At 35.9% G+C, this 243,793-nt stretch overlaps 1 protein-coding gene and 1 pseudogene across 2 annotated transcripts; both read right to left on the bottom strand.

The window, feature by feature from the left end:
• Positions 1–24,009: 24,009 nt before the first annotated feature.
• Positions 24,010–25,351, bottom strand: LOC124966061 (mRNA decay activator protein ZFP36-like; annotated as a pseudogene).
• Positions 25,352–36,102: 10,751 nt separating this feature from the next.
• Phkb (phosphorylase kinase regulatory subunit beta) lies at positions 36,103–236,999 on the bottom strand. Of its 2 annotated transcripts, none has more exons than XM_047528277.1 (31): positions 236,981–236,999; positions 233,288–233,377; positions 231,304–231,441; positions 228,084–228,183; positions 216,791–216,896; positions 211,204–211,280; positions 177,546–177,661; positions 163,980–164,043; positions 141,233–141,328; positions 139,938–140,135; positions 136,309–136,366; positions 135,695–135,772; positions 133,559–133,717; positions 113,361–113,455; positions 81,971–82,026; positions 81,346–81,439; positions 77,615–77,698; positions 77,085–77,189; positions 75,904–75,986; positions 75,611–75,701; positions 72,328–72,389; positions 72,078–72,240; positions 70,897–70,978; positions 68,859–68,916; positions 66,611–66,701; positions 63,630–63,832; positions 49,481–49,615; positions 42,755–42,884; positions 39,800–39,907; positions 37,631–37,771; positions 36,103–36,978 (listed from the first exon to the last, which is right to left on the bottom strand). In XM_047528277.1, exons 6-31 carry the CDS (start codon positions 211,243–211,245, stop codon positions 36,841–36,843), a joined length of 2,730 nt encoding a protein of 909 aa, XP_047384233.1. In that variant the 5' UTR covers positions 211,246–211,280; positions 216,791–216,896; positions 228,084–228,183; positions 231,304–231,441; positions 233,288–233,377; positions 236,981–236,999; the 3' UTR covers positions 36,103–36,840. The 2 variants fall into 2 exon arrangements, with proteins under 2 accessions (XP_047384233.1, XP_047384235.1); XM_047528279.1 differs by lacking the exon at positions 66,611–66,701 and adding an exon at positions 67,632–67,722.
• Positions 237,000–243,793: the final 6,794 nt, after the last annotated feature.

The following is a 243,793-nucleotide window of genomic DNA, read 5'->3' on the forward strand; positions in this document are numbered from 1 at the left end:
TAATAGGATATTGAATGTCCACATCCAAGATGCCAATGACCTCCAAGTAGGATAAACTCAGAGATCTACATCTACAGCATCATAATCAGCTCTTCTTCTTTGAAGTGTCTGTTCAGTTCTTTTGTCCATTTATTGATTGGTTTATTTATTTATTTATTTATTTTTGGTGTTAAGTTTTTTGAATTCTTTATATATCCCGAAGATTAATGCTTTATCTGAGGTGCAGGTGGCAAAAATTTTCTCCCATTCTGTAGGTTCTCTCTTCATGTTCTTGATCATTTCCTTTGCTGTGAAGAGGCTTTTTAGTTTGGTTCCATCCCATTTATTGATTGTTAATTTTACTTCTTGCACTTAGGAGTCTTGTTAAGGAAGCCAGTTTTTAGGCTGACATGGTGGAGAGTTGGGCCTATTCTTTCATCTGTTAGGTGCAGGATCTCTGTACTAATTCTTAGGTTCTTCATCCATTTTGTGTTGAGTTTTGTGCAAGTGAGAGATAAGGGTTTAATTTCATTTTGCTACATATGGATTTCCAGTTTGCCTACTACCATTTGTTGAAGAGGCTATCTTTTTTCCAATGTATGTTTTTGGCACCTTTGTCTAGTATGAGATTACTGTATTTATGTGGGTTTGTCTCTGTATCTTCTATTCTGTGCCATTGATTTACATGTCTGTTATGATGCCAATACCATGCTGTTTTTGTTACTATAGTTCTGTAATATAATTTAAGCCTGGTATTGTGATGACCCCTACTTCATTTTTCTTGCTAAGGATTGCTTTGGCTATTCTGGGTCTCTTATTTTTCCAAATGAATTTCATGACTGCTTTTTCTATTTCTATGAAGAATATCATTGGGGTTTTAATAGAATTGCATTGAATCTGTATAGTGCTTTTGGTAGTATGGCCATTTTGACAATGTTAATTCTGCCTATCCAAGAGTATGGGAGATCTTTCTATTTTCTAAGGTCTTCTTTAGTTTCTTTCTTTAGTGTTCTGTAGTTTTTATCATAGAGTTCTTTCACCTCCTGTGTTAGATTGATTCCCAAATTTGTTTTATTTTATTTTTGGAGGCTATTGTGAATGGGGTGATTTTTCTAATTTCTCTTTCAGTAGATTCATCACTGATGTATAGGAATGCATTTGATTTATGGGTGTTAATTTTATATCCTGCTACTTTGCTGAATTAATTTATGAGTCCTGGAAGTTTCCTGGTGAAATTTTTTTGGATCTTCTAAACATAAAATCATATTGTCAGCAAATAGGGATAGTTTGAATTATTCTTTTCCTATTTGTATTCCTTTAACTTCTTTTTTCTGTCTAATTGCTCTGGCTAGAGTTTCAAGGACAATGTTGAATAAAAGTGGTGAAAGAAGGCATCCCTTGTCTTGTTTCAGTTTTTATAGGGAATGCTTTCAATTTTTCTCCACTTAGAATGATGTTGGTTGGCCGTGGGCTTAACATATATGGCTTTTACAATTTTGAGGTATATTCCTACTATCCCTAGTTTTTCTAGTGTTTTGAACATGGAAAGGTGCTGTATTTTGTCAAATGATTTCTCTGCATCTATCAAGATGATTATATGATTCTTGTTTTTATGTCTGTTGATGTGATGAATTATATTTGTTGATTTGCATATGTTGAACCAAACTTGCATCCTTGGAATGAACCCTACTTGATCATAGTGCACTATTATTTTAATGTGTTTTTGTATGTGATTTGCCATAATTTTATTGAGAATTTTTGCATCTATGTTCATCAGGGATATTGGTCTGAAGTTTTTGTTCCTTGATGTGTCTTTGCTTTGGGTGTCAGGGTGATACTAACAACATAGAATGAGTTTGGAAGGGTACCCTCCTTTTCTATTTCATGGAATAATTTGAGGAGTATTGGTATTAATTCTTCTTTGAAGGTCTCATAGAACTCAGCTGAAAATCCATCTGGTGCTGGACTTTTCTTAGTTGGTAGGCTTTCCATGGTGTCTTCTATTTCATTGCTTGAAATTGATCTGTTTAAATTGTGTATGTCCTCCTGATTCAGTTTGAGTAGGTCACATGTCCCAGAAACCTGTAAATGTCTTCAAGATATTCTATTTTATTTGAGTATAAATTTTTGAAATAGTTTCTAATTATCTTCTGTATTTCAGTAATATCCATTGTAACATTTCCTTTTTCATCACAAATTTTAGTAATTTGAGTTTTCTCTCTCTCTTCATTAGTGTAGCTAAGGGTTTATAAATTTTATTTTTTCAAGAACCAACCTTATGTTTTGTCAATTTTTTGAATTGCTTTGTTTCAATGTCATAAATTTCAGCTCTGATTTTAATTATTTCCTGTCTTCTATTACTTTTGGTGTTGATTTGTTCTTTTTCTAGAGCTTTGAGATGTAATGATAGGTTATTTATTTGACTATATTCTATTCTTTTAATAAATGAGCTCAATGAAATGAACTTTCCTCTTAGAACTGCCTTAATAGTGTCCCAGAGATTTTGATGTGTTGTGTCATTATTCTTATTTACCTCTAAGTCCTTTTTAATTTCATCCCTGATTTATTCCGCTACCCATTGGTTATTCAATAGTGTATTATTTAGTCTGTAGGTGTTAGCGTTACATCTATTTTTTATTTTATCATTGATTTCTAATTTTATTCCATTATGATCTGATAGAATACAAGATATTATCTCTATTATTTTGTATTTACTAAGAGTTGAAGACCATCCATTTTGAAAAAGTAAAACCATTTATATTCACAAAGGACATGGTATTGTACATAGAAAACTCTAAAGACCCCTCACACAAAACCATCAAAGCTAATAAATGAGTCCAATGGAACTATAAGATAGAAGGCCAATATGCAAAAAGTTCTATTTTTATACCCTTGCACTGAACAATTTGAAAATGAAATTGATAAAAACAATTCCATTTACAATAGCTTAAAAATGAAGGAAATACTTGGGAACAAAGCTGACAAAATAAACACAAGACTTTTACACTGAAAACTGTAAGATATTATTGAGAGAAATTAGCATGATTCACTCTAGTCAAAAAGTAGAAATCAGTCAAATATCTATCAAATGATGTATAGACATGCAAAATGTGGGAAATACCCCTATATGTATGTATATATAATATATATGCATATATATATATTTGTATACTACAGAATGTTAAGTATATGCTACAACATGAGCAAATCTCCATGTAAAGTGAGAAAAGTCACAAAAGACCACATATCATATGGTTCCACCTTTACAAAACATTTTAAAATTGATTGAAATGTTTTTAAATTTATTGTGGTGATAGTTTCAATACTCTGAGGGTACACTAAAAAACACGGAGCCATACACTACAAATGAGGGATTCATGGCATGTGAACTCTATTTCAATAATGTTACCAAAAAATTAATAAGCAATGATCAAAGTCTATCAAAACAAGGAAAGTCTCAGAAAGTGACACAGCTAAGTAGAGACATGATAACCAACTGTGATGTGGTGTCTTCATGGGATCCCAGAATAGAAAAAAAATTAAGAAAAGATAAAGAAATTATCTATTTAAATACATCAACAGTGGTCCATTAATTGTGACAAATGCACCATACTATATTTAGATGTTAATAATAAGAAAACCTGTCAGGGTATACATGGGAAATCTATTATTTTTGCAATTTTTCTTTGAACTAAAATTATTCTAAAACTATAGTTTTAAAAATATTTACAATTCTGTGAGAGGTGATTAAGATACTTGCTTTAGGGCTGGGGTTGTGGCTCAACAGTGGATCACTTGCCTAGCATGCATAAGGCACTGGGTTCAATCTTTAGTACCACATACAAGCTAAATAAAATAATTATAGAAAAGTTCACTTTAAAAAGATGTTTGCTTTAAATTTTTTAAATCAATTCGCCTTTGATTTATGTATGTAGAGCTATTGGTTTGGGTGTACACAGATTTTACTTGTGTTATTTATAAAGTGTAATTCTTATCATTACCTTTTAATCCTGTTTAGTGCTTTTGCCTCTAAATCACACATTAATTTTGTTAAAGAAAAATCTAAGATAAATTAAATTTAGCAAAGTTTATCTGAGAAAGAAGAAGATTTTAGAAACTGGGAGACATTCCTGAAAGATGTTGGTTCATAATGCCCAACTCCACCATATGTGCAGGTTATATTTATAACCAGTGGAACAGAAGTGACATGCAGAAACAACCTGATTGACTGCAGTTGGCTTTTACCTTAGATGGTCATAATTTGACTGAGGGTTGGATTGCTGATTGACTGAGGTGCAGTTGCTTAGTTACCAGGGTGTACACATAGGTTGGGTTACAACTTGCCAGCACACCAAGCTCCCCTTGCAGTTTGCTATATAGAAAGGCAACTGTAGACCAAGTTTATCACCCAAGTACAAAAACAGACTTGGACCAAACTTAACAATTTAACAATTTTAACTTGACCATTTTAGTGGATCCATGACACATGTGATTTCTACATAGCCACAGTAAAATGGGATCTTCCAAATATTTTTATCATCTTCATCCCTTTTCACAGACCACTTCAAAGTCACCACCACTTTAAGACTTCTGGAACTTCTTCCCTTCACCTGTGTTCCCACCTCCTACTTCCACTTCTCATTCTCCTTCTGTTTCGAGAATCCTTGACTTTGTGCTGTCATTTCATGATATCAATCTATCCATAGTTCACCTACAAATATTCTGTTATCCTCATCATTTTTCTGGTTTCCCCCAACTTGGGTTTGTTAGCTCCAAAAAAAAAAAAACTGGCCAAATGCAAACTTCACAAATCGACCAACAGCTTTTATTCAGGAATGGAGTCATGGTTCCGATGGACCCACTTTCCTGGTGGAAAATAAACCATTGAATAAAGGAGAGGACTGGGTTTATGTAGGTTATACTGAGAGGTGCCTTAATTAATGAGTGTGTCAGCTTGGGCACTCAGGAATTTGGGATCTGTTTTACTGGGCAAAATGGGAGGGAGTCTGGGGTCAGCAGTGGTTCTCTGGAATTTATCCTATGGGTTGGATGGAGAGCCTGGGGTCAGTGGATGGTATCTGGAAAGGTTTTGTTTAGGGAAGGATTAATGCTTTGACCTCTCCCTAGAAACTGCCTTTCTAGGTTTGATGTATACCGCCTCCCCAGTGTTTGTTTTATCACTAGTAAAGAATGTATTGGGAAAGGATCATGCTTTCAATATATGGCTTTCTTTCTCACTCCCCACTTTTCCTAGGTCTTACTATTTTGTAGGTTTGTCATTTTCCATATCTAATAGGGTTCCCTATTCTTTTTGGGGGGAAGGGGTTCAGTCTTTTCTTTAGTATTTTCTTCAGATAGAACATGTGAATGATTTTGCAACTTTTGTATAAAAATAAATTTTAGATCCATTTTTAAAGCATTCACTACTTCATAAACCAAAGGGATTCTGAAGTTTATGAACAATTTAAGAAGTTGTTAATGGAAAGAGTCAAACTTTTTCTCTATCCCTTGATTTCTACAGAAAGTTGGGAAGAGTTAGTTCCTGTCTGGAAAAGGTGTAAGTTTTCTTTTCCATGAGACACTCTCAGAAATCTCTAGGTGGGTATATAGATATTGGAGGTTGCTGGAGCTCACCTGCCTAGAGGAACCAGAAAATGTGTAATGCAAATGTTAGCACATTCAGCGGAACTGAAAGAGCAGCTTGGCCTGTAGGAAAGGGAGTGTTTAAGACAAATAGAGCAGAGAGTCTCTGGAAAGGAACCAGCCAAGCCAGCCCTGCTGATAAGAGGTGGCTGCAGTACTTTCTGTCTCACTTGAGAGTTCTTACCAAGCAAGATTTGGTTTTCCAAATAGCCTTCCTTATGGATAAAAGCCATGCCTCAATAAACATGGATTCTCATTCCGTTACCACTCAGACTTGTTTTAATGCATTGTTCCAGGGCCTGTTTCCACAGGAAAGCACTGGAAGGAAGAGGTGTAAGAAAGGAGCCAAGGAGTTTGCTTGCCTGTCTCCATGTGATTCCACTAAACCCTGCAGGAATCACCCCTAACCTGAGATGATTTGGAAGAATATATTGCCTTCAATTTTTCAGAGAGAAAACCCAGTACCTATAGAGTAAATAGATCCAGAGAAAGATGAACAAATAAACTTTATGAACTCTGAAGAATTTAACTAAAGATTTTGCCCCAGGACAAGTGGGGTGAGTTACCTTGATATTTCCTCCTATTTCTTATGTTCATTCTCTCAGTCTTTTAAGACCACATCCTAGGAATACTTTTCTGGGTCCCAAGGACTTATTGTAATTTCAATACAATCAAATTTTCTCAGATCTCAAGAAAGAGCCCTAAGGTATATTTTTAATTATAAGGTAGAGTCAGCATTTGGCCCCAGGTATAATGAAACATCTTGGCCAAAGTCAGACAGTGGAGTCCTAGGACAGGTGGGAGGGTTCATAAAGTCTCATATAAGGCACTTCAGTTCTTTCTATCCTCAAAACTGCTCTCACCTCAGCATTTGAATATACAACATCTGTGCTATTGTTCTCAATTTCACTCTCTGATGGGAAGCTGTATAACTTGATCTCTTGCACATTATAGGTGTTTCATTAGGATTATCATTTAAAATGCAAAAAAAAAAGGCACACACCAGGGTGCCACATATTAAACATTTTATCTCTTCTCTTTAAAACAATCAGAGCTAAATGTTTTTACAGGTAATCCCAGATCTCATTATAGGGGAGTAAATGCACACTCTAACGAACCACTCTTTCTCAATAACCTGGCTTATTAACATTTTCCTGTTCTCTTTTCACATTTAACCTAGTTTCATCACCTTTTGAAATTTAGCTGGAGCATCTCTGTCTTGTGTTGCTTTGCTTGTGTTCCTCTGACCTCGAAGGCAGAGACAAATCCTGTGGGTTATTTACTTAATGCCACCAGCCAGTCATGCTCACAGTACACAGCTTTGCCTGTAGTGGGTGTCGGGACTTGACATCTTTATGTAATTTCCATGCTTTGCATTGTATTTTGGAGAGGAAAGAAATCAAAGCAGATAGTTACTCTGCCCTGGTGTCACCTTGATGTATCATTACTACTGTTGAGAAACTGGTGATTCTGGCAAGTCCTTTCAAGGCAAAGCTGTCTCATGAGGCAGAGTCTAGGGAACTTGTTTATCCCCTTCCTCTGGAATACACTGGGGTTATTCTAGAGTTTCAGAGCATTGCTCCCCCTGTCTTTATGGAGGGTTCAACTTCCACGCTTAGCTACCCTATGTTTCCTTAGTGTAGAAAAAGTCATTTCAGGTCATCCTCCAGCCCTGCCAGTGAGTGACATGGTAACAGTGTGTCCTCAAGAGTATAAGCCCCTCTACTGGACTGTGTCATCATGATCTCTTCCTCAGGAATTTGGATTGGGACTGCACAGAAAGATCCCTAGCATGCAAGCCTAGGTGCTGCCAGTGACTGCCAGTCTCCTACAGTGTAGACTCAAGAACACAGAATGAGGAAGATGTGCAGAGAAGAGCTGAGATGAAGACAAAGAAATGATCCTCCTTGTCAGCATTCATGTCCCTGGTCCCACCTTTTCTGAAACACTCACTCCATCGCAGTCCTATGAGGCACCCCATTATAATAACTCCCCCTCACTTATTTTTTTCATTAAAGTATCTGAAGTTGTTTTCTGATGCAACTAATAGGGTCCTTACTGGTAAATATATCTAAGTTTTAAAATTATAATTCTGTCTCTTCTCCTCTAACCTTTTCCCACTGCTTTGCTTGAGGTGACTTTGTGGCTTTTGTAGGAGGTACACATGTGCACTTTGAGTTGTAGATAGTTATGCCAGTCTACATGGAAAAAAATTAAAGATGTATTTATCCTGTTCCTAAACAAGTGAAGAGAAGGGTGTTCCAGAGCCTCCCTGGGCGAGTCATCTGCGCCTCCATCTATGGGGCAGCCCCTCTGCAGCACTAGTGGTGGCAACGCAGAGCTGTGATTACAGAATCTTTCATTTTTTAAAAGAGAAGCCAGAGATGTGATTTTTATGAGAAACCTCTTCATTTTGAATTGTTGACTCAAATTGTGTTTAAAATTGCTGTAGACCACTCCCTCCCTCCTACCTACACCAGAAAAAATAAGAGGTTTGAGGACTGCTTGAGATATGTATTTTTTTTTTTCATTTGTGCAGTGCTAGGGATGGAACTTGGGACTTCATGCATATTGGGCAAGCTATATCCCCAACTTGAGATCTCCAACTTTGATTCTTCCTGTTCACAGTACGGTCCAGGAGGATCAGAATCGCAGGCCCACTCTAAACCTGTGGATCAGAATCTGTATTTTAACAAGGTGTCCAGGTCATTTGTCTGCCTATTAAAGACAAAGAAGCATTGGCTTCAATTATTTGTTATACATTTGGCTTACATACTGAAATTACCTGAGGAACTTAAAAAGATACTGAGATCTGGGTCCCGTGCCCAGAGGTTCTGCTTTAATATTTCTGAAACACAGTCAGACAATGACTGAAGATATTTGTAAAGCTCCCCAGGTGATGGCAACCTGAGTGAATGTCAGGGACTGCTGGTCTACCACAGGATCCACTACTTCCTGTTGACTCCCAGATGATTTACCCAACAATTCACTCAGGTCTTGTTTGTCTTGGCCCCTGAGTGGATGACACTTTGTCTGGAGTTTCAAGACTTTCACAGGAATTACACGTCATAGGTCTACAAATATTTCAGAAAACAAATTGGGAGTGGAGTGGTGGGGCTGGCAGAGAGTGTCAAAATGTCCTAAATTAGGAGACAGGACTTCCTTCCTTAAATACACAAATACTGAGTATTAACATCTTAGAAAAATAAGCTAACAGGACCAAAAAGTACTCAATTACACAGTACAAAGATTCCAAACACACAGGGCTAACCAAGACCTGCATCTTGCCTGATCTCAGGCATCTGAAAATCCCAGTCTTATGCATATGTGGCCAAATGAGAAGGGTGAGAGTAAAAATAGCAAACTAACCAAGGTTGAACTCTGAGAGAAAGGACATCTACAATTAGAGTGTAAGAAAAATCATTTTTTAAAAATTCTGACACCTAATCTTGTCTCTCTGATCATTGTTCCTACATTCCTACAGCTAAAACAAGCTTATTTGTATCTGTGTAAATGTATAAAATTCTCCAAGGGGGATAAATTGCAAATAAAAACCAAGCCCACAATTCTTTATCCTCCCTTTATCCATACCCTTTGCAATGCAAACTTGTAGCTTCTTTCCTCACCAGAGTCTCTTACTCCACCCTTAAATCTGAACTGACTTAATGACTTCCTTTAGCCAATGGAATGGGCATAAGTGACACTGTGTTAGTTCTGAGCCTAAGCTTAAGAGATCATGCATCCTGCTTCTCTCTGTCCTGTACCACTGCTATAGCCCTATGAACAAGCTGGATTAGCTGGACTTGGAGAACACTGAAGGTCTTTCCAGACCAGTTGACAGCCAGCACTCTCAACATTTGAGAATGGCCAGTCAGCATTATCAGAGTCATTTACCCAATTCATGATTAACTAAAGAAACATGCGCTATCTCCATCAAAGTCAGAGGAATTGCCCAACTAATCCCCAGCATCATAAATTACATAAATTCTTGATTTGTTTTGGAGTGGTTTGTTACAATAGCTAACTGGCATACCTAGCCTGGGGATTTTCAATTTAGTCATTAGAATTCTAAAGAACTAAAGTTCAAAGAAATAAATAACTGGGTGGGGAAGGAGGATGGGAAAGGGAAAGACAGTGGAATGAATTGGACATGACTTTCCTATGTTCATAAGACCAGTGTAACTCCACATCATGTACAACCACAGGAATGGGAAGTTCCATGTATGTATGAGATGTCAAAATACATTCTACTGTCATGTGTAACTAAAAATAACAAACTAAAAATTTTTTAAAAAAGAAATAACTGGAAAAGAGTCATGCTGAATTAGGTACTAAGGAAAGAATGACAAGGCTCACTTGACAATTTTGTTTTTCCATTGGGCCACTTTAGGTCTCTTGTGTTCACTTGCAAGGTCAAGGAGTAGCAAACAAGGGCAAATGAGTTGAAAGTGAGACATGTTCAGAGGATAACCCTAGTAACATTGATTCCTATCCCCTTCCCAATACTGCCAACACTACCATTCCTTTTGTATTTCTATCTCACTGATATTGAGCATCTTAATTTGAAAACCAAATTTAGATATGAGTAATGTACACTTTCTAAGTAACAACAAGTGCTATAGTTTGGATCTGGAATGTCCTCCAAAGGCCTTTATCTTCGCACAGTTGGTTCTTAGCTGCTGGTGCTATTGTAAGGTGGTGAATCTTTTGGAAGTGGGCCTAATGGAAGGAAATTAGGTCATTGGGACCATGGCCTTGAAGGAGATAATGAGACACTAATCTCTTCCTGTCCCCTTTTTGCTTCCTGGCCACCATGAGGTGAGCAACTTTGCTCCATCATGTGCTACCCACCATGATATACTGCCTTGCCACAGACCCATAAGCAACAAAGTCAACCAACCATGGACTGAAACCATGGGCCAAATAAACCTTTTATCTTCTTAAGTTTTCCTTTCAGGTATTTTCTCATAGTGATAGAAAGCTAATACCATGTATAGAGATTCTTTATATTATTATTATTATTTACTGTGATTTTGTGAAAGATATATTAAGGTTTTCTGCAAACTTTCTTTTTTTCCTTTATTTGTTTTAATTAGTTATACATGACAGTAGAATGCATTTTGACACATCATACATAAATGGAGTATAACTTCTCATTCTTCTGAGATGTAGAGTTACACTGGTCATGTAGTCATATATCCACATAGGGTAATAATGTCCAATTCATTTTACTATCCTTCCTACCCCATGCCTCCTTCCCTCCCATTACTCCCCCCTGTCTAATCCAGAATACCTCTATTATTGTGAGTTAGCATCTACATATCAGAGAAAACATTTGACCTTTAGTTTTTGGGATTGACTTATTGTACTTAACATGATATGCTCCAGCTTCATCCATTCACTGGCAAATGCCATAATTTCATTCTTCTTTAAGGATGAGTAATATTCCATTGCATATATGTACCTTACCTCACAATAGCTAAACTATGGAACCAACCTAGATGCCCTTCAACAGATGAATGGATAATGTTTTCTGCAAACTTTCTAAAAAAATTAAAGTTTCAGAAGAAACTGGTCTCAGTATTCTTGATAGTTCTAAAATTCATTTAAAATTTAGCTCCTTTGGCAAAAAAAAAAAAAAAAAAAAAAAGAAAGTCAACATTTAAAAGATACCACATGCGTCAGAGATTCAGTCCTGTCCCTCTCCTAACAAATCAGCTTTCCAGGAGAGAAAAGTATTCTGCTTGTAGCTTCCTGTCAAAAATGAAAACTGGGTTTCTGCAAACCTCTTCTTGCCTTCGTAGGTGACTTGAGTTTGCTAAGAAGGGAACAAAAACAGTCACCTAATCCTATTTTAAGGTCATTCATGGCTGCTGAGTAAAGTGGGTGACTGGTTATATGTGACAAAGGGGCAGGCCCAAAATTAACAAAATTCATATTGAGAAGCCAGATCTACTCCCAGGTAAATAGAAGTCTCATTTCCAGATAAGTGGAAAACCAATTAAGGAAACTGCTTTTCCCTCTTAACAGTGAAGCCAAGAGACTGAGTACATGGCTGGTTTATGAGTCTTCATCTGGGCATTCTAATGGGTAAGGAAGCCGTCTCCCATGGGTCAGCGCTCTCAAGGAACTAAGTCTGGTTGAGGAGAGAAGATGGGCAAATCTTAGAAGAGTTATGTGTAAATCAGTAGTTTTGAGAGGTTAATTCAGATGGTCAGTGGTTTCAATTACTAGAGTTAGAGGACATCAGAGCTTGCTGATATCCAGAGAGTGAACTGGGTGAATCAGGAAAGGCCATGGAAAAATCCGGAAATCAATAGACAGACTGAAGGTGCTATTTGTGAAATATTCCTAGAAGCGTGTCCTGGCTAGCTGACTGTTCTCTCTCTCCCTCTCTCTCTCTCTCCCCGCTCCACACACCACACAGTGATAGTACTGTATTTGTTTCATCAAACCATCCCCGTCTCCTATGAATCTCAGGAGAGACAGCTATGGAGTAGAACATTATTGTCATTTCTTCACATTATCATAAGCTAGAAATCACCTGGGACAGTTATGTTCCCAGGGAAAGAAATGGTCTCAAGTGTTACCAGTGAGACAAGAGCACACCAGACATGTGAATCAGAAACCCACAACAAAAGCATCTTTTGGTGAGTCCCTGTGAATAGAAATTCTTAGAAAGCTTTCTGTGGATTGCCATCTGGATGCATAACTACCACTATGATAAAATAGCACTTGCTTGCACTCTCACGTGCTGATCTTACAATTATCTGTACTCCCAAGTTTTCTAAGCTTTTATTTTTAAAAATGAAGGAAAACTTTATCTTTGCACAATTGGTTTTCAATACAATTGTAGCCTATTTTCCAAAATGCTAAGTAATCCAAAAGCAATTTCCATCCAAGCTAGGGTATTTTTCTTCTTACTTCCTGGATCATTCTCTGACTAATTTTGTAGTAAAGTTAGTTAAGTATTTGACTATGCACAAACTGCATGATTAGAGAGGATAGCTGTGAGGGCTGGAAGGAAACCAGGCTGATTTAAAATTTATCAAGAGATCATTTAATTCCATGCAGTGAGTATTTCCTGCACTGCCAGAGAACTGATCATCATTATTCATTAAGACACAAGGAACATGGAACTAGATTAAGGAGCCATCACTCAGGAACCTCGCTAGTTTTTAAGTACAAATGCGACCCCATAGTCCTGACAACTTATACCAACCTACAGATGGCAATTTCATCTTGCAGGTTATTAAAATGAGCCTCTCTGAATTTTGCCCCGCAGATGACTGCCTGGTCTCTCACAATCAACCCAAAATGTGCTGCATGTTGCATCTCGCTGCCTTAATTAAAGCACAAGAATCATTCAATTACACCAGGTGATTTCTCAGGCCCCTCATGAAGCCAGCCCCTGGAAAACCAGCAGGAAAAATGAAATTGGAGAAGGAAGCCCCAGGACTTCAACAGGCTCTAACCACAAAGGCTTCCATTTTGCTCCTGGGTGTGTAAAGAGCAGAAATGAAACAAGGTTCATAATTTCCTGTGCAGTCTTCAACACAGGGGAGGCAACTCAGCTGAAGAAGGTAACCCTGAAGTTTCTCATGTGACACTGTATGGCCTCTCCCATTGTTTCTGCCCCTCTAAGGCTGATCAAGCTGTGAGGCCTCTCCTTGGTTACTAGACCATAAATCTTTGAGGCTAAACAGTTCACCTCACTGAGTATATCATTCACCACCAAGGCCATTCTTCATGTTTGATAAAGTGACTTGCAAATCTTTTACAAAAGGTGTGCTTCCCAATGTCTCTTTATGAATATTAACCAAATATCCACGTATAGACTCCTCTTAAGAAATGCAACCAGGATTTTCTGGCACAACGCAGATAAATCATTTGGTGCATGTGAGTTCGTTTAATCTTAACAAGCTTACATGGGTAAATGTGCTGACAGACAGGAGGGAGGTAAGATGCACAATAAGAAAATGCTGTTAGATGATTTAAGAAAACAAGTCCAGGTTCCATCCACTTCTTTTCAGTGGACAGTGAACCATGGTTGAGAGTATAAACTCTGGGAGCAGACCAACTTATCTTCGAATCCTAGCTTTACTGCTTTTTAAATCTATGACCTTGACAAAGTCATTTGAACCCTGCTAAGCCTCCATATCCTCATCTCTAAGATAGAGATACCCCCTCTGCTTCGCAAAGGATTAGCTGAAGTAATAATGCACGCCTGGTATCTGACACAGGGTAAGTATTCAGTCACTGCTGGCTGTTATTATTTCTTATACCATTTTCCTTGGCTTAATCTCTTTTCAATTCCTAGTGAAGTAGCTTGAGAATTTTAGGTCAGCAAGTTCCAACAGATAAACCTAAAAGTACTATCAATAATTTGCCATGATGGTGATAAGCACTAATTAAATTGGAATTACCACCCAAACTAGACCAGGCAGGAGGGATCTGGTAGGAAATCTGGTCTATTGGTTTCATAGCAGAGGAAGAGCTGTGATTTTGGTAATGCTGGAGCTAGAGGCAGAGGAATATAGGGCTGAGAGGAAGTGGGGAGCCTCATCACCTATGGTTTTCACTTTGATTAAGACTGTTCGGAGCACTGCACCCTTGAATGAGATGAACCTTGAACACAGGGTGTACTGCAAGAGACCCCATTTCAATCTGCTGACTCCCAGGGCCAGCCATCTGGCATATCCAATTGGGGAGCAGAGATGAAATTAAATTGCTGCAACACAACTCTCCCACTCCCTAAGAAACCAGTGAAGGATGGCAGGCTGGCCAGTTGTGGCTGTTTACAGAGCAGACCATCCTGTGTTAATGGAGCAGAAACAAGCAGGACAGCAGAACTGGGAGAGATGCATTTTTTGTTTTCTCTTGGAAGGACCTCAGATCCCATAGCAAAAAGGCATAAAAGAAACCAGTATCCTGGTAGTATAGTGACATCTCTATCAAGGTTATCCAAACTAGAAGGAGCATGAACAACTTTCTAAAAATTTAGAAGAGTGGCTAGGAATTAAAAAAAAAAAAAAAAAAGGTTTTATATCAAAGTTCCACTGCCAAAGCATAAAAGGAGCATGAGTCACCCAGTGTAGAGATGAAAGGGATCAGTTTGCATCTGAAGACCTCATGGAACACTGACATGGTTGGACCAGGAGCAAAGGAAACTTCTAGTCCCATCTGGAAGCTCAGTGGGGACTGGGGCAGAGGGAAGAGGTTGAGAATGTACTATGTTTTAGTCAGCTTTTTTACTGCTGTGACTAAAAGGATCTGACCAGCACAATTATAGAGGAGAAAAGATTTGAGGGCTCACGGTTTCAGAGGTCTTAGTCCGGCTCCATTCCTTGGGGCTTGAGGTGAGGCAGAACATCATGAAAGAAGAATGTGGTAGAGGGAAGCAGCTCACATCATCAGGAAAGAGAGAGGGGGAGGCAGGAGGGAGAGGGAGTGACTCCAGTCACTAGATACAAAATATATACCCCGTAGCTACACCCCAATTCCCAACTCCTCCAACCACACCCTACCATTTCAATTAATCCCATCTGGGATTAATTCACTGATTGGGTTAAGACTCTTACCACCCAATCATTTCTCCTCTGAACCTTCTAGCATTGTCTCACATGTGAGCTTTTGGGAGACACCTCACATCCAAACCATAACACACTGCAAAGGTGGTGCTTTTCCGGTTGGTCCCCATTCTGTATTCTGTGTTGACATGGATGAAAAGACACTACGGCCTGACTGTGAAAGCAAGACCACGACAGACTGAGAGAAAACAGTCTGAAAGTGGCATGTGCTTGTTACACTCCTTTCCCTAAGTGGTGGGTGCCAGGTTAGTGCCTGCTGAAGCCTCCAGCCCCACCTCTGCTCTTAGCCGACCATGAAACTCAGAGATGAATTTGCATCCTCCAGCTGCAGTGCTGCTGCCATTTTGCCTCTGGGAAAAGTTACGGGATAGATTCATCTAGGACTTTTACAGAAAGGATGTCGTCAGTGTGCCGTTCATCTCCACTCAGGCATAAACAAGAGAACAAATAAACCAAGGGTTGGGAAATGAAGTTGGGAATCATCTCCTCCTTTCCCCTCATTTTGCAGGTGAGACAGGCACAGCCTGGAAAGGGTAACTCATTTCTGGAGGTTTGCACAACCAAGGTCAGAGATGAAATTCGGACTGGAATCTACACTGATTAGAGGAACAAAAACTTTTTCAATAGGAAGTTAAATGTGGAATGTGCTTGAATTAATGGGAATTTCCTTTATTGAAGTTGTGAAAAACAGTACTGCTTTTCTTACAATGGTGACAGCTCATGAGAATCCTTCAAAGTCCTCTGCAGGCCTAGGAGTCTAAAAACTTTAAAAATAACAAAATTAAAGGTTCAAAGCCAATAGTCAGGGGGACTCTGGACAGCAGATACAACAGGATGATAGGTAGGTGAGTTCTCTTAGAATTCAGCTGGGTTGAAATTTTACTGCAGCTCTTGGAGGGAGCTCACAGAGCTTCAAGCAGAGAAATGAGAGTTTCCAATGTGCAAGGAGCCCTTCTGAGCATCCAGAGAAGTCAGAAATGCCCACCAGAGGGACATGGGGAGGAATGATGCAGCAATGTGGGGACCAGTTCTGGAGAGTGTCACTTTTATGTAGTAAGCCACTGAAGTAAGCATTATTTTCTCTATTTCTCTATTTTTTTCTCTCTTTACAGAGAGGAACATCAGAAAATCGGACAATGTGATGTGTTTGTGTATTCTTTTCCTATGCATCCCCAGAATTTAGCTGGAAATAGGTATATACATACAGAAACTAGAATGTGCTCATGAAAACTGATGCTCTAACATGCTGATGCTAAAGGCTCTAACAGGCAAAAATGAAATAAACAGCATCCCCAGAATTTAGCTGGAAATAGGTATATACATACAAAAACTAGAATGTGCTCATGAAAACTTATGCTCAGCAAACCTAAAGGGTCTAACATGCAAAAGTTAAATAAACGTTTCTTGGTTTCTACAACAGAACCAGGTCCATATGCACAGGGAAGTGTTGCTTCCAAACCACCTTTGCTCCACTTCTTTGCAGAGAGGCTGCATGGCTATCCATTAGTGGAGAGCTAATCTGTTGCAGAGTACAAACTTGAGACTTTCCCAAGATACAATTTAGAAAGTCAGGACTTCATTCTTTAGACAGAGGGGAGTCAAGAAAAAAAAAAGTTTCTGAGCAGAAGAGCTTGATTGATAAGGGGTCTAGACTGGAGAGGCAAAACTTGGGTTTGGAAATATTTCAAGATGAGAAGTGAGGAAGAGGTGATAAAAGTAGAAAGAGGAAAAGGAGGAAACTACCTCAGGGAAAGGAGGAAAGTACCTACCTTTAGATGGCTGGTATGACTGATCCATGTAAATGTATTTCTATGGTGTGGTACCATTGGGCTAATCATGCATTTTGCAAGATTCTCCTAGAGATGATGGCTTGGGGTCAAAGAGCTACTGAGGTGAGGGAGGTATGTCTGTAGATAGCTTCGTGAAGAAGTCTTTCTGGAAAGAGAGGCACTGGAAGCTCCCAACACCTAGCAAAGCACCTCTTGCTTTGTTTCAAGTTGGGAGAGAAGCCCATCACCGGAGAGCACCTTTGTTAACCGCAAAAACCAAAGACCCCTGGGAAATGAAAAGAAAGGGATGTTTTTGCTGGTCTATCTCCTAGGTCTTTGTCCTTTCCCCTGTGCCCATTTCCTCATCTGGAAATACTGTTTAGCCTCCAAAGTCACCTGGTTACCTGAAAAACGGGAAGTGCATATCTTGCTCCTGTGAAATTCTCAAGAAAGCATTTTGATGATTAACCATTTGGACTTTAAAATCATCAGTTCTATTACCTGGCTCTGCCTATCCCTGGACTTCACTCAACACTAACCCCATGCCATACTTTCTCCATCTATTGCAAGCACAAAAACTATTTAAAGATCCATTTCCTCCACCTGCCCCCCACCCATTATTATAACTTTAGTTCCAGCTATCAAGAAATGTTACTAAAGAAAAAATGCTATAATTCAGTATTAGCTTACCAAAAAACACAAGTGGGAGTTGAAATCACAAGTAGAGAAGATTAAAGTAGAACCAAAATTCATCATGAAGTATTTTCACCTCCCACGCTCCACCATGACCTAGACAACAACCCTCATTTGTGAAGAACATAAAGATTTGCTCCTGCACATTGCAGGAAAAACACTGTGATGGTTGGTTGCTGCTATTTTTTTTACATATCAGAATTTTCACTTCTTCCCTGGAAAAAAGCAATACACTTTAGAAATGCTCCAATCTCTCATCTACAATCAGCAGAAAAATTTATAATTTAGCTCACTTCGAGCAAGTGATGTTTGGACTGGATTCCAAAAGGAGATGATGTGGATAATTGGCAATTCTCTGCCTCTAAGGACCATGACAAGTGTCGCAGAAGAGCCTTGGCCAGCACTCGGAGAAGAGGTTTCTTGGAAGCCCTTAGAGGCCTGCCCATGCCTGACACAGAGGAAAGCAGCTTTTGGAGAAGGCTGGCTGACTTTAGGCACCCAGCATTCGGTGGCAGTAGTACTAAAGGTAGAAAATGAAGTGTGCAAAGTGGCCAAGTCATCTTAATTATGGCCCGAGCCTCTTCATTAAAACAAAATGGCACTTGAGTTCAGAAATCTAATAGAAGTTTTCACCCTGAATTGGAAAGAATGGAGGTCAATGGCTACATCTGCAGCTAAAGGCGCATAGGATTTTTAGTTGCTTTTTCTTAAAGCTTGTCTCAAGTGAAAAGTCAAGTGGCTAACTGGGGCCAAGAGAGGCAGTTTACTGAGAAATAGTGGCTTGGGAACTTGGCCTAGAAACTGTACAAAACTCCATCAGCTTTGGCCTTAGCTGTAGCTGTCCTTCTTTGTTTCTGACTCTGCGATGAGTCCCTGAAGTCTTCTTCCCCATACCAAGATGATTATGTAGACCCTCCCCTCCATACACAGCACTTAAAATCCTCCCATGTCTTCCCATTCACTAAAAGTCAAACCTCTGGCCCAGGTCTGTAGGACTCCCACCTGATGTTCCTCCTGTTTCACCCACAAAACTCATGTCTACCCATTTGGCTTTGTTCACACCAGCTCAACAGCTCTGGGCTTCTTTCTTCTCAGGATCTTTGAAGTTGTGTAATTCTCTCTTTCTGGATCATTCTTCTCTCAAAGCATGGCTCTCATTGAGTTCAAATATTATCTGTTCGTGGATGCTTTCCTGACCCACTTCATGTAGAATATCCCTTGCTTCTTCCACAACTCTCCAATTGCTACCTTTTTTTTTTTTTTAATTCTTCCTGTGTGTGTGTGTTAAACCTCAGACATTACTTCATTACTTCATTTCTTTACTTGCTTATTGTCTTGTCTATCAAGGCTAGAATATAAGCTTTTTGACAACAAAGACCTTACCCATCTTTTTACCACTGGCTCCTTAGCATCTGTAACAGTGCTTGGTCAGTATTTCTGAGTGAGTAAATGAATGAATTTGTTAATAGATTCACTGCCACAAATAATTTAAAATCTAGAAATAAATCTTTCAAAGTCTTGCAGCCACCAGGCGAGTACATGTGGGAATATGCTAATCTGGGTGTGTTTTAGAATTCTGCACACATTTGGATCAGAGCCACTACTGAAGCTGCAGTCACCCTGTGCTCCCAGCTGGTACTTGACAGAAGTGATCTGAGGAAGTGGTTGTGTAGAAAAACCAGGAGTCCTAGTTTTCACTCCCCAGAGCCATCTATATGCACTCATGGGTATTTTTACCCAGAAATGCATCCTGTAGCCAGTTCCATTATTATCTTAAATAAACAAGTAACAAGGGACATTGGTTGAAAGTCTTTATAGTCTCAAGCGGTCTGTGTACAGGCAGTATTTCAAAGTGATGCCTCTGCTTGGGAAAGAGCAGTCTGTCTTAAAAGAGAGAATGGAATCAGACCCTCCACTCACCTGCCTTCTTACCCATCTATTTAGACATTGCCTTCGGCCACATACCCAAGGAACTAAAAGGCAGTTTTCCCAGTTAGGACACTCACTGGAGCATACTTTGCTTCATCTTGATTCATTGATCTGAAAAGGAAAGTACAAAAAGATGGAACCAAATGGGGTCAAATGTGTTGACTATGTTTGATTCTCCTTAGAGCAATCTAAAATAAATAAAGGTGGGTACGGCACAGTGGCACATGCCTACAATCCCAGAGACTCTGGAGGCCAAGGCAGGAGAATCGCCAAGTGTGAAGCCAGCCTCAGCAATTAAGTGAGACTCTCAGCAGCTTAGTAAGACCCTGCCCCAAAGTAAAAAATAAAAAGGGCTGGGGATGTAGCTCAGTGGTAAAGCACCTCTGGGTTCAATCCCCAGTACCTAAATAAATAAATAAATAAATGTCAATGTTTTGCAGAAAGAAAGGGATATGATCAGGCTGAATTCTCTCTTGTGGCTCCCACCATGACTAACTGATTTCTGTTGGTTACAGAATTTCATCAGTGGTGACACAGCTGTGGAGCCAAGCCAAACAACAAAGGAACTGTTCATGGGATGTAAAATAATCATAATGGCAATAATAATTCAGCTGTCCACTTGCCACCACTCATTTTCTTTCCTGGGAATTGCAGGAAATGATACTGTAGAATGAAGCTGTGCACAGACCTCTTATTATTACCTCTGTGTGAGGACTGACACTTGGTATCATTTGGCTGTATCTGCAGGTGGAGAACCAGCCTGCTTGATGCAGGAGGAAAGCTTTCAGGGGGGGAAATCCCAGGGCTCAGTGCAGCTTGGAACCTCTAGATTCAGTCACTGCCTCCCTCTGCGGCATGACAGAGGTCCAAGGGCATTTATATAAAAAGCATTAAAATAATAGGGTGGAATGCATCAAAGTCAACCTTTTCCCCCCCAAATCTAAGAAATGTCAAAGCATTTACAAGGCCAGAGCCACTTGAAGGGCTGCCTTGTCCTTGTCCTCTTCATCAACCTTCAGCCAATATTTAAGTAAAGATCATGTACAAGGCACAAAGCTGGGTGCTAGGTACCCAGCAATAAACAAGATAGACAAGTTCCCACCTCTATCAAGCTTTCACTCTAGTGGAAGGCTATCCCTCTCCTTTGTTTTGTTTTTAAGATGGCTTTGTTGAGATATAATTCACATACTACATAATTCGCTCATTTCAAGTTCACAATCCATTGACTTTTCATATATTCATGGATTTGTTCAACTATGACCATGATCAACTTTTAGAATATTTTTGTTATCCTACAAGGTATTTATTGAGTAAGTCAGTTATTCAGTTAGAATTGTGATCATTGCTTCCATAAGGAACTTTCTCCTGGGACTCTGAGAATGATCCCCATGAAGAGACCTTTGTGCTGACAGTGGCTTCATGAGTAGGACAGAGCCAGGTACAGAGAGGAGGAGATGGAGAAAACACAGTAAGAGGCTCTCTGGTAAATCTGAGGAGCCAAGAAAAGACTTTTAAATGGTATCTTCAAACAGCTGGTTTTCTGTTGTTGTAAGTGCTAGACATAGTGATGCACACCTGTAATCCCAGCAACTGGGAAAGCTGAGGCAGGAAGATCTCAAGTTTGAGGCCAGCCCAGGCACACTTTGGTAAGATCCTGTCTTAAAATTCTTAAAAAGGGGGATGGAGTGGGGGTGTAGCTCAGTGGTAGAGTATAGGAAAAGAAAAAAAAAAAAGGAAGAAAAAGCATTTCATCTATCTGTCCATACCCCCCCTAAGAGTTAGATTTATATTTCAAAAGGCTATCTTGAGCTGATGGGTGCAGAATGGATTGGAAGAAGGCAAGGGTATGATAGGAACCCATCACAGAAGCCCAGGTAGGAAATGGTGGTGGAGTGGAAATGAGAGCAGGCAGTTGATTCAAGATGTATTAGGGACAGAATCAAAAGACCTGTGGGGGAGATGATCTCCAAATTCAACGCCTCCACAGATGGATATATGGAATGAAAACTGGGATAAAAGCAGAATTTTTAGAATTAGGGAAGAGATTATCATGAGCTCAATTTTGGACATATTGACAATGAAGTGCTATTGGCTGACCTGTCAAATAGGTAACTGAATCTGAGTCTGATGTCAGTGGTGAGATCTGGGCTGAAGAGATAAATGTAGGAATCATTGTCCTAGGCTATTGGCTACTGATGTCCTGTGAGAAGGTGAGAGCACCCAGCGGGAGACCACAGAGCAGAGAAGGGCCTCGGGCCAAGCCAAGAAGAACGCCAACATTTTGATTGTAGGATGAACGGGTAAAATAAGCTGAGAAAGAGCTGCCAGAGAGGAAGAGAGAAACCAGGAAAATGTGGTGACCTGGAAGCCAAGGGAAGATGGTGTTTTAAGGAGAGAGAAGGTATTTGCTTAAATAATGCTGAGAAATAAGAGCCTACAAGACTATCCTTTGCACTTGGTGACATGAAAACTATTAATGACCTTAGGAAGAGTCGTTTCAGTGACAGAGCAGGTGGTGGAAAAAACAGAACATGTGCAGCCAGTCTTCTGAGAAATTTGGCAGAAAATGGCAGGAGAAACGTGAGGTGGATGAAGGGTCATATGAGGTGAAGGAAGAAGGCTTATTTTAAGATGGGAGAGGAATATGCAAATTTTAATGCTGGTAGGAAGGAGCTGGTAGGAAGAGGAGAGGAGAGGAGATGATGGATGGGCAAGGCGCCTGAGAAAACGGGAGCTGGTGAGATGGCAGCCCAGCTGCAGGGGTGGCCTGGGTTGGAAGGGAAATCTGCTTCCTCCTTGTGGAGCTGGAGGTAATCTTTCACATCAGCTATAACCAGAAATGAACCCAGGCCACACTGGAAGCAGGGGACATCCTCAAAAAGCCTCATAGAGCATAGTTGCTTTTCATCACACCACTAGGCGTAGGTAGGAGATTTTCTCTTTGCTCCCCACCAGCTGCCTCTTTGTTTTTGTCTCTCATTAATCACATGTTTAGCAAACAGGAAATGAGAGGCATCCAGGAAACTCAAAGAGGGAGAATATTCTTGTACTTTCTGCCTCAGTAGTTTTCCTTGCACACTGATACCTCACTTTATACTCTGCACATCAAAATGCCCTTTCTTCATACCTCCTGATCCTCTGAGTTCATATTTTCTGTCTTTCACTGTCCCAAGATGGTAATAAATAGCCAGGACCCATAGCCAAGTCTCAGGTCAATTGAGGAACAATAAACAGCAAAATGCAGGTCAGAAGGATCATACCCTTCCAGAGAGGTGGTGCTTGGGTCACTCCAAGACATTATTTTCCCAAAGGCAATAAGATAGTTTCTGAAATGAACAGTGGTAACAGAGGGAGCAGCTGCTGCCTGGCTCCCTGTCCCTTCTGTTCTGTAGAACTCGAGAGGACTCAAGACTGAAATGCAAGGGAGGTAGCTGCCCATCACTCCCATCCCTACCCACTACTGGGCCCACTTTGTCCAACCCCAGCCACAGTTCCAATGGAACGGCTGTTAGTGCAGCTCCAGCGTGGTCAGGCAGGGTTAGGGCTGAGCAGGGCATTGTGCTGTGACTCTAGGAAGAAGAGAACTTAGGTCCCAGAGCAGAAGCTCAGGGTTGTGAGGATCAAAGGGATAATGCCTCTGAAAGGTCATTTAGTTGATCACTAACGTTATGGTAAATTATTAATTTTGGAGGGATTTGGCCAAGATTCATGTAGACCTCTTTTTTTTTCTTCACAGAGATTATTTTTATTTAAAAAATATTTTAAACCCACAAAATAGACTTTAAGGTAAATATATATATATGTAAATATGTGTATATATATATATATGTATAGCATACTTACAATAATTTCACTATCATTTCCAATATTACAAAAAGAAAGGAAAAAAATAGAAGGGAAGCAGATGATCCTATATTTAAATAAATACAAAATCTTATTAGAATAAATAAAGTCATCACAAATAAAGGGCCCGCTGGCTTGGGAGAAGAAATTTCGTTACCTGCTGTGGAGAGAAATTTGAGCACCAGAATTCTGGGGTAGTTCCAATAACCAGACTCTGGAAACTTGGGTCTAAGAAAAACTAGGAGAGGGATCTTAGGGGTCTACTATTCACAGCAAAAAAGATTCCAGGAAAATCAGGGGAGTTGGTCAGGGAGAGAGCTCACTGGTTTCCTCAAATAGGCTACATCTTTTAAGAACCTCAGAAACGCTGTCCCCCACCACCATGAACACTGAGCTTGTACACTGGTTACCTGCCCCAGGGTGGCATCAGGGGAGTGGGTTAATGCCCTGGCATCGATGGGATGGGGGAGGTGGGCCACTTGATTAAATCAGGAGTCTCCCAGATCCTCATAGCACAAGTTCTTCCCTTGAGATCCAGTCGATATGTACTAGGTAGACACTTGTCACTCAGAAGCAGAGATGCCACTGAAGATAGGAAGTCATCATGGGGCTACAGGTGGTGGGATGGCCCCAAAAAACCCAGCCTCAAAGACCAGTGAGTCAGATCCCTCAGTCTGCTGAGGCTGCTGGCATATTCAGCAGGGTCAGGTCCCAGGGGGCATGCAGAAGGACTCTGAGGCAGGTCACCCAAGGGCCCCCAGATGCTGGGAGAAGTGGCCCTTCGGTAAGAGGGGCAACAGACTGGAGTAGGGTCCTTTCAAGTCACAGGGGCTCCAGGGGCCCCAGGGGCAGCAGAGAAGACAGAAGGCAAAAATGAAAAGTCCCCAGGTGGTGCTGGGGAGCTGTAAAGAGAAGGAACATGAGAACAGGGAAGGGCCTGCCAGACCTGGTGGTGGTGGAGAGGTTTGGTGGCCTGAGGGCAAATCAGAGAAGCTGATGCTCTGGCACAGCACATAGGGCTGGCCAGGGACGACTAGGTCCTTGGCAGTGTTGTGAATGAAATGGCATTGTGCGCAGTAGGAGCAGTGGCCCTGGGGGAGAACTTGTGGTAGAATTCTATCTTGTCCTTGGGGTGGCAATTGGCTTGGCACAGCCCACCCAGGCCATGGGCAAACTGGCATTTAGTCCCATAGCAGCAGTGCCCACTCTCTGAGAAGGTCTGACACAGCTCAGTCTTGTAGGCCATGGTGATGCAGGTCACAGTAAGCAAGGTGGGCAAGGGTGACTACTCAGAGTGCAAGTGGGAAGCCAGGGGTGCAAAGCTAGGGGGTGAAGACACTCAGAAACAGCTCTGGCCCTCCACCAGGCCAGTGGAGTGGCCAGGCGGGCAGAAGGTGACCCCAGACAGGCTGGAGTCAAATGAGTTCAGGATCCAGAGTCTAGAGGACTCAGTTCCGCTATGGTCAGGTGAGAGCCAGGGCTCAGCAAAAAAAAAAAAAAATGCTCCTGTAGATGGCTGTGAGATCCATGGTGGCACAGGTGGCCATGAAGGGTGGACCAAAAGTCAGAATGCTGAAGTCAGGCTCCCACGTAGACTTCTGATGGGAGTTATAAGGTGGGCCAAGGGCTTGTGTGGTCACTCTTAATAGCATCACGGACATATTAAAGACAGGTTCCCATTTGTACAACAATAGAATGCCTGTGTATGGTCAAAACTTCACTTTGTACACTCTGTAATGGGATATCCTCCATGCAGGTCTGTCCTCTTATGCCAAGAATACTTCAATAATTACATACCATCTATTAAAGTGGTATAATAATTTTCAGTGCTCTCTCATTTATTACCCAATTTTTCTTCACAATGGCCGTCTGAGGTGTGCTGGGGTAGCTACTGGTTTTCCTCATGCATCTGATGATGAAGTGGAGCTAAGACAGACCAGGAAGGAGCATAGGTTTCCTCTAGCTCATGATAAAACAAGGTGAATGAAGGCTGAATTTTGTTGCAACTAACACTGCACACTGCTGCTCTGGGGTTCTTCTTAAAGAATCTAAGACACATTTCACTGATGTGATGTATTGTAACTAAACAGCTGCCAACAGAACTCCTGTCATATGGGGCACTGGGCCAAAAGAAGAAGGGATTCTGTAGGTATCATCCTCCACCTCCACAACAGAGAAAATTAATGGCACCATGCTTGATGCATTTGAGAGAACCACTTAACTAACCGCTGACTCTGCTAGTTCTAGTTATTTACTTCCCTGTTCAATAGAAGTTGAAAAATCGCCTGTATTATTAATTTGCGTAAAATCTTCCAGCTTCAGAATGTGACTCTAAAGCTATTTTTACAAAGTTGAAATTTTCAGCTTTTGCTTTCAAATGACTGAAGTCATTCATCAGCCGGTCTCATAAACGTCAAGTTTACAGTTTTTTTCCCTTCCATTTTCTAGATGAGATAAACGTGTACCGGCTCACTGAATTTATCCAACTGCACAGTCATATGTAAAACTACCCAAACAGCCTTTAGTCCCTTTCCTATTTTTAGATATAATTTTCAATTACATCTTCCCTTGAGCAAATCCCCATTCATTTTATTTATTGTTCACTCTCCCAACCTTTTAAAGAAATCAATCAGCAAAGCATTTGTTTAGCTTCTGCTTACATGTTCATTTGCAGTGGGTACTGCATGGAGACACCCAATGTACTTAGCTTTTATTGAGTCCTGGGCCTCAGAAGTCTTATACTTCATCTAAAGAAAAATTTGACCTTATGAAATATTGAAAGCACTAGTAGGTCACCTGAAGTCTATGATTACATAGGATAACCATGCCACTCTTGGGCATATCAAGATAGAGACCAAGAGAACTTCAAGAGTCCTGGAGGATGAGAGGACAGAGGATTGAAGAACTGAACAAGAGGCAAGAACAGAAAGTGCATTTCAGACATGGGGACCACATCTGTGTCTTTGTTTTGAAGATCATGAATAGCCTGGGCTGACTCACAGAGGCAGACAATAGGGAACCATTGAAGGTTTATTTACAAAATGAACAGTGTTTACAGACATTCAGTTTTGCTGTGGTGGGCATAGGGGCACAGATAGCAAGACTTGAGTCCTAAAAATGGATAGGCAGAGGGTATAGCATCTAGTAGTGGAATATATTCCCTTAGCCACAGAAAGTGACCTTCTCATCCTTTGCCAGTGGAGAAGCCTAGGAGAAACAGAGAAACCCCAAAACTACTTGTGGTATGAGAGAGAATGGGGAAATCATATGATTTTCTAGCAGCCTCAATATGGAAGCAGTTCTGCAGTTTAATTACGATTTCTTTTAAGGATTCTAGACTCACTAGGATGGTGCTGTTTCTCTCCTAAGGCAAAGAAAATATCTTTACAAACCAGTCTAGGTCACTCTTCTCTTCAATTGGGTCTGGAGAGGGGAGGGCAGAGAGGTGGTACAGTGTATCTTGGACTGTAATGTGAAAAGGTGCCCTCCCATGGAAGATGTGCATTTGGGCACTAGATCCCCAGCTTCAGAACCATTTCACATGAATATGACCCTCTGCCCTTCCAGGACCTGGCTATAATCCCTGCTGCCACCTCCCTTGACTCAGGGATTTTGGCTCCCTGTGGATCCTCTCTGGGATCAGAGAAGGGGCACAACCTGGAAAGTCCATGTCTCATCCTGGTTATGGCACACAAACAGCATGGTGTAAAGCAAATCCAGGTTTTGTTTTGAAACTGTGGCTCTTCCTGGGTAGGAAAAAATGGTTACAAACCTTATTGTTCCTGTCAATCAAATGTCCCAAGCTCAGGGGAATCATGGCCCTGGAAAGAACTTACCCAAGAGGCAACATCTCAAGAGAAAACCAAACCTCCTGTGTTTTATGGAAAGATATCCTTAATTGAGCTGGGGGAACTCCACTAAGAAGGAGGATGCAGTGGAGCAGAAGCTGAGCAGCGGGAATAGAAGACAGCTTCCATTCTTCCATGTTTACAACGAAGAGGATTCTCCCTCCACTGAGCACACTACCTCAGAATTGCTTTTTGCTGGTGATTAAAAAAAAAAAAAAAGGAATATAGATGGTTTAGAATAACTATTGGTTTAAAACCATTATTTTTTACCATTATTAGATGGTTAAAGAGGTGAGGCAAGTTAGTGTGGTGAGCTCAGAATCCACATCTGGAATCTTGCAGAACTTGGTTTTAAGCACTGGCCACAGGCAAACTGTTTAATTTCTCAGCTACTCGGTTTCCTCTTTTTAAAATGGGAATAATAGTGCTTTCCTTACCAAACTGGTGTTAGGTCTAAATGAGATAAATCATGCAAAGAGCCTAGTGGTGGGGGAGCCCAAACTCCTGATGGATAGTGCTGTGGACTTCCAGGCAAGTCCCTAGGCAGACTCTGGCAGGGACCCTGGGAAGACCCTCTGGCTCCATGGTTCTGTGGGTTTTCAGTCTCCTCCGGGAGCAGCAGACATCCCTTCTCCAGGGCTGAGAGTTGAGTCTCACACCACATTCTCTTTGTCCCATTTGGGATTTTGTGATTACAGGTAGACAGTCAGGTAAGCAAATCCCACTCCCTGTATGGGGAACTTTCTCCTGGTTTAAGCCATTTACAAATGAGCAGATACAGAGAAATAAGGCAGAAATAAGGTCCTGACAGGAAGAATAGAAAGGAGACAGTAGATCCCAAAGACAAAAGTAATATAACAATGGGACTTGACAATTGACAAAGAGGGTTATTAAATGTGACTGTAGGTTTGGGAATAAGGATGCCACAGAGAAGAGACCTTGTAGTCAGAGTGTAGAACTGTCTATACTATACTGGGTGGAAAAAAAAAAAAACATGTTCTACATAATTTGCACAAGAAAGATGCTTGATAGAAGATAGTGGGACAGATAAGCAAACAGATAAAGGATAAGGGATATATGTACGTGCATATACGTGTGTGTGTGTGTGTGTGTGTGTGTGTGTGTGCATTTAGGAGTTATCAGAATAGAAGTGGAAGTTAAGACAAGAGAATGGAGGAACTCTTTGAGTGACAGACACACAGGAGTGGAATGTTTAAAGGAAAGGGAAGGCCCACAGTTAACATAAGTGGAAGATAGATTGATAAAATGGTAGAGTTGGAAGGTACCTTGGCAAAAATCTAACCAACTTGAAAGATAAAGAAACAGAGGTTCAGAGAGCATCAGTGATTTTTTGAGTAGCCCACAACATTCAGAAAATTGGAGGTCTGGGGTCTGAACTCAAGGTCTCAGACTCTCAGTTTTGCTCTTTCCCACTGCTCTAAGCTGGAGACCAGGAAATGCCTATGTGTAAGGTGAATGTTAATTAACATTGACCAACAGGATAAAACTGGCAATTGTGAACCTCTAAATTGGGATAAAATAAACCTATAAATCAAGGAATCATGAATTACTTAAAGAATGCATAGGTTTTATCCTTTAACATAGGTCAATAAACACACAAAAAAAGCAAAACCAGAAAAATATCAAATTATACAGAATCTCTTTAGTTGAGGGTAGATTAATGATTTCAAAGACTGGACAATCACTCCTATTTTTTTTTCCTTTTTTCTTTTTTTTCAGAATAAGGAAGTGGCAGAACAATATCAGATTCAAAACATTTTATTTCTGCTTGGGTTCATCTTGCTTTCTTTTCAACCTAGAATCTTGTGTGAAGTTGACCAGAAGAAAACCGATTTGTGCTGCCAAATTTCTGGGCCATGTGCTCTGCTTTCATAATTTGTGATGTCTCCATCAAAAAACAATTGATTCTGAAGAGTCAGAAACGTGTGTTGCATGAAAGATTTGTGATTATAGCACCCACTCTCAGGCTCAGAAAAACAAACACTTCTCTAAATGATCCAAACCCCTTCTGAACCCATCGTCTTTACTGGTGGCTCAGTTGGTATTTGTGCCACAATTGCCACTTAAACTTGCCCCTTTGGTTCACTGTACTGATTGCACAAGATGGGAGTTAATTATCCACCTCACATTGTATTTCCCTACCAAATACTGGAACATGGTAGGGTGGGCACTTGATGGAGAGTGACTGATGTTGTGAGTTTCTTCATTCTCATTTTATTGTAGGCTCAAAAAGAGGGTAAAATACACTCATGCTGTGAACTTTTGTGCTTATTTGGTATCCTTCAGTGCTTTCAGCAAGATGGAACTGGGACCTGTCTTTTCTGTCAGCTATATTTCAGGTAATCTTTTGGAGAGGAAAGAGGAGGATTAAGCCTGGTTTTAGAACAAATGTGCTTCTCTCAAAACTTCAAGTTTCCCAATTCCCTCATTTAGAGAAACTGCTCCCCCTGTCCCCATTCTGCTGTCTACAAGTACCTTACACATCACAGAGGGATGGATGGTGTTGTAATATAGCCAAGGGCTAGCTGTCAATAGGGAATTTCCCCACACTACGCCGGCTTTTCCTGTCTGGAAAAAGAGATGTGTTTATTTCATGACACAAGTTTGAGAATTTTCTAATATTTATATATGTATCATTCACATTTAAAGTTTGCTCTGCAGCTGTGGTGACTTTCTGAATTCTAATTTTGTGATCTGGAATCTGACTGTTCAGGCATGTACTATTTGGGGGACCTTAGAAAAGATGTTTAAACTGGGTTTCAGTTTCCTCACATGTGAGATAATAGTTCCTACCTCATAAAGTAGAGCTAATATACATAAAGCATTAAGTGCTCAATAAATGTAAGCTGTTATTAGCCTCCATTCTTATTCAATTAAAATTCTAACTGGTTGCATAGCTATTTTTTTTTTTTCAAAAAGCCAGTTCTTGGTGACTATAGTTAAAAATAATGTACTGTATATGTACTTGAAAATTGCCCAGGGAATAGATCTTATATGTTTTCACCAGACAAAAAATGAGGTGATGGATATGTTAGTTGGTTTGATTTAATCATTTAATGATGCAGACACATATCAAAACATTACATTTTATACCATAAACATATAATTTTTATTTGTCAGTTATATCTTAATAAAACTAGGGATGTCTCATCTTGGATTTATTCTGTTTTTCTGTTATTAAATTCATTAATTTGTTTCACTTTATCGCTTTCATTCTTTTTTGTGTGTGTGTTTGTTTTTATTTTGGGTTTTGGGAATTAAACCCAGGGGTACTTAACCACTGAGCTACACCCTCAGCCTGTTTTATTTTTTTTATTTTGAGACAGGGTCTCACTAAGTTGTTGAGGCTGACTTTGAACTTGTGATCCTCCTGCCTCATCCTCCTGAGCCACTGGAATTACAGGTGTGCACCACCTCGCCTGGCTCACTTTCATTCTTATACTTTTCTTGTTTATTTTGTTGTAATTTTAAAATTTTTCCAATTAGTATTTAATTCATTTGTTTCCATTGATTTTTTTTTTCGTATTGTGGTTAAAGCTATGAAGTTTTTCTCTGAATATGATTTTACCCATCTTATAAGTAGTAATTTGATGGTATCATAGATATTCTGATATTTTAGTTTTGGTTTCAATTTGGAAAGGAATTTCAAAATTTCCAAAAGGTTGAATTCTTTTTTTAAATTTTCTACTTTGGTTATTAAATGGTAGGCTTTTAATTTTGTTTGACATAAGAGAATGCAATATGCACTTCCTTATTTTGAAGTGCATGGGAGATTTTTTTGGCACCCAAAATATGTTTGGTTTGAAGAAATGTTTTAGAGGAAACAGAAGATGCAATCTGTTTGGATAGGCAATTAAATATTTATGTTAGTGATACTTTTCCCATTTTCTGTGCCATTACTTATGCTTGTAGATACCATTTGTCTTAGGTAAATTAGATGAAGTCCCTGATTATATTTTTGTTTCTCTTCCCCTTTTCAGTTACTTGCTATACATATTCCCCTTGCCATATTCTGGTAATTTAAAATTACTTTTGTATTTTACATAGTAAACTTTAAAAGCTTTTTCATTTACTTGCCTTAAAAAAATGAAGTGTATATTGACTTCTTGCTGTGAAAGGCAAGGAAATTATCTCACTTTCACTTCTTTCTCAGTCCCTACTGAGCTTTCAACAAGCTGTAGGGTTTTCTCCCAGTTCATTATTTAAAATTTTGAAGTTTGTCTTTCAAATCATTTTATATTATTTTATCTAATTAAATATCATTTTATATTTCAATGTGTTCATGATTCATAAACAGTTCTTACATATTATATGGTCTCCATTACCACTCTCTTCACAATGGTTCTCTTGGTTGATTGGATTTAGTAGAATATTTTCAAGAAAGATTCACAGTAGTTATAATGTCTGAGTTCTCTCATATTTAAGAATTGTTCATTGGCCTTCAGAAAGGTTGGAGTAAAAAAATAATCCTAGGTCACAGGTATTGTGTAACATTGAATTGATGTGGAGAATTTGCACACTAGAAGATGACTCTTTTTTTTGGTGTGTTTTTTGGCTTGAACTTCTCCAAGGTATGTTCCAGTGTTCTTCTCATCAATTCTTTTTTGGGGACACAATGTATTCTCTTTACAAGTAGATTTAGTTTGTTATTCAGTGAAAATTTTTATCTTTGAATTTTTTTCTGTGCTAATTGCAGCCTTCTATACCTACCAGTTTTATGTTGGTTCAACCTTTGTCTACCCTCCATCTCTTCTTTTCCATGTGCATTCACTGTGATTATCTTACTGATAAAATATCAGAGGCTTATCAGAGGCTCCCCACAACCATAGAAAACCTAATAACCTGTGCATGGGAGTCACAAAGCAAGAAACTCAAAGTAGGACCTGTGTTTGGAGATTAAATAATCTCTGCAAGGCAGAGGAATGTGGGGGTTGTAGATAATTTTTGAGGAAGAATCAGTGATTTTTAGGGGAGATGAATAGCATGAAGCATAGACAGCAATCTGCTGCATCTGGGCTCTCCGGGTGTGATGTCAACGCTCCTCTTTCTTCCTGTGGGTCTTCCAGAGGATCTGACCATTACGGAAATTCCAGAGAAAACCTCTTCCTGTGCTTCAGGAGGAATATAAGGGTGAGACTTGGGTGGGGGAGGTCAAAGAGACCTAGGTGTTCAGGTCAAAGCATTTAGCATGCCAAAGTATTATCCTTCATTATTTTTATCATAGCACTTATTGCTACTGGCTATCCCATGTCCCCAAACCGACTAGAAGTGAAGTTCCACCGAGGAGAGGAAATCTTTTTTTCCTACCACTGTGCCAACCCAGTGTTTGGCATATATAGTCGATGTCAATAAGTACTTGATTGAACTCTCCCTGTGTGTCAGAAATTCAGTTTTAGCTGTATATATATATATTGCTTTTTGCCGTTTCTAATTTATGAAGCTTGTTTCCTATCTATTATTGTGCTGCCTTAGTTCTCTTTTTTCATCGATTCCTTCTCTTTCATTTCTTTTAGGGGACAGGTTATAGGTTGTGGAGGATAGTCCACTTCCTCAAGTTTCTCTCAGAATGGGTTCTATGTTTTTTTTTTTTTTTTTATTTTCTGTATTCTTTTACATAGTTTACAGGCAGTTTCTTTCTATCTTTCTCATGATTGGCACAGTAACTTTGTGTGTGCCAGTCAGTGTGGGTGATCTTCTGAACCTCGTCCCACCCAGTCTGAACTCCTTTGTCCTCTCCTAGCTGCTTCTAGCTAAGTCCCTCTCTCTAGCAGTAAGACACAAGTGAGGAGTAAGCAGGCCCCAGAAAGATGGACAAGATCAAAAGTACTAGTACAAGAACCAGGCTGGGGATACAGCTCAGTGGCAGAGTGCTCTGAAGCCCTGGGTTTCACTACCAGCACTGCAAAATAACAAAACAAAACAAAAAATCCAACAGAGCAGAGGGGAAATGGGCTGATGGAAAGTCCTACATTTCCTTGCCCACTCCCTCTGAGGAGTAAAGGCCAAAAGCCCTTCGTTTCACATTTCCCTGTCTAGCCAGGAGAAGAGCAGGGGCAACTTCTGGGAAGATGAGAGTGAAAAGCAGCAGGGGTGGTGGGTAGGATTTACCCCTAAGGCTGACCATTTCTGTTACAAGTGAAAAACCAAAGTTTAGGTGGAACAACCCATACTGTAAGGCACTGTCCTTGGAAATAGGATATATGCCCTAGACTAGCCAGAGTGAATTCAGGTCTAGTAGTTTCAAACACATTACAGAAAAATAAAAAAGGGGAAGGGTAGTCATCAAATTTAGGCTCACCCTTGCATGTAACAAGTCACAGGTCTCCAGACCTGTGAGAACAAGCTCTGAGATCATCTACTGTTGGGCATAACTAGTTCTGGGGGATCCTGGTCACCCTTGCCCCTCATTTGCCTCCCTTCCAGCTGAAAAGTCAAAATGCCCACTCTCGAAAGCATTTCCCCTTCTCAGGGAGCAAGACTATGGCAGTCGTGGTTTGTACGCTGCACAGGGTGCCCAGCGAGAGGGCAGCTGAGGGCTGGCACCCAGCTTACTTCTAGTCACGTGTCCTGGTATAAGGTTCCACCTGCTCAAAGAGGACCCTTTCCTTCGTGCTCACTAAGCCTGTGTCTACAGGGCTGAGGTGCCCAGAGAGGGTATCTTTTCTCTCTGTGGGTTGGCAGTAGTAGCCCTGCGAGAATAAAGCGGGATGGTGGTAAGTGATGGGGAAGAGCTTCCAGTCTGGAGGAGGTTCCCACCTCCCCTCCCTGGATGCTGACTCCACACTCATCTGAGTCTCTCCAGATGCATAGGTGTTTCAGACTTGGCTAACTAACCCTGCTCTCACCCCTGTACAGCTCCTGGGAGAACAGAGTACAGGAGTCACATGCTAATTCCAGGGGATCTTTTGTTTTCTTGCTGCTTTTCAGAGTTTATAGTATAAAGCTGTGCACTGCCTGTGTTTTAATGCTGCTGGTGTTTTTGCTGATCCTTTCTCCCCCATTTTTCATTTGTGTTTTTACTTTGAGGTAGAGCGTTTTTATGATCTGCTGTATGCTCCTACACTACTTCCAACCTCTTCTTGATTTAAGTGGGGTTTCTCTGTGCTGCTATAATTGTTTTCAAATTGTGTTGACTCCTATACTTTCATATACTATCTATTTAATATCCATGCTCACAGAGGGCTAACAGCATGTGTGAATCTACTCTTTAGGAGTTCTGGTGAAAGTTAAATGTATTCAGGTGCTCAACAAATGTATATTAGTGTCCATGAGGCACTACAAGTTTATCATACCAAAGATGACAGCAAGATGATCCCACATTCTGGTTTTTAAAAATTGAAATATGACTTTTAAGACTTAAATAAAATGGCAGGAAATCTGGAAAACATGTTTCTTAAAATGATGCTCTGGAAATACACTTGAATTTGTTATTCAGTCAGGAGTTTCCAACAGACGTTGCTTGTACAATAAACTTACACAGTGAATCTGCCATTGCGATAGAGGAAGCTTTAAATCAGATTTAAATCTTGTCATGCCTGGATAAATGTGCTAATATTTTCAGTCAGTCTCTAGTGCAGCTGTTAAAACATTTGGGCTCTGCAGACCAAATGGGACTTCTAAATTTCATATGAGTTCTGTGTTCTAATTCTTATTATTTTTTGTTCTTCTAATTAGAAAACAGATATTGGCTTCTGATTAGATGAACATCAAGATTTACTGATCCTGACATATCTTTCCGAACAATAAAATTTGAATTTCATGAAAGCACGAAGTCGATACATATGTTACAGATTCTGTATGCTTTCAGTAGCAGAGGAATATGTCAGAATTTTGCATATCTAACAGTTAAACAGGAAGCAAACGTTTGTTCAGGGAACATACATTTTCGAATGATGTTTGATTTTAATGAAGACAGCAGTCTTCTGGCAACTTTGCTTAGCTAATCAAAAAAAATTTAAATCTTAAAATATAAGAGTTTATTTTCTTTCAAATGTCAACAAATATTAAACAATTCAACAGTTTCCCCCCCTCTCCTTTCTTTTATTTTCAGTTTCTCCAGTTATGAAGTGTCAGACCTCAATTCTCTCTCCATGGGCTTCATGCTTATGTGTGTATGTGTGTTTACGCCTAAATTTTGTGAACTAGCTTTATCATCCCAGACCATCTTTTCATAAATTCTCTTAACATATTGAGTCAATGATTTAATTCTCTTTGGTAAAGACAACAAAGACATCATCTCCTTAAGAGGTTCTACAGGTCAGATTTTACATCATTCTTTTCCATTTTGCCAACTAATGCACATGCAATTTCTTATGGAAGACCTAAGCACTGCCTTAGGTACTGTACCTCAAAGTTATGAGAAATGTGAACATCTCTTCAGATTTTCTCGTGTGCTCACATACCTGCTTATTTGATATCTATTGACTTGTTACAGAAACCACCTGTCCTTTGTTAATCCTTTTAAGACTCTACAAATGGGTTGTATATTCGATGTGACAAATCTGATTTCCCAGGTGAAAACCCCTAAGACAAATCAGAAAAATCTCTTTGGCACCAGGGCTCAAATTGGCTGCTGTGTAACATTATGGAAGAAAATCATAAAATTTCAACATTTAATCTACTTTCTATTTTATTAATGTTTGCCTAAGTAAATTTGGTAGCAAAATATATGTAATGGATACCAAAGATTCTCTTCCATTTCATGTCAAAAGCATTTAAATGAAAATATTCAGTAGTATTAAACTCAATATTGTGAACTTGAACAAAGAATGTGTCCAGATACATTCATTAATTCAGAAATAAAATTTAATGACTTTTGCTTTTACAAGGCTGACAGTCCTAAATTTAACACACTTTTGAACAATCCTACACATGTTATATTTTTAACAGGAGCTCAAAGAAAATATTTGATAAGGTATAGATCTATTACATGAAGTTTTAGCTAAAATATATTTGTATTTTAGCACAAACATAAAACCAGTCATGTTTACAGAGTAAAAATTATACAATAGCTCTGTATACTGAAATATTAATATGCAGTTGCTGAAAATCAAGTATCAGCTAGCTATTTTTGCTTTACTGATGCATATTAACATCTTTTTCTAACATGACAATGCCATGTAGGAAATGCTCACCATTCTTCCAGTACATTCTGTTTTCTAGTAAGCAGTACTAGTTGGCACATTCATTTTAATGGCAAGAAGGTGAAAATTCAGTTGAAAGAGCAAAGATTGATTTTGATGAGCTATTTGATCATAAAACGTGCAGTGTTTCAATTCATAAACCATTTCCATCATCTAGTGAAGACTCTTATTATAGTTGGCATCATCATGAAAACTTCTTTCACTTGGTTAAAAGCGTTTTGTACCATTTGATTGGCAATGGCATGCAAAGGTCAAGGGTGTGGCAATCACCTCATCAGCACCATCAGGTCAGCTGTTAACCACTACCTTGATTGAGCTGCAACACAAAGCTTAACACACTTCTAGGAAAAGTGTCTCAAGAGAGCCTCTTACATCTTCTTCACTAGCTAACCAGACACGAGTCATCATTGCTTGGCTTGACTTCTCCTTCCAGCAGCAAATTCATTACAACCTTTGTCAAATAGCTGCATGTTCCTCTTTTTCCCAGGGGGGGAGTGTTGTAAAAGGAAGTCATGTCATCCTACAAAGGAAAACGGTAAGCAAGTAGTTTGATTTTTTTTTTTTTTTTTTTTTTTTTATGTGTAAAGAGTTGACAGGTAAAATCAGTGTTAGCCTATAGGGAAAAATAAATTCACTGAAAGATTTCCTCATGGAAAATATGAGCTTCCCAAGCTTTTCCTTCCTTTTCCTGAGGCATCTTCTCTGCATATAAAATAGACATTTTTAGTATTCTCTTCTTTGCTGACAATTTTTATTTACTTAGGGAACCTTTTCACAGATGAGCATAGAATATTAAACAGAGAACCTAGACAGGACAAAATTAGGCAGTACATAGCACCGATGTAGCCTGTTTTACATTCCCATCTTCCTCAGAATTTAATTTTATAGCCTTCTGGAATCAATGGTTCTTCCCTGGTAAAACACATTTTAATTGCCAACTATATAAAGAAAATTTCTCTCTCCTTAGATTTCTTTTTTGTCAAAACTTCATAGATGAATTGACTAGTAGTTAAAAAGTAACATTAATTCCTCAAATAAGTCAGACTGCCTCTCGAGTATTCTATTTTGCACTCTGTGAATCTGTTTTGTAAGTTAAATGGTAAAAGATTAGGGATATTTTAAAGAATTGAGACAATGAAAAAAGTCTACAAAAAGCTGTTTTCTTTACTTACTTGTTTTTCTATTTCTTTTAGCCGACTCTCATCTTTTTGAAATTCATGAAATGCTTCTTTCACCAGTCTATCTAGATCTACTTTGTCTTGAAATTCCAGCTCAGGGTTTCTTTCCAGTACAATGGATACAACCATTAGTAACTAGAAGAGAAAGACATTGAAAGTCAATTACATGAAACATAATAGTGACCTAGTCTGGACACGTTTTCACTCTTTAATCAGATTGATGGATGATCCTAGTATTCCATAGTGTGTTCTGGATGATAAATCAGAGGCACAAAGATCACCTGTAGATGGAATCTTCTTAATTTTGAATATTAGCAGTGTAAGTTCTATTTGGAAACTGTACATTTTTTTCATCATTTGTATCCCTGTAGCTATATTTTCTTTAGTCATTTAAATAAATCTAATAACTTTATTTAAAAATGATGTTCCTAACCTTGTACATAGTATGAGGGGCTCTATTTACCAAAAGTTTGGGTATAAATACTTGTTGGCAAGACATTGAAAACAAAGTCCAATGGAGCAGGGCTGCCAAGGAAGAGGTGGCAGGGAACAAAATCAGAGAAGGCAGATGGGTTCAATGAAGACTCTGGAACTAGGTTCATGATCAAATGACCCAGTACCTCAAAATGAGAATAAGTCTGTGATGTTAGGGAAATTTCTCAGGGGAAGGCCGTATGTATATATGTATGTATGTATGTAATATAGTATTTTTAAAAAAAATACACTTCACTCTGATCTTTTTATGACATAAGTACTATATCTCAGTTTAATGCATCATCCTAATGTTTGATCATATCAGATGTTTATCTCAAGTGGTCATGTTCATTTTAAATGTCAAACTCTTAAAATTTGCAAAATTTTAATTTCGCAAAATTTGCAAAAATTATGTCTGAGTATTCAGTGATCATTAAGACTTCCTGATGGCTTTTAAGGTACCTACTTGGTAAAATGAACAGTAAACAGACCCCTTAATTCTCAACTTGGGAATCTTCTTCAGTGTATTTTATTTAAATACTTTCTAAGCAGAACCCTAAAGAACCAAAGGAAACACTTTCAGTTAAAATCCAGGGGTCACAATGTAGAAGACTAATGTGGCAGGGCTTTAGCCAGAAAAATATGAGGTTTTGCTGTAGTTCTCAAGGAAATTTTCTTCTGCAAAGGAAATGATGTGACTCTGACCAACAAGAAGACCTCTATGTCTACTGTGTGTCCCAGATGCTGGTACTATACATGGAATATTAAAATCACAGCACAGGGAAGGCATTCACCTTTCTAATACTTTTCCTGACCCTAGTCTCTGCCTCACTCCTGCATGCTATGGAACTGATTGCTAATACTACTCCATATCTTAAGATACAGGAGATGAGGCTAAATCTCACTTAGCTCTGACTAGCTACAGAAATGCTCTATTGTAGATTTCATATCCAGTGAGTTGAACACTCACTGAGGGCTACTGTATCAGTAAGACATATTACCTACCTTTAAGAAACACAAGTCTGATAGAGACAATCCCAGAGAAAGAGACAAAGTGAGGATGAACCACATATTAAATCCATCACTTGGGAGATTCACTATGTATTTGATATAAATAATGCTTTAAGGTGACAAAAGAACACATGTATGCACATGTGTGCACATGCCTATCTATTTTTGCATTTTACTCTCTATAAAACAATGATGATACTGCATACAATTATATGTCTCCATTTCATGAGATGTTTGGAAAGTTGTTCTTCAAAAGATTAACAGCAACAATCTCTTGCTCCTAGGTGTGGGGGGAAGTTTTTGTTTTCTTTTCTATAATTTTCTGAACTGTTGAAATTTTCTATCATGGTAGTGTATTATTTCTGTAAAGAGAAAAAACTGAAAATAAAATGTACAGAAAAAGATGACTTCCTCTACTTTTATGACATTGCCAATGTGCTTACAGTTGACGGGGAGGGTGCAGTTGAAAGGCTGGGCTGCCAGTCTTTCTACCCTGAAAGAGCCGGAGGTGTTTTGTGTGCCTCTGCTTGGATTGAGGATGGCCATCTTCTTGATTCCATGGAGGAGCGTGGTGTTAGGTGAGCAAAGAAATTCTTGGTCTTTGAGCAGTTTTCCTATACTGACTTTCAGGGAGTAGAAGAAAGCACATTTTCAGCAGCCTACATTTAAAATACAAACCTCCACAACGATCTGTCTGTACTTTGGCTGGTCAATATTTCCCAACATGTCTTCAACAAGGAGAGAAAAATTCATCTCATACATGGTCATATCTGACAGAGTTGGTTGCTGAAAAAAACAACTCCATATTAACATGCTGAATGTTATACTCTGGTTCTCACTTAATAGAGTAACTTCATTTTCTAATCAATAATCTTTTCCAGTTTTCTATACAACCTCAGAGAGCATTTTCAGCTCTATGACTGGATTTTATATATGTCAGACTACTGAAGCCAACCAGCTGACTATTGTGGTAAATTAAGCCTTACATTTTTAGTAGTTGTCTTCACTATGTTAATGTTTTTAGGGGAAAAGGACTATATTAGAAAGCTACTTCCATACAGCCAAAAATGAGACATCAAATAGAGTACATATTGCTTTCAGAATTAACACAAGAAGTTATGCTTGCTGTCAGACTTCAGCATGTAAGTCACTTGCTATTGAATTTACATCATTTCTGTGGCAGGTTCTTTCTGAGGTGGCAGCATAAAAATGCGTATAAATAAGCAAAAACAATATTATGTGCAGAAATGGCAAGGAAATAGAAAAAAAGCAAAACCAAAGAATTTTTTCTACTCTAACTTTTATCTTTTATTTAAAACAAAAGTCCTATACAATCTTCCATTCACTTTTTACAAAACAAATGAAAGCAGAAAATAAACTCAAATCTAAATCCAAATCTGGGCATGGTGGGTACCCTCAAAAGATGGGATGGAAGGATCTAAATGTTAGGTATGTATGGTAGAAGACAGATGGAATCACTAGTATTATTACCAGAGATGCAGAGAAGATTAGATATACTTAATCTCTTTTACCTCAATGATGATTTATAGTGAATTTACCCATAGCTTCAGAACAATGTGTATCTACTTGATATTTAACATGGAACTGAAAGACCTTGATTCTCCTCTTGCAATCAAGTGACAGCAAAGTTGTTCAGCATGGTATAAAAATTAATGATTTAGTCCTATATTCAATAACTCACTATACTCCATAGTCAATACAATCCAACACATTGTTAATGTTTACAAGTAGTATTCAATTTCAGAAAAATGGAGCCTGGTTGCCAAATATAGGTATTATAATTGTTTGGATGTCTAACAATGGGATTAACGGAGGTACAGAAGAAAAGGAAGATCTTTTCCTGGTTTCACATTAATTTCCTCTTAATGTCTCATTTAAAAGCCAACTTAGCTACTATGCAACTATAATGAAGCCTAGAAAAGAGATATCAAGTTTTTCTTATTTCCTACTCTACTGAAAAAACTTAGGGAAAGTAAGGTAGCAGAGGAGTTAAGAAGAGAGGCTCAGAAGCCTAACTGCCAGAGGTCACACCTTGAGTCAGCTACTTACTAGATATGTGACCTTGGGAAAATCATTTAGCTATGCTTCTGTTTACTCATCTGTCAAATGGGAATAATACAGTACCTTTCTTACAAAATTGTGAGGAGTCAATGAGCATTTGCAAAGTGTCTGCAGCATGAAAATATTTAACTTGCATTTATTGCTATTATTGTTAGCAAACAGAGGATACTAAACATAAGTGGTCCAGGCTACCACAGAATCAAATGAAATCTGTTAAAGTAGTATTAACAATGGGGGCTGAGCCAGGTTGCTAACAACAGGTTGCCATAATGCACTGCCCAGGTGTGTAGAGAGGAGGCTTAGCCGAAGCAGCAGGATGCCAATAACAGAGGCTTTTTCTCTGCTCCCAGGTAGCAGTGCTGTGCAGAGCAGCAATCATAGGGCACCTGGGGAAGGGCTGAGGCACTTATTATTGGCAACAAAATAAACCACTCATAATCCTAAAATAGCATAACACTATTTTTAAAAAACTTTTACTCATATTTTTGGAATAAGAAATATGTGTTCACACAGTTAAAATTTTGAAAGGTTAAAAAGGTTTCAGTGAAAAGCCCATACCATCTCCCTAAACACACATTTCCTCTTCCCAAAGAAAAGAATGCTATCAATTTCTTGTGAGTCCTTCCAAAGATACACTTACATATACATAAGTAAAATGAGTGTGGGTGTGTATTTGAGAATACTATTTTTTTTGTAAAAAGAACTACATCATAACTAATTCAATTAAGTTTTCAACAGTAGAAATAAATACAGTACTTTACTTCTGCTTCTGTGCATAAGATTGACTTAATGCCAGGATTAAATAAATAAAATAATCAGATCAAAGAAGCAGACCAGTTTATATAACCTAGGAAACCATACTCAGGAGAGGGCATGCATTCACCAGGACCACAGGTTAAGTTACAACTCAAGTACAATAAGTGGTTAGCTGTCCAATGACCTAAAAGTTACCACATTTTTTTTTACATTCCATGTACTTTCTAAGTAATTTCCTTCTTAGGCCTATTCTGGTTCTGCCTTTTCAATGTATGCTTTATTGCTTATAAGGTCCCCAGCACGGGCCCACCACCACTTGGTGGTAAGGTGTACTCCTTACCAAAGACAAGTCAATACAAGAAACCCTAAGTCCATTATAAGTACACAAAGGAAGGACAGCTTACTTAGCAATAGGTTTGGTAATGTGGTACCTCTAATAAGTCTTCTCGAAACACAGGAAATATGACAATACAAAAAAATCTTGATTAAATACAACTGCTCAGCAATACATCTATTTGGTAAAGAAAACTTTGTCTTTTATGATTTTCCCCAGAAGTATGCTTAATAAAACTTGATAAAATTGAAAATTTAAAGTAAAACAGATTGGGAAAATATTTCCATTCTAGTTGATTAGACGTCTTATTTTCTAATATTTCATCCCTCCAGGTATCTGAACATCCCTTCTTTGAATACTCTTAGAATACAGAAAAAGTAGACGTTATTTGCCGTGCAGAGAGGGAAAGAACGCTTGTTTCTTCATATGTCCCTTTTCCTGACAACATGGTGGGGCTTTACCTGTGGCAAATGCTTCCCAGCTACAATGATGCCATTGGGTGTTCGCTCCAGGATCTGCCACACTCGATCATAGAACCCGGGGGGAGTTCTATTCAAAGACCCATCAATCTGACGTTTGTTCAGCCAACACCTGTAGACCAAAGGAAATTGCTTCAGAGTTGAAAAACAAGCTCGTTCTGGTAGAAAGGAGAGCTTTCCATATGGATTAAGTGCTTCAATAGGGTGAACAATAAAAGCCAAAACCCATCAATGATGCATATTTGCCATGTGTTACAGAGGCTGGTAAATATTTCATAGTGAAAACAGAGCTTGCAGGAGAGGATGAAATCTCCAAGATTTTAAAAAATTTAATAGGCAAAATGTTATTCTGTAGTAAGCTATGAAGTGCTCCCTACATTATCAAGTGACTTTCTAATACATAAAGCAGTTCCAATTAAAAACATAGCAAAGCAAAGCAAAGCAAAACAGTAACAACTAACACAGGAGCAACCACCTTCACAATAACTTTATATGGTTCTCACATATGGCAAAAATATAAACTCCATGAAGGCATGGGAATCATGTAACTTGATCATTCCTATACGTCTCTCCCAGAAGTGTGCTTAATAAACACTTGATAAGCAAATGAATAAAGGATCAAAAATAGCATTTTATGCATAATGAAATTACCTTATTTATGAATCTTATGTAGGTTTGCTAGTTTAAATATGGCTAAAATCTCAGTGCTGAAAAATAAGATTATAAAATCTTATGTGTCATAATAATCAGAACTTAGTGATAAGTTAAAACTCTAGATATTTTATTTTCATGGATTAAGTCTTAAGTCTTAAAGATACAGCTTTCATAAACTGCTAAGTGCAGAATTTGCATAATTTTTAAAGAACACAGTAGAGTTGTATGTTCTTGCAAAAGTTTAAGACAGGAACAGATTATATATATATATATATGTGTGTGTATACACACACATTTGGTATTTAAAAAGGCAGCAGAGTGAAATGTGTCATAAATTACATGGAAGGTGTGCCATGATAGACAATATTTCTAGGTATAAAAATAGCAATGCAGGGTACAGTAAATAGAAAAAGTCATTTTTGCTCTTGAGAAAGAGGTCCAGTAAAATTTGCTAACTACATAGGTAAGAAAGGCATTGTTTTTTTTTTAATGTATGAGGTTTCTTTTATTGGACCAAACTTCTTGCATTGCTAGGTTTTCAGTGTTTTGCTAGAGTGAAGAAGCCCAGAGGTCTTAGGGGTCTCTTGGTGATGTTTTACTTCAAATAACTACCCCACACAATGCATTTCCCCCCTTATTTCTTCTGTTAACAAAAAAAGACCTTTTCAGAGTTCTATGAAGTCATGATGAATATTTTAAAAAGGAGAGCATGCTAGAACATAAAAAGAAATATGAAAATACAATGGAGGTGGAGAATTATTTTAGAAGACCTCTGCTGTATTTTTATTTTGAAAAATTTTAGACTTAACAAGTCATAAAAATATTTCATAAAGTGAAAATATTTTTCACTCAGTTTTTTATATAACCACAGTACAATTACTGAAACCAGAAAATGAACACTAACACTATATTAAAAAAATCTAGGGTACTTATTCAATTTTTGACCATGAATGTTCTTGTTTTGGTCCAGGATCCAATCTGGGACGCCCATATGGTATTTAGTTTCCATGTTTCTCAGGTTCCTCTAATTTGTGACCATACCCCAGCCTTCCTTTATCTTTCATGACTTAAAGGGTGTACCTCAATTTGGGTTTGTCTGATGTTTTCTTATGAGCAGACTGCATTTTTGGAAGCAATATCCAGAAGTGATGTTCTGTCCTTTTCAATGCATCATAGCAGGAGGTATGTGATAATGGTGTGTCTTATTACTGGTGATACTAAACTTTTAAATTTTAAAATTTTATTTGTTCTAATTATTTGTACATGACAGTAGAATGCATTTATACATTTTGATAGATCCCTGGTAAATGGATGGAGTTAAGAGAATACCATGTGAAGTGAAATAAGACAAATCCAAAAAACCAAAGACTGAATGTTTTCTCTGATATGTGGATGCTAATTCACAATAAGGGGCAGGATAGGGAAGAAGCGAGTTACTTTATATTAAGTAGAGGGGAGTGAAGGGAGGGGAAGGGGTATGGGGAAAGGAATGATAGTAGAGTGAAACAGACATTATTACCTCATGTACATTTATGACTGCATGACTAATGTAATCTTAATCATTTGGTGGAGTCCACTAGGTATCTTCACTGTAAAGCTATTGTTTCATTTTTCTTTGGAATTAAATATGCAAATTTTCCATTCCCCATATTGCTTCTATTCAATGATGGTTCTTGCCTGTTGTTTTTACCAAATGATGACTTTGTTTCCATCATTATATCTGCACTTATTAATTAGGACACTGATAGAAGGAGGAATTCCTTCTTTCCCATTTATTTATCATCATGGATTAATGGATATCTATTCTATGGGTTAAATCCAACACTATCATTATTTATTGTGTTGCTCCAACTGTCCAGCTGTGGTGATAGGGGCTTCTTCTAGTTGTTTCCAGTGTCCATCTGACATATTTTGAGATTTTCTTACTTTTTGGCACAGGATGCTCCAGGCTAATCTTGTATTTTTTGTTCCTTCCCTGGCTTCAACCATTTCTCCAAGGAATGCTGTTTCTTTTTATTAAAGAATGGTATTTAGAAAGAAATATCTGAGCTCTGGGTTTGCTCACTACTGTTGGGGTTTTATTGCTTCTAGGTCACCTCAATAGACAGATCTAGGAAGTATATATATGTGTGTATATCTATATATATATGCACATACACATGTACAAATACATATACACATCTACATTTCTTTACTAGTCTGTGTAAAAACCATGAATTAGTATTGACACTGTCAATTTCAAGTCAACACCTACTCTCCCTCGCTTTCTCTATTTGTAATTATAGTCTTTAGGAAATCTGGTTCTTATTATTCACAATATATTTACTTATTTGTTCAATTCTAGTATATACATAAAGTAATTACAGAATTGCTAATTCATACATCTGTGAGAAAAAATTATTGATTACAATATACAGGTTTTTTTTCTTTAGCCTTATAGTATCCAGTCAAAGCAATGTTTTCCAAAAGTAAATTCTTTTCTCCCCATTCTCTCAGTATGGTAATAGTATTCATTTGTAATATAGTTAGGTTCATTTGTTATTATCTGTATTTATTTTGGATTCCTTTCACATCTGGATTAATTTTAATTCATTATTTGTGCTTTGGGTATGTGAAACATTACCATTGTTCAAGTCAGAGTTGTACAATGAGGTACACTTAGGAAAGTATTACTTTTTCTCTCATCCTGTAACTACTTCTCTATTCTTTCCATCCTGTTCCTACCCATTCCCTGAAGGTAATCAATCCCATTAGTTTCTGATTTACCCTTCCTACCTTTCTTCTGTACAAATGAGCAAATACACATATATTTTTACATTCCCTTCTTTCTTACATGAAGAATAGACTATAGGTATTCTTTTGTACTTTACTATTCCCATTTAACAATAAATTCTAGAAATCACTGCATCAGTTCACAGAAACCACCCTTGTTCTTTTTCATAGGTGCAGAGTACTGTTGTGTGGACATGCCACAGTTTATTCAAATAATTTCCTATGTGTGTGGGCAGTTCTGTTATTGGAATTCCAAAACTTTCAATTATAAACAATAATGGATTAAACCATTAAGTCCTAAGTTTCTAATTCTGCAAATAATTTAACAAAATTGACACAGTTACATTAAAAAATGGTGGAAATCACAATCTGGAGTTTATCCCTTGGATATATTTCTCTCTCTATATATATATGTGTGTGTGTGTGTGTGTGTGTGTGTGTGTGTGCGCAAATAGTCTAATCGTTCAACTATTTTTTCAAAAAACTCTAAAAACATACTATTTATTTCAAAGTGACCAGAAGTGTTATATTTGTTGTTCAATTTAAGTTCTTTATAAATGTACTACACATAGGATGAGGTGTCATAAGGGGTTAATGAATAATCTTGTGCACATTTTTCATATTGTTGGAGGCATGGTTTCAAAATAGATTCCTAAAAGGCCTGCTGTGTCAAAGGACAAGTGCAAATGTAGATTTTTTTTTAGATGTTGTTAAGTTCCCATCCAGAAGGGCTGTAACAATCAGTTACATATGAGAGTGCCTGTTTCCCACAATCTCACCAAATTATTATATTTTTTAACTTCAGTCAGTGTGAAAGATGAAAAATGGCTCAGTGTTTTAATTTAAGTTGCTTCAATTACAAGTTAGTTTTAATATATTTCTAAATACATAAAGGTTATTTTCATATGTTTTAAATGAATTTATTATTCTTTTTATTTCCCTGGGGTTTTTGGTTATCTCAATTTTTAAGAATTTGAGGCTATTAGTTTTTTGTAGCATATATTTTTGTTCCGATTTCTCAGCAGTCTTTTGATACTGTTTATTTCTTGCCATGCAAAATGTTTTTAAAGTTTATATAGTTTTTCCTTTTGTTGCCCTTAGGTTGAGTCATGGTTAGCCTTTTCTGCAACAAAGTTAAAAATAAATTTACTGAGGTATTCCTTTAGTATTTGTATAATTTCCATTTTTACATTTAGATGTCTAATATATTTGAAGTTGATTCCTGTATATGGTATAGAGTACTTGATTTTACCGTTTTGCAAATGACTATCTAGTTTTCCTAATGTTATTTATTTAAAAAGTCCATCCTTGATCCAGTGATTTGAGATGTCACATTTATCATGAACTAAAATTCTAAATTGTACTTTGGGGGTCTATTTCTGGACTTTCTATGCTCTTCAATGTCAGGGGTGGGCTCTGAGGGCCCCAGAGCCACACCGTGGCCTGATCTCTAAGATGGCGCCTGGCAGCTTGCCAGACTTAGCTGCACTCGTAAACAAGTTTCAGGAAGTAACTCTGGCTGGCTGTTGTACACGAGGCGATCCTGGTATCTGCCTGGAGACTGTTCCTTGATAGGCTGACTTTCCTGGTAGTCTACTCTCTGATAGGCTGATGTTCTCAATATAAGTCTGAGACTTGTGGAATAAAGGGCTTTTGGTTCCTGTGATCAAGAAAAGCGTACGTGTTGTGATTGTCCCCGCGGGCGGTGGGCGATCATACTTCAACAGATCTATTTGTACATAAATATCACACTGTTTTAATTGTAGAAGCTGTATAGCATGTTTTAATGCCTTAGGGCAAGTCTTTCCTTTGTTTTTCTGGTTATTTTTGCATGTTAGTTTTTCAATATGAAGTTCAGTATTAAGTTGTCCAACTCCACAGATTGTTGGAATGTTGCTGGAATTGCACTATATTAACAACTGATATATTCATAATGTTGACTGTTATAGAACAAGTACGCCTTTCCATTGGTTCAAATCTACCTTTGTAGAAGACCTCTTTTTTAGAAATCCAGGCAGAATTAATTCTAGGCATATAACAATATCACCATGGAAAATGTTAGGCATTGATATGCTCAATAAATACTTGCCTAAATAATTACATTAAATTTCTTTCTGGAATTAAAAGAATTCTTAAATCCAATGCAATCCAAAAATATTTGTTTTGTTCTTATTTGAAGGCTAGCACAAGTTAAGAACATGAAAGGATTTAGCCCTGAAGCTCACAGTCTATTTAAGGAGACAGAGTATAGGCAACATGTTTAAGTAACATTACCAAACCCAATCCCTTCTGTCAAAATGTTGGGAGGAGATACTGAGTGCTATAAAGGTTCAGAAAAGGAATTGACTAAGGTGGTATGAAACGCTACATTTTGTACAGAATAAAAAAAAATGAGGAAATGACTTATAAATTATATCCAAAAGAAATATAAGTGCAGCCACTCTGGAAAGCAGTATGGAGATTCCTCAGAAAGCTTGGAATGGAAGCAACATTTGACCCAGCTATCCCATTCCTTGGCCTATACCCAAAGGACTTAAAATTAGCATACTACAGAGACACAGCCACATCAATGTTCACTGCTGCTCAATTCACTATAGCCAGATTGTGGAACCAACCTAGATGCCCTTCAGTTAATGAACGAATAAAGAAACTGTGGCATATATATACAATGGAATATTACTCCGCAATGAAGAATAATAAAATTATGGCACTTGCAGGCAAATAGATGAAATCGGAGAATATCATGCTAAGTGAGATAAGCCAATCTCAAAAAACTAAAGGACAAATGATCTCACTGATAAGCGGATGAGGACTATAATGGGGGGTGGGAGGGGTTAGCATTAGGGTTAGGGTTAGGTTTAAGGTTAGGGTTAAGGAGGGTGGTAAGAATGGAGGAAGGAAGGACTGTATAGAGGGAAAAGAGGGGTTGGGGGGAAGGGGAAAAAATAACAGGATGAATCAAACAACATTAGCCTATGTAAATTTATGATTGCACAAATGGTATGCCTTGACTCCATGTACAAATGGAGAAACAAGATGTATCCCATTTGTTTACAATAAAAAAAAATGGAAAAAAAAAGAAATATAAAATTCACATTAACAAATAGACTGACATTTTCATTAGTGTATTTATCTAATCCATGTAGTAAGGTGGCCTCTGATACTTGCTGCATTTTATTTCTAATTAATGACTTTCATTATTTTCACATATATATCAAGTTAAAAATTAGAATGTTTCTGTAAATCCAGAGTATCCTATATGTAATAAAGGGTCCTTGCTACCTTCCATTCTGTTGAGGCTGGAGAATATCTAACAGAAGTTGTTTAACTTCACTAGGTGACAGCTGATATAAGTCTATGGCTGGCTTGTCTCCACCACGGATCTGTAGTTCATATTCCATTGCATGGATGATCCACCTGAAACAAAGCAGGAGAAGCAGGAATCAATAACTCTTGAAATAAAATCACCTTGTGCTCCTCTTAGTAACACCCTTAATAGCACTGACCCATTCAAAGGGGAATGAAGAAAAGGCCATTTGAATTTCCTGAACTGCTGATATAATTAAGTCCATCAAGAGTGTGTGACATGACTGTTAAAAATGAGACCTGCTCTTGTACACTTGGCTACATTATAAAGCATGAAAATGGTTTTAAAGTACCTAGGTTTTTACCAAGGAAGATTTTATCAGTGCAATATGATAGCATACTATACACAAATAGCTGCCACACTGTATTTTTTTAACATAAGATATATGCAAAAAATAAATGGGACATAAATAATGCATTTTAAGAATTGGGTTGAGATATGCTATTATATAAATGTTCTTTCCCCAGGAATAACAGGCATTTTTAAAAAATATAATTTCTTTTACTTTGCAGTTATTCCTTTGGGATGGAAAAGGACAGTGGAGAAACACCTGCCTTTGAAATACAAGGATACAAATTACTTGTAACTTAATTATAGTAGCATATTTGAGAATGTACTTTAACCAACAGATTTTAGAAAAGCTAAAATATTTATTTTATGTGTAATTTTATTTTTTAATTTGAAAAGCTTTTAAAAAGCATTTCTGCAGTTTCATCTCATTTATTTCATGTACTGTATTCTTAGGAAAGAGAACTCAAATAAACTAGTTATGAAAACCAAAGAAACTCAGGAAATAATACTGTGCCTTGGGGAACCAGAATTCCATGTACTATTAGGAAAAGCCAGGGAATTACTCTTACACAGCAGATTCCTACGCTTTACCCTTAAATCCTTTGGTGAACAATGAATAACAGGGATAGTGCACCCCTAGTATGTGGAAAGACTCTGCCTTTTTTCTCCTATGCTGCTTGTCTCCCAAAGGTGGGACCAGGAAGCCAGCCCACCAGGGGAAATGATTAGGTGCAGCATGAAGATTGGTCAAATTGCTGTGCACAGTTAAAGCATTGTCTTTCTCTTGACACACTTCCTTGAAAGACAAGTCCGCAAGACTATTGCAGGTATAGTAATGAAAAAGTTAGGTCCTTCTTTCTGCCAAGGTTGGTTTGAAAAATAATGGTGATGCAACCTCATGGGATAACTTTAATGCCTGGGTGAAAAAATGGAAGAAAAAAAATGTTAAAATCTCTCCAGGTGAACCAGAGAGGACTTCAACCAGTTTGTTGAACCAGTTCACAGTTTCCGTTCACAATCTCCACTGCCCTAGGTGAAGACAACTCTCAGTTCTTCCTATTTTGTCCCCTATTTTTTGTTGTCATTTCGGGAAGTTAGAATTTAGAACACCAGTCAACAACAGAGTATATGTTACAAAACAGTGAACCAGATTACAGGGGTAATGTAAGATATGCAAGGATTACTGTAGTTTGGACTGAAATGTCTCTCAAAGGACCGTGTGTTAAAAGGCTTAGGCCTCAGGTTGAAGATACAAGGAGTTGGGGAAACTTAAAGAGGTGGAGACTAGTGAGAAACCTTCCAGTCATTAGGGGGTATGCCCTTGAACGGAAGAGTGGGATCCCTTTTACCACATGCTGCTGCTCTGATGTGCTGGCCTGCCACAGCCCTAAAAAGAATAGGGTCAGTTGATCAGGGACTGAAACCTCCAAAACTGGAGCCAAATAAACCTTTTCTCTTTATAAGTTGATCATCTCAGGTATTTTAGTAAGTAAAAGAAAACACAAGAATGGAACATAATGATTTATTAAAAATCATTATTGGTAGAGTTTATACTATATAATAAATATGCATTAGTTGTTCATTGATAAGCACAATAAAAATAATGAAATATTTGCAAAACAACAAAACAATTATTTTGACAGCTCCCTGATAAATGCAAAAGCTAAACAAGTAAAAGGTTTTCCACTGATATTTTGCTAAACAAATGAAAAGAAAAACTGAACTAAATCTATGTTACTGGCAATGACTAGGATTTCTTTACTTCTTCATCCTCATTATTATTGACTATATTTAACCAAAATATTGCATAAGGGACACAAACATGGTTATTTAAATGCTTTGATTTAAAGATGCTTATGAAATTAGTTGTTATACATAAACATTTCAGTTATAATAAACTACTCAATGAACTTCTTTAAATAAAAAATTAAATTTTTGTTTTATAGTCTAGATATAGTATTGTCTTCTATTTATTACTTTATTCTATTGCATTTCTTTCTTTCTTTAGACTTAAATTTTACATTTGTAACAGTTTAGAATAATGGAAGAAATGCTGAGTTTAAAAATTGAAAGGCCTGCCTTTTTGTCTCCTCAACTAGTCAATGGAATGAAGAGGAAAGTGGGGAAAGGAGGTACTGTTCTAGACTAAAAGCAACTTTGGAGGGATAACTACCAGAGCCATGTGTGGGTCATGTTTTAGATCTCCATTCAGAACAGACCAACTGTGGCTTCGGGGCACAGTAGCAAAGTATTTGCCTCTCATGTGCAAGCCCTGGGTTCAACATCTAGTGCTAGCAAAACAACAAAACATAACAGATCAACTGTAAGAAATCATTTTGAGGACAATCAGAGAAATCTGAATAAGAATTGGGAATTTGGTAAAATTAAGGAATTACTGCTAACTTTGTTGAGTGTGACAAGGATACTATGAATTTTAAAAATATTCTTTTTAAGAGATACATATTTACTAAAATATTCAGGGGTAAAAGTCAAAGTGTCTGGGTCTTGCTTTATAATATACATAACAACAATAACAAAAATAATAAAGTAAATATGGCAAATGCAAACCACTAACAATTGCTTATACCCAATTAAATAATGGGTATATGGAAACCTACCAAATAATTCTGTTACACATTTTAAATCTTTCATAATGAAAAGACAAAACAATAAAAACCGACACAAATACTAATTCTGTCACTTGCCAACTATGCTCCATTGGCAAGTGATTTTTCAAATGGGAATACTACTATTACCCATTTTACTCATTTTATGAAATTATTTTGAGGAATAAAGCAATGTATATTAAAAAGTTTTTGAAATTCAAAAGTCATGAAAATGCCAGCAAACTTCTATGAGTTCTCAGACTCAAGTTAGAGGAATCTATTATAAATTTTAAATTTAAGTCTTAGAGTTACATAAGCAAGTGCCACATCCAGTTAAGTTCCAGAAGTTCTAAAATAAATAACATTTTCATTTTTTAAAGGCTTACTTTTTAAAGTCCTCTCCTAAGTTGAGTTATTAAAACTAAACACAGTCTATCACTTATTTTTTAAAATTCTTGGTACATATACAAAGCTAGATGGAGATCTTAAAGTTTCCCCTTCAGGTTTCTTCCTTCTACCTACAAACTTTCATCAGTTCTGTGAACAAATTATAGAAAACACTATACTCAACAATCATCAAAGAAACAATGTGACTTTTTTTCAACTCAATGAGAACAAATGAATATAATTTATCATATTAATTAAAATACATTTACTCATCCAAAAATATTGGCAAAACTAATCTTTTCATACTGTGGAATTTTTCAAAAGATTAAAATAAAAACAGTAAAACAGCATTAGACTTGAACTACTAAAACAGTTGTCAGAAACTCAGAGTAAGTAAATAATCAAGTGAATAATACTGTTAAGAAAATCAAAGGTATTTTATCCTTGTTTAAGGCTACTAATAAAAAAAGGTATGAAAAAATCCAACTCCTTACCCTCATTCCCCTGGGCAAGATTTGACAATTTTAGCATAAAAGTACTTAAATGCAAAAATGGGGAAGGGAAGGAAAGAGAAAAGGGGCAGGGAAGAGATATGAAGGAAAGCGGAGGTAAGGAGGAAGGAGGAACATCAAAAGAATGAACAAAGTCCTATAAATCAGTCTGTCTAAAGAATCACAGACAGGCTGTACTTGCCAATAAGCAAATGAGAAAGTGCAGATACTCACGACTGACCAATTCAACCTTCATACATATCAAGGTTTGACTTGAGGACAATGAATTCCTTAGGACTGCTGGCAAGGTATAAAGAGGTTGACTAGTATTCCTGTACAGTCATGGGAATAAGCTTACCCTTCCAAAAACTCTTGTGAGGTTAGTACAGATACTGTTTTATGTATCAGCATTTTTCTTTCCAACATGCCTCAATCGAGGAGTGAAATATGAAATGAAGTAATGGAAATCTGACACTGCTAGTAATCGAGACAGCTGTATTTTCTGAAAAAAATGCCATAAAGAATAGCACTGATCTTTGGTAAGAAACAATTCTTTAACAATCGTTCTGGTATTATCTCAATAATAGGAAAGATTTGTTGTTTGTTGTTACACAAGTAAATACTGACTCCAGGCCAACATTACATTAAGCCACATATGAACTGAACTGAGCTTCCCTCTGTACTACCCACAATTCATATGCCGAACCTGAGCCTCAATGTGATGGTATTTGGAGATGGGGTTTTGGGAAATAATTACATAGTAATAAAAAATCACATTTAGATGAGGTCACGAGGGTGGGGCCCTTATGATGGGATCAGTAACCAGAGACCTCTTTCTTTCTTACCATGGAAGGAAACAGCAAGAAAGTAGCTGTCTGCAAGCCAGGAAGTCAATCCTTACCAGAAACCAAATCATTTGGTAGCTTAACCTTGAACTTGAAAGTCTTCAGACTATGAGAAAATGAATTTTCTGTTCTTAGGGTTTGTTTGTTTTTTATAGTACTGGGGATTGAACCCAGGGGTGCTCTACCACTGAGTTACATCCCTAGCCCCCTTTATTTTTATTTGAGGCAGGGTCTCACTAAGATGCCCAGGCTGGCCTGGAACTTGCAATATTCCTGCCTCAACCTTCTGAGTAGCAGGAATACAGGCATGTGCAACTGTGCCTAGCTAAATTTCTTTTGTTTAAGACACTTTATTTATGTATGCTATTTTTATTATGGCAGTTCAAGATAACTAATATATCATATAACAGGAGACAGAAAAGTTACAACACGGAACTGTTTTGCTTGATTCACAGTGCTATGGAGAGGGTAATAATTAGATGAGGCAAACCAAGCTTCCAGTTTGGAAACGAGAACAGTGACTCACATGCTGTACCCTCAACTAAGCATAACAGCATGGAGGTAGGAAAGTTCTTACTATCCCATGTCCTTACCACATATTAAATTTTGAAAAAGAATCAGAATAACACTAATGAACTTGGAGTTGTAATTACTCTTTTTTCCTTTATCCCATAAGCTGTGTTATAGTTGGTACCTTTGACACCAATAGCCTTTAAGCATGGAAAGTATGACCCACCGATACTGTTTTGGGCATCAGAGGACAAGATATGTCTAGATCATAACTGCTTACAGAATGTCTTGGCAGTATGAAAAGTAGAGATGAAAAAGGCCTGATAACATCCTTAGGGGTTATCTCCCACTGAAGCCTAACTGACAGACCTGCAGCAGCAAGCAGTTGATTGGAGGTCTTTACAGTAATGGGCCTGTCAGGAACTTGATCTATTTCAACATGAAAGCTGGTGCACAAATCAATAATGAGACAGCAAATCAAATCATTATCAGGCTAGAATACCATTCCTGTGAGCAGGTTAATTTTGTTCACAAGAGTGTCTGATAGCAGTAAAGTTGAAGAAATTGCATTGGCAGGACTAATCTTGGAAAAAGAGGAGAAGCAGTGCTATTGGTTTAAAAAGCAGCTGAGGCAGTAGATGATGAAATGCTTTGGGATCATTCCATTAAGTACTAAAAGAGAACTGATCATGGTTGAAAGGGACACATCATCCAGGGTGAACATCTCCCGTGGGAGCACAGGTAGTTTTCAGACATAGGATCAGAGAGAGAGAGAGAGGTAAGTGTGTGTAGAGGGGAGTTGGTTCCTCCTATGAATTCTGAGATTTGTGATGCCTAAAAAGTACTCCTCAGAGGAACCTGCTCTCCAAAATCCCCAAAGAGAGGACCTCAATTTTCAAGTGCCACAGTGATAACGTTGATACTTTAACCTTCGCAAAACATCCTCACATTCCTTACCCAGAATCATCACAATTCAATGAGGAAGCCAAAGCAGGGGGAGCCTCCCTGTTTACAGACCAGAGAGCTGGAGGACAGGATGGGCAAGTAAGAACCCTGCAGTCATTCACACTAGTTTTAAATCCTGGTTCTTAATCCTATGACCCTGGGCAAGTTACTTAAATTTGCTTAACTTCAAATAGCTTGTCCTAAATTTATCTCACAGGGTTTTTTCTTTCTTTTCTTTTCTTCTTTTTCTTTCTTTCTCTCTCTCTCTCTCTTTTTACCTACCTTTCTTTCTTTCTTTCTTTCTTTCTTTCTTTCTTTCTTTCTTTCTTTCTTTCTTTCGTTCTTTTTAGTTCTACATGACAGTAGAATCCATTTTGACATAATTATGAAAGCATGGAATGTATCTTGTTCTAATTCATTTCCCAGTACCTTTCCTTTCCTTTCCCTTCCCCATCCCCTGCTCCTTTCCCTCTACTGATCTTTCTGCCATTTATCCATAGTTTTTTTTTTTCCCAATTAATTGCTTGTACATGATAGTGAGATTCATGGTGGTATATTCATATATGTATACAGGAAAGTTATGTCAGATTCATTCCACTATCTTTTCTTTTCCCATCCCCCTCCCTTCTTTTCATTCCCCTTTGTCTACTCCACTGACAATTTCACGATATCTCAAAGGGTCAGAAAGTGGGCCCTTGGCAAACATTAAATCTCTTTCTCTTAGAATACACAAGGATTACTTATTTACCCATGATTGCGACACAAATTAGTGGCAGAAATGGTAATCAAAGTCAAGTCTTTTCACTAAATGGCTCCAAGGGCCCAGTGGGTGCTGACTAATTTACATTTTAGACTAGAACTTGGAACATTTGCAACCATCCTCTATCTACAAAAAAGCTTAGTTCACAGGGAAATATTACTTCCACCACAAATACTAACACTGAAAAAATGACAAAAATAATTTTAAACTATTCTTATACTTTGTTTCCTAAGCCAATTTTGATCCAGCAACAAACAGGAAGAGGGATATTTTACAAAAAGAGGTGTGTGTGTGTGTGTGTGTGTGTGTGTGTGTGTGTGTGTTTGTGTGTGTGTTCAACATGATGAAACTCTCCACTTGGTAGTGGTATCTTACAACATTACAAGGAAGCAAAAAGTTTGTTCTATAACCCTCTTTTAACTTTTCATAGCATCTTATATCTCTTGGGGAGGAGGTTACTTTAGAATCAGTATCAAGTCATCCCCAATTTCTTGGTCTCCTCATAAACAAAGACACAAAATCTCATTTCTTGGGTTTTTTACCTCATAACTTAAACAGTCCCCAACTTACAATGGCTTGACTTACAATTCTTTTTCTTTTTACTTTGTGATGGTATGAAAGTGCTATGTATTTAGTAGAACACATACTTCAAATTCTGATGTTTGATCTTCACCCAGGCTAGTGATATGTGGTACAATACTCTCCCATTACTTGGGGTAGCAGCAGTGAAGCACAGCTATCAGTCAGCCAGATGTATTAAGTCCATTTTTTAATGAAAATTTTCAATTTACAATAGGTTTATTGGGACATAACCCATCATAAGCAGAGGAAAATCTGTATTCAAGTACCATGGTATAACTTGCACCATAAAATGCTAAACAGTATTGATCCTAGATTAGAGAACTAACATAAAAGACAAAAAACATCAGGGGTCCATGGAACATAACAGTTGTTCCATAAATACTTGAACGCAACATAGATCATAGGTCAAAATCTATAGAGGAGACTATAAAGGTCATGAGGTTTTAGAAAAAAACAATAAAGCCCTTTTGAATGAGATGACAATGATACCTACTTAAGTGAAAACACATTCAGAGTACCTGAGACTGAAGAACAGGAACTGTGGAGTCAGGGTGTAAATCCCAGTTCTTCCACTTACTGGTTAGACTAAGGAGAGATCTTCTAAGCTCCTGAGTCTCAGATGATTTACTACAAGTGGGAGTCCTAAGTGTCTACAAAAGTTATTGCAGGATTAAATCAGATAATATATGTGAAAAAATTTTAGCATCCTACTTAGCATAACACAAATTCAACCAATAATATTTGTGATTATGGTGACAATACAAGAGGAGGAAGATGGTTTACTACAGTTATCTCCCTTTTTTTTCTTTTCAGTCTCAGTTTGTTCTCAGAGCAACAAGCATGGCATCGGGTTTGGGGGACTTCAGTCTTGGAGACAAGGGCAGGGTTGCAGGTCTGTCTTCTTGGCCTGGGAATATTTGAAATCCCCCATCTGGGTCATCCAGATCACACTTCTGGAAATCGCCAGCTCTCTCCTCTCTCCTCAGTGAACAGGAGAGTAGGTGGGAGGGCAGCTTCACCCAGCAGGAGACACCATCTCCTCTCTGTTGGAACACCTAGCCCCTCTCCTGGGCAGGACCCCCAGGGCCACACAGGCGTGTCTAGATCTCCATGTCCACAGGGTGAATGTTGCCCATTTTGTGCTCTCTGACCCACAGCTCTCTGTCTTTGGCTGGGTCCACTTTTTGAGGCAGTTGGTCCATAGGCTCAACTGTGCTTTGGTTGAACATGTCCATCTCGTGCCGCAGCTGTGTGTACTGGCACGATATTGTAGGATCATCTCCACCCTCTCCACTTCCAGCTGCTCCAGCTCCAAAGTGGTGGTCACCATCTCTTCAAACCACTTGGACTGGGCCTGGCTGTAGAGGTCCACACAGCACATGAGGTCATCACCAGCCTGTGTGAACTTCCTCTGTGCCTTCTTGATGTCCTCCTCTGTCTTGTTCCTCAGCTTGATCTCCAGCTGCTGGGTCTTCATCTCCAGGTCTCTCTGCCGCTCTGTGAGGGCTTTCTGGGCCTTCTCCACTGATGTATAGTGGCTGATGAGTTGCTTGTGGAGGTCAGTGATACGGTGGTCACACTTTTTCATGTCTTTCTTGAAGTTCTCATGAAAGTTCATTAGGGGCTTCTCTACCTTGCTGTGAAGCTTGGCAGAGAACTGGAGGTGAACTTCTGCTTCATCTGCCAGGCTCTTCTTCACCTGAGCCCATGCTTCTCCCAGGGAGCCTTCCTCCTGTGCAGCCAAGGAGTTCTGAGAGAGCTTAGCCAAGTTCTTTGCATATTCTTCTTCAATCTTTAACCTCTCTTGAATGAATTCAGACATTGCTTTCTGCATTTGTTTGCCCTTCAGTTATTTTGGAGTAGCAGTTCGAACCCCACCACGGTGCCAATGCCTTAGGGGTAGTCACAGAAGTAGTCATTGCCAGAAGTAGTCACAGTAGCTCCACTCAATTGGCTTCAGCAGCTGCTGTTCAGGCATTGTGTCTGGGTGAGGGAACGTCACACAATTTATCATCTTCTCTGTGTGGTCATCTTTATTTTCAAAATTATATATTTTGTCTTCATTGCCTGAAGTTCTGTCTTCCAAGTGGTCTCCTCTGTTGGTGCTACTTTCTATTGAATTTTTATTTGGGTTTATTGATTCCTTCATTTGAAATATTTCTTCTAGATTTCTTCTCAGGATCTTTATTTCTTTATTTGAGTTATCTTCCTTCTCCTAAAACAGCTCTGATTTCACTCTTTATATCCTCCTTAAAGTTTAAAGTCGTGAAGCAGTTTTATTAAGTAAATTCTGAACTCCTTTTCTGACATTTCTTCTACTGATTTGTCAATGGAGTCTATAATTGGGGCATCCTGGTTTGTTTGGAGTAATTTATTCCCTTTTTTTTCCATTTTGTTTGTGTGTTTTCCCATCTAGCTGTGGGGATCTGAGGCAGTACAGTTTCTACCCTGTAGACTTATAGTGTCCCTGAAGGTTTCCAGTACCTCACAAATCTGGGTTCAGTTTCCATAGACTCCACCTCACTGCAGTCCCAAGGCGGCTCCTGGATCACAGATGATCGATAAACTCCAGTGGAGAGTGAAGGATCTACTACAGTTATCTTTAGAGTGCAATGACCATGTACGATTCACCCTTGTGTACCCTTAGATCCTTACCAAGAACATGGCTTAGAGAGGTGCTTTACCTGATGTAAAACAACCTGTACTGTACAGATGTGATTAACTGCACCATTCTGTTAAATGAATGGAGAAGAGTGCTACACCCTGATATCTTCTATATGCATGACTGGACTTTCATATAAACATGACATTTTAACTGGCTAATTTCCTGAATGACATGGTTGAGTCTTCTTTTACACTTAATCTCAACATCACGGGGCACAAACCAAGTACATTTAACAAAATTAAAAATCATTTTTTCCACTCTCTTCAATGAGCACAGAGGCATGCTCTTTTGTTTTTCTTAAATTCCCTATCACCAGCTCAAGGCAAACCATCTGACTCTGCTTATATCCTATAAGTTAAATAATCAAATATTTATCGAGCAAAATAAGCTAGATTGTGATAGATAGGAAATAATATAAGATCTAGTCTCTAGCTTTAGAAGTAAAATTCTTAAATCAATCCTTATTAAAAAATATTAGACTGCTCAACTGTAAATATCCCAGTGACTAGAGTTGACCTTATAAGACCTGTGTAAGAGAGAAATATACATAATAAGCTGGGCAGGGACACTGTTAATACAATGGTAATATAATACCACAATGCCAGAATGAGTTTCAAGACAATGAATACCTAAGGTTTCATGGAGATTTGTTCATGAAGTGTTCTGCTATTGTTTTATTTATTTATTTATTTTGATACCAGGGATTAAACACAGGGGCCATTAACCACTGAGCAACATTCCCAGCCCATATTTATATTTTATTTTGAGATATATTCTTGCTGAGTTGTTCAGGGCCTTGCTAAATTGCTAAGGCTATCTTCAAACTCACAATCCTCCTGCCTCAGCCTCCCAAGCTACTGCAATTCCAGGTGTGTGCCACCATGCCTGGCTCTGTTACTGTTAAATAATGTCACATGCTGCATCTTGACATTTTTATTTTGGGTGACACATAGTTTAAAGTGTATGTTATTTCTCATGGAAGGCACTGAATATATAATAGATACAAAAACAGGAGAAAAATTATATTTAGCATAAACTAAATGTACTAAAAAGAACAAATAAAAAATTTAAAAAAGAATAAACTAAATGAATCTTCCTATGAGAGAGAGAAAATAATTTCAGGTCAGATTTGAATTCAAGAAAGGAAATTACATGGGAATTGTAAAAGAATGAAAATTGATCTAAAATGTTGAATAAGTACTAAAGTAAAAACTACAAGAGACTGAAAAGACAGTCTTGTAAAATCCTGGGAAACTTAACATTTATTCTAAGGCTTTGTTTAAACTTTTGCAAGGATGACTATCATTTGAAGAGGCTCTCTCGACTAACATTTATTACAAAGGATATGCTTTGGAAGTGTTATAACCTCTATTTCTCCATCTGTGTTGGAGAAATGCCTGAGTCTATGACAACAGAGTACTTTCATACCCTTCATGAAGATGAAGAATCATATTTCTTTTCATTTAGAGTCAACTCACATGAAAGACCCATATCTGTATTCTCATATGTTGTCAGAGGTTGGAGTTAAAAATATTAGGGTAGAGAGGCTGAACCAATAAGGTTATTGATTCCAAATTCTTACAATTGATTTGAAATACCTCTAAATATTTGGAAGGAACAATTTTAGGGGATAAAGACAAAGATCGGGTTCTATGTAGATTCAGTAATTTACTTAAATCAAAGAGGACATAAAGAATGAGAAATTCATGTAAAATATACTGCAGTTGAAATCAGGAAAGCAGTTTAAAAATAATAAGCTAAAGTAAAGTAATTTATAAAATGCCAAAAATATAATAGTAGGAATCTCCTAAAGAAAATAACTGATACTTAATATATATTTTTTAGATATTTTACCCACATACATTATACATATATATGCACAGTAGAATTATTATTGTTCTTTTATAAAAATTTAAGTAATACATTTGAAACTTACCTTTTCATTTAATCTACCTTGGACATTTATAAATGCCAGAATGTAGAACTTTATCTTATTTCTTGAAATGGCTGCACAGCATTTTATTATATGGCTGTAATGTAATTTATTTAAACTCTTTCTTACTGATGAAGTCCTAGGTTGTTCCTAATGTTTCACTATTTCAAAGACTGCTATAAAATGTTTTTATGTACTCATGTATTCTTGTAAATTCCTAGGATAATAGAAGAATCAAGAGATATGGAGATGTTGCTAAATAAGCAAGGAGTTTTTAATGTGATTCTGAAGGAAAAAATGTGTAATCATCTTTCAGGAAGTGCTTCATAGTCACATGTAAAATTAAAACTAAGAAATAAAAGGTAAATCAATCCAACAATAAATAGGAAAGGAAGAGAGTAACAAGAAAGCATGGTAAATCGAAACATAAAATGTAAGATAAGTAAAAATATAAAAGAAATGACATAAATATCAAATATATAGTTCTGTTAGAAGATAAAAGTATGTATATAGTTACCACTACTGAACAGTATACTTAAAAATGGTAAATTTTATGCTTTTTATAGTAAAAAGGACACTCAGACTATGTGTGTGTGTGTGTATATATATATATATATTTTTTTTTTTTTTTTTTTTTTTTTTTGGGTGCTGGGGATTGAACCCAGGACATTGGGCATACGAGGCAGGCACTCTACCAACTGAGCTATATCCCCAGTCCCTCAGACTATCTTTAAAATAAATATGAAAGAACAACAGAGTAGAGGAAAGGATTCAGGGTAAAAGAGGAGGGGAGGGAAAGAGGAAGTACTACAGATCGAAATGAAGAAAACTATGTTATATGCATTTATAAATATGTCAAGATGAACCCTACTATTGAATGCACTGGATGAAAGTAAGACAAGAGGTTTGGCCATTTATCCAAGGATACAGAAATGATATATGGCAGTCAGGACTTGAATTCAGATCTGTTGAATACCAGAGCCTGGTCAACTTTACATCAACCTTTCTCACAACATTTTTTTTTTAATTTTTTATTTGTTCTTATTAGTTGTACATGACAGTAGAATGTATTTTGACATATTATATACACATGTAGTATAACCATCCATTCTTGCGGTTGTACATAATATGGAGTTACACTAGTCATGTATTCATATATGAACATGGGAAAGTTATGTCTGATTCATTCTACTATCTTTCCCGTTCCTCATCCCCAGTCCCTTCCCTTCATTCCCCTTTGTCTAATCCAATGAACTTCATCCCCCCATTCCCTTATTGTGTGTTAGCATTCACATATCAGAGAGAGCGTTTGGCCTTTGGTTCTTTGGGATTGGTTTATTTCACTTAGCATGATAGTCCTCAGTTTCATCCATTTACTGGCAAATGCCATAGTTTCACTCTTCTTTGTGAATGAGTAATATTCCATTGTTTATACATACCACATTTTCTTTATCCATTCATGTGTCGAAGGGCACCTAGACTGGTGCCCTTAGCTTAGCACAATATTCTTGATTAAGAAGTTTCTAGGTTGCCAGAGCCTTACTCTCAATTTCTTTTCCAGGCTTATATATTAAAAGTTAAGTGTTACATTTTGGTAGAATATGGATATAGAATATTCTTAAAAGGATCAAATTTTTATCTCAGTGTATTCTCCTGACATCCACTTTTACTGAAAATCATTCTTCCCTTATGGTCCACCCACTTCATTATAGGTATTTTTACAATTATTGTGCTTAGTGTTTTATATGATGCAGCTATTGAAATCCATGGAGTTTGATTTTACCAGAGAACAGAATTACTTTACTATATCTAATTTGGGAATTAGACAAAATTATACCATTTATATGTTATAAATAAACATGATGATTATTTTAGGCCACTGGCATTATTTCTTCATACCACAGATGCTGCCTCCACAGCTTAGGGCAAAGGTGTACTTCCCCAAATACTCCCCAGATACCTAGAGCATGACTTCATTTGGAAAAGTCAAGTCTTTTAGAGGACCCCTTGAATAATTATCTTTATGCAAATGTAAAGAGCTTTACTCACCCAATTCGAATTTTCAGCATGCCACGGAATAACTCAGGGTTATTGGAGATGATCCAGCCAATATGGATGACCAGTTCTTGCTGAAGGACGGCTTCCCGCTCATCATGGGTATTACATTTATAATAGATGATGTTCTTAATCACTCTTGGAGACAGAGGATTAGAGATAACCTCTTCTTCATGCCCAAAGGCACCCAGAGTTACCTACAAGTGGCAGAATTTTATTGTGAATATTTCCTAGCTACTAAAAGATAACAGAAATAAGTTCAAGGCTCAGATGACTGGCAGGCTGATATTGCTCTATACAAGCTAGGGAATTAGGTAGAATAACTGTTCCTGCTATTTATTAAAATGGTTTTCAAAGCATGACTCCCACTGGAGTTCATAATGGTTCACAGTCTAGTCTAAAATATAAGGGCAGGTGAGGGCCTCAGGGGAGTGAAGGTGAGTGTATATAAATAACTCTTAAGATAAAATTATTTGAAATGACTTTAGTATTAGAAACTCCCCAGAGACACCGGAATATGTTGAGTAGTTTTATTTACTGTACAGACTACACAATTTAGTATTTGAGAAATAAACTTTTCCATTCTTTTACAGTTTCTCAGGCAGAACCTTTGGCTCTTTAACAACAGTGTAACCTTTTCAAAGGCAGGTGCAAGGTCATGCAGTTCTTGTGTAGTCCTCACTCTTTCTGGCATAATGCTAGGTGCCTACTGAGGGCCAAGAGCCATGGTGAAAGATCTCTCACCTGTGGAAGTGAATGAATGACACTGCCCACAAGCCAGGGAAAGGAAAAGCACAAAGGGAAATGGCAAAGAAAACTCAAAGCAGAAAGCCCTGCTGAAGCTGGCAAAAGAATATTTTGATTTCCTTCACTCCTCCGCATTCTGCCTCCAAAAGGAGTCCGCAGATCTTTTTCCTCCTCATCACTTTTTTCTCTCTCTTCTGTGTATAGTGCACAATTATAAGAGGCAGGAAAAAGAAGAGCATATCAAAGGGCCCTTGTGTTTTCAGACATGAGAGGAGAGAGTAGAATAGAGGGTTTTTGCCCCAATTTTGTAATGGAGTAAAAACCAAGAACTGCTTTATCATACCACAGTGATATTAACCAGTAGTCTGAGTATGATTTATTAAAATGTCACTGTGCAAAGAAGAAAACAAACAGAAGGCACATCATTGCCTCTGGAAGCAATAATGACTAAACCACTATTTCATTCCAAAGAGTTTGAGGTGATCTACAAGTGCTTTGTAGAAACAATATTACTTCAGTTTTCGGGGTACAATTTCATAAATGAGCTAATGCAAACTTTGCTCCATTTTTATTTCTTTTTTGTAAAGGTTTAAGAGGCAGTCAATGAATGGACTTCAAGCACCTGGTCATGAAGTTGAACTGCCGTCCTCCCATAATTACCCAGTTTCTATAAGTGACTATATCCCTGGGAGACATAATAGTCTCTTGGGCAGTAGTTCAGTCACAGCCTCAGGGCAGGCTCTGAAGCTTGCAGGATTTCAGGACACAGGCTGCAAAACCCCTCTAGATATTATGTAGAATGGACATGACCAACCCAAACCCACCTCTCCTCCTAGTGTCAGGTACCAGCGACCTCAAAAATCTTCTAAAACTTATGAATGCTTGTATATATAGTGGAAGTAACTCTATTTTCAGATATACTAAAGGGACCTAAAATCAAGGAAAAATAGTTTCCCAAAGACTACTTAATTTTCTTTCATAATTGAAATGGTCCAGGGCAAAAATATAATGCTCTGGCTGGAGGTGAGGCTTCTGGCAAGGATAGGCACTGGATAAGCTACTTCCTATACTTTGGTCTGCTGAAATATGGGGATAAAAGTCTTTTGAATAAATTTGGAGAGCACAGAGAAAACAACATATGTGAAAAGTAACTCAATTTTTTCTCAAAAGTTTTAAAATTAATATTATTTTTAATTGTTATTAAAATTAAAATTACTTAAAACTACAGAAAAAGTAAAGTAGCTTATTATTCTAATATTCTAGAAGCTGGATATCAGTATGAAATAATTTTAATCTTAATTAAGAGTCTTACAATATGATCAATGGGTTGTTTCTACTAAAGAGGGTTATAGTATTTCATATTCCTAAGGTATATTACATCCCTAAGTTAGCTGTCAGGAAAACACAATAAAGCACATACATTCCTAAAGAGAAGAGAAAACAAACAAACAGATTTTCATCCTAATCAAAGAATAATTCAGCCAGGTAATTAGAGATTATTGAAAACAAAACAAAAAATGAGCAGTCACAAGCCACTCCATATCCTCATGCACAAACTCCCGCATTTATCAATTACCTACTCTATGATAGGTCCCATGCTGGGCACACTGGGACATATACTGGAAAAGACTTAAGCCTTGATCTCTAGGGGCTCAAAGCCTACAATGAGGTAAGAGACACACATTCAAATGAACTGGGATGTGGACAGGTTGTGGGAAGTGTCAAAGACCTGTTATGAGAGCCCAAAGGAGAGAGGGATTACTGTTAACAGCAGATGGCTCCGTGACAAGAAGGTAACAAAGTTGGCTTGGAGGATGAAGGATCGAAGGAGCAGCACTGGTATGCAAACTCTGGCTCTACTGAATACCAACACTGCTCTAAGGGGCAGGAGACGCTCACGTGAAGTAGAAGGGGAAATGTGTCCTTTGTTCTCCACTGCCTTTGCCTATCCTAAACCTGTGGAGCACTTCAGTAAGTACTATTACATCAGCATCTGCATTGATCTCAATACACAACATGAAAGTCAAAGCTAAGGAATGCAGGAAAAATGGATGGTTCATTTAATAACTGTGAGTTTCTGAGACTGTGCATCTTTTTATTTGGAAAAGGAGCCTTTTGAAGGAATGCCAGAGCACTCTTGATCTGTTTGTGAGAGGTCTATGACACTGAGGTGTGCCAGAAACCTTTGTAACTGTGACCAAATGAGTGTTTGAAAGGCAGATACTTACCTGTTTGCCCTGAACTAAAACATTAGTAATGGATGGGGCCAGGCTGTCCACTACTTTACTTAATAGACTTGCTGCACGGCGTACAACCGACCTGGGGGCAAAAAAGAGAGCAGGCCAGACGTTCACAGGTCTAAAAGATGATGAATGAATGGGGTCCCTGATTAGGGATTTGTAAAAATATAGATGGTTGGGTCCTCACATAATTATTTGGGGGAAACACTGAGTCCAAGACATTAGACTTAAGAGCTGAAACATTCCAGACTACTGGACCATCCAGAATTAGGGATGGTACTTCTGCCACCAGGCTGTACCAAAAGTGCCATTATCAATTAAAAAAAAAAAAGGGAGCCTAACTATTCTTCTGGAGTGAGGAAAGGGAGAATGGGAAAGAGTTAAGACGGTATTCTGATTTTGCATTAACAAATTCACTATTAAGTCTGTCACTAGTACATATGACCTATTCCAATAACCACTTTTATGTTTCTTTTCATACCTCATAACCAAATCCCTGGATCAGAGAACTCAGTACTGAATTTTAGAAAGTGCTACAATGAAATACCAGTAGTTTTTTTCTTGATAAAACCAGAATGTTGGGGGAAGGAATTCACACTGCTATTTTTACATTCCTGAAAAAGTCTTAGAATGCAGGGAGAACAGATTTTTTTATTTTTTAAGTACAGCACATGCAATACATAAGATACTTTTCCCCTGAAAGTAAAATTTCATGTGGAATGTTCAGATGGAGAAAATGAAATAAAAATGTAGTTTGAAATTAGCTGCATTTAAAAAAAAATTGAAGATATCCACAGAAACTGGTCTATAAAAAGCATTTATATTTCTTAATTTCAACATAAATAGGCATAGTAAAAAATTATGTCAAAAACTGATAGTTAGTGAAACAAACATTTCCTACTTTTAGAGAAGCCTTCATCCACACACCATAAGACATGTTTAAACCACAGACTGCAAATAAGCCCACACGTTTCAAGCAGCTTGAGTTTCCAAATTCTGTGCATGTTACCTGTTTCCCATGTACCAGAAAAGTAGTAATGTGTGGGGCTATAGAGGAAGAAAATTTCTGGGTAAATGCAGCCCCATAGCGCACCGCCAACCTGGGTGTGTCAGTGGAAAGCCATAAAAGGGAAAATAGAATAAATAAAACTTCTAGGAGTTTGTTCTTTTAAACAACATTCAGCATTCTAAATGTTTGCTAGTTAATGATTTAATCTAAGATATATGCATGATAGGTAAAGCAAGAACAGGTTTGCTTAGCCAAAAATAAGAATATAGAGCCTATTTGAAACTTACTGATTAAAAAGCAACATTAATGAACTTAATGCCTTAATGAACTAAGAATTTAAGATTTAACCACAGGATTATTCCGTTATTTCTTCTGGATATACTTCTATACTATAAAAGTGGTATATACTATAAAAATAAGGTGGTTGTTTTATATAGCCCCCTTATTTTAGAGATTAGAAACCTGAGGCATGACAGTTACAAAAAAATTAAATGAGTCATTTGACAAAAAATGTATATACATATATATATATATATATATATATACACACACACACACACACACACACACACAATCTTTAAACATTGGTTAGAGTCTGCTAATAAAATGATTAGAACTGCATCAAAATGCAAAGGGTCATACATTTAGGCATATCTTTCCTATTGTGAATTTAAACAACTTTATCTAAATTTATATAATTCTTTTTTAATCCCTGGGAAGTGACTACCTTGGTAGAACAAATTGGTTATTTTTCATGAAGCAACTATAATAATCACTGGGATTCATTAGACTTAAGTGATAAGAGAACTATCTTTTAAGTATATTATTTCTGTTTATAATTAAATGTGCCACTGGTCTCTCTTTGTGGCTTTCTACATCAGGTTTTTTAAAAACCAAAATAAAAACTAAAATACTTTGCTGGGACAGAGGAGGTACAGAGTAGGAACGAGTCATCAGCATATTCCAGGAAATACTCTCCAGGTTGAATCCCAAAAGAGGTCTTTATTCCCAGATCTTTTTTTTTTTTTTTTAATAATATTGGGATAGTCACGCTGCAATGAAATGTATGCACATCCTTAGAAAGTAGATAGTAATGGTGCTATAACCTCAGAATTTCAAAGTAAAAATTAGGATGAATAACCATCTTTAAGACTGACCCATTATCTTAAAGCTACTGAATATGACAACACAAAAATAAAACACAATGACAAGGACACTAATACAAACCAAAGTTTTTTGCTGCCAGCTCTTCTATAGACTCTCTCAATGTGATCAGAAACGGTACCTAGACATTGAATAATAGAGTCTTTGATGAAGAAAGCTTTTAATTAAAAGCATAACATTTATTCCCCTTTAACAAATGACTTTTAAATTTCTCACTTTGTTTCTCTAGAGTTGATACATCCACCCATTAATGGTCTGAACTATTTGATGTATTTTAATATGTAACACAAGTAGAGTGTGAATGTCCCTAGCACTTGTTACTATTTAGTCTGAATATACAATTTTGGTATTTTATTTATTGAAATCTTACTGTTTTCTTAATATGTAAATCTAAACTTTAAACAGATAGAACTGCTATTTTAATTTACTGCAGAAAATTAAAAACTATAGTAAAATAGTAAATTGAACAAATATGTAAACTTTTTTTTTTTCAGTTGTAGATGAACACAAGACCTTATTTATTTTTATGTGGTGCTAAGGATCAAACCCAGTGCCTCACACGTGCTAGGCAAGTCTCTACCACTGAGCTACAACCCCAGTCCTACTGTAGACTCTTAATGTAATGACTCCTTATTTATTTGTTTAATGAAAGTTTACTGAGGCCTTGTTAAGTGTATGGGGTTATGATCTTTCCAATATATAGCAGAGCTCAAAATACACCACTGGGCTTCCTTATTTGGACATAATGACATGTGGGCTGACCTCATGACAGGTTTCCTTAATAAAGAAACAATGTGACAACACCAAAAAGGAAATAAGGGTAAAGAACAAGATTTTTAATATTTTACTCTGAACTTATTTTTATAGCCTTGTAATAAATTAGATAAAATTATATTCAGATTCTGTAGATACTGGTGATTTTCAATTTATCATAAGGATTTACAGATTTAAAACATTTAGAGTCTTCCAAGTTTCTAAAGAAAAGATGAATATTATTTCCAAGTTTATAATGAATGGTTTAAAAAGAATTTCCTCAGCATTTTCATTATCAACTATTTTATATAACTTTTATTTAAAAGCACTATAATAATGATCAATAATGACCCTGAATTCTAGGTTCCTAAAAAAATGTATAATTTTTAAAAATCCTACCCTTTCTTTTTTTTGGTTTAGCTAAAGTTCAAAAATATTTGACTATCCCCAATATAATTAAGATTTTGCTTATAGTTTTTGGACTAATTAGAAACATGAGTGATTTTGCTTGAAATTTGCTTAATAATACTCAAGAAGGTTATCCTTTAGCTATAATGCAAAAACTAAGTACACTTCATTTGAATAAAAAATTATGCTTAGTTTAATTACCAAAACCATAAATATTATAAATTACACTGCTATTTAGGACACTAACCCAATTTTCCATTCTAAATGGAATCAATGTACACTTCTGAACAAAAAGTTTTAGTAGCTAGACACTATGTACTTGAAATATATTCTGTATCATTCTATAGTATAAAATGACCAAAGCAGACCAGGATATGGAACTCAAGGATTCCTTACAGTAACAATCCAACACAGAAGTGTGGATTTCTGGGATAAATGGATTTTGTCCTTAATGCAGAATGAACATAGACGTGATTAGAAATGATTTATTTTTATTAAACATCTTCAGAGTGTAATACTATTATATACTATGTTTCATTCCAAATGGCTGATGCAGACCATGAGGGAGTTAATTGTTATAAACATAAACTATTCAATATTGTTCTTAAAAAATTATAGGAAATAAAACTGGAAACAAATTGTCAATAAACAACTATGGAATCATCAGAGGTTAACAGTCACAGGCAGAATCCAGGTTCCAACACTGTTCAACAGAGAAACAATCAAGCATCACCACACGAAAGCCATTTAGGAGTTCATACACTGAACAGTATTCCACTCTCGGGGTATGAATGCACAAATTCCTTTAGAGAAAAAAAGGCTTAATGGAGGACAAAATAAGCTGTAACATTTTAGTAGAAATTTTTAAGCATATCTAATGGATGTTCAAGAATAAAGAAGTCCTGTTATTTAAAATGTTCTCCAAGACATGTACTCTTACCTTCCTTTGTGATGAAGTTGGGGCCTTCTCTTTTGAGCAGTATACCCAGCAGGATGGTTTGGCTAGCCAGACAAGTACAATCCTGAAAGTATAAATCAGTGTGAGGAACTGGAATGAAATAAATACAAGTGTTATAACAGTGGGTAACTAATCACAGAATCACAGGATGTACTCTGTTATGGAATTCAGGGAAGATAAAATGTCACTGATATACCAAGCATAAGATGACATAATACAACTATTTATCTTAGATACTTTGGAGATAGATGGTTGACAACCTAGTCCTGGGGTAGCAGAATTTAATAATCAAAATTTTCAAGAAACAAGCAATGTAGAGAAAATATGTATGTATGAGAATACTGATTCTGCCATTCTCTGAGATTTGGCCAAGGCATCTAACCATTCTCTTCTTGACTTCACTTATTCATAAATGGGAGAATAGGTTGCTATCAACCTATTGTTAAGAGATGCATAGTAGGATGAGACACTACGAGTGCTGATCATATATTAGGCAGTGTGTTATGAGCTTTATGACTGTTACATTCATGCTTAAGTGGATCTATGTAACATAGACCAATAACAAGGACTGTTGATGTTTGAAAAGATATACACATGGATCTACATGCTCAAATGTGTATGTTTCAAACAAGATATCAGTGTTTACAGTTCTACCAGTAGAATTTCATTTCTTTTCAATGAGTCCTACACCCTATCCCTGCCTATTCTATTAAAAAATCATGGAAAGATAAAATATTAAGTTGCTAAAATATTTAAATGGATGCAATCAGAGAACTGTTTTCCTCAGTGACAGGATAGACTTAGAGCGAGCAGTAGACCTAAACACTGAGGCAGGAGTTAAGATGGGGAAAAGGAAGAGGAAGGGCACTGACAGAAATATCTGGAGAACTTTAAGACAACTATCTCTGACTTAATTTTTTAATGACTTATACAATACTTTCATATCCAAGATGGTCCTGTTCATTTGTACTCTCATTTAAGATATCCATGCTAATTTTAGATCAAAAGAACAACCTTTCAAATTTGCCCAGGGTATAGACCAGCTATTCACTTCTAGATTAATTGCTACCTTCTGAGAGGACAAAAAGACACAGAGCCTGACTCTGGGAGTTTCTGCTGTGGGAACCTCACTTAGAGCCTTGTAGGAATTGCATCTTTCTCACATTCAGTTTTTGAAGAATATCATGGGTGGATTTGTTTTTCCATTCAGTAATGGTAATGTTTGGTTGTTGCTTCAGTTCAGGGGCATCAGGGGTGCTGCTTTGTCGCTTGACTTTTGAATGTTTGGGAAATTGTAATTCCTCAAAACTCTTAAATTCCGGAAGCCTGGAAATTAAAAGAAAGTATTTTTAAAATTGCTGCTTTCCAATGTAATCACAAGAAACAAAAACTAAATAGCCCAAAGGGACTTACTCTTCTGTGTCACTGATTCGTAGGAAGTCAAGTTGTTCTACTACAGCTCCAGATATTAGTGTCTGGAATGTAATGGGAAACTCTTATATTCTTTAATCCATACTATTACATTCCATGCTCTAACTTTTCTATAAGTAGGCACTACTTAAAAAAAAAAAGTTTACTTAAACATATATAACTCTGAAGTAATTTCTTAAAATTAACATTCTAAAACCAGATGGGGTTTTCACATAAGATACTCCCCACAACACCAAATAGAATATATACACTAAGTAACAAGTTCTTAAATATGAGGTGATGCTCTAACTTTTCCCCAAAATGTTGTTAAGTAATCTATAAAACACCATCAGTGCATGAAGTTTCCTTCATCACATATTATTTTAAGTTCTTGGGTGTATGATGGCATCTTTTACTGAGTTACTATAACATGTTATCAGTTATAGAAGGCAAGTACCACACTGTTTTAATGAATTTTCAATTTCAGGGATTTGAATTTTTCATTTAGAATTTCTTTTTTATAGTTTTTACATCTCTAATATAATTCTTCAACTTGTTACCTAATTTCTTAAACATATTAATCATAGTTATTTTAAAGTTTATTTCTGATAATGCCAATAACGGGACCAAATGTAGTTCTATCTCCATAGTCTGTCTCTCCACTTTGTTCTTTATTGTTTGAGCTTCTCTCCCAATTCAACTGGTAACTTTTAAATGCAAGACAGACATTGCATATAAGTCACTGAAGAAATATTTTGAGAGTCTGAATGATGGTATTTTCTATTCTTTGTGAGGACTGAACTATTTCTGATTGCCTTATATTTGTAAGGCATAGCCTTTCAAGAGGGTCATCTGAAAATCTGGAATATTTATTAAAATCCCTCCTTTTTGATGGGCCTTGAACTCCTATTAGCCATATGAGACAGTCAAATAGTTGTTTGACTCCAAGTGAAATTACAACTACGATTATAATAAAACAATATGCTAATTTAGGAGGAATTAACATCTTTATAAGAGTCTTCCATTCAAGAGTATGATCTAGGCCATCATTTATTCAAATCTTATATTTCTCATCAAAATTATCTAACTTTAAAAACATAATTCCATGTATTTCTTATAAAAAATTAAAAAAATATCTAAGTAGATCCTGGAATGCAAGGGACATTTACATATAAAAGCAAGAGTAGATTTATATTTAATATGGCCACTGGCTATCTTTAACTCACATCTTTCCTTAAATCTCACTAAAATAACAGTAAAAACAATGTTTAAGGTATAAATCCACTGAAGTATAAATCCATAAGAACAAAAAGAATAGGGAAGAGCCTCAGGACCCGGAGGCCCAGGATACAGCTGGAAGTAGGAGAGAGGGAGCTAAAACAAGAGGAATATGGACACTATTATAAAGTGGTTGTAATCCAAAATTTCCTCCTCCTTCCCTAGACAACTAAGAAGTTCGTATCTCCCAAACTTTGGGGAAATTAGAAGATTTTTCTCTTCTTATTTACTTACTTTTTTTTTTTTTTTTTTTTTTTTTTGTAGTGCTGGGGATTGAACCCAGGGCCTTGTACTACTAGGTAAGTACTTTACTAGCCCTTTTTCTCTGGTTAATAGCTATGTAGTCACGAGAACAGTAGAAGGCAAGAAAAATAAGAGTTAAAAATAGATTAGATGACAGTTTACATACCTCCCAGGGGGACCCTTGGGTCCCTTCTCCTACCATGTTCTCAGAACATGGAAGGAAAGTGTATGACCTTTAGTCATGACATGTTTGTTTTCTGAAAAAACTGAAGAACCCTGGAGAAAAGACTTCCAGATATTGGCACCTGAGGCTTTCCTCACAGAATCTTTTGCCACCAGACCAATTTATAAGGGAATTCATTAAGACTTGACTTCTTTTCCTAAAAACACAACTTCCTGTAAAGATTTTACTCCTTTACTCTTACAAATGAATGAATAGCTAAAGATTATCAGACATTTGACAAATACCTTCAACATGAAAGACTGAGAAAAAGAAACCTGAAAGAGATAATGCAGGGGGCTGGCGATGGGGCTCAGTGGTAGAGTGAGTGCCTAGCATACATTAGGCCCTGGGTTTGATTATGAGCACTACAAAAAAGAAAAAAAGAAAAAAGTATCAATGAGATTATGTAGAAGAGAGGGAAATTTCAAAAAACTTCTAGTTAGTATCCTAAAAAAATAACACAAAATGTGCCATGTACAAAACAAGATCAGGCTACTATAAAAAGGAAAAATTAAAAACATAATAGACAAAATATAAAACTCAATAGAAGAGCTGCAAGATTAAAATCCAAGAAATTGCTCAGGAAGCATTACAAAAAGACAAAGCAACAAAAGATAAGGGAAAAAAGATCATAACTTAGGAAATATTCATTAAGTATGCAAAGTGCAACTACCAGTGAATAGGTATATAAACATGTCATTTATAACACTGCCTGCATAGGTCCCTCCTTGTAAGTTTTCCTTTCTTAATATTGAGCACCTATTATGTGAAAGACCCTAGAGGATCATCACAATTATTTTATAGGAAATAAGACATGTAAATTCACAATGGACTACAATTTGAATAGTTAAGATAAAGGTCATAAAATTATGGTAAAGCAGAGAATTGTCATTTCTAGTCTATGCCATTTTGCAGAGTTGGTCTTTAAAATCTGTAAGACTTCAAAGCCCAGAGATCGTAAAAGGAAGGATATTTCAGGCACAGGGAACAGCATGAGCAGAACTCCACAAAGTTCAGGGCACAGAAATTAATTTGTATTGGCTGAAGCACAAAAAGTGTTTTTAGTAGGAGATAATTGTGGACAGAAAGGCTGCTATGATTATCAGGGAACCAAAGAAGGTTCCTGTAATTTACAAGTTGTGAAAATAATGCTGTGATGTTCAAATGGAATGAGGATTATCTCCTGGTTGGATGTTGTAGTAGAAAAAGAAAACGAGCACTGGACAACAGTCAGCTAACTTGCCCCTATAAACCCAAGATTACACAGCAGCTCACTTCTGCACTTCTGGACCCCAGATTCCTCAAATGCAAAAAATAACAGATGAGCTTCTTTAACCTTAACATTCTACTAAGGAAATAACTGCAACTGTTCAAGCAACTGAGTGGTACAATCAGATAAACTAGGATGGTGACAACAGGAATAGGAAGATAAATACAGAATAAAACTTTAGGACAAAAACCTTTAAGTAGAACACATATTTAAAAACAGTTGTATTTCAGATTGTCCTAAAAACACAAACACACTGAAATTCAGGTGACTACCTGTAGACGATCAACATGAACTTTGACTCCTCCAATCATCCCCTTTTTAAAGGCTGCCAGCATATCTAATATGGGGTTGAACCGGCTGCCTCTAGAAATAAAACGGGCAAACAAATGAGCATATTAACAATAGAATGGGAAACCAATATTCAAATACTGTGTATTTTATATATGCAAAGCACTCTGCCACATGATTAGAGGGATATAAAAAGTACAAGGAGGCCCTGCTTCCAAAGGGTTTACTGTGTGAATGACTGTGAGAGACATGCATCTTATTTCTTTCAGCAACCTACCTTATATTGTCTTCCCGGATAAGAACGAGGAAAAGTGGACGTCCATGCATTTTCCAATATTGCTTAATGAACTGTAGTGCATTCTATCAAAATAAAAGAATAAGGTATGGTGGTGTAATGGCACAGTATCTGAGCAGATCAAGATACTTAACCACGAGAAGCAAAGAGCCAATAACACTTTTAAATATCAAGACTACTTAGAAGTACAGAAATCATTTTAATTTTAAACTTTGCCCTTAAAAGTCATCATATCATCCATGTTTTAAGGCTTTCTTGCTCCTTCCTGCACATGTTTATTCTCTGTGCCCCAAAAATACAGTCTAGGAATGGTACCAGAGAGAAAAAAACACCTGTTATCATTCAGAACATTAATTCTCACTCCATGTTCCTATGGATTTATACTACAACAGGTAGGAAAGAATGAACTGAATCAACTGGAACAATCAGCAAAGTGGAGGGAGTTCTTTGACTATCTACCTATGTACCTACCTATCATCGTCATTATCATATCAAAGATTTATATAACACTTCACCCTCTACCAGGCACTATTCTAGGTGCTTCACATGAACACCTGATAATTGTCAGAACAACCCTATTATTATTCAGTTTTACAGATAAGGAAGCAGAGGTACAGAAGAGCTAAATAACTTGCCCAAGAACTCACATCTGATAAGTAATAGTCAACATTTTGACAAATGCAATCTGACTCTAGATTTCAGGCTCTGGACCATTATTCTAAGCTTCTCTAATTTACAAGGAAAGGAGTAGAGGAGGTTTTAATTTACAGAGATATGAATTAGTTGAGGTCTTACTGGACTGGACATTGTTCATAATTATTTTGCCAATTCAACTTTTGTTCAAAAAGAGATAAAACTACTACTGTCATATGAACAGTTTTCAAACAGTTCTCCATATGCTTTTACAAACTTTCTTTTCATTCCATTTGTAGAAAGGTATAACAAACAATGTCACACTACTTGATATGAGACAGACTCTGTCTATTATTCTAATAGCTGCAAGTAATCTAAACTCTTTCTCCAAAGATATTGCTTTACTTTCATATTTTACACTGTGTTAACCCAGTGTAATAGACACCCAGGAGCACTCAATTTAACAACATGTGATAAAATCAGTGGAAACAATGTCATCCCATTTCATTCAAAAGGTGTTCTAAAGTTACCTTTATGTCATCTATCAGCAGTAAAACATCTTGAGACATGTAGAAATCACTTAGGTCAAAGATGATAGGGTAACAAACCACAGTCTTTCCCAGAATACGGTAAATCTGTAAGGAAAAATAAATACAAAACATACTAAGGGTAAAGGTGTAGTATCTTAAGTCCCCCAGATATTAAAACTGATGCTTAATTCTGAACAAGCAAATAAATCATATAAAAACCATATAATACTGTTTTTAAAGTTTACTGAGTATGCTAATAAATTAGACCACTTCTAATAAGAAAAGTCTAAGTTTGAGTATTGTTATAAATAAGGTATTTTACAAAGCTTAGAAATAATATAGCAACGTGATGATCATTTATTCCCAGAAAGTTTCTGTGATATGATGAAAAATAAATAAGATTTACTTGCAGAAAAAAACACTTCAGATGATTAGCCCAATACATAATGAAATATGACAACGGATGGACAGCAGTTCAAACATCATTTCAGAGGTGGCATTATAATCAAAATACTACAATTTGCAAGTACCTTTGATGTACCAAGGCAGCCAATGGGCCTATCTGGCCTTCCGGAGAGCCCTAACTTTTCATTGATGCCCAAGTGGAAATAAGCCTGTAACACACAAGTTTATAAAGCAGAATCAGACGAGAAGCCACACTTTCCTTTTTCCTATTTTCTTCCCCTTGACTGCTAATTTATAATCTTTCCTGAGAAAAAGAGGCCAGGAAAACCTCTTCTGAGAACTGTAAGTTAGCAAAAGCTGTCAATCTAAATTTTGGGTTACTGAGTTCTTAAAAGCAAAATTTTTGCCAATCCACTAAGCAACATTGTAAAATTTGACACTGGTGTTATGTCGTCATAAACGTAAAACTCATATGTCTCTGTCTGATTCATTCAAGAACTCAAAACAGACAAATATTTTGTGGTTGAGCATTTTCTGATGTATTAAGTCACTTTTTGTAAGTTCTATAATTTTTCTCACTTGTTCTCTTTTCATCTGGATATTTGTCATTCTTTTTGACTTACAAGAGATCTTGAGGGTATTACCTTTTGAATATTCTACCAGTTTGCTCTTCTTCCTTGATGTTATGAAAAGTGAGAATGGCTGTATCGTAGGTCAAACATCATTTAAGCATGTGGTATTTCAATATAAACATTTTTCTACTGAGATATTTCAAAAGCCCCTTTGATGTACCAGGCTGTTTATGCTATATTTAGTTAAAATTTTCAATCAGTTTCTTATTGGCTTACTGTCACTGGTATCATTCTAAGGATAGACTTCTCCCAATAACTATATAAGTATTGTATTTTTTTATTCTGGTGATTTTATATTTAGATTACCTTAAAATATTTAAAATTTTAATCTATCTAAAATTTATTTTTTAACTTGATGAGGTAAAAAACCCCTAAATTTTCTTAAATATAAAATCAAAACAACTGCATCTATGAAATCTGCTGATTATGGTTTGAACTGATGTAAATAACAACTTCATTATATACAAAATTAATGTTGTTTCCAGAGTTCTCTGTGAATTCTGTCATAGCAGAGTTAGTTGTTTCTGTCTCCTTTGGCGCTATACATTCTTGGAGAATACCATCTGTGAGTTGGCTCTGTGCCTGGCATATAGTTGGTACTCAGGAAATGAGTGAGGATACCACTGACGGATAAATGAGGGAGCAACTGAATGTCCTCCTGAGCCACAAGTGCTATGAATATTGATTCTAGAATAGCACTGGTTTTAGACAAAGTTAGCAAGCCAGAAAAAAAAATGTAAGTATTATGTTACATGGCTGCACTGAAACTATAACAATAACACCAGATGGAATCCCCTTTCCCTCAAATATTTTCAATTTTTTTAAAAAAATAAAGTATATCTAAACTATTTTATATTTCATTTAGACAAGTGGTTATATAAGTTAATCATGTATGTTAGGATTCTCAACCCTACGAGGTAGGGGTCTCTCAAATAGTATTCTTTATTATAGTAAAAGGATTCTCCTTAGCTTTCTAAACTGTAGTGCAGTAGGTCTGTGACCATGTAGACAGTGCATTCCAGGGTACAGATAATGCTGTGTCACCTTATATATATTCATATCATTTAATGGACTGAAATATATGGTAATGTCCAAACCACAGAAACGCAGAAATACTTCATACTAAGTCTGCACCATAGAGCAGAACCCTGTGTTCAGACCACCATAAATCACACCGCAGTGACCACATTGTGAATATTAACCCCATACCGTAAAAGCCCCGCCTTTAGTACTTTGCCCTCACATCCTCTTCAGTGGATTGAAAGAGGGAGTAGCTTCTCAGAAGAAAAGGATCAGCTACTGGCATAGGAATGTGTGCATCAACTAAGATTTGAGGGAATACTTTTGCTTTCAAAGGCAGACTTATATGGAGCAGTATGCTAGGCAATACATCTTAGAGGACTGAATATCAAAGAGAAGCTAGTTTGGAACACAAAGACTGCAGTCACAAAGAACAATCTTCCTTCTTGACACATGCATAGGGAAGCTGGGTTCTTGGTTACAAATTTGTCTTTTTAGCCATACCACAAACCCAAATTGTAAATAATTTGTTAACACCCTCTTTAAAACAACAAAATATAAAATAAGTCAGGACCAGTTATAAGTCTTTACTTACTCTGCAAGAGAATGCTTTCTACTGTGTCTGTGATGCCACAGCACATTGTACGAACATTTATTATAACAATTATGAAGCAGACTGTAATAAACTATTTTTTTCCCTTCCATTCCACTAGACTCAGAAGTCATTTGAATGCCCAACAGGGTTATGCATATAGCAAATGTTTGCTGATGAATGAATAAAATGTCACATTCAGATAACTTGCTAACCATGTTGGCCTTTTACATCTTGACTATGTGTTATCTGGTATAGACTCACATACCATAAAACAATTTTGCTAATATTAATTTGATTTGAGAAAATGATTTTGGGTTAATTTACTTTAAGGGTAAGTTTATTAAAGACTAACTATTTGTTACCATTCTCTAGACCTTTCAGTGAAAGACCAGAAAAGTTTGTCAGAAGAAACAATCTGTACAATCTTATTTAGACAAGGGCACTGTGTGAGAGCTTCAGATTTTGGCATTCTTTTCTCCTCTTTAATTGCCTCCTCTCCTTGTTTTGTAGTTCCTCAATTCCCTCTTGATCTCATGTATCCTCTTCTACTTTTCTCCACCACAAAATACAGCTCCTCATCATCTACACAGATGGCGTAATTTTAATGTGTTAGCTACTCAAAGGATCCTTGTGTTTTCAGTCTTACGTACTAGGGAGAAAAAAGGACTCTTAATTTTTTTAAATTAATTTTTTGGAGGAGGTATAAGGACCCTCTAGAAGTGGTGTTCCTGGTGATATGCCAGTCAGATTCTGGGCTGTGTTGCCTACAGACAAGGTCCAGCCTGATGACCAGCAATTATGGGGCCCTGCATTTTCCCATGTAATGTGTACCTTGCTTCTCTATGCCTTCATTCTCTTGTAGCATCAAGGCTTTGACCAAACCACTACATCAACCTAACCGATTTAACCTTGATTATCTAAGAGAAATTGTTACAAACACTTCTGCTAAACTCTAGGGAGTTTGTTCCTGTATTGTGTTTAAAAATTATCAAATAAAAATGATAGTTTATGAGTCAACAATTTCCTGTCTCTAATGAGCAAGAATATCATAAACACAGGCACTTTTGGATCTGTGTGCAAAAGGCCTCAAAAGTTATCTTTTAATCTCATCCCAAATAGGCACGTAACTACAACAAAGATAAATTCAAAGATTATTTTATAATTTCTTTGAAACCCAGCAAACCAAAGGAGTAGGAATTACTTCAGATTCTAAGTCGTAGGGCAAGAGAAAAAAGGGAAGTAGTGATTTTAAAAAAGTTTAGATAAGTTTAACAGTGAATAAAAAGGAAAAAACATCAAAATATAAAGGATAGTTTTACATATGACAACTAAAATTAAGACTAATTTAAGCATTTAGTGTAAGTTAGTAATGGACTTGTGCAAGGAGTAGAAAATCAGTAAGACCTATAAAAATGTTCACACACACAATGCATTAAGTTAACAACACCCAATATAATGGATTTCTCAACTTAATTAGAAACTTTGGTATTAATGATTGTATCACAGATTTGGATTTTAACTATGCATCTTGCCTATAAAACCAAGTCCAACCACTATGCTCTATTACCTCTACAAAGGAGAGAGAAAGTACAAAGGCAGAATAACTTACTTTCACAAGCTCCTGCTGAGGCCATATCTGAATGGGTTCCACCTGCTGAGGAGTTTGAGTTTGAATACCATAAGTGTTGAGAAAAACCTGAAGGCTGTAAGAACATAGGCCAAAAAAAAAAAAAAAAAGACATTTTTAGACAATGCATTTACAGTTTAGGGAATGGAGCGAGCGAGGAAGATAAAAGGGATGCACCATGGACTACACTAACTTGGAACATATTACTTGTTAAATCAGCAATATGCAATTATGCTGGAATCCAGAGGCCCCCACCACCCTGATTTTCTTCAAAGCACCATATGTGCTTTGGGGGCTGGCAGGAAGGGTGAGTAGTGATTTTGGAAATCTTCATAATGTGTTTGCACTAATTTCTCATAACTATGTCCCAGATATCACCCTGGCACTGGTTGAAATTTTTAATATTCACATGAACTAAGATAAAATTATTTTTAAACATGAAAAGAATGTTGTGTTGGCACTTAAAGTGGTGTTAATGACATTCTTGAAACCCTGTCAGGAGGTCTATGAAATTAATCTCTACCCATATTCAATATGGTGAGCATAAAGCCATTATTCCCTCTCCCCTCCCCCACAAAAGAACACGGCACCCATTCAGATTTCATACCGTTGGCTTTCTGCTACAAGTGCTACGTGAACTACCAAATCATTTTCCAGTGGGCCCTGTAATACAGAATAAGGGAGGGGAAAACATTTTGAAAGATTTGGTTATCATCAGCTACAATGAGAATCAAGGACAATATTAACTATCTCTAAGCAGTTCATTAAAATGATGGACACCAGCTGGCTCTAAGCAGCAGCTTTTCTTTCCTTGCTCGCCACTGCCTACTAATCAATTTGATAGTGTAGACAGAGTAATGGAACACCAAGGAATGGAAAGTCATAAATCTCATCACTACCAGAGGGGCTAGTCTGTCAAGGATATTTTGAATGATGCATAAGAGTAGTTTGGGGACTGAGAGTCATTTTCTATCATTTAACTACGAAGGGAAGAGGAGGAACTAAAAATAAAAACCCAATTTATGTATTCCTGTTTTAAAAAATGATTGTGAGTTAAAACTGTTCATTTGACATCTTAACCATATATAAGGTTATTCTCTTTCATTTTAGTCAATTTCCTTTGGCTCCTCATACCCTGAAATAGCTTTATTCTAAAATATAGTTCTTATGTTTGAGAATGAACTACTCAGTTGACTATATAATTAGCATTACGTTCATTAAATACAAGCTGTTGGACTTAGTAGTTCTAATCAAGACAGCATTAGATATTTGCTACTCTTTTTGTGTTGAAAAGATTCACTATAACATATATTATACATTGTTAAAATGAACCCAGTTTTGAGCCTGTATATAATTAACAGAGAACATTAACAAGCACCAATAAATTACAGTACTAGGGAGCTGTGAAAATACTGATCGGATATAACTCCTTTAATAGTAATGAATCCAACATTCCCAATAGTATGCTGTAAAACATTTGATTTACCATCAGTCAGTTCCTCTGTATAGTGTTCAATATGCCACTAGAATTTATGTATGATGGCAGGCAAGAAACACCAGAATACATATATCAGCGGTAAATATCACACAATCAAAGGGATGGTTCCCAGAATCATCGTGAAAGTGCCATTACAGGCAGAATTTCGTGTGATTTGAATGAATGTATAAGAAAAAAATATGATGTAATCACCCAGCAAAACAAATACACATTAAAAATGTTATAAATTATAATTTTATTTGATAAAGAACTCATAATTAAATGATTCTCAAAAGTATGAGAAAAAAATTATTCAGAGTCTGAGATTTCTAACAACAAATGCAAAAATTAAGCCAATGAGACCTAGTATTTACTTCGTAAAAAAAAGGATTAACCTTAGAGTGGGTCATTATCTATAATCTTCAGGCAATTATGGAATTCTTAAATAAAAAGCAAGTGAAAACATATACTAGAACACAGATGCTATTTCAGCAACAATAAATAAGGCAGTTTACAGATTCTAATTGGCAAATTAGTATCTTCTTTTTGAATCATAGGCCTGGTTTAGGGTAATATTTTCATCTGTCTGACAGAGTACTCAGATCTAAAATGGTCACTCTACATGCTGAATCAGAGTTAGCATCTGGTTAGGGTCTATTAGATGGCTATAGAACACCTTAACTGTAAAGCCCCAGTATTTCAGAAAGTTCTAATTCATGAACCATCTATCATAATGGGGTTGGGCTTTCAACTCCCATCCAATTCACCCCATTCTCCACCCTCAGAAACAATTCAGCACAAGAAGTCCTAGCTCAACTCAACTTTCTCCCTCCCTTTCATTGCCAAAGTTGGAACCATCTTTTCTCTGTTTTTATCATTTTCTTCAAACTGCAAACATTGGCGATCCAGATGGTGGACTAGAGGGTGACTGCATCTCCTGTCACTCCAGAACCCAGGATTCAAGAAGGGGAGGCATTGAGAGATTTGGACTAAAATAGAGCCATGGGGTAAGTCTCCCCCACCGGGTGAAGCTCGGCCCAGGCAGCAGGCCCGGATAGGGGCGGCTTCTCAGAGCAGGGCAGGGCAGCTAGAGTCTTCCCCTCCGGCGGTGGGATCCTCCCACATGGTCAGCTTCTCAGAGCAGGCCCCCCAGTGAGAGCCTTTCTGCACAGAACCAGCTCCAGTCCTGGAGCCAGAGGTGAGCTCTGGCCCGCAGGCAGCTTCAGGGACCAGGACAGGGCAGCCAGGGACTTCCCCAAGCAGCCCTGCTCCCTCCAATGGCAGGTGCCTTTCAAGGTTAGCTTCTCGGAGCACACCACCCAGTGAGAGCCTTTCTACACAGAGCCAGCCACAAGTCCCGGAGCCAGCGGAGAGCTCCGGCCCGCAGGAAGCCTCTGGGACCAGGGCAGGGTAGCCAGAGACTTCTCCAGGAAGCCTTGCTCCCTCCGGCCGCAGGCTCTTTCCACAGGGCGATCCAAGATGGCGGACTAGAGGGTGACTGCATCTCCTGTCGCTCCAGAACCCAGGAATCAAGAAGGGGAGGCACTGAGAGACTCGGACTAAAATAGAGCCATGGGGTGAGTCTCCCCCACCGGGTGAAGCTCGGCCCGGGCAGCAGGCCCGGATAAGGGTGGCTTCTCAGAGAAGGACAGGGCAGCTAGAGTCTTCCCCAGGTAGCCCTGCTCCCTCCGGCGGTGGGCTCCTCACACATGGCCAGCTTCTCGGAGCAGCCCCCCCAGTGAGAGCCTGTCTGCAAAGCACCAGCTCTGAGTCTCTAAGCCAGTGGTGAGCTCCAGCCCGCAGGCAGCTTCAGGGACCAGGACAGGGCAGCCAGGGACTTCCCCAAGCAGCCCTGCTCCCTCTGGCAGCAGGTTACTTTCACGGCCAGCTTCTTGGAGCAGACTGCCCAGTGAGAGCCTTTCTGCACAGAGCCAGCTCCAAACCCTGGAACCAGTAGCGGGCCAGGGGCAGCTTTCTTCGGAAGCTCTGCATTATCAAGTTCCTCCAAGACTTCAAGCTACTGAAGGCTGGGAGGTGATACTCTGGAAATCTACAGGGACACTATAAGCCAATAGAGGAAATCTGCAATATCTCAGAGTCCCACTGACATCTGACCAATATGAGAAAACAAGGGAAGAAAATGTCTCAAACAAACCTAGATACTATATCAATAAAACCCAATGACATAACAGCAGAAGAAATGTCAGAAAGGGAGTTCAGAATGTACATAATTAAAACAATCAGGGAAGCAAACGAGGAGATTAAAAGGCAAATGCAGGCATTAAAGGAAGAGATGAAAGAACAAAAGCAGGCATTAAATGATTGCACCAATCAACAGTTAAAAGACCAAATACGGGAAGCAAGAGATCATTTCAATAAACAGTTAGAGATACTGAAAACAAACAAACAAACAGAAATCCTTGAAATGAAGGAAACAATAAACCAAGTTAAAAACTCCATAGAAAGCATAACCAATAGGATAGAACACCTGGAAGACAGAACCTAGGACATTGAAGAAAAAATATTTAATCTTGAAAACAAAGTTGAACAAACAGAGAAGATGGTAAGAAATCATGAACAGAATCTACAAGAATTATGGGATATCATGAAAAGGCCAAATTTAAGAATTATTGGGATTGAGGAAGGCTTAGAGTACAAACCAAAGGAATGAACAATCTATTCAATGAAATAATATCAGAAAATTTCCCAAATCTGAAGAATGAAATGGAAAACCAAGTATAAGAGGCTTATAGGACTCCAAATATACAAAATTACAACAGACCCACACCAAGGCACATTATTATGAAAATACCTAACATACAAAATAAAGACAGAATTTTAAAGGCCGCAAGAGAAAAGAATCAAATTACATTCAGGGGGAAAACAATAAGAATATCAGCAGATTTTTTAATCCAGACCCTAAAAGCTAGAAGGGCATGGAACAACATTTACCAAGCCCTGAAAGAAAACGGATGCCAACCAAGAATCTTATACCCAGCAAAACTTACTTTCAGATTTGACAACGAAATAAGATCCTTCCATGATAAACAGAAGCTAAAGGAATTTACAAAAAGAAAGCTGGCATTACAGAACATTCTCAGCAAAATATTCCATGAGGAAGAGATGAAAAGCAACAATGCAAATCAGCAACGGGAGGAACTAGCCTAAAGGAATAGCCAAATAAAGGAGAAACCAAATCATGTCAAAAAACAAAAATGAGTCAAATGACTGGGAATACAAATCATATCACAATAATAACCCTGAATGTTAATGGCCTGAAATCATCAATCAAAAGACACAGACTGGCAGATTGGATTAAAAAGAAAAATCCAACAATATGCTGCCTGCAAGAGACTCATCTCATAGAAAGAGATACCCATAGACTAAAGGTGAAAGGATGGGAAAAAACATACCATGCACACGGACACAGCAAAAAAGCTGGAGTATCCATCCTCATTTCAGATAATGTGGACTTTAAGCCAAAACTAGTCAGAAGGGATAAAGAAGGATATTACATACTGCTTAAGGGAAGCATAAATCAGCAAGACATAACAATCATAAATATCTATGCCCCGAACATTGGCTCATCCATGTACTTCAAACAAATCCTTCTCAATTCCAGAAATCAAATAGACCACAACACAATAATACTAGGTGATTTTAACACACCTCTCTCACCACTGGATAGATCTTCCAAACAAAAATTGAATAAAGAAACCATAGATCTCAACAACACAATCAGCAATTTAGACTTAACCGACATATATAGAATATACCATCCAACAAAAAATAAATACACTTTCTTCTCAGCAGCACATGGATCCTTCTCTAAAATAGACCACATTTTATGCCACAAAGCTACTGTTAGCAAATACAAGAAGATAGAGATACTACATTGTATTCTATCAGATCATAATGGATTGAAATTAGAAATAAATGACAGAATAAAAAACAGAAACCTCTCCAATACCTGGAGATTAAATAATACGCTATTATATGATGAATGGATAACAGAAGACATCAGGAAGGAAATAAAAAAATTCTTAGAAGTAAACGAGAACAAAGACACATCATATCAAAATCTCTGGGACACTATGAAAGCAGTACTTAGAGGAAGATTTATTTCATGGGGCACATTCAACAAAAGAAGTAGAAATCAACAAATAAACGACTTAACACTACAGCTCAAAGCCCTAGAAAAAGAAGAGAAGACCAACACCAAAAGTAGTAGAAGACAGGAAATAGTTAAAATCAGAGCCAAAATCAAAGAAATTGAAACAAAAGAAGCAATCGGAAAAATTAACAAAATAAATAGTTGGTTCTTTGAAAAAATAAACAAAATTGATAAACCCTTAGCCACACTAACAAAGAGAAAGAGGGAGAAAACTCAAATTACTAAAATTCGGAATGAACAAGGAAATATCACAACAGACACGAGTGAAATACAAAACATAATTAGAAGCTATTTTGAAAATCTATACTCCAACAAAACAGAAAACCTCGAAGACGTCAACAAGTTTCTAGAGACATATGAATTACCTAAACTGAACGAGGAGGATATACACAACTTTAATAAATCAATTTCAAGCAATGAAATAGAAGAGGTCATCAAAAGACTACCAACAAAGAAAAGTCCAGGATCAGATGGGTTCTCAGCCGAGTTCTACAAAACGTTTAAAGAAGAGCTCATTCCAATACTCCTCAAAGTAGTCCATGAAATAGAAGAGGAGGGAACCCTACCAAACTCGTTCTAGGAAGCCAATATCACCCTGATACCTAAACCAGACAGAGACACATCGAGGAAAGAAAATTTCAGACCAATATCCTTAATGAATATCGATGCAAAAATTCTCAACAAAATTTTAGCAAATCGCATACAAAAATATATTAAAAAGATAGTACACCATGATCAATTGGGTTTTATTCCAGGGATGCAAGGTTGTTTCAACATCCGGAAATCAATAAATGTCATTCACCATATCAATAGACTTAAAGTTAAGAATCACATGATTATTTCGATAGTTGCAGAAAAAGCATTCGCCAAAATACAGCATCCCTTCATGCTCAAAACACTAGAAAAAATAAGGATATTGGGAACATTCCTTAACATTGTAAAGGCCATCTACGCTAAGCCCATTGCCAATATCATTCTAAATGGTGAAAAACTGAAAGCATTCCTGCTAAAAACTGGAACAAGGCAGGGATGCCCTCTTTCACCACTTCTATTCAACATCGTCCTTGAAACTCTAGCCAGAGCAATTAGACAAACCAAAGAAATTAAAGGGATACGCATTGGAAAATAACTCAAACTATCCCTGTTCGCTGATGACATGATTATATATTTAGAGGAACCTGGAAATTCCACCAGGAAACTTTTAGAACTCATAAGTGAATTCAGTAAAGTAGCAGGTTACAAGATCAATGCTCATAAATCCAATGCATTTTTATACATAAGTGATGAATCCTCAGAAAGAGAAATTAGGAAAACTACCCATTCACAATAGCATCGAAAAAAATAAAATACTTGGGAATCAATCTCACAAAAGAGGTGAAAGACCTCTACAATGAGAACTACAGAACACTAAAGAAAGAAATTAACGAAAACCTTTGAAGATGGAAAGATCTCCCATGTTCTTGGATAGGAAGAATTAATATTGTCAAAATGGCCATACTACCAAAAGTGCTATATAGATTCAATGCAATTCCAATTAAAATCCCAATGATGTACCTTACAGAAACAGAGCAAGCAATTATGAAATTCATCTGGAAGAATAAAAAACCCAGAATAGCTAAAGCAATCCTCAGTAGAAAGAGCGAAGCAGGGGGTATTGCAATACCAGATCTTCAACTCTACTATAAAGCAATAGTAACAAAAATGGCATGATATTTGTACCAAAATAGACAGGTAGATCAATGGTACAGAATAGAGGACATGGACACAAACCCAAAGAAATACAATTTTCTCATACTAGACAAAGGGGCCAAAAATATCCAATGGAGAAAAGATAGCCTCTTCAACAAATGGTGCTAGGAAAACTGGAAAACCATATGCAACAGAATGAAATTAAACCCCTATCTCTCACCCTGCACAAAACTCAACTGAAAATGGATCAAGGACCTCAGAATCAGACCAGAGACTCTGCATCTTATAGAAGAGAAAGTAGGTCCAAATCTTCTACTTGTTGGCTTAGGATCAGACTTCCTTAACAGGACTCCCATAGCACAAGAAATAAAAGCAAGAATCAACAACTGGGATAGATTCAAAGTAAAAAGCTTTCTCTCAGCAAAGAAAACTATCAGTAATGTGAAGAGAAAGGCTACAGAGTGGGAGAATATCTTTGCCACTCATACTTCAGATAGAGCGCTAATTTCCAGAATATATAAAGAACTCAAAAAAGTCTACAGCAAGAATACAAATAATCCAATCAACAAATGAGCTAAGGAAATGAACAGACACTTCACAGAAGAAAATGTACAAGCAATCAACAGATAATATGAAAAAAAATGTTCAAAATCTCTAGTAATAAGAGAAATGCAAATCAAAACTACACTAAGATTCCATCTCACCCCAATTAGAATGGGGATTATCAAGAACACAAGCCACAATAGGTGTTGGCGAGGATGTGGGGAAAAAGGTACACTCATACATTGCTGGTGGGGTTGCAAATTAGTGCAGCCACTCTGGAAAGCAGTGTGGAGATTCCTTAGAAAACTTGGAATGGAACCACCATTTGACCCAGCTATCCCACTCCTTGGCCTATACCCAAAGGTCTTAAAATCAGCATACTACAGAGATACAGCCACATCAATGTTCATTGCTACTCAATTCACCATAGCCAGATTGTGGAACCAACCTAGATGTCCTTCAATTGATGAATTGATAAAGAAACTGTGGCATATACATACAATGAGATAAGCCTATCTCAAAAAACAAAAGACAAATGATTTCGCTGATAAACGGATGAGGACATATAATGGGGGGTGGGAGGGGTTAGCGTTAGGGTTAGGGTTAAGGAAGGTGGTAAGAATGGAGGAAAGAAGGACTGTATAGAGGGAAAAGATGGGTGGGAGGGGTTGGGTGAAGGGAAAAAAAAATAACAGAATGAATCAAACAACATTACCCTATGTAAATTTATGATTACACAAATGGTATGCCTTGACTCCATGGACAAATAGAGAAACAACATGTATCCCATTTGTTTACAATAGAAAAAAAAGAAAAAAAAAAACTGCAAACATTGTTTTCGAAAACCCATGATGTATGTGATAACTTCCTAATAATAATTAATATCTTTTTTCCCAAATGGTATTTTCTTTAATAATATTGTAATATTTTCAGCCTTTAGGTTCAATGTACACAAACAGATGCATATACACATATGCACACACATACTTAAGCCCTGTGTGGTACCAGCATTCTCCACATTATATGCATTCATTCCCTCATTCATTTGACCAAGGGCATAACAATACACAGGACCCCATGTTAGATCCTGACATTTATAGATGAATACAATGTACTGTTTTTTTTTTGTTTTTGTTTTTTTTTTTGAGGAGTTCAGAGTCTACTGGGAAAGACAGATAACAGATAAGTTTTCACATGTGTTTATTATCACATAAAGGTATTTCACTGGTATTTTTTGGAAGTTCTACTTCACTAGAAAAATGGCTGCAGGGCATCTTCATGATATGTATAAATCATATTTTATTTAATAAATGTTTGTTTTGTTGGACATTTAGGTATTTTCTAATTCTCCACTTCTGCAGAGAATATAACTATCTTTAAGAGAATTGTTGATGATTTAGAAAGAGAACTAAGTATGGTACTATGACACAAGATAAATGAACATATATCTGACACATAAAATAACTCTTAGGGCACTAATTCTTGCTGCAGTTGTACTTATTGTTATTTTCACACCTACCCAAGGACAGTTGCTCCTCTCTGTTAAATTTCTGTTAAAATTCATGTCACCTTAGATTGCATTGCCTTCCACCATTTTAAGACATGTGAACCATCCATGGTTATATCATTAGTTCTATTTTATATGGTTAGTTCTTCCCCAACGAATTCCCAACATCTTTTAAATGTTTGGCTCCCATACCCTCCAAACTCATATGTTGAAATTTTAACCCTGAGGTGATGGTACTAAAGAGTGGGTGCTTTAGGAAGTCATTAGGTCATGGGTATGGAACCCTCATGGTGCCCTTATAAGAGTGGCTGGGAGAAACTCTTTCTACCATGTGAAAACATGGTAAAAAGAAGCCACTGTGAACCAGAAAACAGACCCACACCTAGACACTGAATCTGCCAGCTCCTTGAGCTTCTAGAACTTCTAGAAAACTTCTGTTGTTTATAAGCCACCCAATTTATGTATTTTGTTATAGCAGCCTGAACAAACTAAAACATTTAAATACTACCCAATTCTCTCTACTTTCATTTCTAAAGCATAAGACAATAAATATTTCCTTACCTTTCTTGCTTCTGTAACTCTGCCCTCTAACCTGCTTTGCCTTTAGAGATAGATAAATCCCTCATATTTAAGTCCTTGGTCATACCACATTTTTTTGTTCTCACACATACCTCATTCACTCTAGTTGTTTTAAATTATTACGTCTAAGAAGATCATAAAATGTTCATTTATACCTTTAGTTCTGAATTTCATCTTGGGCTCTGATTCCCACATTTTAAACTGCTTTGTTTTGGATGTTATTTCTAAAGTTAATTCTAAAACTCAACTCTTTGTCAACCCCACCTCTATGCCAAATAGACTCTTATTCCTTACTGTGCATAATGGGTCACTATATTATCAGAACTTCAGGGTCATCTTTGATGACTCCCTTTTACACTCCAAATCCAGTAAGTCATCCAAATCCTGTTAATCCCTCCTTCACAAAGTGAATCTTGTTTTCTATCTTTTCATATCTATAGCAACCTTTAATATTGAAAAGTAACAGCAAACACATAAAAGCATTATACTCTTAAGCCAGTTGTAGTGATGCACACCTGTAACCCCAATGACTCAGGAAGAGGATCATAAATTTGAGGCCAGCTTTGATAACTTAGTAAGACTTTTAGTAACTTAGTGAAACCATGTCTCAAAATAAAAAATAAAAAGGATTAGAGATGTGGCTAAATGGTAAAGTATCCCTGGGTTCAATACCTAGTACTAAAACAATAATAACAAAACCAAAATAACACCACAAACAACTATATTACTCTATGTGCTAGGAACTGTTATAAGTGTTTAACAAACTATTATTCTCACTTTACAGATAACAAAAAATGAGTCTCAGAAAACTTCCAAGGACTTAGTAAGCTAGCAAATGGTAGGGCTGGAATTCAGACCTAGTCAGTTCGACTGCAGAGTCTGGACTCAAAATCACTCATTTATCCTGCCTATCAAAGTGTGGAAAGAGGGCAGGTTTTGAACTTGAAGGACCCACATACAAAACCATCTTATCACTTCCTTTCAGCAATGATCCTGGTCATCTAATAAGTACCTTAAAATGAACTACAGATTTGCACCCTCACTCTAATCATCCTTATCCGCGTAAGGCTCCACATTATGAACCATTTGCTCCGGTAAAAAAAAGTGTAAGTCATCCTTGATTCCTTTTGTTTCTTTAATGCCCACAAATGATAATACCAGGAAGCTATTTTAACTTACTTACTCATCAAAACACCTCATTTAGGAAGGTTACTCATATTCTCACTTACTGATGAGAAAACTGAGGCATAGAGTGGTTAAAAACCTGGGGATGTAGCTCAGTGGCAGAGCACTTGCCCAGCATGCGTGAGGCCCCAGGTTCAGTTCCCAGTACTGGAAACAAACAAATAAACAAAAACCTTATCCAGGGTCTGGAGGTGTAGCTCAGTGCTAAAGTGCTTGCCTAGAAAGCATGAGGCTCTGGGTTTGATCCTCGGTGCACACGCCTGCATGTGCACACAAAAATAAGTGACAAGGTGGGGATTGAAATCTATATAGCTCTCTTATAATATACTCTATAGCTCTCTAATGTGTTACTAACTCATCAGTAAGTCCCATTGTCTCTAGCCCCCAAAATATATCTCAAACATACTACTCCAACCTACTCAAAGTCACCCTGATCTTTATTTGTTCAACCAACTGTTCTTACCTACTTTAGTCTTAAACCCCACCCATTCATAGCTGTCCATTCTGCAAACAGCAATGAGGATACTTTTTAAAAGTATAAATCATATCATCTCATCAGCACCCGACCCTACCCACCCACACTTGCATACCCTGAAAACTCTCCAGTGACTTCTTATCACCCATGAAATAAGAACCAAACTGTTTACCATCGCCTATAAGGCCATCCATTCTCATTCTCCCTTCTCTTCTTCACCATGTTTCAGTCACACTGGACTGAAACAACTGTGTTCCCATCACAGGGTCTTTGGACCCTGTGTTTGGACTTGTTTGGAATGTTTTTCCTCCAGATTGGTGAATGAATGTCTTCTCATGATGCAGGTCTCAGTCATCATCCCTACTTCTTAGAGACCTTTTCCCTACACTGTGGCTGAAGTTGCTCTCAGGCATCTCCAGGCCTTTTTTACTTCTTTACCTTTTTTTGTCTACCTCACAGTACCTGTCAGCTCTAGAAATTATATTGCATTGTTTATTTATTATTATTCATCCTCCAGAAAGTAACTCCTTAGAGTAGAGACCTTGATCTACCTTGTTTTCTGCTCTGTCCTAATGCCCGGCACATAGTAGGTATCATTACTATTTGATGAGTGACTGTACAGACAAGTTTCTCAATTCTTTGTTTATCTGTAAAATGTAATAATAATATTTAGAATGCCCATCACATATGGGGGATCAAACAAATGAGGGCATGTAATGTTTAAACTTTGATCTGCTACAGGAATGATATTTGTAGTAGTATTTGTTGTGTGACTCTCTGTTATTTAACCTTAATAAGACTTGATGTGCTCATTTGTAAATAGGGAATAATAAAAATAACTACTTCATGAAGTTATGAGGATAATACAGAATGCATATAAACATTTAACACTGGCATATAATAAGTGTTCAAAAATATCAACCTTTTCATCAACTACAATAACAACCACAACACTGGTTTATATAATAGGTTTCTTTGGTTTTCTGCCTTGCACCTGCCTTTGTCCATCTTCTGTACTTCTGTCAGATTAATTTTCTTGTATCTGTGATTTGTATGAAGGAGGCAGTCAAAAATATTTGTTGAATGAATGAAGGAAGAATGATGGGTGAGTAAACAGATATACCTGTTTAACATTTAGGACATCAGTTCTCTACTCCAAAACCAGTGTTTCCTAAATAAAGCCCAAACTTCCAAAGGACCTTTATAACTTAGCTGCAACCAACTATTCCCTGTCTGTCTCCCACCTGCTTAAAAAGATACCATTCAAGAACACTGCTCACTCATGTCCATCTCAAGATTTTGCCTATTGTCCTTCTTGTTTGGACAACCCCTATTGTTCCTTTTTATCTAGTTCCTGGCTCACTTCTTCAATCGGGTCTCTACTCTAAACTCCCTCAAACATAAAGGTGTTCAAATATCTTCTGACCCTACTAGCAAGAACAGGTGATACCTGCACCAGTCACTGGGCACTAGTGATGGACTACCACAGTCATCTATATGGAAGTGTTATTTTAGCCTTTGGAATGCTTAGAAGTAGTTTATATAACTACAGATTAAGCCCCTTGAGGGCCCTCTGTGCTTGCTTTTATCATTGGGAATGTACACAGTATTTTGTACTAAAAGAAATACAAGTAGTACTCATTTGATGATCTGGAAGATCTGGAAGAGGAACTTTTTTTTTAATTTTTAAGTATTGTTAATTACATTTATTGGCAATACACAAATCTTCCCTTGAGCATACATGGCAAATATTTGAAAATATAAAACTAAGGGAAATAATCATAACTAACAAAATATAGTAATGTTTGTCAATAAAAATGTGAGACCTATTAAAAATAAAAATTAAAACACCACCGAAGCCAGAAAAATAGACTTTCTACAAACAGAAGGACCATATTTTTGTATAAATTAATTTGTAAATTTAACAAAATTTCAATGAAAACTTAAGTTTTAAAGCTATATTACCTGATGCTAAATTTAGTGAAAAAAATAAACACAGAAGTGGGGCCAGCACTAAAATACATTATGGCATTTTTAAAAGCCTAAATAATTTAAGAGTATCATAATAGGTCTCACATTTTTATTGACAAACACATTAATATATTTTTTGTTATTGTTATATATGAAATCTTTTCTTCCATTAAATTTTCCAAAAGATTGCTTGAATATATGTAAACTACTGATTTTTGTATGTTGATTTTGTACTTGGCAATCTAATTGAGTTATCTTACTGTTTGTAGTAGCAGTTAATAAAATACCTTTAATCTAAAAAAAAAAAAAAAAAACAAACCCCAAAAAACCTTTCAGCCATTATTCATCTGTGAGTTTTCCATGATTTCTTTACTCCCTTTTTCTGGAATTCTCAGTTAACTAGTATACATTGTAACTCCTCTTTCTTCACATATATTCTACTTTTTAAATATTTTCATTCCTTCTAGACAATTTTTTAATAAATTTCAATTACTTTGCCTTTTATATTTTAGACTTTAAAAAATCATAGTAAATGTATAACACATTTAAATAAGTTATGAAAGAATGTAACAAATCATGTTGATCACAACAGAAGACCAACAATCTGTAGTTGGAAATATTTTGGTTCAAATTTTTCATTTCTCTAATAAAGTCAGGTTGTACTTTTGATTATTTTTCATCATCATAGCAAAAGTACAAAATAAATTCATATTAATCATCTTAAGTGTACAGAAGATGAACTTTTATAGCATAACTTGTCTATAAGCTCAGCACTACTTGTATTAAAACTGTGTAACTCATCTTGCTCAATATTTAAAACTATGGTAATTAAGACACTGCATGTACATATGTCTAGATTCTAGTTTTTAAATTACTCAAATGAGGTCAAAGTAATAAGGCTAGGAGATTTGCACCTGGGAGCTATAAATAAAACAGTGTAATAGACTTTCAAAGGGTATACAGAGAAACGTTAATGTGAATGTGCCCTCAGATTTTTTTCTCCTTCTTCTATGTTTGATCTATTTCTTCAATAGATAATTCATTCATAAGGTTCAAAATTAGGAAAAATTTTCAGTGAATCTATCCCACCTGGGTCCCCACCTCATTCACTCAGGTCTCTTCCATCTAACAACCAGGTAATTGTATAATTATTCATCCCTCTTTCTAGAGTTTTCTCATACTTATAAAAACAAGTACTAATACTTGTACTTTTCCTCTACAAAAAGGATAGCATATTCATAGTATTTTTCCCACTTAATCATATATTAAAGTGTTCTTTACATGTATTAGTACTTAGAACATGCCTTGTATTCATTCTGTTTAATATTCCATTCTGTAGATGTACCATATGAATTAATGTCATTCTTTTACATTTTTAATCATTTAGGGCTAGTCAACCTTTTGCACTGAAATTTCCGGAAATGGTTATGGTTAAAGAATGGAACCATAAAACACCAAGTTTTAATTTTGATTTTTAAGAATGGAACAAGCACTCGACCTAAATCATTCAGCGGCACTTCAGTGACACAGCAAAACTTGACTGTAGCTAAGTCCAAGTCTGAAGTGAATATGGCACATGTCACAGTATATATTTCAGATTATCTGCTGTTGCTACTGTGGTTTGTATTAGAAAAGGCTCTCCAGAGAGACAGAACCAATCATATATTTAAACTTTTTTATGTTTTTAAACTTAGATATCAATTGTTGTTCTATTCAAGCCTTCAATGGATTGGATGAGGCCCATCTGCATTAGGGAGATAATTTATTTAGTATATTAACTTGGATGGTAATCTCATTGAGAAACACCTTTATAAAAACATCCAGAGTAATGTTTGGCCAAATATCTGGCCAACCAATGGTCCAGACGATTTGATACATAAAATTAACCCTCAAGTGGTTATAGAAATGTGTTACATTGTGGTGGTGGTGGGGGGGCACGGAATGGTGCAAAGTGCCACCTATCCATTGCACTCTTCATCCACTTGAGACCAGGTTTCAAGACAACTCTAAGAAATGTCTACAAAATGTCTATTTTCTTATCTTCTTTTTTTTCAGTTGTCAATGGACCTTTATTTTATTTTTTTATGTATGGTACTGAGGATCAAACCCAGGGCCTCACACATGCTGGGCCAGTGCTCTACCACTGAGCCACAACCCCAGTCCCACTCTTACCTGCTTTTTGATAGAATACAATCCTTTAGTTCTTGATGATTAAAAAATAATTGCCATCTCTTCTATTAAATAACCTGTATAGTATACAGCTCCTAATTCTTATTTTTGCAACACTGTACTAAGACCTGGACTTAGACCTGGTCTAAATACTTTCATTTTTAATATGCCCTATTCTGTATAAAATAATCTACTGTGGCTGGTTTATATAGGCCTCTTACTGAAAGAAAGGCAATGGAGGAAGGAGAGAAGGAAAGGAAAAAAGATGTCAACAAATAAACAGTTCACACCTCATCCAAGGCTGGCCTTGCCTCAAGGGCAGTGCATTTGAAACATTCTATGCTTCTGCTTTGGGGCCTTACAGAACATTCATTTATGCTCATTAGCCTTCATCAGTAGGTCCTGCCAACATTCAGAATTTTTTCATTACACTCATTTTTCAGCAAAACCTCATTAGCTAAAGAAACCAGGCAGATGCTTTATATATCTCAATTCCAACTAGAGATACTGCACCCGCAGTAAATTCTTCTGTAGGAGCCAAGTAACAGGTTATGCAGCTTGAACACAGGCACGTACTGACTGAGAAGCACTGGCATCTTGTTCTGACATTTCCAACCAAGCCAAAGCAGCAACACGGCAAAAATTAATAAGAAAGGTAAGTAGAAATATAAGAAGAATAACATCAAGTATGGTTAAAAAGCTAAACCTGGCTTGAGAATAGAGCTGGCCAGGGAGAAAATGGTCCTTTAGGTTCTGTGCATTTATATATTGGATTAGTGATTATATAGGCTTTCTATTTAAGAGTAAAACAAATGAAATGTAAAAAGTATTCCTAGAACTTAGACACAGTTTCAAATGCCCAAACAAATATATTAGGCATTGCTTTTTACAGCAGTTCTTTTGTGGCTACAGTTATCTTGGAAGAGAATACTGAATTCTTTGTCACAATGACTTGATTTGTAAAACTGTTTTTACACATTTCTAAGCACTTGCTGTAACTGGGTACTTCTATATACTTACCTTAAAGAAATGACAATGCTAAAGGCCTTGCTTTCTTCCTGGAAACAATAAAAATAACTACCTGGGCCCAAGTGGAAGACTCTGACCCACGGTACTCATATATCTATTCTCATAACCAAGGGGAAGTACAAATAATGAGAAACTTATAGAAACAGTAGGGAAGAGCAGGTTTAGAAAGATCAGTAAAGATAAAACAGAGGAGGTAGAGGAAGATGGGAAAGTATAATTTCCCAAAATCAAGTCATTGTACCCTTAGGGTTTCTGGGTCATAAAAAGAGCCAAGAAAGATCTTTAATGGGCAGACAAAAGGAAACTAGGTTTTAGAATCATAGGGGGAAAAAGCAGCAACTACAACAAGCCAATTTGATTTCTCATTTTTCTCTTTTGGGGCTTCAACTGGATCAGTCCTCTCATACCTGAGGTGAAAATGCCAGATGGAAGAGGACATTTTTATCATCTGGTAACAGATGTGAATAATGGTAGGGAATGGAAGAGGTAGACCAGGCCTGTGAAACAGACTAGAGGGCAAGACTCCACTTCAGCAGAGCACCACAACTTTGAACTATTTTATATGCTGAAATTCTACCATAGATTTTGTCTGAAAAATGGGTTTCCTTGATAAAATCAGTAATCCACTTTAAGGATGACAAGACTGAGGCCTAGAAGGGGAAATGACCCAGGACTCATAGTGAGTTGATGGTAGACATAGAAGTAAAATCCAGGTTTCTGAATTGTGTTGGTCTAGAACTTTAAGTCAGCCTGTTGCACCTTAGTAGGTATGCAGAAAACCCAATTCACTAGAGAACTGCACCACTCCCCTTAGGAGTGAAGATGAATATAAAGGACACAAGCAATTACATAGTCTAAGTTATATAGTTATATAGTCTAAGAAGAGTGGCCTTGATGGGGAAAGAGTATCAAAACTGTTCTACTTTCTTTTTTGGCACTAGATAATCATCCCATGAACCACTTCCACTCCCCGCTGCCACAAACAAACGAACAAACAAAAACTAGGCTACAAAAAGTACAAGGGCCAACTTGTAGGCAAGATTTATAGCAGCTGTGTTAGATCAAACAAATGACAAGGCACCAGGCAGGATCCCGAATCCAACAGGCCTTTTGCTGTATAGAGCCATCTTCACTGGGTGAAGGCCCAACTGGTTCTAGTGTAGATCTTCACAAGGTCCTCACTCTGGAGATACTAGACCATTAATCTTAGCAAGTGAACCTAAGGATTTTCTAAATCAATAGGGTCAAAACTCAACAGTTCTGTAACTGGAAATGTTCTGGCCTTTGAGGGTTTGTTCATTTGTTCACACATCCAGGCGCCATGTGTAAGTACTAGGGATGGCAGAAAGATGGATGAGACTTTATCCCTATTCGTCAAGAACCCACCACATAAGAGAGAAGACAACTATATATGGAATCCAACAGGATATTAAATACGATGCCCCTAATGAGTACTTTGAAGGTAGAGAGGGAGCATCCAAGTTAGACTCAAAGAACTCAGGAGGACTCCATGAAAGAGATATCTGAGGTGTTTTTGAAAGATTAAAAACTTGCCATAAATAAATTTATTCAGTTACTATTTATCATTTATTGAGACAAATAAAATTCTTCTCTCAGGAAACTTACATTTTAGTGGGAGAGATCAATGATCTTATTTATAGGTGTGTGTGTGTGTGTGTGTGTGTGTGTGTACATGAAAAATATCAAATAATATAAACCAGACAATGATAAGTACCATGAAGTAAAGGGCAATATAATAGAATAATTGAAGACAAGGGCTACTTCAGACTGACGGTCAGAATATAACTTTTAGGGGGTATCATTGAATCAGAGACTTCGATGACAAAAAGGATTATGCTAAGCAATCATCTAGTAAGCAACTCTTGAAGCAGAAGAAATAACTTGTGAAAAGGCCCTAGACAGAAAGGACTTGAAATGTTGATGAACTGGGAGGAGATCAATGTACTGGAGCACAAGAGGCAGGTGTAAGAATGATAAGAGATGAAGGGGGCCAGGTGTGGAGGTACATTCCTGTAATCCCAGTTTGAATCCCACTTGGGAGGCAAAGGTTTGCAAGTTCAAGGCCTACAGGGGCAACTTAATGAGACCGTGTCTCAAAATAAAATTAACAACAATAACAACAAAAACAACAACAAAAGGGCTGGGGATGTAGCTCAGAAGTAGAATGCTCCTGGATTCAATCTCCAGTACCAAGGAAAGGGAAGGGGAAGGGAGGGGAGGGAGAGAAGAGAGGCTGAGGTGGAGATATGAAAAGGAGATAGTTAGGGCCCAAAAGATCCTGAGAGGCAACAAGGCATTTGTTTTTCATCTCAGAAAAATAGGTATAAAAAGGGTTTTCAAGGAAAAGACTCAATGTAATGTATATTTTCTAAAAAAACAGAACACATATACAGTACTTACCATGGGCCAGGCCCTGCCTAAGTATTCTCTATATATTGACTCATATCATGATAGCTCTTGCTGCAACAACAAGATGCTCGTAGAAGGCAGAAGGGAACACATGGAGATTAGCTGGAGCCTGAAGTTGAGAGATGGTGGTGAGCTGGACTACAGCAATGGGAAGGAAGATGGAGCAAGTAAAAAGATTTGGGGAATATTTAGGAAACAGATCTAGATTTGGAAGGGGAGAAGTAGTGAGGCAGGCAGGGAGAAATCAAAGATTACTTTTATGCTTTTAACACAGTTTAAAGGAAGAGATTGTGTTCAATGGAGTTCAATGTCTTTGAAGTTAAGCAGACTAAAATTGGAAAGAGGTTATTGGATTTATCAATCAGGAAGTCATTAATAACCTTTTACACATAGTTTTAGTGGTATAAGGAGAGTTGCTCTGCAAGGAGTGACTAAAAGCTGAGGAAATGGAGACAGTCCAAGTACTTTTCCATGATATCTAAAAGTGAAGGAAAGAAGGGAAGTGAAGGAGGTTCTTGAGAGAGAAAATATGTTTAGGAAAAGTTTTTAAAAATTTTTTTTAGGTCAAGGGACACTCAAACACATCTCTAGATTCAGGGAAATAAGTAAGTATAAAGAGAGGTCAAAATATAGAAGAAATAATGAATATCAATGTGGAACAGTATAAAGACAGAGTGAAAAAAGTTGGGTGAGTTAATGTCTGAAAAGGGGATTTTTTCTTAACCTTTTGAGATTCAAAAGAAAAAAAATCCAGTCACACTAAGAGGCAAGAATCTTAGCATGTACTGGAATCCATTAGTACAATTTAAATTTATTTTTCTGAATTCTTTTAAGAACTCAAAGTTGTATCTCCTACTTTCAACAATTTTGACTTTCATAAGTACAAGAGGGACTCATGCTGTGCTACACAGGATTATTCTTACTTCATTCTCACATTTAATTCATATTCTTGGGCTGACATTATATTTCTTCAACCTCTGATTAATGATATGATTAGAAAAGTCATAATTAGTGCCCAGACATCTTTCAATTCACATTCATGAGGAATCTAGATCTATAAACTGCAGGTTCCCATGACAGAAGATACTTTAAATAAGGTTGGGGAAACAATATGATGCTCACACAAAAATAATAAACTACAAATATATGCTAAAATGTCATGAAATAAGTGATATTATGAAATTTATTAAGGAAATTATATGAAAATTATTACCACATGAATTAAATGAATAAGTGGCTTTCTAGCTTCTGAAAATGATTTTCAAAAGGTAATTTTTCTTAGACATTATATTCTGATGTTTCTAGTTCAATATCATTTTTTTTTGGTACTGGGGACTGAACCCAGGGGCACTCAACCACTGGGTCACATACCCAGCCCTTTTTATATTTTATTTAGTGACAGGGTCTTGCTAAGTTGCTTAGGGCCTTGCTAAGTTGCTGAGGCTGGCTTTGAACTCACAATCTTCCTGCCTCAGTCTTCTGAGTCATTGGAATTACAGGCATGCACCACTGCACCCAGCTCTATGTCATCTGCAGTGCTGAGGATTGAACCCAGGGCCTCATGCTTGTGAGGCAAGCACTCTACCAACTGAGCTATCTCCCCAGCCCCTTATGTCATTCTGAAGAAGTAGGATACAAAAGAATAGTATCTGAGAAAAAGCAACAAACAATTAAGTTGTATCTATACTAAATACAAACTATCAATATACAGAGCTAATATTTTAGTGGAACTAAATTAAAAAAAATTCTGCCCAAATTAAAAGAATGGCTCGCATGTGTATAGGGACAGTCTTAATCAGAGACATATAAAGAGATAAAAGAAGTTTAACAGGTCAAGTATTAAGCATTTAATTTTTTCTCAGTTGATTATAATCTAAAATTACATAATTAAATAGCTCTTACTTAATGAGGCTATTTCTTTCATATCCTTCAAAATTCTTCACATTAATTTGTTATTTGCAAAACAGACCAACTATAATGTTTAATCTATGACAATTATAAAAGGGTATACAAGAAATAACATGTAGGTTATCGATTCAAACCATAACTTGTTATTTTCAAAATAAACCAATTATAATGTTTAATCTATGGAAATTATAAAAGGGTATACAAGAAATAACATGTAGATTTATCAATAAGATTAAACTCCTTGAATATTCAGAAAACAAAACCTGGGGAAATTTCCAGCATATGAAAAAGTCACAGGATTGACAAAAAATGCACAGTGGTTTCATATTCTTATTGATTGATAAATGAATATTTGACATTTAGCTACAGAAGCACTGTGCTGGTGTGGAAGATGCAATAATGTAAAACATGCTTTTTATAACACATCTAGCTAAGGGATGACAGGAATACAGCAAAATAGTATTAATAATGTAAGATTCATCAGTAAATGCATACTTTTTATCACACTGTATATCACCATGGTTCACTAGTCCACACATAAGGACACCCATGCTCCAGACTTGCATTTGTACTTGTGTGACCTTGGACATGTTACTTCTTTTTGAATTTCAGTTTCTAGGACTAAAAAATGAAGCTAAAAAGATGTTTTTAATAATCATAATATTCCTTCATGTATATGAGGTGCAGGTAATAATCCTAAGAGAATGGCAAATGATTCTGAACTTTCTTAGTGAAACACACATATACACACAAAATCAGACATTTAATTTAAAAAGACATTTCCAAATCTGGGATGAAGTCTATAGTGTTTATAGATTAAGTATGTCTCAGGGAAAGGAAGTTTTTAGAAAGTGATTTTCATTTTCATAATTTTTATATAAGTATAAATTTAAATTTAATTATAATCTCTTGCCTTGTTTTCATTAGCTAAGCAACACTATGGAGTTGAAGATGGTTCATTGGGGAATAGAAAAGAATTGAGTAAATAACAATTAAGCAACATCAATTATTTTAAAAATGTCAATACCAAAAGAAACATCCAACACTGATTGGTTCTTTTTAAGGTAAATTTGTAGAACAGAAAAACCTTGATACAGTGAAATGAAAAAGAACTATAGGGACATTTAAAATAATATTTTATAGAAATAGTATGAAAAATAACGGAGTATGAGTACTAAATATAAAACTGAATATCTAATAAGACTATAATCATTTAATAAGAAAGCCTACATATAGTAATAGCCCAAATGTTGGAAAGATAACATTTTCCTCCAGGCTTTTTAGGATTTTTCCTCATCTTTTAAATAAAAATGTAATATTATTGATTTGAGAAATTATTTGAAGTAAAATAAAAGCAATATTTATAATAATTCATCACAACATCATGAGTTAGAAATTATTACCCCAATTTAATAGGTGAAGAGAGAAGAGGGAGGCTTAAATACAAAGTTATAAGTGAAAAAGGTTTTACAGTCAGGCTTGTATAATGCAAAGACACTACATAATATCAACTCCTTAAAAACAAAAAGATTATTACATATATATGGCATTCTTTAGCCTTCAGGCTAATAATTCATGCAAAAATTTACATATCTGTATTTTAAGAAAACAAAGCATGAAATTCCCCCTTCCCCATTAATTTGAAAAATGAAAGAACAACAAGTATATATGTTTTTAGCCCAGGTCCACAAAATATGTACATGATTTAGTAAATATGTACTGACTTTTGGCTTAAATTTGGAACTTTACAGCCTTGGAAAATAAGCCCTTATGACTAAAATACATTCCCTTTCTATTGGCCTTTGCTCCAAAGGCTGTCAAAGCAGATCGATCCATTTTAACTGGCATTTTAAATGCACTAGTATATTTCTTAGATTCAAAGCTTGGGTGTCAATGAATGTGGAACTGAATTCTCTAAAGGGTACATCAACACACATGATCTGCTCTATCATGATAATTATGCAATTAATGTAAAATACTGCCTCAAGGAACTGACCAGAAATATTCATATTCTATTCACCAGAATTATGTCAAAAAATACTTGGAATTCTTCAAGGCCTCACAAGAGAAAATCATTCCTCAGGGAAATAAGGGCTCCCAAAAGCCCAATCCTTTGCTTTCAAAGATGGCAACTCCATAAAATACAAATTATTAAATAAGTAGCATTAGAATAGGATCAACTGATAGGTTTTTCTTCAAAGATTAATAAATATTTGGTAACTTTCATAACTATGAATGGATTCAAAATAAGAAAAAAAAAAGGGAACTAGGTAAGTACCAGGTTAATAAATTCATTCATATTTATGAATAAGTATTTTTTTTTCTCAGAGTAAAATACCAGAAACCTAAACTGGATGAGGTGGTGGGCGCATACCTGTAACCCTGACAGCCCAGGAGGCTGAGGCAGGAGTATTGAAAGTTCAAAGTTCAAAGCCAGCCTTAGCAACTTAGTAAGGCCCTAAGCAACTCAGAGAGACCCTGTCTCAAAATTAAATACAAAAAGGGCTGGGGATGTGGCTCAGTGGTTAAGCGCCCCCTAGGTTCCTTCCCAGTACCAAAAACAAACAAGAATACGAATTCATCAGAACAATACTAGATCATAATATCCCTGTACACCTTTATTCTGGATCTTACTTGAATCTATTTTTTTTGCCTATGACATTTTAGCCATGACTAAGTCTTCATTCTGTAGATTAAATATTTCATTATATATCATGCCCATTACTGGAACTTTTAATTTTAATAAGTTCAGTGGGTTAATTAGAATGATGTTAATAAATGTGTTTAAGCTCTTTTTTTAACTCTCAATTCAACTTTTCTCAGTTCTGGATTTTATGATCAAGGCATTTAATTTTAATTGGCTCTGGTATAAATACCAATTGATAAGAGAATCTCATTTCCTTCAAAGACTTTAGGCAGTATTACCTGAGAATATTCTCTGTGTAGCTGTGGCATATTCAGGCTGGGCTTTTAGAAGAATTTTTGATGCCTGGACAATTTTATTCTGTTTTATTAGGAAAATCATAAAGATTTCTGTTCAGTACTCACCTTCATTCCCATACTTATAAATAAATTTGACTTTTTGGTCCCACACAAACACTTTCTTTGCCAGACTAGTGAAGTATTTTTTTTTTTTTTTTTGTAATCCTTTAAATAGAAATTATGTCTCAAACAGCTTAAACCATTTGAGAGCATTAGGAGAACTGAACCAAATAAAACTGAACCACATGCAAAATTTCCCAAAATCACCTAAGATTAATACACTTTAAAAACTGAATAGATTTGAAATAAAAATTTAAAAAAGGGAAATAGTTATAACTGTATTATAGGAATGCTGTATAATGCATCTACTAAATTTGGAGGGGCATACAACCTCTCTTGGATGGCAGTAAACTCAACTTCTGAACAGATGGTCTTCCACCATCTGATTGCTCTTCAACTCCCTACAATCTGGTTTTGGGGCACACCACTCCACAAAAACTACTCAAAGGTTACCAATAACCTAGATCAGGAAAGCCAGCAACAGAGATACTAAGAGGGGATTTATGAATCAAACCTAGCCTAATAAGTTTATAGATTAAAGAGCTACACTCCAGAGGTGTCAGGACACCTTCCCCAGATTACACTGAAGGTGAACCATGCAAGAGCTAAAGACCAGCACCTGGATTTTGGCCAGTGCTTTGCTGCCCCTCCCAAGTAGGTAGTCAGCCACCCTGAACCAGTCTCAAAGTAAAACTTTTACAACTTCCATCTCAGCTTCTTGCTATATTCCTTTGTCCTCCTGTTTCCAGACCACACCTTTACTCCACCATCTGCACTAACTTGGCAAAGAACAAAGCCTGCAGTCTGACCTTCCATGATCTGTCTGCTCCACGATTTGGCTTCCATCATGAGCTGTACTCACAGCAATAATATCTTGTACTTCTTATTTTCATAACTACTTGCCTCGTGTTTAACTACTATGTGTGCATTGGAGCTATCAAATACACATAATAATAGGTAACTTTTATTGAGTGTTGAAGTACAAGTCAGGAGCTTTTCTAAGCTCTTTATTAACTCATTTAATTCTGACAAAAATTTTATGAGATACTGAGTTAGAAAAAAAGGAAAACAAAAAATCCCTGTTTAAATAAACAATTCCTGAGCTGGACACAAAAGAGCCTAAGGGAAAGAAAAGAACCAAAAAGTAAGGATGCACTAAATAGAACACAAATTACTTTGTAACTTTCCAGTTCCCTGTAAATTTTTTTGGAATGCAGTGAAACAGGAAAAAGGCCTTAGAAGAAAGAGACCATTAACCTTGTGAATTTAGGAGCTAATGTTTGATTGGACCATGAACCTTTAACCATGCAACTGAACACCAGAGATGCTGATGTATGCTGAAACATACATACCAGACCAGATCACCTAATGGGGGAAACACAATCATGCTTGATATTTCCTGGCCATGAGGGAAGCCCAGCTCCTTTGGATCATACATATTCCATCTAAGATGTACCCTAAAAAAAACCTCATGCACTGACAGCATATCTCACTCCTGAGATTGCTTATTCTGAGTGTACCTTTGCCTTTTGCTTTTTTAATAAAGCTCTTTCTCTCTATGCTAAAGTCTGACTCATCCTTAAATTGTTTTCTGCAATGGAGTCAAGGACCTGGAAGGTCCAATTAGAGGTCTCCTTCTGACCTCCTTAGACCTCATGTGATAGTCAGTACTATTTTAGTTTTTACATGTGAGGAAATTAAGGCACAGAGAGGTTGATCAATTTGTCTAAGTTTGGATTCAAAAGTGTGCACTGTGCCTCTAGAGGCTGTGTTCATACCATTTTGACAGGCAGAATATTCAAAAATATTAAAGTTCTCCTATTTATAGTCTTAAATACTAAAAGAAGTTTTTTTGCAGGGAGTACCAGTGATCAAACCCAGGGTTGCTTAACTACTGAGACACATCCCTAGCCCTTTTTAAAAAAAATTGTTTATTTTGAGAAAGCTAAGTTGCTGAGGCTGACCTTGAACTTGCAATCCCTCCTACCTCAGTCTCTGGCTGGGAGTGCCACTGTGCCCAACAAAACAACATTTTTATATCATTTTTTTTCCTATGACTCTTCTTTTGATATTAAAATGGCTTATTTATGTAAAAATCTATGGCATTTATCATTTATTTCAAGAAACAAATCAATTTTTCTCAAACTTACTTATAAACAAAAAAAAATAAGGAAAAAACCCCGATGCTTAGTTGGTTCTTGCCTACTAAATATGGTAGTCTCAGACAGAATCCTACATTTAAAAAGGTTACTAATTTGTATTTTCTATCTAATTAGGAATCTTCTGTATTTTAAAAGGATAATACACACCTTAAAACAAAGTCATTGCTGAATTCCAAAATCCACCCTCCAATTACTATAAATGGATGTCCTCTACAGGGTCACCTTATCCCCAGTGGCATTGCAAAAATACAGTGAGTTAGTGGAATACACATGGTCAGCTGTTTACAATTGCTGCTGCAATCAGACCTCTTCCAAGTATGAAAGAGCAGCAAAGGCTAGAACACCATTATCTCATATTAACATGGCAGAGGAGGTGTACTATGAACAATGAAAGGCTCTTTCACAGATAATTAGTGGACACCAAGCACTAGGGTTCCCTAGGGAACAGAAAACGATGAGGCCCCTATAAAGAACAAGTTGGGGTGAATGCAGAGAGTGACTAAACACTTAAAGAAGTTTCTAGCCTCTTGAAAGAGGTTTCCTTTGATGAAGAAGAAAGAAACACCTAATAAAATTACTGACTGTTAGATCTGTGGACTTGGCCTCATCCTTGCACAGCAGGTAAGAGGGCAGATGGAAATAATTAGACCCTTTTAACATGATAAATGTTATACATAATGAATCCCAGCATACATTTTGTACTAATGTACAACATCTTTGCACTAAATTTTTCAGATCACTTCCTAAGTCCTAAGGCACCACAGGTGAAACTGTTTTCCTCTGATGTGATATTGAGTCAGTCTGTTAAGGAAACAAGCTATTTCTTTTGTTAACTCCTTCACACCATTAAGAAAACCACTGCCTTCAAATGCTTGACATTTCCTCTTTGCTTTCATTCTTCAGTTAACACCTTCATATTGGTTCTGCCACCTGATAACTGTGTGACCTTGGAAAAATTACTAAACCTCTCTGACACAGTATCTATAAAATGGGTATAGTAATATTTAGAAAAAGTGTTAAAATCAGGCATAATGCATATAAAATGGCATGCATAATGTCTACAAAGAGTAGGAGCACAATTATAGTTATTTTTCTATCTCTCACTTTCATTCTCACATACGCTGTCTCATGCCCTTCACATATGAGAAGACAAAGAATAAGATATATTCTGACCTCCGTCAGAGAGTCAGGAATACAAACCAATTGCAACAGCATGACAAGTATTGTAATGTGGTATGCAAAGTGTTTTGAGAAAGCAGTTTTAATAGTACAACTTCCAAATCCATATGACTTGTTTTCAGTGAGTAATTTATAGGATGGGATAATATGGTCTTTTGTAATTTTCCCAATTCAAAGGTGATATGGGAAATTAGGGTAGAGAAGCAGACATTGTTACCTTACTTAGAAGATAAAGGACAGACCAATTAACAGGGAAAATTCTTTTCTTTCAAATATTATTTTACCAGACAACATGAATAATTACAGTTTACTTACTTGGTTTGCATCCATGGCAGGAGTGGGATGGCATCACAACTGTTTAATAATACCAACTTTGCTCAATGAAGTGTTAGGTTTATTGACAAAGATCTGAAGAAGCACTGAGTACAGTAGTAGCTCCTCAACTCAACTGACCAATCTGCCTATAGAAACAGCTTCAAAGTCCTACTGCGTCTACCCAAATTCTGCTTCACAGTCGAAGCAGGAAGCCCCAGCAAGCTGACATGACCCCATAGTCCTCTATAATTTAGGCACTCGAGAGCAATCCAATTCACCTGCAGTGGCTCTCTGAAGCAATGACAAGTCTAGATAACCTCCACTCCATAGCAGAGGCACTAGATAGTGGGCAGATTCAGCCACATTACCTGAGCCAGGTATCTCTTGGTCCACTACCCAGTGGTATAAGGAGACTCAGGCCAGAGAGAAATGGTGCATGATCTGTAGTAGAACACAAATTTGAATTGACAGGGAAATCCTTATCTGAAATTATGAAGACCAAAGAAAGTGGCACAATATTTCTTAGTGTTGAAAGTTAACAACTGTTAACCAGGAATCCTATATCCAAAAAAACTACCTTTTAGGAATGAAGACAACTCAAAGACATTCTCAGACAAAGGAAAACTAAGAAATTTGTTACTGGCAGACTCACCCATAAATAGCGAATAAAAGGTCTCCAAACAGAAAATAACAGGAGAAGGCTGGGACATTCAGAAAGGAAAGAATAATGGAATGGTAAAAACTGAGGTAGGTACAATAGAGTATCTTTCACCTCAATGAATTTCTTTGATCAAATTTTATGGTCAAATGCACTAATAAAAACCACAAAGATTTTTCACTCTCCACCAAAATGTAATAGTTGAAACTAAAATTTTCACATAATCTGATATGCTGTTCAATGAACATAGAGGAAATAGTTAAATGTTCATATACTTCACAGGTATGTCCTTCAAGTAGTTTTTTTGGACACAGAATTCCTGGTTGGCAGTTGTTTTCTTTTAGCACCAAGAAATATTGTGCCACTTCCTGTGACCTCCATAATTTCAGATAAGAAATTCTGTCAATACAAACTATAGTACAGCCATACCATGCTGTATGGCTATATTAACTCAGCAATATAAAGGAATAAACTAGAGATACGAACAACAACTTGTATGACTCTTATGGATATTATGTTGAGTAAAAAAAGTCAACCCTCCAAAATTAGGTATAGTTACATTCATATAATACTCCAGAAATGACAAAATTATATGTAGTTTCCAGGGGTTAAAAGGACTGAGGTGAAAGAGGGTTATAAAAGGGTAACAGAAGGATGCTTAATAGGGTGATAGCACAATTAAACCTGATTGTGGTGGTAGTTACACAAAGCTATATGTGATAAAAATACATAGCCACACACACACAAATATGTGCTGTAAAATCTAAATAAGGTCTGTGAATTATGCCAATGCTAACTTTCTTTTTTTCATATTGTACTATAATTACATACAATGTTAACATTATGGGAGGCTGAGGGAAGGGTTCATAGGTGCTTCCTACATATTTCTTCACAATTTCTTGTGGATATGTAGTTCTTTCAAAATAAAAAGTTAGAATATTAGAATAACTAGCTGACATCTCTAAAGTTTTTTTTTTGACTCCTTGCTTTTTAAATAATCATGACAATAATTTAAAATAACAACCCAGGAAGCTATGAGGTAAAAGTGAAGTAATAGAAATTAAAATATGACAAAAAATTCAACAAAAGAGCTGGAACAAAAAGTTAACACAGATTCTCTAAATGTTAGTATTTGTAATACTAATCATATATTACGGTAAAAATGATCCTATAATAATATGATTAAAATTATAATTTTAATTAAAATATAATTATAAAAATTATTATATAGAAAACATTTGAGAAAATGCAAAAGACTTTCAGGACAATGTTTTTGCATACTTGAGGTTTTGGGTCATACATAATACAAGTTTGCCCAGACAGTTTGTGCTAAAAATGTGATTCATGATAAACATCTGGTTTTTCTCTGGAGAGCAAGTGCATAAATAACTGAGGTCACTCATATAGGTGATGCCTGCCTGCCTGACTGACCCTTAATAAAAATCATGGACAACCAAGCTTGAGCAAGTGTCTCTGCTTGACAACCCTTTACAAGTACTGCCATACATAATTGCTGGGGTAATTAAATACATCTCATGTGTCTCTACTGGAAAAAGTCTCTTGGAAGTTTGTGCCTGATTTCCACAGGACTTGTTCAATATGTCTTTTCTCTTTGTTGATTTTAATCTGTATCCTTTCACTGGAATAAGCCCTAAGTGTAAGTATAACATCTTCTAAGCTTTGTGAGCCCTCTGGTGAATCCTCAAGGTCAAGGGGCCTTCTGAAATACCTTCCTTTGAAGGCAGGGATTTCTCTCATTTTCAGGAATTGTCTGGATTTTACTATTCTCTACTTACTTTCCCAACATTTGGTAGAGTTTAAAGCATCTTGTCAACCCCACAGATCTGTTAATCCTAAAATCTGATCTAGTCAATCATAACACAGTGACCACTGAAACAAGCATTTCAAGCAGAAAGCTGCACATTTGGGGATTCCATCAGTCTACTTCATCCAGACCAAACTTATCTATTGTTTAAAATGGCTGAGAAAGTGGTAAGGGAATCTCATTATTTATATATCACCACAATTAAGTTGCCAACAAAGTAGGGTGTGTGTCAAGCATGAAACAACTTTTGAATTCATGATTTTGTTAGCCAAGTTCCCACAAAATGTTTTAATGTTCTCTGGTTCCTGCTGCCATACCTCAAGTCTGTGACCTATTATTTTATTTTCTAAGAAAAGGCTTTGAGGTTTCATCACCCTAGAGAAATGGGTCAAGCATGTGAAATGCTATGTGAATAATACATGCTAGTCTTAAAATAGCTCAGAGTCACAGCACTGGGTAATATGAAGTTAAATATATTCCCTGTTTTACCATTTCTTAAAGTAAAACTGAATATCTCAAATTTGTACAGATTGTACACTTATACCACATGGTACACTAGCCTAAGAGAAAGGCCAAATTCCCCTTATATAGGAGCTAACAGGCCAGTGAAAAATTTGTCACATATTAACACAAAGATTTTATGTTTTTGAGAAAATCTTAAAATTTTATTTACAAGTCTCTCAAATAGCTCCTCGTCTATAAATTACATGTTTTGTTGAAGACCAGCAAGAGTCAGAGAAAGAGTACAATAGAATCTAAGGAACTGTTTGCTCTGCCTTTCCCTCATTAAAACAAATATTTATTGTGTATGTGTTTTTGTACACACACATATGTATGTGTGATATATGTATATGTCTTTATATAGAGATTTATATTCATATGTATAAATCTTTATATATATATATGTGTGTGTGTGTGTGTGTGTGTGTGTGTGCACATACACACACACATATACACAGTCTTTAAAATAAGGGAACATTTCAATCTGTAAGCTTAGTTTCTTTAAGTGCTGATGCCATTCTTACTAAATGCATGCTAACTACTTAGAATCCCAGGCACACATTCAGGTTCATTTCCTTTCTCCTCAGGCAGTTTCCACAATCCACAACATTTTCATTTTAACAGTCTTCATTATTGGTATCATTTAATACTTGAGGGTTTGCTCAAGTCAACATCAATCTTGCTGATCCTGCAAACACTTATTTTGTTGACACAACATCGTCTAAATCCATAGCTACTAAATGTAAAAATGTAAAAACTATTCCTTCCCCAGATATGTCACCAAGTGCTAAGAACAACCCTATCAGTCACTCAGTTCTGTCACAGAGACATAGCATAGAAGAGATCTTAAAGCACAGGGCCTTTCATGGAACCCATTCACTTCAATAACATGTCATTTGTCCTCATGCCACCCATATGCGTTGCACCTTCTCAAATACACTTCATACCTTAAGCTCAATCATTTTGAAGATGTAAATGTTTCCCTGAAGGACACCTTGTTGGACACATCCTCAATAACAAATAGCCCTTTACCACTAATAAATCTTAACTAACCAGAAAAGGGAGAAGCCCATCCCTCAGAAGGAACAAGAAAAACCCATTCAGAATAAAATTTCCTCTTTAATTAAGCTTTAAATGTCTATGCATGTGTATAAATTAAGAAAAACAACATATCTTTACCTGATTGGAGTATCTCATGCTCACATTACGTTGATTTTGTCGTGGGATATAACGCTGAATAGGATCAATGTCTTTAGGACTGATTAATTCATCAGCTAAAAAAAGAAAAAAGAAGGTAAATAACATTTTCAAATATGCATTTACACAACACTATAAACCAATAAGACTTAAGAGATAGCTACAGATCATTTCACTCTGGAGCAAAATATCCATTTTTTTTTTTTAAGGCACATGGAACATTTTCTAGGATATAACATAATGCTAGCTCATGAAATAAGCCTCAATAAATATAAAAAATTGAAATAATAAAAGTATATTCTGTTACTACAATAAATAAGAAATCAATAACAAAGAAATTTCAGAAACCCAAAAATGTATAAATATAATATTACTAAACAACCAATGAGGCAAATAAGAAATGAAAAAGGAAATCAAAAAATACTTTTGAGGCTGGGAGATTAGCTCACAGTGGTATAGTACTTGCCTAGGATGTGTACAATCCTGAGTTTGATCCCCAGCACCACAGAAAAAGGAAAATGAAAAGCAACATCAAAAAGAAATACACTTTCTAGTGTAATTTTGATGAGATGAATGAAAATGAACATATAACATATGAAAATTTGGGGATATAGATAAAGCAATGCCCATTAGAGGAATTTATAGCTATAAATTCCCACATTAAATAAAAGAAAAATTTTAAATCAGTAATCTATTGTTCTACCTTAAGTCAGTGGACAAAAAAAAAAAGCAAACAAAATCAAAAGCAGAAGGAAAAACAGTGAAAATTAATGATACATAATATACAAAGTAATACAGAATATCAAAGAAATCAAAAGTAGGTTCTTGAAAAGCCCAACAAAACTGGTAAGCCTTTTAGCTAAACTGGTCAATACAAATGAGGGGGAAAGAAGGGGGGAAAAAAGGGGAGAAAATACTCAAATCACTTAATCAGGAATGAAAGTTAAAAAAAAAATCACCATTGATCCTAAGGATTATAATAGAATAATATAAACAAACCCATGCCAATGAATTAGATAATCTAGAAGAAAGGACATATTCCTGGAAAGACCAAACTATCAAAACTGACTCAAAAAAAGAATAAAAAAAATTGAACAGATTTGTAAAAAACAAAGTGATTGAGACTTCTCTCTCACACACACATAATGCATGCATGTGCACATACAAGCCCCAACCTCAGTGATCACTGAGCTATACCCCTGGACCTGCTAATGAATAAGGACACAAAAATTCTCAACATAATAGTAGTAAACCAAATCTGGTAACATATAAAAACATATCAATAGAATAAAGAACAAAAAAGAGCTAGGATCATTTTAATAGATACAGGAAAAGATTTAATAAAACCAACATTTTTCATGATAAAAAGCATTCAGTATACTAGGGATACGTCATAGTTTGGATATGAGGTATCCCCCAAATATTAGATAACACAAAAATGTTCAGGGGTGAAATTATCAGATTACAGGAGCTTAAGCTTATCAGTGTATTCCATTTGATGTGCTAATTTGAAAGGACTACAGTATGGGTAGTAACTGTAGGCAAGTAGGATGTGGCTAAATAAAGTAGGTCACTGTGGGTGTGCCCTTGGGGACTATATATCTTATGAATTATATTTTGTCCTTGGCTCCTTGATCAGTTTCTCTCTGCTTCCCAGTTGCTATAGGCTAATCAGCTCTCCTCTGCTATGCCCTTCCAACCAAGATGTTCTGCCTCACCTCAGGCTCAGAGCAAGGAAGTTGGCCAACCGTGGACTAAAACCTCTGAAACTATGAGCCCAAAATAAACTTCTCCTCCTCTTAGGTTTTTCTTGTCAGGTATTTTGGTCACAGCAACAAAAAGCTGAATAAAACAGGATAGAAGGGACTTTCCTCAACCTGATATAAGGCATATCTATGGAAAACCTATAGGTAGCATAATGCTTAATGGTAAAAGAATGACTACTGTTCTCCAAAAATTGGGAACAGAAAAGGATGTTCACTTTTATTCTACATTGAATTAAGCGTTCTAGTTGGGAAAGAAAAAGTAACAAAAGGAACTCAGACTGGAAAGTAATTAAAACAGCATGTAACTGGAACTAGGATAGACATACAGATCAATGAAATAGAATTGAGTTAAAAAATAAACCATTACAGTTATGGTTAACTGATTTTTATAAGGGTGCCAAAACAATTCAGTGAATGTAAGAATATACTTTTTTTCTTCTTGACAAATAGTGCCAGGACAACTAAATATCCAAAAGCAAAATAATGAAGCTATCCCACTCAGATAGCTATAGTAATAATAATTTTTAAAAAGATGGATAAAAACAAGTATTAGCAAGGATGTAGAGAATATGGAATCCTCAGAAGCCAAGACACAAAAGGCCACACATTATATGATTTAGGGTATATGAAAGTTTCAGAATAGGTAACAGAAAGTATTTTAGAGATTACCTAGTATTGGGGGGCACTAGGGAAGTGACTAGAGGGAAATGAGGGATGACTGCTAAAGGGTAGGAAGTTCTTTTGTAGTGTGATGAAAACCTTTTGAAATTGTGGTCATGGCTGCACAACTCAGCCAATATACTAAAAAGAATTAAACTGTAAACTTTAATGAGTTACACACCAATAAAGCTGTTTTAAAAATATTGTACTTGTATTGTCAAGGAAGGAAACTAGTTTGTTAGGAGAGACATGGTTCCTGATAATAAATGGTAAAAGAGATTTCTGAAATGGGTATTTTTTATGGGGAGCTTACTACCTATAAGGTAGTAAGTGAGGGTAGTGTCCTCGATGGCTGTCATACTGTAAACAAGGAAGCTCTTTTCACGTGCTAGCTCTCTGTAGCAACTGTGAGTAAAAATCCAAGGATATAACAAAGGAGGTAATTTAGAGTGGGAAGGAAGGAGGTGAATGAAGGTTCTTTTATTTCTAATGTATTCTCTAACACATGGGAATGATGCCCATCATCAGCACCTGAGGCTTGCTGTAGCCGGCTTTCTGTACGGGCCTTGAAGAGAATATGCTGGGGAAGAGATGATTGTGGAAAAAGCCCCCTGAAATGTAATTCTGCATAAACTCCTCTGAGTCCATTTTGGCAGTATCTATGTAAATTTACAGTGGGCATACTCTCCAAACCAGTAATTCCACCTATAAAATTATCTTAGCTATGAGCACATATGTGCAAATTAATGAATAACAAAAAATGAATCCAATTTCTGCTAAAATAAGATGGCACTCTTCTATATTTTAACTACACCTAAGTTATGGAAATATACTCATTTTATTCTTGTTTTTCAGTTCTAAACTATTCATATAAAAACACCATCTCAGTGTTTCTTCATAAATGTACCTGTGTATAATCTTTATTTGAAAAATTACAGTTCATTTTCTATAGATTTTTTAGGTACCGCTTTTAGGCAGTTAATTATGAAAAACACACTAGGGAGTCAATGATTGTAAATTTCTTTCCAGCTTTGGGAACATCTCTACATTATATTTCTATTCTGGGGTACCTCCCAGGCACATCTGTAATGTTATTCAACAAACAAAATCATATGCTTTAGTAATTCTTGGAGGATCTCTTCAATAATAATAAATGTAATATTGACAGTAAAACAACAAGAAAAAAGGGAAGGAAGGGCAGCAGGCATCACAGTATTTGGATTTTGCTCACCAAATTCTTGGCATTGTTTAAGTATTTCATGTACATTAATCCTCACAACAGCCTGATCGTTTTATAGAAAACAGCAAAGAGGCATACTGTATTTAAGCAACTGGCTTATAGCTAGTATGAGGCAATTTTTTTTTTCTGTGAGGAAAAAAAATACTTTTGCCAAATTTAAACCAAACCAACATAGGTTCAATTATAGTAGATACTGACATGTAACTTCAATTTATTAATTTTGGCTTAGCTCATGATTCAGGGTTGATTAGTACTCTGATATTCTAAATAAGCTGCAAATTATTTTTCTAGCTCATTTGTATGATCACTGAGATGTGAAAAAATTTCCACAACCAACAAGTATGTTAATTAATATTTCAGTATTATTCTATAGAAGTAAAATTCTCTTTATTTTGTTATTTATAACTGGTGACAGATAAATTAAGAAATCTTCTATCCTTCGAAAGCAAAATCCTAATCCGTTAAAGCTGATAAGAATCAAATGGCTTGCCAAGTGCTTTGAAAGCTTGTTTCTTTGCATTTCCTTCCTATTTCTCCTTGTACCACACTTCCGTATCTAGCACGATTTTCCAGCTTATACCATGCACTCGTCAATAACCCCGTAGGCTGTATACTTCTTATTCACAGCTGTACCCCAGTACCTACCACAGCAACTGGCAGAGTGGAATCTTAATAGAGTGACCTAATATATAAAACAATAAATTGCTGGATTAACAAAAATGGAAAACTCAGTTTCCATAATCATTAATTTCCATAATAAAAAAGTAACAAAAGGTCAAGTTAATACATGTTTTCCCCCACAGCACTGATTTTTATCATTCAGGAGGCAAAAACAGAGGTACTCATAGCACCAATTCAACATTGATTTTCTGATGAGAGGTGACAGACCTGAAAGAACTTATACCTGACTACCTACAGAATATTTAAAACAAAACAAAATAAGAACAAGAATAAAAGAGCTCTTTACTCCCCCAAATATGTACAATTTAATATCAGTTAATTTAAAAATAAAAAAATTTAAAAGGGAAATAATAGGAAGCATTTGTTTCTTCCATGAAACAAGTCAAAGGATATTTAACAAAGCAAGTAATTTTTTCATCATGATGTTAAAATCACAAAATCACACAGGACACACTAAAATAGGCTAAGCAGATCATTTACAGGGTAAAATTACATACTTCAAAGCAGATTCTCAGCTGTGATGACACATATTAGTAACATGTATTATTGAGATAGGAATTTGGTGATATAGAAACAGACACAATGGGCGATTCAAGATGGTGGACTAGAGGGTGACTGTATCTCCAGTCGCTCCAGAACCCAGGATTCAAGAAGGGGAGGCATTGAGAGACTCGGACTAAAATAGAGCCATGGGTGAGTTTCGCCCACCGGGTAAAGCTTGGCCTGGGCGGCAGGCCCGGATAGAGGTGGCTTATCAGAGCAGGGAAGGGCAGCTAGAGTCTTCCCCAGGCAGCCCTGCCCACTCCGGCAGTGGGCCCCTCCCACACGGCCAGCTTCTCCAGTTTCTCGGAGCAGGCCCCCCAGTGAGAGCCTTTCTGATCAGAACCAGTTCCAAGTCCCGGAGCTAGCGCTGTGTGCTCCGACCCGTAAGCGGCTTCAGGGACCAGGACAGGGAGCCAGGGACTTCCCCAAGCAGCCCGGCCCCCTGCGGCAGGAGGTGCCTTTCAAGGTTAGCTTCTCGGAGCAGACTGCCCAGTGACAGCCTTTCTACACAGAGCCAGCCAGCCAGAAGTCCCGAGCCAACGCAGAGCTTTGACCCGCAAGCAGCCTCTGGGATCAGGGCAGGAGGGCCAGAGACTTCTCCAGGCGGTCCTGCCCCATCCGACCGCAGGCTCTTTCCACGGGGTGATCCAAGTTGGCGGACTAGAGGGTGACTGCATCTCCAGTCGCTCCAGAACCCAGGAGTCAAGAAAGGGAGGCATTGAGAGTCTCGGACTAAAATAGAGCCACGGGGTGAGTCTTCCCCACCGGGTGAAGCTTGGCCTGGGTGGCAGGCATGGATAGGGGCGGCTTCTCAGAGCAGGGCAGGGCAGCTAGAGTCTTCCACAGGTAGCCTTGCACACTCCGACGGTGGGCTCCTCCCACACGGCCAGCTGCGCGGTGCAGGCCCCCCCAGTGAGGGCCTTTCCGCACAGAGCCAGCTCCAAGCCCTGGAACCAGTAGGGGCAAGGGACAGCTTTCTTTGGAAGCACTGCATTATCAAGTTCCTCCAAGACTTCAGGCTACTGAAGGCTGGGAGGTGATACTCTGGAAATCTACAGGGACACTATAAGTCAATAGAGGAAATCTGCAATATATCAGGGTCCCACTGACATCTGACCAATATGAGAAAACAAGGGAAGAAAATGTCCCAAACAAACCTAGACACTATATCAATAAAACCCAATGACATAACAGCAGAAGAAATGTCAGAAAGGGAGTTCAGATTGTACATAATTAAAACAATCAGGGAAGCAAATGAGGAGATGAAAGAGCAAATGCAGGCATTAAAGGAGGAGATGAAAGAGCAAATGCAAGCATTAAATGATCGCACCAATCAACAGTTAAAAGACCAAATATGGGAAGCAAGAGATCATTTCAATAAAGAGTTAGAGATTCTGAAAAAAAAAAAAAAACAAACAAACAGAAATCCTTGAAATGAAGGAAACAATAAACCAAGTTAAAAACTCCATAGAAAGCATAACCAATAGGATAGAACACCTGGAAGACAGAACCTCAGACATTGAGGACAAAATATTTAATCTTGAAAACAAAGTTGACCAAACAGAGAAGATGGTAAGAAATCATGAACAGAATCTACAAGAATTATGGGATATCATGAAAAGGCCAAATTTAAGAATTATTGGGATTGAGGAAGGCTTAGAGTACAAACCAAAGGAATGAACAATCTATTCAATGAAATAATATCAGAAAATTTCCCAAATCTGAAGAATGAAATGGAAAACCAAGTATAAGAGGCTTATAGGACTCCAAATATACAAAATTACAACAGAACCACACCAAGGCACATTATTATGAAAATACCTAACATAAAAAATTAGGACAGAATTTTAAAGGCCGCAAGAGAAAAGAATCAAATTACATTCAGGGGGAAACCAAAAAGAATATCAGCAGAATTTTCAATCCAGACTCTAAAAGCTAGAAGGGCCTGGAACAACATTTACCAAGCCCTGAAAGAAAACGGATGCCAACCAAGAATCTTATACCCAGCAAAACTACTTTCAGATTTGACGACGAAATAAGATCCTTCCATGATAAACAAAAGCTAAAGGAATTTACAAAAAGAAAGCCAGCATTACTGAACATTCTCAGCAAAATATTCCATGAGGAAGAGATGAAAAGCAACAATGCAAATCAGCAACGGGAGGAACTAGCCCAAAGGAATAGCCAAATAAAGGAGAAACCAAATCATGTCAAAAAACAAAAATGAGTCAAATGACTGGGAATACAAATCATATTACAATAATAACCCTGAATGTTAATGGCCTGAACTCATCAATCAAAAGACACAGACTGGCAGATTGGAATAAAAAGAAAAATCCAACAATATGCTGCCTGCAAGAGACTCATCTCATAGAAAGAGATACCCATAGACTAAAGGTGAAAGGATGGGGAAAAATATACCATGCACACGGACACAGAAAAAGCTGGAGTATCCATCCTCATTTCAGATAATGTGGACTTCAAGCCAAAACTAGTCAGAAGGGATAAAGAAGGACATTACATACTGCTTAAGGGAAGCATAAATCAGCAAGACATAACAATCATAAATATCTATGCCTCGAACATTGGCTCATCCATGTACGTCAAACAAATCCTTCTCAATTCCAGAAATCAAATAGACCACAACACAATAATATTAGGCGATTTTAATACACCTCTCTCACCATTGGATAGATCTTCCAAACAAAAATTGAATAAAGAATCCACAGATCTCAATAACACAATCAATAATTTAGACTTAACCAACATATATAGAATATACCATCCAACAAAGAACGAATACACTTTCTTCTCAGCAGCACATGGATCCTTCTCTAAAATAGACCACATTTTATGCCACAAAGCTACTTTTAGCAAATACAAGAAGATAGAGATACTACCTTGTACTCTATCAGATCATAATGGGTTGAAATTAGAAATGAATGACAGAATAAAAAACAGAAACCTCTCCAATACCTGGAGATTAAATAATACACTATTATATGATGAATGGATAACAGAAGACATCAGGAGGGAAATAAAAAAATTCTTAGAGGTAAATGAGAACAAAGATACATCATATCAAAATCTCTGGGACACTATGAAAGCAGTACTTAGAGGAAGATTTATTTCATGGGGCACATTCAACAAAAGAAGTAGAAATCAACAAATAAACGACTTAACACTACAGCTCAAAGCCCTAGAAAAAGAAGACCAACACCAAAAGTAGTAGAAGACAGGAAATAGTTAAAATCAGAGCCGAAAACAACGAAATTGAAACAAGGAAACAATCGGAAAAATTAACAAAATAAAAAGTTGGTTCTTTGAAAAAATAAACAAAATCGATAAACCCTTAGCCACACTAACAAAGAGAAAGAGGGAGAAAACTCAAATTACTAAAATTCGGAATGAACAAGGAAATATCACAACAGACACGAGTGAAATACAAAACATAATTAGAAGCTATTTTGAAAATCTATACTCCAACAAAATAGAAAACCTCGAAGACAGGCTTCTAGAGACATATGAATTACCTAAACTGAACGGGGAGGATATACACAACTTTAATAAATCAATTTCAAGCAATGAAATAGAAGAGGTCATCAAAAGCCTACCAACAAAGGAAAGTCCGGGACCAGATGGGTTCTCAGTCGAGTTCTACAAAACCTTTAAAGAAGAGCTCATTCCAATACTCCTCAAAGTATTCCATGAAATAGAAGAGGAGGGAACCCTCCCAAACTCGTTCTATGAAGCCAATATCACCCTGATACCTAAACCAGACAGAGACACATCAAGGAAAGAAAATTTCAGACCAATATCCTTAATGAACATCGATGCAAAAATTCTCACCAAATTTTAGCAAATCGCATACAAAAATATATTAAAAAGATAGTGCACCACGATCAAGTGGGTTTTATTCCAGGGATGCAAGGTTAGTTCAAATCAATAAATGTCATTCACCATATCAATAGACTTATAGTTAAGAATCACATGATTATTTCAATAGATGCAGAAAAAGCATTCGATAAAATACAGCATCCCTTCATGCTCAAAACACTAGAAAAAATTGGGGTAGTGGGAACATTCCTTAACATTATAAAGGCCATCTACGCTAAGTCCATGGCCAATATCATTCTAAATGGTGAAAAACTGAAAGCATTCCCCCTAAAAACTGGAACAAGGCAGGGATGCCCTCTTTCACCACTTCTATTCAACATCGTCCTTGAGACTCTAGCCAGAGCAATTAGACAAACCAAAGAAATTAAAGGGATACGAATTGGAAAAGAAGAACTCAAACTATCCCTGTTCGCTGATGACATGATTATATATTTAGAGGAACCTGGAAATTCCACCAGAAAACTTTTAAGTGAATTCAGTAAAGTAGTGGGATATAAGATCAATGCACATAATCTAATGCATTTTTATACATAAGTGATGAATCTTTGGAAAGAATAATTAGGAAAACTACCCCATTCACAATAGCCTCGAAAAAAATAAAATACTTGGGAATCAATCTCACAAAAGAGGTGAAAGACCTCTACAATGAGAACTACAGAACACTAAAGAAAGAAATCAAAGAAAACCTTAGAAGATGGAAAGACCTCCCATGTTCTTGGATAGGAAGAATTAATATTGTCAAAATGGCCATACTACCAAAAGTGCTATACAGATTCAATGCAATTCCAATTAAAATCCCAATGATGTACCTTACAGAAATAGAGCAAGCAATTATGAAATTCATCTGGAAGAATAAGAAACCCAGAATAGCTAAAGCAATCCTTAGCAGAAAGAGTGAAGCAGGGGGTATCACAATACCAGATCTTCAACTCTACTACAAAGCAATAGTAACAAAAATGGCATGGTATTGGTGCCATTACCATGATCAATGGTATAGAATAGAGGACATGGACACAAACCCAAATAAATCCAATTTTCTCATACTAGACAAAGGGGCCAAAAATATGCAATGGAGAAAAGAGCCTCTTCAATAAATGGTGCTGAGAGAATTGGAAATCCATATGCAACAGAATGAAACTAAACCCATATCTCTCACCATGCACGAAACTAAACTCAAAAGTGGATTAAGGACCGCGGAATCAGACCAGACACCCTGCAGATTATAGAAGAAAAAGTAGGTCCAGAGCTTCAACATGTCGGCTTAGGACCAGACTTCCTCAACAGGACTCCCATAGCATAAGAAATAAAAGCAAGAATCAATAACTGGGTTTAGATTCAAACTAAAAAGCTTTCTCTCAGCAAAGGAAACTATCAGCAATGCGAACAAAGAGCCTACAGAGTGGGAGAAAATCTTTGCCAATCGTACTTCAGATAGAGCACTAATCTCCAGAATCTATAAAGAACTTAAAAAAAACTCTACACCAAGAATGCAAATAATCCAACGACAAATGGGCTAAGGAAATGAATAGACACTTCACAGAAGAAGATCTACAAGCAATCAACAAACACATGGAAAAGTGTTCAACATCTCTAGTAATAAAAGAAATGCAAATCAAAACCACCCTAACATTCCATCTCACCACAATTAGAATGGCGATTATCAAGAATACAAGCAACAACAGGTGTTGGCGAGGATGAGGGGAAAAAGGTACACTCATACATTGCTGGTGGGGCTGCAAATTAGTGCAGCCACTCTGGAAAGCAGTGTGGAGATTCCTTAGAAAACTTGGAATGGAAACACCATTTGACCCAGCTATCCCACTCCTTGGCCTATACCCAAAGGACTTAAAATCAGCATACTACAGAGATACAGCCACATCAATGTTCACAGCTGCTCAATTCACAATAGGCAGATTGTGGAACCAACCTAGATGTCCTTCAATTGATGAATGGATAAAGAAACTGTGGCATATATATATACAATGGAATATTACTCAGCCATAAAGAATGATAAAATTATGGCATTTGCAGGCAAATGTATGAAATTGGAGAATATCATGCTAAGTGAGATAAGCCAATCTCAAAAAACCAATGGACGAATGATCTCACTGATAAGCAGATGAGGACATATAATGGGGCGTGGGAGGGGTTATCGTTAGGGTTAGGGTTAGGTTTAGGGTTAGGGATAAGGAGGGTGGTAAGAATGGAGGAAAGAAGGACTGTATAGAGGTGAAAAGAGGGGTGGGAGGGGTGGGGGAGAAGGGAAAAAATAATGAATCAAACATCATTGCCCTATGTAAATTTATGATTACACAAATGGTATGCCTTGACTCTATGTACAAATAGAGAAACAACATGTATCCCATTTGTATACAATAAAAAATAAATAAATAAAAATTAAAAAAAAAAAAAAAAGGAAAAGACACACTGGTTGTCCAAAGAGAAGGTCTGTAAGTCCATGGAATGCAGAAGCACCCATGAACCTTTGAAATGCAAAATAAGCAACTCAGAGCAACCCTGCCCACTTCCAGGCCTGCAAAAATTAACATAATGTAGGCAATTTGAAAGTACAAGAGAGAACCCATGCAAAACTTCACCATGACTCCACCTCAAGTCCAGGCCCTAGCAACTGTTCCCCTAAAAGTACCCCACAAGTTGTTGCTCTCTCCCGTTGGAGATGGTCCACATCCTCTGCTGAATATATATTTCTTAATTTACCCCAAAGATATTTCTTATTCTCAAGATGGTCTGCATTCTCCCTGGAATGTTTATTCTTTGCTTTCCTAAATAGATCTCTATGCCTCTACTGACATGTGCTGAAGTTCTTTCAGTTTAGCTTCCCACTTGTTCTGAGTCAGGTTCCTTCCTCCTCTGGGAATTCCTTGGGACCCTATTCCAGAGATATCTCTGTTTGTTTCCCAAAGCTCAGTCCTTGTCCCCATGTCCAAAAAGAGGTTTACTGCTTGGCTAGCAAAGGAGAAACAGGGGACTCCTGTCCCAGAGGCTCTGATTCTGCCCATTAGCAAGAACAGGGGGTTTTTAGAGAGGTGATTCAAAGGCTGCATTCCATGAGTTCTCTGTTAGAGTTGTAATTTACTTGTTAATTTGGGGGAGAGTCATTTCTGAGATCTTCTGGTACAATCTCCAAATTCTGGATTACTTCCTTCCTATGGTGGGTGTATACTGAGAGGTGCATATGCCTAGGAGAGGAAGAAAGGTAATCTTGTTTCCCCTGAGATTAGGGAGGGGTAGAGATTAGGGCAGAGCAGGGTGAGAGGAAGAGAAAGAAACATATTCATTTAAAATATAAGTTGCAATGGCAGAGCAGCAAGGGCTATATTCAAAGCACTGTTACACGGTCACATTATGAAATGAGTCATTTGGAGAAAAATAAATGTAAATCCTCAACACCATATATTATACCAACAGATTCCGCTTACAGAGAAAGAGAGAGAGAGAACATATATGTGTAGTATGTGTACAACTCAGTTGATTAACAGATGTATTTTTCGGGGTTAAATGCTGAATCTGATTATAACAGTGGTCACTTTATGCTTTGAATATATCCCTTGCTGCTCTGCCGCTGCAATATGTTTCAGAATGGACAAGTTTCTTTCTAGTCCTCTCTCCATGCTCCTCCCTAATCTATCCCCATCCCTAATCTCAAAGGAAACAGGATTGCCTTTTTCCTTATCCTAAGCAGATTTATTCCTCCACACAAAGTAATCCAGACTTTGGAGATGGTACAAGAAAATCTCAGAAATGACTCTCCCCCAAATTAACAAGTGAATTCCAATTCCGACAGAGAAGAGGTGGAATGTGGCCTTTGAATCACCTCTGTAAAAGCCCTCCATCCTGCTGATGGTCAGAATTACAGCCTCTGGGAAAGGAGTCTACTGTGTTTCTCCTTTGCCAGTCAAGCAATAACCTTTCTTTTTCCTTTTTCTCAAAACCGTGTCCTCATTATTGGATTGGCATTTGGGACAAGGACCGAGCTTTTAGAAACATGATGGCAAAAAATTAAATAGGGAAACAATGACATATCTGCATATATAAAGATTTTTAATTTTGTTCATCAAAAGAAAACTAGCATACACAAAATTTTGAAGCAAACTCTTAGGTCGGAATTTGGGCGACTATAGGAGGAAGAGCAGAGCAACTGGGACAAAGGGCAGCGCGCCACATGGTGACCAATCAAATGGGCAGGAAAACTCCACTGACCCTTACATCCACCTGTCACTCAGCAGGACCCCTGCCCATTCTGGCCTATAAAGGCCCTGGGTAGCCCGGGCCATGTGAGATTTTCTCTGGTTCCCTACCCTGACCTGTACCCCGAGGGGGGGGGGGGCTGGGAATTTCGCCTGAAAGTCAAATTCCAATAAAGCTTGCTTCGGCCACTTTCTGTCAATTTTATTTGGTCACTAGCCATGCCACCCAAGCTTACACAAACAAAAAAAATTGGAGAGGTTTAATATATTTAATATATAAAACACTCATGTAGACTGATAAGAAAAACAATAAAACCAAGGTTAAAAGGGCAAAGCAAACTACTAGACAATTTACAGAACTAAGAAATGTATTTTTATGAGCATGTAAATGAAAATAAGATACAATTTAATATCTTGCTATGCTAGTAAAGTTTTTGTTCCTAATAAGAATATTTAATGCCACAGAAATTATAGGTGATACAAGCACCTCGCAGACTCCTGAATGAATCAATAAACTCTACCATTCATGATCTGTGTGACCTTGGGTGAGCTGCTAGACTCTTCTGGGTCTCAGTGTCCTCATCTATACCACATAGTACTCATCCTGTAGAGAAGTTAGGAGTATCACTTAGGATAATATTTGTAAAAGACAGAACATAGAATCTGATGAATTTTAAGGTAGGTATTATTGGCATTTCTGGTAAACGGTGTGATACTGTATTTGAAGTACCTACTCAAACTCTAGGTATCACTGCTTTCATATTCAACTTTATTAACGTATTTGGGAGTAGGACTGTAATTTTGTTTTTCTAACCCTAGAAGCTATTTGACTACAATGTTTTATTTTAAGAAAATCAGTTATGCTGGATCCAGTGGCACATGCCTGCAATTCCAACTACTTGGAAGGCTGAGGCATAAGGATTGCAAGTTCCAGGCTAAAATAAAATAGAAAGTACTGGGATGAGCTCAGGGATAGCGTGCTTGTGTAGCGTGCATGAAGCCCTGGGTTTGATTTGCTGGTACCATTTAAAAAAAAAAAAAAAAAAAAAGGAAAAGGGAAAGAAAAGGAGTTATTTATATAATAATGGACAGAAAAAAAATCTTCCTAGGCAAACAATTTAAAGTAACACTACATGGGCTTTCAAGATGTTTATAATGCATTCCACACAAATCCCACTTTAGGTCACTAGCAATCACACGGATACCATGAAAAAGATAATGAAAGTGCTCAGCAATCGATGTATATCTGCTTGAAGTTTCCTGAAGTGTAACAGCTGGGAAATCTCTCAGCAACTACAATATAGAAATATATCTGTACACTCTTATCGACTCATTTTATCTTTGATCAGTAACAAAACTGTGTGCTATAAATGGAGTTCAGAGTCAACTGTATTTGAAGTCAATGGACCAATAAAAGTCAGGACCTCAGTTTCATATGTTCTTGTACACACTAAGGCATTTGATTAATGATTTTGACATTCAAAAGCATTTCCAGGCTTAATCAGGAGCTTTTTTATTTGAGGTCAATTGGGCAAGAAACAATGAATGAAATCAAATGCAAATGGACTTCTCTTAGTTACTAATACTGGAATTAGTAAGTACTATATCACAATAATTAGGCTGCCCTCAGAAAGAAAGAGAAATACGTCCTATTGTTCTTATTATAGAGCTTGTTCATAGCATAGTGATTATCAAAGAGGCCTCTACAAATAAAAGTAGAATCAGCAAATAGAAGAATGGTTAAGTAGTAACTGGAAAAACATTTTGTTCTTGCGATGAATTTTGGAGTTATAGGGATACACAAGGAGGGTCCATGAGCATTCCAAGTTGACTGCCTGAAAAAAGCTATGAAACATATATTCACATATACTAACTGCTAAAGGGTGACTAGGAAAGGAAGGGAGGGAAGATGAAAGGACAGGAAATAGAAGAACAATTCAAGGATGTATTTGCCCTAATGTAAATTCCTTATGATTTATATCATATTTATATTACCTCATCAGTTAATCCTTAGCACATTAAAATATGGAAACAGATCCTCATAAGTTAAGTTATTCTTCAAGTCACACACAGGGAGTAAGTAATAGACTTGTATTGGAACTCTGAACAGATTCCTAAATTCATGATCCCCATACCACTGACTGACCTTTCCACTAGAGTACAAGAAAAACATGTAGAAGAAAAGGAAAACAGGAAGAAAAACAAGGGGAGAAGTAAAGGAAAAACATGATGTCAAAGAACTAATTTATATCATATGATTAGAAGTTTTTGGATATTAATCATTTTAAATGCCTACAGGAAAACAAACTAGGTTCCTAATAGTGACTTACCCAAGGAGTTAAGATCACAATACATTAAAATGTGAACTTTTTATGTACATAATACTTCAGAAATTTAAAAGTATTTCTAAATTTATTCTATTACTTTTTAAAGGTAGGGTTATTGAGGATTGAACCCAGGGGTGCTTTACCACTGAGGTACATCCCCAACCTAATTTGTATCTTATTTTGAGACATGGTCTCACTAAGTTGCTGAGGCTGGCCTAGAACTTGTCATCCTCCTGCATCAGACTACTGAGTAGCTGGGATTATAGGTGTATGCCAACACGCTGAGCTTATTCAATCATTTTAAAAGTCTCTTATTAAATACTAGAGGAGAACAGGGGACATACTTCAAGATAATGGTACAGGCAATGATTTCCAAAATAGGATCTAATAGTTCGAGAACTAAAAGCAAGAACAGACAAATAGGATTATATCAAATTAAATATCTTTTGCACAACAAAGAAAACAATCAACAAAATGAAGAGACAACCTACAGAATGGGAGAAACTCTGTCAGCTATTCATATAACAAAAGATTAACATCTAGAATATGTAAAGAATTCAAAAAACTTAACAAAAAACTGAGTAACTCAATTAAAACATGGGCAAATGATCTGAACAGAACTTCTCAAAGACGACACATAAATGTTCCACAAAAATATAAAGAAATGCTAAAATATCTTTAGCCATCAATGCACATGAAAATTACAATGGGATTCTATCTCATCCCAGTCAGAATGGCTATCAAAAAACCAAAAAATAACAAATGATGGTGAGGATGTCAAGAAAAAGGAACTGTTGGTGGAACACATATTAGTAAACCTAAAGAAAAACAGTATGCAGGTTCCTCAAAAAATTGAAAATAGAATTACCATTGTATCCAGCTATCTCACTTCTGGTTATAGATCTAAAAGGGAAAAAAGTCAGCATACAAAACAGATACCCTTCTTTATTGTGGAAGTGTTCACAATAGCCAAGATATAAAATCAACCTAGATGCCGTCAGATGAATTGATAAAGAAAATATGGTACACACACACACACACACACACACACACAAAAGACACACAATGGAGTATTATTCAGTCATAAAGAAGAATGAAATCTTTTCATTTGCAGGAAAATTGATAGAACTGGAGGTAATCATACGAGTTAAGTGAAATTAGCCAGTCACAGAAATCAGATGAGTATAGCATGTTTTGTTTTATATGCAGAAAGTAAAACAAACAAACAAACAAAGAACAACAAAAAAACAATGATGACCTGAAAAGAGAAGACAGAGTATTATAGTACTAGAGAAGGGGAAAGGGAAGAGGGGGGATGAAGTGAGAGGAGAAAACAAGAAAGGGTGAATACAATCACCAAAGCACAAAATATGGATGTATGGAAATGTCATAGTGACACCTATTAATTTGTACAATTAATATGATTGAATAATAATAATAAAAAAGAACTCATGGTAGGTACAGAAAGATATAGCACATGAACTTAATTATACATGGAACCTAAAAAAGTTGAAGTAGGGAATAGAATCAAGTTTATCAGTGGTTTGCATGGGGGTGAGAATGTGAAGTTGTTGGTCAAAGGGCAAAAAGTTTCAGTAGATAGGAGGAATAAGTTTTTGAGATCTGAAGTATGATGAGGTGACAATAGCTAATAATATTAAATAGTCAAAATTTCCAACAATGTTCCCACCACAAAAATATTAAGTATATGAAGTGATGAATATATTAGTTGAATTAATCATTTTACTGTGTGTGCACATGTGTATGTGTAGAAACATCACATTGGTTCTCATAATTATGTACAATTATTTGCTAATTAAAATATTTTTTAAAAGGAAAAAAAGAAGTCTCCTATTAGTGCTCAAAGGAAAGTAAGTAATACTCATTCCCAAAAGAAAATGATCATTCACAAAATTCAAGACAATTTTCATTTATTTGAATATTTTGGGAGTTTATGTGTATTAGAGAAAAACTTGAAGGTAGCTAAGACTGTAAACAATTCAAGCCTAATCAAAGAATGTGTCTTGTTCTCACCCTTGATTATTTATTAATATTTTCAAAATATTCATCATAAAAAAATCCTTCTATTACCTTCTGTAAATTATATACTACGTAAAGTTCTACTCTTTAATGATTTAGGATCTTCTAATAGTACTTGAATGAAGGTTCGGGTAATTGAATGTTCGGGATAAGAAAATTTAGCTGCCTTACAGACGTTTTAAAATACAATTATCATTAACTTTGTTACATTTCTTAAGTTTTCTGAACTTTTAAAAGATCTTGATTTTCAAGTGACGTTTTACAATGATAAATACTTTTTGTGTTATTTACTTTTGCAAAGAAATCAAAAAGGTACTCTATTTTCTCTGGACTGATTTTAAATGGACAATTTTTAAACTTTCAAATTTAAATAACAGTTGAAGGTACAACAAATGATCATTTTATTTAAAGGAAAAATCAAGAATTATAAAATATGTCTTATGGTTTAAAATAAATGTTTATAATTTATTTACCTATTATATAGTAACCATTGATTTCCTAAAAATAAATATCCTAAGAAAAAAAGGAAAGACTATAAAAATATTAACCATTTTCTAAGAACACAGTGGGAGTTCAGGACTTGTTTAGAAAATAGCATACTATATCTTTTTTCTCTATCAATGGCATAGAAGCCACACAGTTTTATTCACTTAAAATTAATCACTTAGGCATATCTTAGGCATATTCTTATTGGATTTCAGTGGGATACAAACTAGCCCGAGAGTTACATATTACATAATATTTTTAAAGATTCACTATTCTATTAATTTCATGCAAAAACAGTAACACCAACTAACTGAGGACAAAATGTTGTCAAGCAGATAGCCAACTGAGGTTCCTTTAATGAGTAATACTTTGTTAGTAAATGTGGTATCTGGAATCTTAATGAAAATCCATAGAAGTCTGAAGGCTCATGGTGGAGGTGTACAATAGTTAACAGCAAATAAATGATTCAGTTTTCTGAAATCTTATTCATCTCACCAGTGATCGCTTAACAGATGACACATGGCTAGGACAGAGTGCTAATGGATATGCAGCATCTCTTTAGCAGCAGGAAATCAGAATGCAGTTTCATATTACACAACATACCTTTTGCATGTTCTCTACTATCTTTTTAGAAGCCCAGCAGGGAAAAGAGAAATTGACTCTTTCTTTTAAGGCAGACCTGCAATATTTCTTCTTCATTTTGGTCATGAAACAGAAATAGAGGTGTGACCTGTACTATTTTTGTTCACTCTGGTCTTATCATGAGAAAATACTGCCTACATTCAAGACCTGTCTACATTTATCACACTTGTTTTGTAGTAAAGAAGGTCCTACTGTTCTCAGTCTTTTGCTTATCAATTTTACTCAGCAACTTTGCCCCCAAAACACTTTTTCTAATTATAATATTCCCCGGCTGGATATTTACCAAAAGAAAGAAAGAAAAAGGTTTACACTTTAAATTCTTGGTCACAGGGTTCAGTCCTCAGTCTCAAAATTAAAACAATTTCATCATGTCCATTTATAATTTCTAAGTATAAAGAAACTTGTGATTCTAATGTTAAAGTTCTTGTCTTTACCAGGTTAACTATTACTCTACTAAAATGTTTTATTTAGCTCTATCAAAAAGCTTTTTTGTACTTATGCTAATGAGACGGAAATAACATTCTAACCAGAGATAACTTTTCCAACTTGGCTTTATTCTACAAAAATTACTTTATGTGTATCCCCCACCATCTTTGGAAAAGCAAAGCCTTTATAAATAATATTAACTCCTGGTCAAAAAGCTGTCCCTTTAAAGAAATAAAAAATTTCTACATGTTCTTAAATTAGCATTCAGTATATAAAGAAAAACAGAATACAGAATTAGGAAAGGAGCAAACTGAAAATAACATTAACTTAATTTTCTCTTCTTTGGTTAGTTTCTGTCTGCTCTTACACATCATTTGTGTAAGGCTGAAATTAGAAATCTGACTTTCAAAATATTCTTCCTTAATGAATTGCTAAAAAAGGAACCAAAGATGATTACTCCTACAGGACAAACTAATTTAGTGTTCATACAGAAATGCTAGAAAGAACAAAGACGATAAGAGTATTTCATATAGTAAGCAGACTTTTTTGTGCAAGTACAGAATTTTTAAATAGCTTATTTCATATTTAATAATAAAGGAATTCTGACTTTGAAATCATAGCCCTTTGATGGACATGCTAACAATATTTGAAATTTTAGCAAGAACTGGTGCAGGAAGATACATAATTTTTTTGTGTGTGTGCTTATCAAATTTGCCTTTGTTTCAATGTGCCCAAAGAGTACTCTGATTCAGCTAAAGTTGCAGGAGAGGTCAAAAAGTAATTCTTCGAAGAATTATGAATAAATAGTACCATTAAGCCTACAGCTAGCCCAGAAAATTACCAACATGTATTTATTGGCAAAGAGAGAATTATCAATGATGACCAATTCCTTATGGCATGTAGTTTACTAAAGCAATGTTCAAATACGACTGCTACATTTAATCATAAACTTTATTATATCATATAAAAGTAACTCAAAGTTCTCATAGCCTTCTGCTAGAAACCTGTCTACTAAGTTGATGTAGTCCCCTAAATGATCATAATGGTTCCCATAACTATTTGCCTTTCTTCTTGGAAACTGTCCATCATCATTCAGTAAAGTAGATACACTAATACCCATTTACACACTAAGAAACCCCCCAAAGAGCTTTAAAAAGTATGAAATATCACCCAAATCCAAGAAAAACATCACCAAATATATACCTATTTCTTACGGTTTGATAACAAGTAAAGAAAAATGTTGCCAATCTTTTCTTATACTTACCCAGTAGTTTTGCGATGATATAAAGGGCTTGTCCCCAAAGAAACAGTTTTCCATCACGGCCACAGTTGCTAGGAAATCGCTTTTGACTACCTGGGTTTCTTTTTTCATATTCTACAAAGTCAGCTGGCACATAATAGTACTTTGGTACCACAGGATATCCTACAGTTTAAAAATAAGTGTATTTAAAATGTAACAAAGCAATGCCCTTCCCCAAATTTCCTTTAAGAGCCTACAATGACTAGAAAGCAAGGAAAGAGAAATATTGTACAGGAGGTAGATCTGATAAGCTACAGAAAATGGGATATTCTCATTCCTTTTAGATTTTACCAGTGAAAAACATGGAAAAAAGTTTCTTGACTCTAAGTCAACAGCATACTATTATACTTTTAGCCAACAATGTGTACACATCTCCTTTAACAACATTTAATTTTAACACCTTTAAATGAATCAAATAAATAGTATGCAAATGTTTAGAGCCATAGAGGAAGTTTTTTTTAATAGGATTAGTCTGTGGAAGCTTCACAAATGAGATACTATGTAATCTTAAATGAAGAATTATAACCCTGAGTCACTGCATAGAGCACAGAAATCCCTATTTAAATATTAAGCCCATTATCTACCATTCAGTATCACTGAAGAGAAAAAAATCCATCTTTTCCTGTGACCAACCCATTTAAAAACATTCTTTGCAGAAATTAAAATTATTATTTAAAGAGTAGGGTCTTTGTAGAGTGCTACAGAAAACTTTTAGCAACATGAACCTGAAGTATATTTTTCTAATAAAATTACACAGATTTCCCTAAAATTGTGTTTCCTTCTTTATGTCTAAATTCATGTCTAAATTGTGTCTAAGAACCAGCAAAAAAAGAGTCTATGATATACAGAGAATACTTTAAACATCACCCTGAGCATAATGAAGCCTAAAGTGGAGTATATTAAACTATCACCTCAATGCATTAATGATCTGTTTCTGACGATCTGATCCAAGAGATTTCAAATATTACATTCATTACATCATTCCTATGTTCATTACAATAATCCTCAGTGTTCAGAGCATAAAGACATAAATAACTGCTTTAAAAAATTAATATTTATCATTCAACGTTTATCCATAAACATGCCAAAATTTTTAACATTACAAGTATTCTAAAGGGTGTGGACATAAAATGAAGTATTTATTCTGAGATATTTGTGGAAAATCCCAAAGAGCATTACAAACTTTTTGTGGGATAGGAACAAGGACCAGTGCTATGAATGACACTTTATTCATCTCCATGAATGACCTAAATTCATCTCTATCATGTCTATAAGACCATTCACTTTTTTTATACCAGCACACCATAATTTTTAACTTATATATAAATATGTTTCAAAACCATTCTCTTATGACAATATACTCTTATTCTGTTAATACCTCTAAACCTCAAAGATATCTAGACTTTCACAGTTGGAATTCCTTGGAGAATTAGTTTTACAGTTATACAGAAAAGTGAATTATGTTCTTTAATGGTCCCTGATGATGTTTGACTGAAATCAATATATCCGTACTCATAAGACTGAGCATTTTGATCATTTCTAAAATATAAATCCATCAGTGAAAAATGACATTTAAGCATATAGAAGACATTCAAAACACAATACTAAAGGCCCTAAAAGCAACTACAAAGAGGAGGCTAGAATGTTCTTGGCAACCCTAGTGCTTTTAGACAACAGCAGAGCCTCCCTAGGGAGCCTTCTGGGTCTGCAAGGGGTGGGGAGCAGTACTTGCCAACCATATCATTTTTGATGACCTGGATAAAAACTGGCCACTTTATATTATTATCACACTATACAGAGTAAAGGAAGTACATAATTTAGTAACAGATGAAAAAGATCTATCCACATTCACACTGCCTTGGCAATACTATAGCCATGACCACCTAAATTCATCTCCATCCTTGTATTGACTAATGAATTCCTTTGGTAAAAACACATGTATTATAATAAATTAATAGGTTATTCTCTCTAATTTCATATAAGGCTCTGTTCATTTTTTCAATTTAATACATTATTTTAATGTTTTATTAAAATAATCACACATTTCAAAGGAATACTAAGAAAAGATGATAGGAAGAATACTTGAAAAAGCAACTATACCTTCTGTGGTCTGATGAAGTACTGGAGTCAAAAGATCCTGATATTCCTTGACTTGTTTGGGATTGCCTCTAAAAACTCCTAAAATGTAAAATATAAAATCCAATAGCAGCTATGCTCAATAAGTATCATAAAAATTTTACCTTAGAACACCTATTGGTTCTTTTTAAATTACTGTGGTAATTTTTTATGTAAATGATAAAAATATAATTAAAAAAGTAATGCAAATTGCATGATTTTTCCTAAGGAATTGATTTTTAAAGTCATGTTAGCATTTAGAAATGAAAACTGAATTTAATTAAAATTTCTCTCTTCTTAAGCATAAATGTTATTATATGTCATTATAGTGTTCGTAATTTCTATTAATCAAAAACCTTTCTTTGTAAATACAAAAAATATATTAGTTATCATTTTAAAATACTTCAAAGTAGTTTTTAAAATTCTGTAAATGATTTACCATTCACTCAGAAAGCAGAAGAGTAGCACATAAAAATGCAGAGCAGTTAACATCACCCAGTACAGTCTATTTGCTAGCTGAAAGGAGTCATATTTCATTTCTGCTCTTCTTTACACCACTTATATCCTAAAGCTTACATTTCAGGAAAAAGCTCACTTACCATCAATCATCATGTAAAGGAAAAATATGGGAAATTCACATTCAATGCCATCAAATAGCTAAAATAGAAAATAAAAGGTTAAAAATTTCAATAACAAACTGTAACAACTGTATTTAGGCTATGAAGGTAAAATATTAATTTACAGTAATAACTTAAAGTTAGATTGATTTTTATAGTCTATTATTTAAAAAAATTTTCTCAGGACTCTTATTATTCAAAAGCTTATTCATTCAATCCATCAAAGAGCAATAATTCAATAAAAATTTACCAAGTATTTACTAATACTTAATACCTGGCACCAACCAGACCAAGAAATATGAAGACACAAAAGACAGACAACTTCCCCAAGAAGTTTACAACCTAGTGGGAAGGCTAGAATACAAATACGTAATTACAGTACAGTACAAAATGTCTCTACATGATAAATTAGGATAGCAGTGAATGAATCATCTGAGTCTCCTTGAGGGTCAAGGAAGGGTTTGTCACAAGAGCTGCTTCAGCTAATGCTTGATGGGCTTCACTGGGGAGATGAGCTAAGGGAAGTCCACACAGAGGAAACAAGAGTACAAACTATATATACAGAAACACAAAGTATGTATAGAAACTATTAATAATTCAATAATTCTAAGATAAGCAAAGAAAAAGTAATAGTAAAAATGAAACCACAATATGTTGCCCAGGCCAGTCAAATGAGGAAGAGTCTTAGAGATCATGCTCAGAGACTGTGACTTTGACCTGGAACTAACAGGAAACCAATGATGACTTATCAATACATTTACTTGCTAAACTGGGCAGCTGATAGTACTAAAGAGAGATATAGGGTAAGAAATAAGGTAACCAGGTAGGAGGCTGCTAGAGCAATTCAAAGAGAAAAGATTAGCCTAAGCCAGGGCATCTCAACTTCAGGACTACTAACAATTTGGGTCAAATAATTCTCCATTGCAGGGGTGGGTCCTGTGCAATGTAGGAATTTAAAAAAAACAGATGTCACTTGGGGGACACAATTTCCCCAGGTTACACATCACTAGTTTAAATCAAGGAGTAATAGAGAAAGAGGGACATCATTTTAAGATTTTTAAAGAAGTCAAATTTGCCAGCTTTTGTGACTGATAAAGGTAGTTGAGAGAGAAGAGGCTAGAATGATTTTGTTTGGGCCTTGAGAAGAGGAGTAAGAACTGAGTACAAGAAGACTGTATGACATCTAAGTGAAGATGTTCAAAAGACAACTGCATTAAGCTGGACATGGGCATGCCTGTAACTCTAGCGACTCAGGAGGCTGAGGCAGGAGGACTGCAAGTTCAAGGCCAGCCCTGGTAATTTAGCAAGGCCCTAAGGAACTTAGTGAGACCCTGCCCTGTCTCAAAATGAAAGCTTAAAAAGGCTTGGGAATGTGGTTCAGTGTTAACCACCCAGTAGCAAAAAAGTTGCATAAATGGGTAGAGTATTTGTGTGAAGAAGTATGAGCTAAAGAGCATTATTAAAAGTGATAAGCTGTGAGAGCATGGGTAGAATGAAAAGCAAATAGGGCTGAGGATGGGCCACAGAAGAGCAATGTTCAAGAAGACAGAGGAAAAGAAACCTGCAAAGGAGACTAAAGAGAACAGTAAGTAGAAAACTAGGAAAATGGGGTTATGGCAAATAGAGGAGAAGGTTCCAAGAAAGAAGACTCATTTAAGGCATGCAAATACTAAGGAGAGGTGAAATAAGATCAAAACAGCATCCTTTATGACACAGTGAACAAAAGTGACAGACATCAAGATAGTTACTGGAGAGTGTTAAAGAGAAAAGATAAGATTATACAGGCCCAGAGACAGTAGGAGGCAAACAAGGTCTACAAACCAAGTTCACACCATGTTTTTCAGAAGTGTTATTCCAAAGAGAAAGAAGATGAAACACAGATAGGAATATGGGTTGAGGGAGGCTTTTTGCTTTTTTTTTTTTTTTTTAATTTAATGATGAACATCAATGTGTTTACACTGAGGAAAAGAAATTGATTTAAGTTGGGAAAGCAAAATAGAGGGAAGGTTTAGAAGTGGGAAAGATGAGGGGAAGAAAGGAGAGATGTTCATCATTTTTTCAGAGAAGAAAACTTTCTACAAGAGAACAACAACAACAAAAAATGATAACAAGATAAAATGTGCCCATGTGTAGTAAACTAAGAAGAGAGAGCACCCTTTTTTTTTTTTTTTTTTTTTTGGGAGAGAGAGCACCTTTTATCTAGGTGAAGTGAGTTAAGAAGAAAGAGCACCTTTTGTGAGACAGAAGAGATAGACAGTATGATGAAGGAAAGATACACTGGAGGAGGCCACATCGAAGGAAAGGCAATCCAGTAGAAAATAAGAAATCAAAGGCTGGAAACTTGAGTACAAATGAGAAAAAACTGAAAAAGATTTCAAGAGGAGTTCCTGGCAGGGTCATTCAGTAGAACAAACAAGAGGTGAAACAGTGATGAGGACTGTTCAGTCAACAATGATGGCCTGGATTTGAGGAGGTATTTATCCATATAGTGTTTGTAGCCTTCCTTGGTGGTGCTGAGCAGTAAGTGCAGAAGTAGAGAATGCCTGCTAGACTGATCCAAAGTTCCAAGGACGCAAGGTGGTAGCTGCAGATGATCCAATTCAAATGTAACTGAGGTAAATCAGCTCAGGAAATGAATTAAATAGGAAAGAAACATTTGAAGGCACTTAAGAGATGAACTGATTAATTTAACAAATTATAACACCAAAAAATTTTAACAGCTATGAAAATTCAATACTATACAGAATAAAATGGTTCCTAAAGCTCCCAAATGATCATTGACTGAAATTTAACATATTCATGAATAGTCTGTCAAGTTGTCCTGAAAAACTAAGAGTATACTGAATTTTAATAGTGGTAAGTTAATTGCCAAACAAGTACAAGGTTGAATATTGTCGGGACATACTCCATATTACAAATTCATTTTATGGGTCTTCAGTGGTTAAGTTAAAGTTATAAGAATACTTTAAAAAGTAATTTTCAACATACCCCACTAAAGCAAAGTCTTCACCAATGTGAGGGGATGGCTTACTTTTTGGAGGTATTAAGAATATTCTGGATAGCTTAAAAGGAGCTAGGACAAACCTATATGTAGTGGTTTGAAATATATTTTGAAACAAATATTCAGACAAGTATATTTCAGTGAGAAGTGTCTAAATGAAACAAAAATGGCAGGGAGAGTAGTATCCGTTTGAATGTGAGCATTTGCTTAACAGAGCAATAGCTAGATTACAAATAAAAACTTTATATCATATAAGACAAACAGGCAAACGAGTGAAAATGCAAGAGAAAAATTGACCAGTGAATCAACATGGCCTTACTATGAGCAAACAGACCTCATGGAATAAGAGCTAACACTAATTTAGCATTTACTATGTGTCAAGCACTGTTCTAAACATCTGAAACATTTAATTATTAAAAGACCTCATGATATAGCTAGTGTTATTATTTTACCAATGAATAATATTAAACACAGAGTTCAATTAACTTATCCAAGATCACACAGCTATTAAGTGTGAACTTAATCTCTAGAACCTAAAAACAGGAAGTCAGCCACTGGAATTTGTGCTTTTGACCACTTTCATGTACTAATGCATAATATTTTCTGATACCTTAATTTCAGCTGGTTTGTAGTAGCGTCTGTTTGGATCCTCCAATGATGTTCTATACCCATCTCTCAAGAAACGCTTAAAACCATATTTTCCTTTTAATTTTCTAACTACTTTATCAAGTGTCTGGTTAAACAGAACTTCATCATCCAGGGCAAATGCAGGATAACTGATGCAGGGAAGCAGGGCGGCATCTGTGTTCTGGGGTCAATAAGAAAGAGATTGTAAGTGTCTACAGTGATATGATCAACAAAGTCCAAGGATAACCATGGCTAAGAAAAGTCAAAAAGGTTATCCAACTGACAGTGAGCTTGCTCAGAAGAGCAGGCAGGTATTTCTATGGCATGCTTCAGTGAACCTTACAGAAGAGTTAAAACTTTGTTCATTAGTAAAGAGAATTTTCAAAGTGCAACACTGGGCTCAAACTTTAAAATATTAATTAGAGCAATTTAATACCAATAGCCATCACAATTTAGACTGCCACAGCAATTTGCTTATAATAGTGAAAAAGAGAAAATAAGCTAAAGATCCAACAATCAGCAACCATTAAAATTTATATTGTAAGAGCCATTAAAATTTATATTATAGAATTTATACATTTAGGGTAACAAGGATTGTGAACAAGACTGTTTTAGTTTTGTAAAGTAAAAATATTATATATGTGCATAAAATATATAGAAGCATGCATATGATACCACCCTAAGAGTATATCTGAGTAGAATAAATGAATATTGTATTATGAAATAAGCAAATAATGCTTATTTGTGCATTTTGATTTATTTTACTACAACCTTACATTACATATATGTGTTATTTTTAAGTAATTATATTATTATGCTTTGGATTTTTTAAAGAATAGGAACACAAATAATACCTAGAAAAATGTACAATTTGGTATAATAAGTATACAAAAGTTAATCAGATGAAGAGTGAATCAAAGGGGAGAAAAGACACAAGAAAATTTTATTCAAAAAGAAATATCAACTAAAATATATTTTTCTAATATTCCATGATAAAAAATGATTCCCTTTGACCTAATGTTGCTAACTTCACAAAAAGAAAAATAATGTCTTTTTTAAAAATTGCCTTATAAAATACCTAAAGGAGCTTTGTCCACAACTATTTTCTTCCTAAGTAAGCCCTCTAGAGGTCAAAGGAGTGAGGGGCAATATTAATAGTCTCTTCTTATCCTATGGACAACCTCTAACATTTTAAGAGTACTTTCTTGGAAAAGAAGATAAAACTACATAAAAATCATAAATGATAGTTCATTTAAATTTATCCTAAAAATATCTCACATGAGATCTTGATTCTCTGGGTAATAGTGAGCACAAAGTTTGCCTGTTGCGATTGTGAGCATCGAGATCCACAAAAATAACTGACCAAGAACAGCCCTGGAAAGAGAAAAAGAAAAACATTTCAAGAACTTGTAAAACATTTGGCATTGTTACTATGAAAAATTTCACAAAAAATATTAATACTGACTGAGTACAGGATTACTAAAGATCTTAAGTTTTTTTACACTTTCATTATTTCTCAAATTTCTTGCAATAAATATATTAAACAATCATAAAACATATACATTTTACATTTTTTCCTTTTTTTTTTTACAAATCAGAAAGTATTGATTACAAGATAGTCAATTAATTACACTTTAATGACAATACAAATAATTAAGTTACCATGACAAGGAATAAAACAAGAAATAATTTGAATTCATAAAATATGAGCTTTGTACATTCCTCATAAGGATTGTTAATTATATGATCAAACTAAACAAACATATAAATCAATAATTATGGATATAAAAACATTTGATTAAAATATGAAGATAGAATCTCAAATAACAATAATGAAAATAACACCAGCTGTTATTTAATATGTCAGCATAATGCTTTATGTTTCACATGACTTATATCACTAAATATCCATATGTAGACATTATTATCTCCATTTTACTGAAAAGGACACTAAGCTTTAATTCAATAGAGCAAGGGTATAAAATCAAGTCTGACACAGAAGCCCATGTTTTAACCACTTACTTTTATAATTTCCCACACTAAATAAAAAAAGCAAAAAACAAGTAAGAAGAAGAAGAAGAAAACTTGAATTAAAAACCAGGTATATTGGAAAATGTCAATTGATCTTCTAAGACATTAAAATTTTTGTTTACCATTTAGTCCTTAGTTCCTTCTATACAACATTCTTTTACTGAGTTAAATATTTGAAAACTGAATGAAATGGGAATTCAAAAACTGCTTCCATTATAAGAGAACACTAAAAAAATATATGTGGGGAAAACAGAACTATCATGCATTTCATGTTGCTTCAATATCACTTTCTAAATCTCATCCCAGTCCTCACAAACTTCAAAGATACACTCATGTTTAAACTAAAACACCTCAAATCAATCGCCTAGATTAAAACTTCAAATCTAGTAGCACTAGTTTCTAGACCCAAATATTAGAACTTAGACGGCATGTATTTCTCCTCTTAACCCATGTTCATACATGAATATCAGCTTGTAAAGTAGAATGGTTTCTCATTCAGAACATAATTTTTTAAAAAATCTTTAACTCTGGCAAGTGAATTAATGGATGAACAGGGAATGAGTGAGGCTGTCTTTCAACAACAAGGCTGATACTAAACTGTTCTGTTATTTGGAGCTTCCCAATGTCCTATCTCCACTCATCTACTCATTCAACACAACGTTATGTAATAGCTACTGTTGGCAGAGTACTGTGCACTCTGCTTTGAGGGAAACAAATAAGGATGAACTTGACCTGTGCTCTCAAGACACTGACCTAGGTGATATACAGTCCTGCACAAGACAATTATGAAATAAACAGAAAGCCCACACATGGCAATACATGGCAAAATACCATGCACATGGCTTAGTGAAAGAATTATAATTACAGTAAGTCCCCACAGCAAAGTACCCTGAACATGGTTTAGATGGAAGAATAATAATTACAATAACTCCCTATGGAAGCAGGAGAAGATAAGGACCAAAGCTAGGATCTGGATTTTGGAGGAAAAAGAAGAAACCAGAACAGTAAGAACAAAACAGCAGGAAATAAGTGGGTATAATATGTTAGAAACCCGTGAATACACAAAATAATAGGAGGTATAATTTATCCTTAGGATAATAATTAATAAAGTTAATTGTATGCCAAACTGTCTGCCTGGAATTCAATTTTGAAAAGATACAATCTAAATAACATAATTTATTGTGAAATGGAAAATTTGGTAATTCTCTTCATTATTTGATAATGTAAGCAGTCAACTTCTATTATCTGGCCACAAGTAAATGGCTTATTTATCTGAATTCATCAAGTATTTGTTTAGGTTTCAATTTTCCTCTACCAGTCTCTAAGAAATATGCCCAAAGGTAAATATAATCTCATAATGTTACCATATTTTAACACTGAAAGCACAGGCTAACAATACTGTTTGTGTTCTCTTACAAAATATACAATACTTTATGCATTACGGTCCATATTTTCAGGAGGGTAAAATCACCGAAGTTTATGGGCAACTATTTTCCAAAGCAAGACTTTTAAAGTCATCAAGGAGAGCCCACACATGGAATTAATTATCACCTACTTTAAATCATCAGACACTTAATTTTAGTCCTACAAATTTCAAAGCAAGTTAGATGTCTGCGTTGCTTTGAACATTTTTCATAACATGAGCAATTTCTCTAGTCATCACCTTTTAGATTCTGGCCTCAGCTCATTTGTCAGTATCTTGACTTCCCCAATTAAAGGCAAGAATATGAAAAATGTTTTATATGTATATGTCACTTTAGAGTATCTTATTAAGTTTGGATATTTGATTTTCATCTTCATTTCTTGAAATCATCAGAACTGTGTCATAATATCCTGACTCCATCTACTGAGCATATTTTTTACATCAGAGAGTTCAAACTTTGCTCTCCAACTGGGTTTCTGCCATTGTTTTAATTATAGTAAATGCACTAAATAATTCTACCTCATAATATTATGAGGCCATGAGTTTCAATGATGGGAAAGGGCTGTACTTACCCATCCACCTCTCTGCTCAATTCTCATGACCAGAACAAACACTTCTGAGACAGCCCTAAGGCCCAGGGTACCAAAAGTGACCATACTACAATGTTAATATCAATGGTCTGAATTAAAAGTGAAATGATTTGGAGAATTGTCTGGCCCTCTCTCTCTTCCACTTTAATTACTTCTAAGTCTGAGCTACTAGACTTGCTACCCTCATCTAGAATCAAAAAATAAAGCAAGATGAAACTGTTCAGTGGATCTACTGTACATGATCTCTTCTATTCTTATTTTAGAAGCAAAATCAAACCACAAAGCTATAATCAGATGATTTTTTTTTCTCTAATTCCCTAATACACTTCCCTTAAACAGAGCCCAGAGAGGAGTATTCTTCCAGAAAGGATGTTTACAGATGGGAATTTCCCTTCTGCACCATTTTAAGGGCAATAGGTGTGTAAACAGTCAATTTTTGCTTCCCAATCCAATACAGCCTTCTCTTTATAGAAGACACTGCTCACATAATATTAAAGGAATTTTCAAAGTAAAGAGGAGGATGAATTTGAGCATTAATTCATAGGGTCTTAGAACAGCAGAGCTGAGACTCACACTCAGGAATCACAAAACGGTTGCTTGCTATATCCATGACATTTGATAAAATATTCTGACTTATTTAAATGTTATTATTTGAACATTGCTAAATATTAGTTAAATAATATTTAAATATATTTGTCACTGTAATTATAAAGAACATATTTGAGACCCTGATGAAGTATGTAATTCTCTTATGAAGGATTACATTAGTATGGATCTAAATGTAGCTCTCTCTACCCAAATCAGCTTTTATTATAAATTCATCATTATAGAAATTAGGGCTGAAAGATATGGACAATAGGCCCCAGGGAAATTTCCTTATCTACAATTTCCCTACCTACCCTTCTGCCATGTGTGTGGGGAGATATCTGTGGTAAACTGGAGCTTTTGTCATTGAGTGGGAAAAAGTAGAAGCCCAGGCCTCAGCCAGACGGAAGGTTTTAAGGGAAAATGGGGGAGGGGTTTCAAGATGGCGGACTAGAGGATGGCTGCATTTCATGTTGCTCCAGGACTCAGGATTCAAAAGAGGAGATATTGAGAGACTTGGGACCAACTCAAAGTCGTCGGGTGAGTCTCTCCCGTTGGGGAGGCATCCCGGATGGGGCGGTAGTCCCGGAACGCAGAGAACTATGTGAAGTAGAGTTGCCCAACGAGACACCCCTCCCCCCGCTGGAGCAGTGAACTCGGACAACTGGGAGCATTGTAGAGAAGACCGCTCAGCACAGCGCTTGGACTCGGAGCAACCACTGGGGCTACAGGGGGCTGCCCAGAGGAGGAGCTGCGCGGCGAGCTGTTTGGACTCGAGCAACCACTCCTGAACACCGGGGCCTGCCCGGAGGAGGAGGAGCAGCGTGGCAGGTCGCTTGGACTCAGAGTGACTGCACCAGAGCTCCTGGCGGTTGCCAGAGGAGGAGCTGTGCGGCGAGCTGTTTGGACTCAGAGAGAACGCTCCTGAACACCGGAGGGGGGCTGCCCAGAGGAGGAGGAGGAGCACGACAGGTCGCTTGGACTCGGAGTGACTGCACCAGAGCTGTTGGCGGTTCCCAGAGGAGGAGTTGTGTGGCACGATGTTTGGACTCAGAGCAACCGCTCCTGAACACTGGGGGGCTGCCCAGAGGAGGAGGAGGAGTGTGGCGGGTCGCTTGGACTTGGAGTGACTGCATCAGAGCTCCTGGCAGCTGCTCAGAGGAGGAGGCGAGTGGTGAGTTTTTGGCCTCAAAGCGACCGCTCCTGAACACCAGGGTCTGCCCGGAGGAGGAGCGCAGTGGGTTGCTAGGTCTTGCAGCGGCCGCACCGGAGCTCCGGGCGGCTGCCCGGAGGAGGTGTGCAGCGGGTCACTTGGACTCAGAGTGACCGCTCCTGAATACCCAGGGGGCTGCCCAGAGGAGGAGGAGGAATGGGGCAGGTCACATGGACTCGGAGTGACTACCCAGGGTTGCCAGAGGAGGAGCTACGCAGCGAGCTGTTTGGACTCAGAGAGACCACTTCTGAACACCGGGGGGGCTGCCCGGAGGAGGAGGAGGAGCGTGGCGGGTCGCTTGGACTTGGAGTGACTGCATCAGAGCTCCGGGCGGCTGCTTAGAGAAGGAGGCAAGTGGTGAGTTGTTTGGACTCAACGCGACCGCTCCTGAACACCGGGGGGCTGCCTGGAGGAGGAGTGCGGTGGGTCGCTTGTTCTCGGGGTGGCCGCACCAGAGTTCGGGGCGGCTGCCCGGAGGAGGTGTGCGGCGGGTCGCTTACACTCAGAGCAACCGCTCCTGAACACCCGGGGGGCGCTGCCCGGAGGAAGAGGAGCAACAGGGCGAGTCACTTGGACTTGGAGTGACTGCCCAGGGTTACGGGCGGTTGGTGGGAGGAGGAGGCACGCAGTGAGTTGATTGGACTCCTAGTGAGCGCACCAGAACACCGGGCGGCTGTCCGGAGGAAGAGACATGCGGCGGGTCGCTGGGACTCGGGGCGACTATACGGGGCTCCAGGTGGCTGGTCAGAGGAGGGGCCGAATAGCCAGGCGATTAGGTGCACAAGAGGGTCCCAGGACCTAGAGGCTTCTTGGTGGAAGAGCCGCACAGAGACACGCTCAGTGGTGGAGCGAAGGTTCCAGGACTGCGGGCAGATTCTCTGAGGAGAGGCAGGTAAGGAGACTCGTCTGTGAAGGGTGAGGCTCCCAGGCCCAGGAGGTAAGTCCAGACCCTGGGAACGTTGCAGAGGAAGGCAGCCCAGCCCAGGCGGTAGTTGGAGATTGAGGGGAACCTCTAGGAGGGGAACGGACCAGCGAGACCTCCCCACGGGGTGAGTCTTCCCTGCCGGGTGAGGTTTTTCCACAAGGATGGTAAAACCAGAGACACAGGCACAAACAAGCCTTGCCTCAGCTTGCAGGCTAGAACCCCTTGGATGACCATTGGTCAACAAGTGGAGGCACCTCTGCCCACTAGCAGGGAATATACCCCACCTGAGGGTCACCACCCCTAGAGAGGCAGCTTCCTTGTGGAGCACCGCATAATCAAGTTCCTCCAAGACTGCAGGCTACTGAAGGCTAAGAGGAGATATACTAGAAATCTTCAGGGACATTATAAGTCACTTGAGGAAATCTGCAATATCTTAGTGGTCCACTGATACATGAACAATATGAGAAAACAAGGGAAGAAAATGCCCCAAACAAATCTAGATGTTACAGCAATAAAATACAATGACAGCATGGTAGAAGAAATGACAGAAAGGGAGTTCAGATTGTACATAATTAAAACAATCAGGGAAGCAAACGATGACATGAAAGAGCAAATGCAGGCATTGAAGGAGGAGATGACAGAGCAAATGCAGGCATAGAATGATTGCACCAATTGACAGTTAAAAGAGCAAATACAGGAAGCAAAAGATCATTTCAATAAAGAGTTAGAGATATTGAAAGAAAACCAAACAGAAATCCTTGAAATGAAGGAAACAATAAACCAAATTAAGAACTCCATAGAAAGCATAACTAATAGGATAGAACACCTGGAAGACAGAACCTCAGATATTGAAGACTAAATATTTAACCTTGAAATCAAAGTTGACCAAACAGAGAAGATGGTAAGAAATCATGAACAGAATCTCCAAGAACTATGGGATACCATGAAAAGGCCAAATTTAAGAATTATTGGGATTGAGGAAGGCTTAGAGAAACAAACCAAAGGAATGAACAATCTATTCAATGAAATAATATCAGAAAATTTCCCAAATCTGAAGAATGAAATGGAAAATCAAGTCCAAGAGGCTTATAGGACTCCAAATACACAAATTACACCACGTACATTACAATGAAAATACATAAAATACAAAATAAAGACAGAATTTTAAAGGCTGTGAGAGAAAAGAACCAAATTACATTCAGGGGGAAACCAATACGGATATCAGCAGATTTTTCAATCCATACCCTAAAAGCAAGAAGGGCCTGGAAGAAAATTTTTCAAGCCCTGAAAGAAAATGGATGCCAACCAAGAATCTTATACCCAGCAAAACTTACCTTCAAATTTGATGATGAAATAAAATCCTACCATGATAAAACAAAAGCTAAAAGAATTTACAAAAAGAAAGCCAGCATTACAGAACATTCTCAGCAAAATATTTCATGAGGAAGAGATGAAAAACAAAGAAGCAAATCACCAAAGGGAGGTATTATCCTAAAGGAATTGTCAAATAAAGGAGGAACCAAGATGTGTCAAAAAAAATAAATAAATAAATAAAATAAAATAAAATAAATGAACCAAATGACCGGGAATACAAATCATATCTCAATAATAACCCTGAATGTTAATGGACTGAATTCATCAATCAAAAGACATAGACTGGCAGATTGGATTAAAAAGAAAGATCCAACAATATGTTGCCTGCAAGAGACTCACCTCATGGAAAGAGATACCCATAGAGTAAAGGTGAAAGGATGGGGAAAAACATACCATGCACATGGACTCAGCAAAAAAGCTGGAGTATCCATCCTCATTTCAGATAATGTGGACTTCAAGCCAAAGCTAGTCAGAAGGGATAAAGAAGGACATTTCATACTGCTTAAGGGAAGCATAAATCAGCAAGATATAACAATCATAAACATCTATGCCCCAAACAGTGGCTCATCCATGTATGTCAAACAAATCCTTCTCAATTTTAGAAACCAAATAGACCATAACACAATAATACTTGGTGATTTTAACATGCCTCTCTCACCATTGGACAGATCTTCCAAACAAAAATTGAAAAAGGAAACCATAGATCTCAATAACACAATCAATAATTTAGACTTAACAGACATTTATAGAATATACCATCCAATCAAGAGTGAATACATTTTCTTCTCAGCAGCACATGGATCCTTCTCTAAAATAGACCATATATTATGCCACAAAGCTAATGTTAGCAAATACAAGAAGATAGAGACACTACCTTGTATTCTATCAGATCATAATGGATTGAAGTTAGAAATAAATGAAAGAGGAAAAAACAAAAACTACTCCAACACCTGGAGATTAAACAATATGCTATTATATGATGAATGGTAACAGAAGATATTAGAAAGGAAACTAAAAAATTCTTAGAGGTAAATGAGAACAAAGAAACATCATATCAAAATCTCTGGGACACTATGAAAGTAGTACTTAGAGGAAAATTTATTTCATGGAGTGCATTCAATAAAAGAAGTAAAACTCAACAAATAAACGACCTAACACTACAGTTTAAAGCCCTAGAAAAAGAAGAACAGACCAACACCAAAAGTAGTAGAAGACAGGAAATAGTTAAACTCAGAGCTGAAATCAACGAAATAGAAACAAAAGAAACAACACAAAAAATTGACAAGATAAATAGTTCGTTCTTTGAAAAAATAAACAAAATTGATAAACCTTTAGCCACACTAACTAAGAAAAGACGAGAGAAAACCCAAATCACTAAAATTCGGAATGAACAAGGAAATATCACAACAGACATGACTGAAATACAAAACATAATTAGAAGCTATTTTGAAAATCTATACTTCAACAAAATAGAAAATCTTGAAGACAACAACAGGTTTCTAGAGACATATGAATTGCCTATACTGAACGAGGAAGACATACACAACTTAAATAAATCAATTTCAAGTAAAGAAATAGAAGAAGTCATCAAAAGCCTACCACCAAAGAGAAGTCCGGGACCAGATGGGTTCTCAGCCAAGTTCTACAAAACCTTTAAAGAAGAGCTCATTCCAATACTCCTCAAAGTATTCCATGAAATAGAAGAGGAGGGAACCCTCCCAAACTCATTCTATGAAGCCAATATTACCCTGACACCTAAACCAGACAGAGACACATCGAAGAAAGAAAATTTCAGACCAATATCCTTAATGAACATCGACGCAAAAATTCTAAACAAAATTTTAGCAAGTTGCATACGAAAACATATTAAAAAGATAGTGCATCATGATCAAGTGGGTTTCATCCCAGGGATGCAAGGTTGGTTCAACATCCGGAAATCAATAAATGTAATTCACCATATCAATAGACTTAAAGTTAAGAATCACATGATTATTTCAATAGATGCAGAAAAAGCATTTGATAAAATACATCACCCCTTCATGCTCACAACACTAGAAAAAATAGGGATAGTGGGAACATTCCTTAACATTGTAAAGGCCATCTATGCCAAGCCCATGGCTAATATCATTCTAAACGGTGAAAAACTGAAAGCATTCCCCCTAAAAACTGGAACAAGGCAGGGATGCCCTCTTTCACCACTTCTTTTCAATATCATCCTTGAAACTCTAGCCAGAGCAATTAGACAGACCAAAGAAATTAAAGGGATACGAATAGGAAAAGAAGAACTCAAACTATCCCTATTTGCTGATGATATGATTATATACTTAGAGGAACCAGGAAATTCCACCAGAAAACTTTTAGAACTCATAAGTGAATTCAGTAAAGTAGTGGGATATAAGATCAATGCACATAATCTAATGCATTTTTATACATAAGTGATGAATCTTTGGAAAGAATAATTAGGAAAACTACCCCATTCACAATAGCCTCGAAAAAAATAAAATACTTGGGAATCAATCTCACAAAAGAGGTGAAAGACCTCTACAATGAGAACTACAGAACACTAAAGAAAGAAATGAAAGAAAACCTTAGAGGATGGAAAGATCTCCCATGTTCTTGGATAGGAAGAATTAATATTGTCAAAATGGCCATACTACCAAAAGTGCTATACAGATTCAATGCAATTCCAATTAAAATCCCAATGATGTACCTTACAGAAAGAGCAAGCAATTATGAAATTCATCTGGAAGAATAAGAAACCCAGAATAGCTAAAGCAATCCTTAGCAGAAAGAGTGAAGCAGGGGGTATCACAATACCAGATCTTCAACTCTACTACAAAGCAATAGTAACAAAAATGGCATGGTATTTGTACCAAAATAGAAAGGTAGATCAATGGTACAGAATAGAGGACACGGACATAAACCCAAATAAATCCAATTTTCTCATACTAGACAAAGGGGCCAAAAATATGCAATGGAGAAAAGATAGCCTCTTCAACAAATGGTGCTGGGAGAATTGGAAATCCATATGCAACAGAATGAAACTAAGCCCATATCTCTCACCATGCACGAAACTAAACTCAAAAGTGGATTAAGGACCGCGGAATCAGACCAGACACCCTGCAGATTATAGAAGAAAAAGTAGGTCCAGAGCTTCAACATGTCGGCTTAGGACCAGACTTCCTCAACAGGACTCCCATAGCATAAGAAATAAAGCAAGAATCAATAACTGGGATAGATTCAAACTAAAAAGCTTTCTCTCAGCAAAGGAAACTATCAGCAATGTGAATAAAGAGCCTACAGAGTGGGAGAAAATCTTTGCCAATCGTACTTCAGATAGAGCACTAATCTCCAGAATCTATAAAGAACTCAAAAAACTCTACACCAAGAATGCAAATAATCCAATCGACAAATGGGCTAAGGAAATGAATAGACACTTCACAGAAGAAGATCTACAAGCAATCAACAAACACATGGAAAAGTGTTCAACATCTCTAGTAATAAAAGAAATGCAAATCAAAACCACCCTAACATTCCACCTTGCCCCAATTAGAATGGTGATTATCAAGAATACAAGCAACAATAGGTGTTGGCGAGGACATGGGGAATAAGGTACACACATACATTGCTGGTGGGGTTGCAAATTAGTGCAGCCACTCTGGAAAGCAGTGTGGAGATTCCTTAGAAAACTTGAAATGGAACCACCATTTGACCCAGCTATCCCACTCCTTGGCCTATACCCAAAGGACTTAAAATCAGCATACTACAGAGATACAGCCACATCAATGTTCATAGCTGCTCAATTCACAATGGCCAGACTGTGGAACAAACCTAGATGTCCTTCAGTTGATGAATGGATAAAGAAACTGTGGTATATATATACAATGGAATATTACTCAGCTATAAAGAATGATAAAATTATGGCATTTGCAGGCAAATGTATGAAATTGGAGAATATCATGCTAAGTGAGATAAGCCAATCTCAAAAAACCAATGGACGAATGATCTCACTGATAAGTGGATATGACACATAATGGGGGGTAGGAGTGGTTAGTGTTAGGGTTAGAGTTAGGGTTAGGGAGGGGGGTAAGAATGGAGGAAGGAAGGACTGTATAGAGGGAAAAGAGGGGTGGGAGGGGTGGGGGGAAGGGAAAAAAATACAATGAATCAAACAACATTACCCTATGTAAATTTATGATTACACAAATGGTATGCCTTTACGCCATGTACAAACAGAGAAACAACATGTATCCCATTTGTTTACGATAAAGAAAAAAAAGGGAAAATGGGGAGAGCACAGAAGGGACTTGTACCTGGCCCCCACTTAGAGCTGAAATGGCTGCCCCAGTACAATAGGCCCTTGGGAACTTCCCTTATCTACAATCGTTCCCCTACCTGCCCTCCTGCTTCACCCTAAATGAGTCCACCACTAAAATTCCTCCCATGACCTGCCTCTGCTGAACCCTACAAAACCCAGACCCTTCTCATAGCCAGTGCCATTTTCCCTTTCGAAAACGTGCCCCTCTGTTGCTTAATAAAACACCATTGATTTGTTGAGGTCTGTCTCCATTTCTTTTTCTGTTTGTATTCTCTTTCATTTTCTTTAAGGTCCTCTTATCACATTTGATTCTTATAGTGATCCAAAGAAAAAAAAACTCTTGAACATGTAACAGTGGTCCACTTCACCTTTTAATATACCCCTCATTGCTCTGAAGTTTATTTTTAAAAGGATATGTTTTTTTCTATCTTCTCCCCTCTCCCATTCCCTAACAAGATTAGGAAGACAATGTTGTCTTTTCTTTCCCTAGTTAATTGTCCTTGAACACACCCACCACAGGAAGGAGCTATCTGCCAGAGGATCTAAGAAGTGAATATCTAACACACCATCAGGGTGCCCTGGGACCCCCTACCAGAACACCTGGAATGAATCCCTTGAAGAGTTTCTTTAAAATTCCCCCTTCCTCCTGATGGGCAGAATCATAGCCTCTGGGACCATAGTCCCCTGTGTTTCTCCTTTGGTAGCAAAGCAATAAACTTCTTTCATTTTTCTCAAAACTGTGTCCTCATTATTAAATTGGCATGCAATGGCATCAGGGACAAGGAATGAGATTTGGTAACAAAAATTAATTTATAAATGGAGATTTAAACAGTGTCCCCCCCCCCCCCCCGACCCCTTCAATAATAAGGAAAGCGATTATTGGGGGTTGGGGAAAAAGCTAAACATTTTTTTTTGGGGGGTGTTGGGGATCGAACCCAGGGCTTTGTGCTTACAAGTCAAGCACTCTACCAAGCGAGCTATCTCCCCAGTCCTAAACATTTTTTAAAATAAGAGTTTTCAAAGAAAACATAGGGGAGGTTTTCAAGATGACAGAATAGAGGAGGTCACTTTCCTGGCTGCTCTGTGGAGTGAATCCAAGAAAGCAGACAGCTTCTCAGCAAGGTGGGTGAAAAAAAAAAAGGCAGGGGGAACTTTACTGGAATTTAAAACTGGACATGCAAAGCAAATCAAGAACTCAGGAAGTTGGATATAATAAAATAAGGAAAAAATCCCCAGCAGCATAGCCACTGCTATGGCCAAGCCGGAAGCAACAGTCATGAGCACAGTGGAGGGATAGGGAATTAAAGGAACAAGCATTTTGGGGAGGCCTGAGGCATGTCCAGGTACAGAGCATTTAGAGATCAAGGATTTTGCCTGGCAAACCTGAAAGACCCACTGCACAATGTTCATGTGCAGGGAAAGAAGCAGCCATCTCTCTAGGTGGTGTGTGAAGGACAAAGGAAGGAATCATTTTGCAGTCACTGCACAGGAACCAGCAGCTGAGAGGGACAATTCCTGACAAACCCAAGTTTGGCCTGAAATACAGCATGACACAGAATGTGCTTAAGTGACCAGGAGAAAATCAAACGTGGAGAGAGATTTACAAAAGGGACAACTGGTCTTTGGAAATCCAGCTGGCATTACTCCTTCCCTTCCAATCTGACTGCTTGCAGGAACAGTTGGGAAAGACCAGTCTGGCCTGGAATTTGGAAGGGTGGGGGCAGGAGAGATTGTTTGGAGAGTGAACCCAAGACCAGGAAACCTGGTGTCTGAAGGTGACATAGAGGACTATGAATTGAGTCCCCCACCACATAAGTGGAACCCAGGGGAAATCTGTGGGATACAGTCTTCCAGCGTGGACCACCAAGTCATGGGTGCTGGAAGTGTACTGACATAAAATCTCCAGACAAATTTTCATTCAATGAAGAGCCTGGAGCTCATCTAAGCCTAAACAATGCCTCCATGAGTTCTGCCTAGGGGATTACCTCTCTCACTCCAGCAACCCAGAGGGTGGCGCATCACACTCCAGACTACACCACCTAAAACTGTGACGAGAAACTGAGAATCTTTTGAACTCCAACAGAAAGAATTCTTTAACTTTTCATCAAGATCCTTTTTTTTTTTTTTTAATTCTTTTTCTCTGTTTAATTGTGTCCTTAATGGTACAAGGACATTTATACAATTTATATTTTTTTTCTTATTTATAGCATTTTTGAAGCCTGTTATTTTTTATGGATTAGTTTTTTGTGAACTAGGATCTTTGATTAGTATATTTTAGTTTTGTTCTGTATTCTTTTATTTTTATTTTTAATTTTTAAAACTTTTTACTTTATATATTTTTTTCTCTTACCTGTTTCCCTTGATGCTCTCTTTTCTTTTGCCAACAGCCAAACTCTATTGTTTTCTTTCATTTTTCTTCTCTCCTCCTCCCTCATAATCACCACATCCTATATCACTTCTGTTCTCTCCCTGTCCACCATTTGAAATTATGAACCCTTTTGCAAACTTGCTGGTTTTAATGTAGACAATAACTGATCATATAATTTCTGTTTATTGTAATAATTAACATTGTAGACATCATAGTTGGAACTATTTGGTTTAATGCTGTATATTGTTTGCATTGGTTGTTATTATTTGCCTCCACCTAAACAGTGAAGTACTAGAAACCTTCAGGGACACTATTCATAAACTCTGCTGTCTCCAATCCATAGTGTTAGATCCATATACATGAAAAAGCAAGGGACCAAATCACCCCAAACAAACTAAGATATTCTAATAACAAAATCCATTTACACTACAGTGTAAGTAGTGTCAGATAAAGAGTTTAGAATGTACCTAGTGGAGGTGATCTGCAAAGTAAAAGATGGTATAAGAAATAAAATCAGAGAGAAAATACAGGAAGTGAAAGCGCACTTCAATAAAGAGGCAAAGATTCTGAAAAAAAAAAAAAAAGTAGAAATCCCTGAAATGAAGAAAAGAATAAACCAAATTAGAAATTCAATAGAAAGCATCAATAATAGATGAGACCACTTGGCAACCTCAGGCAACAAAGAACCTCAGGCAACAAAGACGAAACATATAATCTTGAAAACAGAGTTGACCACGGAGAGACGATCTTAAGAAACCAGGAATAGAACCTCCAAGAACTATGAGATAACAAGAAAAGACCAAATTTAAGATTTATTGGGATAGATGAATGTGCAGAAATACAAACCAAAGAAATGCACAATATTTTCAATGAAATAATATCAGAAAAGTTCCCAAACCTAAAGAGTGAAATGGAAAAATCAAATACAAGAGGCTTTCAGGACCTCAGATGTACAAAATTACAACAGACCCACACCAAGCACATTGTAATGAAAATGCTTAACATACAGAATAAGGTTAGAATTATAAAGGTTGCCAGAGAAAAATATCAGATTATGTATAGGGAGAAACCAATTTGTATCTTAGCTGATTTTTCAATCCAGACCCTCAAAGACAGGAGGTCCTAGAATAACATACAAAGCTCTGAAAGAAAATGGATGTGAACCAAGAATCCTATATCTAGCAAAATTAAGCTCCAGATTTAAAGGTGAAATAAAAACCTTGCATGATGAACCAATGTTAAAAGAATTCACAAGTAGAAAGCTTGCACTACAGTACATTTTCCACAAAATATTCCATGAAGATGAAATGGAAACCAGCATAGGGAGAACTACACTAAAGGAATAGTCAATCAAAGGAGAAATTAATTCACATTAAAAACCTGAAATAAACCCAAATGACCAGGAATACAAATCATATCTCAATAATAACCTAGAACATAAATAGTCTACACTCATCAATCAAAAGACAAAGACTGGCAGACTGGATTAAAAAACAAGCCCCAACAACATGCTGTCTCCAAGAGACTCACCTCACAGGCAAAGACATCCAGAGACTGAAGTTGAAAGGATAGAAAAAAACATATCACTCACATGGATTGTGTAAACAAGTAGGAATTTCTATCCTCATATCAGATAAAGTTGACTTTAAGCCAAAGCTAATAATCAGAAGGGACAAAGAAGGCCATTTCATACTGCTTAAGGTAATTATATACTAACAAGACATAACAATCATAAATATGTGTGCCCCAAACAATGGAGCATCTATATATGTATCAAACAAACCCATCTCAATTTTAAGAATCAAATAAACCACAATAATACTGGGTATCTTTAACATGCCTTGGTCACCACTGGACCAATCTTCCAAAAAAAAATTAAATAAAGAAGCTATAGAAGTAAAAAATACAATTGATAAATTAGACTTAACAGACATATGTAGAATATTTCATCCATCAATGACTGAACATACTTTCTTCTCAGCAGCACACAGATCCTTCTCTCATATAGACCATATTATGTAAGCTATCAAATATGTTGGCATACAACTGTAATATTACCTTAATATATTTTTACCATCTGTAGGATTATTTTGATAGCTCCCTTTCCACTGATATTAATTTTTGTATTCCTGCTTTTATCTTGATTAGACTTATTTATTTGTATCAAATTTTAGCTGCATCATTTCTATTTCATGTATTTCTGTTCCTACTCTTACTTTTTCCTTCCTATTTCATAATTTGAAAATAATCTGATAGTTATTCTAGCTCCTTTCTGATATAAATGCTTTTTTAAGTTATAAATGTTTATCTGAGTACTGTTTCAACCCAGAGATTCTGACAGTTTAATTTTTTATTATCACTTAGCTCAAAACACTTCTTATTTACTTTTCTTGTGCTTTATACCTTGACCTCTGAGGTATTTATAAGTGTGCCATTTAATTTTGAAAGAGTTGGCAGGAGTGGGGTTGGGATTCTATATGTCATAAGGTGATTGATTTCTAATGTAAGAAACTATGCAGAAAACACAGTCTGCATGATTTCCGATTTTAAAAAAAGTAATGGGAAATGCTTTTTACATTGATTGTAATAGTTACATACACATCAAAACTGATCAAATTGCATGCTTCAAATATGTACATTTTATTGTACATCAATTTTACCTCAAAAAAGCTATGGGGAGAAAAAAGAAAAGAAAAGAAAATACAGTTTCCAATTTATGGCAGAACACATCCAAGATCTAAGATTTCCCATACCAAAAATTCACCTTCTAGATTCATTGTTGAGTAGCTCTGGGTTACTTCTTAGTTCTACCTTTCTTTTGGCTGTGTGACCTGAGAAGAGCTAAGTCAACTCTCTGACCCTTCATTTTAAGAAGGAATTTTTCATTTCCAAAGAACTGTCTCCCTGAAGTTGACACCTATAGGAGATACAGTTTTTGAAAGTTTTCAATTAATTTAGCTAAAGACACAGATCAGATCTTCCAAAACACTACACCAAAAAACTTTAGAAGTAATTGGGAATATCCATACAATTTGAAATTCCCCAAGATGTGAGGAGGTTATATTGAGTTTTCACTTAAAAACATTTCTTTATGTCAGTTCTTATGCCAGTAACTGACTTTTAATGAGACCACAGGTCTTTTACTTACATGGAACAACATTATAAATTGATTAAACACTCAAAACCAAAAATCGCATGCAGTATTAAATGTGCTACTATTTAGCAGGCACATTATTAATTATTGTAAAAGTGGGAATACTAAGATTTTCAGAGTCAGCTTTCTGCCATGCTCCCCATCAGATGAAAAGATGAAAGGGAATTCATAAAACTAGGACACTGATACTATTCTATAAACATGAAAGATGAAGAAGCTCTACTTTGCAACATATAATATTATTCATGTGGCTAAAGGAATAAGACATTGTCCACATTTCCATCCAAAATAATCAAAGGGTCATTCATTTAACAAACACTTGGTGCATAGACATGCTGGAAAAAGACACGATCTGAAGAAGATAAAAAAAATAACTCTGATTAGAGCAGTTGTTCTCATCCTTGGCCGTGCTTTAGAATTCCTGAGCAAATTTGAAAAATTCCAGTGTTATTGCCTCCTCCTACAACTTAAATCAGTAAACCTGGGGTAGGGGCTAGGAATCAGTATTGTTTACAAATTCTTCAGGATTCCAATGAGCAGTTAAGACTAAGAAAATGGCTGAGGAACAATAATGATATTAAATTTATAACTCAGAATCAATACTTAATAAACCTTTCAGTTCTTTTAGAATTATAATTAAATGACCTATCAAAGTTTCCTGGGAAAAGTAAAGCCTTTAGAGGAAGGTAGAATATGCACCAAACATCAGACCATGCCATTTTATTTAAAAATAAATACTAGACATAAAGGGATAGATAGGTCCAATACAAGAATAGTGGGAAACTTCAATACTCCACTCTCACCAGTAGATCTCATTCAGGTTCCCCAAAAAGACAACAAAGAAATATCAGTAAAATTATATGAGCAAATGAGCTCAACAGACATCTACAGAATATTCCATCCAAAATTTGAAGAATATACATTCTTTTCATCAGCTCATGAAACATTTTCCAAAATAGATCATATATTTGACCATAAAGCAAGTTTAACAAATTCAAAAACCTGAACTAATTTCTTGCATCTTATCTGATCAGAATGGAATGAAACTAGAAACTAACAGCAAGAGAAATTGCAGAAATCATGAAAATACATGAATACTGAATAACATACTTGAAAAACAGTGAGTCACTGAAAAAATTAGAGTGGGGCTAAAAAATTCCTAGAATCAAACGAAAAACGAAATAAAACATACCTATGGTATAAAGTGAAAGCAGTACTAAGAGGGAAATTTATAGCAATGAGTGGTTACATGAAACAAAAAGAAAAAAAAAAAAAAAGGAGTCAGGCATGATGGCATATACCTATAATCCCAACTTCTCAGGAGGCTGAGGCAGTAGGATTGAAAGTTCAAAGTCAGCCTCAGCAACTTAGCAAGGACTTAAACAACTCAGTGAGACACTATCTCTAAATAAAATATAAAAAGGAGGCTAGAAATGTGGCTCAGGGGTTGAGTGCCCCTGAGTTCAATCCCTGGTTTCCCAACCTACCCCACAAAAATGATAAAATTGACAAAGCTTTAGTTAAATTAACCAAAGGAAAGATAGAGAAGACTCAAATAAGTAAAATTAGAGGTGAAAAAGAAGTTATCACAATAGATACCAATGCAATTCAAAGGATTATTAGGGGACATTTTGAAAAACTTATCAATAAACTGGACAATCTAGAAGAAATAGAAACACTTCTGGACACATATGATCTACTAAAAATGAACCAAGGGATATAAAAAACATAAATAGAGCAAAACAAGTAATGAGACAGAAGCAGTAATAAAAAGTCTTACAACAAAGAAAGTCCAGAACCAGACAGATTCACTGCTGAATTTTACCAAACTTTTAGAGAACACATTGCTTCTCAAACTTCCATAAAACAGAAAGGGAAGGAATCTTCCCAAACTCATTCTACAAAGACAGTATTAACCTGCTACATAATATGATAAAGACAAAACAAAAAAGGAAAACTACACATCAATATCTCTGATAAAGATCAAAAAATTCAATAAAATTCTTACAAAATTAAATCAATAGCACATTAAAAAGATAATGCAGCATGATCAAGATGTTAATATTCCAGAAATGCAAAGATGCTTTGACATACAAAAACCAATAAACATAGTTCATCACCAAAACACAATCAAGGATAAAAAAGTCACATGATCATCTCAATAAATGCACAAAAAGTCTTTAATAAAACTCAACATTCCTTTATGATAAAAAGTCCTGAATAAATTAGGCATAGAAGGACCATACCTCAACATAATAAAGTTTATATATGATAAACCCAAAGCAACATAGAGAATGGGGAAAAACTGAGTTTCCTCTAAGATCCGGAGATAAGAGTGTCCACTCTAACTACTCTGATTAGAAATAGTACTAGAAACTTTAGCCAGAGCAATCAGAGAAGAGAAAGAAATAAAATACATACAAATAGGAAACAACAAAGTCAAATTATCTATTTGCTGATGATATGATTCTATACCTCAAAAACCTTAAAGATTCCACAAAGACTCTTAGAACTGATAAACAAATTCAGTCAAGTAGCAGAATACAAAATCAACATATATAAAAAGGTGCCTTTTCTATGTACCAGTAATGAACTTGCTGAATAGGAAATCAGTAAAGTAATCCCATTCACAATAGCGTCAAAACAAAAACAAAACAAAAATAAACAAAACCCCAAGGAATGAACCCAACCAAGGAAGTGAAACATCACTACAATGAAAATTACAAAATATTAAGGAAAAAAATTGAATAAAACATTAGAAGGTAGAAAGGACTGCCATGTTCATGTATTTGGATAATTAATATTGTTAAAAAACAGTCCTACTATCCAAAGTGATCTACAGATTCAATGCAATCTCTATTCAAATACCAACGACATTCTTCACAGAACCAGAAAACACAACCCTAAAATTTACATGAAATCACAAAAGACCCCCGAAGAGCCAAAGTAATCAAAGAGCAAAAAAAGGAAAGCTGAAGGCATCATGATATGAGAATTCAACACATACTACAGAACCATGGTATAAAAACAACATGATGTTGGCATAAAAAGAGACATGTAGACCAACAGAATAGAATAGCAAACCCAGAAATAAATCTCTATATCTTCAGTCAATTGATTCTCCACAAAGGTTCCAAGAACATGTTGGAGAAAAGATAGCCTCTTCAATAAGTGGTGCTGGGAAAACTGGATACCCACATGCAGAAGATTGCAACTAGAGCCTTATCTCTTATTCTGTACAAAAATAAACTCAAAGGGGATAAAAGACCTTAATACAATATGTGAAACTCTGAAACAACCAGAAGAAAAAAGGGAAAACACTTCAAGATAATGACACTGGCAATGATTTACTGTCTGGACCTCCACAAGCACAGAAAACAAAAACAAAAATTGACAAATGGGATACATCAGAAAAAGGTCCCATGCAGCAAAAGAAACAGTAAAAAGAATGAAGAAAAACTACTACCTATGTAAATGTATGATTACACAAATGGTATACCTCTACTTCATGTACAGAGAAATAAGATGTATCCCATTTGTTTATAATAAAAATAAATTTTAAAAAAATGAAGAGACACATGCTGGGACAAAATCTTTGCCAGTTACTCAACTGACAGTGGATTAACAAGCAGAACACATAAAAAACTGAAAAATAAAAAAAAAAAAACAAGAAAATACGTAATCCAATAAAAAGTGGGCAAATAATCTGAATACATACTTCTCAAAAGAAGAAATACAAATAAACATAAATATATGGAAAAAATCTCAATAGTTTTAGCCATCAAGGAAATGCAAATCAAAACTTGATGGAGATTCTGTCTCACCCCAATCAGACTGGCTAACATGAAAATAATAACGACAGATGTTGGCGAGGATGTGGAGATAAAGGAACTCTTACATACTCTTGGTCAGAATTATAAAAAACAGTATGAAGGTTTCTCAACAAACTAAAAACAGCTATAATATGACCCAGCTATCCCACTTCTGGGTATATATGGAAAGGAAATGACTGGATATGCAAAGAAATATTTGTGTTATTCACAATAGCTAAGATATGGAATCAGCTTAGGCACCTGTCAATTGATGAATGGATAAAGAAAATGGGGCATATATACATAGTGGAGTATTACTCAATTATAAAGAAGAAAGAAATCATTTCATCTACAAGAAAATGGATGGAATTGGAAAACATCATGTTAGGCAAAATAAGCTAGACAGAGAAAGATTCATATGTGGAAACAATATTAAAAAAAAAAAATAGGTGAACTGAAGACAGACTATGAGGGAACGGGACAGGGACCTGGGGAAAGGTGGAAGAGGGAAGGACAAGAAAAGGTGGAATGGAGGGTGGGCATCATTAGTGCACACTGTATGCATGTATGAAAATGTCACAGTGAAACTTTGTTAATTTGTATAATTAATATACCTTAATAAAAAAGTTAAATGTAGTAAAGCTACCTTGTATGTATGTATGTGGGTATACAGATATGTCAACAACCTGAAGATTCAGGTACTTCAAAGAAATGACACAATTCAAAAAAAGAGCTGACCATTCTTATGTCACAGTAGCTTACTATTTGCTATGCCATGGAAGGCAGTCAAATAAGACCTACAGTTTTTCAGAATGCTGGTAGGCCACCTCTGATTTGATCCATGATTCCTCTTAGTACCCTTGAAATACTCCCTAAAGGACTTTCAGTCCAATCTCTTCGTTTCCCTTCTTTAGTATTACCTGTAGTTCAATAATAATAGCAATAAGAGATAACAGTTATTGAGTATTTAGCTGAGTCAAGCACTCAGCTAAGTTATCTATTATTTGCATATAAACTTTCTGAATTAGATCCTATTATCATTATCTCTTACCTTTTTAGATGAGGAAGCTGAGACTTAGGTACAAAGAAGAGAGAGATCCTGTCTCCTAATTCTAAATATAATGCCATTCTTTAATGTCATTATCTAGCCATTCGTCCAACCCCCCCCACCCCCATCCATCCATCCACGCAGGAAGTGTAAAGCAGGTAATCCTGGGTCACCTCTTGGGCAGAAAGAATAGGTCCATTCTCCCAATTCTGTCCATAGTTATTCCTCATATACTATATATAAATCTCATTTTCCGGAGGAAGTTGGGGTAAAAAGAGAGTTTGTATATCGAGGGAGGAAAAGACAGGCAGTTGTGTTACCATACTATGAATAGAAACTTTCTTAAATTCAAGACTGTAGATCATAGTATTATAATTGCCATAACAAAACCCAAGGTGACTCTTTTGCACATCTGTGTTAACTTCCTAAAATATATCTTTGCTAACTTAGCATTTCAATAGCTTAGACTTAATTATATCAGTTGGAAACTTCACACTGCCTTGCCATTTTGGGAATCTTTAAAAAAATTGCTAATGAAAATTAGCCTATTTCTTGATCTAGAATAGTAACCTTTATTACTACATTTTATTCCCTTCCATTGACAACTCAATCTGTGGTCAGTTGATTAGTTTCCTTTGGTGCAAAACCAGCTAAAGATCTTATGAAAATCTAAGGTGACCTTCAAGGTTTCCCTTTAATCCCCAGAGAAAATGAGATTTTAGACATATGATTATAGGAAGTTAAGGGTGAAACCAGTATCAAAACTGCCTATTCTATGGCTGCATACATTACACAAATTCCCCTCTGCATGAGAAATACGTTTATATACATGAATTGAAACCAACATGAGAACTGACATGGAAAATATATGGCATATAATACCATGAATATTTTTAAAATATGAAATCCCTAAGAAATGACTAAGAGACTTACTTGATGGAAGGTATTGACACTGAACCAAGAAAATGAGAATTAATTTATCAAGAGTTTTTTTTTTTTAAATAAGGAATGGATTTTAGTGAGAAAACTAAAATTTAATTGGCAAATAATTTTCAAAGGAAAAGATGTGCAAGCATGGGCTGTTACATAAATTTCAGATATTCACTGATTATAAGAATATGACTTATAGAATAGCCAAATTAATTAAACATACAATTCAAATAATCAAAAACTTTTTTTTTTACCTGGTTGCCAAAAAGGTTGAATCCATTAATTGCTTCTAGAGCTGCTTTTGCTAAGCCAACAGAGCTAAAAGAGAAAAGAAAATACTTTTTTTACTCTGATAAGTCTGGCTACAAAATAAGAACCATTATCTGATGAATATTCACAAGCAACTTTCTTTATTAACACTTATAACAACTTCCATAAGAGAATAATGTCTAAGAGACACTTTTCTGACATTTCACTATTTTAATTTTTCTTTTTTATAGTTAGTGATCATCTGGGAAAAATATTTCTGGATTCACCTTGATATAGACTATAGGTCATACTACTGATGGAAGTAATTTTAATTCTGGTTTCATTTCTAGTCAAGAACTTGAAAAAAAGGGGTGAACTTTAGAAGAAGGTGTATTATGATGATATGTGCAGTAATTACCAGGTTGGGCATCATTAGTTCAGATCAATGTTACAGAGCTTTTCTAACGTCAATTCTAAACCTTAAAAAAGATTTTGCATGTCATACACATTACAGAGTATGGTTTTAATGTATTCCTTCAAATACTCACTTTCTAGGATCTAATAAGTGAAGCTTTATTTTACAGAATAAATGATCTCTGTACCTCTTTTTTTTTTTTTTTACTATTTTTCTCTTTGTAATAAAATAAGTACTATTTCCCTCAGTATTCTACTCCTTTGGCTTCTCAAATGCCACATACAGTAGTGATGGAAAATGGGAAGACCCATTTCATTAAAAATACAAGACTGTCATCTTATGATGTCATTAATGCAGCATTACTCTAAAGTAGTGATTATCAAACCGTAGTCCCCAGAGCAGCAGGAGCAACATTATCTGGGAACTTGTTAAAATGTCAGTTCTCATTCTTCTCTCGGAGTAAGGCTCAAAAATCAGTGTTTTAGAAGTCCTCTAGGTATCTGAATGCACTTTAAATTTCATAAGCATTGGCTGGGGTATAGTACAGTGATAGAGTGCTTGCTTTTGTATGTGCATGGTCATAGTTTCTATCCCTATCACCAAGCCAAAAAAGAGATAAATAAATAAAAATCACTGTTCTAAGCTATTCATGAGATCATTATCTACATTTTTCAATGGCTGCTTAGATGAACTATACTCAGGCAAACATTACTTTTATTATGGGATAATAAATAGGTTAGATAGTTATTTTAAAAATACATGGATGGAAAAATGAAAGATGTACAATTTTCCTTATCCTAAGCTCAACTAAAAATCTTGGACAGAAAGATGGAGAAAGAAGGCAGACTGCCTATGAACTTCAGAAGTCTAGGAACAACACTGTGATAAATTCCCTGGATTTCCTTTTTGCCTTATATAAATCAGACTGAGCTTAAGAATGAGCATGAAATGTTGGCAGAGACATACCAAAATAGGATCAATGAAACCCTGCTCCTCTAGTTACAGGACTAGGAAAAGAGCAGACTTAAGCACAAACATATCAATAAACACATTTAACATAAAAGGTCTAAATACACCAATTAAAAGATTAGCAGAGTTAAAACATGACTCAACTATACACTGTTTATAAGAAACACAAAATTGTAATAGAACAGGAGTGAATCTATTAATAATAGACTTCAGAACAAAGAAAATTAGACACAGAAAGAAATTATATAATGATAAATGGGTCAGTCCAACAAGAAAACATAGCAAATACATGTATATGTACCAAACAACAGAGCTGAAAAAAATTTGAAGCAAAATTGACAGAACTGAAAGGAGAAATAAAAACACAGTCATAGTTAGAAGAAATAGGAAAATAACTTATTCAAAATGCAAATATGCAAGAAATTCTATACTGGAGGAGGTACAGAATGTGTCTAGTCCAAAGTTAGACAATGGTACAAAAAGACAGATATGGATCACCAGGTATCCAAAGTGGCATGCATCTGTGACCCAAGCTACTCAGAAGGCTGAGGCAGGAGGATCATTTGAGCCCAGGAGGATGACACCTGCCTGGACAACACAGCAAGATACTATCTTTAAAAAAAAAAAAAAAAAAAAAAAAAAAGGGAAGAAAAATTTAAAAAGGGGGAAGCTATGGGATGAATCTGAATTTGGAAACTGTTTTCTAAACACAGCATCACAATAGAAGCAAACATTGTACCTGGACTAGAGTGAATGCTATTGAATTCTTTACATTTTAGTTTCTAAAACAACATTAAATAGACATATTATAAATTCACAAATACATTAATTTATTGTCCACTAGATATTTAAATCTCTGGCAACAACAAGTTATTTAGAAACTCAAATACATTCCTGATGTGATCTGACATTTTGCTAGAAAATACAATATATATTATTGTAAAAATTAAGAAATGTTTAAATAGAACAAGACGTTCTCAGAATATTATTGTTATTAAATATTGGATACATTAATATTAGGTGACTGTCAATAGACCATATATTGATTTAATTTTTGCAAGATGATGCCTCAAGGTCTTTTTTTCCTAACATTAATTTAAGAAAGCTAAAATATAGCAACACTTGCTTGCAAAAGAGTTTATAATAAGGTGATATGTTACATAATCAAAGCTTTTCTAGAAAAGATGATGGGGTTTGGACTGGGCAATTTGTAACCCATCATGAAATCCACAAAAGTAACTCACAGGCATGAGAACTAAATTCACAATGTCCTATTCGTAACACTACATTTTAACTCCCTAAGCTACCCAATAATATTTCCTGAAAGAACAAGGACTTTACAGTATTATGGTTTTAATGGATGTTCACAAATTGTTCAGTATGGCAAAAATACATAAAGTGAAGCAGATAGATGGACAAAAGTTTCTATCATACTTCAATGACTTGAACATCAAAAATGACTTAAGGCTAAGTGATTAATAAGCACTATATGGAATAAAAGGATCACTAAATGCATCTTAAATAAGTGATATAGCGATCCAAGATGGCGGCCTAGAGGGAGACTGCACCCCCGGTCGCTCCAGAACCCAGGAGTTAAGAAGGGGAGGCATTGAGAGACTCGGACTGAAGTGGAGCCACGGGTGAGTCTGCCCACTAGGTAAAGCTCGGCCCGGGTGGCAGGCCCAGATAGAGGTGGCTTATCGGAGCCGGGCAGGGCAGCTAGAGTCATCCACAGGCAGTCCTGCGCACTCCGGCCCCGCCCACACAGCCAGCTTCTCCAGGTTCTCGGAACGGAACTGGCCCGCTAGTGAGAGCCTGTCTGAACAGAGCACGCTCCGAGTCCCGGAGCTGCTGCAGTGCAGTGTACTCCTGCAAAGAACCAGCGGAGAGCCTCGATCTGCAGTCAGCCTCAGGGATAAGGACAGGGCAGCCGGAGACCTCTTCAGGCGGCTCTGCCCACTCCGGCTGCGGGCTCTCTTCACGGGGCGATCCAAGATGGCGGCCTAGAGGGAGACTGCACCCCCGGTCGCTCCAGAACCCAGGAGTTAAGAAGGGGAGGCATTGAGAGACTCGGACTGAAGTGGAGCCACGGGTGAGTCTGCCCACTGGGTAAAGCTCAGCCCGGGTGGCAGGCCCAGATAGAGGTGGCTTAGCAGAGCCGGGCAGGGCAGCTTGAGTCTTCCCAAGGTAGTCTTCCACACTCCGGCAGTGGGCTCTTCCCACACGGCCAGCTGCACGGTGCAGGCCCACAGTGAGAGCATTTCCGCACAGAGCCAGTTCCAAAACGTGGAACCAGTAGGGGGCTAGGGGCAGTATTCTTCGAATGAGCTGCTTTATCAGATTCCTCCAAGACATCAGGCTACTGAAGGCTGGGAGGTGATACACTGGAAATCTAGTGGGACACTATAAGCCAATAGTGGAAAACTGCAATATCTCAGGGTCCCATTGACAACTGACCATTATGAGAAAACAAGGGAAGAAAATGTCCCAAACAAACCTAGATACTACATCAATAAAACCCAATGACAGCAGAGCAGAAGAAATGTCAGAAAGGGAGTTCAGAATGTACGTAATTAAAATGATCAGGGAAACTAATGAGGAGATGAAAGAGCAAATGCAGGCATTGAAGGAGGAGATGAAAGAGCAAATGCAGGCATTAAATGATCGCACCAATCAACAGTTAAAAGACCAAATACGGGAAGCAAGAGATCATTTCAATAAAGAGTTAGAGATACTGAAAAAAAACCAAACTGAAATCCTTGAAATGAAGGAAACAATAAACCAAGTTAAAAACTCCATAGAAAGCATAACCAATAGGATAGAACACCTGGAAGACAGAACCTCAGACATTGAAGACAAAATATTTAACCTTGAAAACAAAGTGGAACAAACAGAGAAGATGGTAAGAAATCATGAACAGAATCTCCAAGAACTATGGGATATCATGAAAAGGCCAAATTTGAGAATTATTGGGATTGAGGAAGGCTTAGAGAAACAAACCAAAGGAATGAACAATCTATTCAATGAAATAATAACAGAAAATTTCCCAAATCTGAAGAACGAAATGGAGAACCAAGTACAAGAGGCTTATAGAACTCCAAACATACAAAATTACAACAGACCCACACCAAGGCACATTATTATGAAAATACCTAACATACAAAATAAAGACAGAATTTTAAAGGCCGCGAGAGAAAAGAATCAAATTACATTCAGAGGGAAACCAATAAGAATATCAGCAGATTTTTCAATCCAGACCCTAAAAGCTAGAAGGGCCTGGAACAACATATACCAAGCCCTGAAAGAAAATGGATGCCAACCAAGAATCTTATACCCAGCAAAACTTACCTTCAAATTTGACGATGAAATAAGATCCTTCCATGATAAACAAAAGCTAAAGGAATTTACAAAAAGAAAGCCAGCATTACAGAACATTCTCAGCAAAATATTCCATGAGGAAGAGATGAAAAACAACGATGCAAATCAGCAACAGGAGGCGCTAGCCTAAAGGAATAGCCAAATAAAGGAGAAACCAAATCATGTCAAAAACAAATATGAGTCAATTGACTGGGAATACAAATCATATCACAATAATAACCCTGAATGTTAATGGCCTGAATTCATCAATCAAAAGACACAGACTGGCAGATTGGATTAAAAAGAAAAATCCAACAATATGCTGCCTGCAAGAGACACATCTCATAGAAAGAGACACCCATAGACTAAAGGTGAAAGGATGGGGAAAAACATACCATGCACACGGACACAGCAAAAAAGCTGGAGTATCCATCCTCATCTCAGATAATGTGGACTTCAAACCAAAACTAGTCAGAAGGGATAAAGAAGGACATTACATGCTGCTTAAGGGAAGCATAAATCAGCAAGACATAACAATCATAAATATCTATGCCCCGAACATTGGCTCACCCACGTACGTCAAACAAATCCTTCTCAATTCCAGAAATCAAATAGACCACAACACAATAATACTAGGCGATTTTAACACACCTCTCTCACCACTGGATAGATCGTCCAAACAAAAATTGAATAAAGAAACTATAGATCTCAACAACACAATCTGCAATTTAGACTTAACGGACATATATAGAATATACCATCCAACAAAGAATGAATACACTTTCTTCTCAGCAGCACATGGATCCTTCTCTAAAATAGACCATATTTTATGCCACAAAGCTACTGTTAGTAAATACAAGAAGATAGAGATACTACCTTGTACTCTATCAGATCATAATGGATTGAAATTAGAAATAAATGACAGAATAAAAAACAGAAACTTCTCCAATACCTGGAGACTAAATAATACACTATTATATGATGAATGGATAACAGAAGACATCAGGAGGGAAATAAAAAAATTCTTAGAAGTAAACGAGAACAAAGACACATCATATCAAAATCTCTGGGACACTATGAAAGCAGTACTTAGAGGAAGATTTATTTCATGGGGTGCATTCAAAAAAAGAAGTAGAAATCAACAAATAAACGAGTTAACACTACAGCTCAAAGCACTAGAAAAAGAAGAGCAGACCAATACCAAAAGTAGTAGAAGACAGGAAATAGTTAAAATCAGAGCCGAAATCAACAAAATCGAAACAAAAGAAACAATCGGAAAAATTAATAAAATAAATAGTTGGTTCTTTGAAAAAATAAATAAAATTGATAAACCCTTAGCCACACTAACAAAGAGAAAGAGGGAGAAAACTCAAATTACTAAAATTCGGAATGAACAAGGAAACATCACAACAGACACGAGTGAAATACAAAACATAATTAGAAGCTATTTCGAAAATCTATACTCCAACAAAACAGAAAACCTTGAAGACATCAACAAATTTCTAGAGACATATGAACTACCTAAACTGAACGAGGAGGACATACACAACTTAAATAAACCAATTTCAAGCAATGAAATAGAAGAGGTCATCAAAAGCCTACCAACAAAGAAAAGTCCAGGACCAGATGGGTTCTCAGCCGAGTTCTACAAAACCTTTAAAGAAGAGCTCATTCCAATACTCCTCAAACTATTCCATGAAATAGAAGAGGAGGGAACCCTACCAAACTCGTTCTATGAAGCCAATATCACCCTGATACCTAAACCAGACAGAGACACATCAAGGAAAGAAAATTTCAGACCAATATCCTTAATGAACATCGATGCAAAAATTCTCAACAAAATTTTAGCAAATCGCATACAAATATATATTAAAAAGATAGTGCACCACGATCAAGTGGGTTTTATCCCAGGGATGCAAGGTTGGTTCAACATTCGGAAATCAATAAATGTCATTCACCATATCAACAGACTTAAAGTTAAGAATCACATGATTATTTCAATAGATGCAGAAAAAGCATTTGATAAAATACAGCATCCCTTCATGCTCAAAACACTAGAAAAAATTGGGGTAATGGGAACATTCCTAAACATTATAAAGGCCATCTACGCTAAGCCCATGGCTAATATCATTCTAAATGGTGAAAAACTGAAAGCGTTCCCCCTAAAAACTGGAACAAGGCAGGGATGCCCTCTTTCACCGCTTCTATTCAACATCGTCCTTGAGACTCTAGCCAGAGCAATCAGACAAACCAAAGAAATTAAAGGGATACGAATAGGAAAAGAAGAACTCAAACTATCCCTGTTCGCTGATGACATGATTATATATTTAGAGGAACCTGGAAATTCCACCAGAAAACTTTTAGAACTCATAAGTGAATTCAGTAAAGTAGCAGGTTACAAGATCAATGCTCATAAATCCAATGCATTTTTATACATAAGTGATGAATCTTCAGAAAGAGAAATTAGGAAAACTACCCCATTCACAATAGCATCGAAAAAAATAAAATACTTGGGAATCAATCTCACAAAAGAGGTGAAAGACCTCTACAATGAGAACTACAGAACACTAAAGAAAGAAATTCAAGAAAACCTTAGAAGATGGAAAGATCTCCCATGTTCCTGGATAGGCAGAATTAATATCGTCAAAATGGCTATACTACCTAAAGTTCTATACAGATTCAATGCAATTCCAATTAAAATCCCAATGATGTACCTCGCAGAAATAGAGCAAGCAATTATGAAATTCATCTGGAAGAATAAAAAACCTAGAATAGCTAAAGCAATCCTCAGTAGCAAGAGCGAAGCAGGGGGTATTGCAATACCAGATCTTCAACTCTACTACAAAGCAATAGTAACAAAAACGGCATGGTATTGGTACCAAAATAGACAGGTAGATCAATGGTACAGAATAGAGGACATGGACACAAACCCAAATAAATACAATTTTCTCATACTAGACAAAGGTTCCAACAATATGCAATGGAGAAAAGATAGCCTCTTCAACAAATGGTGCTGGGAAAACTGGAAAACTATATGCAATAGAATGAAACTAAACCCCTATCTCTCACCCTACACAAAACTCAACTCAAAATGGATCAAGGACCTCGGAATCAGACCAGAGACCCTGCATCTTATAGAAGAAAAAGTAGGTCCAAATCTTCAACTTGTTGGCTCAGGATCAGATTTCCTTAACAGGACTCCCATAGCACAAGAAATAAAAGCAAGAATCAACAACTGGGATAGATTCAAACTAAAAAGCTTTCTCTCAGCAAAGGAAACTATCAGAAATGTGAAGAGAGAGCCTACAGAGTGGGAGAATATCTTTGCCAACCACACCTCAGATAGAGCGCTAATTTCCAGAATCTATAAAGAACTCAAAAAACTCTACACGAAGAATACAAATAATCCAATCAACAAATGGGCTAAGGAAATGAACAGACACTTCTCAGAAGAAGATGTACAAGTAATCACCAGATATATGAAAAAATGTTCAACATCCCTAGTAATAAGGGAAATGCAAATCAAAACCACCCTAAGATTTCATCTCACCCCAATTAGAATGGCGATTATCAAGAATACAAGCAACAATAGGTGTTGGCGAGGATGTGGTGAAAAAGGAACACTCATACATTGCTGGTGGGGTTGCAAATTAGTGCAGCCACTCTGGAAAGCAGTGTGGAGATTCCTCAGAAAGCTTGGAATGGAAACACCATTTGACCCAGCTATCCCACTCCTTGGCCTATACCCAAAGGACTTAAAATCAGCATACTACAGAGATACAGCCACATCAATGTTCATTGCTGCTCAATTCACCATAGCCAGATTGTGGAACCAACCTAGATGCCCTTCAGTTGATGAATGGATAAAGAAACTGTGGCATATTTATACAATGGAATATTACTCCGCAATGAAGAATGATAAAATTATGGCATTTGTAGGCAAATGGTCGAAATTGGAGAATATCATGCTAAGTGAGATAAGCCAATCTCAAAAAACTAAAGGACAAATGATCTCGCTGATAAGCGGATGAGGACATATAATGGGGGTGGGAGGGGCTAGCATTAGGTTTAGGGTTAGGTTTAGAGTTAGGCTAAGGAGAGCAGTAAGAATGAAGGAAAGAACGACTGTGTAGAGGGAAAAGAGGGGTGGGAGGGGTGGGAGGGGTGGGAGGGGTGGGGGGGAGGGGAAAAATATAATAAACATCATTACCCTATGTAAACGTAAAAAAAATAAAAAAAAAAAAATAAAAAAAAAAATAAAAAAAAAAAAAAAAAAAAAAGTTTGGATTCAAGTTGCCGAATGCAAAATATATTAATATCTTATAGAAAATTAAAAAAAAAAAAAAAAAAAAAAATAAGTGATATAATTTACTTATCTAAACAGTTTTTAAAAACCTTAAGATCAGATTCAAATCCTATCTCCTTCAAACATCATCTTTACATCACAAACACAAGACTTAAAGAGAAAATTATATTGTTGAATATAAAATTCTATACAGGAGTAAAAAAAAATTCAAGAACTTTTCTTCCCATATGGACTCATATTCACCTTACTAAACTATTAAGTATGATTTTTCTTTTTGTTTTTCAATAGCCAAAAAATTCAAAGTTAGAGCTTGTGATTCTATTCACATTTTTAAGAAAAACTTGTTTCTGCACCAAAAGAAAGAGGTATTGGTTCAAAGGAAGCCCCAAGGAGCAGGAATATGCAAATTTACATTATGAGGAAGGAGAAATTTAAAGATTGAAATACGTGAATTAAACTTGAAGGGGCTTGAAGACAAGCATCACGTCTTTTCATTCATACATGGAAACTAAAAATAACAAAAACAAAAACCCCAAAAACAAAACAAACAAACAAAAAAAAAGGTGACCGAAATATAGAAGATGAACTATTATGGAAGGGTAGAAAAAAGGAGGAGGGTAAGAAGAGGAGAGAGGAAAAGAGTAGGTAATAGGGAAGGTGGATATGAATGAAGCACAACGAACATAAGTATTAAAGTGAAACCTATTAACCTGTACAATTAATATGAACTAATAATTATAATAAAAAATAGACCTGAAGAGGCTGAGAAGTTCACCTGGATATGTAATTTTGGGGATAAAGAATTAGTGCTACCATAAATAGGTGCCAAAATGAAATATGGAGGAAAATATAATTCAATCTAATACTACAGGATTAAAAAATGTGTGGGAATTTATTAAAAGACTTATAAGAGAAAGGAAAAACATTATCTGATAGAGTTTCAGACATCCTAGGAGAAACTGAAAGAGGCCAGTTGCTTGAGGAAAGTAAAATCAACAGAAAAATCAAGACTTAAATGAATGGTTGCTTAGGAAACATTTCAAAAGAACCACAGTGAGCTCAGACCAACAGGCCCTTTTACAAAAGCCCTGGGAAAGGGTGAGGTTGCTGCTGGAATGGAGTTCTGATAAGTGAAAGAAATGCACTGTTTAGGAAAAAAATGGGAGATTCAATCTAAAAAATACTAAATAATACAGGAACATGGACTAAAGATACCAGCAAACCTGGGGTTAAAACAGGGCAGATGAAGAAGAGTTTGACCAACACATTAAGCTGAATCAAGTTATATGATTATCAAAGATAACCTTGAAATTTAACCCAGTTTTACTAAGAATTTATACCCAACTATTCTTTCAAACTTTAGAAAAACTTTTCAAAACTTTAAAATAAATGACATACAGAAATAACTTTGGATTTGGGGGCCAATGACCTGGAATCCTCTTTCTCTAAAATTTCTTCCTATTTAAAAGACATTAATGTTTCCTGTCTGGCATTCTACATTTGTTCAGTGGCACAGACTGCACTAAAGTACTACTGAGCACTGACACTGAAGAAGGAGCCTCCAACTTCTGAAGAGTACAAGTGCAAGTTTTGGGGACTCCAGAACATAAATCTTTGATGTATGGGTGCAGCTGATAAGGGTTGTACCCAGGATGACAAGGGAAGAAAGGCCCAGTCAGTCACTTTTGCTGAGGCCTAGCAAGTACTAAGGCAACAGTTGGACTGTGCTGTGTTCTTGCTCTAAGGAGAAACTGTATAGAACAAAAGTAGAGAGAGGCAGAGAGAGTCAAAAGGTAAAGAAAAGTGTAAGTACTTACAGCAAGTATTATAACAATTTTTTGACTTTACAGAGGTGCAAAACCGATAAGCATTGTACTTCAAATTATGGTTTTCCCTCCAAGATAGTAGTATTTGGTATGATACTCTTGGTGATCCAGGCAGAAGCACTGATACTCTAGTGTACTGTATTGTTGAATTATAGGTTATATGTATAAAATGCATTTTTTTTTACTTAAGTTATCTACAAACTACAATGGGTTTATTAGGAAGTACACCCATCTAATTTGAAAGCATCTGTATATATTAATCCATTAAGTCCCAAGTTTTCAATATTACAAATATTTCAATGAAACTGACACAGGTACATTAAAATAGGTTGGAAATCATATTCTAGAGCTTATGTATCCTTTGTATATATTCTTATATACATGCATATTTTTTGAAATGCTTTAATCATTCACCTATTACTTTTCTTAAAAGACTAGAACTACAAAAACATAGTATTTATTTTAAAAGTTACCACAAGGGGTATATTTGTTGCTCAATTTAAGTTTTTATGTGTCCCACATTTGGGATTATAGGACATAATGGAGTTAATTCAAGCAGTCTTAAATTATGAGAACAGCTTAAGGATATAGCAAAGTTATTGCATTAATCAGTAACAAACAGATTCAACTAGGCCCAGAGAATTTGGGGTATCCTATAGTAGCAATAGATCTGAGAGTTTTGACTTGATCCCTGACTGGTAGCAGCTCCACATATTACTACAGAGGCTAAGTACTGTCCTCCTACCACCAATGCCATCTTTGTATCCATGAGCACTATGCAGTTCAGTTCTCCTGTAATTTCAAAATATATCCTTTTGGCAGTAGAGGTGATACATTCAAAAGAGACTTGTGGAGATGTATGCTTGGAAACATTTTTAAAAAGATATTTAAAGTTCTTTTTGGGAATTATAAATTGGTAGATTATGAACACTTAGAAGATCAATGTTAAATGTATAAAATCCACTATCTAAACTTAAATAATAAACTTCATTTCTGATCCATTTGAATATAATTCACCTGCTACAATTAAGATAAATTTTGTAAGCAAATGGTAGCAAAGAATATCACAAAATGATTTCCCAAGTCTTGAAATAAAATCTTTAATGATTGAATCACTTGCACCTCAGTTGGATCCTCTGTTTTTTTTTCACTAAGGGACCTTCCAACACCCTCATTTGCTAGGGTTAATAGTAACTTTTACCCAATGTTCTTTCTGAGTTTATTGTAGACTTTATAGATAGAAAAACTCCTAGTCCAAATATTTTATACTGACAATAATAGCAGTGGAATCAGACTGGCATATTATTAAGTGGTTATTAAAAAGCAGGGAAAAGACCTGATGACAATAACAACTGAAACAGGAAAACTTTTACATTTTTTCTAATCAGATCCACTTTCTTTCTTGTAATTTAACTGATAATCTTGAAAGATGACAACTTAATTTGGAAGACTATTGGAATATAATATTATCTTATCATTTTAGGATTTGTCTAAATGTTTAATGTCTGAACTGAGCTCGCTCACAAAATTTTTGTCTACTCCACTGAATTCTCATTAAGTACTACTATCCTGCTTCATGTGTAAAAATACCTCGTGAAATGTAAAAATTATAAAAGTATGTATTTTTTAGTTTCTCAGGATTAATCTGATAGTCTTTTATACTTCAATCTTTGTTATTAAAATTTTTATAAATGCATCAAACAGCTCTTAGTTATATCATTCATTGAAAATACATGAAAATACATAATGAAAATATATAAATTCAATTATTATAACAACAGTACATAGAGAGGTCACAAAACTTACTCAGGGTTATACAGTTCCTATCTGAAGCTAGTTTTTAATTTATTAAATACTTTATATTAGCTAAATTTGTTGTGTGTGATTAGTCCTTCAGTCTGAAAAAGTATAGCCTGTAGATTCTTCTACCAGTATTTCGTAGATTATTTCTCTATTTCATTTAAGCTCAATAATCCAATCTGACCTCTAGTGATAACCTTTAAATTCTTTTTAGTTCAAAATCTTTTAGTGCAACATGATAAGGGCTTGTTGAGTTTACTGAGTTATATTTTTTCAGTTAAAAGATGACCTCCTAGGCATAAAATAATATAAAAGAGGGAGTCAGTCTCTAGAGCTATTTTTCAACACTTAAAAGTAAATTCATAAACTACTAACACCAATTGTTGCTTATTCAAACATACTAAACTATAGTTCAAGATGTAGATCACGGCTCTTACAGAAGACACTGAATATTAAGATTTATTGAAGGGTATAAGAATCTGTGGTTAGGATGAAACTACACTTCTTAACACAAAAGGGAATTTCACCCACGCAATGTACACATAACTGGTGTTTGGAAATTTTAATGTACTTGACATTTCAAATAACATAATTTCAAAGAGAAAATGACTTGTTGAATGAAACACCAAGCTATGGATTAATAGTAAAAGCTGAAATGCAAGGACTGACACCTTAGAAGGTTGGGAAAGATGTCCTGCTCCTTTCTTACATTCATTTATGGAACTCCTATGCTTTAATTTGAAGTGAATTTTATTTGCATCATACATAGAAAAAAGCGAGTTAAAAACTTACACAGAAACTACAGCTTAGATCCTTTGCTTTGATTCTTATTCATATTCAAATTCCATACATTTAAACAGCAACAATCAAAAACCACCCTTAGAAGTTGGCAAATTACCTTGAATGCAGCTCTGTGCTGCCATTATTATATTTGCTTCCTCTTTCCCAAATACCAAAGTCAGGAACACGGTAAACTCTTTCTACACAAAATACAAGGTTTTGAATAAAAGACACCTAAAAGAAAATAAATGAAACATAAGGACACATGCAATAGCAGGATCTTTAGATACTGACAAGAATAATTAGATGCCATTTGAAATCCAAATACATACCTGTCTCCCAACATATTTTTTAACATGTTGAAATTCTTGAGATTATTACATTATTATGAATCCTCTACTGTACTTGGTTTTTTTAATATAAAGTTCACTTTCAGTAAGAACCTAATATTATATAATACAGAAATAAAATGTAAGTCCTTTCAAAACTCCAAATGTAATTCTTTAATGAGGTATTTGTTACTGCTTATGAGGATCGTGTGTATCTTAAGAACTAAGCAAAATATAAAGCATGTTTTTATACTAGAGAATATTTGGAATCTAAAACGCCCATATGAAATGTTAAATACATTGAAAACTTTGGACACAAAAAAATATTCCATGGTTGTAGAAAATGCCAGTCCCATGTTGGATCAACCTGCAGTCTTGAGTCTATTGATTGTCTTGGAGACTGATCTTTGTGCTTTTTCTATAGCTACAGGTACTTTTGATTATCAACTCAAAGCTCCCAGTTGGAGGTGGGATTCAACCAATGGTCTAGGAGTCACAACTTCCATAAAAAGATTTTAGACATTGGGTTAAATTTATACTCTCAAAGCTAACTATGAAATGAATATGATGGTTAGTTTTTATTTAATAAATGTTTATTCATTTTAATAAAATCAATTTCTTAAGTGGGCTATGGGTTCTAACTACAGGGTTTTAAATTTGATCTTCATGTATGGTTCAGTATAGCAAACTGAATAAATGCATCTGTCCTTCATCACAAGATCCTTTTGAGATGGCAATATACACCTCCAACTTCCACATATTTAATTAATATAATGCATATATTTTTAAAGAATGAAACAGTAATAACAATGAAAACCAAGGTAAGGATCCACCAACAGACCAGAGCTTTAAAAAAATCATAGAAGGAAAACAGATGGGAAGGAATTGGTGGACAAATCAGAGCAGAGGAAAGCACAGTCACTCAAAATAATTCTTCCTTGTTCTCTAGGTCCTCCAGAAAATCTCTAAACTCAGAGTCAACAAACACAGGGATCAAGAATTGAGAAGGCTGGGCATGGTGGTGCACCACCTGTAATTCCAGCAATTTGGGATGTTAAGGCAGGAGGATCGCAAGTTCAAAGCCAGCCTCAGGACTTTTAGTGAGGCCCTAAGTAACTCAGTGAGACCCTGTCTCAAAATAAGTAATAAAAAAGGACTGGGGATGTGGCTCAGTGGTTAAGCACCCCTGGGTTCAATACCAGGTACCAAAAAAAAAGAAAAAAAAATTGATAAGGACGTAGTATACCCAGTCTACTCACAAATGATGAAGTGCTAGGGCACTTGAATCCCCAACTCTTTCATTCTCCTCACCAACAAAGAGACATTTGCCTTTAGGGTAAGGAACAGCTCATTATTTTCAGTGAAGGAAAGAGTAATTAGGGTATTATAGACTCTCAGAAGAGTATGAGTTAATTCTCCATTTCTACAAACCAAACATTATTCCATCATGTCTCCACCCAAAAGTCCAAGCCTTCCCCAGCCCCTACTTCCTTGTCTGTAGACCCTATGGGAAACCTGCCTGTGTAAAAATCTTGCGCACCAGGGCTGGGGATGTAGGCCAGTTGTAGAGCACTTGCCTAGCATGCACAATGCCCTGAGTTTGATCTCCAGCCTGCACCACCCCAACCACCCCTGGTTATTTTCATACTCATCTGTGGTTCTAAAACCTATTTCAATTTTGTAACCCATAGAGAAAACACTTCACAGTTTATCAGCCTTGAAGTTTAAAGTCTTGTAACAATCCAAGTTCCTCTTCCTTTCCTGACAAGCTTCTCAAGTATGTAGCCTGTCATTTCTCACTCCTTCTACCACTTCCCTGTTTAGGAAGATGTGAGGACCAAGAGTAGACCCAGGTAAGGGAGTCTAGTCTAGTTACCTAAATAACACTACATGACTGGAAGGTTGTTCTAGATTAATGAGTTGTGTAAGAAAACTAAAATACCATTTGTATGTTTATTACATGTACCACTTCCCAGTGTAAGCTCCCTGAGGGCCTGAACTTGTTCTATTCACTTCTACATGCCTGGAAAATGGTGTCTGACACAAAACAGATGCATAATATTTATTTGCAGACTGACTGAATGTCAGAAACTAGTTGAAAAGATAATTCTCATAAAAAAACTATTATCCAGCCTTATCTCTCTCTTCCTCCGATCACATTTTATAAAACGGATCACTTGTGTTTTCCTGAAAGTCCCCATTTCATCAGCTACTGGCATCATGTTCTCCACGTTTCCCATCTTCCTGACTGCCTCCTCTTCTTGCTTCCAACCCCTACTGGTGGGCATTCTTCAAAGCAGTCTTGTTCTTCTCTCCATACACACATGTACTTCTTCCTGAAGTAAACTCGATCACTATCAAGGTTTCAACTATTGATAATGGTATAAGAATCAGGACATGCAGCATAACACAGAGGCAAGAATATTTTTGTACAAGACCTAGTTCTGCTCTCAGCTGTGCAATGGCCTTGTTGGATGACAGACACATGGTAAACTAGACTCACTCAGTTCTGGTTTTGTAAAATGAAATAAATGATTGTATGTGTATAATGCATATTTATAATTTAGAAATTTTCCTATTCTAGTCCTGAATATTTATAATACATACTTTTGATTCTATCTTCAATTATGAAGTTTTTCTACCGAGATGTCATACTAGACAACATATCTTAAACTCTTTCACTTGGAAGTACTTCTCGATTTTGCTTTTCTCCATAAGACTTAGGTTTCCAGGCTCTCAATCTAGAAACCCTGAACTGTTAAAAGAAATTTATAAGAAAACACTCATTTGAATTAAGCTCCTACAACAGACCCAAAAGACCAGACCAAACAAGAAGGAAGTCACTTGTACTACGTGCTACATTATCAAAGAAAACTCCTAAACAGACTGGTTTTAAAAAACCAAAAACTCCATAAAACTTGAGATTCAGACCAACCAACAGAAGGGGTCCTGTTTACTCAGGTTGGCCTGGTAAGGAAGTTCCCTCTGTTTTAATCTTATAACTAACTTTGAAATAATCAATATGATATTTAAATTTCTTCAACCCTTATCTGCCTATAAAGCCAACCTGTTCTGTTCAGTTCATGGGAACACCTTTTCTAAATCTTTGGATGAGATGCTCTCCAATTTGTGAATCATTAATGAAACCCAATTGGAATTTAAATAAATTTGTTATATTCTGTTTTTCAACAAACTATGTCTCCTTTCATCTCCTGTATTCATTTTGCCACAAAGGCCTATATTTTCCATCACTACTTCTGTCAAAAAAGTTTTACAAATCTTGACGGTGTAACATCACATGGCATTCAAATCCTCCATAAGCTGTCCACCCTGTTCCCCCATGCCTCTATTTCATTATCCTCTGACAGATACTCAGGATTCCATTTGGGTTGGCTAGCATCAGTTTTGCTCATTTCCACTGAATCACTTTTCTATGAACCTTCCTTCAATCCTAGTTCAAGAGGAAGTAAGTTATATTAACACTCACTGTTTTTAGGGCAATACTATAGCTCTTAATTTTTATTTCATGTGTCTTTTTTCCTCACCTTTAATTAGTATACAGGTCCACCATCTCTTATTTGCTATGTTTAAATATCACCAGAGCTTCTTCTTCACTGGTTTATCAGTAAAACCAGAAATTGAGATGAAATTATGTATCCCAGTTTAGGTGAATATGTGTATATCTTATTGTAAAATATTAATATGTTGATTATGAGGTTCTAACAAAAACTCTTCTGGGATTATTACATAATATATTGAAATGGTATTAGTTTTCTTTCTCCCTCCCCTTCCATTTCTATTTTTCTCTTTCTCTTTTTTGGTAGTGTGGATTGAACCCAGGGTGTTTTACCACTGAGTTGTATCTCCAGTCCTTCATTTTTATATTTTATTTTGAGACAGGGTATTCTTAAGTTGCCCAAGCTGGCCTTGAACCTGCAATCCTCCTGCTTCAACCTACCAACTAGTTGGGATTATGGGTGTGTGCCATGGGCACCACGCATATATATCACCTTTTTTAATTAAAAAAAAAAAATCTAAAACACATCTAGTTGCAAAGGTTTTTAGAAATAACAAACTGTAGACCCATATAACTTCTCCAAATTTAGAAATGCAAATTTCTTATATATTCAACAAAAAGAACACCATGTTTTATAAAGGACTTGCAGAAATTTAAGATTATTGTCTGTACTGATGTCTTGTTGCAAAAAGCCCTCCCTATCGGGAAGTCAGAAAGATATTTTCCTAAAGTTTACTCTATAATAATAATTTTCAAGGTATGATACAGGAACCATGAAGGCCCACAACCTCAAAATTGTTTTCATTCTCCTCTCACAAATGTAAATTGAGATTTCTAGAGACTACATGGTGTGTGATATTGCAAAAGACTAAAGGAAAAAGCAAGGTATGAGAGTCACATCTTCTAGTAAGTCAGAAATGAGAGATTTCCAAAAATGTAGAGCAATGACTCTCTTTTCACTCAATTACTTTTATTTTGAAAAAAAAAAAAAAAACAGCTATTTTCATAAAAATATAGTATTTACAGTAGTATCTAATGGATTATTTTAAAATTAACAAATAATGAAACTTAATTTCTAGTACAATAAGTATTAATAAATGTAAACATACATGAAACAAAAATAAGCATACAGGAACAAGCAAAAGCTCTGTGGGATTCTCGAAATGTTAAGAACATAAAGGGATCCTGAGATCACAAAGTTTGAACACTGTTGTTCTAAAAGTATAAACTTTTATATCTCAAAATTCAAACCTGGAAATTAATTTCTATGTAAAAAGAGGCATTTGAGGTCATTTTCTAAGAAAAGGGGAGCACCACTTGTGGAAGTCTACACTACTGCTCTGCAAAGCCTATACTATCATAAATCAAGCTTCATATATGTATGTATGTAGAGTGTGTGTATATACATTAACTGTTTCTGGACCCTAAATGCTGTTCCACTCTAAGTTTATTACTGAACCAATATCACATTGTTTCATTTCACATACTGTTGACATATGGTAGGTTTTACATCTGGTAAAGTGAGTTTCCTTTCATTCTCATTTGCTTTTTTCCTTCTCTAAACTGGTCTTGTATATTTCACAGTTCACTCTTCTAAACAAAATTTAGAATCATTTTGTTAAGTTCCATACAAGTGTCATAGAATTTTTATGGAAGTTTTGTTGAAGTTTGATATAAATACAGAAAGAATGAATATTTTTATAATATTATGCCATCCTGAATATTGATTTGATTTATACTAATATCTATTTAGATCTTCTTTTTATAATTTTGTCCATATCCTATAATTAATTATAATTAGTAATTGGTAATGACTCCTCTATAAACAAGCCATTGATCTTCATATATTGATCAAGTATCTTTGCAGCTGAACTTGTTAAAAACAGTTTATCTAAGAATCAACTTGGATTTAGTGAATAAGCAATATCATCACCAGAATGTATAACATTAATTTTTACAGTTCCTGTCTACATTATCTGTACAACATTAAAGAGAAATTTATGTAATCTGTCCTTTTCCTGATCCTAGACTAACCCTAACCCTAACCCTAACCCTAACCCTAACCCAAAGGAGAGGTAGTGGAAAACTGCATGGTCATAATAAGCCTGCAGGGGGGAACTTCAGTATTTCTGATCTCCACTGCTAGAGGGGAATATATAGAAACAAGATGAAGAAACAGGGGAAGAAACTGTCCCAAACAAACCAAGATGCTATTGTGATAGAATCCAATGACAGCATGGAAGTAGAAATGACAGAAAAAGAGTTTAGAATCTGCATACTTAAAAAGATCGATGAAGCAAAAGATGAGATAAGACAGTAAATGCAGGCAATGCATGACCATTCCAATAAACAGTTAAAAAAGCAAATGCAGGGGAGATCCAAGATGGCGGACTAGAGGGAGGCTGCGTTCCTTGTCACTCCGTAACTCCGGTTTCAAGCAGAGGATATCTGTTTCTTCCTGAGGCAGTTTTTGCTGCTTATCCATCGCCTACTGTTTACCCCATTTGTCTACTGTGATCAACTGCAGTCTGCCAGCATATCAACGCCTTTCTTGAGTGCAGATTGCTCTGTCAGGCGTCTATCATCCACCATTTGCCTGCCACTCGCCTGTCCATCGCCTGCCTTACACCTATCCATCGCCCAATGCACGAGGTTCACCTCCTGATCATCCGACAACAGTCACCTGTGATGGGCTGACAGATCTGGCTCCATGAGAATGTTATAGGCCAGTCTCTAAGGGAAATGACTAAACAGACTCCATTCCATGTTATGTAGGAAATAAGCCTCTCCCATGGGAACACCCCTCCTCTGTGCTCATCATCAGTTACTTGGTGTGACAGATTTAATAATATACAATGGCAACTCCAATGTAGTAAAGAATTGCTCTCTTTTGACTCCTATTGCTCCTAAACAATGTACCATGTGAACAGTGATTGTGTGGATGTTAGCAACCATTCTTTAGTTTGTACCTAGGTAAGGGTCATTTTGACCCACTTCTCCCTCTGTCAATGATCTCATGATGTTAATGTGTAATTTCAAATCATAGCAACAGACACTTATGATTAATGTGATTTTTGGTATAAGAACCCCTACAACCCTGTGGTCAGGGCTATTCTCCCATTAGCCATTTTTGGGGGCATTGTGTGAGACAGTCAGCTGACCAGCTTAATAAAGACACTCAAATTTGGACTTCTCAGTGGTAACCGGTCTGTTCTTAAGTTGTGCCCCATAACACAGCAAACTGATCGCCGACCACCAGTAGAGAACCAGCTGCCTGCTGTTGCCTGGAACTTCACTGTTACAGTACCTGCAGGTTTGATTACACGTGGCTGCTGCCATTTTGAGACAACAGCCAGGCCCTGTAGGACCCCTGGCCAGACTGAGCCTCATCTCCAGGATCCCCCAGACCAACTGATCACTCCCTGCCTCTGGAGCCCTCACATCGACTGACTGCTCTCTGCCGCCAGGACCCCCAGGACCAACTGACTGTGCCTTATCACCGGGACCCCAGACCGACTGATTGCAACCGGCCTCCAGGATCCCACAAACACACCAAACACACCCGACCTCCAGGACCCCTGTCTGACCAACCGCATCCCGCCTCCAGGAATCCATAGCTACGATCTTTAGGTGGGACAAATCCCATCCTGAGACGCCTGCTGGAGGCTTGAAGCTCATTGTCAGGTACCGCTCATGCTTCAGGCTACTGAACTCTGGGAGGTTTCATTACTATATGACTATTATACTGTAGATTTTCATTTTTCTCCTTATTGAAAAATTTTAAGTTTTTATTTCTTTACTTTTCTTGCTCTCTTTTCCTTTTGTTTACCTGTTCCCTCAGAGTCTCTTTCTCCCTTTTTTGCATGCTAACATCCAATTTCTTTTGATTACACTCTCACTCTATTATCTAGAACTTCTGTATATTCTTTTCTTATCCCATTAACACCCACATTATACATCACTCTACATCCTCTTTGTCTCCATTAGAAACTGCAGACCTTATTGCAAATCTGTTTGTTTTATTGAAGATAATATTTGAACTCATTCTGTTTATTATGACAATTTTCTTAATGTCCTCATAGGGGCTATTTGGTCTAGGATTGCATAGTGTCTGAATTGGGCACTGCTAATATTGATCTCACCTTAAAGAAAGGGTTTTGGAAACCTATAGGGCCACTATAAGCCTATAGGGGGAATCTGCAATACCCCAGATCTGCACTGTGAGAGGGGAAGATACAGGAACAACATGAAAAAACAAGGGAAGAAAATGATCCAAACAAATCTAGATTCTATATTAATAGAATCCAATGAAAGTATGTTAGAAGAAATGTCAGAAAAGGACTTCAGATTATACATGATTAAGATAATTGGCAAAGCAAAGGATGAGATAAGAAAGCAAATGCAGGCAATGAATGATAATATCAATAAGCTGAAAGAGCAACTGCAGGAAGCAAAAGATCATTTCAACGAAGAGATAGAGATTCTCAAAAAACAACAAATGGAAAACCTTGAAATGAAGGAAACAATAAACCAAATAAAAAACTCAATGGAAAGCATCACCAAAAGACTAGACCACTTGGAAGACAGAACCTCAGACAATGAAGACAAAATATTTAATCTTGAAAATAAAGTTGTCCAAACAGAGAAGATGGTAGGAAATCATGAACAGAATCTCCAAGAACTGTGGGACATCATGAAAAGACCAAATTTAAGAATTATTGGGATTAAGGAAGGCACAGAGATACAAACCAAAGGAATGAACATCCTATTCAATGAAATAATATCAGAAAATTTCCCAAACCTGAAGGATGAAATGGAAAAATCAAATGAAAGAGGCTTACAGAACACCACATGCACAAAATCACAACAGACCCACACCAAGGCATATTATAATGAAAAGGCCTAACATTCAAAATAAAGATAGGATTTTGAAGGTCGAGAGAGAAAAGCATCAGATTACATGTAGGGGAAGACTAATACAGATACCAGCCAACTTCTCAATCCAGACTCTAAAAGCTAGAAGGGCCTGGACCAACATATTTCAAGCTCTGAAAGAACATGGTGGCCAACCAAGAATCCTATACCCAGCAAAACTAACCTTCAGATTTGAAGATGAAATAAAATCCTTCCATGATAAACAAAAGTGAAAAGAATTTACAAATAGAAAGCCTGCGCTGGAGAATGCTCTCAACAAAATATTCCATGAGGAGGAAATGAAAAACAACAATGGAGGTCAGCAAAGGGAGGAACTACCTTAGAGAAAAACCACTCAAAGGAGAAACCAAGCCAACTTAAAAACCAAAAATAAGCCAAATGACAGGGAATACAAATCATATCTCAATAATAACCCTGAACATTAATGGCCTAAACGCATCAATCAAAAGACATAGACTGGCAGAATGGATTAAAAAGATAGACCCAACAATATGCTGCCTGCAAGAGACTCATCTCATAGAAAAAGACATCCACAGACTAAAGGTGAAAGGATGGGAAAAAAACTAAAATGCACATGGACTCAGTAAAAAAGCGGGGTTTCCATCCTTATATCAGATAAAGTGGACTTCAAGCCAAAGTTAGTCAGAAGTGATAAAGAAGGACATTTCATACTGCTTAAGAGAACCATAAATCAGGAAGACATAATGATAGTAAATATTTGTGCCCCAAACAAGGGTACATTCCTGTACATCAAAAAAATCCTTCTCAATTTCAGGAATCAAATACACCACAACACAATAATTCTGGGTGAATTTAACACACCGCTGTCACCACTGGATAGATCTTCCAAACAAAAACCAAAGAAACCATAGAACTCAATAACACAATCAATAACCTAGAATTAATAGACATATATAGAATATTCCATCCATCAACGAGCAGATTCACTTTCTTCTCAGCAGCACATGGAACCTTCTCGAAAACAGACCATATGTTATGCCACAAAGCAGCCATTAGGAAATAAAAAAAATAGAGATACTGCCTTGTGTTCTATCAGATCATAATGGACTGAGAATAGAAATCAATGACAAAATAAAAAACAGAAATTACTCCAACACCTGGAGACTAAATCATATGCTATTGAATGAAACATGGATAACAGAAAACATCAGGGAGGAGATAAAAAAATTCTTAGAGGTCAATGAGAATGATGATACAACAGATCAAAATCTCTGGGACACTATGAAAGCTGTACTAAGAGGAAAATTCATTGTATGGAGCCCATTGAAGAAAAGAATGAAAAGTCAACAACTAAATGTCCTAACATTACAGCTCAAAGCCCTAGAAAAAGAAGAACACAATAACAGCAAAAGTAGTAGAAGACAGGAAATCATTAAAATCAGAGCTGAAATCAAAGAAATTGAAACAAAAGAAACAATTCAAAAAATTGCAAAACAAAAAGTTGGTTCTTTGAGAAAGTAAACAAAATAGACAAACCCTTAGCCACACTAACAAAAAGGAGAGAGAAAATTCAAATTACTAAAATTTGTGATGAAAAAGGAAATATCACAACAGACACCACTGAGATACATAATATAATGAGAAGCTATTTTGAAAATCTGTATTCCAACAAAATAGAAACTACCGAAGAAATTGACAAATTTCTAGAGACATATGCTCCTCCCAAGCTGAACCAGGAGGACATACACAATTTAAACAGATCAATATCAAGCAATGAAATACAAGAAGCCATTAAAAACCTACCATCCAAGAAAAGCCCAGGACCAGACGGATTCTCACAGAGTTCTACAAGACGTTCAAAGAAGTCCTCATTCCAATACTTCTCAAACTATTCCAGGAAATAGAAAAGGAGGGTACCCTACCGAACTCATTCTATGAAGCTAATATTACCCTCATACCCAAACCAGGCAAAGGTATATCAAGGAAAGAAAATTTTAGATCAATATCCTTGATGAATATAGATGCAAAGATCCTTAACAAAATATTGGCAAACCGTATCCAAAATAATATTAAGAAAATCTGTACCACGATCAAGTGGGGTTCATCCCTGGAATGCAAGGATGGTTAAACATTCGTAAATCAATAAATGTAATCCATCATGTCAATAGACTTAAGGATAAGAATCATATGGTTATATTAATTGACGCAAAAAAAGCGTTCGACAAAATACAACACCCCTTCATGCTCAAAACACTAGAAAAAATAGGGATAGTAGGAACATACCTGAACATTGCAAAGGCTATTTATGTTAAGCCCATGGCCAACATCATTCTTAATGGAGAAAAACTGAAACCATTCCCTTTAAAAATGGGAACAAGACAGGGATGTCCTCTTTCACCACTTCAATTCAACATTGTCCTCGAAACTCTAGCCAGAGCAATTAGGCAGACTAAAGAAATTAAAGGGATACAAATAGGAAAAGAGGAACTTAAGCTGTCACTATTTACTGATGACATGATTCTATATTTAGAGGATCCAAAAAACTCCTCCAGAAAACTTCTAGACCTCATCAATAAATTCAGCAAAATAGCAGGCTATAAAATCAACATGCATAAGTCTAAAGCATTTTGGTTTTGTTTTGTTTTCTTTTCTTTTGTTTTTGTAGTACTGGGGATTGAACCCAGGGTCTTGTGCTTTTGTGCTTGCAAGGCAAACACTCTACGTGTAAAGCATTTTTATATGCAAGCGATGAAACATCTAAAAGGGAAACGAGGAAAACAATTCCATTTATAATAGCTTCAAAAAAAATGAAATACTTGGGAATCAATCTAACCAAAGAGGTAAAAGATCTCTACAATGAAAACTACAAAACATTGAAGAAAGAAATTGAGGAAGATATTAGAAGATGGAAAGATCTCCCATGTTCCTGGATAGGAAGAATTAATATTGTCAAAATGGCCATACTACCAAAAGTGCCATACAGATTCAATGCAATTCCAATTAAAATCCCAATGACGTACCTTACAGAAACAGAGCAAGCAATCATGAAATTCATCCTGAAGAATAAGAAACCCAGAATAGTTAAAGCAATACTTAGCAGGAAGAATGAAACAGGGGGTATCGCAATACCAGAACTTGAACTATACTACAAAGCAATAGTAACAAAAAAGGCATGGTATTGGTACCAAAATAGACAGGTAGATCAATGGTACAGAATAGAGGACACGGACACAAACCCAAAGAAATACAATTTTCTCATACTAGACAAAGGGGCCAAAAATATGCAATGGAGAAGATAGCCTCTTCAACAAATAGTGCTGGGAGAACTGGAAATCCATATGCAACAGAATGAAACTAAACCCCTATCTCTCATCCTGCACAAAAATCAACTCACAATGGATCAAGGACCTTGAAATCAGACCAGAGACCCTGCATCTTATAGAAGAAAAAGTAGGTCCAAATCTTCAACTTGTTGGCTTAGGATCAGACTTCCTTAACAGAATTCCCATAGCACAAGAAATAAAGCAAGAATCAATAATAGGGATAGATTCAAAGTAAATAGTTTTTTCTCAGCAAAGGAAACTATCAGCAATGTGAAGAGAGAGCCCACAGAGTGGGAGATGTCTTTGCCACTCATACTTCAGATAGAGCACTATTTTCCAGAATATATAAAGAACTCAAAAAACTTTATGCGAAGAATACAAATAACCCAATCAACAAATGGGCTAAGGAAATGAACAGACACTTCACAGAAGAAGATATACAAGCAATCAACATATAAATGAAAAATGTTCAACATCTCTAGTAATAGGAGAAATGCAAATCAAAACTACACTTAGATTCCATCTCACCCCAATTAGAATGGTGATTATCAAGAATACAAGCAACAATAGGTGTTGGAGAGGATGTGGGGGAAAAGGTACACTCATACATTGCTGGTGGGGCTGCAAATTAGTGCAGCCACTCTGGAAAGCAGTGTGGAGATTCCTTAGAAAACTTGGAATGGACCCACCATTTGATCCAGCTATCCCACTCCTCGGCCTATACCCAAAGGACTTAAAATCAGCATACTACAGAGATACAGCCACATCAATGTTCATAGCTGCTCAATTCACAATGGCCAGACTGTGGAACAATCCTAGATGTCCTTCAATTGATGAATGGATAAAGAAAATGTGGTGTATATATATACACAATGGAATATTACTCAGCTATAAAGAATAATAAAATTATGGCATTTGCAGGTAAATGGATGAAAGTGGAGAATATCATGCTAAGTGAGATAAGCCAATCTCAGAAAACCAAAGGACGAATGATCTCGCTGATAAGTGGATGATGACACATAACAGGGGGTGGGAGGGGGGCAAGAATGGAGGAAGAAGGGACTGTATAGAGGGAAAAGAGGAGTGGGAGGGGTGGGGGGGAAGGAAAAAATAACAGAATAAATCAAACATCATTACCCTATGTAAATGTATGATTACACAAATGATATGCTGTTATTCCATGTACAAACAGAAACAGCATGTATCCCTTTTGTTTACAATAAAAATAAATTAAAAACAAAACAAACAAAAAAAGCAAATGCAGGAAGCAAAAGAATTCTTCAACAACGAGATAGAGATTGTGAAGAAAAACCAAACCAAAATACTTGAAATGAAAGAAACGATATACCAAATTAAAAACTCAATATAAAGCATCACCAACAGAAGAGATCTCATGGAAGACAGAATCTCAGACAATGAAGACAAAATACGTAATCTGAAAATAAAGTTGACCACACAGAGAAGATGGTAAAAAAAATCATGAAAGGAAACTTCAAGAAATAAAAGACAAAATTTAAGAATTACTGGAGATGAGGAAGGCACAGAGATACAAACCAAAGGCATGAACAACCTGTTCAATGAAATAATATCAGAAAATTTCCCAAACCTGAAAAATGAAATGGAAAATCAAATACACGAGGCTTACAGGACACTAATTACACAAAATTAAAAAAGATCTACACCAAGACACATTATAATGAAAATAGCTCACAAACAAGATAAAGATAGGATTTTAAAGTCTGCGAGAGAAAAGTGTCAGACTACATATAAGAGGAAACCAATACGGATATCAGTAGATTTCTCAGCCCAGACTCTAAAAGGAAGAAGGGCCTGGAACAATGTATTTCAAGGTCTGAAAGAACAAAAATGCCAACCACAAATCATATACCCAGCAAAACTAACCTTCAGATTTGACGATGAAATAAAATCTTTCCATGGTAAACAAAGGTTAAAAGACTTCACAAATAGAAAGCCTGCACTACACAACATTGTCAGCAAAATATTTTGTGAGGAGGAAGTGAAAAACAACAATACAAGTCAGCATAGGGAGGAATTACCCTAAAGGAAAAGCCAATCGAAGGAGAAAACAAGTCAAGTTAAAAACAAAAAACAACCCCAAATGACCAGGAATACAAATCATAACACAATAATAACCCTGAATGTCAATGGCCTAAACTCAATAATCAAAACACACAGACTGGCAGATTGGATTAAAAACAAAGACCCAACAATATGCTGCCTTCAAGAGCCTCATCTCATAGAAAAAGACATCCACAGACTAAAGGTGAAAGGATGGGGAAAAACATACCTTGCACATGGATCCAGTAAAAAGCAGGGATTTCCATTCTCATGTCAGATAAAGTGGACTTTGAACTTAAGTTAGTCAGAAGGGATAAAGAAGGACATTTCATACTGCTTAAGGGAAGCAAAAAACAGTAAGATATAATGATTTTAAATATTTATGCTCCAAACAATGGAGCATCTATGTACATCAAACAAGCCCTTCTCAGTTTTAAGAATCAAATAGACGAAAACACAATAACAGTGGGGGACTTTAACACACCACTCTCACCACTGGATAGATCCTCCAAACAAAAACTGAAGAAAGAAACTATAGAACTAAAAGATACAATCAATGATATAGACTTAATGGATATTTACAGAGTATTTCATCCATCATCGAGTGAATATACTTTCTTCTCAGCAGCTCATGGATCCTTCTCCAAAACAGACCATATGCTATGCCACAAGGAAGTCATTCATAAATACAAAAAAATAGAGATACTACCCTGTATCCTATCAGACCATAATGGGATGCAATTAGAAATCAATGTTAAAATAAACAAAAACTACTCATATACCTGGAGATTAAATAATATGGTATTGAATGATGCAATGATAACAGAAGACATCAGGGAAGAAATTAAAAAATTCTTAGAGGTAAATGAGAACAAGGACACAACATCAAAATTTCTGGGAAACTATGAAAGCAGTACTAAGAGGAAAGCTCATTGCATTGAGCTCATACAATAAAAACATAAAAAGTCAACACTAAATGACCTAACATTACATCTCAAAGTCCTAGAAAAAGAACAGAACAACACCAAAAATAGTAGAAGACAGGAAATAATTAAAATCAGAGCTGAAATCAATGAAACTGAAACAAGAGAAACAATTCAAAAAATTGACAAAAGATTGATTCTTTGAAAAATTAAACAAAATTGATAAACCTCTAGCCACACTAACAAAGAGAAGGAGAGAGAAAACTCAAATTACTAGAATTTGTGATGAAAAGGAATCATCACAACAGACACCATAGGAATACATAACATAATTAGAAGCTACTTTGAAAATCTATACTCCAAAAAAATAGAAAATATTGAATACATTGACAAATTTTTAGAGACATGATCCTGCCAAACTGAATCAGGAAGACGTACACAATCTAAACAGATCAATTGCAAGCACCGAAATAGAAGAAGCCTCAAAACCCTACCAACCAAGAAAAGCCCACGAGCAGATGGATTCTCGGTCAAATTCTGCAAGACCTTTAAAGAAGAACTGATACCAATACTCAAAGTATTCCAGGAAATAGAAAAGGAGGAAATCCTTCCAAACTCATTCTATGAGGCTAGTATCACTCTGATACCAAAACCAGACAAAGACTCATCAAGAAAAGAAAACTTTAGACCAATATCCCTGATGAACATAGATACAAAAATCCTTAACAAAATACTGGCAAATCGCATACAAAAATATATTAAAAAGATATTGCACCATGATCAAGTGGGGTTTATCCCAAGGATGCAAGGCTGATACAAAATCTGGAAATCAATAAATGTAATTCATCACATCAACAGACTTAAAGTTAAGAATCACATGATTATTTCAACACATGCTGAGAAAGCCTTTGATAAAATACAGCACCCCTTCATGCTTAAAACACTAGAAAAGTAGGAACAGCAGGAACATACCTCAACATTGTAAAGGCTATCTATGCTAAGCCCACGGCCAACATCATTCTTAATGGGGAAAAACTGAAAGCATTCCCTCTGAAAACTGGTACAAAACAGGGATGTCCTCTTTCACCACTTCTATTCAATATTGACCTTGAAACACTTTCCAGAACAATTAGACAGACCAAAGAAATTAAAGGGATTACACATAGGAAAAGAAGAACTCAAGCTGTCTCTATTGATGATGACATGATCCTATATTCAGAAGATCCACAAAACTCCACTAGAAAACCTCCAGAACTAATAAATGAATTTAGCAATGTAGCAGGATATAAAATCAATACGTGTAAATCTAATGCATTTCTATTCATAAGTGATGAATCCTCTGATAGAGAAATTAGGAAAACCACTCCATTCATAGTAGCCTCAAAAAAATAAAATAAAATACTTGGGAATCAATCTAACAAAAGAGGTGAAGACCTCTACGATGAAAACTACAGAACATTAAAGAAAGAAATTCAAGAAAATCTTAGAAGATGGAAAGATCTCCCATGTTCTTGCATAGGCAGAATTAACATTGTCAAACTGGCTATTCTACCAATGGCGCTATACAGATTCAATGTAATTCCAATTAAAATCCCAATGACATTCCTCATAGAAGTAGAGAAAGGAATCATTAACTTTATCTGGAAGAACAAGAGACCTCGAATAACCAAAACAATCCTCAGTACAAAAAGTGAAACAGGCGGTATCACAATTCCAGACATTAAATATATTACAGAGCAACAGTAACAAAAATGGCATGGTATTGGCACCGAAATAGACAGGCAGACCAAGGTACAGAATAGAAGATACAGAGACAAAACCACATAAATGTAGTCACCTCATACTAGACAAAGAAGCCAAAAACACACAATGGAGAAAAGACAGCCTGTTCAACAAATGGTGCTGGCAAAATTGGAAATCGATGTGCAGAAAAATGAAATTAAACCTCTATCTCTCACCCTGCACAAAACTCAACTCAAAATGGATCAAGGATCTAGGAGTTAGACCAGAGACCCTGCAACTAATAGAAGACAAAGTAGGCCCAAATCTTCATCATGTTGGCTTAGGATCAGACTTCCTCAACAAGACTCCCAAAGCACAAGAAAACAAAGCAAGAATCAATAAATGGGATGGACTCAAACTAAAAAGCTTTTTCTCAGCAAAGGATACAATCAAGAACACGAAGACAGAGCGTATAGAGTGGGAGAAAATCTTTTTCACACGCACTTCAGATAGAGCACTTATCTCCAAAATTTATAAAGAACTTACAAAATTTTACAACAAAAATACAAAGAACCCAATCAATAAATGGGTCAAGGAAGTGGACACTTTACAGAAGACATACAGGCAATTAATAAATATATGAAAAAGTGTTCAACATATCTAGTAATTAGAGAAATGCAAATTAAAACAACTTTAAGATTTCATCTTACTCAATTAGAATGGCTATTATCAAAAACACAAAGAATAATCGGTATTGGTGTGGATGCGGGGAAAAAGGCACACTTTCACATTGCTGGTGGAGTTGCAAATTGGTGCAGCCACTCTGGAAAGCAGTGTGGAGTATCCTCAGAAAACTTGGAGTGGACCCCCCTTTTGACCCAGTTATCCCACTCCTTGGTTTATACCCAAAGGACCTAAAAGCAGCATACTACAGTAACACAGCCACGTCTATGTTATAGCAGCTCAATTCACAATAGCTAGATTGTCGAACCAACCTAGATGCCCTTCAGTAGATGAATGGATAAAGAAACTGTGGCATGTATATACAATGGAATATTATTTAGTCATAAAAAAGAATAATATTAAGGCATCTGCAGATAAATGGATGAAATTTTGGAGAATTCCAAAAAACTAAAGGATGAATATTTTTCCTGATAAGTGGAGAATGATATGTAATGGGGGTAGGGAGTGGGGAGGGAGAGAATAATGGGGGAACTTTAGATCATGTAAAAGGAAATGAGAGGGAGGGGAATATAAAAAATGGTGGAATGAGACAGACATCATTACCCTATGTACATGTATAATTACATGAATGGTATAAATCTACATCATGTACAACCATAGGAACAAAATCATGTACCCCATTTGTGTACAATGAATCAAAATGCAGTCTGTAAAAAATTAAAAGATTAAAAAAAAAAAGTCTCCTCTTCTTAAACAGTGGATCAATACCCCAACTCCCTTATCATCTCTCACACTATGAGCTGTAATGCTTCCACCTTAATTTCCTCAGGGCCAGATACCTACAACTTGGGACAGTCCAATGCACTGAAGCCCCCCAAAAGCATTTAAATTAGCCAATTCACAGGAAGGACCAAAACTGTGCTAGCCCCACCCTCCTGTCATACACAAACTGTTCCCTATAGTTGCAGCTCCTTACTCACTGTTTAACCTGTCCTCTGATACAATTCCCTGTGTGGGCCTGCATGGGGGCTTGTCTCATTCAGAAGTGTAAATAACAAAGAATTGTGCATTTCATCTAAATATGAGTAACAGCGTACATTTATCACTGTGTTGTTCCAGCTATCAAAAAAATCCTTATATATCATAAAGCACAGATGCATCAAATTAATTTCATGAGGTCATTTAGGGTCATATGCTCTTTTCATCTAGCTTCATATGAATTTTTTTTTAGGTAGTGTCATTTTTTTAATGTATACTGCATGAAACTTATTTTCTTCAATTCAGATTGTCAGTCATTATCTCTCCAAATAGTGCCTTTTCCCAATTCTGAAATTGGTGTGTATATATTTATACACCTGTCAACACTGACAGAATGCTTTGACATTGCTGAATGCTTTGATGTTACTGAAGAAAATGCCACCCCTATCCTGAAACGATGAACATTTGTGGGCATAAACCCTAGGGAATGTTAAAATCAAATACATCTTTTCTCAGATAAAATGTACCCTGACTTCTTCTAAAAACAATGAAATAGTTTTTCCTTGGGGAGGAGTTATTCTTCTACCTCTGTTATACTGTTGCAGCTAACAAATGTGTACTCAATACTAAAGAATTTTCATCCCAGAACTTCAACATTTCAGGAAAAGTATGGATAATTTATGTCATCCAACTGAAAAATTAAAAACTTTACTATATCCACGATACTTCAACTAACTGATAATACTTGCTTCTTTTTAAATAACACTGGACTCCCCCAAAATGCTAAGTAACATGTGGATATTCAATAATAAAAAGTTTAGAAAAGAAAATATCCTCAAAGATTATTGTTAGTCAATCAAATATTCTGAACACTAACTCTGGCATATCTAATCTTGGTGACTTCATTCCCACAGCAGTTGAGAATCAAAATACATGGATGATACAGAGAAATGACTAAGAAACAATTAAAAAGGCATAACTTAGGTCACTGGAAACAGTTTCTTGTCATCCTGGAATACAAATGGTTCTCTTCTGTTTCATTCTTAACAAAAAATATAGAAGACACATAAGTACCACTTATTTATGAAAAGGCAATTGTTCAAAATTTCAAGTTACTTGCAGAAGTTCCTGCTTCCCTCTTATATTAATTTGGAATAATTCTGAAAGTCAAATTTATCCTACTAATTAGAGAATGATAGCTCAAAATTTGCTTTGAAGCTAAAAATGACAATATATATTAGTTTGATCAAGGCAAATAAATTCTGCTTCAGAAGTCACTTTACTGTCTAAATAGAAATATTTGCCAGAAATGGATAGTTTTCAAGGAAACAAGCTTCCTAATTTATAATTCTAAGCTGTCACACTGCATAACAAACATTAAAAATTTCAGACAAGTAATTCACTTTTCCCCTAAACTATCTTGCCTCAAAGACAGACAAAAGGACTTTGATATGCGTATTTATATACATATGTGCATATACTAATTTATTTAACTAGCTAATAACAGTAAAGGATATAATTGTGTCTACTAAATATAAATATATTGGGAAAAATAAATGCAGTATTATGAACAGTTACTAATACTATATTCTTTCCCTATCACATGTCACACAGAGAGGTGAACTCATATTAAGCAATGACCATTGTACATATTTTAAATAAGTATTTATTTCAGCCATAAGAGAAGTGGCCATTCCAAGCTTATTATGTGTCTCATGAAATTATAAATTTTCTTATCTGTTTATTTCAGTAATAACTAACATTTAAAAAGATGTCTGACACTATTCTTTAAAAACATCTATAAGCAATATACTGGAAGCTGGATTTTTATTAGCTCCCCAGGTTATAGTATTATCCTGAAAGCAGGACACCAATTTAACAACAATTAAAACTAGGAGTAAAATTTTGCGTGTTTAGTTAACAAAAATAGAATAAGTTGTAATTTTAAAAAATTCAGAAAATGGACTGGAAAACTCCTCAAGAGATTATCTGTACCAACCATATCTTTTTATGTGTGAACATTTCTAGGTACATTCTTATTCATTAAACTGACATAAGCTCTCCAAGGCTCGATGTTTTTAATACAAAAATATCCAAAATCACTGTAATGTCTATAAACCACAAATTACTGCACCCCAAACTAGATGCAACATTACAAAAAATACTGACCACTAATGAGTAATAATTAGCATCCAAATTTTTCAATAACACATCTTAACCATAATACCAATTGAACAACAATGTAATACAGTCTTATAAGCAATTTCGAGAAAGTAGAAATTTAAAGAAATCCAAAGCAGGGTGGAGCTGGGAGAGGGACATGGAATGACAGTAATTATTAGACAATGAATTTGGTGACACAATTGATCCTCTACAGAACAACAGTCTTGAAATGGATTAACATTTTGCCTGTTTGTCTACAAACACATACTGATGTGTACATGAATGGCTTAGGAGACACTAAATCTCAAAAGGCACTACCACCACAACAACAAAATGAAGTAGCACAGGCTTTCTCTTAATAGAAAAGAGGAAGAAATGAAATAATATTTCAAGGAAAAATTTCCTGATTCCTGGACATTTATTTGCATTATGAAAATTTAATATATTGTAAATAATGGATAAAGAAGGCAAACAACTGTGAATAGTAAATAAGGTAGCTATTAGCTATATGTGGCTTGAGCACTTGCCAAGAAGCTATTCAGAATTGAGGTGGGCTTCCACTGCAAAATACATACCAGATTTTAAAGCATTAGCACAAATAAGGAAATGTAAAATATGTCATTAATAATCTTTTATATTAATGTTGAAATATCATTATAAATATATCACAATATATTCAATATTATTAAAAATATATTGCTTGGGTTTTTTTGTTTGTTTTTTGTTTGCGGTGCTGGGCATTGAACCCAGGACCTTCTGCTTGCAAGGCAAGCACTCTACCAACTGAGCTATCTCCCCAGCCCTGCATCTGTTTTTTTAAACAAAGCTACTAGAAAAATTTAAATTACATATGTGGCTAACATTTTATTTCTCTTAGTCTCATGAAGACTAAGAGATACACACTTTCCCAGTTTCCCTGCTCAACTTCAGGGGGCCTCATAATAGCTCTGGTGAGTAAGGCATGAACTGAAGTCTGTTAGGGACTTTTGATATTTCTGATAAAAAGGGCTACCTCTGATTAAAAGTAGCTAACAACCCTCTCCCCATTTAACCAACCTTTCCTTTCTAATTACCTTTTTTTGTTGGGGGGGTGCTTACTAGGAATTGAGCCCTGGGGTGCTTTACCACTGATTTACATTCCTAGTCCTTTTTCTGTTGTTGTTATTGTTTCTTCTTAGTTATACATGACAGTAGAATCCATTTTGATAAAATTATACAAGCTTAGGATATATCTTATTGTGTTTAGAACCCCATTCTTGTGGATGGGCACAATGGTGGGTTCACTTGGGTAATAGCATATGTGTACATAGGAAAATTATGTTAGATTTATTCTACTGAATTTCATATTCCTGTCGCCATTCCCTTCCTTTTGTTCCCCTTTGTCTAATCTACTAAACTTCCCTTCTCCAACACCTCCCCGGCCTCTGCCCTGCTTTACTGTAGTTTAGTTTCCATAGATCAGAGATTTTCTTCTTTGGGACAAGGTCTCACTGGCTGGCTTCACTTTCAGTCCTCTTGTATGCTGGGATTACAGGTATACACCATCGAAACTGGCTGTTTTCTTTTTATAACTAGCAATTTGAGGTAATAAAAAAAAAAGGAAAACTGACAATGCAGGTTGTTAGCCATTTCCAGGCATCTTATTATACAAGAAAAATAAGCACCTGTTCATTTAAGACATTGTAGTCATTCCAGAGGATGAATATTAATTCACAGGTTATAATGAAGTATAATTATGGAAAAGCCAGTTTGGAATATAAATTACAGATAATCACAGGACAAATTTTTAACAAATATGATAAACTTAAGTTTACTCAATAACAGCTTACATATCGAACAAAGTTACACAAGTATTTCTGTATAAATACTTGAGAATTTGATTTTAGTTTAAAAAATCAAAGATATTAATTTGAACCTAAGTATAAATTTACTGCCTTATTTTGAGAATTCAATGAAGTGAAAGGAATCTCAAGTTAATAGCTGAATTCTAAGAACTTCTTAACATGTTGCTCAAAAATGGGTACGAATATTCAGCAGATTATAACAGCATTCATATCAGGCAAAGGCCTGGCATAAAGCAGATATTCATTCAATTCCTGAAGATGCATGGACAATAGACATTTCGTTGTCTAGTTCTAACATGGTAGAGAGTCTCAGGCAGTCATGTGTTGTAATAATAAGTAAAGCTATAGAGTTGTGCACAGAATGTGAGAGCTTTCAAGTTGTGTCCCCAAAACACAGAGGATAACTATGAGGGCTTGGAGACTTATAGGTTCAAAGTAATTAAATAAATCTTGGTTCAATCATTGATCGCTTAGCTAACTGAGCAAAGACTTCAAAGGTCATATATGACAAACCATACAGAATTCACAGAAATTTTTCAGGACAGCTATTCAACAGGTAGCACCACAAATACAAATAATGATACCACCATAAACTGGGGAGGAGGAGCACATGTGAAAAAAAAAAAAATGAACAGAAACCATTTCTGATGAAGCTCAAACATTAAACTACCTAAAGACTCCTAACTATTTTAAACACAAAGAGATAAAGGAAAGCACATATAAGGAATTAAAGGAACCCCTGAGAAAGATATCGAATTGACAAAATCAATAAAGAGAAATAAATTATTAAAGGGAATAAAATAGAATTTTGAGTTAAAAGCAATAATGAGAACAATCATATTTAAATAATATACCATAATAATTTTCTAATAAAATAAGTTTATAAAAATTAAGTGTGGTACCATATGACAAAATAAAAAAATAACAAGGAAATTTGGAAAGTTCACAAATACATGAGAATTAAACAACAAACTACTAAATAACCAATGGGTAAAAGAAGTCACAAGAGAAATTAGAAAATGCACTGAGATGAATGAAAACAAAACCACCACATACCAAAACTAACAGAATTCACATAAGCAGTAAATAGAAGGCAAATTATAGGTTTAAATTACTTTTTATTCAAAAAGATGATTTAAAATCAATAATCTATCTTTCCACCTCAAGAAACAAGAAAAATAACAGCAAAATGGACACAAATTAAAACAGAAAAAAAGAAATAATAAAGTCTAGAAGACAAATAAAATAGAGAATAGAAAAAAAAGAGAAACCAAAGGTGATTCTTTGAAAGAACAACAAAATTGATGAATTTTGGCAAGGCTCATCAAGGAAAAAAGGAATAAGACTCAAATTATTAAAATCAGAAATGAATGAGGGGGCCAAGTTTAGAGAAAGGAAAAGAATTTAAAGAGAATACTATAAACAATGTATGACAACAAATTAGAAAACAGATGAAAGGGCAAATTCCTGAAAGACACAAACTTCAGAAATAATTCAGGAAGAAACAGAAAACATGAATAGATATATAATGAGTAAAGAGATTGAAAAAAAATCAAAATGTTCCAATTAAGACCAGACCTACCTAACTTACTGATAAATGTTACCAATCATTTAAAGAAGAATGAATACCAACACTTCACAAATTCTTCCAACAAGCAGAAGAGGAAGGAACACTTCCTAATTCATTGTATGAGACCATTATTATTACTCTGATACCAAAGTCAGACAGACAAGTCAGTCTGTCTGTCTGTCTCTCTCTCTCTCACACACACACACACTATATACCAATATCTATTATGAGTATTGGTGTAAAAATCCTCAAAAATATGAGTAAATATAGTAACATATAAAAAGAATTATACATCAAAAGTAGGATTTATTCCAGATATTTTGTTAGTTCAAAATAAGTCAACCAAGAAATAACTCAGATGAATAGAATAAAAAACAAAAACCACATCTTCTCATCAGATATACAAAAAGTATTTGAAAAAATCCAACAACTTATCAAGATGAAAATACTCAAGAAACTCGGAATATAGGGAACTTTCTCAATCTGATGGAAGGTGTCTACAAACTCACATAACACCATATTAAATGATAAATGATTTGAAGATTTTCTCAAGGATTAGAAACTAGACTAGGATCTTTGCTCTCACCATTCTTTTTCAACTTTGTATTGGAGGATTTTGTTGACCAGCTTTTTATCATTGGAACAAATCAATATACAGGAGGAACAAGTTTTATTTTGGCTCAAAGTTTCAGAAGCTTCAGTCCATAGTCAGATGGCTCCATGTTTCTAGGCCCGTGGTGAGGCAAAGACATCATGATGCAAGGATATGATAAAATAAAGTTGCTAACCTCATTGTAGCCAGGAAGCAGAAAGAGGAAGGAGTTAGGGAGAAGACATAATTGCTGATGGCCCTACCCACAAGGATATACTCTCTTCAACTAGGGTCTAATCTCTTAAAATTTCTAATTGTCCATTCAGTTATGAATCCTTCAATGGATCAATCTACTGATGAGGTCAGAGCTCTCATGATCCAATTACTTCCCAAATCCCCACCTCTGAGCCTTTAGGGAATAGTCCAGATCCAACCATAACAAGGGTATTGCCAGGAAAATTAGGAAGTAAAAGATTTGAAGGCTAATAATATTAGAAATGAAGAAGTAAACTTTCACCATTTGCAAATGATATTATATTCTAAATAGAAGAAGGAATTTTTAAAAAACTATTAAACATGTATAAGGTTGTAGGATACAAGATTAATATGAAAAAATACTGCATTTCTATACACTAGCAAAGAATTTCTGAAAATGAAATCTAAAAACTCCATTTACAATAGCATACAAAGTAAAACATTCAGAAATAAAATTTTAAATAAATGAAGGACCATATATTGAAAACTACAAAACTTCACTGGAAGACATTAAAAGTACCTATGACACAAAGTATAAGTAAAAAAAGAAAATTTTGATAAACTGGATTCCATCAAAATAAAGTGACTTTTTACCTTAAATTCACAGAATAGGAGAAAATGTTTGCAAATCATATATCAGATAAGAGTTAGTTCCCAGGTTACATAAAGTTTAAACTCTTATAATTCAATAATTAAAAGACAAGTAATACAATTAAAAGGGGACAAGTGTGGGATGTAGCTAAGTTGGTACAGTATTTGTCCAATTCCCAGTACTTGAAGGAAAAAAAGCAATGAAAACAGAGAATGAAAGCAGATTAGTGATTGTCAAGGAAAGGGGGAGGGAGAAATTGAGAATGGTTGCTACTGGGTTCCATGTTTCTTCATGGGTTGATGATAACGTTCAAAAGTAACTATGGGGATAGTTTCATAACCCTGAATATAACAAAAGCACAGAATTAAAAAATAAAAGTTACCAGGCACAACAGGTATGCAAGAAAACAAGATTAAATGACAAGAATGATAAGAAAAAACAGATCATATTAACAGATCTCCAGATAATCCATATATTGAAGTAATTAAGCATGGAACATAGAATTATAATAATAGTTAAGTTCTAAAACGAAATTTAAAAATGGGAATTTCTTAGAAGACATCAATCTAAAGCACTAAATGAAATTATTTATTTATTATGGTTCAAATGCAAGTTTCAAACTGAAAAAACAGAATGCCTAAAATATAAAATTCATTAGATGGACTTAATAGACAATTATACACAGTGGATCATATAAGTTGGTCAATCTAAAGATAAGCCAGTAAAAATTCCAAATCAAAGTAAAATGAATAAAAAGGATAGTGAAAAGAATATAAAAAGTGGTCAAAAGATATTGACAAGGACTTACAGGTAAGTGGATGTAAAAGGAAAATGAAAAGTTGAGTAGATAATAGGTGAGAACTTCCAAAATTATGATAGACATAAATCTCCAGATTTTAAAAATTCTGTAAGTGCAAGGACAAATACCACATATCCTTGAATGTAGTAAACTATAAAAATCAATGATAAAGACAAAATATTTTAAAGCAGCCAAAGACAATGTTTACATACAGGCAACAGTAGAACTGAAGCAGATTTCTTAAAAGCACCTGAAGCCAGAAGACAATGTAATGACACATTTAAAGTTTTGAAAGAAAATAAACATGAACCTTAAAATTTCTTTAAAAATTTAAACTGAAATAGACATTTTCAGAAAAACAGTAACTACAGACTGGACAATAATCCCAGATAGACTATCCTAGGAACAAAAAATAATCATCAGCAATGTACATCTGAAGGCATATGTATACAAATGGTTGTAGTTCTATATTGTTGTATATGCAGTAATATTATGCTTTATGGAGTTTGCAATATATGTACAATTAAAATAAATGTTAATAATAGCACAATGTCAAGTAGGTATGTAGAGTTGTTTTAGTCAGTTTTTTGGCTGCTGTGACTAAATGACCCAACCAGCTAAGTGTAGAGGAGGAAAAGTTTATTTGAGGGCTCACAGTTTCAGAGATCTTAGTCCATTGAAAGCTGGCTACATTCCTGGGGGCTTGAGGTGAGGCAGAACACCACGGCCACAGAGAGAAGCAGCCTGCATCATCAGCAGAGAGAGAGACTCCACTCTCCAGACACAAAATATATACCCCTAGTCATGCCCCAATGAACTACTCCCTCCAGTCATACCCCACCTGCCTCCAGTTACCATTCAGTTAATCCCATCAGGGACTAATTCACTGATTATGTTAAGACTTTCACAACCCAATCATTTCTCCTCTGAACCTTCTTGCATTGTCTCACACATGAGCTTTTGGGGGACACCTCATATCCAAACAATAACAAAAACTAAAATATGTTAAGGACCTTGCATGGTCTGGAAATATTCAAAGTACAAATCTTTAGTATTCTAAAAGGTTGGGTTGTATATTGTGATTTCTAAAGTAATTATTATGAGTAATAAAAGAAAGTCTAATTAATATGCTAATGGAGGGGAGATGTAAGGATATATTTAATTAGTCCAAAAGGACATATACATAGGACAAAAAAGGGGTACAAATTGAAGGGGAACAGATTGAACTAATAACAAGTGAATAGAAATATGAAAGATTTAATCTAAAATCCATCAATATTTACATAAGTATAAATAAATTAAATCATAAACTAAAATATCGCCAGGATGGTTTTAAAAACAAAGTGATGTTTACAAAATATACACCTCACAAATAAAATATAGAAAATTTTAAAGTAATTAAAAGACATACCATACAAATTCTAACCAACAGAAATTGGTCTAGCCAGAGTAGATTAGTAATAAGAAATTGTAAGGCACTTGAAATGGGACACTTCCATTTCAACAAAAAGTGTAACAATCCCAAATCAAATGCATCAATTGCATATGATTACATACATACGTGTATATTCATATACATATATACATAATACACAAATCATAAAAATATAGAATGGAGAAATGAAAAATTATATAGAGAATGAGTAATACAAAAGATAAAAAATTTAATAGTAGATCAGACATGAATAGCATTCCAGTTTACCTTATTAATACACAGGGAACACTGAACCCAAAGGTATTCTTGTCAGGTTTATGTGAATCATTTAACAATAATAACCATATGCTAAGTAAATCTCAACAAATTTGAAAGGAGTAGAACATATGGAGTATGTTCTCTTGACAGTGTAGATATAAACAAAAAATCAATATTTTAAAAATAGAAGTAACCAAATGTTTGGAAATCAAGCAATACACTTGAAAATAAATAGCTGGCTAAAAAACATAATAATGATAGCTAAAAGATATTTTTAACTGAATGGTAATAAAAATACAACAAACTTAGATTGCAGCTAGAAAGTTGAGAAATATAAAGCCTTAAGTGATATATCAGAAGAAAAAAAGAATATCAATGATCTAAGCTTCTATATTAAGAACTTGTAAAGGGGTAAATGAAATAAAAAGGTATGGGCAGAAATGAATGAACAAAAAATATGGAAAAAATTCAAAAAAGCTGACAACTGGCTCTTTAAGTAGTCTAATAAAACTGAAAAAACATAAGAAAGACCAGTCATGAAAACGAGATGCCACAAAATACCAAATTCAGGAACTGAAAAGGGGAAGTCATTATAGAACCTAGAGGTGAAAAAGAACTTTATATCAAATATTTGAGGATTTAGAGTTAAAAAGAAAAAATTATTGTAAAATACAAACACCAATCTAACAAAAAAAAACATAGTGGGTTAGTTATATATGGGAGCTAAGATTAGTGAAAGAAGTATTAATCATACATGGAAGTGTATAGTTCTTTGAATATTCATATAAACCACACTGTGAGTTAACATTTTAGTTTTCTTTAAAATATATATAATAAAGGTCATAGAAACAAAGAAAAATTATCCTTCATAAATAAATTTGTTTTAATTTTTCATTTTAAAACACAGTTAAATGAAATAGTATCATTGAAATTCTGCTAACACCAACTTGAAGATCCTATAGCCAAGATACCTGAGAAATGGTCAATACTTAAGAAGTTAATAAAAGTCTCTGAAACACTAAATGGCTTCACCATAAACTTGATACAATTGCATTGTCTCATTTGATGATCCCGACTGAAGAATAATGATGTTCTCACAAATATTTAACACTGCTTATATACAAGGGGTTTCTGGGTTAATCTTCACATAATTTTACCACTGGGTTTCCAATAAACAATGATAATACATACTCTGATTTGTGTTAGAACTGTTTTACTTGCTGATTAGCCTATTATAATTTTTAAAGAGGATAACATCTAAAAGTTTTTTCCATTTATGTACATAAGCTATGAAATTCTGTAATTAATACATAATAAAATATCCTTTCATAAACAGGACCAATGAATAATTTATTAAGCCACAACTGTTGTTTAATGTACCTGAACTGTTAATGCAAACAATATTTCACCATAAACAGTTGTTATGACAAAGAATTGCTTTCTTTCCTTTTGGGAGTTTAAAATTTGGTATATACTAGGCAGAGAGTGTGTAAGTGACCACTCCCCAATAAAACCTTGGGCAACATGTCTCTAAGGATCTTTCACAGTAGAAACATTTCCCATGTGTTATCACAATTCCACGCAGAGGAATTAAGCATGATCTGTATGAATACATGAGGAGAAGACTGTTGGAAGTTTGCACATGAATTCTTCTGGGCCTTGTTCCATGCATCTTTTTCCCATGCCTGATTTTCCTTTGTATCCTACTCAGGGCAATAAATCTTAGCCAGTGACTATAACTACATGCTGAGTCCTGTGAGTTCTCTGGTCTTTTGGACTCTTCTAGTACACTGAAGTAAATTTCAATAATGATAGCATATAGGGAGTTAAGATTCTACAACAAGTGATACATAATAAACTCAGCTCAAAGAGCCATACACTAATTTCTTCTATATGACATTTCAGATGACTACCCTAAGAGTGTTCTAGACATTAAAGCATTCCAAAATCATTGGTTTGGGTTAAACGGTTTTTGCCACATATTTCAAGAACTAGTAACTGAAGTCAAGTTTTCAATCATAACATCATATGATTAGCTATCAAAAATGGTTCTTAGAATTCTTTTCCAATGAAAATCACACATCCATGTGATTTTCACAAGCCCTCTTCAACCTCTTGCACACTTGGTTTCCTGGGGCCCCTTTTCATGTTCAGTTGATGTTCTTGCTTCCTATTTCAGCAAGCCAATAGAAACAATCAGAATAAGATCAACCTTTGCATTTATTACAGTGCAAACACACATTTACATTATATTCACATTCTTTCCTTATTACACTGTCTGAACCATTAGGGATTATAGCTAAAAAACAACCCATTTATGCAATATATCTCAGCACACTTTGCCTATTCAAGAACTTTGCTCTTTCAGTTTTTTTTTTTTTGTGTGTGTGTGTGTTCCAAACCATTAAATTTTATATCTATACCTCTAAACACAATCCTCCCCTGACTCTGCACACTCCTCTAGCTAGTATCCCACTTCTGTGACTCCCTTTTCAAGAAAATTGCTCAAAAAAGTTGTTTCCCTTATTTTCCCCCAAAATTGCTGTTCCCAAAGAAACCTTTCCCACAAGTTCACCAATGACTTTAGTGATGCTGGTTGCACAATCCTGATTTACATCTATTATCCTGAAATAAATACTAATAGTGCTCCCTTTTCATTTTCAAAACTATTTTGGTTTGTAGATGAATTATATGGCCACTCTACACTAACAACAGTGCTAAAAACAACACTCAATTATCAGGCCTTACCTTCTTTGTCAGCATTATTAGATAATTATTCCCTCTTTCTTAAAGTACTTCCATTGGCTTCTAGTTTACTCCATTGTCCTTTTTCAGACCTTTCCTCTTCAATTTCCTTTGGTGGATAGTCATACTATTTTTTGGTATGCTGATGTGTCCAGGATTCAGTCCCTCCCTCCTTCAGCTATACTTATGCTCCATCTAGTTCAATGGGTTTAAATATAATCTTGTGCTATTAACTCTAAAATTCATACCTCCAGCCCAGTCCTCACTTTTAAACTGACTAGGCTACCCAACTATCTGTAAGATTGTTTTCCTTTGATGTCTAATAAGCAATTCCAATATAACACTTCCAAAACCAAACTCTGATTACTATTCATACTACCTCTATACACCTAATGTCTTCTCTCATGTTCTCTATTATGTCAGTTACTAATCTCAACCAGTTATTCACATCCACAACTGTGGTGTGATCTTTAAGTATTTTTCTCTCACACTACTTATCCATTCATAAGTTAAATGTTCAGACTCTACCTATATATTACAAATAAAATGAAACTCTTCTACTGCAAGCATGCTAGTCTAAACTATAATCATTCTTCCTCTTGAGTATTAAAACAACTGAACTGATCCTCTTTATTTCAATCTTGTTTTCCTATAGTTTATTCTCCACAAAGCAAAGTTATCTCTTTAAAACATAACTCAAGTTTTAACACACTTTTGTCCAAAAATCCCACATCATTACTACATGCTTGGAATAAAATCCCAGATCCTAATCGTGGTCCTGGCTACTCAGAAGTAACCTCCACCACTCTCTGATAATCTACTCCACTACAACTATGAATACATTCTAGTTATTCCTCAATTGCCACAAGCAATTCAATCCAGATGACTACCCTTTTTATTCCTCTGCCTTGAAGTATTCGCCATAAGTTTGCCTGTTTCTTTGTTTCATTCAGGTCTTCCTTCAAATGCTCTTTTACTGAAAGGACTGCTGATAAATACTAATTAAAATACTTCATCTGTTTTCTATTTTCTCCTTATGCTATCCTAAAAATATTCACACATCATAAATTAATATTTAAATATTCATCAACTTTCTTTTTACTCCACTAAGGAAATGGACCTCTCCTCAAGGAACTACTGTGTGGATACAAAGTTTATGAAGAAGAGAATCAGTAAAGATATGGTAATGACTTGCAAAAAGGGAGGAAAACAGTGTATTAAAAAACAAAAGTGAGTTGGGAGTGGTGGTATACACCTATAATCCCAGCAACTCAGGAGGCTGAGGCAAGAGGATCACACGCTTATCAGCCAGTATGAACAACTTAGCAATATCCTTTCTCAAAATAAAAACAAAGAGCTGGATATAGCTCAGTGGTACTTGTTTCCCTAGCACTGGAAAAAAAAAAAAAAAACAATGTAATGTGTACATTGCATATACGTTTCATTTTTGTGTTTGTGTACATGAATGTCAGTAAAGGCTATTGGTATTAGCTACATAATATTTGATATGCTCCAGATAAAAACTATAAGGTCAAGAAAAAAAAAAAAAGTTTAGATACAAATATTAAAAATTGCTTAAGTATACATAAGCCATATAAAACAATGGAAAGGTTAAAACAGCATCATATTTTTGAAAACATGGCCATTGACACATGAAGATTTAAAAAACTAAAGTAGGTGTTGATGAAGTAGAAAATAAATTCTAAAATAAACTGAGGGGCTGGGGAGATAGCTCAGTCGGTAGAGTGCTTGCTTTGTAAGCACAAGGCCCTGGGTTCGATCCCCAGCACCCCCCCCAAAAAATAAATAAATAAACTGAAATATCAAACAAAACAAAGCCACTGCTAACTAATGCAATTTCACCACCATCATGTTGCCTCAAGTAATATCAGTGTGAAATCACTTGCAACCAACAATGTTCGTTGCCACTTATTACAAATGATTATCATACGTGTTCCACAGGGACCTAGCATTTGTCTCCCAATGCCTTGAAACTTCTATGGGTGAAAAGAAATGAGAAGCTAAACAGGTTAGTTCTAGAAACTCTTCTCTCTTGGCACACTTCTTTTATTTATTTTATATTTTAGGATGCTCATTAAGATTGAAATGAATCTTCAGTTTCAGCTCCACTCAAATGTTTGAATAGTATAATATGCAGTATTACAGAAACTAAGTATCTGAATAAAATAAAACAGAGTTGTTTGATGAATCAAAAGATAACCAAAATAAAAAACCACAATAGGCTATTATTAATTTATTATTTGCTTTGTCTTTATTTACCTTCACTTTTTAATAGTCCAACTTACTTTACAAGACTATAAACTATTAGAGAGCAGAATTACATGTACCTATTTCCAAGCACCCTCAGCACAGTTCAGTGGTTATTTTTGTGTTTAGTATATGATATAATGGTTCTTCCCTGCCCAGAGGACAGGAGAGGAACAACAAGAATGTATAGCATACCTACTCTTTGATAGAGTTCTCACTGTGTGTACTATCTAGAATAACAAAAGCTTTTTCTGCTGCCACTCTGGCACATTTCACAGTGTGTCAGCATGTATGCCTACATGTCCAGGCATCAGTGCCTATGAAAGAAAAGCTTCTCAACTTTGGGATATAAATCCTTTTCAATTTTCCTAGTAAGAAAAAGAACATGGCATTTGTCTTTTGAAAAACATGAAGAACCCTACTGAGGTCCTACAAATATAAATAATATGATAAAAGTATCTTCCCACTTTTAAATGGATGTTATAAAAACCAATGGTGTGAAAAAAGACAATAACTGAGAAAATCTGCAACCGTTATTTCACTCTCATTGTTACTAAAAATTTTTGAAAGTTGCACATTTTATTTCAAAATATCTGAAATAGAACCTTCATGGGAGTTAAGTTTTACCATCTCATATACTATGCTCATTTTAAAAGTGTATTGTGCATTGAAAATATAGACCTTTGGATACAATATCCAAAATTCATTATCTGACTATCTGTTCAAGAATAACTCGCTTTATGTAAAACAAATGACACTTTCGAGACGAAATTTAATAGGAGAGAATTTGGGAATCATACATACCTCATCAGTGTTATAGATAATCTGGAGTCCTGAGGAAATCATTTCCACTAAAGAAGATAGAGTGACACTGCATTTATCTGAAAATAATCAGCAACAGTAAAAGGTTAAAGGAAACAAATTAAGTTATGAAAATAAATGGAAATGCAAAGATTAAAAGTCATTTGCTTATTTAGATTTGTTTCTCTGAGATGCAGTGCTAATTCACAATAAGGAGGGGGTAGGGAAGAACAGAGTTACTTTATTAGGTAGAGGGCAGTGAAGGGAGAGAAAGGGGTATGGGGGAAGGAAGGATAGTAGAGTGAAATAGACATCATTACCTCATGTACATACATGACTGCATGACTGATGGGATTTTACATTATGTACAACCAGAAAAATGAGAAATTACACTTCATTTATGTATTATTTATAAATTACATAAATGCATTCTAGGTATGTACAACTAGAACAATTAGAACAAATAAAAGAATTAATATTAAAAGTCATTTGCTCTGATAGTGTTATATAAAAATGATTTCCTTTCAAATTGTGAAATAAAGATGATGTGGATTTAGTTCATATTAAATCCCAGGTTTGTCGGTAAAATTTTAAAATCCTCAAATTCATTGTAATGGCTTAGATTTATTTTCAGACTCTGAGACTAAAATTACTTTACTTTGCAATAGTTTTGCCCCATAGGAAGCCATGTAATATCAATCTATCTGAAACATATGTAAATGAAAATTATTTGGCAAGCAAGATATTACAACTATGCTAGGACACTATAAACAATAGGAAGTGCATTTTGAAAAGGGTCTTGTTTTCAGACAATACAAAATCTATGTAAATGGCTGCAGAAATATGTTCATTTTAACCAATTATATAATATCATTTAAAATATTTTAACAAATTAGTTTTATGAAGGAATGAGATATTCTTTAAGTTTATTAGTCTATTAAAGTAGACATTATATGGTCTAAATAAACAAAAAAGACAATAATATACACTTTAACAAAGAAAAAGATTCTCATAGACTCCTGAATGGTATTTGTAAACTGCCTCATGTAAAGAATAAAGAAGTAGGAAAGATACATGCTACAACATGGACAAACCTTGTGTGGTCAATTTGCGTGTTAACTTCACTAGATAAAAAGATAGCTATAAACTAATAAACATTATTTCTGGTATGTCTGCAAGGATATTTCTGGAGGAGATTGGCATGTGTGTCAGTGGACTGAGTGGGGAAAATCTGCCCTCAATGCAGGTGGGCACCATCTAACCTACTAAAGGCCTAGATGGAACCAAAAGGTGGAGTTGGGGAAAATTCTTATTTTCTCTTCCAGAGCCAAGGCACCCTTCTTCCTCTTCTGCCCTTTATGTGAGCTCCAGGTTCTTCAGCTTTGGGGCTCCAGAACTCACATCAGTGCCCATCCCCTCAGCATATAGTCCTTAAGTCTCCATCTGAGAGTTACACCTTCAGTTTCTCTGGTTCTAAGGCTTTCAAACTTGTACTGAGCCATGCTATCAGTATTCCAGCTTAGATGGTCTATTATGGGACTTACTATAATAAACAGTGTGAGCCAATTGTCCTAAAGAATCCCTTCTCAAATATCTACTGGTCTAACTCCTATTGGTCTGTCAATCTCGAAAACCAAAGGCACTCTACCACTGAACTGCATCCCCATTCCTTTTCATATTTATTTTGAGAAAGGGTCTTGTTAAGTTGTCAAGTCAGGTCTCAAACTTGTGATGCTCCTGCCTTATCTTCCCAAGTCACTGGGATTATAGACATGCACCACTATGTCCAGCTTGAGTAATACAACTTGAATGAGAGAAACCAGTCACAAAAGATCATATACTATATGATTGTATTAGAAAAGTCAAGAATAGGGAAATCCACACAGCCAGAAAGTAAATTGCTATTTGCTTGGGCTGGAGAGCTTTGAGAAAAAAGGGAATGGCTGCTGATGGGTACAGGGTTTCTTTTTGAGGTGACAAAATGTCTTAAAATTGACTTGATAATGGTTGCACAAGTCTGAAAATACTAATATCTCTGAACTGTACCCTTTAATAGGTGAACTATATGGTATGTGAATTATATCTGAATAAAGTTCTCAAACAACTTTTAAGTGAAAATTTTAATTTAAGTCAGGAAACTGTAAATGTGAGTTAAAAACAAAGAAAAGCAAGGAAAATTTGTTCACATATAATTCTAATGGAGAAGGTTATTAGCCTCTAATGGTCTTGGTGGGTTGTGTTTCCCTTAACTTTCCACTAACCCTAATTAAGTGAAAGACAGAAATTTGGGGCAGAAAATTATTGGTGCTCTCAAAGTCTGGACAAAAAGCACTTCTGCCACCAGGGCCTGGCACCACTAGTGGCCCTCTCAGGATCCAGACCTATCCTGGCTATTTCCTGACTTCCTAGTACTCAGTCCATTGGGTATCAGGGTGTTTTCAAGGTCCAAGTGCCCCACAGGAACATGGAGTTTTCAGGTTTTAGATCAACATAAACTTCTGAGTGATTTCCTCAGAACGTGACAGAAGAGAGTTTCACTTCATTGGGAGGCTCATTCAAATATCTTCTAGCATTGACACTGGCCTATTCGAAATGAATTCCAAGAAATTCATTCCTATGGACAGTCAGTTACAGAAACATTTTAGAAGAAGCAGAGAAAATCTCTCTGCACTAACATTTATATAGCCTATATATGCCAGGAACTGAGCTTAAATTCTGTGATACAAAAATAGCTGGAGCCAGGAACAGTGTTATGTACCTACGGTTCCAGCTATCTGGAAGATTTAGGCAGAAAGACTGATTAAGCCCATGGAGTTTGGGACCAGTCTGGGCAACATAGCAAAACCCCATCTATTAGATTAAAAAGAAAAAAAAAAGGAACATGTATAAAAAGAGGTAGAGGGCTGGGGATGTTGCTCAGTGATAGAGTGCTTGCCTAGCATATGTGAGGCCCTGAGTTCAATGCTCAACACCACAAAAACAAAACAAAACAAAAAAATAGGCATGAAGACCAATGGAACAAAATAGAGAACCCAGAATTTTTTTTTTTATTTTTAATTACACCCACTGATTTTCAACACAGTAAGAAAATACACTTAAGAAACTTTCTTCAACAAATGGTGCTGGAAAAAATGGATATTTATATGCAGAAGAAAGAAACTAGATCTCTAATTCTCATAATATAAAAAAATCATCACAAAACAAATCAAAGGCTTAACTTTGAGATCTGAAAATATAAAATTACTGAATGAAACCACAGGGGAAATGCTTCAGGGTACTGGTCTGGGCAAATATTTTTTTTTTTTTTTTGGATATCACTACAAACACAAACAACAAAAGCAAAATGGACAAGTGGGATTATATCAAACTAAAGTTTCTGCAGAGCGAAAGAAACAATCAACAGAGTGAAGAGACAACCCACAGAATAGAAGAAAATACTTGCAAATTATTCACCCTAGAAGGGATCAATTTCCAGAAGGAACTCAGCTCAACAGCAACAAAATAATCTGATTTAAAAATGGTCAAGTGACCCAAAGAAAGAGAATATACAAATGGCCAATAAGTATATGAAAAAATACTCATTGTCACTAATCATGAGGAAAATGCAAAAAAAATCATAATGAGATATCATTTCAGCCAGTGTAATAGCTATTATCAGTAAGACAAAAATAACAAATACTGGCAAGGATGTAAACAGAGGGGAATCCCATACACTGTTGGTAGGAATGTAAACTAGTATAGAAAATAGTATGGAGGGTCTTCAAAAAACTAGAAATAAACTATAATGTGGCAACCCCACTAAAGAATATATCCAGAAAACTGAAATCAATCTGTTATACATCTGCACTCACATATTTATTGCAGCTCTACTCACAATAGCAAAAAAAGAATCAACATAAAATGTCTATTAGTGAATGAATGAATTAAGAAAATGTGGTGTATAAACAGAACGCAATATTATTTAGCCATGAAAAAGAAATTCTGTCATTTGCAGTAACATGGATGGAGCTGGGGGACAGTATGTTAAGTAAAAAAATCAGGCACCACAGAAAGACATACTGTATGATTTTCCTTGTATGTGGAAGCCAAAAAGTTGGTCTCAAAGCAGTAGAAAATAAAATAGTTGTCACCAAAGCCTGGGAAGGATGTGGGAGCAGGGATACAGGATGGGTAACAGACATAAGGGTGCACTTAGATAGGAGGAATGATTTAAAATGTTCTGTAGCATAGTAGGACTACTAGTCAGAGAAGACTAGGTTAATCTTTTGACATAAGCCATTTTAGAATTTTTAATACCTCTTTATAAATATCATCACATAAATGTTTATTTTAAAAAATATTTTCAAGCCTGGCAGTGGTAGAACATGCCAGTAATCCCAGTCACTGGGAGGTGTGATGGAGAAGAATCACAAGTTTGAGGCCAGGCTCAGCAATTTTACGAGACCCTTTGTCAAAGTAAAAAAATAAAAAATACTAGGAAGTAGCTAGTGGTAGAGTGTCCCTGGGTTCATTCCCAAGTACCAAAAAAAATAAATAAAATGATTTAAAAAAGTCAAATTAATGTTTATAATTTGCTTTTTAAATTTAATAATCCAGTATAAACATTTTTGGTCAATAAATATCACTGCATCATCAGCATTTTTAAAACAATGAGCTATCTTCTGAAAATGCTATTTCAGAGAGTAAACATATTTGTCAAAGCAAAAGAAATATAAAGCTAATTTCATTACATTTACCAGGTTAAGGTTTAGAAACACATATTTGTATGACACTAATTGTCCAAGGAATTGTTTACAAACAAGTACAAAAATTTCTGCTACAAGAAATGGGGACACTGTGCTTTCTGTGTTTGAAGAAAACACTAAAGTAAGACATTTCAGATCTTTAGGAGAGGGGAAATATAAAAAAGAGAAACTCCTATTTTAGTAAGGAATGTGTAAATATAAATATTATATACTAAAGACAGCAGAATCAAATGGTGAACAGTAAGACAAAATTCATTAAAGATAAACAGTATATATGATATTTGTATCCTAAAAACAAGAATGCAGGATGTCTAGCTAAAAACAATACAGACATGAGAGAAAAAAATTGAAAACAAAACAAAAATCATACAGTATATTCTTAGCACAGGAATAAAATTTAATATAAGAAAATTTATGGATTTTAGAAATTCATTTGACATTTCAATGGTCTATTTTCATTATTTTGAAGGTTGTATTAAAAACAATCTGCTGCATAACAAAAACTTCTGATTAGTTTTAACACAACTGTAAATTATCTTTTATTTTCTAGTTTAAGTACTGAAGTTCTGCCAAATTTGAAAACAAGTAAATGCTTTTGTCACCCAAAGAATGGTAGGCTTCCTTTGTAAAGACAGAAAGATTATACTCCATCCATTTTCTCCAATTTTAATGTGCAATTACATTAATTACTTCAGCCCTGGTTAGCATTTCATCTTCTTCTCCATTTCATACTTCTATCTTAAGAAATTAAAGAAAACTACTTGAAAAAACTTTAAACAGCCTTAAATATTCTATGATATAGCAAATAAACAGAGAAGAAGAATTCATAATTTTTTCTTTTTTACCTGAAGATGACCATATTCCTCATAGGAGAGCAATTCATCTCCTGTATGCACATTGAAAAGAGTGAAGACAAGTTGTTGGACGAGGATCCTGCTTAAATTGCTGGACCTAGAATCAAATATAAAATGTAAACAATGCTAGTAATTCACATACTTATCTAAGACTAAAGATTGTAAGTAGTTTTTAACTTTTTGATGAGGAAAGCTAAGGCTCCTGGGCTCAAGGAATCCTCTCATTCAGCCTTCTGCCACTGCCATTCCCCCATACATGCTACTGTGCCCACTTAACCAATTTAGAATACAAGTATAAATGCTAAATGATCTCACAAACTCCAAGAACAAATATTACCTTTTCTTAAGAAGTGATAGACACAGATATCATAATAACTACCAGAGTTTACATGATTGTCAATTTATATTTCACAAGCAAAGTAATACAAGAGTAGTAGGGTGCATGTTAATATGATAGCAAAACTTTTTTGCAATGTTTGCATCTTTATTTCAGAATAAAATACTAGCTTACTTGTGAGACAGGATTTCTGTAACTGTATTCCTTTGTATTTGGAAATGCTTCTGGGACATTCTGAAAAAATATTTGGGTCACATACTAATGCAACAAAAGTTCAAACTTCAAATGTCATTTCTTAACATGTTGCCATTTCCCTCCCACTTATACTCTCATTACTAAGGTATGAATTCTAAGAGGATATAGGCCAATCTGTTAATCACACTATAATTTAACTATTGATTGGCTGATTGAGATGGGCTCCTACATATTGGGCAGGGGATCTTGAAATCCTAGGCTCAAGTGATTCTCCCCCTCAGCTTCAGAGTAGCTGGAGGGACTATAGGCACATGCTGGGCTCAGTTTAGCCACTGTAGAATACTAAATGCTAAAAGCTAACAGATAAACTCCAATGACAAATCTATCCATTTCTTCAGGGCCTGTTCAATTTAACTTGGCAACATTTACGACAGCAATTACGTGCAGTAATGTGCTAATCCCTAGATACAAGAGATAAACAGAACAAAAAAATTAGCAGAGTAAGGTATGGTGTAGTATAACTGTAATCCCAAATACACAGGAGGCTGAGGCAAGAGAATCACAAGTTCCAAGCCAGTCTGGACAAACTTAGTTAAAAAAAGAAAGGAGGTTTCAAGATGGCGGACTAGAGGGCGCGGCATTTCATGTTGCTCCAGGACGCAGGATTCAAAAGAGGAGATAGTGAGAGACTTGGGACCAACTCAAAGCCGCCGGGTGAGTCTCTCCGTTGGGAGGCGTCCCAGATGGGGCAGTAGCCCTGGAACGCAGGGAACTTTGTGAAGTAGAGTTGCCCGGCAAGACGCCCTCCCACCACTGGAGCAGTAAACACAGACCACTGGGAACATCGTAGAGGTGGCTGCTCAGCACATCGCTTGGACTCGGAGCAACCACTGGGGCTCCAGGCGGCTGCCTGAAGAGGAGCTGCGTGGCGAGCGTGTGACTCAGAGCGGCCACTTCTGAACACCGGGGGTTGCCTGGAGGAAAAGGAGAAGTGTGGCCGGTCGCTTGGTCTAGTGACTGCATCAGAGCTACAGGTGGTTGCCAGAGGAGGAGGCGAGTGGTGAGTTGTTTGGACTCAAAGCGACCGCTCCTGAACACCGGGGCCTGCAGGAGGAGTGCAGTGGGTTGCTTGTCTCCAAGCGACCGATCCTGAACACCCGGGGGTTACCCAGAGGAGGAGGAGGAACAGGGCGGGTCACTTGGACTCTGAGTGACTGCCTAGGGCTACGGGCAGTTGGCGGGAGAAGGAGACGCAAAGTGAGTTGCTTGGACTCCTAGTGCCTGCCTCGGAACACCGGGCGGCTGTCCGGAGGAAGAGGTGTGTGGCGGGTCTCTGGGTCTCAGAGCTATTGTATGGGGCTCCAGGTGGCGGCTCAGAGGAAGGGGCTGCATAGCCAGGCAATCAGGTGCAGAGCAGGGTCCCAGGAACTAGGCGGAATCAAGGTGGAAGAGCCGCACAGAGACATGCCTAGAGGCGGAGCGAGTTTCCAGGACTGCTGGCAGATTCTTTGAGGAGGCAGCCTAAGGAGACTAGTCTGCGAAGGGTGAGGCTCCCAGGCCCAGGAGGTAGGTCTGGGCCCTGGAAACGTTGCAGAGGAAAGGCCCCAGCCAGGGCGGTAGTTGTAGATTGATGGAACCTCTAGGAGGGGAACTGACCAGCGAGACCTCCCCACTGGATGAGTCTTCCCTGCCGGGTGAGGTTTTCCCACAAGGATGGTAAAACCGAGACACAGGCACAAATAGGCCTTGCCTCAGCCCGCAGCCTAGTTCCCTTTGGATGAACCTTGGTCAACAAGTGGAGGCACCTCTGCCACAGCAGGGAATATACCCCACCTGAGGGTCACCAACCTAGAGAAGCAGCTTCCTTATGGAGCATCACATTATCAACTTCCTCCAAGACTTCAGGCTACTGAAGAATAAGTGGGATATACTAGCAATCTTCAGGGACATTATAAGTCAAGAGAGGAAATCTGCAATATCTTAATGACCCACTGATACCTGAACAATATGAGAAAACAAGGGAAGAAAATGCCCCAAACAAATCTAGATGTTACATCAATAAAATCCAACGACAGCATAAAAGAAGAATGACAGAAAGGGAGTTCAGAATGTACATAATTAAAATGATCAGGGAAGCAAACAATGAGATGAAAAGCAAATGCAGGCATGAATGATGAGATGAAAGAGAAAATGCAGGCATTGAATGATCGCACCAATCGACAGTTAAAAGAGCAATACAGGAAGCAAAAGATCATTTCAATAAAGAGTTAGAGATATTGAAAAAAAAAACAAACAGAAATCCTTGAAATGAAGGAAACAATAAACCAATTAACTCCATAAAAGCATAACCAATAGGATAGAATACCTGGAAGATAGAATCTCAGATATTGAAGAAAAAATTTAACCTTGAAAACAAAATTGAACAAACAGAGAAGATGGTAAGAAATCATGAACAGAATCTCGAAGAACTATGGGATATCATAAAAAGGCCAAATTTGAGAATTATTGGGATTGATGAAGGCTTAGAGAAACAAACCAAAGGAATGAACAATCTATTCAATGAAATAGTATCAGAAAATTTCTCAAATCTGAAGAATGAAATGGAAAATCAAGTTCAAGAGGCTTATAGGACTCCAAATACACAAAATTACAACAGACCCACACCAAGGCACAGTATAATGAAAATACCTAACATACAAAATAAGACAGAATTTTAAAGCTGTGAGAGAAAAGAACCAAATTACATTCAGGGGAAACCAATACGGATATCAGCAGATTTTTCAATCAGACCCTAAAAGCTAGAAGGGCCTGGAACAACATTTTCAAGCTCTGAAAGAAAATGATGCCAACCAAAATCTTATAACCCAGCAAAAACTTACCTTCAAATTTGATGATGAAATAAAATCATTCCATGATAACAAAAGCTAAAAGAATTTACAAAAAGAAAGCCAGCATTACAGAACATTCTCAGCAAAATATTCCATGAGGAAGAGATAAAAAACAAGAAGCAAATCAGGAAAGGGAGGAATTATCCTAAAGGAACTGTCAAATAAAGGAGGAACCAAGTGTGTCAAAAAATAATAAATATAATAAAATTTAAAAATAGGAACCAAATGACCGGGAATACAAATCATATCTCATAATAACCCTGAATGTTAATGCCTGAATTCATCAATCAAAAGACATAGACTGGCAAGTGGATTAAAAGAAAGATCCAACAATATGTTCTGCAAGAGACTACCTCATAGAAAGAATACCCATAGACTAAAGGTTGAAAGGATGGGGAAAAACCTACCATGCACAGGACTCAGCAAAAAAGCTGGAGTATCATCCTCATTTCAGATAATGTGGACTTTCAAGCCAAAGTTAGTCAGAAGGGATAAGAAGGACATTTCATACTGCTTAAGGGAAGCATAAATTCAGCAAGATATAAACAATCATAAACATCTATGCCCCAACAGTGGCTCATCCATGTATGTCAAACAAATCCTCTCAATTTCAGAAACCAAATAGACCTAACACAATAATACTAGGTGATTTTAACACCCTCTCTCACACTGGACAGATCTTACAAAACAAAAATGGAACAAGAAACCATAGATCTCAATAACACAATCAATAATTTAGACTTAACAGACATTTATAGAATATACCATCCAACCAAGAGTGAATACACTTTCTTCCTCAGCAGCACATGGATCCTTCTCTAAAATAGACCATATATTATGCCACAAAGCTAATGTTACAAATACAAGAAGATAGAGACACTACCTTGTATTCTATCAGATCATAATGGATTGAAGTTAGAAATAAATGAAAGAGTAAAAAACAGAAACTACTCCAACACCTGGAGATTAAACAATATGCTATTATATGATGAATGGATAACAGAAGATATTAGGAAGGAAATTAAAAATTCTTAGAGGTAATGGAAACAAAGAAACATCATATCAAAATCTCTGGGACACTATGAAAGCAGTACGTAGAGGGAAAATTTATTTCATGGAGTGCATTAATAAAAAGAAGTAAAACTCAACAAATAACGACCTAACACTACAGCTCAAAGCCTAGAAAAAGAAGAACAGACCAACACCAAAGTAGTAGAAGACAGGAAATAGTTAAATTCAGAGCTGAAATCAACAAATTGAACAAAAAAAACACTACAAAAATTGACAAAATAATAGTTGGTTCTTCGAAAAAATAAACAAAATGATAAACCTTTAGCCACACTAACAAAGAGAAGATGAGAGAAAACCCAAATCACTAAAATTCGGAATGACAAGAAATTCCAACGACACGACTGAAATACAAAACAGAATTAGAAGCTATTTTGAAAATCTATACTCAACAAAATAGAGCAAATTTTCGAAGACATCAACAGGTTTTCTAGAGACATATGAATTGCCTAAACTGAACGAGGAGGACATACACAATTTAAATAGACCAAATTTCACGTAATGAAATAAGAAGAAGTCATCAAAAGCCTACCAAACAAGAAAAGTCCAGGACCAGATGGGTTCTCAGCGAGTTCTACAAACCTTTAAAGAAGAGCTCATTCCAATACTTCTCAAAGTATCCATAAAAAAGAAGAGGAGGAACCCTCCCAAACTCATTCTATGAGCCAATATCACCTGATACCTAAACCAGACAGAGACCACATCGAGGAAAAAAAAGTTCACACCAATATCCTTATGAACATCGATGCAAAATTCTCAACAAAATTTTAGCAATCGCATACAAAAAACATATTACAAAGAATAAGTGCACCATGATCAAGTGGGTTCAACCCAGGGATGCAAGGTTGGTTCAACATCTGGGAAATCAATAAATGTCATTCACCATAATCAATAGACTTAAAGTCAAGAATCACATGATTATTTTCAACAGATGCAGAAAAAGCATTTGATAAAAGTACCAGCACCCCTTCATGCCAAACACTAGAAAAAATAGGGATAGTGGGAACATTCCTTAACATTGTAAAGGCCATCTATGCTAAGCCATGGCTAGTAGTCATTCTAAACGGTGAAAAACTGAAAGCATTCCCGCTAAAAATTGGAACAAGGCAGGGATGCCCTCTTTCACCACTTCTTTCAATATCGTCCTTGAAAACTCTAGCCAGAGCAATTAGACAGACCAAAGAAATTAAAGGGATACGAATAGGAAAAGAAGAACTCAAACTATCCCTATTTGCTGATGATATGATTAGTATACTTAGAGGAACCAGGAAATTCCACCAGAAAACTTTTAGAATCTCATAAGTGAATTCAGTAAAGTAGCGGATATAAGATCAATGCACATAAATCTAAGACATTTTATACATAAGCGATGAATCTTCAGAAAGAGAAAATTAGGAAAACTACCCCATTCACAATAGCTTCGAAAAAAATAAAATACTTGGGAATCAATCTCACAAAAGAGGTGAAAGACCTCTACAATGAGAACTACAGAACACTAAAGAAAGAAATTAAAGAAAACCTTAGAAGATGGAAAGATCTCCCATGTTCTTGGATAGGAAGAATTAATATTGTCAAAATGGCCATACTACCAAAAGTGCTATACAGATTCAATGCAATTCCAATTAAAATCCCAATGATGTACCTTACAGAAATAGAGCAAGAAATTATGAAATTCATCTGGAAGAATAAAAAACCCAGAATAGCTAAAGCAATCCTTGGCAGAAAGAGTGAAGCAGGGGTATTGCAATACCAGATCTTCAACTCTACTACAAAGCAATAGTAACAAAAACGGCATGGTATTGGTACCAAAATAGAAAGGTGGATCAATGGTACAGAATAGAGGACAGGACACAAACCCAAATAAATACAATTTTCTCATACTAGACAAAGGGGCCAAAAATATGCAATGGAGAAAAGATAGCCTCTTCAACAAATGGTGCTGGGAGAATTGGAAATCCATATGCAATCAGAATGAAACTAAACCCATATCTCTCACCATGCACGAAACTAAACTCAAAATGGATTAAGGACCTCGGAATCAGACCAGAGACCTTGCATCTTATAGAAGAAAAAGTAGGTCCAGAGCTTCAACATGTCGGCTTAGGACCAGACTTCCTCAACAGGACTCCCATAGCACAAGAAATAAAGCAAGAATCAATACGGGGATAGATTCAAACTAAAAAGCTTTCTCTCAGCAAAGGAAACTATCAGCAATTACAAATAATTAAAATTTTAAAATTCAGTTCCTAAGTCATACTGACCACATTTAAAATGGTTCAACAGCTACATGTGACTAGTGTCTACTGTATTAATACAGCAATATGAAACTTTCCTATCATCACAGAAAGTTCTACTGGACAGCACGTCTATGATGGAAACACTTCTACCTTCCCCAAGGAAACAAATACAGCCCTCTCTTTGCTAGAAGAACCTGATCACAAAACCAAAGTCAGGATGTGTCAACAAGTAATTACGGAATGATGGTACAATTAGGGATGTATGTTTTTTCTACGTGTAAACTGACCCAGGCATCCAGTTTTAACTCAGAGAAGGTGGCTAACCCATCTCAATATCTGAAACTATGAGCAATAGCCTGAAACTACACAAACAGAAATCACTATGATCACTCCTTTCACACTACCATGATTATATCTCAAAGGTTTGAACATTGTTCTTGGCTCCTATACAAAAATATGACCAAATTGAACAAAAAAAAATTTCCCCACCTGATGGGTATCTAAAAGAACAGTTTTATTAGTTTAACAAATCACTGCTGCAGTTGACAAGATGGTGCTTGTCATTTGTCTTCAAGACATGCAAGAACCCAGCAGGAGAATTTATATTCAATCACTATGTCAGGGAAAAAACAACTACTAAATGATTAAAGATGTTCAAATGGGGAATTATATAACTATGCCTTGAGTTTTAAAGCTGCTAAAAGGCAATAATTTTAAATATCCAGTAAAAACAACATCTAAACTCTATAAGGTTCAAATTTCAATGGGACTTGGTGTATGTCAATTATAAACAAAAAGAATTCTTGAAAGCACTTGAAAAAATAAGAGGACATTAATTAGCATTTTATATGCTATCTGGCATCTGGCAAGTAAAGATAAAGATATAATGAAAGCAAAATTTTCTTAACTAAAATAAATCTAGAATAATGTTTTTTCCCACCTGGTTTTACCTATATTCTTCCAGAAAACTTTCACCACTGTAAATAAACAATGTGTCATTTGAGAAGAGATAACTGAGTGTTTTGCTCATCCATTCTTAATTTCACAGTTTTAAAATATGCACTTAGAGGGAAAATAATCATCTCATAAGGGATTTCTAGAAGAATAAATTTTATAAAAATCAGTGATTTCTCATTAACTAGAAACTACTTAGCAGCATTTTCAGCACATTTTAAAGTAGATAATTAGGCACAGTAACATTCATAGCCTATTGTAAAGCAAATTGTCTGCCCTCCAAACTACTAACTGCAGATTGAATCAACTTTGAAAATGCTGAATGCTTCTCCTTAATGAGTATTAAGGAAAATAAACAGAAGATACATATGTGAATATTAGGAAGTAAAACATACCTGACATTAATAAGTAGGCATTAAGACAAATCTCAGGACAATAAAACATAGAATAAGATTGCTTTACATTTTATGAATCAAGGACAATTCTATTTAATCATTCAATTTCTTAATAAATTTTAAATATCTCTTTTAGGTACATATTTAAAAAAAACACCAGGAGCATATTTATAAATGAAAAAAATTCAATAGAAGTGAGGAAGTCCTTAGACTTTCTAGGTCATAATTTTACACCAAAGACAAAGATGAGGTTTGAGGTCAAATAGCAAATGAATACTACAAAGGTACTTCACTTAGTTTTAAGGAAAGGCCAAAACATAAATATTTCACATTTTAAGCATTATGTTCATATTCTCCACTGCGACAGAATCGTGAAGAGAATGGCCAAGGCTGGCGGAAGAGAGAATGGTGAACACCACTAAGAGGCACTGAGCTGAGTGCATGGTTCAGTCTCTTAGTCCCTCACCTTACATGTGGATTACAGTAATATTCCATTTTCCTAAAAGATTATGACGATAGGATAGAAGGAGAAAGAGAAGGAAAAGGAGAAGAAGGAGAAAATACTTTAATACTTGTAAAGCATCTTTTACTCCTAAGAATATTAAAACCCAGCACTTGTGGTACACATAAATACTCAAAATGACCCAGATCCTCTGAAAAACTCACATTATTTTAATGTTCTATACTGATGCTACATGAAGAAAGAAATGCTAATTCTTTATAACTTGAAGAATTTCAAATAGCTTAAGTCACACTCCACCTCTATTTAACAGGAACATTATTATTAGTATAACTGAATAATATTTAGAAAAGATCATTACCAATTGGCTAACCATGCCACCAAGAAAAAGAACTTAAGATATTACATGATTGCCTTCCTTTTGATAAACAATTTGAATTTAAGTCTCTCAGCTTGTTTAGCAAACACCTGAAATTCATGGTTCTTAAGATTTTACCTAGACAGAAAAATTAATTTCAAAAAACTACTTGGCATTCATGAAATGATACATAGGAAATAAACAGGAAAAGTAACTTTAGTCATAATTACATCATAATAACATATGGCATATTAATTTAATTCCAGTATGTCAATCTATGATATACTACTTTATTTCAAGCATCTAAAAAATGTTTCTAATAATGATCTGCAAAGTTAAATCTCAGGAGACAAATGATAGATTTCTCCAATACATTCATAATACAGATGTATTATCAGCTGGTGAATAACTATACTTTTTCTGACAACTAACATTTTCTTGTTACCATATTCTGGTGGCAGAATGACTTTTTGTGTTTTTTAAGTTTTGCTCTTTTAAGATCTGCTACCACATTTGAAAAATTCTTTTGGGATAAATTAAACAACATAAACTGCCTAGTTACTGGTATGCATCTTTGCTCAAATGTAGAAGTTAGAAACACATCTGAAACACATGGTCTAGAAGGATAGGGAAAAATACTAATAAAAACTAAGGATATCTACTTTATAGGATCACCTGGTACCAGCATGCTAGATGCTTTCTATTATATCACTTCATTATCCTTACAAGAACTCTTTGAGGGAGGATTACTAGTAACCATATTTTATAGTTTAAAAAAAATGCACACTAAAGTTAAATAATTTGTCATTACTCAGCTAGTAAATTATTGTTTTGTACATCTAATAGTTTATTCAGATCACTGCCTTAGTTTGCATTGATGGTCCAGAATACAGTTAACATAGTAGGCCCAAGACTGCTAAACTCAGAAAAGACTGCTCAGAAAGGGAAGATAGTGGGGAATGATATGACCAAATTATATTACCGTGTGTGTGTGTGTATGAATATGTAACAATGAATCCCACTACTATGAATAATAATAATGAACCAATAAAAAATAAGGAAAAAAAAAGATTATTTGTAAAAGTAACCTTTGGCTGATATGTGAGAACTTAGATTTGGAGAGGATTCCCAGTAGGCTCTCATAAGAGCAGTTCACTATGCATGCACTGTTTACAATGTAGTTTATGCTAAAATCCTGGTTTCCTTCTGGGAGTTTGGAATTTTGGTAAGTGCTAGGCAGAGCATATCTACATGAACAGTCACCAATAAAAACTTTGAGAAATAAAAAACTTTGAACCTTTAGTAAGCTTCTTTGGTAGACAACATTTTACATGTACTGTCACAAGAAGTTGCTGGGGACATTAAGTGCATCTGGGTGACTCCAATAGGCTCTTACAACCTGGCATCTTGTTTCCTCCAGATTGTATCCCAGGTACCTTTTCATTTTGCTGATTATGCTTTGTCTCCTTTTGCTGTAATAAACCATATACATGACTATACTATTCTCTGAGTCATGTGAGTTCCCTAGTGAATCATAAAACCTGGCAGTGGTCTTGTAAACTCAATGCACTGAGCTCATATATGAACATTTACTATGTAAGGACTTTGAGGACACACAGAAGAAAGGAAGAAGGGGAAAGAGCACCTTATATTTGTATAAAGCTTTACAGTTTAAAAACAAGATGCTACAAGGACGTGGTACAGTGGGTCCCGGAATTAGGTGTATTCACAGGACACTAATTTAAAAAAAGGTAAACTGTAAATGAATTGAAGAGGGATCAATAGAATAGAGGGGTGGGGTCAGGAGTGCTGGGGACTGAACTGGAGCAGTTATGTTCCGTGTGTTGGGGATTGTGTCTGGTGTATCCTGGTTATTATATACCTAACAAAGAATTTTAAAAAATCTACTATATTATTTTCTTTAATTTACAAAAACATAACCCTATAAAGTTCAGTTCTCTAAGCTGCATTCTTTGCATGTAAATAAATGAAGTATTCTATTTTTAATAAAAGTCCACTTAACCTAAGCTTTCACATACCCAGAAATAATTCTGACAAAGATTTTCTTTCAGTAATGTAATATTGGTTAAATTATGAATATTGGAAAGTTCCCAAAAAACTTGCCTTTATCAAGCAGACACCAGATGCAAACAAAAAATTTCGAGTCTAAATAACAATTCCCAAGCACCTCCTATTGAGGTATTTCTTCAATTTCAGGATTTCAAAACCCTGGGCTGGGAAGCAAAGGCTATTTTAAACCATCTACAATGCTGTAGATATGGTTTTACCTTTTTAAAAGTACATTCTTCTTCAGAAGTCCCTAGTGCAATTACTGGTTAAATTAATCCTTCAGAATATGTGAGAATTCCAGTTCACACCACAGTGGTTTTACCTTATCGGCCTGACGCATATAGCAGTAGAGAATTCCTCTCATACATTTTATAGCTGAGGCTCCAACTCATGGGTCCTTCCCTTGTCATCATCAATGGCGCCTGGGTAAGAGAGATAACGCATGAAACAAATTGGAAATGCATTGAAAAGGAAGCAGAGCTTTTGATAATTATGTATTACTATCTGGCTAATCCTGTGTTCTGGTGACGTCTACTAATTCTGTCACAGTGAAACTCCATTTTCCCAGCAGATGTAGAAATGCTGCAATTAAAAAATAAAAAATCCTGTGACGAAACTTGTGCAGATTTTTCCTTCTTTTAAGGAAGCAGCCCAATTCCTTTTAAAAATGGCATATAATATTTTCTACCATAATTTGGCTGAAATTTTAAAGGATATTTCCTGTACTGGAAAAAGTTCACCAACAGATTTATAAAATTCACTGTTACAGAATAGAGGCAATTTTTAATACTCATATCCTTGAGGTTACATAATGGCCACTAGAATATAAAGAAGCACAAGTTACAACAGGCACAAGACTTCTTTGCTTTACCATGTGCTAAATAATGCCAAGGTGGACACTTTAGTCACAGTAAAGGAAGTCCCGAACTAACTACACATCCAGTGTGACACATGATATATTCCAGCGTAAAGTTTATATTCTCAGGTCTTAATTTTAAATCAATTGACCATATCTTACTATCTTTTGGTTTTAAAATAAAGAATAGTTAAAGTCTAACTATTAGACTAGGTCCTAAACTTCTCTGTGTATAAGCTGCTTTTTATTATAGATCATGACTTTTGGGGCTGGAGTTGTAGCTCAGTGGTAGAGCGCTTGCCTAGCTCAGGTGAGGCACTGGTTTGATCCTCAGTACACATAAAAAATAAATAAAAACAGATAATGACTTGTATAGAATGGATACTTCTAAAACATGGATGAGAATTACTCACTACTAAACAATAAAAAACAACTTACTGTTTCATTTTTATCTTAATTAAAATATCTGGTGATCATTCTCACCTGATAAAAAGTATTAAAATTACCGCCTTGAAATGTACATTATAATTAACTCCTACTCTGGTAGATTTCATATACTACTACTGGAAAGAATGACTATCATTTTAACATAGTAGGGTGAATGTAGGGAAAAAAAATCATCACTGCACATCATTTCTTCTATTTATTATGCACGGCAACCGCAGTAAAACGAGCATGAATTTGTTCTGTATTCTATTTCTCCCCTACTATCAGAAATAAGTGTTTTAATAAAAGCAAATTCTACATATTAAGGTGCCCAATAAGTAAGAGCTTTCATTTTCTATCAGATGATAAAGCCTTTGGGTAAAAAGGTTATACCCAACTTTAGTCCCATTTGTATTCCATTTTTAAAAGAATATATGACACATGATTGTAGAAAAATTCAAATTTGCAAAAAAATTAAAAGGATGCTACAATGAATAACCTTTTATTCTTCACCTGACTCACAATTTGTTTAGCATCAGCTTGTATTCTATATTCTAACTATAATTGTTTTTCTTCACTATTTGAAAGTAAGCTACAATATCATGACCATTCCCCTTCAGAAGTCTCTCTAAAAAAGCAAGGAACAATTTTGTATATAGCCATAATACCATTATTACTTCCAAGAATTTAAAATCTGATTCTATATTATCCAATATGGAATCTGCCTTAAACTTATGAATTGGGTGCTGGGGAGATAGCTCAGTCGGTAGAGTGCTTGCCTTGCAATCACAAGGCCCTGGGTTACGATCCCCAGCACCCAAAAAAAAATAAAAATAAAAATAAAAAAATAAAATAAAAAAAAAAAACTTATGAATTACCTCCAAATGTACATAAGTGTTTTTAAAAAATATCTGATAGTCAGTAGCATGTATTGCATTTGATGGTCATGTTCTTTCAATACAGCCATGCTCATACTAATCTAGAGCACTTGTTCGTCTTAGTTGTCAACTTGACTGGATTGAGAGATACCCAGAAAATTGGTAAACACACTTCTGGAAATGTTTGTGAGGGTCGGAGATTACTGGAATGTGGATAAGGGAACTGAGCAACTACTGGTTCCTCCAGCTCTCCAGACTACAGATGGCCATTGTGGGACTATCCAGTCTTTGATCATGTAAGCCAATCTAATAAATTCCCTTTTATAATTATATATACAATCTATTGGTTGAGAACCATAATCAACACATCTCAATTTTTCAAGCATCCAGGGAAGTTGTGTTATAACAATCAACTATCCAGCTTTTGATTATTTATGCATGTGTAGACTCATATTAGACATTTTAGTAAGAAGTCAGCATGGGTGACATCAAGTGGTCTCATTACTGGCTTAACCACTCAGTAAGGTTATAATGACACTTCCTATACCCCTAAGAGCCTTAGTAGCTTTGCATTTTAAACGTAAATTGTACTTATACAGAATGTTAGGAAATATTTTAGTGTTACTACCATTAGCATATACAAGTGAGCCAAAGAAAACTAACTCATACTCTCTTTTTCTTTTAAAAATTCAATGTATCAATGATTTATGACAGAGCAACCATGTTCACATAGAAGCTACAATTTTCACAAATACATAGGTCACTTTTAGAACACTAATATTCAGAAATTTAATAACCTTAATAATGGGTTAAAATGTACTACTGACTATGTCCTCCACACTTGGTGCTTTCTATGTACAATAAAATAAAGTACGGGGAAATTCTGTATTGTGAAAATGACACATTTTTACTTTATAAAACATCATCAACCAGATTTAACAACTGACCTCTTAATGAAGTGTAGTGAGAAAAACAATAAAACCTGGAAAAGATAAGAAAAAAGGAGTCCTGATCCTGGGTGCTATCATGACTAATTGTGTCATTAAAACAATCTACTAACTATTCTGGGATCTGGTCCCCATTAATTCCTTTCTATCGCTGAAACAAAATCACATAATGAAAATGGTAGGTAATCATTCTGCCAAAGACTAATGTAGATTGAGAAACTTAATTAAAAAATTTGATCATAAAATGTTAGAACTGGTCTGGTATAAACCCTTATAAAATGAAAAGGGTTTAGAGGTCTAAAAGGGGACATGATCAGTCATGGGCCAAAGCCAATCAGCAACAGAGCAGAAAGATAGCAGTCACTCAATTTGTTTTGGTCCCACAAAAACTCTATTAGCTTGTCTTAGAGTTACTAGAAGACACACCAGCCTCACCTGTATGCTAGAGCCAAAGCCCAGGCACCAGCAGCACAGTACAGACTGTCCTGGATCTTGGCCTTCTGATCACCACCACAAGTTTTGGTTGGAAGAGACCTGTGGTTGGACTTTGATATGACAGCAATGTTGACTTGACTACAAAGGAAGATAAGGCAAAAGATGAATCATATAGTCAGCCCATATTCCTTGGGTTAAATGTCTTAATCCTTTTTGGTTTCCTCATACTATTTCTGAAGATTTTGTTGCTAGAAAATCTAGTTATAGTATCAAACTTTTGAAGATATTGAAACTACTTCATGGCCCTCTAGTCTAAGTGGCAATTTATACTATATGAAGGGGTCCTTATAGTTTGAGGAAAGGACTCAGCCAATAGAACTTAAAAAGCCTTTAGCCACATCCTGGTTAATATCAACACATAATATGAGTCTTATTAAGGACAGGCACAGAAAAAAACAAACAACCAAAAACTAAACATAATACTTTTTTAAAAATCAGTTCAAATGTATAATAAAAGTATCATGCATTTGCTAAATCACAAAGCCAATTTGACTGCTTTGAGTAAATTATCAATAATTTAAGAAATCTGAGGAAATACAGAATTCTGTATTTCACTGATGACTAATGTGAATGACTACTAATATAATAAGTAAAGTTACTGCTTATATTGTATCGGTTAGAGATAACGTTCAACTTTCAAAGCTGAATCCCATATTTAAATAGCATGAAGATAGCAGCAAGTAAATAACTGTTTCTGAACATTTTACTTAAATAAAATAAATCTGAAATTAATGTTTTATAAGAAATCTTTTATAAGAGTTCTAAATAGGAAGAAAAAAACACTAAAATTATATTTCTTAAGAACAATTTTACTCCTAACTATAAATGTATGAATAATGCTTTTTCCAAAACACATTAATATAATCTAAATTGACACATGATGACTACTTTCAAAGATAGTTTTTTTCAAATACCTAAAATACGATAGTCTTTAAACTGGGCTCAGTGGCACACACCTGTAATCCCAGCAGCTCGGGAGGCAGAGACAGGAGTATCAAGAGTTAAAAGCCAGTCTCAGCAAAAAGTAAGGCGCTAAGCAAATCAGTGAGCACCTTGTCTCTAAAATACAAATATGGCTGAGGATGTGGCTCAGTGGTTGAGTGCCCTGAGTGTCAAGCCCTGGTACCCAAAAATAAATGAATAAACAAACAAATAAACAGATAATAAAATAGAATAAAATATGCTAGTCTTTCATAGAACTTAAGAATGAAAATTCCTTTTTCTAAAACTAAACATATTATAAAAAATTTTTTCAGAATACTAGTGTATTTAGTATTTTTCACAAAGTAAATGATTGGTCCTCATACTCTAAGTAAATAATTTGTTTCCTTTTAAAATGTAATTAGTTCTCTTTAGTCAGGTAATGCAACAAATATAACGAAAAAGGCAAAATAAGAATGCATGCCATTTTTACCAAAAGTTTAAGTGGAAGTAAAGTTCACATGAGGTTGAAATAGAAGAAAAAAATTCACATCTCTGGAGCAGACAAACCAAATTTATATTATTTGCCATATATAGTAACCTGAGATTACCTCTTATATCTCAGTGAGTTAGAAATGGATACAAAGAATTCACTATTACCTGGATACTGTATATAGGTAAGTAAGCGAGTTAATGCTTATAAGAAATATTAATGTATTCATCAAGAAACACCCTCAATTTTACAAATCTGGTAATACTTGTAAGATTAAAAATAGAGAAGATATTGATGACAGTTGTAAACTTATTCAAGGGTCAGATACAATCTGTTGGATTCCTTTATAGTCCTGTACAGATGTTGCAAATAGAATACATTGCTACCTAAGGACTGAAGTGACCCAACATCCAAATGGTAGAACACCATCATTCATATAATAAACAAAATCTAACTAAGGCACAGTGAATACTCATCACAGCTACCATGTTTCCCTCAGATTTTGCTTACCAATTCTGTAATAATGATCCAATTTATCCCACAGAGTTTCATTATCAGGTCTTGGAAGATTAATGCTTTTTAGAGGTTCATAAACTGAGCCTAAAAGAAAAATGAAAACTCATCATATTCAGTCATTTTCCCTCAGATAAACAAAAGTTATAAACAAATCTTCGAAGAAATACTACTTAACAACACAATTTTCATTTTTATTTGTGAACTACCATTCACACTATTGGTAAAACTTTTGGTAAGAGAAGGAGAGAAAAGCAAGCGTCCTAAATGTCACAGGATACTCTCACCCTCACTGATCCAACTATCTGATGCGTATACTGGTCCTAACAACTCAGATATCACAAATATTCATGCAGTAGCCACCAGTTCAATAATTTCTCATTATTGAGAAATACATGCCCTTAAATTCAAACCTGATTCCTTATGCTAATGAGTCACCAGGGAATTTTCTGTCAAATGATCATACTCCAAGAACCTCAAGGAAAAAAAAGATAATGCTCACATGTTCCAAAGTCATGCACTCCATAATTTCATACTGAAATTCTTAAGCCTCCACTTTCTCCTATGTAGATAATAGTCTTACCTTATTATCTGGATTTTAAGCAGAGATCATTTTACTTCTCAGCCATGAAAACTACTCTAAGTCATTAGCCGAGCATGCTGCTCAAAAGCTACAGAACACACAATAATCATGATAATTTCTACAAAATGGGTACAGAAAATTGTTCACTTGACTAGTACACTTTCTCAACTACTGACTGAAAGAAAGACATCTGAACCTTCAACCATCAGACTAAGTACTGTCTATTCTTGATAAAAGCACTCACAAATCATCAACATCTCAAGATCACAAAGAAACCACCTTGGGATTCAGGTAATGCATACCATACAGTCTGATAACACAGCAGAAAACTAATTCTACAATTTACTAAGATTCTGATGTTAAAGAAAATTAAACCACTTATATTCATAAAATTGTTATGTCTCGTATGCTAGTTTTTAAGGCAGATTATTGGGAATTCCCTTAATTTTAGGCAAACAGGCCACATAATGAAGTGAGAAAGGAAAGAACCCACACATGCAGGTAACAATCCCATTATCTTCTGTTGAAAAGAGATGATTTATAGATAAAAACAAGGAGGAGGAAATAACCTTCTCTGAGTGAAGACATTTTCTAAAGGCACCAACCAGAATGGCTCCATAGTAAAGAATGGAGAGATCTAACATAGACAGAAAATCAACAGGATTCCTCGCCTCTCCCACAGAAATCAAGGGCCCAGATATGTTGCCTTCTTGTATCCAGTCAGCTCCAGGCAGGTATGAGTGTATGAGCAGCCTAGAAGTTAGGAAGGAATAATAAAGCCACTGCTAGCTAGTAAAGTATTAAGCTCTGGGAGACACACACACCAGTGAACTCATCCACTAAGGAAAAAAAGTAATATCAGGTACAAATATTCACAAATTACAAATTATATGTGTACAAAAACATTAAAGGGGACACTTTTGCAGGGGAGAAGGATTGTGAGTGAGGTAACATTTTTGTTTTTATTTAAATCTCTATTAGCAGACCTAGTATTTTACCTTACACATGAAAAATAAAGTTATCCAATTGAATATATACTTTCATTACAGTTAGGTAAATAATATGGATTACGGAAAATACATGTTATTATGAAATCAAATATTCCAAATTAAATCAATCTGCATTACCACAGTAGGTGAACTGATTTTGAATGATAGTTTTAATTTTATATCATGATTTTAGGTTAAAAAAATTTGTTACTAGTGCTATTACATCTAAGATTAAATGGATTAAAATATGTTTAAACTGATAAATTTATTTTTAGATTCTCAGCAAATGAAAACATAATACTGAATAGAAGTCTCAAGGTCAGTATTGGTTTCTGAGTGTATCTTTCAGAAATACTTCCAAAAATAAACTAGAGAAATTCATCCCATTTGATATTCACAAAGAAGGTGAATGTAATGTAAGTCTCTTAAATATAGTGAGAAACAGTGAAGAGGTAACTATGATAGGAAGAGTAACTATGATAGGAAGAGGGAGCAACAGTTGTACATGACAGCACCATCTCTTGACAGCATATATGTTATGGCAAGAGCTTCCCCTCATACTCCCACTGTAGACAATGACCTCTTCTAGGCAAGGTGGGTAGTCCAGTATGCTGGACAGTACTGTATTATTATTGGGCAGTCACTGGGAAGACAATGAAATAAGAAATTAGCTTTGAAGGAGTGTGAACGTGTATTAAGCCAGTCTGTGAGTACTTTTCAATCTCTTCCCCCACCATTCATACACACCCTTTATTGAATAAAGTCTCATTTAGAAGACAAATATCTAAGCTGAGGAGATGGTCAAGAGTTTCCTAAGGTTTCAACAAGCACTATCTGAACCTTGCTCTAAGTATAGGAAATCACCAAATCTTTTTTTAAGAAAGATGACCAGCAGCTCTCCAGAGAAAGAATGAAGATTCAACAGTCCTGTACAACAGTGGGAAGCTATGATGATGAAAGTCAGGAAGAAGCACAGATGAATGGTCAGGGGAAGGACAGTGTGATGTCATGACCCCCCCCCCTTTTTTTTTTAATAACTTCTTAACTGTAGGGTGTGAGGGAAGTCAGAAAACCAATATTGTCTGGTGCTTTCTAGTCAGTTTAGATGGATTAAGAAGTTCTAGGCAACACTAGGCAAGAAAACTGCTACTCCCTTGCTTCCGAGTCTGGAGTCATCATGCTGAACTTGTAGAGGGGCAGTACATGACAAATGTACTTGGCCCAAGAAGTGCAATGACTGAACATCTTGAATAGAACACAACCCTATTTTCCACTTAACCAAATATAGTTCCCAAATAAGAACTCAAGATGGAGGGCTCTAACATCCTAATGTCAGAAAGAGTAACAAGGATTTGTTCAGTAGAACTATGATTCTGTCATCTAATTTTTCTAAAAAAAAAAAAAAATTACCAATGGATTTGGTTTTTTTTACAGGCAGCATACAAAAGAAAGAGAATTCTACTTCTCAAGAAAATACTTATTTAGTAAGAGAAAAGAGGGTTGGAGATATAACTCACGGTCCTGGTTCAATCCCCAGTACTGAAAAAAAGCAAGGGGAAAAGGGGGGTAGAAAAGGAAATGGGGATGTACAAAGTAGAGCAGAAAGTATAAAAGTTAAATTATCTGATTTACTAAAAATCAAGATTATCTTTATATCTTCCTAATATTCAAAGAAAGCCCACGCTGAGTTAAGAATAGCTTAGTTAAATAAATGTTAACATTTTAGTGATCACCACGGTACTACTTCTCCAGTAACTACATGAAATTAAGCAAAGATGTTCCATCCAACTTATGGTGAACACTATCAAAAAAATCTGATGTCAAATAAGTAATTAATGGTAACAATTTTATATAAGCATTCAACATCTAAGAAGCTTCAGTAGAAATAAAATGTGAATAAGAAAGCAAAGAATTACCAACAAATTAAGAAGATGAAAAAAACTCCAGGTACTTCTAATAATGGTCAAGGTTTAAAATGAAATAATATTGTATATGTACATTTTTCATTTCTATTCTTTTTCTAGTTTATGTCTATATCCAAACATAACAAAGTAAAACAAAATTTATTAGTTAACAAGTCTGTAAAATGAATTTAACATCCCAATCTGATTTTTTTACCTGTTAATTTCCTTGTTTAGAAAAATAACCTGGAGGCTGCGGTTGTGGCTCAGTGGTAGAGCACTTGTCTAGAATGTGTGAGGCACTAGGTTTAATTCTCAGCACCGCATATAAATAAATGAATAAAATAAAGGTCCATCAACAACTAAAAAATAAAGAAAAAAAGAAAAATATAACCTGTAAAATATTCATTCACAACACATTATTATCAAGGATACACAAGAGAGAAATAGAAAAAAAAAAAAAACAGGCAAAAGTTGAAGAAAAATATCACAGTTTTATTTTGAAGTAGGGAAGAGCTATTACTAACAAGCAGATTAAAGAAGTTCTTTCCTAAGACATTTCCATGAGCCCCAAAGTATATTAAGAAAGAGTATAAACCTTAAAAAAAGTATAAACTTTGTGAACTTGTACTATGAAACACGAAGAAGGTTGCTAAGAGTTATGAAGTAGCTCTTTAGAAGAACAATTGCACTGGTAATTCAGATAGTAAAAAAGAATAATAAGATTTTTCAATAAGAAATTTTCTAAGAGATGAAAAACTATTGAGCAAAGCACTATGACAGTGATAGTCGTCATTTTGGCATCATATTTTCCATTATATGATTCAAAGCTCTTTAACACATTAAAAAAATGTTTATTCATCAAGAGTTTATGATCCTTGGGGTAGCTTTATTGCTTCTCCATATATAGTAATAAGATAAATACTATTTTATTTATTCATCCAATTAATATATAAAGTATTCATAAGATTCTGGATCATATATTTGGCAGGATACCAAGGTTTACAGTTTAAGTGTAAAGGCAAGCTAAAGTTTTGAGTAAAAATAACAGAAGGTAGAAGAGTTGTGGAGTATTTTAAAATACAAATGACAAGAAAATTCAGTCCCATGTGGACCTCAAAGAACAGGGGACATCTGCCTTTCAACTCTGAAATGTCAGCAATTTCAAATAATAATTATCATATACAGAAAAATGAAATATAGAAAAGGCATAAAATTACAAACATGTACACAGATACAATCATACTTAATACTCATAGTAGTAAAATGGGAAAATGACCATATTTTAAATTTTTGAAGGGATATACATGAAAGGGTCTAGGTGAATAAAGGACGTATCACTAACAACTTTTTTTACAAACTGAATCAAGTGTGAACTTTCACAAAATTGAAAATTTTATTATAAATCTGAATCCTTATGAGTATTATATATTCTCATTTTTCTTCCTCAAGTGAAATTATTTCAGATTTAAAAAAAAAAAGGACAATGTTCTATCACTCTAAACAATCATTGTTAACATTCTGGTGCATTCCTCTAAGGCATTTCTGGGTGCAATAATTAGAAACAAAATTTACCACACATAGAATCATAACATATGCCGTTTTGTCATGGACAATAATCTTTTTGTTGTTACATCACCACTAGCCCTTTCATGTCCTCATTCCAAGGTAACCATACTTTTCCCAATGTCTATATAATCATAATCAAACACGTGAATAAATGAGGGGACTATGTTGTTGCCAGTCTTATAAAAATGGGATCATGATATAGGGTCATCCTTATATTTTCCAACTCTCATTTAACAATACATGAGAATAACTTCAAGGCAATGGTTCTTCCTACAGTTGCTTTGTATTCCATGGTGTAAACAGAAAAACAAACTATTCCCTCATCAGTGGGAATGTAATTTGTTTCCTGTTCTTGCCATCATAAAACAATACTGCTTTTACACAGGTATAGCCAATGATATGCTGGAGTCACTAGTACAAACTGGAGAGAGCACAATTATTAAATTTCTAGGAATTTGGGGAGATGGCTGTCAACACAGTCATTACTTAAAATTAAATTTTATAAACTTCCAATTAATAAACATGAAAAATAAAAGTAATGAAGACTCAAATCTCACCACTTCCTATTTACTGTTTTACTTTCATCCCTATTCTTAGTTTATTTCACCTTGATGTCTATACATTGAAAATACCATATATAAGCACATTACAACATATCTTTTCCCCAATTTGTATTCAGTGATGTCAGACAGAATTGAGTATTTGTGAGAAAAATCACAAGTTCAAAAAAACCTAAATATTTATTATCTGGCCCTGTATACAGATATTGTCTACCTCTGGTCTAAGTTTCCATAAGCAGTATTAAATTAAGTAAGTTTAATTTTTACAAAATATGGCAAAAGCCTTTTCAAATGACTAAAAAAATGCATAATCCATTTCTTTAAAAATTTATCCAGGGGATGAGGGCAGGTCATGTAACTTCAGTGGTGGAAAATGTACTTAGCATGAACAAGGGCCCGAGTTCAATATCCAGGGCCAAAAGAAAAGTTCTACTTAACTTGTTTCTTTCATGCTATCAGTGAGTTTGAGAATCCTTACAAACTGGACATCACGATTTGCTCTTCTGTGAATTGTCTACATCCTTTGTCATTTGCTGCTATTGATTATTGTCTTTTCGCTATAAATTTCTAAGAACTCTTTATATAATGTATGTTTAGTGTTTATTCAATATGTCCCATTACAAACACTTTACTTAAGCTTTCTAAGGAAACTAATGTAAATAGTCAAATACATATATCTTTTCTCACTTAGTTCTAATTTTCCTGTTTCAAATGTTTTTGACAATCCCTGGCTATTACAGTTATCTCAGTTCCTGCTGTTGTTTTTTTGTGTAAAAAATAAAATTTACACTTAGGTATTTCGTTTATTGAAAATTTGTTTTCTAACTGCTTTTAAAACAAGTAATGTATTCCATAATTTTTAAGAAGTTCATGGTTATAAAGGTTATAAAATATTTTCCAGGTTATAAAATATTGGACCATTTTATGCTAAGTCATAAGCAAAATACATCCCGAGTTTATGGGATTCAAAAAGACCATTGAAAGAATAAAACTTAATTCCTGAAAGTCACAATAAAAATCTCAAGTAACTCTAATAATGTAGCATTTAGCCACTTATGTTTCTCAGAAATAGAAAAATTGTAGGCAGGATTTCAAACTTATTATAGACATATGATATTTACAAATAGCTTTAAATCAGAGCTTTATATACAGTTGTATTAATATCTGCAAAAATTCTGATGCAGTGATTTTAAAAAACACTTTATATATTACTCAATATTGGATATTGACACTTGAAATTAAAATACCCACAATATACTTTCACATTTATTGGGTCTTGGGTGCTAGCAGAAAAATACACAAACTTTTTGAATGGAGAATCTTAGCTTAAGGAAAGAATCAACCAGAATCTCCTAGTTGTGTTTTATTATGATTATCTAACTTTAAGGACAGAATACGCTGAAATTCACCAATTCTAATGACTCCAACTTAAGACTCTTCTGCATTAACTTACAGGAGTACATCCACTGTAGAGGATTAAATAGTTCCATAATTCATCATGGAATTATATGATCCTTGTACTCACATATTGAATATAGGATGGTAAAAAGGAAAGGAAGAGTCTAGACAAAGTAGGCATGGGTATAGACAAGAGTAGGCATGAAAAACTAAAAGAGAGCAAGCTTGACATATAAATATAAAAATACAGCATATATGCAAATCACACTTTAGCTTATCAATAAATTATTAAAATGCTAATTTTTGAGCTACTAAGATAGCAAGGGTTCACAAAGAACAATAATTAATATTGTCCTATGTATCTATATATTAAGTATTTTCAACAACTTTGAATTTAAATTATTTCACTAACTTCAGAGAATTCCATTTTAAAATTTCCCTTAATTCTTCCACTGATATAACTAGAAGAATGTTGCTACAGAAGGAACAAATTACTCAAATACATCTTCAAATTTGTACCCCTAATGCCAGCACATATGACATTCACAAGGAATATTATTAAATTGGGTGAATTACATGATTATGGAGAGGCCTTCTTGAATTCCCACTATCATCTGTATCTAACAACATTTAGTAAATAGCTTGATGACAGCTCTTGTCACAAAAAGTTTGATTTTCACTATTTGTTTAGTGTGTTCTCTGCATATTACACTGGAAGCGGATCAATAATAGGGATATTCAGCTACACAGTAGATGACGATAAGTGTTTTGTAAGAAGAAGGAAAGGAGAGAAGCTAACAAAAATGTATTTCAGGAACTTGTTACCCAGTTTATAAATTTATTCTCAGAAGTTACCCTTCTGTTCTTTGCTCAAATTTACTGAAGTCCCCATCTCCTCAGCAAGATTTTCCAGGATTAGAGAAGTTGGAAAACTCATCTTATTCACTTTACAATGAATACATGTTAACTTTTAGAGTTAAATGATTTGAATAAACTATAGATGACTTTAGAAACAAAGTTTAAACTCATTTTCTTTTCTGTTTAATTCCATCAATAGAGGAATAAATTATGACATTTTTGTCAATGAAGTACCTTGAAATGGTTAAGGGAATGCAATAGATATAGCTGCAATATTCACAAAAGAGTTTTAAAAAACTGTGAAAATGTATAAAGTTATAGAATAAGATACATACAGCTTGGTCCTATGTGTTGCAACACTAAGCAATAATAACTCAATGTATAATGTTTGCAAATGTACAGATAATTAAGTACTTCAAAAGCCTAGAAGGATATATAACAAATTGTTAAAAATGATTACCACTAGGGAGAGGAGTGGGATTTTACTGCATATATTTTGGTTTAAGTATTATGTAAGAAGATATTTATTGTTACTTGAATAATTTTTAGAAATAGTAAATCTGAATGCCTAACCACTATGCATAATTATACACATGATCCCATGAGGTTGTTACCAAACTGAGGCACACAGAAGTTAAAAAACGGCAGTCTAAATTTGAACACAGGGCTCTCTAAAGAGAACTGTTGGAGTATTCTTTTCCTTACATTATACAGCCTCCAAAAAATGCTTTACTGAGAAGAAATAAGTCTTTAATTCTTGCTTTCATTTTCTGCCTTAAACAATACACTGCTCCAAAATATGTATATATGTATATACTTATATACATACTTCTACTTAATGACTCCTATCTATTATTAGAGTTAATTTGAGCCCTCAAGATTTTAATTGCATGTTCTCTATGGAAGAGAGTAAGCTGGGTAAGAAACATTAAAGTATGAACTGGCAAATATGAATTACACTTTTATAAAAAGGAAGTAAAATTGCCTATTCAACTTATCCCAATAAGATGTGAAAAGGCCATTCCACCATTCCCATTTTATTTTAATAAAAAGGTATTAAGTTCTTCCAGTGACCTTTAGAGAAAGAGCATGGTCCATAAAATCTATTTAAGGATATAAATCCGGTTGATGTTTCACATGTTGACCTTATGAATACCAATCACTCAATTAGTTATTTCATTTTCTCCTCTTATTTATAGTCCAGTAGAATACCTTTCTATAATATATTATAATTTTGTATGATTTCTGTGAGGTCAAAGTCACATTCCACAATTCAAATCTTCCAGAAAGTTTTTAGAACTTCTTTGAGAAAAAAAGATTGCATTCAGAAATAGAAAAAGTTATTTAATGTTCTCAACCATGACTGTTTTATTCACGGTATTAACCCTGGTGCCAATAGGGGCTGTCACACAGTGAGTGCTTAACAAATATTTATTGAACAAATAAAACCACCATCCTCTAAAGTCTGAACATTGCCAAAAGTTCCTTAGAATCAGCTGCAATGAATAAGTTGATTAGGCAAGGCAGATGAAGTAGACTCTCATCAATAATGTAAACTGTGAACATAAAGTAATTCAACTTATTCTCTTCTATTCAATTCGTTTATCCTATTCTGTTCTTCTATTGCTTATAAAAAGGGATATGAGTGAAATCACAAAAGATGATTAAAAATGATTTGAACAATGGCAGTATCATCCAAACATACACATGTAGCCTTATAAGTGGATTGCTTTATAAAGAATAATACTAATCTGCACATACAAGATTTTGCAAGAGAATTAAAGGTTATTATTTCATACTTATACTATAGGTGAATAATTTAAATTCCAAACTTTTAAATTCAAATGATAGTCTTAGTTCACTATTAAATGAATTACATGGAAAAGAAAAGAACTTTACTATAAAGCACACTCAATCTTATAAGAACTATGTAATTTATTATGTCTTTTGTTATTATAGTGATAAAACTGTGATGAAGGCATTTTGCTGTGTCCTATTTTATTCAACAGAAATAACACTTTCAAGTCATTGGCACTTTGAAAAAATGGACTGGAACCATTTACATTTATCATGTACACTTTGATGATGCCTATTCTATATTCTTGTCTTGGCAAAATTCAACAGTGCATTAAATATGAATGGTATTATTACTAATTAAAAATTGTCCTGATATCATATTGTAGAGTAATATGATTAGAGGAAGTCTTAAATTTTAAATTTTTTTAAAATCACTATAAGCTATGAATTAGCAAAATAGTTTAGGTTCACTTGCACTAGTATAAATTGACTATAAATTAAAATGTTTATAACTGGAAAGTAGAAATACATCTGAAAGACAGTATAAAAGTTTATAGGTTTGTTAACCAAGTTTCTATTGCTATATCAAATCCTGAGATAATCAATCAATTTAAAAGGAGGAAAGGTTTATTTTGGCTTGCAGTTTCAGAGTATTCAATCAATAGTCACTTGACCCTATTGCTTTGGGCCTGTGCTGGTACAGGACATAATGGAGGAAGCACATAGCTAAGGAGTCCTGTTAACCTTCTGATGGACAGGAAGCAAAGACTAAGGAAGATACCAGTGTCCTAATATCCTCTTCAATGGCACTCTTCCACTAACACAACTTCCTTCCACTAGGTTCCACC

This window comes from Sciurus carolinensis, chromosome 16, assembly GCF_902686445.1.
Source record: "Sciurus carolinensis chromosome 16, mSciCar1.2, whole genome shotgun sequence".
In the NCBI taxonomy this organism is placed as follows: Eukaryota; Metazoa; Chordata; class Mammalia; order Rodentia; family Sciuridae; genus Sciurus; species Sciurus carolinensis.

What these genes read in the sequence shown, in the direction of transcription:
- Phkb (XM_047528277.1), bottom strand. Translation starts at nt 211,245, where the DNA reads ATGATTTCCTCAGGACTCCAGATTATCTATAACACTGATGAG. An exon ending in CAACTTCATCACAAAGGAAG is followed by an intron (nt 68,917 to 70,896) that starts GTAAGAGTACAT and finishes TTCAATGTCTAG; the next exon opens with GTACCGTTTCTGATCACATT. An exon ending in CAGCCTCAACAGAATGGAAG is followed by an intron (nt 42,885 to 49,480) that starts GTAGCAAGGACC and finishes TTTGGTCTACAG; the next exon opens with GTGTTGGCTGAACAAACGTC.